Genomic DNA, 257,590 nt, shown 5'->3' with positions numbered 1-257,590 from the left:
AAACTCAACTCCTGATCTGTATCTCCTTCCTCAAACCTTCTGCCCCTTTTTATCATCTCTATCTGCGGGTTACAGTTTCCCTCCTCCGGCTCCTTCATCTCCTGTTCTGTGTGCTGGATAAAATAGGTTATTTCATTTCAATTAAGCCTATGCACCCATCTGAATCACTGGCATCTACCTGATCGTTCTGTAAGGGTGTGCGCATGTGCGCACGCACGCATGTACCAGAAGAGGGAGGGAGCCAAGGGCAGGGTGCTGAGAAAAGGCCGCATGTGTGCAAACCAGCTTCAGTGGAAAATTCACCACCTTGTACCCCACATCCTCCAGCTGTTTATCAGCTCAGATGGGTTCTCATATAGACTGAGAGCAAAAGAAGCTTTGCCCCCAAACCACAAGCCTGAGGAAGAGTTGAAATAGAAACAAAGAACACCTGCAGCCCAGAAAAGTAAAGGATAGGAAGTGCCCATTCAAAAATTCAGCATCACCCACAACCACCAAGAAATAGGATATAATACTTCTTCTCTCCAATGATGTAAATACCATTTTTACATTGCTGTCTATCTCTCTCAGACACACACCTCAAATATAATTACAAGGTAAAAAAAAGGTAAAGGACCCCTGGACAGTTAAGTCCAGTCAAAGGTGACTATGGGGTGCAGCACTCATCTCACTTTCTGGCCGAGGGAGCCGGTGTTTGTCCACAGACAGCTTTCCGGGTCATGTGGCCAGCATGACTAAAGCACTTCTTTCACAACAGAACACCGCGACGGAAACCAGAGCACACAGAAACGCTGTTTACCTTCCCGCCACAGTGGTACCTAATTGTCTACTTGCACTGGCGTGCTTTCGAACTGCTAGGTTGAAGTGCTGGCATGACCACGTAGACTTACGGTAAGGGGGGGGAGAGTATTTGATCCCCTTCTAAATTTACCTGTTTGCCCTCTGACGAAGAAATTACCAGTCCATAGTTTTAATGGTAGGTTTATATTAGCTGTGAGAGACAGGAAAACGACAGGAAAACCCCCAGAAACCCAAAAGATAAAAGTCAGAGATTCAGGTGCATTATAATGAGTGAAATGCGGTAAGTATTTGATCCCCTATCAACTGGCCAGATGTCAGGCTACCTGGTATCTTCACTGTATGTAAGGAGCTGAGATTAGAAGCACCTGCTGTAAGGGAGAGGTTTTACCTGTAATCCCAGCTCGTTACAGTACCTGTACAAAAGACACCTGTTGATAGAACCAATCAATCCAGCAGACTCCAAAGTAGCCACCATAACCAAGACCAAAGAGCTTTATGTAATGTAAGATCTTTAAATGTGTTTTCATATTATCTATACAGGATATAAGACATCCCTAGTTTCATTGGAGAAATATTGGAGGGGATGTTTATTTTCATCAGAGAATTGTTGGAGGGTGTGGAATAGGATGTCCCCATTTTCATCAGATAAATGTTGGAGGGTGTCAATTTTCACTAAGACATTATGCTGCCTGAGATGAAGGACAAAATTATGCCCCCACACCCCAGTTCCACAAATGGAAGCTGACTGGACTAGTTTAACTGTGGTGATGGGACACCACACCTGAATTCAGGCTGGTTGTGGCGGCACAGAGCAGGCCGCAGGGCACACACAGTTCTGTCTTCCTATGAAGTGGAATGGCTAGGACGCTCAGAAGAAATGGCAGGGGGTTGCCATCGCCCTTCGTCTCCCAGTAAACATTGTCTGAGGCAGTTGCCTCAATTTGCCTAATAGCAGGGCCAGCTCTGTGTGTAACCACATCACTAAACTACCCCAGACATCAAACCAGCAAGCAGTTCCATTGCAGAAATCTCCATTTTCCAGTTTTCAGACTACTAACTCTAGTTGCTAGGAAACAGAAATTCTTACAAGAAGTGCAATTTAAAAATGGGGTGTGTGTGATGGGTGATTGGGATAATGTGGTTTTATTTTACGATTTCAATTTCAATTGTACTAGTTTTAATTGTACCCCCCCTTTTTTTGGTAACCCATCCTGCGACCATCTAGGGAAGGGGGGGGGAGTGAAAAGTGCAAATAAAGAACACCACTGAAACAGCCCATCACACCACTTTCTGATGTGTCGCAATTCCCTCCCATGACTACCTGTGCCATTTTGAATGATCTGCCGTTTGTAATTTATTTCTACTTTCCTCCTCCCTCTTTTATTTTTGCATAATTTCTTATGTGGCAGCTCTATGCTTCCAGCACTCAAGCATGCAATATTTACAATGGGAATGAGCCATAGTCTCATTGAGCTTAAATGGGTTTATAGTACGGACTGTTGTGATTAGTAAGGATTTTTGTGTGTGGAAAATATTTTATTTTCCACAGAGCATTCATTTTCCTCCCCGCTTTAGCAATGACGGTGTCAAGCCTACAGGGATGTGTGTGTGTGTGTGTGTGTGTGTGTGTGTGTGTGTGTGTGTGTGTGTGTGTCACTCTCACACACATGCTTCAGCCGGCAGAAGCTTCCAGAAAATCGATAAAGAGCCTGTGCCTTAGCTGTGGGCCATGAATATAGAAAGCTCACACTTCTGATGTTTTCAGATTATAATGTGGGGCAAACCAATACATTTAGTGGACTCCAGCATAGCTGGGGAAATGAGCTAAGAGCAACTCCGGGAGATTCCGTTGATCTGGTTAAGATCCACGCGAACGCAGCTGAAAATTGGTTATGAATATTTATTTGAATTTTCAAAGCAGCCTTTTCATGCAAATATTTGATCAAACGGCTCAATCGTTGGGGCTCACTGCCTTAATATAAAGTGTGCCTGATGCACACATTGCTCCCTGTAACTCATGGTGCTTCTGTGTGCGACGTGATTATGACTATTAGACTTTATTAACCCTCTACGCTCTGTAGCAGAACAGAGTACGATTGGACTGTGAGATGGGTTATGTCTGCACTGCCACTGTTTAAAATATATGCATTACACAGTACATTAACTAATGCAAATGTATCTGGCATGCTGCACGTCTAATGCACACCCAAAAGCCTTGCTACTGAGCTTGATTAATCAGCTACTCAGTTCTCTCACCACTTCCCAGAAAGACTGAAAATAGCAGGTTTCACCTCCTCGGCAGTTTTGATGGCGGAGTTAATAACCTTCCATCAGAACAGGAAAATTAGGTCTGCTACACTTGCAGCAAGCTATTGCACATTTGAATTATCTTCTTTGCATTCAGGCAGTCCCTGGTTCAATCCTCCACAGCTCCATTTAAAAAGTGTGGGAAAGATACCTCTACCCTTGGAAGATTACATGTTGGTCAGAGGAGGGCTAAATAGACAACTAGAGTGCATCCATAGCAGACTCTGTCAGCCTGGTGCCCTCCAAGTATTTTGGACTATGGTTCCTTTCAGCCCCGGCCAATATAGTGGCAGAGGCTGAGGGAAGGTGTAGTTCAAAACACCTGAAGGGCACCAGGTTGGTGAAGACTGTTTTACAGCATTTCTCCCAATAGTTCTGACAGGATTTTATTTTTTACCAAGGCATCTGCATCCCCATCTTCATCCTTTACCTCTGCCCTCCTGCTGCCATCCATTTCCCCCCAATTGCAGATAATGTGGGAAAGATCTGGAACAGCAGCGCCAAAAACTTAGGTGTGGGTGTTCCAGAGCAGTTTTACAGCTCAGGTTTTGATGGGTGTGGCAATAACAATCTGGTGGGCGGTTTCCTACTCTCATTCAGTTGCACCTTCCTTGATCATACATGAGCCATTTTGTTTCGGCCCACCATTACCACCATGAGAGATTGTAAGTGCTGCAGTTTAATTTAATTTAATTTTTTAAGGTGCAGGTATTCTGGAGCAAAGGGATGTGGGTAGCACTGTGGATGAAACCACAGAGCCTAGGGCTTGCCGATCAGAAGGTTGGCAGTTCAAATCCCCACAACGGGGTGAGCTCCCATTGCTCGGTCCCAGCGCCTGCCAACCTAGCAGTTCAAAAGCACGTCAAAGTGCAAATAGATAAATAGGTACCGCTACAGCAGGAAGGTAAACGGCATTTCCGTGTGCTGCTCTGGTTCGCCAGAAGTGGCTTTGTCACGCTGGCCACATGACCTGGAAGCTGTACGCCGGCTCCCTTGGCCAATAACGCGAGATGAGCGCCGCAACCCCAGAGTCGGTCACAGCTGGACCTAATGGTCAGGGGTCCCTTTACCTTTTATTCTGGAGCATCAGTATTCCTGACCTTATCTGAATGGAACATATTTCCCTGTTGGGCCTTATGAGGAAAGCCTCCCTCCCTACTTTTGCAGTGCCCTGACACAGGGATTTGGGGTTTTCATGCCTGCTTTTGCAACCCTTCAGATATGTGGCGAACCAACCTCTGTACGCAAGCAGTCGCCGAGAAGGAAGCAGGTGCCGCAAAGTGCCATTTGAAAGTGGTCTCCTGGTGGTGACAGATGTTTGTTTTGTGTGCGCTGGCTGTAAGTGAGCAATTCAGGCTGCCGAGATTAACAAGCAAGTCCATGTAGCAGCAGGCCAGAGCTTCAGTTAGGATAAATCACTGGAATCAATCAGGAAACAACTCCTGCAAATGGTTACCCTGAGTCTGACTCCAACCAGCACATGTTAATGAGCATGTTGCATTCAAGGGACTGGAAGCTGAAGGACAAAGCTCCTTGTAAATTTCAGGGGGAGTTTTGCTACAACAATAGGTAGAAATGGTTTCAGATTCAGAAGAAGGTGATGAAGTTCCCACACAGTAAATACTAGCATTAGTGTAACATAGTGGTTTAAGAATGTCAGCTGCAAAATCCCCAGTTTGTATCTTGCCTTAGCTCTTAGCTGGTAATTTTGAAGCAAAACAAAACAAAACAAAACACCCAGACCATATAGTAAATGGAAATCGATCTCAGCTGCCAAATGTTTCGGAAGCCGGAAACCCAGAGGTGAATGCTTCCGTTTTTGAACACACCTCAGAATTCGAATGGCTTCAGAGGCGCATTTTTCATTTTTCCCCCCATTGACTTTGCAGCCAGCCCACTGATCCTCGGTTTTCGAACATTTCAGAAGTCAAACAGACTTCCGGAACGGATTACATTCAAAAACCGAGGTTCCACTGTACATGTAGCTAGAGCTAGATCAAGCTAAAAATCTCAGCACTGGCCAGCAATTAAATAACCAGTTTGTCATGACAAGAAAGGGCTTATGAGTGGGCAAACCAGTGACTTCACCACCACCACCACCCCAACACAAGGTCTTTAGTGATAAATATGCCACGGAAATATTATAGACTGCCTTGAGCCCTAGAAAGGCTACGGAATAAGTCTATAGGAAAAAATGCAGATTGCTGCAAGAGTAACAGAAGCAGCAGGAATCCACATCCTGGTAGAAGCTGTGATGAAGAACGTCCTCTTCTCTAGAAAATGCGCTTCTGTGACCAAAAGCATGCATGTCAGTTGATCTGCTCCCAGCTCCAATTCTGCCGACTTTGTTGCCTGAGAGCCCCAAGACCCTTTGTGCTGTTTGCATGGCATGAACCACTTTCCCCACCCCAAGAGCTGAGAGGATCAATAAAGTGCACCCAAGGGCCCAAAGCTAGCAACGTGCCTGCAATTTAACAATGCAGAAAATTCAATGAGGTCAACGGTGTCACAAACACTCATCAGTCATTATGTGTCTGTCTCTCTGAGCTGATTACTAACTGGGAAACAGAGCAGTAAATCAGCAGAGCTCTGCCTGCCTCCATCTGGCAACAAAGTACATGCCAGCATGGGAGATTCCTATGCTCTTTCGATGCCTTAGGGGCCATTTCTGTGACCTCTGCGATTTGGGGTGGCTTTTCATGTGGTGCTGGAGAAGACTCTTGAGAGTCCCATGGACTGCAAGAAGATCAAACCTATCCATTCGGAAGGAAATCAGCCCTGAGTGCTCACTGGAAGGACAGATCCTGAAGCCGAGGCTCCAATACTTTGGTCACATCATGAGAAGAGAAGACTCCCTGGAAAAGACCCTGATGTTGGGAAAGATGGAGGGCACAAGGAGAAGGGGACGACAGAGGACGAGATGATTGGACAGTGTTCTCAAAGCTACCAACATGAGTCTGACCAAACTGCGGGAGGCAGTGGAAGACAGGAGTGCCTGGCGTGCTCTGGTCCATGGGGTCACGAAGAATCGGACATGACTAAACAACTTCATGTGGAGCAATCTCCAAGAGGCTTTGGATTAAACCAGCACCAGATGATTGTTTGGTTCACATGATTCCAGCCCACAATTCAGAGTAAAAAATCAGATGTCATTCAGCTCATGCCTGCAAATGCAGGTTGGGCAAATATAGTTGATTGGCAGGCCTTGTACAACAAACCCGCTTCCTCAAAGGCTCAGACTTCCTGTGATAAGGGAAATGCACAGGAAAGTGTGGGATAACTCTTGATTTGATGTAACATCGTCTATCATCCCTACAAACAAAGTGGAGCAAATGCTCATTAGATAGCCCCCACTGGAGATCTGGCACCCACAAATGTTACTTTAAGTCTGCAGGTCAATATGAGGCAAAGATTTGAAAGAAACTTCAGAGAGGCACTGAGGGATTGGGACCTTGATGCACAGTCTTTCCCCATTGAATACAGGAAGGTTTCGGCTACAAATAGGATATATTTCTGCCTATTTAGATTTTTCCTGGGTTGCTCTGTCATTGAAATGATTTATGATCAACCGTCGCCCTGGCGACCCCACTGGATTTCATTAGAAACACTGCAGCTGGTTCTAAATTTAGTTTCAGCCAAAGGAATGAAAAGGAAAATCTTATTTGAGAATGCAGGAGGGATAGAATAAAGGGGCTGTTAAAAATTATTTCACTTAATGCCACACAAATAGTACAGCAGAAGCTGTGAAAGGTTCCCCATCCACAGGATGTAGCAGAAGGAGGTTGCATTGCAAGGGTTTGAAAAATGGATTCAGATCTCTATGAGCAGCAGATCAATAAAACACAATCAAATATAAAAAAACAGATCTTTACCTTGACTCTTAGGCAATAACAATGCAACCCTAAATACAATGTCCCAAAGTAAGGATCAGCTGAGCTGGGTGTAGGTAATGACATGATAAGATACATGACAGGTAGCGGTGTATTTATTTGACGTTCAGGACTCCTGCTTGTCTGGAATTAAACTTAATTCTTTCATTTTCCCCTAGTTACTCTTTGAATTTATCTGGAACTGTATTTGATGGCCACTTGACTGACCAAGGTGGAAGCAAGTGGAGCACAACCTTGAAACAGAATGACGGAATTGTAGAAATGGAAGGGGCCCTGAGGGTCATCTAGTGCAAGCCCCTGCAAGGCAGGACTCTCAAATAAAGCAGGTACCATGAGCAATGAAAGGGGTGTGTGTCATGGTGGGCTTAGGAGAATTACATTAATTTCCCCAGTAATGTTATACATTGATATTGTTGTGAGTTTGTGGGGGCATTAGGCTGTATGCCTGAGTCCCTTCTCATTCCTAGATCCAACTAGGATTCAACTGGTGGAATAGCCAGGCCAGCTTGGTAGTGGCCCCCTAAGTATGGGCCATTCAGGTAACAAAAGAAGTGGCTCTGTGCCAGAGGACAAATGGTTACTCCCACCACCACCAGCTGGTAGTTAGAAGGACAGAAACCAGAGTTCTGTGAGAGAGCTGGGCTAGAAGCAGGGGGCAGGCTAAAGTCTGTGAATGAGAGACATGCTTGATTTCTGCCTGAATCCAAGGCTGTGGCTAAGGGAGAAGGAAGGACTTCTTGGGGTGTTAATGCCATGAGCCCCTCCATCATAGGCTCAGGTTGTATATACAGTAGTACCTCCGGTTGTGGACGGGATCTGTTCCGGAGCTCCGGTCGGATCCCAAGGTTTCTGCAACCGGAGGACTGCTTCTGCGCACGCACACACAGGGTGGTAGAGCGCTTCTGCGCATGCGTGCACGGCAAAAACCCGGAAATATACTTCCAGGGAACTGTAGTTTCACACCTGCAGAGCTACAATTCCCCGTACTCTTAACTGACTACAACATTAATTTGGCGTGACACAGGAATAAAATAGCTGGGGGAGGGGTGCAAAGCAGCACTGAGCTTCTCTCTGGAAGCCCACAAGTTCATGCAGTTCTAGTACGCCAGGCATGTCCAACAGGTAGATCGTGATCTACCAGTAGATCAATGGACATCTGTGGTAGATCACCGGTAGATCAGTGGCTCCCCCTAAAGAAGCTAAAAAACTTTGACTCCCCTAAAAAAGCTCAACATCTTTGCCCTGCACCCCTAAAATGACCCGAACCTCCAAAGACAGGCTTTCCTTCCTTAAAAAAAAAGTTCAATGTTGCTTTCCTCTTCCCTAAAGAAGCTCAACAACTTTTACATGGAAACAACCCCCCAACATGGGCCTTCCTCCTTCCTAAAAAAAAGCACAACAACTTTGACCTGAACCCCCCCCAAAAGGGGGTAGATCACTCCCAGTTTTTAACTCTGTGAGTAGATCGCAGTCTCTTGGAAGTTGGCCACCCCTGTAGTACGCCATATCTTAGCTTGATGTGGCATGCAAGCAAGGCCTCCTTCTCTCTCTGCTAGCCCATCTCTGCACACCACATGGAATTAGAGCCTCGTGAAATTCGGCCAAGGCCACAGGCCACAGGTTCCTCATCCCAGCTTTGTGGAGAGGGGAGAGTTCTGTGTTTCTTGGGAACTCTCCCTTGAGAGAGCTCTCCACAACAGACACACACACACACACACACAGTTTCCCTCAACTGTGCTAAATCAGCTATGGGGGAAGCTGTTGTCAGAGCTGCAGCCCAATTTGCTTTGATGGAGGAATCTGAAGCTAAGGAAGGGAAACAGGAGAGGTTCAGATCGCCAGCCTGCAACATCCAAATGTAATTTGCCTCCCTGGAATCCCTCGGAGATGCCATTTCCCATCTGCTCAGGCACTGGGAGCCAGAGGCGGCTCTGAGCATCTGCATATCACAAAGCACCCTTGCCGGCAGATCAACAGCAGACTCTCACTTTGTTTCTCCATCTGGGGAATCAGTTGGCAGCTCGTGACCTCTTCTTCTGTTCTGCATGTAAAACATGCAAGCCTCATACAAACAAATTTCCTTTTGTGTCACAGGAAATAATTAAACTATCAACAGCTCAAGCTCAGGGCTGGTGCAAGAGATTCTGCTGCCTAAGGCAGGCAGCTGTGCTGTTTCTACCCGCCACTCCTCCTCCTTCTGCTCCAGCCCTCCTTTCTCTTGTCATCCCCTCCTCCTCCTCCCATTACAATTTATTCTACGTTTAAACTGCATTACCAACTACCATGGCAAACCACAGCACAGGCAAGTTTCCTGGCCATCTCACCCAGAATGCCTTGCTTTGAGGAAACACCCCCTGCCCCATGGCCATTCCTGAGTGAGACAGTTGGAAATAGAGGGGGTGGGAAGCACTGTGCCTCTGTAGGTGGGGGGCATGAACACTGGAATCCTATGCGCACACACGGTGCTAGGGGTAAACCCCACTGAATGTAGACTTATATGCATAGTACTGTATATTTTTATGATCTGTGAATAGGCGTATTTTGTAAATACTGTATCAATGTTTAGGTCCAAATACCAACAACAACAACAACAACACAAACAAACAAACAAACAAACAAACAAACAAAACCTACCAACCTGGTAAAAGAAGAGGAGAAAAAGCAGTAAAATATATGGAAAGACTTTTGCTGCGTCGAAGAGCCACTGGCAGTAACATTACCATTTTTAAAGTAGGTATTCAATTTAGCAGTTTGGCTCCATCTGCACTATACATTTAAAGTAATACCCTGTTTCTCCTAAAATAAGCCATAGCCATAAAATAAGCCATAGCAGGATTTTTAAGCATTCAAGGAATATAAGCCATTCCACGAAAATAAGCCATAAGGGATAGACAGTTTAACCTTGTAGGTTAAACTGTGCCATACTTAATTAAAAAAAAAAGACATCCCCTGAAAATAAGCCATAGTGTGTATTTTTGAGGAAAAATAAATATAAGACGGTGTCTTATTTTCGGAGAAACACGGTAATTATACCACAATAAACAGTCAGTCCCTGTCCCCCCAATTAATCCTGGGAACTGTAGTTTGTTAAAGGTGCTGAGAGTTGTCAGGAGATCTGTATTCCCCCTCAAAGAGCCGCAATTCTGAGTGGTTTAACAGTCAGTCCCTCTTCCCAGGGAACTCTGGGAATTGTAGCTCTGTGAGGGAAAGGGAAACTCCAATATGAAAGTGCTGAATTAGAATTTACCAGGCAACTGATTCAAGCTCCCCTACAGCTTGAATCAATCATGATTATGGATTGTTTTTTTTATCACACTGTATGTGTTAATTAGCTGACCAAGGCCAGGATGTTTGTGTTATCACCAGCACTGCCTTGTTAATTGGTCACGGTAATTATTTTGCTTTTAGGAAATCGCCTCTTCTTTTTGAATTGTACTTTGTTCTGATCTCACATCTCTTCACCCATCCCAAACACACACATGCCCCACAACCATGTGTATATGATTTCCAGTGTAAGTTACACTTCAGGCATCTGATGAAGTAGACTAGAGTCCATGAATGTTTATGCTGTAATGATAATCGTTAAGCTTTAAGATGCCCAAAGACCTGAAGTTGTTTCCTGACGACTAGCATATCCTTCCTAAGCCAAATAGAGCTCACAGAAATATATCTATTGGCCAAAGGAAAACAAGCCACCAGTTGCTATTCAAGGAAGATCACCAGCAAGAGAAGATCAGCCTGGCCCCAACTGGAGACCACGCTGTTCTGACCTTTGTTCTGACCTTTAAGGACCCTCCACTCTACCTTTCCCTTCCCTTCCCTTCTGTGTCTTTTTAGCTGGTAAGCTGCGCTGGTCTGCCTGCCTTTCCTTTTGTACTGACATGAACTGCTTCAGGAGACAATGAGGTCACATCCATACCACACTTGCAAAGCACTTGGCTTCCTCCAAAGAATCCTAGGAACCCTGGTTCACTAAAAGTGCTGTGGATTTTAGTTCTGTGAGGGATAAACTACATTTCCCAGGATCTGTTGGGAGAGGGGTGCCATTGTTATGGACAAGAATCTGATGCTTGGGGTGACCTGGGTTCAAATCCATGAAGCTCACTGAGTGTCCTTGGGGGCTGGTATATTCCTCTTACTCTAATATACCCTACCTCACAGGGTTGTTGTGGGGATTAAATGAGGAGGGTGAGAACCAGGCACAGCATATTGAGCTCCTTGGAGAAAAGGTGGGGTATAAATGCAATAAACAAATAATACTGTAAATGAAACAGCGATGCTGCTTCTGACATGTCCCTCTTCAGACAGTAAATTTCAGGCTGTTCCACCACAGGTGGTGAATTCTGAGGACAATACAGGCAAGATCAATGTTAAACAACTGTTTCCCAAAATATGCCACTCTTGGGCTCTAATCTCACCAGCTTCTAAGATGGCGCCATGGGAATGCTTCTACGTGTTCTATGGCCAGATGGATATGACAGGGCCTGTTGTGTTTAATAAAATTTTCAAGCTTTTCCAGAAACACCAACTATCAAGATGGTCCCATGATCCTCCACTATCTGAGGCTCACCTTCTTTGAGTGAGGCTTTGAACAGGATAGGAGCTTTGATTGCATCTAAGGCAACAATAACTTGAAAGGGATGTCGGCAGCAACGCCCCGTGACCTTTCAAGAGCTGAATGGCAGGGCTTAGCGAGATATTATCAAGATTAAGCTAACCCAGCTGGTGCACATCGTTTCAGCAATGGCCTAGACTCTGTATGCAGCTTTGTGCTGATAACAGTTTTGATTTTTATGCATGCATTTGCTGCTTCACCTTCCTGAGGAGAGACAGAGAGAGGCTGCTGGGTGTATGAGCCTCGAGTCAGCTCTGCACAGTTGGGCGGGAAGGTAACCTGCCCCCAACTGAGTGTTGCCTGCAAATTTCCTGTCGCTGGGAGCAGAAAACTTTCTCACCTCAAACAGAGACCACAGACAGAGATAACAAGAGAGTAAATATAGAAGGAGCCAAAAAAGAAAAAAAAGAAAAATTGGAAACAAAAATTGTCAGAAACCCAAAACAGGTACAGGAAGTGGCAAGCTATTATTGAAACAAAGGCAGTTATTTCTGTCAGGCAAGGCCTAGTTTTATGCAACAACCACATCAATGTTATTGCTCAGGCGGCCTCCTTTGTGGATATTATTTGCCAGATACCAAGCTGGTGTTAAGTTAGCATGAACTGTAATAGCTGTAGACCACGAGCACCTGCCAGGAGAGACATGCCCCATTGACTCTAGAGGAGTCTGCATCATGTAAATACTGACCTATTATAATGTAGTACCTCATTTACAATACTTCCCTGGATGGGTGTTGAAAGCTTGACAGTGTGGGTTTCAGCCAAAAGTTAACAGGCTTCCGGATGTTTTATTTTGGAGCTAAGGAATCAGGAAGTTAATGAACAAGCACGGATACAGTAATTCAGTGGTTAAAGAACAAATAACTTCCATGTCATGGAGAGTACGAAACTAAAATTACTGCTAGCAGCTAAACCAGTTCAGCATGAAGCATATAAATCAGGTTAGCATCATTCTAATTCCCATCTATGTAGCCAAGATGGCAGCACCCACAAGAAAGGAAGGCTTCAGTGGGCTTGGGGTAATTTCAAGGTTTGCAGAAGGACAAAGAAACGTATGGGGGGCACCTGGGGGTGGGGGAAAACCAAATCAGGCCAGCAATGGTTGAACATGCTCACTTCAACAGACTCCTGACTATTGGGGTGGGGAAGAAAGAAAACAGAAAACCAAAAGGAGGAGGGAATGGAATGGAGTATTCTGGAAGGAGGCATGGCTGATTGGCTGGAATACTAAAGAGGAGCACTCCACACTGCAACATTTTATTGCAGACAGTCTAAGTCAGGTAGCTATGGTGATGCCTTCCAGATGTTGTTAGACTACAACCCCCAGGATCCTATTCACCATGCTGGCTGGGACTGATGGGATTTGCAGGCCAACAACACCTGGAGAGCATTGAATTGGCTACACCTGCTCTGATCTGTTTCCAGTTCCTTTTAACACACATATAGATATATTTGGTTTAAAGGCTTGAGTGCTGCTGTTTCAGGTGCTGGGCTCAACTGGCAGCCTTTCCCTCAAACAACTGTTCCTTTAGAGCCAGCGGACTCTGGTGGAGTCTCTGTGGAGCTGCTGGTTCTTCTTTCTGGTCTTCTGGCTCAGAAGGCTTTGTCTCTCCACTTGGGCAGGACCATCTCCTTGCCTGTCAGGTAGGACCTTCTCAGCTTCTTCCAGAAAGAGGTACCTCAGATTAATGGGCACCTCCACACCAATCCACAGACATTGCTGTACATGCAGAGGACTCCCTCCGTGCAGTTAGGGGCTGGACTGAAAGAGGGTGAGCAGCAGTGGCAAGTAGAGGAGGGAAAGATGCCCAAGGAAAGAAGCCTGCTCTGTGTGATATCTGCTCTGCCACAGAGTCATACGTTGTCCTTGGGACCCTTTCAGCCTCACTGTTACCCTTCTATAAAATGGGTAAATATTTCCTAGAACATCTTCTATATACATAATTCCATAAACATATATATGTGTGACTTGACCTGAGTATGTTGCTTGGCTCCCTTCTTTGAACTATCTGCTCTACTCACAATGTATTCTTTCCTCGTGTCCAAATGTGGCACAATTGTACTCTGGGAGACAGTGATACTTGAGGGACTGTCTGATGTCATGTGCAGCTGGTATGTGCAAGGTTGGTTGGGAGACAATGGAGGAGTGCACCTTTTCGGAGTGAAGTCAAACTGTTGGAAGGTTATAGTGCCTGCTGTGGCTGTAGAAGCAGATACAGGAGAGACATCTTTTGTTGCAGCTGGGGCAGATGAAGACGTCTAGTTGTGTTGGTGTTGCCAGGCTCCATGCCACTTTTGCAGACATCTTTGTAACACAGAGTTGGTCTAGCAACAGGCCTGGTGCCTGAAGCCAGCTCCCTGAAGAACACGTTCTTGGGGATCCTGCCATCTTCCATTCTGTGGACATGAGCAAGCCAGCATAGAGAACACTGAGACAGGAGTGTGAACCTGCTGGGAATGTGGGCTTTGGAGAGCACATCTTTGTTTGAGTCTCTGTCCCGCTATGTGATGCCCAAAATCTTCCTGACATAGCACACGTGGAAGACTTAGAGGCGTCGCTTCAGGTGGTTGTAAGTTGCCCACGTCTCACTACCACAGAGCAGAGAGCTCAACATACAAGCCTGGCAGACCTTCATCTTGGTATTGGATGTTAGCATCACATTCTCCCATACCCTTTTGGAGAGGCGAGCCATTGCCATAGCTGCCTTGCCAATAGGCTTGCCCAGCCCAGCGTCGATGGAGAGGCTGCTGCTTACAGGGGGAGCCTAGGTAGACAAAATCAAGCATGTGGTCACCAGTGCTGATGCTTGGAGTGCTGACAATGTCCTGACCCAGGATGTCCTGACCCAGGATTCGTCAGGCTGATGGTAAGGTCAAACTCCCTTGTGCAAAACAGTTGTGGAGTCTCTGTAGAGCTTCATCGGAGTGTGGTGTCAAGGCTGTGCAGATGGTATGCTCGTGAACTAATAACCGGTGACTAATAATGATTCTGCAACAGTTGCGCACCGTATGTATGTTTACAGACTGCTTTTGCACTGGGCTGTGCCTGCGCATCTAGCAAAAACCACTCAGGCTCCATGCAGGTACTAGAATTTTAAAATTACTAGCCTGTCAGTGATCCTAAATCTGACTAGTTTCCATGGCAACCAGAATTAGTGAGCAGCCTGCCTTTCACCTTGGTTTAACTGTTAGATGGTCACCCAGCAGCACCACACTGCCATGATAGCGAAAAGTGGCCAATTGAATTTATTGCTGTGTGGCAGGATGAAAGCTTTGCCAGACTCTATTACAATACTCAGTGAGGCCTCAAGTTAACACCAAAGAGGATTGCCAAACACCTTCCACCCCTCAGACCTCGACACCAAACTTCTCAAAAGGCGTTCCTTCCAGACCAGGGTAGTACCTCTGCTTTTGAGGATAAGCAGTAAGTTATATGGCATGGGTGTTTCTCTGTCCCCTCATTTAGACTAAATTCTCACTCTACAGTGGTACCTCGGGTTAAGAGGTACTAGAGGTCCGTTCTTAACCTGAAACTGTTATTAACCTGAGGTACCACTTTAGCTAATGGGGCCATCCACTGCCGCCGCGTGATTTCTGTTCTCATCCTGAAGCAAAGTACATAACTTGAGGTACTATTTCTGGGTTAGTGGAGTCTGTAACCTGAAGCAACTGTAACCTGAGTTACCACTGTACTTTGAGAGACTCCCTCCATGGATTCCAGTGCCTGCTGTGGAAGCAGAGGTGGAGAGAAATATTATCCATTTCAACTTCTAATGTGCATGGCCTAATCTTCACTTTCCAAAGTAATACGCAAACTGAAACACAGTTGTCTTTCAAAAGGCACACTTCTCCCAATTATGTGATGCAGTTCTTCAACCAAATAATGTGTACAAAAATGGTCATACAGTGTTAAGGGGAAGTAGGCATACAAATTAATGTTAGTGAATACACACACACACATTACATTAGGGGAGATTGTTTGCAAAAAAAAGAAGAAAGTAAGTGTATTTCAGGCAAAACTGCATGCAAAGAAAGTGTATCTTAGGGGGAATTTTAAAAAATATTGCAAATGGATACAGAAATGTGGAGATGTAATGCTGGGAAAATTGACAGATCACCCATCTCTATGCGGAAGCAAATGGGGATTATTATTATTACTATTATTGTTGTTGTATTTTTTGTGGCCAGGTCTGGGGAGGCTGGGGAGCAGCTCTAGGACTCTGAAGGATAAAGAGAGAAGACTGGTACAGAAAGCACAGTTCAAGCAACTTAGACATGACGCAGAAAAACCACATCAGGACGGTGAGAAAGTACACTGCCTTCCTCCCCAACCCCTCCCTTTGCCTAGAGCAGGTAGCAGAGAAGCATCAGGGCAGGAACACGAAAGTGCTGGCTGTATATTGTCGGATGAGGAGGAACGTGCCGATGAAATTCAATCCTCTTCTAGCCTTTGTCCCAGTGACATTGGTGGGGATGTGGGGTGAGTAGTGCTATCAAAGGCTATTCCATGGAAGGAGTGGTTCAAAACTCAGCAGAGTTGTAAACTCACTGGTTGGCTTTAAACAACCACAATCCACCCCCACCCCCGACCTCCCCAGAATCTTTATAAATGATGATAATACAGGATTTTTGAGTTAGCGCACGTGAAGCATTTTGAGCCTTTCGGGGAAAGTCCTGTAGAAATTATAAGAGCTCTGATGGAGCTCTCTTGATTCTGGAGTGCATTCAGAAATGTCACAACCCTTGGAGGGGCATTCAGCTGTCCCTGATCAACAGAGCATCTGCCAACAAACGGGCTGGCTGGGTAAAGAGGGCCAGTGGATGCCAATGCTAATATTGGCCTAGGCCCAGATTATCTGAAGGAACATTCTCCCATATGTTCTCCCCCATGCACTGTGATATCCAGAGCTTTCTCTATCATGTGTTCCTTCGTTCATGTAATTATGGTCAAGGGCAGATGGACGGTCGGCGGGCTTTCTCTGTCCAGGGGTTGCTTTCTTTGACACTCGCTCCCTAGAGAAGAGTACCTGGCAAATCCCCTCACAGTTTATGGAAGATTATTGAAGACTTTCCATTTGGGCTTTTAGGTTGCTGTAGTGAGGTGCATTACCTGCACGTTGAACAAATTTTGGAGACTGACTTGCTACTTATTCTTTTGTCTATTTTTACTGTCAAAATGTATTTTCTTAATTGATGTTATATAAACTGCTTACAGGTGAAACTCGGAAAATTAGAATATCGTCGAAAAGTGCATTTATTTCAGTAACGCAACTTAAAAGGTGAAACCAATATATGAGATAGATGCATGACATGCAAAGCAAGATATGTCAAGCCTTTATTTGTTGTAATTGTAATGATTTGTCGTTAGGCGGGTCAATTATAAATGGAATGTAATTAATGAAATGTAATAGCGATGTTTGTTTTTGTATTGTTGTAACTATTTGTTTTATTACTGTGGAATTTCCAAAAGAAAACGTTTGTAAAAATAAATAAAAATAATAATAAGTTGCATTACTGAAATAAATGCACTTTTCGACGATATTCCAATTTTCCGAGTTTCACCTGTATTATCTAAGCAGCTGCTGCAAGAGACTTCAATATAAGGGCATGGTGGACCAGTGTAACTCACCCCAAAGATATCTCTGCTTTTATGAACTCTTTATCAGCAGTCAGAGAGATTCTCAGCTCGATTACATCTCATTTTCATGATACCAATTTAGACCCGGGGCCAAATCCACACCAACTTTTAAAACTGATATTGCTTGTTCTTGCTTGCTCTCAGTGCTCATCACCACTTGTTTTAATGCGGCTACTTAGAATCTTAGAATTGGATGGGACCACGAGGGTCATCTAGTCCAACCCCTGCAATGTAGGAATCTTTTGCTCAACATAGGGCTTGAACTCACAACCCTGAGATTAGGAGTCTCGTGCTCTTCATACCTTTTCTTCCAGGCTTTTTCAGACAAGTCTTAATGGTGCTTTCCTTTGTTATTGCATTTTGCTACAACCCTGCAGCAAGGTCTAGAACTGCTGTTAGTGGCAGTAGCTTTGATCCTGCAGAACTGAGATGATGCACCCTCTATATATTATTTAATACATGGGTAGGCAAACTATGGCCTGGGGCCGGGGCCGGCCCAATCACCTTTTAGATCCGGCCCATGGATGGTCCAGGAGTCAGCGTGTTTTTACATGAGTAGAATGTGTGCTTTTATTTAAAATGCATCTCTGGGTTATTTGTGGGGCATAGGAATTCATTCATATATTTTTTCTTCCAAAATATAGTGGGCAGTGGACTGCCCCCCCCCCGCTGAAAAAGTTTGCTGACCCCTGATTTAATATTTCTTAGCACTGATTGTCTCAACTGCCTCCTCTGTTGGGTCAGAGCAATAACTTCATAGATTAAAAAAAAGGAAATAAACCCCATATCTTATGTATTTGAGGGCAAAATGTGCTCAGATGCAAACCAACCTGTTTTCTAGGAGAAAAGAAAAGCATTTCAAACCAAGCCCAGGATCCTAAATAAGAGCAGAAGTCTCTCCACTTTAGCAAGTGAGGTTAATGTGTGGAAGGAAACCCTTGCACACACAGTCCTGTATGAGTGCTGCAAATGCACTTCCACTGTGATTGTGGGGACAGGGGGCACTAAGCATTGCTACATCTGAATTAGCAGCTTGGGTCGAAGTCTGCTGGTGGAACTATTGCTCATCATTTGGACCAGCAAGCGGTTCATTCTGAACTCCAAACCTTCCTTCTGCTCCCTTCTCCATTGTGCCTGGACACAATCAAAGCTCTTTTTATCTGTCTACCCTTGTTATGTTTTCATTTAACTAGAGATAGTGAACTTTATATTATCAAGGGGGACTGTCCATGATAGCAGAAGATTTTTGCTTTATTTTAGTGCAATACAATGCCAGTTCTTCTAGCTACGAGTAAAGATATAGATAGATGGATCGATGTAATAAAGAACTATTACCTGGATGCTGAAGATAGATGGAAGGCTGATCGTAGGCTGTCACTGGAAAATCAAGTTCGGGGGACAAAATCAGTTCACCTCAAATTGTTTAAAATGGGAGAGATGGCAGTGGGGAGAGTATATGGATGCTTGCAGATTCTAAATTGTGCTGAGCATACCAACAGTGCTTTAATTCTGCATTACTGTGGCCTAGTTTAGTACATTTACTTTACTTTACATAATGTTTATTTCACACTACCAGGCTAGCGGTCCCTGTCCCACAGTATCCCTTGTAACATGTGGTGCATAGAATATATATCTATATAACCTGAAAATCATTATCTGATGATAATGATAGATGTCACCCATGCCAGGGCATTAATAGCGGAAGATTATAATAAAAAATTCCCAGTGGAGCTTTCTCTAGATAAATATATGTTTTGAGGTTTGTGTTCTGTGGTGCCTCCAGATGTGTTATTTATATGTGCATTTAGCTTCATTTGCTTGCAGAAAGCTTGCTGTTTACAGAAATCATTGCTGTTTACTGAGCATTCATTCTGAGTGGTTTTCTCGGAGGTTACGTGACTTCCCGCCACTCGATTGTTATCCCAGGCTTCCTTGTGCATTGTCACACAATATCCTTACCGTGAAAAGTCTGTTTTAAAAAGTGGGTTTGCAGAGCCTCCAAGTGTCCCTATTTTCCTGGGACAGTCCCGGATTTACAGAAGCTGTCCCAGTTTCTGATTTGACCCTGAAATGTCCCCCTTTTCCTAAAGATGTCCCTATTTTCATTGGAGACATGTTGGAGGGTATGATAGGACGTTCCTAGTTTCATTGGAGGGTATGGAATTATGTGACCTCCGAGCCGAGGAGATAAGTAACTGTACAACTTTTAGAAGACATCTAAAGGCAGCCCTGTATAAGGAAGTTTTTTTTAATGTGTTGTTTGTTTTATATATGTTGGAAGCCGTTCAGAGTGGCTGGGGCAACCCAGTCAGACGGACGGGGTATAAATAAAATTGTCATTGTTATTGTTATTGATTAGGACGTCCCTGTTTTCATCAGAGAAATGTTGGAAGGTATGGGGTTGTAGCACCAGAGCACTTCAGTCTACTTTAACTGCAAAAACCTAAATTTGCTGATACATGATTGAAACGCTCCCATAAAACAGTGACAGTTTGGAGAGGACCCTAATTGCAATCAGGCAAAACATCTAATGATTAACTGGGAATCAACTGTAATTTGCTTTAATTGTTTTTAGTTCTGAATTTTAAATTGTTGCAGCCTGCCCTGGGACATGCCAGAGAAGGACAGGTAATAAATTTAATAATAATAGTCATAATAACCCAAGAGTCTCCAGGGATGACTGAGCTTGTGTTAAGGGACCATTCTGGGGGGTTTCAGGCAATAATGTTGCCTAATATGAGAAATCACATTTATTTAAGAGATACGAGTCTGGCTTTTGTTTTCAAGTGACAGTGGACATCAGAGTATTGTGCCCTTGTTGTTTACAGCAATTAAGAGGGTGTTCACACAATGGACAATTATTTCAGGGCCCTGTGGGGGACTCTGCATGGGTAATTCAGAATGATTCAGGACACAGCATGTTGGCATTTGACCCCGGGAGATGGATTAACTTTGCTGCTTGTTCTTGGGTCCCTGACCAGCTCTGGACAAGTCGCTTTGTCTCAGCCTCAGCTCTCCAAATGTAAAAGGAGAATGAAAATTATCACCCTCACACAGTGGTAAAAAAAGATGGCAAATGTCATAAGGAATGTTTAAAGTTTTGCACGTTGAAAGTGTCCTGTCCTATATGTGACAGGGCCTGCCCAATACATTTTGGCCCCTTGAGGTGAACCACAAAATGGCGTTCTCACTGCCCATCCCTGACCAGGGAAGAACAGCTGAGTGAAGATCCACATCAGGAACAAGCGGGGTAAAAAAATATCTACATCAGGAACATGGGTGGGAGGAGATCAGCAATTTGCCAAGATGCTGCTGTAGAGGTGGCATTGAGAGGGGGGCTGCCAAGGAGGTGGCACATTCGGCCTCCAAGGAGCACGCCACAGCTGTTGCTGCCACCGCAGCAGTGGCAGCCAATGATGCATTCCTTGGATCAGCTGCCCCTCTGGATCTTGCCGCCCGAGGTGGCCACCTCATCTTGCCACATAGGTGGGCCGGCCCCGATATGTGATGATTAAAAGTAAATGGGAGTTAAGCATTATGACTTAAATCTAGTTTTTTTCCAAGCATGTTTTGATAAAGTTCCTTTCATTTTTATGTTGTTTGTTTATTAAAAAAGAAAAAAACAGTTAGCACTTCTGGCGCTGTTGGATATAGCTGTAAACAAATAAATACTAAAAGTAAACAGGAAAGATGTACGTCCCCCATCCCCGCCTCAAAGGTGCGCGTGGCACTCTGAAAATGCATCACTTTATTTATTTCATTTCCCAAATGTTTGCGGGTCTTGTCTTTCCTTATAAAAGTCCAAGCTGGCTGAATATAACAAAGAATAAAGAGCAAAGGTTTGTAAAACTTTTCTTTTTCTTTTTTAAAAAAAAGTATTCAATTTTCTTTTTCAATTATTACAAACATCGCATATCCATAACATTCATATTACATTCCCTCTTCCCACCCCTCCTGGGCTTCCCCCAACTTCCACTTCTGATTTATTTTTCACCTATTACATACTGCTGTTTCTAAACAAACAAACAAAATATTATTTCTTTATTTTCTACATATTTTTGTTGATAAAGGTGTGAGTGTTTATTTAAATCCTGCCATCAACAGTCTTCCTTTGTTTCTGCAGGTATGTTATAAATGGTTCCCATTCTCTTTCAAAGTCACTGTTGCCTTTTTCCCGAAGTCTGTCCGTCAATTTTGCCATTTCTGCATAGTTCATCAGTTTTTCTTGCCATTGTTCTTTAGTTGGTACTTCTCCAGTCTTCACATTTTGTGCCATCAAGACTCTCGCCGCTGTAGTAGCGTTCGTAAACAGCATCCTCTTCTCTTTCAGTAGGTCTTGGCCTAAAATGCCTAACAAGAAAGCTTCTGGTTGTTACTATGGTTTTTTGGGGAGGAAAGCTCTGGTTTTTAAAAAAATTTAGCCCACCGCAATGCATATCCACTCAAAGAACAAACTTTTGGGTATCTGCTCAGAAGTAACAGGGTTTCTGGGTAAGTGCGTGTAGAACAGCTGCCATAAATATTAATTCGAGGACCAGATACACTGAAATCAGTGTGTATGGTTCCTAGCTGTAATCCTAGTGTGCCCAGTTTAAGTCCATGTTGACTCCCTCAACCCAACCTGAACCAGTCATTCATTTCCATCTCTCTCATCCTTGTTTTCAAGAGAGCCCTGGACCTATCAAGGGCTCCAAGCAGGCACACATATTTGAATATTATCCAGACATTACAAATTTGCTGGGCGTAGCAATATTACGGCATTGGTGTGCCCGCCAAAAATGGGTCGTCTTATAAAAGTGTGATGCGGCACTACTCAGTACAGGGGTTAATATAATTAGATTTGGGTGGAGGGAAGGTATGTTCAGATTCCCACTCTGAGACAAAACTGAAGTGATGTCCAGGGGGTTCCATATTAGATCTTCTAGTTTATTTTTTTAATTTTAAGGCAGGAGAGGGAGTGGAAGATACGTTTAACACTTTCATCCATGTTGGCTCCCTGATCCAAATGCTACCATTAGGTACCTATATCCCCACACACCCCAGTTAACAGCAGCTCTGAGGGAGGAGGCATTTAGTTTGAGGCACAGAAAGGGTTAAACCGCTGCTGTGATAAAAAATTGGAGGCTCGTGTGGCTGCTTTGAAAATTAAAAACGAAGTTAAATGATCCATCAGGAACTTGGATCTCTGCTGTGAATTTCACTTCAGTAGCTGCTGTCATTCTTTCAGGCTAACTCAAATGATCCTGTCAGGATTGTTTCATGCTGTCACTCTGAGTTGCTTCAGTGCGGGTGTGGTCAGAGAATAAATGCATAATGAACAATTAGGAATGTGAGATAAATTCAATACAGTTCACATTTAGAGGTGAATCTACCAAATTTGAGGTCCAGCGCCAAGGGCCTTCTGGCGGTTCCCTTGTTGCAAGAAGACAAGTTACAGGGAACCAGGCAGAGGGCCTTCTCAGTAGTGGCACCCACCCTGTGGAACGCCCTCCCACCAGACATCAAAAAGAAGAATAACTACCAGACTTTTAGAGGACATCTGAAGGCAGCCCTGTTTAGGGAAGCTTTTAATGTTTAAGAAATTAGTGTATTCTAATATTTCTGTTGGAAGCCGCCCAGAGCAGCCGGGGAAACCCTGCCAGATGGGCGGGGTATAAATATATTATTATTATTATTATTATTATTATTATTATTATTATTATTATTATTGCAACCATATGCTAACCAAACCTTCGCCATCCTTCAAAATTTGCGCTTCTCTGAATTTTGCAATTCAGCTGCGCAGCCAAGTAATGTGTATACAAATGCATAGAACTATGTTGAAGTGTGGATAAAAGGGGAAATAACCATAAAAATGCATTGTATTAGAGGAAACTGCTTTGTAAAAGTGTGTATATTAGGCAAAGTTTAATGTGAAAATGTGTATGCTGGAAGAAATGGGCATGATTTCTCGTGAATTTTCATGCAGACGTCAATGTAAATTGATGGGGAAATATGTAGAACTGAATTTGAGATTGGGGAAAAATGGGAAAGTTCCAGAAACTGAAATTAACAGTTTTGCTCTTCCCTAGTAAAAAGTAATGTGGATATCGGCTGAGGCGAAATAGGCAAGCTGGGATGCCTGAAGGCTAAACAGGAGATGGCCTTGATTTTTTAATGTAATTAATGTGCACCTTGTTTGTTCTACAAATAGCAGCTGATAGGAAAGTTGAGCAGCCTCTTATCCCTAGAGGCTGGAGAGAGAAAGTCTGACTCTCTCTATCCAAAATTGCCACTCCTAAGGTGTTGTTTGCATTTCAAGGAAGGCCTCCAATGATGCTAACTGGAGCGTCCCTTGAAATGCAAATAGCAGCTTCAGAGAGGCAAATTTTGTCAAGGACCACAGCAGTGAGAGAAAGGGTTAAGCTTCCTCGCCCTACCCTCCATGATCCTGATGCTGCTGAAGCTTCCCTGTGGCAGCTAACTACACAACACATGCGCACACACACACATGCACAAATCACATTCATGCAGTGAGCTTCCATGCAACTGGCTGTTTAAAACAATGCAGTAATCAAAGCCTGGATAGTGCCGAGATCATTGCCCATTCAGAATAGACACTTGATGGTAGATGCGGGAGGCAGTGAGGTTCAGGACCTGGCTGGGGTCCAGTAAGAGGGCTGCTTGGTACATGGAGCTGCAAAGCCATGCCAGCACATTCACAATTGCCAGGGAGCTAGAGTTAAACCTTGCAAACATGTTTGTTGCATGCACCTACAGATGTGAAAATGTAAAACATATTGGGTACGTTCTTCCTTCATGAGAGCACAGTCTTTGCTGAAATGGTTACATGGATTTGTGTTTTTATAAATGGAGGGGGAGAAGCAAGGTGGTTTAAAGTAGGTGGAGGTCTAATTATGTTGCATGCTTAATTGTCAGGTCTAACGGGGAGAGAAAATTCCCTTGGTACAAAACGGGACAGCTCCACTGAGCTCAGCAGAAATCTAACTTGAGCCCTTAACCCGTATCTTTAATTATTATTCACTACTCTCGATGTACATCCAAATTCCGCTTAATCAAATTGTTCTTCTGAGAACAGTAAGAAAAGATGGTAATTGGTGTGGTAATCAGAAGGAGACAAAGGGCCTAATTTGCATCTGTAAGGAATATCTCCTGCACACGTTCCTTTGGAATGAATAGGAACAACATAAATTTGTTCTTTTGCACTTTTCTCATTAATGTCAAAGGAGCCTGTGGACAGGCTTTCCCAGTGGGTTTTATGGTTTTCAAGCACAGTTCATCTGCTTCATAGGCTCAGGGCATATTTACACATTATGCTTAAAGTGGCTTTCATCAAGTCTGCAATGCGCATGTAAAAACTACGTTTGTCAAAATGTGTAGCTGCTGCTATTGCTGTCGTTGCATTTCAGGCATCTATTTCTTCCATATTTACAATACTCAGATATTGATATTATGCTCAAGAAAGTGGTGTGTAGAAATAGTCCTATTCAGTGCTGTTTTTCGAGAAAAAGAGGTGCCGGAACTCACCTCCCTCATTCTCTTAGAATGGCAATGGTGTCCACCTCAGAGGTACCAGAACTGAGTTCCAGTGAGTTCCAGCTGAAAAAAGCCCTGGTCGTATTACATCAGGGGTCAGCAACCTAAGGCCCATGGGCTAAACCAGCACAGTGTGGCGCAGGGACTCGCATCTGCACAGATGCTGAAAATGGCTTTACCCCCTCACATATCAAAACCCAGCCAAGGGGGACCAGCAGACTCACAGGGGGCATATGGTTCTACCCCCTTCCTTATTTGCGTTTGCAGACTGGCAACATATAGTTGGTGTTAAGAGGTTTATTGTAGTGAGCACCAGGGCTGGAACGGCTTTAGGGTGAGCTAGGTACAATACTATTGGGTAACATATAAATATAGCAGACGCTGACATACTTAACTGATGGATGTGTCGCTATGTACAGGCAACTCCCCACCTACGTGGGGGTTACGTTCCGGGCCTCCATGCACGTAAGCAGAATGTGTGATAGGAGCCCACTGCAGTACATAAGCTTCCCACCCAATAGCATAGCGTGGTAGCAGCGAGAGCTCCTGGCTGCCATTTTGGAACCCTTGGAGTCTCTTCTTTTTCTGGACTTTTGGCTCACTGACGTCCTCTTCGGGCTCTGGGAAGGGTCTCCTCATGAGTTATGAGGAATTTCCAGCTCTCTTCTGCCATTTCAGGTTAAGAATGGGATTATTTATTTCCCATTGCTTGTGTAGATGTGGTCGTGTGCAAGTCAGTCACGCACAAGTGGGGGGATGCCTTTTCCCCCCAAATCCCAAGAACCTTGTGGTGTTCAATGCATGTGTGTGTGTTGGGGCAGGGGCTTTTCTAGGGGCCCTTTCTCATTTCAGTTCCTTCAGCACGTCCCGAAAAAGCTGTAGAAAGATTCTCAAGAGCCATATGCCATGTGGTGTGGGCGTATGGATGGGCGATGAATCTAGAAATTCTCCCATCCACTCACACACAGCTTATGGGCTTCTGCCCCACTTTATGGTTGGTTGGTGTGTTTTTTTACTATGTTCCTTTATTTGCAGTGGTCACTTGTGATGATGGACAAAGTGAAACCCCTGGAGGTCAGTATACTTATTCAATCAGTGGGGTCAGTGATTTGCTTTAACTGCATTACAGCCACATACGTATTTGCCTGGGAGCAAGTCCCATCGAAGAGTGAAATGCATTCGTGAGTCGACATGCATAGGATTCCGCTTCACCACATGGATTCCACTTTCATGATTTATACCTGTAAAGATGGTGCATAGCTAGGTCAGTTTCTGCCTTATGCTGTGCCATGTCCCAATTGACATTTAATTTCCATGTTTTTTAATAAGAAAGGGCATGAGGCATCCATAATTAAGCACATTTAAATCACATCTATTTCAGTGTGGGAGAGTTAAGCCATGATCATGAGACACAAGTCTTTCGTCTTCAACGTGGCAGTGTATTGTGGGCTCAGTGCTGCTGATTGTTATTGTTATTTTTGCTATTATCATCATCATCATCATCATCTTCATCAGAATTAGGTTTCTTATCTGCTGTTCACCATAATGTCCCAGGGCGCATTACAACAATGTAAATACGGATAACAGTTAAAACAATTTACTATCAAAAGAATAGGTATTTCATCTTGCACAGGACTTTCCCCCCTCCCCCAGTGTGTGCCCTGAACTGTTCCCAAATCTGCTCCAGAGGGTTAGGAGAAACCCCATAACAGACTTAGGAAGGTGAACAGGGGCAAGCAAGAGGGGGGAAGTCCTGTTGGATACGCGGAAACTGTTCCACTTATACAATGAATGACACAGTGCCACATTGAATACAAGCGTATATTTTTCAGGTGTCAAAGGCAAGGTATGCATTCTAGTTTTGGACCACATCCACATGGCATCTTCATCATAATGCCATCCTATACTTTCCCATCACCACAATTTAATCTGGATTTACCGTTTCCACTGGTACGTTTTTTCTAAAATTGTGTTTTTTCCATGGAAGTGGTAAAACTGGATCACAGGGAAATAATACAGGACAAGATAGCATTTTGATGAAGATGTTGTTGCTGTGCTAAACTTGCTCGTATGAGCCCACAATAAACTGCTGTGTGGAAGCAAAATTGATCGGCTGCCCCAAGAGGAGGGAGAAGGTGCAGGGGGTGATGCTATGTTCGATGGTTTTGCCTGGATGTCTTCAGTATCTTAGTGTTTCCCCAACAGAACGGACTGTGAGGCTCAGCGGTACCAGCTCCAAGTGTTCTGGGTTGTTGGAGATTTATCTCGCAGGCAAATGGAAGAGCATTTGTAGCACAGGTTGGACACAGCAGAATGCAGACCTTGCCTGTAAACAGCTAGGCTGCGGTTTTCCCTTTGGACTGCTGCAACCGTTTGCCAAAGAACCGCAGAAGCAAGAGATGCTCGTGTTGGGCTGCCAGGGAAATGAGACAGCCCTGAAGGACTGCGCCCTGCAAGAATCCAACTGCACTTCCCATTTGGCCTTGGTTTGTCAAGGTAGTTAAAACACTCCTTCCTGCTTGCATTCTCTCTTTGGGCAAAACAAGTGTGACATAGAAGAGTAGCAGGGGTGTTTTGGAAGCGACTTCGCATTGTACTAGAGATTCAGAGGTGTTCTCTGGCTTCCGCTAAGAGCAGACAAACCTTCAACTGAATGTAAACTTACGATAGAGACACATTTGAGGCCTAAAGCCACTAAATGCAGTCAGCCATCTTAACAACAGTAGGGTTGCCATATTTCTAAAAGTAAAAAACCAGGACACCCTGAAAGTTGTTGAGCTTTTTTTAGACAAAACCCAAAACACGATTTTCGATTGACTCGCCTAAGATCCAGGACAAAGCACTGCATTTCAAAAAAATCCTCCCAGACGTCATTTCTGCCTTTGAACTCCTGGTAATGTCTGGTTGTGTGGCAGCCTAAACAACAGCAATAGTTCTTCTTCCCCCTAGAAGGCAGGTGCATCTACCTCTAAATATTAACTCCCCCTAGAAAGCAGGTGGATCTGCCTCTAAATATTAACATGACTTACCACAGTACAATTTACATACGGGGGGGGGGGGGTACTCTAGAGCAGCGTTTCTCAACCGCTGTTCCGCGACACACTAGTGTGCCGCGAGATGCTGGCTGGTGTGCCGCGATGTGCGGCAACGAGAAGGGCGATTTGCATTGTCACGTGCCTGGAACAAGTGTGTTCATGGAACAAGTGTGCCTTGGCCCAAAAAAGGTTGAGAAACACTGCTCTAGAGAGGAAGGTCCTCTGCTCTGAAAGGCTGTCAGGGGACAGCCCTCTATTTAAAAACATTATCCACTTGAGGGCTGTCCAGTCCAAGTCTGATATAACAAGGGAGATCAGGAGCCATCAAGTTGCCTGCCAACAGTTACCAAGACCTGATTACAAGTTTCACCTTTTTTCCGTGCTGGGACAAGCTCTGAAAAACTCACTCTGCACGTTTTCATGTGTGGTTCAGTTTGAACCAAAGGGGAAACCTATCTATAGAAGGCTGCTCTTGGCTCTTGCCTATAGCAATACTGATAAACTCACTCCCCGGTTCCCCCTGTGCGACCCCTCTTAAAAGCTATAGCTCTTTTTCTTCTTTGGGTTGAGCTCATCCCTTTGGTTGCATTGATCATTTCAGATCCCATGGAAACCTCAACAGTATCACAGCCAACAACAGCACCTTTCGTGACCTCCTTAAAACCCACTGGTAAGAAAACTAAGAAGCACAAATCCCCCAACTCTTTATTGATTCTGCTGCAAGTGATCAAAGCTACAGAAATCATAATTGTGATTTTAAAAATTTGTTTTCCCATCTAATAATTGTCAATAGGCCTCTCTTCCATGCCTTTGTTTAATCCCCTTTAAAACCATCTAAACTAGATAGCATAGCCGTATTCTGTAGCGGTAGATTCCATACATTAATGATGTGTTGTGTGAAGGACTGCTTTCTTTTATCTGTCCTGAACTAGCTGCCAGTCAGTTTAATTGGATGACCCAAAGTTTGAGTATCTTAAGAAAAACCCTTCTCCGTCCAATTTCTCCCCGTTATGCATACTTATAATATCAATATCCTAAATGTTCTCATTGTCATTATCGTATACATGTCTACTCATGAGACAATCCCACTTTCAATGCGGCTTTGTTCCAGCTAAATGTACCGTATATAAAAGTTTGCAGCCTGTGTAATTTCCCCCTCCAAACGCGAAAGCAGTGACACTTTAGCTCCCTCTTGTAAGGTGAATGCTCCCACCATTCATCATTTTGGTTGTCTTTTGCTGCACTTTTGCAATGTCCTTTATTCAACACCCCAACTGTAGCCTTGCTATCTGCTTATATAAAGTTACCATCATGCTGACTGTTATTTCGTATCGCTTTCCTAGTTATCGCTTATCAACCATGACCTGATCGCAAGATCTTTCTTGTAAAGCTAGTAGAGCCCGTGAAAGTATGTGAAATCATGTTTCCCCTACCATGGGCATCATCAGAGATGATGCCATGCAGGGGGTTATATGCCATTTTCCTTACCCATCCACCCTGTTTGGAGACATCCTTCTGGGTCTTATTTCGGGCAACTAAAGCAATACAGCCAACGGTGAAGTAAGTCTTATACTGCCTGTCAGCTTCCTCCTCTTTAAGTCTTAGCAGGGAGATGGATGGGGACAAAACTAGAATGGACTCTGCCTGTCACTGGCTCTGGCTTCGCCTGCGGTTGACCTCCCTGCCTTCTACCCTAGCAGTCCCAATGGCACCAGGCACCACTGAGTTCAGGGATAAAATTCACATCCAAGCCAGACACTTGCAGCTCATGCTGTTGACCACTGTACTGCCACACAACTTTGACAGTGCCTTACACTCACTTCCCTGCTGTCTTTCTCTTACAGTTGCTCCAAGGATAAGGCTAGAAGATGGGACCTCTTTATGCTCTGGGACTACGGAGCTGAAGTTTGGAGGTCGCTGGGAAATGGTTTGCCTGGCTTTGCAAAGCTGGTGGGATGGGTTAGCACCCAGGGATTGCCAAGGAGCAAAGTGTGAAGCTTCAGTAGGACTTAAGGACCTGGCGTGGAGGAATCCGTTGCCTGCCCACTGGTCGACGGTGCAGTGTGAGCAAAGGAACCTTAGCTTGGGCTGTCTCGACAAGACACAAGGGTGCTTGATAACCTTGGTTAAATGTTCAGGTGGGCAAGGCTGACTAGAAGAGCACACCTATGCTCTGCTTTCCTCATTTGGATTATATGGAATTCCATCTTAGCATTGCGGGGTGAGAGGCGGTTGTATACATTTGATACACAACTGTAATCAGCTGAAGTTGTAGAATTCTGGATTCGATCAGACTGCAGGTATAGGATAGTATTTTTTTAGAATACCAAATTCCCTCATTTTACAATTAATAATAATAAGCTCCATCCATTTTTTTTGGGGGGGGGGTAAATAAATCACATAATGGTTTTAATGTAATCAAGTGGTATATGAATATTTTTTTAATGAGATAAAATAAATATAGTAAACTTGAACACCAGGGCTAAGCCTTTTGCTATGATGCATTAGTTTAATATCTGTTTATTAACTTTTTACATGTTTTTACATAGGGGGACATTCTCAAATATGGCCCCAGCCCCCACTGTAGTCTGAATGGGTGCAGTCCAGAATTCCACTACCACATTTTGCCGCCTTATTTCATGTGGTTGGTTGATTGATTAAATGTGGAATGGCTTGTAATTTCCTGGGCTCTCCGAAAGTAAGATTTGAAGTATACCAGTCATTTTCTTTACAACTCTGTTGCTATCGTGAACACCGAGGTTGGTAAATAGTATTTGAATGCTGTTTGCAGTGAAGGTTGAAAGCTGAAGCTTGACTTAGCCTGCACACACGCACACACACACAGGCCCTCGCACACAAAAAGAATCCTGGGAATTTACAGAGCTGCAATTCCCAGCATCATTAACAAACTACAGTTCCCAGGATTCTTGAGACAAGGGGCTGTGCTTTAATCATGTGGTGTAGACACAGCCTATGTATGAGTTTTCTGTAGCATAGTAGGAATGAATTTTGGAAGATAGATTTGCAGGTTTAGTACGGACGATGAGATAAAAAGATGAGCACAATCCGGTGAATGGAAGGGAGCAGCCGGTTTTGCTGTTAAGTGTCAGAGGCACTAACATTTATCTGAGGGCGAGCTTCCTCTAGGGATGAAATAATATGTAATCTCAACTTCTGTCTCCAGACCAAGTTTCCAAGCCCAGGGTGTCCAATGCTGAGACCGTCTTGGGAATCCTGCTGGGTCTTGTCCTCACAGCTGCCCTCCTGTTTTTCTGTGTTTCCCCAACCTATAAAAAGCTGTTGAAGAAATGTAAGTGGCATTCTTTTGTTGTGGCAAACTAGAAGCTCTTCTGTTTTGTAGAACAATGCTCCCAGTCTAAGGACCTATTCATACCATCATAGGGGAGCCCTCAGGGTCTGGTGCTAACATGACCATGTGACTTTTAGCACTGAAGCATATGGGGGGGGGGCGCTGAGGCCATAAGGGAGTGGCTTACTTAAGGCTACTCACTGATGGACTGAGATGCTACCGGTAGGAGAAACTCACACTAAAGTTCTAAAAAAAATTCATGAGCATTTAAAAAAAAAACTCTCAAATTGTTGCAGAAATGTGGAGCGCTGAATTTAATATTGGGAAAGTGAGAAACTTGTAAGAACTGAAGTAGGCAGATTTGCCCACCCTTACCTTAGTGTTTACAGTACACATACCCACTTTTCTCCATCCTCTGTCTAGGAAAGCAAGAGGAATTATCACAGTTCAGTGGCATATTTCAGCCAGGCAAAAACATTCAGAAGAGCAGCAGAGGGAGCATGTCCTAGTGAGAGTCCCAAGGTCTGGAGGTTCCACACTCCTAGTATATAGGCCATAACAGCTAATGTGCCTTAACTACATCATTTTTAGAGCCATGCAGTTTGGCACAGAGTATTTATTTTTGCCTATGCTCTATCTTGCTTAATGACCTATCAAACGTCCCTTCCCTCTACCCCACTGCAGATTCAAAAAACAGAGAGCACCAGTGGATTGGCCCAAATGGAATGAATCAAAATGGTATGTATGTACGCATGTATGGCATTTTTATTCTGTCCTTCAAGCAAGTCTCCATGGTGTTTTACAAAAATTAAAATCCATAAAATACAAAATGCAATCAAAATAAGCTAAAACAATAGCAATATAATATCTATGCCATGAGCATAGGAGAAACATAAACAGCATGAAATCAACAAGGTGGTGGATAAGAACAAATCCAGCTACCTCTCAACCCAAGACACATGCAAGACATGAATAAATCCATGTGAACCTCTTTTGAGGTTGTGTAATGTTAATATGGAATAGACAGAGTTATTGAACATGCATCCCAGGTGTTTCAGGTTTTACATTCGCATTATAAACTGTTTTAACAGGCATGCCTAACTTGCAACTCTGGCCAGTTTGGTTTCAGACAGACCAACCTGGTGTTACTTGACTCAGTAACAGACTATCATTTGCTACCTAGCAAGTATGATGTACACGCATTAAATTCGTAAGTAGAGGTACCACTGTTATGTGTAATCTGGGTTTCCATTTCCTACTATGTACAGCCAAATGTGGAGTTTTATTATAGCATGATATTACAGAGATACAGAAGCGATGTTATCATACTGTAATAAACACTCCACTTATTCTTTACCCCTTGGACTGTTAGGGTCAGAGACCCAATCTAATAATCACTGTTCCATTGTTCCACATTTATGTCTGAAACATCATAGCAGAAAACTGAACTTCCATACATATATGCTATTAGATTTTTGATGATTACAGTACATGTTATCATCTTTCAGAGATCACAGTAAGATCGTTTACTCCCTCTAGAGGCAAGAAATAGCTTCTTTGTTGCAGCAAACCAAAAGCTAGGAAGCCAATATATTCATTATGTTCCTTTCATTAAACAATGAGATGTATATTTAACTGAAAGTTAGGATATTTTCTGGATAGAAAGTGATTCCACATTATGCTTTTATTTAGTTTCATTCCATCGCAGCAGTTCTGTCACGTTCCAGCTACGTCCTGAAAGCCAAGAGGTTCAGGAAGAAAATGAGTATCCAGCCCTGAAGAAAAACCTTTCTCTCTCACCCTATGCAGGTAACATACAATAGGTGGGGTTTTAAAGTCCTATAGTGTGTATCACATGACCTTTCTTTAAAAATCCACTGTGTTCCAAAGGATACCAGTCCTACTGCAGCCCAGGCTGGCATTCTTGGTATTAAATTGAATGAGTTTACATACCATTCATATTGTTGATGCTGGGAAATGTGAGTGTCATGTGCCGTCCGAACCAATAGAGTATTATGACTGATGATAATTTTTAGTTCTGTGCCTGACCTTGAGGCTTTATGTTACTCCAGTCTTAGCTGCATAGGCTGCATTCACACACATCATCACATGGTTTGGCACTGCATCCATTCCTTTTGCACAACCATTGGCACATATTCTTGGAAAAGTCTCTTCATCCTGGACCTGTTTCCCCAATACCCTTCTTCATATTTTATTGTTTATTACATTGCTCAAGGCGAATTGTATATTATATTGATCCAAGGCGATCCAATGGTTTGAATACAAATATCTGCATAAGCAAATGGAAAGCACTCCCACTTACGCAGGCAGCAGGAGCATCAATTTCCAACAATTTCTCCCACCCCAGAAGTAGCCTGTTGTAGCAAACACATCCTGTGCTGGAGAGACCTCCAACCAATTAAGTGTGGCTTTTCAGGGGAGAATGAGTGGCTGTAGCAGAAAGGGTCAAGAAAGCCCTGTTGCACTCATGGAACACTCCATGCCATTCTCTGGATCAAAGCCCATTATCAGTGAGCAATGAAAACACAAGAAGACAGTATTAAAACCATTCTCTTGGCATTCAAAATATTTTCCGAAAGAGGAGGGTTTTTAGTCTTTTCTGGCCCTTAGGTAACAGTCTTAAACACTCCCCAATTCTCCAAGCAATTAGAAATTCACTGACAGCGCTGCAAGGTTTTGTTTCCTTCCAACGAGAATGCAGGAGACATACGATGCCTTTGCAGTATCTTGTTCTCTGCTGCCCCAGAGGGCAGAACCTGATCTGTTGGGCTTAATCCACAGGAGGGAATATTACATCTTCTTTAAAGTAAGAAGTTTCACAATTGAGCCAATTATCTGCAGGGATAATAGGCTCTCCCTTACCAGAGGTATTCAAGCACAGATTGGACAGCCTTCTGTTGGGGATGCTCTAGCTCTGGGTTTCCTGCAATGAGCTGAATGTTTAGCTAGGTGGCCTACAAGGCCTCCTCAAATATGATTCTATCCGTGTGTGTGTGTGTGTGTGTGTGTGTGTGTGTGTGTGTGTGTGTGTGTGTGTGTACACAGAGAGTGAGAGAGACCATAGTGGCAGCAGAAGGGCTCTTTCAGCGCAATCACTAATTCTGCATCAGATTCCCAGAGAGGATCTGCACCACAAGTGTGCCTCAGTATTTTTTTTTAACCAGCTCCAGCTAAAAACTGTGTCTACCCCCAAATTCAAACTACCGAAAACCTTTCTTCTCCCCTCTCCTCCCGCCCCCCACCCCCCCTCGGTGTTGACTTTAGACTCTTACCATGCAGGTAAGTGCCCTGTTAAGAAAACATCTCCAGAAAATAAAGAGGAAACACCAGCCACTCACCACCGGTATTAGGAAGCAATCCACATAATTGTAGGCAGTTATCTAGAAAAAATATAACAATAGCATGCACTGGTATACTGGGGTGCAAGCTGATGAATTGTTGGAATTAATTGTTGTTAAGATCTTGACCTCTATTAAGGAAATGCAACATACACCGTATTTTTCGCTCCATAAGACGCACTTTTCCCCTCCCAAAAAGGAAAGGGGAAAGTCCGTGCATCCTATGGAGCGAAAGCCAGAGCCAGAGCCTTCCTTCCCCCCCCCCCTCTCTCTCTCACACACACACCCCTTCCTTCCTTCTCTCTCTTTCTCTCTCGCCTTCCTTCCCTCCCTCCCTCTTCCAACTTGAATAAAATATTTGGGGGGGGGGCAGGTGAGCCCCACCTCACATACCGTCTCAGCCTTTCTCAACCTGTGAGTCCCCAGATGTTGCTGAACTACAACTCCCATCACCTCTAGCTAGCAAAGCCAGAGCTCAGGGATGATGGGAGTTGTAGTTCATCAACATCTGGGGACCCACAAGTTGAGAACCGCTGCAATTGACCTCAAGACAAAGTGCATGCACACTATATGGATGACAATGCCCATCAACATGGGGGGGGATGACTTCCTCAAATATTTAATGGGGGGGCAAAGGCATCTAGGCCTCTAGGTGTTGGCTGCTATGCCTAGGACAATTCAAGAAAGCAAAATATTTTTGTCTTGTTTTCCTCCTCCAAAAAGTAGGTGTGCCCTATGGTCAGGTGCCTCTTATGGAGCAAAAAATACGGTAAATGTAAGGTGATTGGATGAAGACAGTTATTGAGTTTGTACCACACTAATGCAAAGGGAGATCCTTGAAATACTAAAAGCATTACGGCATATCCTGCTGCTACTTTAGTCTCTGTTATTTTAGTATTTCCCTGGAATATGCAATTCCCTTTGAAACATTACAGTATTTTTCTATTTTTCTTTTTGTACAGCTCTGGAAGGGGCAAGCAACAGATCCTCCAACCCCCCAGACAACTCTTCTGACAGTGATTACGACTTATGTTCTGCACAACGGCTGTAAAATCGGAAAGGTATGCATGGCTATTTCAAGAAACTTTCACGCCCAAGCTGATCTCTGATTATTTGTTTTTTGTTCGTGTTTGCAGATCCTTAGGTTGAAAGAAAACACCAGAAATAGGGCAGGCCTGTAGCATAAATTAAAACTGATTTTTGCTGTGTGTGCAAACAATGAGAGTTTAGACAGGCGCTTTAGCTGTGAGTCAGGCAAAACCTGTAGGATATAATCCTACAAACTTCAGTAATTGCATTGTCACTTCTTAAAATACTGAATGAAATGAAATATTAATTTTGTGGGATTCATGATCTCCCCTGCAGATACAGATGGAATCCAATACAAGGGAAGGCTGGGGTCAGCAAAACTGGAAAAAGCTTTCCACCCACACAAATCAGTGTGAAATACCATCAGCATCCTCCTTGCAACCATATATACCTTCTCTACCTTCATAGAGATGGAATAGCAAAGTCACTGGATTTCCTTTTCAATGCACTGAGAGGAATTAGGATCTCTACCTCAAATCATCCACTGTTGTTCTATATTCAAACCTCATAGTGGAATTATGTTAGGTTCTCTCTGTTTGAGGGGCTATAAAAATGACCTTTGGACTTCAGCTGTAGTACAGTCTTTGCCAACCTTATACTGCACCCTGCAGTTGTTTAGGACGATTCCCATCAGCCCCAGCCTGTGCTAGAGGACACAAGGTTGGTGAATGTTGCTAGATTGTACCTAGATCTCTCAATGGCGATCACTGCAAAAATTAGGACTGTCTCAAAAAATGCTAAGGTCCCTCGCAAGCGCTAGCTGGGCAAGATTTCTGACAATGTTGTGCAATTGGCTGGGTAACCATTCAGAGTTAAGACAGGAAAGTATGAATTAAAACCAAAACCAAAACAAGGGAAAGCTGTCGTTATTGAACAAACTAGGACTGCTTTTTAAAGAATATTTCCAAGCACAACAGTTTACCCTAGTAGCTAATGTCTTATTGACTAAACTAGATTATATGTTTATAGATTTGTCATAATTGGGCAAGTATAGCTGTGGGTTTTTAATGTCAACTCTTTGTTTTGCACGTGAGTGCATCTGGAATTTGTAAATTGTGTATATTCATGTTTAATATCTGGAAGTATAATAAAAGCAGGAGGGGACACCCCAGACATGCAAACTGGCAGGAGCTTAATGTATTTTGTATTTGAGACTGGGCACAATGACAGTTAAGTGGTGGGCCACAGTTCAGAGACTAAAGGCTGGTTGGCATATTGTACAAAGTTGCCTCTCGTCCCGTTCAATGCAATACCCATTGATACAAGCTTCCATACATTTCAAAGACTTTTTAGACATTTAAATGATGCAGAAGCCATTTCATAGTTTTCAGTTGCAAAGTGAGACAGCAGTTTGAAAGCTGCCAGTGAAATTCTTTGTGAAGTGCGCAGTTACCCCTTACGATGATCCTCACAGTAAAAACCTATAAATAATTGTGGAACTTCAGTATAATTTAGGAGGTTGCCATGCTCTGTGCCTAAATAATAATACTCCCCCTTCCTGATCCAAAGAACTTTTTTTATAAAGGTACTTCTGGAATTTTAAAAATGATGTTAGTAGGTTAAAAGATTACCATACATGTAATTACACACATGGTGTCGTGGTTAGTGTGTTGAATTAGTAGAGAGAGATTTGTTCATATCTGCACTCAGCCGTGATGCTCATTGTGTTACCTCCAGCTGACCTACCTGACAGGGTTGTTGTAAAGACAAAGGCAAAGACCATACGATTGTAAGTTCCAAGGTAGAAAGTTGAGACTAGAAATGCAGTTAAAAACAAAAAAGTGGTTTCCCTTCGGAATGAAATTGACTAGACAAAAAACCTGTTCTGTCCTAGACAATTTAACCACTCCATTGATTTGTATGGGATTACAAAAGAAAAAGAAAACAGTTTTATTTACAAAGCAGAAAAATGGAAGAAATGTGCTTACTTTGGCTTTTGGACTCTTTAAGAACCATCTTAAGAGCCCTGGTCAATTCTACTTTCTATAGTCAGTTTTCAGAGTACTGTCCATATTTATCTACAAACAGAATTTTTCACATGCAGTCCTCCAGGACCTAATTTTAGTGCACATAGGACAGCTATTTTCAGAATGTATTCTCTGCAAGTACTGCCAAGATCTCCTCCTCCTACATAAAATGTATTAATTTGTGATGCAAAACTATGTGCATGCAGGCAAAGGTAAGGCCCATCACACTTGTCTTGTATGTGTCGACATGCACTCATCCATGCGAGAGTGTGTATGAGAGTATGGGGTGGCTATACTCGCTTTTGTCATGTGGCCCATGCACCCCTTGGAGCAAAGAAGGTATATCACCTCTGATCTAGTGTTAGGTTAGAGTCTAACCTAGTATAGATGATAAAGCTAATAGTTCAAAGTTGGGGAGCTGAGAGTTAAAAAGTCATTGCCTTCCACAGGAGAGGTTAATTACAGTATACCGAAACAGAACAACACTAAATACATCAATAAGGAAAGGGCAAATGGATGGTAGAAATTGCAATGGACAAGACAGAGGAAACATGGTGTTGAAGGAGGCTGAGAAGGGCAAAGTTTATTAGTCCATGGGGAAGAAAGATGCACAAATGGATCTCTTAAGTAGGGCACAGACACGAGGAACATTCAGATACGACAAGGAAACATATGACTCTGTGAGATGAAAGGTGAAAGGCCTTATTGACACAAACTAGAAGTCGAAGGGAAGATGTTTAGCAAGCAAAAAAGAGGCATCAATATCAGATATCAATCACCACAACTCCATTTCCAAAAGTCATAATCATAAGCTTCTGTGCAATTCATCCAAGTTTTATTACCATAATTAATCACAGATATGGAATTGCTTCCATCAAATTCCAGGCACATTCTACCGGGTCATATCTATTAGTAGTCTATTTTTAAAAAATAAATTACGGGCAAGCAAAAGGATAAAGTGCTTAGCAAAGCTATTTTGATCTACATTAGATCCCCTTGGTTTCCTCACTTGGTAGCCAGTGTTTCTTCTTGTCAGCTGAAGTGGGACAACAAACAAAGAGGGAGAGGCTTTCATTATCAAAGTCCTCTCTTACACCAAGAGGTTACTGAAGAAAAAGGGCAGCCAAAGAGGCCTACATGCTTCAGTGAAGCAAACTACAATCAACAATGGAAAGAGGAACAATAACATTTTGTCCATTATTCCCACGTATAAAAACACAGAGCGATTTGACTTTCTATAAAAGTCAAACTTGCTGTCTTATTGTTCAACGAACCGTTCCAAGATCTGCTAGCTCACACCTTCCACATACTAATTATTAGTACAACTAATACATCCACTGTTTACCCTCAGAAGGGAGGATAAAGACAAATAAGCCATAATAAAAACACACTGGAGGAAAGGAACATGCAAACTAGCTAACCTCTATGGGAACAGCCACCTCAGACCGACTGATGGACACTTGACTGCAGCTGAGGCTAGGTGAGGGAGCTTTTCATTCTCCATTTGTGTTAGCTGGGCTGTGCTTTCTACCTACTGTCTAGTAAATAGTACATTTTCTTGGTGCCAGAAGAAATCATTCATTCATTCCTCTTCTGGAAAACATGCTCTTCACATCAGAAATGCTGACCTGATTTCTCCATCATGAGTTTCGTGGAAAATATAAAGTGAGCAGAATCCATTTTATTTATGTATTATAGATACTCTAATGTAGTAAAGTAGAAAACGACACACACACGCACAGGACCAGATCCAAGCTGCGGCCAGTAAGCGGCTTACTTGGAACAATGCCAGTATACGTCAGCTAAGTGTCTGGGCCTAGATTTGTATTTTATACTATGGCTTGGACGGACTGCTTAGTCAGTACAGCTGGCCACTGAATGCTGCCAACAGTCATTGCCTGCTGATACTCAGGAAATGGAACCATCCCACACAGCCGTTCCTTTCCGACTCTTACAGCATCAAACCACACATGCCATCAATATAATGCTTACGGAAGTATGTCTCTCAAGAGGATGCACCCAAGTTTTCATCTTGGGCTTCAGCAGCTAGCAAAAATCAATTCATCAGGCTGCTATGAAAAAGTATACTGCCTGGGAACAGGGACTAGTATCCTGGCCAAGAAGGGCCCTGAGGGGGCAGGGGTGGATGTGGTGGATACCCAAACGGTGGGCTTGGACCTGTGGGATATGGAGGCTGGGAAGGGATGGGGTAGTTAGGCACTGAAGGCTGGGTAGGATAAGGGCACTGGGGCCTTCCCGCTGGTGGAAAAAATGGAGACTGGGGGTATCCTGGTCCTGTAGATGGAGCCCTAACAGGAAGCTGAGGGTATCCTGGTCCAGAAGGGGGTGCTCTGGAGGGAGACCAAGAGTACCCAGAGGATGCAGATGGGTCTCCTACCTGAGGCTGGGGTAATGAACTGCTAGAAGAGACAGGTGGGTACCCAGGACCAGAAGGTGATCTATTTGGATATGGGGCTTGGCTACTTGGCTGAGAGGAGGCGACATGTCCCACCATAACAGGTGCTCCTGCAAAAGAAGCTGGCTGGAGAGCTCCATGAGCTGAAGGGCCGGTGGGCATGCAAGGGGAGAGACTGTAAGGTAAAGGATAGGGCAGTCCCCCAGCCAGGCTATTCTGCGGCTGCTGGTTTGCAGGCCCAGAAGGCATCGGGGAAGGATGCTGGTGGTTGAACGCAGAGCTTCTGGCTGGCTCTTGGGAAGACTGAGACTTCCTCAACACTTCCTGAAGCTTCTCCACTTTCACCCGCCGTAGATGGGACAACTTCCTCATGGAGGAAAACTGCTCCAGGAATGTCTCCAGAGGCACTTCGCCCTCCAGGAACTTTTCAGCCATCATCTGCAAAGTAAAAAGACAATTGAACCAGGGCTTTCATTTGTAGTAAGGAACAAGGTTCTCTGCTGCGTTCTTCATCGCAGCATGTACCTTCCATCTCCCAATGACTACTCACAGTGAAACAGACTGGGCAGGGGGTGGGCGTGGCGAGAGAGAAACTGGATCCTCTCAGGCAACCTGTCCATTGCTCCAGAACAATGGTGACCAGGTTCCCACAAGTCCACCTATGAAATAGTGTCCCTCAAGTGCATTTGTAGCCCTCAGTTCCTTGGCTCAGTTTTGCACCTAGTCTACCATCCTGGGAAGGAGGAAGGTAAAATACCGAGAGAGAGCCAAACACAAGGGCATGTCGGACCCTAAGCCACAGTCAGGTTCCTTGCCACCGCACTGGAGTGCCATAAACTCTTGACGCTTGTGTGGTTTATTGGGCCCATGCTGCTGACTGGCCACCCAAACAAGCTCAGTAAAACAAAACACATGAACTACATTACAAGATGATTCTTATGCTGACTTGAATTTTGGATGTGAGAAAGGAGAGGTGACACAGTCCTGGCTGACAGTCTGGGTGTACGAGGGTCAGCATGGAGAGAGGTAAGCTCAGAATAGATCATCAGTATTAACAAACAGTATCAGGCATGAGTCTTGTTTCCTCTTGAGTTTAAATCATAGGCTAACCTCAGATTCTTCTTCGATTTTCTGCCCTTCTACCTCCAGAAGATTTAACAGGGTGCCAGGTTGCATCGCTGCTGAGAATTTCTCTGGTGGGATGGGGAAAGAATAAAGAAGGGTGGTTAAAAATGCCATGCAAAACAAGCATGTCTCCTTCCCTCCATCTCAGTGACAATGTCAGTTCCTGGCTCTGCAGAAGCAGATATACGTGAAGAGTGTCACCTCTGAAGGCACAGCTCCCATTGCTTTCAGAGCTGCCACCACACAACAATCCAGCCACAGCTGAGAGAGGGAGGTTGGGGAGATCAAGAAGAACAGAGGTCTCTGTTGCCTATATGCAAGCACATAGCTTTCTATGGTTATCCAGGCACAAATTGCATTGAAACTATGGTGCACACCATCAGTCTGTTCAGGCTGCTAGAAGGCTCAGAAAAGAGGGAACCAAAATATTTTCTCATAAATGACCCTCCCTCCTTGATGACCATCCACATTTGCAACGGACAGGTGTCAAGAAACAGGAGCCATTTCCAGATCAGGAGTGGCTAACCCTAGGGTTCACCTGCATACATCCGAACACAGAAGAGGAATCACAAGAAGTAAATCTGGTTCGGGGGGGGGTAGCCTACTGATCCCCCACCCGGGGCTGAGGAGATCTGAAACGTTACCCAGTTTTGCCTTTTGCTCCTGGCATTGTTCGACCAGCTTCTGCAGTTCGTGATATTTGTCCGAGAGGTTTGCACGCCCTGTTTCGAGGGGTTCCTGAAACTTCAGGTTCCGCTCTGCCAGACTGCGATTTGTGGCCAAAGCCATCTCCCTTTCCAACTGGACATCCTGAACCTGATAAAGACAGGCCATTGTTAGGGAAAGGTGGCTCCCCTTAAGTTCCCCCCATTCCAGTCCAGTTCTTCTGATGCATTCTAAAATATTCTAACCTCATTAGACTCCAATGCCAAGCGTTCAATCTCCTCTGAATTGTCCTGAAGCTCCTTCAGCTCATCCACAGTCTTGTCTCTGAATGCCATCATCATTTAGGAGGCTTATTAATACCTCCTATACTAATAGTCAAAAGAGAAAGCACAAGTGATTAGCAGGTTTTATATCCCATGCTAGGCGTTCCAATCCTTACATGTGTTGATAATAAAGGTCTTTACCCTTATTACTGTTTATATGACTGCAGGGTGACTATCATTTTCATTGTTAGTTTATAATAAATAATAATAATAATAATAATAATTTATTATTGGCCAAGTACATTTTCCAACATACTTGGAATTTGTTTCGGCTACATTGCAATGTAAACATACACACACTGTTCCACTCACATTACAAATAAGCAAAGAAACCCACCCATAATTGACCTCCCCTTCAGCTACACACCTACAAATTTAACAATTTAATGGCACAAGGGAAAAACCTGTTCCTGTGCCTAGCCGATTTTGTATATGAAGACCTGTAGCGACGTCCAGATGGGAGTAAATCTAGCAGATGATGGCAGGGATGTAAAGGATCTGCTGCCATTCTCTCTGCTCTCTTCTTAACTCTGGTAGCATAGATTGACTCTATTGTAGGCAAGCTAGCACCAATTACCCTTTCTGCACTTCTTACAGCTCATTGGAGCCTTTTCTTGTCTATCTTGGAGGCTGTACCGCACCAAGCAGTAATAGAATTACAGAGAACAGGTTCAATGATGCTTCTGTAAAATTGGAACACTTCCTGGGGCAAATTAAATTTCCTTAGTTGATGCAGAAAATACAACCTCTGGTGGACCTTTTTAATAATACTATTGATGTTGCTTGACCAATTTAACTTTTGAGAAATTATAGAACCCAGGAACTTAAAGGACTCTACTACTGCAACCATGTTACCAAGGATGGAAATTGGCGGCAGGACAGAAGAGTGCCTTCTGAAATCAATTACCATTTCAACTGTCTTTTGGGCATTTAGTACCAAATTATTTCTGGTGCACCACGAAACAAGATGGTCTACTTCCCGCCTATATGTAGATTCATCTTCCTCCTGGATAAGCCCAATAACTGTTGTGTCATCAGCAAATTTCAAGATCTTAACTGATGGATCAGTTGAGCTACAGTCATTTGTGTATAGAGAGAAAAGCAGTAGGGAAAGGACACACCCCTGGGAAGCACCTGTATTGATGGTATTGTTGTTCGATATAATTTCCCCCAACCTCACCTGCTGCCTCCTGTCCGTTAAAAAGCTGTATATCCATCGGCAAACAGGGGCAGGTAAATTAAGATGAAGTAATTTAGAAAACAATTTAGATGGGGCAATAGTATTAAAAGCTGAGCTAAAGTCCACAAACAGAACTCGCACCTAGGTCTGCAAGGAATCCAGGTGTTGCAGGATGTAGTGCAATGCCATGTTGATTGTGTCATCTACTGACCTACTAGCTCGATAAGCAAATTGCAAAGGATCCAGCAAGGGATCAGTAATGTTTTTCAAGTAGGCCAGCACTAGTCTCTCAAATACTTCCATTACCCCAGATGTTAAAGCAACCGGTCTATAATCGTTCATCACACTGATGGAAGGTTTCTTAGGTACAGGAATGATGATGGAATGTTTAAAGCATGAAGGGACTCTACACAACTCCAAAGAACGATTAAACATGTGTGTGTGAATTGGAGCCAATTGTGCCGCACACACTTTCAAGCAAAGAGGATCACACCATCTGCACCTGGAGCTTTTCTGGCCTTCTGTTTCTGTAAAAGGCTCCATACATGTTTTTCCCAGATTACCAGCGGGGTGGTTTCAGAACAGGTCGAGGTGGTTATTGATACCTCTGGCTCCAACTGAATGGCACTAGTTGATAATGCTTGACTTTTGAACCTGCTATAAAACTGATTCAGGTCATTTGCCAATTTTTGACTCTCTGGAGCAGAAGAAGATTTTCTCTTATACCCAGTAATATTCTGTAAATTCTTCCAAAAAGTAGCCGAGTCTCTGTTTGAGAATTGAGTCTGCGGTTTTTCACCATAAATTCGTTTTGCCACTTTAATTTCCTTGGTCAGTGCATTCCTAGCTTGGTTGTACAAAATTCTATCTCCTTTCCTATGAGCCTCCTCTTTAGCATATCGGAGTTGCTTTAGTTTTCCTGTAAACCAGGGTTTATTATTATTGTATATGCGCAAGGCTTTAGTAGGCACGCATAAGTCTTCACAGAAACTAATATATGATGTCACAGTGTCTGTAAATTCATCCAGGTTATTTGAGGCCATTTCAAAGGTGCTCCAATCAGTGCAATCAAAGCAGGCCTGAAGCTTAAGCTTTGCTTCCTCTGTCCACCTTTTCACTGTTTTGACCCCAAGTTTCACAGCCTTTAGTTTTTTCTCATAAGTTGGAATGAGAAAAACCATAGAAGCTCTATTTCCACATAAGGCAGAACCAATGCATAGTGGCACATCACATTCCTCCCTCCTTCATTTTGGCATGTTGGATTTAAGACTATACTTGCCACATGTGAGTGTTAGCCCAATAACACATGATATTTTTCTTCCAGATTTAGTAGAGCAGGAAAGTCCCTATGCATGTTGCACTTTCTGCATGCACGTGCCAGTTATACATTGTCATTTTGTACATAGTGTGTTCCTTTGCACAATAACCCTGTTTTTAAACTCTGTAATCCATCCTCGTCTTGCTAATCCCCAGCCCACTGTTTGAAGTAGCAGGATCTGCATGGGAATCTGCAATGTCCCTGCATCACTTTAGGTGCCAGGTAAACCACTGAGCCTCTTGGGCTTGCTGATCAGAAGGTCGGCGGTTTGAATCCCCACGACGGGGTGAGCTCCATTGCTCGGTCCCAGCTCCTGCCAACCTAGCAGTTCAAAAGCACACCAAAAATGCAAGTAGATAAATAGGTACTGCTCTGGCGGGAAGGTAAATGGCGTTTCCATGCGCTGCTCTGGTTTCACCAGAAGCAGCTCAGTCATGCTGGCCACATGACCTGGAAAAACTGTCTGCAGACAAACGCTGGCTCCCTCGGCCTGTAAAGCGAGATGAGTGCCGCAACCCTAGTCGTCTGCGACTGGACTTAGCTGTCAGGGGTCCTTTACCTTTACCTTTTTACACTTAGGCAGCCCAATAACTGAAAAGTTCTATGTGTGAAAGCATACAAAATTAGGAAACATCAAGCATAAGAAACCACCCATTCAGAATACAGTATATATAACATAAACTATTTGTATATATAATATTATGTAATTTGTATCTGAGAAACTCACAATAGTCCTGTAGCTCACTCTCCCTTTGTCTGAATATCTAGTCTAAAACGGCTCGCCTTTGTTTTGGAACAATGAGGAATTAGGCAAGCTCTCTCTCCATACTTCCTGCTCATTTAGCAACAGTCAGTGCACAATTTTTGGCACAAGGTCTGGTTCAGATACTGCTCTGATCTGCTTAAAAGTATTTATTTGATTTTGTTTATAATTCACTTCCCATAAAATATCTCAAAGTGATTTCACAGTACAAAAAACATCAACAACAAAACCAAGATTATATCCCAAGGCAACTTGCATATCTAAAAACAATTTCACATCCAGCACAGATACAGAGTTGGATGAAGATCTACATTTAAAAGCTGGTCAAAAAAGAAAAGGTCTTCAGAAGGCACCAAAAAGACAATTGTCTTATATTTAACAGAAGTGAGCTCCAAAGGCCAGCTCCCACTACTCTAAAGAATATTATAAAGAATGGACTTGCTGATGAGACAATATGTGCGGGAGACCCTCTCCTGTGGAGCACAGCAGCCAACTGGGTACATAAGGGGTATACAAAAATGATCTCTTTTGAAAATGAGGATTTGTAATCACTCCCTGTTAAGTAAAGCCAAATCAGGAAGGGGAGCAACCAACTCCAGATTGCAATAGAAACAAATTAAGTGGAGGCACAATACCCAATACAAAGGCAGGGAATAAAGAAACAATAAAGCAATTATAATCTCAAATACTTTATACACTTACTTCACATTATCTTGTTGTTGTTAATTTGATTTATTAGTCACTCAACGCAAAAACTCTAGGCAGCTGAATTCATCTAAACAGCCCCATAGAAGGAAGCCCGGATGCAAAGACTTCTGGCTTTCCTCTACTCTCCGCCCTGGTTGGGAGAACCCCAAAACTGTGCAAGGGGAGGATTGTTCCACTTAGCAAACTGCAATGCTTGCACAGATGGAACAGCTGGATGAGAGTGAAGTTGAATTCCACCCAGTCAACCTATAGTCACTCCACACCGCCAAATTAAGAGTGAAATTAAATTATTTAAACTCATTTCAAGTTTCTCAACAGTTCATAGCTACCAGTGTCTATTAATATCAAAGGATCTGGTGGTTCTTTTCCTTCCTCAGTTAAGTGAGTAAGTCTACCTTACTCTTTGTTTTTTGTACTGATCAGAGGTAGGAACAACTTTTTCCATTTCCTTTCTATACCCAGTGTTTTCCAAGGGAAAACATAATATGTGTCTTGAGTAATGCTATCTCAGCACCTCTAGCAGTCATGTTGGGCCTTCATCATCTGCTGACTGCCAAGTGGTGCTTTTCTCATCATCTTGTCAGCCAAGATGTATTAGGAATAATAATTTAGGAATCATTTATTGGCCAAGTACCAAACATACTTAGAATTTTGTTTCGACTACACTGCAATGTAACCTTATACAAACACTGTAATTCCACCCAGTCAACCCTACAAAGATTACTCAGTCACACTGCCACAGTTTCCCATTGCATGTGCCCATTGTGGCCGATTCTAGGATTAACCAAACTCAGTAGTCCTATGGCTCCAGATTAACACCTGACGTTTCAACAGTTCATCAGATCCTTCAAACATAGTTTCTTCCCCTTGCTGTCCCACCACATCTACTCTCGTTAAAGTCAAGGGATGGAATTCAATATCACACTTTGATGGAATGCCTTGTCAGTGCAAGCCTGGCAGCAATACGCCGTCCATCTGGCTCGGTTGCCCCAGCCACTCTGGGCAGCTTCCAACACATACAAACACACTTTTGGGAAACTGGATTGGAAATAAAAAATAAGTGGAAATATTTGGGAATTTGGATTTCAAATAATAACCTAAATTTGTTTGAGGATAATTATCAAAAAGTATGGAAAGAAATTAAAAGAAATATGGAGGCCTGGAACAAGTTACATCTATCCCTTTGGGGGCGCGTATCAGCTGTCAAAATGAATGTTCTGCCCAAATTAATGTTCCTATTTCAGACGATCCCAATCTTAGGAGGATCTAAGTGCTTTAAGGAATGGAGGAGGGAAATTGTAAGATTCGTCTGGTGCGGCAAAAAGCCCAGAATAAAGCATTTATCATTAATTGATAAAAAATCAAGAGGTGGATTTGCGCTACCCGACCTCGAAATATACCACGCAGCGGTGGGATTAGTGTGGCTAGGAGAATGGATAAAACTAGAAAGAACAGACATATTAGATCTAGAAGGCCACGATAGGCGATTCGGTTGGCACGCATACCTGATCTACGGGAAAATAAAAGTACACAAAGGGTTCCTTAATCATGTGATAAGGAAATCCCTCTTTAGGCTGTGGATTAGGTACAAAGGGATATTGGAGCCCAAAATATCACTCTGGACCTCTCCCACAGAGGCCATTGCGGTTAAAAGGAGAAATATGAGTAACAACTGGCCCACATACAGAACAGTACTAGAGACAACAGAAGGGAAACCAGTACTGAGAAAGTATGAAGAAATTAAAAATCAATTAACGAGCTGGCTACAATATTTTGAACTGAATCAGAAACTAATCGTAGATAGAGAGACAGGGTTAGCAACAGAAATGTCAAGATTTGAAAAGATAATAACAAAAATAAGGAAGAAGAAAATTTCCCTATTGTACGACTATCTTTTAGAATGGGAGACGATCGAGGAGCAAACTAAAACCCCAATGATTAAATGGGCCCAAGACTTGGGTTATAACATCAACATGGATCAGTGGGAGAGATTGTGGGATAAAGATCTAAAATTTACAGCATGTTTCAACCTAAGAGAAAATTGTATGAAAATGATATACCGTTGGCATTTAACACCATGTAAGCTGGCTAAAATGTATGGGGGTATGAATCCGAGGTGCTGGAGGTGCAAGAAAGAAGATGGCACATACTACCACATGTGGTGGTCCTGCAAAAATATAAAAGAATACTGGAACAAGATATACGAAGAACTAAAGAAAATGTTTAAAATAACATTTAAAAAAATGCCTGAAATGTTTCTTTTAAATATCCTACCATCAGAAATAAATAAGGAAATAAGATCTTTATGCCTATACGCTGTGACCGCTGCTAGAATCTTGGTAGCTAAAAATTGGAAGAGCGAGACGCTGCCCACAGTAATAGACTGGCAAACACAAATGTTAAACTATATCAGGATGGCATGGTTGACAGATTCAATGAGAGATATACCCGTACAAAAGACAGCGAAAGAGTGGAGAGTGTATAAGAATTATCTTAAAACATATTACCCAAATAGCTCTCTACTCATGGACATTGAATGATGCTTGAGAGAAACAGAAAGGATTAGAATAATAAGGAGGAGGAAAAAGAGATATCATTAATATAAGCCTGTGAAACATAAGATATAGAAAAGTGTGCAACAAAAGGGACAGGAAGTATCTGTATGTAGATGTGATGAGTGTATTTGTTTTGTATTCTTATTTGTTCTGTAAACCTGTGAGGATAAGTTTTGACGAAATATTGGAAGAATAAGGGTTTCTTTTGCCCTCTTTTTTCTTTTTCTTTTTTCCCCCTTCTTTTTTCTTTTTTGATCTTCTTTATTGTATCGTTGATTCTCTCGCCCCTCCCCTATTATTCTCCCCACCTTATTATTCCTTTTTATATGTAAGTGTGTATTTGCTGCTTTGTTGATTTTAAATAATAAAAACTATTAAAAAAAAACACTTTTGGGGATGGAATGGGGGTGAGGCATGATGGCAGTGAGGATGCAGCGGTGCTCACTGGCAGAATCCATCTGGCACTTCTACCCATGTACCAGCAACAAAACAACCCCCCTCTTTTCCCACTGGTCCTTATTTTCCAAATATTCTGTTCAATGCTAGGGGGGGTGGCATCCAATGCAGGTTCCAACAACACAACATACTCCTGTGAGCACAATGAAGCTTCTTCTCCTATCCCCTCCGCCTCCCCACATCCCAAATCAGCTTTGGAAAGTTGTAGAGAGCACAGGGGGAGGAGAGAAAATGGATGCCATGCTGCTCCCGTTGAATTTCGCCAAAAGCACTGCATATGACCCATAGTCTTAGCCTTTTCTAAACCAAAATTTGCACACAGCAGGTGGCACAAACAACAAACTGGCAAGGATCATAAGCTGTTACTTACCTGGTAGTAGCTCTTCTACCTCTTGTTGAAGCAAAACATTTCACAGGTTTGGCTCTGAGGATCCTGCATCAGTATCTGCAAGAGAATTCAAGTCAACCTTGTGTTAGCCTACCTGCCTCCAAAACCGAATGAATTAAGCACGTCTGTGGGAGGGAAAGCTATTTTCATGCCAAGATTAGTGCCACAATTTGAGCAGCTGGGGGCCACTAGACATATTCAATTTTTACATCTACACCTAAGGTCCTATTGAGTGTATACCCCCTTGAGCATACACTCAGTAGCAGATCATTTCCCCCTCTTTGTAATGTACGAAACTGCCTGTACAATGTGTAATGTGCTCAATGACAGATGAGAGGTGAGCACTTATTTAGCAGGTTTCTTAGTGAACTCTGGGGGCTAGCCAGGAAGCATTTGTTAGTTAGCAGACTGGACCAAAGAGATACTCCACATCTTTCCAGGGTATCATTGCACATGTTTATAGGGTTTATCCCATGTATGCCAGTTCTTGAAAGGTATGCACATATGCAAGCAAGACTCAATTACATCAGCAGAATGGAAAGTATGTTTTGCACATGTCTTTACAGGCCATCCACATGAGTTGTCACAGCTACAAAGCTGTTCTCTGCAAGTGGCAAAAACAGAGAACATTCCAGTAAGTCCAGAATGTGAATAAGCATTAGCACGAATCCTTGCTTTGCGCCAATACTGGACACAAGCACTATCAAAGTTGCAGGAATCATTTCTATGTTGCATTGAGGAGTGGGAAGACAATAGATGCTCAGTTGTCAATGACAGGTGAGGCAGCATGAGATTTGCAAGGAAAATACTAGCTACAGAGGAAGTTGCTGTTTGTTCACTGGAATACCAGTAGGAAACATATACCTGGGGGTAGGGTAACTGATAAGCAAGAAGTTCAAAAGTAAAATATAACAGAGTTAATAATATTATTTATTGTATTTATACACATGCATTTCTGGTACCACAGTTGGCTTTCCCCTTCTTTAACCACAACCTCAGAGGCAGCCAAAAGGGGGGGGGGGCACACAATCATTCAATCCGATTTGCTATATTAAAATGAGCATGGTCCCCTCCCCTTTTAAGCTGAACCAGAGATTCACACTAGGATTTGTTTTCAGTGCCATGAGTATCCCCCACCCCTACCCCCCAAAAAGTTAGAAAGTGTTGCTGTAAAGGGACGACACATCTTTGAGCACGTAGCAAGCTGCCCCTAGTCAAACCATCCCTTAACACCTAAGCGGAGGAGGAGGAGGAGGAGATTCTCCTCTCAGGGAAGGCGTGGCTGCCAGAAGAGCACAAGCCTCAGTTCCCTCTCTGGCCATTTCAGAAGCCAAGCGATGACCACCCTCCATCGCTCAGATCCACGGGGCGAGGAGTCGGATCCTGCCCACTAGGAGCAGGTGGCGGGGAAGGTGCCGCCCGCACATTGGACTCCTCTCACACACCTACACACCCTCCACTCGAATGAAGCAAGACCACGCAGCTCCAGACGGCGCGAGGAAGGGTTAAGTGATAAAACTCCCGTAAGGGTCGCGATTTACCTGCGATGATCCGGAGGTGGGGGAGTGAAAAGCAGAACAGAAGAGGGAATCCCTTGCCGCCGAAGTACTTCCGGCTTCCGGTGGAGATCCGGAAACTCTGTGCGCTCATTCTACTCCGAACCAAGAAGGGAGGGATTAACTTGAAGCTCATTTCCCCCCCCCCTAAAGTAGGAGAGGTGGTATGTTCCGCAGGCAGAACCAATGAGAACGGTGCGCGGCACCTCCGCCGCGGCCATTTTGTCGGCCGGGGGAAGCCGCGCGGCGGGCTGGTGCATCCGTCGCGGGGCGAGAGTAGGCGGAGTTTATTCGCCCTCGCACCCCCCCCCCAGTGGTCGAGGAAAGGGCGGGTAATACGTGGCGGGGTGGGCGGGCGGAGTCGTGACGTGAAGTCTCCTCCCCCCGGCCACGTGGCAGGGAGTTGCGACGGATATTTCCATATGCTCTCTCGGGGAGGCTTTGGCGGTAGCCAGTGCGAGGAGGGGCTGTTACCTAAAGGATCCCCTTGTGCATTAAATTTCTCTCCGTGCAGGCACCCATAAAGCGCCTTAGGAGGCATCTTGCAATACTGGAAACTCCTTAACAGTCTATTAAATGCAAATCTTCTACACACTTGTTGGCTTGGTTCATTATTTCTACAACTTTGGTGTAGTCCTCTTGGTTTAGTTTGTTTTTTAACTGATTCTTCTTTTAGATAACTAGAAATAAACGCTTTCTTTCTTTACATACCATCACTTTATTTCATGTCGACTGTCCTGCTCAGATGTGGTCCACCTAAAGGTCTCCAGTTCCTTTCTGTCAAGACCAGCATCAGCCAAGAAAAGGACCGGCCAGCCAAGGGCCAGCCCCAGCTCTAAATAAATTAGTACAGCAACCCTGAAGGTGAAAGAAGCCCTAAGCTGAGACAACAGAAATGGACACACAAGCTATGTAGGAACTTGCATTTACTCTGCATCCAGTGCGCTCCACTGCTGGTTTGGGAAGAACATTAGCCACAAGCCATGTCCATCCTGTTGTTTATGAGGAAACTGTGTTTTGATGTGTTTCCCTAAACCAGATTTGATCTGAATTTAGAAAAACAATGACTTACCAGTAGCTGTGTTATAAACCCATAAGCCATGGGGAGTTGTGTCCAACAAATTTCTACTCAGAGTAGATCCACTAATTTTACTGGACGCAAACTAATAGTGTCAACTGATTTCAGTGAGTCTGCTCTTGAGAATGATTAATGTTGGATAGAACTCAGGGGTATAGGAAAACTTTGTGGCTCTTAGTTGAAAATAGAGTAGGCGTAGCTCGCAGGTGTGCCATAAATGCAACATCTAGTCCATGTTGTTGAGGAGAGTGGACAATCTTAGGCTTGAACCTTGCAGAATACAAATTTTTGACCTGCAAAGGGCATACATGAAACATCAAGAACTAGAGCACATGGTTTTGTTGGGGTTTCTTGCACAGCAAAAACTAATTGCCTTTAGTTTATATTCCATAAAAGAAAATTTCTATGACTTCCCAGCACAACAGAAAAAGCTGGTAATTGGGACAAGCGTCCAGTCTTTTTTTATTTTCAAAATCACCAGCTGTTAAAATAAGACTTCCCCTAAGAGGCTTTTACACATGTATCTACTAGCTTTATAAGATAAAAATACTAATGTGAATGGCTTCTTCCGCCATTTGGTATTTCAGCTGTAAAAGGCAAATAACAAAATGCTTATTAACCTGCCCAGCTGCTTCTTGATATACTTCCCCTAGAGCTATGCCAGTGCTAAGAGACAGGTGAGGTGGGAAAATCCTCCATGTCTACAAAAAAACTATATAGTTGTTTAGCTCTTTGACATCTGCCAGGAGGGCATTCCACAGGGCAGGTGCGACTACCGAATGCCGCATCAAAAAAAGTCTGTCGCTGGGAGTCACCCACTTAACCTATGAATTTGAGCACGGCCACTGATGATCTCCATACATGGTCAGGTTTGTGCTAGAGAAGGTCATAGGCATCCTAGGCATCTTACACTGAGCACTGTAAGAAAGCAAAGAATTGTTTCATGGCAGAACACAGTTCATGCAAACACGTACCCCATATAGAGAATATCTAGGGAGCTGATTTAGGAGATTGATTCAAATTGCATGTGATTATGACAGACCCGTTTATTTAAACCCAAGTCAGTGAGCACATACAAAGTGGAGGGGGTGGAGCTCATTTTTCTTCAAAAAAAAAAAGAGGGAGCACATGAGTGGGGGGAGCAGAACCCACCCACCCCCTCCCATAGCTTACCTTCCTGCAGTTCCATTTCCCCCAGAAATGGAAGTGAGCCAAGAAAAGTGGCTTGTGGATCTGCTCTGTCAGTACAGCTAGTTCACAAAGTATGTGCAGCAGAAGGCTGTAGCCCATCCTGGTCATCTGCTATCAGTCTACCAACCTGTTATTGACTAGCATGGGCTATGGAGTCCACATAGCCAACTTTTCAAAGTGTGCATGGAGCTGGTTCTGGGTTTCCTGCCTTTTGCATGGTGCTGGATACACTATGTACAGTATTTAGCATTGGAAGAGTTAACCCCCTAGATATTCATACCCGTAACAGGATGCCGAATATAGTGTTTCCATGTGGCTCAAATTACCTGCTGTAGTTAGCATTTAGCTGGCAACACTTTCCATTAACCACTGTTAAGATATTGGGACAAACATCCAGGAGCTGTTTGGGAACCACCTTGCACCACCTGTGATAACAAAGCAAGAATGCTAACAGACATTTCTACAGTAGCCAAAACGATTCAAGTCCTTGGGTCATGTAAAGCAAAATATTTAAGGAACTCAAATCCATTTGGTTTATCAAAAACAGAGAAAAGGTTCAGAAGTCACTTGATTATAGCCATATACCTTCAGTGGAAAAATACTGGGTACTAAAAAGTGCTGCTCTCTAATCAAGAAGGAAAGGAGTGGCAATAACCAATGACTAGCTTCCAAATTCCAATAGGAAAGAAAATGCATGTTTTTTTAATCATTGGTGAACACTGCTAATTTAATGGCGGACACTTTATCACTGCCAGTCTTCAAACAAAGCAAGAGAGTTTATTTCCAAGTGACACAATTTGATGAAGCTCAATGTGGTATTCATTTACTTATCTTACTGGTGAAATCAAATTAAAGCATTCCAAGTAAAGAATTTAATTTAGACTGAGCTACCTTCAGGGACATTCTATGATTCTGGAGTTTGGCCAGGAGATGAACCGGAATAACTACTGAAGATTACCTTAGTAGTTCTGCCAAGTATCTCCTTCCTTAGGCAGGTGATGTGCTGATATCGAAACTGAATAGAGTGGCTAATTTCTCTCAACAGCTGGCCTATTTTGCTGCCTGAACTGGTGCATTTCCTCACATTCAAAAGCCAGACAAGTCTTAGTTCATCAGTTATGGGATACATTCTCCACAGCACCTGAAGGCAGCAGGGAGGTGTGCATACACAGCCACGGTATGTCTTCAAACACCTTGCTTCCACTCCTGGCCTGTGCCTGGCGTGCTCTGGTCCATGGGGTCACGAAGAGTTGGACACGACTAAATGCCTAAACAACAACCACCACTCCTTGCCACCAACACCTGCTGCCTGAGGCATGTGCCTCCTTCTGCCTAATGGAATAATGGCTTTAGCATACCTGAAAGTGATATCTCTGCCCCTCCCCATTTGATGTTTTAGTGAACAAAAACAAAAAGATTCCTGGCTGTCCCCTAAGAGATACGATGTGGGAGAAGTAGATTTTGGCTGGGCCTTGAGCTTGTTTGGAGGTTCTAGCAGGGGAGCGCAGCTATCGTATACCCTTGACTGAAGAACGGTACACTCCTTCTATCTGGGAAGGTCGTCCTCTTCCACCGAGCGCGCAGCTTCAGGAGGGACGCACATGGAGCGGTGAGGGAGGAAGGGGACACCCGCCTAGCCAGCCAGATCAGCCGAATCAACCCTGGCGATCAATGGGGTGACAGATGTTGCAGCCAGATCGCCCTCACATTCATTTTGGCTGGGTTGGCCTCTACCTATGCTCAGTTTAGTTCTCAAAGCTACTGCGGGAGGCAGTGGAAGACAATAGTGCCTGGCGTGCTCTGGTCCATGGGGTCACAAAGAGTCGGACACAACTAAACGACTCAACAACAACAACAATGCTCAGTTTAAATATTTGTAAATAAATGCAAACAAGTATACAAAGCCATAATATATGCCTCCTGCATCATTTCCTTCAAAATGAGCCAAACCTGGGTGAGTGTCTGAACCGCTGGAACTTGTCACTGTTCAAAGAACTGGAGTGTGCTTAACACTATGGTTACTAAAGAGGATCTCACCTTCACCTTCAGGTTGGCTGGTAGGCTTTCCTGCTCTGTTTTATTCAGTGAAGAGGTGTAAGCCGCAATCTACTGTGCTGAGATTATAAGTGAGACGGGTCTCCCTTCTCCCCAGCTATCATTACTGCAGAGAATAGGAAATGCACTTATTTCCCCAGTTCAGTTTATGAAGCAGCACACAAATAAATTGACCATAGAAATCCTACTAATTTGCCCTTGTATGTGGGTACAGCTTATTATATTTCTCTTTTCCCTGCTCCTATGTCCTTGCTCACATCCTCTGGTTCAGAAGTTGACTGTTCCTGTGCTCTTGTTTACACTTTATGCACAATAATGTAAATGCCTTGGATGAGCTACCATGAGAAGAAATGTAAAATGTAAAAGATGCGCCTTTACAAGCAAGTGCAGTTGCTACTCACAGATGCAAAATTGTGCAGTTCTTGTTAGAGTTTTTAAAATGAAACGGAAGAATTTGGGAGAGATAAAGCATGACCAGGCCATGCAAACCAAGGGACTATGAGAGCAAGCAAACACTGAGGATGCCCTGAGAAGTGGGAGATTACAGCTGTCCAACAATAAACATGTAAACAACGTGGGTTAACACTACATTGAACATGATAGAGCTTGTGGCACCTTTTCCATCAGCCGTATACACATATAAGACCTTGTTGGGCAAGTTAGCATTGTCACAATTTTGGCAATGCCATAAAATCTAACTGATGCACATTCTTTATCTAGGAGCTATAACACCTGCCCTGTCAACTGGGCTCATAGTTACCCAGGGGCATTTTCAGACAAGCAAGTGGAAGAAGAGTAAAATTACTAGGGAACATTACAAGGTCTACTTCTCAAGCAGCAGATGAAGTGATAATTCTCTTCCTGGATTGCACCATTTCAAATGGGACTCTCAAGATTAAATTCCCACACATAGAAAACTGGCGTGTCAGGGAGAAGCCTACATTACAAGCCTTTTCTCGGGTGTTTATTGTTTGATCAGGACCTTTACTCTCTTTTTTTTTAATGAAGGAGTGTTATATCATGAGAATCTCCCCAACCCCCAGTCTAGATACAGGTTTACCAAGTCAGCTGATGTTTGTGACCTGAGATGCCCAGGATTGGAGGCATTATAGGTCAAGAAATTAAAACTAACGGAAACTATTTATCAGTTTCACCAATTTATTGAGTTCTATAATCTACTCTTTCTGCGAAATGTCCCCAAGCAATTAAATTCCATTAATTAACAAACTACACAAGAGTATCAGGAGGCAGCTGATAAACAGTATTTGCAATGCCATTTTCATCTTTTACGATAAATAAGGAGCAGATATGCAGCATGGCAGTATCAGGCCAGTCAGCACAATAACTTTAGTAAAGGTCGCCCGAGAACTCATACACATCTATCCCACATTGCAATCCACTTAATTTTCTGGGGGTTTGCTTGTTCCTGCCAGTTCAGGACCCCAATAGCTTTAATGGTAAATAAAGTTTGTTATCTAATGCTTGCAATGACAGTGTCTGATGGAAAAACCCTAACTTTTCTAAGCACTTCACTTGCAGTTACCCCATCCAGAGTCATAACCGTACGTGATTACTGTATATGTACAGTAACTGTGCTGTCACACCTTCAATAGATGCCTGTAACACTGTTTCATATATGACCTTACAGCAAATCTGGGTTTGCTACCTTTCTGGAGAATAATGGCTTTTATTGTACATTTAAAAATTTGTTGTTTTATGGGAAATCACTATTTCTCAGAAAATAAATTAACTTTAATTTTAAAAAAATGTCCAGTAGCACCTTAGAGACCAACTAAGTTTATTCTGGGTATAAGCTTTCGTGTGGGAAAATGTTTTCTGCTCTGCAATGGATGCAGTAGCAGAAGTATCAGTAGCAGAAGTATTCTAGATCCATCACAACTCAAATAATGCACAAAACTCTAGATCCATCACAAATGCACAGAACTCTAGATCCATCACAACTCAAATAATGCACAGCATTGGCCCTACTGTTAGACAGAGTGAGGCAGCAGATGATTAAAAGCAAGGAATGACTAGGGATGTGTTTATCAAACGGCCTTTCCTGCACCAACTAAGATAGACCAATGCCCTCAAGTGCAGCAGAAGGTGTCCATCACCAGGGCTGAAGTAAGATTTAGTAGCTAGTCTTTTGTAAATGGAACAGGAGAGTTACAGCAAAATGTCTCAAGTCAGTTTTGACAACCCATGTACTTTAAAAATGCTTTGAAAGAGAGGCTAGATTTTTTTTAAAAAAAGTTGGCTCCTATTTTTTAAAAGTTCATAAAATGGCACATGGACAGGAAAAGGGTCTAGCTTTGTGCCTTACTATTAATGATATCAATGGCATCATAAGACTGGCTCCCATTACACTAATGCAACCAGATTTCACGTAGTACTACTGCAAATGCAACCAACATGCTAGTTTAGGGGCAGGGGTTGCATTCTCCCAGTGACAACTTATTGCTGCCTGTCCCAAACACACCCAGAATAACAAGGATGAGTGACTGGATCAGGTGATCTTTAGCTATGCTGCTGTGCTACAATATAAAATATTATTAAACAGCATATTTAAAATACAATTCCTTACATTTTTGGTGTGTTGTTTTTTAAGAAAACATATTTGTGCTTATTGTCCTGAGTACTATAATAAGAAAATGTTTTCTTTTTTGTAAACTAAGTCCTACTCAGAGTAGGCCCATTAGAATTGATAGACACTGTGAACTTAGGCCCATGTATATCAATCGGTCTACTCTAAGTAGGACTTGGTTGAATACAATCCATTATATAAGTGCCCTTGACACCTGCCAATGTGTTCTGATGGGTTTTAATGTCACATGAGTTTCAGCACCCTTTTAGGTCAAGATCCTAATGCAAATGGAAATGAATGAACTTGGAACGTTCTGTAAGCCTTTTCTTTAAGGGCATAAAAAAATCTTATCAGGAAGGTTTGCATTTCTTATCGGAGTTGCAAATACAATATGAAAGACTTGGAGCTCCATGTATATAAGAAGCACCCTGCTGTGTTGCTCTACATTGGGACCCACATTTCATTTTCATCAACGGCTTGGGGATAAAGGAGACATCATGAAGTTGCTTTTGCTTCTGGGCTTGGTGGCACTCTCCCAGTGCTTGGTGACCAAGTAAGTACTGGGATTTCAGCTTTCTTGAAGGAAAGGAGGTACACTCTTCTTCAGAAACATCCAGCCTTATTTTTAAATCAGGGGTGGTGAACCTATAGCCCTCCAGATCTTGTAAGATACAACTCTCATCAGTCTTCACTATTGGCCATGCTAACTGGGACTGATGGGTTTTGGAATCCAACAACATCTGGAAGGCCACATATCCTAACCAGGCTCTAAACTTTGTTCAACAAGCTCTTTCAGCAAACTTTCTGTCTCTGATGCCAACCAAGCCATAAACCCTTTGCTATGCCTCAGTTCTACCCCCAAGAACTAAAGAAAGCATTAAAAAAATTATCTACGGTATCTATTCAGCCAGCTACAAAAGCCCTATACATTCTTAGGGTAGGATGTGCCATCTTTCTATAAAAAACTTGGTGAAGCCATTCTTGACTAGGATCTCCAAAGTCTACTACATTGCAAATACTGAAAGTCCTAAAACAAACTTTGCTTTGCAAGCTTTGATAACTAGATTTTTTTTTCTCCTATCACCTTGCCATCTTTCTTTCTTTTTCCCCTTCTCATTCTTTGCTGTTTAGGGTCCCTCTGAAGAAAGGGAAATCCCTGAGGCAAAATCTTAAAGAACATGGGCTGCTGGAAAAATACCTGGAGAAACATCCTCACAACTTGGGCTCAAAGTATTTCCCCAGCCAAGGCAACGCAAATGCCGCTGAGCCTTTGGAGAATTACATGGATGTAAGTATTCTTTATTCATATGTTATAACTGAAATAATAAATTACTAGTCTGGCTTATTGAGTTTTGGTAAAGAGAAGGAACTGACCAGGGTTAATATGTGCTTGCAAAATTAGTTCACTCAGTATAAAATTAAAATCTGATAAGGAGAAGATCAGGAGTGGGACCTACATCTTGGTAACCAGTCAACCCAATCGATCCCTTCCAAAAATTCCCACACCAATCTCCATTGCTAAGCATCCTTGGTTTGTTCTTCAGCCACTTCTATCCTTCACTGAGGCACTCCTATCACAGCACTTAGTGTTCCACTGCCAGAGATTACCCTTAGAACTTCTCCAGATCACCTTTCTATCAGCATTCATATTGATTTGCTTCTACAAAGTTTATGTGGTAGTTAGACTATGCCTGGACTTTATTGAGCATTTGCTCTGTTTATTTATGGGGCAGTTATACCACAGTGAGCATTCCTCCTGATCTGCTTGAAAGGTGTTTACATGTCTTCCTGTTAATAATTTGTTCATCCCATACTTTCCCCATCATTTTTCTAATGGTCAAAAGTCAGGTTTTTAAAAAAGTGAATTTGTTGCTCTAGGTCAATGGAGCACTTTAATCCACTTTAATTGTGCAAACCTAAAGCACCCTTAGATCTGAGGTGTAATGTATTTAGAACAGGCATCATTTTAGCAGAGGTTTCCATGCAAACCCCTTCCTGAATGCTGAAGTGGTTTGCATGGACTCCTGCCAAACTGAGCAGGATTTAACCCTGCTGCTTGGACTGCACAAACCCTGTTCCCAACAGGGAACAGGTATGCACAGCCAACATGGAATTTAACCCTGCCCTCCTGCCTATCAGATGATGTCACAAGTGATGTCAGCTGATGGGCAGGTGGCTGTGGTTTGGAGAAAGTGGCCTTGAGGGCCAACTTGGACTCCTGGTGGACCAAGATTGGCCCACAGGCCAAAAGTTCTCCACCCTTGTCATATGAGCTCCCAATGAACCAATCAGAATGGATGCTCAGTAAGCGGGTCATCAGGAAGAACTTCTGCCTCCAGGTGAATCTTCTGTGGTGCAACAGTAATGATAACACCCCATTTTCTTCCCCCCACAGATTGAGTACATTGGCACCATCTACATCGGTACTCCACCACAGCAGTTCACAGTCCTCTTTGACACCGGCTCCTCCAACTTGTGGGTCCCTTCTGTGTATTGCTCCAGCTCAGCCTGCTGTAAGTAGCCTTTAGAATTGGGAATGGACTGGGTAATCCTTTCAGCCCATGCCCAGTGATCACCTCCTCAATGTGTATTCATCGTGGTCATGCAAAATGCAGCCCTCATACTAGGCTTAAGTGGACAGTTGCCTAGACTAGCCCATGGCAGGTGGCAATAAAGGGAATCGAGCTGGAACAACAACACAAGCTCTACCTTCACATATGGCAGGGGTAAAGAACCGTTCTCAGCCCGAGGGTCACAATCTCCCATGGGCAACTTTTCAGGACCTGGGATGGGGAAGGAAGAGCCCTTGGGGCAGGCAGAGAGGCCTGAAGGGTTGCATTTGGCCCCTGGGCCTGGAGGTTTCCCACCCCTAATATTTGGGGGAGTGACATGAGGGGATATTTCTCTCTGTGTCTACTGGACTGGCTGGAGAGGAGAATTCCCCCAAGCACTGGCCAGGTGTCTTCCCCTTACAACCACAGCCAGCTCCCGTTCAGCTGAGGTTGGAGGAAAGAGCTTTCACATTGTAGTACTGAGGCAGCTCACGTCTGTACACATGTTAAACCTGAACGTCACAACATCGCGGATTAACTCCTTTGTGTTTTCAGCAAACCACAACCGCTTCAACCCCCAACAGTCCTCCACCTACCAGGCCACCAGCCAGAGCCTCTCCGTCACATATGGCACCGGGAGCATGACTGGATTCCTAGCCTATGATACCGTCCAGGTAAAGTGCTAGGGGACAAAGAACGATGGGCAGCCAGCTTGGAAGCTAAACACTGGGCGTAGGTAGATAAAGAGGAGCAGTACTGATCGAGAACCAGTGCTTTTTTCTGGGGGTACTCAAGGATATGCAGTTCTGGCACCTCTTTTTCTAGAAGAAAAGCACTGCTGAGAACCATAGAACTAAAATGCTCTACATCACTCTTTGCCAGCTTGGTAAGCTTCAGATGTTTTGGGCTATGCTCCTTATCAGCCTCAGCCAGCACAGCTTTCAGAATCTGCATTACAAGTCATATTCTATACTTTACAGCTTGCACTTAGCTATCTAGATTCCCTGTTATCTAGATTCCCTGCACAATTAGTACAAGGTTTTTGAAATTTATATAGAATAGAATTTACCTAATGAGTCCTGGCAGTGCGATATCTGCCTGAGGGTTTCTGCTTGTGCAATGGGGCTCCCCCCCCCCTCTCCTCCCCAACTTGTCCAGCTGTGTACCCTCCATTTTTTCTTCTGGGGGGAGGAGTTGGGAGAACACCCAAAACAGATGGAGGGGAGATAATTCCATCTGGCAAACTGCAAGACATTCACCACAGCACAATGTTGAATTCCACCCAGAGTGTTTTTCCTAGGTTCTCAAAGGACTCCACAAGCATTGGTCCCATTTGAATAGAACTCAGAATCAGTTTAGTGCTACACAAATGAGCCTGCTTCAGACTTGTTGTGTTTAATAAGGTCAAAATGTGGTTAATTTAAATGATGGCTTATTTAAATAATCCAAGATCAAACTGTGGTTTCTGGATCCTGGCCTTCTTCAATAAACCGTAGTTAAGCTATCAGCAGTTCCAGGTCTGAAAGTAACAACAGCATGGTTAATTTAAAAATGGAAATGAGTACTTCTTTTGTTCCATGTCAGAGGAGGATTGCTCATGTACTACTAAAACTATGGTTTAGCATTAGGTCCAAGTCAGGCCAATATCATAGCAGTCCTTGCAACAGACCACTACTGTATTATGATTCTCATGTTAAGGGCAAGGAGACCGAGAGTGGCTTACCTAATGCTACTTTTCCAATTTGTGGATGAGCTGGGCTTTGGAGAAGGGGAATTCCAGCTCACACTCAAGATTACACCAGCTGAAAAGCAAAAAAGAGCCTTTATTAGGATTGCTATATTTCAAAAAGTGAAAATCTGGACACAAAAATTGTTGAGCTTTTATTTCAAAATCTCAGAGAGAGAGAGAGAGAGGGGGGGGGTTAAGCTTTCTCTCCCCCCCCCTTTGGAAATTCACAAAAAAATTAACACTTCCAATATGGGCTGCCATATGCCTGGGTTTCCCCAGACATTTCAACTGATTTCTGAAATTTCCACCCGCACGCCATTTTTGACAGACGAATTCCAACTATGTCCAGGAAATTCTAGATGTGTGGCAGCCCTAGCCTTCATTATGTTGCATGGTTAACAAAAGGTACTGCCCACTACTCACTACTGCTACCACCACCACCACCACCACATACACCAGCTAGGAAGTGGAATATTTTCATTTAATTTCATAATGTATCTGACTGTGGCTTCCCTCTCACATAGGTGGGAAGTATTGAGGTCACCAACCAGATCTTTGGCCTGAGTGAGACCGAGCCTGGCACTTTCCTTTATTATTCCCCCTTTGATGGCATCTTGGGTCTGGCTTATCCCAGCATTGCCTCCTCTGGTGCAACTCCTGTCTTTGACAACATGATGAGCGAGGGTCTGGTGTCTCAGGATCTCTTTTCCGTCTACCTGAGTTCGTAAGTATGAGCTATCTGAGAGCATCTCCCCACAACGAAGTGCAGCAGAGGTCCATTGCTAATGGACAGTGGACATGAGCACTAAGTAGGTTGTTTCTAGAAACTCAGCAGCAGGGAAACTTGTGCTGGAAAGTAAGTCCAGAATTTGACCCAAATACCAAATTTAGCTTCATATCTAAGCACAAAACTGCATGCAATAGCCTCTTTAAAATATTGGGGATGCTGACTTTATTCCTCACTAGCCGTCACCATATCAAGCATCACTTAGGGCTCAGCTGGACAATGAACTAGTAAAGGTAAAGGGATCCCTGACCATTAGGTCCAGTCATGACCAACTCTGGGGTTGCGGCGCTCATCTCACATTATTGGCCGTGGGAGCCGGAGTACAGCTTCCAGGTCATGTGGCCAGCATGACAAAGCCGCTTCTGGCGAACCAGAGCAGCACACGGAAACGCCGTTTACCTTCCCACTGTAGCAGTCCCTATTTATCTACTTGCACTTTGACATGCTTTCGAACTGCTAGGTTAGCAGGAGCTAGGACCGAGCAACGAGAGCTCACCCCGTCACAGGGATTCGAACCGCCAACCTTCTGATCAGCAAGCTCTAGGCTCTGTGGTTTAACCCACAGTGCCACCTGGGTCCCGCAGGACAATGAACTAGGCAACTACTAAATATATTACAATGCTATGGTTTTCTTTACTCTCTATGCATGCCTTTAGTAGATGGTGGTGGTGATATAACACATTTTCTAAGTGATTGTTGCCCTTTACTTACTCTGACAGCATAGTCTTTACAACAGCATGGATGGCAAACCTGTGTCCCTTCTGATGTTTTTGGACTCTGACTCCCATCAGTCTCAGCCAGCATTTTGGAGTGGGATTCAATCACATACTGAAAGCTTATTTGGAGCTCTTGTGCAACAAGCCCATTTTCCCAAAAGATCAATAAGGAGAATAATTTCCTTATTTGCAATAAGGAAATTGATGGGGAAATGCAGGGGAAAGCGTGGATAACACTTGCTTTGATGCAACGCCATCTATCCTCCCCACAAACAAATAGGAATGAATGCTTATTAAATGTGCAACATCATCAAATCTCCCTGCAAGCAAATGAGGATGGACGCTCAATAAACAGATAATCTGAAAGCACCCAATGTGAAAGACTCTCTGCCTGAGATTCTGGGCAGCTGTAACCAGTCAAAGTAGACAATAATGAGCTGGGTGGAAAAATAGTCCACTCCCAATAGTCATATAGGGCAGGGTCTTATAGTCCTCTGTTGTTTTTTCGCAGCAATGACCAGAGTGGAAGCTTTGTGATGTTTGGTGGTGTCGACTCATCCTACTATTCCGGGAACCTCTACTGGGTGCCTCTCTCTTCCGAGTCTTACTGGCAGATCACTCTGGACAGGTAACAACAACTTCAGTCATCACTTCCATCAGAGGCCTCCAAGAAGAAGGTGCATAATATGATGTGATGAACACATGTGAGATTCAGAGAATAGCTGAGGGAGGGAGAGTGAGCAGGAAAGAGGCAGAGGCAGAGAGAGCAGCCATGGAAAGTTGTACCTTACACGCAAATGGGTGGATCTCATGAGAGCATTTCTCCCACATTTCCTCACGGGCACCTTGTGGGCAAAAAGACGAAGGTTGCTTTCTCTTTGTCACATTTGACCTGCCTGTGTTCTCTTCAGCATCACCATGAATGGCCAGGCTATTGCTTGTTCCGGCGGCTGCCAAGCTATTGTTGACACTGGTACCTCTCTCTTGGCTGGTCCCCCTCAAGGCATTTCTAACATTCAGTACTACATTGGTGCAAGCAGCGGTGAGGTAAGGAAAGAAGGGAGGCTTCCAAAGGTACCAAAGAGACTGATATGACAGTGTGTGTGTGTGTGTGTTCAATGCTAATTCCAACTCCTGGGTTGCTGTTTTTTAAAAAAGCACTGATGTAGGCCAGCAATGGGAAACATGTGGCTCTTCAAATGTTGTTGAACACCAACTCCTATCAGCCCCCGCCAGCATGGCCAATGGCCAGGGATGATGGGAGATGTAGGCCAGCAACATTAAGAGGGCCACAAGCATAGCTGCCAAGTTTTCCCTTTTCTCGCGAGGAAGCCTATTCAGCATAAGGGAAAATCCCTGTAAAAAAGGGATAAGTTGGCAGCTATGGCCACAAGTTCCTCACATGTGTGGTAGGCCAAAATCAGATTATGGAGAGAGAAAGGGGGAATGGCAAGTTGGTTATTCTTCAGCCTTCCTGTGACCTTTCTCCATTGTACAAAGAACCTTCTGCTAGTGGCTGGAAGGCAGGATAAATATTGATATACCTGTATGTGAGTCTGAGTTTTTTTTAAAAAAAAATATTTGAGATGCTTGGGGTTTTAGAAGAAAAGTTATTTTGGTGCAATTGTTATGGTGGATGCAAACAGCTTCTCTAAGAAAGATCTTCTGCTGCAGGAGCATTGCCTTTTCAATCCGAAATAGACTATTGCCAAGAAAAGGTCATTTCATTCCAAACACCAGCCAGCTAGCACTATCATGGGATGGCTGTGCAAGAAGGTGGTTGCTTGTAGTGGCAAGTGGGCCAATTCCAGCCCTGCCCTCATGATTTGAGTGGTGCTATTTGTTTTCTATACTGCATTCCCCACCCCACCCCGGAGCTGTCACAATCATTTCCTCTATTTGCAACGTTCAGGGTGTGTGTGCTGATGCTTTTGCAGCCAAAACAGCAGCACCCATGCACCAGAGGAAGGCTTGAGGAGCCTCTAAGATTTGCAGAAATAGAACAATCTTTAGGAAACCGGAAGGGGGGGGGACTCCAGATACAGTCCAATGAAGGCCACAGAACACTGAATTGTTGAGGTGGGAGTAGAAAATCAGGGATGGGGTGGAGTGGAGTGGAGTGGAGTGGAATAAAGTAGAGTGACTGGAATCCTGAACAGTAGGAACTCCACACTTCAACATTATGTTGAAGGTCCTATTTGTAATAACTAATGTCCTTCTCTGGGCCCTTCCACTTGGACTAATTGTTGGCTTTTCCTTTTGCTCTCAACATTTGAAGGCACAGTGCCAAATGGCTAATCTTGTCCTTTTTTATTTGTTCTACTCCCCATCAGGTCAGCTGCAGTTCCATGAACAGCCTCCCTGACATTGTTTTCACCATAAATGGTTATGAGTTCCCTGTGCCTGCCAGTGCCTACATTCGCCAGGTAAGGGTCATGGTTCATCTAACCTGGAATTTTCTCGAATTGTTTCTGCGAAGGGATCAGCCTGCTGATTTAATCAGTCCTGCTGGCTAGGACCCGAACCAATGGAGTCAAGTTACAAGAAAGGAGATTCTGACTAAACATCAGGAAGAACTTTCTGATAGTAAGAGCTGTTTGACAGTGGAACAGACTTCCCCAGAAGGTGGTGGACTCTCCTTTCTTGGAGGTTTCTAAGCAGAGGTTGGATGGCCATCTGTCATGGATGCTTTAGCTGAGATTCCTGCATTGCAGGGAGTTGGACTAGATGACCCTTGGGTCCCTTCCAACTCTACAATTCTATGATTCTATGAAAAGTTGATAGGAATCAGATTAATGAAGGGGTAATAATATAAATGCAATAATATAAACCTTAGGAAAGATCCACACCATACATTTGAAGTGCATCCAGTGCACATTTAAAGCACATGACTTCCTTCCCAAGAATCCTGGGAACTGTTGTTTGTTAAGGGTACTGGGAATTGTAGCTCTGTGAGGGGGGAATTACAGTTCTCAGGATTCTTTGAGAGAAGTCATGAGCCTTGGATATGCTTTAAATGTATAGTGTGAACCTGCAGGGTGTGGGGGGGGGGAGAGAGAATCTCCTAATGCCACATTCCATAAAATGCACAAGCATTCAAGCAACACATGGCTGAATGAAAGGAAGGTGTGCTAGGGAGATAGCTGGTGTCCAGCGAGTGACACAAACCACAAAACCCTCCTTATATCAATGACAGGACAGTCCCCACCCAACCTCACTTCAACATAGATGCTCTGTGAAGGGTCTCCCATGCCAGTGAAGCTACTCAGCAGGTGTGACACAAAAGCCAACACTAACCATATCTTGTTTTCCCTTGTTTCAGGGCCAAAATGGCTATTGCACAAGTGGCTTTGAGTCCATCAGCATTCCTACTCAGTCTGGCGAGCTGTGGATCCTTGGGGATGTCTTCATCCGCGAGTACTACTGTGTCTTTGACAGAGCGAACAACCAGGTCGGCTTGGCCCCTGTGGCATGAACGTGACAACATCTATTGGCAAATTGATTCCCTCAATGTTGTTTTTACTTGCTGGGACTAAATTTAGTCACTATGCTCCCTCCCCACAAGCTGAAACATTAATAACAGTAGAATAAAAGAATATAAAGCAAATGAATTTTGGTTTTCATTCCTCACAGACTGAATACATAGCTATCTAAGTAAGTATTACCAGTGAGAAAGTGGAGCTGGTTTTCCTTTTTTGTGTTCCTCTTTTCTAGTTTCCATGGGTCTCTACTCTTCTCTCCCTGGCTAGATCTGTTGAGCAACTTAAATCACAACACACAACATCACTCTATCCTGAATTTCTGTTCACCAGTTCCATGTGAGAACACCAGTTCCATGTGAGAACTTCAACTATTTTTTACGCGTCAGAGCAACTTGCTCTGTCCATTCCTGATAAACTTCGTTCCGCTGAACTTCTGATATGTTCTGTTGCACAGAGGGAATGCTCCCCCACTCGCTTGAAATGGGTTAACAGAAATGGGTTAACAGAATATGAAACATAGACCTAGTACTTGGGGATACCAAAGACACATGATGGCCCAAGAAAGGGGGAAGTCAGTGGCCCCAATGTTCCAGGCAGATAGGCAGATCAGCACCTTGGAGAGAGACCTAGATGTGGATTTCAGGACCACAGCTAATAACCCTGCAGCTGAGGCACAGCATAGAAGTTGCATCAGTGTCCTGGGGCAACTAGCAGATATGTCATAGCCTGTTCTAGGTATTCATTCACCTGCTGTATGCTGCATCTGGCCATTGACTCCTTCTGGCCTGTGTTTTCAAGCCATAGGGATATCTGCTCTCCTTATCCTCTGAGCAGTCTGTGGACCAATGATCAGAATCTGGTGGCAAAAAGTGTCTCCTTGGGATTCAAGAGAGGAGTGATGGGCTCCAGTGCTAACAGCCGAGTTCCACACGGGGCAGGCCAGAGACTGGATCCACCACCTTCATCATTCCGGAGCCATGACAAAGCCCTAGTTTGGAATTCCCAGCACACACTCAGGCCACCTGACACAGCATGCTATATGTTGCAGAAATTCTTAATGTGAAACTCTTTACTTTGAATGCTTTAGTTTTTAAAAGCTAAAAACAGCACTTTTGAAGGAACACAGGTTAAATTTATTTGACACAAGCGCTGATTTTTAAAAACAAACTCTTATTCCCCCGCTACTGCCGCCTCCCACCCCCACCCCCCACATTGGAAACATTCACCATAATGTGAAGCCAGCAATTCAGAATGCACAGCCTCAGTTAAAAATGCATTCATCTCCAGCTGCCTGATGGGAGGTAGAAGAACCAGTAATACAGACTGAAGTCTGGACTGCAGAGATTAGATTTACACTGGGCATGCTACAAGCTACTTTCCAAACTACCAAACTATGTTCCAAAAATAATTGACATCCATGATTCCTAAACATTGAGTTTTAAGAAGTGCTGTTTCATAATGGGGCCCAGAGAGAATTCTTAGCAACCTCACAAAATTACAATCCCCAGAGTTTGGGGCAGGGGTAGGGGGAAGCCACGGCAACTAGTCTGGTTTCAAATGTCCAGTACAGATGCATCCTTATTAGACACCTCTCTGAGGTAGTTAAACAAAATCTGTCCTGCCCCCAGTTTCACGAGTTGGTTGCAAACACCTTCAAAGCCTAAAACAAATCCAAAAGGACCAAACCACTTTCAGGGAGGCTGGCAAGTGCCATGCTTCAGCAAAGAAAATGAAATTCATGTTGAAATTTAAATTTCAAAATACAAATTTACCTATCAAAGGGGGGGGCACGACATGTTTACAATTAGCTACGACAAAACGTATGTTTTTGGTGTTTGCATAAATCTGGCTCCTGTGTACTGTAATCTGAATTTCAGAACTCCTTACACAATAGTAGATCTGGGATCAAAGCAAGAAATGGAAACTAGCCAACTTTCCTTTAAAATTATCATCCCTGAAGACTGACGTTCTCGTATAAGTCCAAAAACAGCAACAGGATACCTGTGCTAGACCTGGTGTGAGAACTTCTACAATGCAAAGGATTCCTTCCCTTGCTGGCAGCAGGCCAGTACTGCAACACAGCAGAAGAGGTGAAATTAGAAAAAGTCCTTGGTCCTTCCATATATATACTTGTCTTCTGAAGGGGCAGTAGGCTGTGCTGGAATCTTTATACTGATATTGCAAAAAAAGGAGGGTGATTATCCCATGTTGCTCTACAGCCAAGGAGACATTGCTTAGGTAAGAGCAGAAACAGGCCTTGTCATCTCAACAGTAGCTAGGGCTGAATAACTACCCCTACGAATTAGACCTGCTCTCCAAGAAAAGCGAAAGTTGCTCCTGCCAATGGTAAGTAGCAGCAGGGCCAGTTCACACCACTAGTGGCAACCTTTTTTGGGGGGGGGGTAGATCCTCTTCTACCTCCTATAAGGTTAAAAGTGGTTACGTTTCTTATGTTCAAAAGCAGGCCTGGTCTTTCCTTCAAGCTATGGAGCAGTGCCACTGAGGTTTTTCTCACCACCAGGGGGCAATGTAAGGCTGCTCCCCCCAGTTTGCCGGTCCATGGGTGAACCTGTTGTGTGTGGTGGTCTGCCATCTTGAAGTTCCTGATGAGAGTCCGGACTGAGGCTGAATGAAGGGGAAAGTGTTTCTGTTGGAGGTGACAGAGGAAGGCTGTGGGTATCTGAAGGCTGAAAGGGGGTGGTGATGGACTCTGTGAGGTTAGCTACCATTAGCGGAGTGGAAGCAGGAACTGTGTTGGAGGGTGCAGGGGTCCCAGCAGTCCTCGTCATGAGGAAAAGGAGTCGAGGATGAGTCAACAGAGTGAAAAAAGAGCTTGGCCTGGTAGGAGAAGGCCTGGTGTTTCCTGGGCTATTTACAAGCGGCAAAGGAGACCCTGGTCTTATCTGAGGAGTCACAGACTGGCCTAGTTGAAAAGAAGGGGGTTTGGCACTTGGTGGCCAATTGAAATGCAGCTTGATGGGTCCTGGTCTGGTATAATGGAGACCAACATTCTCTGGTGCCGTTGGCCTCATTGGAACGATCTCCCAAGCACTTGCATTATTTGCCACAAGATGAACGTCTGGACCAAGTGAAGCAGGTGTGGGAATGGGAGTGCAGAGGCTGCAGTTCCTCTCAGATATTGGGTCCATGGAACGCCTCTGGAAGGTTTGCAAGCCTGCCTTTGATTCTCCATCTTCCAAGTGAGAATTGGCTAGGCTCTTCTCCAGTGAAGCCACATCATCTGTTGTGAAACAACCACAGACTAGGCTGAGGCAATGCTTACCCTGAATCATTCCAGTAAACTCAGCTTTTGGCCAAGGTTGCAGACCACAAATTCTGAACTGCAAGGGCCATAGGCGCAGATAAACACAAATGCACATTCTGCACCACACCATGAGATGCAAACACACACACATACATACATACACTGGTGGCAAATTTCTGAGTTTTCTTGATTCTGAGAAAACCTGGGCACAACTAACACTCTGCTTCCTTTGGAAGTACATTGCAATAAACTTGACAGCTTTGAGCCAATTTGCATGTTTAAAAATTTGGGGTTGGTGGGAATTAACATAAGAGACAGCCAGGAATTAGGGGAATTAGCTCCTCCTTATCCCTCACTTCCTCTACCAGAGGTGAAGTAGGCTTTATTTCACCCAGGTCAAAGGCCCAGTTTGCCACCACCCCATCTGCATCTGCATACACACACACACACACACACACACACACACAGAGAGAGAGAGAGAGGGAGCCTCAATGGAGCCCCTCTGGAGGCTTCACTCACAGCCAAAAACCCGGTTAGACCCCCCCCCCGCCCACCCCGTAGCTCTGCCTCTACCAGCACACCAAATTTCATGATAGACAAATAAAAGCACTTTTTGCGGGCATTCCTGTGCATAAGGAAACTGCAGAGTTTTCCTTAAAGTGGGTAATGTTACCTGACCACACAGTTTTATTTTTCTGTTTCCAAAATGTGAAAGAATTTTCCCTGCTGTGAGATTTGACGATGCTGAATTTATATCACAACACAAAATCACATGGCAGACCCCATGCAGGTACGATGAACACCCCTACCTGGAACTTCATTACCATGGCAGTCGGGGCAGCAATGTGTAGGGGGGCCAAAGGGCTCCGCACAGGTGCTTGGACAGGGCCTCTTCTCACAACTCACCTCTCCAAGCTGAGGGACACAAAGCAACAGAGGAGCGGCTGAACTGGTTCAGACAAAAATTGGAAACCATGGCTTCTTCCTGTTTATTTATTGAAAGGGGTTTTAACCCACTCAACACTGAAACCTTCTCCCAGAGCAGCTTACAGATCACTATATACAAACCCTGCCCACAGGCTTACAATCTAAAAAGACACACCAGAAAAAAGTGGATTGGGATGAAGGAGGAGATGCACACACTCAAGTACAACTTTTTTCTGATGACCAACTGAGTTGGAAAAGCTCAAGAGGAGGAGGAGTCAAAAGTTGCTGGTCTCTCAACTGCACTGATGCAGTGCTCATGCATCCTTTCGTTTCCCTCCTCTGCTTCAGGCTGATGTATACTTAACCTGAAGCGTACTTAACCTGAAGCGAACTTTCCCATTGAAAGTAATGGAAAGTGGATTAATCCATTCCAGACGGGTCCGCAGAGTACTGTTTGCCTGGTTCCCTCCCCTTTCACATATCAGAGGAAGGCTTTAAACTAACCACAATTCCCTGTGACATCATAACTTAGATTAGTGTTATGTTGATTAAACAATGGTTAGTGAAAATATGTTAGGATCAGCTTCTGGTTTAAACAAATCACAGTTCCAAGCTCAGGTGTCACAGGAAACTGGTTAGTTTAAAACAGTAAGTGGATGCTTCTGGCACAGGAATGAGGAGGAGACATGAGGGAAAGAAAGAAGGAAGGAAGGAAGGAAGGAAGGAAGGAAGGAAGGAAGGAAGGAAGGAAGGAAGGAAGGAAGGAAGGAAGGAAGGAAGGAAGGAAGGAAAGAGAGAGAGAGAGAGAGAGAGAGAGAGAAAGAAAAAAAGAAAGAAAGAAAGAAAGAAAGAAAGAAAGAAAGAAAGAAAGAAACCTTTTCCCCAAGAAGGTAAAACAACAATACTTTCAAGCTTTGGGGTTCTAGATAAAGAGCATTCATGCATTATTTTTCTAGGTTGCTGTCTTGCTAAAGGCCATCTGATCTCCTTAATGGAGCCCAGCAGTTCAGCACCTCCAAACTTTATTCCCAGGCCTGCTAACAATAATAGCACTAACACAGAGCAATGGGAACAATAATAGCACTAACACAATAGCAATGGGAACAATAATAGCACTAACACAGAGCAAGAGAACAGTGTGGGAGTGGAAGTGCAGGAGCAAGCCATCCCAGGCTCCCCCCTCCCCCCAAGAGCTTCACAACTCACCTGACAAGTACAATGAATGCAGGGGTCACCTTCTGGTACAAAGACGTGTCCATTCACCACTTTCCTCCCTTTGTAATTGCAATCTACAAAAGGAGAACAGCACAACAGATATCATTTTAGCCATAGAGACATTGCACCTAGTCTGATTAGAGAGACAAGAAACCAGACATATTAGAATGTTGGTATTCACACACATAACATAAGTAGGACAGTTACTTCCTCTAGCACTAAACTGCGACTATCACAAAAATCTGGAATGTCCTAGCTACTTTATGCTGCACAGTTGCAATGTACAAGTTAACTTACCGTATATAAATGCAATTTAGAAGGCAATGGGACAACAAACCATCAGCTACTGATCTGAATACTATAAAACCATTCTAATGACTGATATATCATTTTCAGTTTTAGTGGGGGTACTATATTGCACAACTAGCCCTCATTTAAAAAAAACAGCAACAATTTTTAAATTATTATCTGGAAAAGCCCTAAGATCATAATGCTTACCATGACAAACTGGACAGCACTCTCCTTCTGGGTGGAAAGGATATGTACAAAAGACAACACAGTCCACAGGAGAACATGCCACAGAGCCTAGCTATAATAAAACACACACACACAGAGAGAGAGAGAGAGAGAGAGAGAGAGAGAGATTCTGCATTAAATGGCAGAGTATAGAGAGCCTTGCCTTTCATTTCAAACCTCCCGGCCAATCTGTTTCAGGATACAGCGTGTCTTATATAACCCTATGCATTTTTTACTACTTGTTTATCTGGTCCTTTTAGAGATCAATTCAACTTCTTGGCTGTGGCAGGCAGCAGCATAGCTAGCCACTTGGGTGCCTGGTGTAGTGCACACATCCTGCAGCCGGGGGTGGGGTGAGCCGTTCATGGGGCTGGGGCACGCTGCGTGGAGCCTCTCCGTCGCCTTTCCCCTCAGCTGTAGGGCGGCTGAAGGAGAGGCGGTGGCCAGGTGCAAGCTCCACACTGCCGTTTCAGGCAGCGCTGAGCCTGCAGACACTCAAGTCACCACATCACTGCCAGGAGAGCTGTGTGGCTAGGCATGCTGCAGGCCCCACGGTAAGTGCCGGCCCCCGCGGTGTGGCGCCCAGTGCCACCCGTGTTTCGTTGTGTTTGTTGACTGAACTAAAAAGTTTCCTGAGCCCATTCATGGGTGTAGACAGGGGGGGCAGGAGGGGGCAGCTGCCCCCCCTAGAAGCAAAAAATTATTGTATTTTACAGACCATAACCAATACTTTGCCCCTCCAAAAACTGAAGTGGAAAGGGCTCTGCTTTAGCAAGAGCAGCTCTCCACTTGCTGGGGGCGGGAACACAGCTGTAACAAAAACACATCAAATAAATAAAGCAAAGTGGCTACCAGTACTTAAGCAGTTAAGACAATGGAGCAGAATATCCCTTCAGGCAAGGTCCACCCTATTCACCCTATTGTTATTCAGTGGGAGTTGTTAATGGGCATTCAGGGATCGCATTAACAGTTCTATTGGCGATTTAATGAGGGTGCAGAGGATTCAATTTGACTAAGGTGGCCCTGCAAGGCTAAAAGGAAGTGAATAAGAAGGGGGGGGGGCTGTAGCTTTGATAGACACAGTGATGTTTATAAAAAGCATTGGTGTTCCAGTCTGCCCCTCCTCCTGCATCTGTATACTGTAAATCAGGGGTGGCCACCTCCCAAGAGACTCTGATCTACTCACAGAGTTAAAAACTGGGAGTGATCTACCCCCTTTTGGGGGGTTCAGGTCAAAGCTGTTGAGTTTTTTTAAGGAAGGGAAGCCCTGTTTTGGGGGGTTTAGGTCAAACTTGTTGAGCTTCTTTTAGGAGAGAGGGAGGCCCATTTTTGTTTAGGGCTTCAGGTCATAGTTCAGCTTTTTTTAGGGAGGAGGAAAAATTTGGGTGAGCTTTTTTTAGGGGTGCCAGTGATCTAGCAGTGATCTACCACAGACATCCAGTGATCTACTGGTAGATCACAATCTACCTGTTGGACGTGCCTGCTGTAAATCAAGCAGAGAGAAAGCTGCTTACAAGGCTCCTGTACATCACAGCGTCACCCAGAGGCACCCACAAATGTGAGTTATCCCTCTATTTCTTCCTTCCTTTCCTCCCTCTTCCATCCTCAATAAAATACTGGGGGGGGGGCAGATAAGCCCCACATAGAAAGCCCATCAACATGGGGGGGAGGACTCTTTAAAATACAGTATTTACCAGTAATTTCTTTTGGGGGGGAGAGGCACCTAGGCCTCTAGGAGTTGGCTGCTATGCCTAGGACAATTCAAGAAAGCAGAATCATGCATATGCTATGGTAATATATCAATAGAATCATAGAATTGTAGTCGGAAGGGACCACAAGGGTCATCTAGTCCAACCCCCTGCAATGCAGGAATTTTTCCCCAATGTGGGGCTTGAACCCACAACATGGTTGAAATATTATGCTGATATGCAGCAACGCCTCGGAGCCATCGAGACTGCGGCCCTGTCTTGCCTCGCCCTCGCCTGCCCTGCCACCCCCTCTCCCCTGCCCGACCCTCCCATCCTCTTGCTGCAGAGTTCCAGCTTCACAGCATCACCCAGAGGCACCCACAAATATGAGGTATCCCTCTCTCTATTATTCCTTCCTTCCCTCCCTCTTCCATCCTTAATAAAATACTGGGGGGGGCAGATAAGCCCCACATAGAAAGCCCATCAAAATGGGGGGATGACTCTTTCAAATACGGTATTTACCAGTAATTGGGGCGGGGGGGAGAGGCACCTAGGCCTCTAGGATTTGGCTGCTATGCCTAGGAGTAGGACAATTCAAGAAAGCAGAATGATGCATATGCTATGGTAATATATCAATGGAATCATAGAATTGTAGTCGGAAGGGACCACAAGGGTCATCTAGTCCAACCCCCTGCAATGCAGGATTTTCCCCCCAAGGTGGGGCTTGAACCCACAACATGGTTGAAATATTATGCTGATATGCAGCAACGCCTCGGAGCTGTCGTGACTGCGGCCGTGCCTTCCCTCGCCCTCACCCGCCCTGCCACCCCCTCTCGCCTGCCCGACCCTCCCGTCCTCTTGCTGCAGAGTTCCAGCATCACAGCGTCACCCAGAGGCACCCACAAATATGAGTTATCCCTCTCTCTATTTCTTCCTTCCTTCCCTCCCTCTTCCATTCTTAATAAAATATGGGGGGGGGCAGATAAGCCCCACATAGAAAGCCCATCAACATGGGGGGGATGACTCTTTCACATACGGTATTTACTAGTATTTGGGGGGGGGAGGCACCTAGGCCTCTAGGCGTTGGCTGCTATGCCTAGGAGTAGGACAATTCAAGAAAGCAGAATGATGCATATGCTATGGCAATATATCAATAGAATCATAGAATTGTAGTCGGAAGTGACCACAAGGGTCATCTAGTCCAACCCCCTGCAATGCAGGAATTTTTTCCTAAGGTGGGGCTTGAACCTACAACATGGTTGAAATATTATGCTGATATGCAGCAACGCCTCGGAGCCGTCGTGACTGCGGCCGTGCCTTGCCTTGCCCTCGCCCCTCTTGCCTGCCCGACCCTCCCGTCCTCTCCAGCCAAGCAGGGTAGCCGCCGCCGTTGCCAGCCCCAGAAGCACAAGGTGGCCGCTGCCGCCGCTGCCGCCACCACGATGTCGTCAGGCCAGCTGGCCCTGTAGCCCCGCCCACGTTCCCACTTTGTGGCCCCGCCCCTGAATGATCATGGCTTGCCCCCCCCTAGTTTTGATCCTGGCTACGCCCTTGAGCCCATTTTTTTTAAAAGCTCATATTTTTGTCATTTTGTCACACACACCCCTCAGTGATGACACCTGGGGCGGCCTGCACCCACCCCACCCCCCTTCCTCCGACACTGGTGGCAGCAGCAGCAGCAAGACTTAATACAGTGTTGGAGCCCTGTTGGTTGTCTGGGCAGCAGTTGGGTTGGGGGAGCAGGAAGATTCTGCTTTTTAAAAAACAAAACAAAAAACAAATGCTGTGAACATCTCAAATTATCTCAATAACACAATATCAGCTTTTCAATAACATATACATTTCAATAAAGACAGCATCTTTACTGCCAATACATTTTTAAAAACCAATAACAGCAATTTCAATCATATAACATTCTATATCATAAACACACTACAGCCTTCCAAATTAATAGTGCAGCCCTTTAAATGTCTCCTCAGAAGTAAGCCCTCCTGAGTTTTATTCCCAGATAAGCAGGTATAGGATTGCAGCCCAGGGTTGCATACACACTATAACTTTCATAGCACATTTGAGACACAATTTCCAATTTAAATGTCTCCTCAGAAGTAAGCCCTCCTGAGTTTTATTCCCAGATAAGCAGGTATAGGATTGCAGCCCAGGGTTGCATACACACTATAACTTTCATAGCACATTTGAGACACAATTTCCTTCAGAGAATTCTGCCCACAGAGTTAAAATGACCAGCAACCCTTAACAAACCACAGCACCCTTAATTCTTTGAGGTAGATAATGTGCTTCAAATGCACTTTAGAGGAATACAGTGTATACACAGCCTAATTTTCTGGGGAAGCTGCCTTATACAATCCCAGATAAGACTTTAGCCTTCTTTGGGCTTTACATTTACAGTTAAGTAAACCTGTGTGCAAAGGCAGTGCAGGTGAGAGAATTGCCTCCACCTCTCCTGTTGCCATCTCACTTGCCTGCTGACTTGTGGAAGGCGACAGTCTGAAGCAGTGAGCCTTTTGCATCTATGGAAGCCTCCCTTTGCATTTTAGAGCGCTGATGCCTCAAAGAGGGCTGCTGTTTGTTGCTGTATTTTTGCTTGCTCTGTAGCAGGCACGGGAACACTGTGGCCTTGTTATTGAACTGCAGCTCTCATCAGCCCCAGCCGGCATAGCCAGTGATCAGGGGGGATGGGAATTGTAGTCCAGTGATTGGCAGGGTCACAGTTTTCCCAAACTTGCTCTGTAGGACTTGTTACTAGGGCAGAACACTCCTTATAGGCTGGGAGAGGAGAACAGAGCACTTACCAAACAAATGCAGCTTAGGCAGGGGTCCAAGACAGAGGGGAATGTCTCATTGTTGTAAAAGACCCTTCCTGCATAGGTGCAGCCTTCAGTGAAGTAAAAAGAAAAACACGCTTAGTTTGTCAACTTGGGTCACATCAACATCCTCCTTTTATCTCATACTTTTATCTTGTGAACTGCCCTGAGATCTTTTGACAAACGGTGGTCTATACATCTAATAAATCTAATAAAAAACATAATAGGACAATGTGGGTCATGACTCTTAACAATTACCCTTTTTCAGCCAAGGCCCCATCTACACTATACATTAAAACACCATTATTCAGCTTTAAACAGAAAGAATCCTGGGAGTTGTCGTTTGTTAAGAGGGTTGAGAGTTATTGGGATTGAACCACTTTGGGAAGTGTGGATCTGTGAAGGGAATAGGGTGGGGGGGTGTCTTCTAACTCCTCCCAGCACCCTTAACAAACCACATTTCCTGGGATTCTTGACATAAAGCCATGCATTTTTAAAGTGGTGTGGTGATGCTTTAAATGCATGGTGTGGATGGGGCCTTCCATATCCAAACAGCAACAAACAGCAGCAGTCTTTTTTAGATATTAGATTTATGGTTAGGTAAACACATGAGGGTCAGTGGGAACAAGAACACAATCTTTGCATTCCCATTCCCGGCCAAATCATAGAAGTCAATTCATGGAGCATAGTAGTACCCTTGTGGGGTTCCCACAGGTATCCAGTTAGCCACTGTGAGAACAGGATGCTGGATTAGATGGGTCTTTGGCCTCATCCAGCAGAACTTGTCTTATGTTCTTCCTTTGGTGACTCGCCATACATTTAATAGCCCTGGGAAAACAGGGTTCCAAAACAAGCAAGGAGCCTTCAGATACAACCCCCCCCCCCGCTCCAGATTGTTGCAGTGCTGTTTTCAGTTCTTTTTCTATATGAAAACATTTGGGGTCAAAGGGACATGCACTGTAAGAGGCATTATATATGACAAGATATTTGTCACAGGCTGTACGTCTTACATTTTGACCCCGCTGTTTTGCAGTTCTCTCTGCACTGATGTGTACATTAATTCTGCAATTAGAATAAGCAATGTAATATGGGGGAAAGGAGGCAAGTTAGCAACAACAGCAAAAGTTGAGTTTTCTGGCTGTGGATTCTGGTGCTCTGATTTCCCCGAGAAGAGAATAGCTGTCTGAGAAGATGGAATTTACCTGCTGAACAATCTGGACAGCACTGCCCAGGGATCCGGATTGGGTGAGGACATGTCTCCAAACACTCTGTCCTCTTACAGCTCACTGAGCCATCTGCCTGCAACAGAAAAGAACTTCACAGAAACCCACAGTACAAACAGCTGGACTGTTGCAGGCAGATAGATCGATATCACCCCAGAAGAGACTTGAATTTCTTAGAGGTATCTGTCTTCAAAGCAATAAATATTTTCTATCCCTGCATCAGTTTTCATAAAAGGTTCCAGAATTGTTCAACTGCTTTACATTTGACACTGAAAGTCCATGGTATGTAAGCAATAATTTTATAGTTACATACTACAAAGGTTATTTATAATCCTAGAATTCACTGCCTGAAGTCCCGTTAACACTCAATACCGTGCTTCTCCGAAAATAAGCCATACCCCGAAAATATGCCATACTCCGAAAATAAGCCATACCCCGAAAATAAGCCATAGTGATAGGCAGTTTAACCTTGTAGGTTAAACTGTACCATACTTAATAACAAAAATAAGACATCCCCTGAAAATAAGCCACCGTGTGGTTTTTTGAGGAAAAAATAAATATAAGACGGTGTCTTATTTTTGGAGAAACACGGTAGGCTAACTGCTCTGACATCACTTCGGCTAATTAAATGGTAATCACAGAAGCCATGATAACACCTCTGCCTCCCTAGATCCTCTCTGACATCACAGCAGATCAGCAAGTAGCACTAAGGAATATAGGGCAGGCAGAGAGATCACAGGTTGAGGCGATGGCAAGAAGGAAGGTATAGGATCACTGGTGGAGGTTAATTCATTTAAAACATTTCTCTGCCACTACTCCCCCCCCCAAAAGGGTCCACAAGGCAGCTTATATAAGTCAGTGGGTTCAGCGACACTTATTGTCTATGGACTGTGAACATACTTATTTAATAAATAAAAGGCACTTCTGGGCTCCTAAGCAGTCAGGAGAGATCCAAGCCTAACTTTCATAATTTTTGTGACATACAACAAGAACACAACTATACCCCTTCGGATCCCAGCATACACAGGCAAACAGAGACTGAGGTTAGAACTACAGCACGTTGTTCCAAGTGTCGATTGGATTCTCCTAGTCCTGCCTCAGCTAAGGTGGGGGCAGCAGCAAAAGCAAAAGGCTACCATGGTTTTTGCAATAGGAGATTGGGAGGTTGAAACTGAATGAAGTAGAGCAGGTTATCATTCACCTGGCAGATGCATAACTCACAGGGATCACCCGGTGACCAGATCTGTCCAATTGGAAATTCAACTCCATTGTCATCCACAAAGCAACCTGGCCAAGAAAAGGGGAACAATGCAAGGAAGCAGCTGTGAGCACAGAGTGGGGACCTCGGCGAGAGGAAAACAAGGTGTGTGTGATGGTGGGGCAGTACAGCACAAAGATGCTTAGCTCACCAGAAGCCGTTGAGATCTCCTTACCTGTCATGGGTGCAGCCTTTCGGCAGGTGAAGCAGCACTGCCCTGGGGCCAACAGCCAATCATCTCGGGGACAGTCCAGAGTGGGACAAGGAGTGAAGGAGCACTCAACTTCACCTTGCTGGGGAAGGGCATGAGGGCGCACGTTACGCACAGTAATTACAAAGATAAAGATAGGAGGTTCACAAACTCTTCCTTACTGAATTTTGCAAAACAAGGGAATCGGGTCCCACAATGCCAGGGCTTCACAAAGCCCACCACCACCTTCTACTATGCCCCTGCAGACCTTTCTTATAGAGGGCCCAAGGGCCATCAGCAGAAATATCCCTGCCTAGTGTTACTAAGGTTTGCAACAGAGACAGTTTAAAATGACTCGTCGTACTGATAGCTACTCCAAGCCTTGGCCTGTGCTAAGCAATGGGCAACATAAAACGTGCAAAGATCTTCAAGAAAGTCTGTAGCTCGGTAGCAGAGCATCTCCCTTGCAAGCAGAGGGCGCCCAGTTCAATTCCTGCTGTCCCCAGGTAGGGCTGGGAAAAGGTCCTCCCTGAAGCCCTGGAGAGCCGCTGTCAGTCAGAGCAGGCAGTATAGAGCTGGATGGAGCAAGGTTCGAACTCAGGCAGATTCCCATGTTCCCAGCTGAATTGACATGTAAAGTCAGTGCAGCAGAGGGAAACGTTTTGTCTTCTTTCTAACAGGTAGGGAGATTTTACAAGGAGTCAGGAGACTCCATGACTGAGAATCACCAGTACTCCAGAAAACAACAAACACACCTAATAGTGAGTGACATGGCTAGCAAGTCCTCTCAGATCAGGAGCATGGAGGGAGGCCTAGGCCAACACCTACCCTGCACACACAGGTGGTACAGTCATCGCCATCCAGGCTGAACTCAGCCCCCTCTGGGTATGTCTGGCCGCGGAAATGGCACTCAGCTACAAAGGAAGACAAGAGTCTGTCAGTGATTCTCTGGCAGATCTACTGGAAAAGAGTATTAGTAAGGTTCCACTTCGGCTACAGTGCCCCATTTATGGAATGCTCCCTCTCAGTGAGGCTCTCCTGGTGCCCCATGAAACTACTTTTAGGAGCCAGGTAAAAAGGCCTTTCATTCGTTCATCTAGGACTTTTTTATATGCTCAACTTTTATGCTCTGTTAGCTGCTCTTCCACTTGGATGATGGTTGAACACCGTGCTTAGATGTGTTGCTGCACTAATTATTATTTCTGCTGAGTTCCGTGAGCAGTCTTGGGAAGTTTTTAAAACAGAAAGGCAGCATAAAAGTGTTTCAGATAAGTACAGTGGTACCTCGGTTTAAGTACACAATTGGTTCCGGAAGTCTGTACTTAACCTGAAGTGTACTTAACCTGAAGCGAACCTTCCCACTGAAAGTAATGGAAAGTGGATTAATCCGTTCCAGACGGGTCCATGGAGTACTTAAACTGAAAGTACTCAAACCGAAGCGTACTTAAACCGAGGTATGACTGTAAGTCCTTTGCTGTCCCTCCTGGTCAGTAATCTTGTGGGGTAAGTTTTTGCTTCCTCAGGATGTGTGGTATTGCACAGGGAGAACCAAATAGCTGCAGGCTCCCCCATAATGAAGCTTCCTTGCACATAGAAAACTCAATATCTGGGAGAAAGGCTCTAATGCTCTCAAAGCTTGTCATTTGCAGCTCTTTGAGGGGCAAGCTACAGTTTTCAGGATTCTTTGGGGGAAGTTGTGTGCTTTAAATGTATGGTGTGAATGTGACCTCAGTGTAGGGATTTTCATCTCTGTCAATATATTAGGGCGGGGGGGGGGCTTGTATTAGGCCTGTTCACAAACTTTGGTTCAGTAGAAACTCAAACCTCTGGGTAAAATGATGAAATCATGAGAAAGCATTTCCCCCCTAATTGCTAGCACTCTCATTAATTGCACTTGTGTTATCTTGCCTGTATCAGGGTTTCAGTAATTGGGGGAAATTCCACAGCTGTGAAGTCACATGTACACCCTGGATTCCCTGTTCTAGAAAACTACAGCCTTAAATGACTTCCAGTTGGCTGGGAAGATTCAGGATGGTTACTAAGCAAAAGAGTATAAAGTTACCCCTATGCCCTGTAAGTTTTGCCTCACCTTCCTGAGTGACACCTATATTACATCTCAGCATAGGATCGTGGATTCATTAGTAATGTATTAGACTAAGTTAACTAGCTTTATTGTTTTTGTTTTGTCACTTCCCCAATGGGCCTTTATTTCTAACAGTATTTTCCTTTCCTATTTCTCCTGCTTGGTCATGGGTTTCATGCAATACTGCTATTTTGATTATTATTACTAAAAAACCTCTTAATTGCGGTGTGCTTCTTTCAGGTTAAGCCAGGCATCCCCAAACTTCGGCCCTCCAGATGTTTTGGACTACAATTCCCATCTTCCCCGACCACTGGTCCTGTTAGCTAGCGATCATGGGAGTTGTAGGCCAAAACATCTGGAGGACCGCAGTTTGGGGATGCCTGGGTTAAGCCTTGGTTCTCAACCAGTGCCTTGGATCTTCACATTTTCTGCTGCGTAATTTGGCTTGTTTTGCCTGAGGCCCTCAGAAGCAGAGAATGGTACTTCAACTCTTGCTCGTCGTGACATATTGTCTAAGATCTCCTGGCTCGGGTGGGTGGTTGGTTTCACCCTTGGATTTTAGTAATGCCCAAACCCCCAGAAAATGCTGGCCTGGCTTTTGGGCAAGACTTTCTTGACAATCCCTGTGAGGGAACATTCAGCAGTGCAACCCACTCCCTCAGCAAAGTTCCAAGGACAGCTTTACCCCAGAATAATAACATTTTTCTCAATATGTGTTCCAAGCACCTTACATGTAGGGTGGCCTGTTTGTCTAGGCCAGGCCTTTGGGAGAGTTGATCTCACACCATTTCTACCACCGTTCGTTCGGCCTAGGAAACCACACCTCAGTGGAGAGGAGAGTGCCCAGAGCGCCCCTCAGGCCTTGGCTGCTTTGTGAGTGAGCATCAAGTAGGATGTTGCAAGCTATTTACCTGGCTGGCAGGGACAGCAGTCGGTCTGAACAGAACTGTGGCATGGCGTGGGTGCACATTCTGGAGAGATGCAGGATACGTTGCCTCCCTGGAATCAAGAACAGTGCCCTCAGCCAAGGTCACGGGTAAAATCAGTCGCAGACCACATGCCACACACAGAAATCAGGTGGTTATTCCTCCCCTGGTTATTCTATCGCCCCCTCAGATATCCCTACACAAAGCTTTCTGGGTCACTAGTAAAAAGTTGTCTTCACAACTGAGACATTCTCACATGCCATAGCAAGGGCAAGGGCAAGGACCATTACGCAAAGCTCAACACATGAAGGGCAGGTTAGCGACGGTAGCAAACAAAGCAATGAATATGCCCATTTCAAAGCAAGAAGGTGAGCTAACCTGAGGGACACACACACACCTTCCCTGGCACCTGTGGACTCTATGATACTCACCAGGCAGACACAGATTGTGCAGTTCTCCTCAGAAAGAGAAAAGACATCCCCCTCAGCTCTGGTGGTCCCATAATAGAAACAGCCTGCAGGAGACAGGAATGTGAAGTTTTTCCTCGGGGGGAAAAGAGCCCTCTGTGGGTCCCATCTCATCTTGCCAGTCCAGATTAGGAATCACTCATTGGCTTACATACCGGTATGTAGCCACTTTTAAAAGGATTTGGCCGGATGACACATAATCTTCAGTATTTCACAGATTAAAATAAAGGATAGGTTTGTACCCCTCCTATTTTAAATTTTTGGGTATAAAAATCCCCATACCAAGGTCACATCCGCACCATGCATTTAAAACAAGGTTTCCTCCCCCCAAAAAATCCTGGGAACTGTAATTTACCCCTTGCAGAGCTGCAATTTCTAGCACCCTTGTAGTTCCCAAGACTTTTCGGGGGATGTTTTAAATGTATGGTGTGGTTTTAACCCCATGTCCTTGTGTGTGTGTGCATTCACATTTGTCTGAGAAAGGGGAATCCACTTTCCACTCAGACAGTTAACTCTGAAAGTCGCTTTGAGCCCCTTTTGTGGGAAAAGAAACAAATAAGTAAGAATAGCTCCTAGAAAACCTGGGGAACGGGGTGAAAAATAAAATTCGGGCTAACGAAACTTTAATATGCCACTCCAAAAGGGCAAAAATTCAGACAAAATAAGAGATACCGGTGGTTTAAACCAGGGACAGCTTCCAGAAAACAGGGACTGTCCTTGGTAAACTCAGAGGGTTGAGGCATACAGTGGAATATATAGTGGCAAAGTCCCTAATCTAGGTGTAGGGAAGGCCCATGTGCCACAACCAGACCCATCGATGCAGTCTTAATCTTGAAGGTGCTTCTCTCACCTGTGCAGCTAGGACAGCACTCCCCCTCCACTGGAGGAACCGGGTGGGAGCAAGCAACCTCACACATCACTGCTCCACACAGCACTTGCCCACCCTACAAAAGGAAAAGACAGTCACTGTAAAGGTGGATGCACATATGACACAGGGCTTGCGGGGCAGGGTGGGAGATAGCTAGGAACCCAGGACATACTACACACCTCACAGGAGCAGTTCAGGCACCCTGGCTCCACCCAGTGGCTGCCATTCTTATGAAAAATTCCTCCACGCCAGCAGGCAGAAGGCAGGGCTGTGGAGGAAACCCCTGGAGCAGAAGGACTTGTGGGAGGGAGCGTCGTCATCTCCTCCCGCAGCAGCGATGGCGGCAGTGGGCTCTCCATCCTGGAGGGCCTGGCGGTCTTTAGCAAGAAGGGTGCGCCAAGGGAGGAACTGGGTGGAGGGAATGAAGGGGTGGGAGAAGCTGCAGGCGGGAGCACAGGGAGAGTGGGAAGGAGGCGGGAAGGAGGCAGAGTCCCGAGTGCCATGTGGGGAGCGGGTGCTCGGGATGGAGCAGAGCCCATAGGGGGCACGGCAGGTGCCACCGAATCCGGAGAAAAGCGCAGGAGAGTTGGTGGGTGCTGGAGAGACTGCAAGATAGGAGACGGGGCCAGGCTGGTCTTTGAAAAACCTGGGTGGCAGGGAAAAGAGGGAGGGAGAGAGAAAAGCCAGGTAAGTTTAAAAATCCCCAGAAGATGCACGTCAAAAAGATAAGGCATTTTCCAGCACACTTAGGAGCTCCCCACCTGAGCCACTCATATTTTTATAGCTACTGTGGCAGGTACACACCCACCCTCACATCATTTGACCACAGAAAAACAGGTACTGTAATAGTAATAGGCAAAGAGAGTTGAAGTCCATTTGAGAGTGAAGTTTTTAGCCATAGAAGAGTTATAAGTTTTCAATGCCCATCTCTGCCCTCATGCTTCTGTCTCCTCCCTGACGTCCCTCACATGTATTCCTAAGCATTTCCCAAGCAGCTGAATGCATATCCCTCATGGTCTCTTTCCAGACAACCAGTTTATATCACAATAAGTGCACAGTTCCTGTGGTGCAAGGAATCATTTCTTTCTTCTAGGTAGCACTTTGGGTATGCTTGTGGGCAGCTATTTTCTCAGCAGTCCAAGGGTGATATTTTCTTTCTGGAAATGAGCACATCAGTCTCCACTCCACCGCCTGAGCAGTGAGGGCAGTCCACATTGTGGCTGCTAGTGTCTATTGGACAGTGCCTGTGACATCACTCAACATAAGCAACTCAACCCAGATGATGAAGGATGGAAAGATGGAAATGGTCTTTACCTTCACAGGACACTCTGTCCACACTGAGCCGGTAGCCTGGGCGACAGCTGCATATGAAACTCCCGAGCGTGTTGTGACAGGAGTGCTGGCAGGTTCGCTTCTCACTGAGTCGCCGGCATTCATTCACATCTGCACCAGATGCAGCACTTACTTCAGGGCTGGGTTGGGCTCAAGCTTGTGGCTCTACAAGCATTCCTGTTGCTTAGCCATACAAGGTCAGAAAAGGGATTGCACAGCAAGGGACCTGGAGCATTACCACATGGTCAAAGCTGGGCTCGGACCAGCCTTGAGGCCCCTTTGATGCAAAGTGTATTCACAAGCTATGTGCAAAATACTACTTCAGTGGGGAACAACTAAGGGCTTTAAAAAAAAGGAAAATCCCGACTTTTGCCAGATAGAATGGGGAACTAGGAATAGGAAGTGGTTCTAGCGAAATCCCTGGAGAATTGTTGTTGATTAATTCTTTTAAGGCACCTGATTATTTATAGCAAGCTAACCATTTTTGGCCAGAGGATTGCACACACAGAGACACACACAGGGACACACAGCCTCCCACCTCAGCTGATGGTTACTGTTCTGTCCCATCACTCCCATCAAATTATCAATGTGATGACCAGGGAGGGGGCAACTTAGATTTTCATCGGGGCACTGGGTTTGGATGGGCAGATATAAAATAAACTAACAAACTAAATGGTTTTTTAAAAAAAAAATCTGGAGCCAGCAGGAGGTTTTCTCTGGAAAAAGCCAGGCAGGGTTAGTGTATCTGGCAAAGGGAGGCAGCCTACCTCTAGAACATAGGAAGCAGCCTTATATTTAATCAAACCATTCTTCCATCTAGCTCAGTATTGTCTAGAGTGACACTTCATGGTTTCAGACAAGGATCTTTCTCAGTCTTATCTGGAGATGCTGGTACTGAACTGGGATCTTCCGCATGCAAAGCAGGTACTCTACCAGTGAGCTATAGCCCTTCCTCTGCTAGGTTATACAACAAAAGTCGGGACACCTACCCACACAGGAGTGCTGGTTGCCATGCAGGTAGAAGCCGGAATGGCAGGAACATCGATAGCTGCCCATGCTGTTCTTGCAGTGGTGCTGACAGGGTGTTGCTAGGCACTCATCAGTATCTAGGAGCAAAATGGAGGATGCAAATGTCGGTATCGTTTGCCCCACAAAAATAAACCGATCTTTGACATCCTCCCGAAAGATATTCCAGCTCCACCCCCCTCCCCTCCTATATTCCCAATCACACTCACCTTGACAGCTGTGTCTGTCAGCAGAGAGTTGCATTCCTGGGCCACATTCACATACAAAGCCACCTTCTGTGTTCACACAAAGTCCCTCGCAGGAGGCACTCAGACACTCATCAATGTCTGCGGGGGGAAACATTCCCATGTGTCAATGAATGTAAAAGTGTACATTCAAGAAGCGGCACACCTGCCAAAGTCTGTTGCAATTCTGTGTGCAGCTTACTGTGGAAGAGCAATGATTGAGTAGCACTAAAGGCCCGCAGTCGGGAAGCTCCTTATCTCCCTGGGAGTAGGGGCTTCAGGCCCTGCTGGTTCCATGTAGGGGGAAGTGAGGCAGATTGATACAGAAAAATACAATCTCATATTTTATGTAACAAAAATGAGTCAAATAATTTAAAAAATGGCTTGATGCATGCCATAACTAATCAATATTTTAATAGCAATCAAAAGAACCATTGAAGTTAGAAGATAATGAGAATATAATGACTTCAGTAAAAATGGGTTTCGTATCGTTCTGCCCCACCTACGGGGCACTTTGATACAAAGCGTAAATTGGATGAGAATGGTAATTATTTGCAAAAATTTAATGAAAAAACGATTTTTATTGTGAGAGATCATAACCAGCCTTACAATTTGTCACTTAAAATCTGAATTATGTATAAAAACAGTGTTTCACACATGTCATAGACTTTATGGCATGTTTTCTTAACAAATCTTTCCTCAAACACCCATCTATTAAAAAAAACTTTGGAAAAACTTTAAAAGTATAAGAACTCACATGAGGTAGTCAAAAAATAGTAATGTAAACAAAATGCTTATAAAAAAATAAGATAATTATTTAACGTTTAGCTTCTATTGCACATTATATCCACTTAAGACAATAGAAAAAGTATAAAGAGATGATGTTTGAGATGTGCCCTTTGGGAAATTTGGTTTCGGCAATGGCAAAACAACATCCTTGAAATCAACGCTTGCCTTATCTTCTACAACGGGGAAGACAAACATACAAGATCCTGGTTTTTTCCTGAGATATGACACTTGATAATCGGTGATATTATATTTAGAAATGACTTTGGCCACATAGTAAACAACAGTTGTTGTTTTTCTTTTCAAATTTAATGAGTTTAGAGATTTCATGCAAACTTGTATATTGGGGCACTATTGTACCCTAGCGGGGCACTTTTATATGTATCAATGTGCCCCGTGTCTTAGTGTATCAAAGTGCCCCAATGGACATTTTTTTAAAAAACTAACAATTATTAATAAAACCACTGAACTTATTTAAAAACCATGTGTAATCCTGATTACTGATTACTTAACTTTGGTATTTTTAAATCTTAACTAAACGATGTAAAACAGTGTTGGAACACACTTACATTTCACGAAATTTTTTATTTTGTCGTGCTAAAAACACACCTACTCTCGTCAAGCGCCAGTGACTAACTTGTGGGCAGCGCGGTTGCAACTGTTTTACTCACACATGTATAGACACGTTTTAGTGATGTCGCGACACGAATAACATTTCTTGATATTGAAATATTGTTTGTGTCTCAATGTGCCCCGTGCATCAATTCCCCCCCCCCATGAAAGACACCTCTCATCCAGCTCACCTGCACAGCGTACACCATTGGCTGTCTCAGTCATGGAAAACCCCAATGGACACACCCGCGACACCTCCTGACAACCTCCGTGATTGCAAGCAAGGTCACAGCCATACTCTCCGCAGGCACCAGGAGTGTCTGAAAAGACAGAGAGGAGAGATTTCAAGCTGGGGAATGGAGACTCCCTGACGGAAAGAGGGTTAGAAAGCAAGAAGGAACCCTATTAGGTAGGGGAGTGGGAGATGCACGTAGGCAATTTCAATGTTACATTTAGATAATTGTAGACTCTAGACTTAAACACTTGTTGTGTGCACAACAGATGACAACCTCAAGCTCTCCCTCAGCTCATTCTGCTAAGTGGAGTCCTGGGTATCTGTCCCAAAGTCTATCCGTGAATGAACATCCAACTGACCTCATTGCAGGGGTCTCCCTACTGATAGATAGCAGGGCTTGTTCTAAGGTGATACGAGGGCCTTCTTGGCAGGCCACTTCTGATTTATGACATAGTGGGCAGCAGCAGGCACTTCCCAAAATGACCTAGAGTGACACTATCTTGGAGGCATGGTGGGAAGTCAAAATGGCGGCTCTACCCTGCCTGGGAAGAGAGACCTAGCAGGCCAGTGTTGGTGCAGCAGTAGGCCTTGTTGGGGCCCTGGGGCCCTAGCAGCTGACCAAGGATGCTGGAGTTGGTGACTAGGAGCAAATTAACCAAAGGCTGCAGTTTTGCAACAGAAGCAGAGATGAGCACAACCCCAGTTGCATGGGCTTCTGTTTCAGGAAGAGCAGTGTGTGAAAGAAGAGCATTCTATGACAAGAGGCAGGTGCCATGGCAGGCTTAGGCTGCTGTACACCATAAAGCACATTCAATACACTTTTACCCACCCAAAGAATCCTGGGAACTGAGGTTTGTTAAGGCTGCTGAGAACTGTAGCTTTGTGATGGGTAAACTACCCTTCCCAGAATTCTTTGGGAGGAAATATGTGCTATGAAAGCATGGTGTATAAGCAGCCTTAGAGAAGACACACATCAACCAGGAAGAACTTTATTGTCTCTTGCCAGAGAAAACAGAATGCCAACAGGAAATTTATGACTTCACCAAGCTACAACTCTTGCCAACTAATGAATGAGCTATATAATCACAGGCAAATAACAGGCAAAAGTGCCCTAAAAGAAGTGGAAGAGGGCAAGCAAGGGAGGACCAGGCAGGGCATCACTGAAGGTACAGTGAGAAGGGCACAAGCCAGATACTTAGAGGGGGATGCCTCTTATATCAGGCAAACTCAGCCCTCCAGATGTTTTGGGACTACAACTCCCATGATCCCTAGCTAACAGGACCAGTGGTCAGGGATGATGGGAATTGTAGTCCCAAAAGATCTGGAGGGCCGAGTTTGGGGTTGCCTCTCTTATAGGGAAAGGGTCAGAGGCCCTTGCCAGGGTTCAGAAAACCCACAATGGCTGGCTAGATGGCTGGAGGAGGATTGCTTGCCCCAGAAGCTCCAGCATCCAGTATGAGCAATGAGGCAGGCACAGTTGATAAGTTTGTTGTTATTGGAGGGGGGTGGTGGAATAAAGCACTGCTTGACCAATAAACCACTGCCTTCTAGCACAGCATTCAAAAAACATAAGAACATCATAAACTTTGCATGGCCATTGTTGCAAAACCTACAATTACATAAACTGAAAATCATCCAGAATGTTACAACATATTTTCAAAAGCCTTGTTCTGTTTAAGTGTTGCTCTTAATATAGGTAATAATAACATGAACTGATTTCACTTAAAAGCAACCAACTCTCATTCCAGATACATTTGAAGGATATTTCACTTAGCCTTCGCAGCAAAAGTCTTGCTTTATATGCCCAGAAAGGAAGGGTATTTTAGCAATTTGCTCGGTCCACTAAAATGTTTAAAGGCTGGATCTGGGCAAAGGAGAGGCAGAGCCTCTGCTAGTGTAGATCCATTGGGCTAAATAGAGCGAGGGCTGCCAGCCTTCTTTGGCCTGTGGGCTCATTTGCAAACCAGAGAAACTGCCATGGGCACCCCCACACACCCCACAACCATATCCATGCACACATTCACTTTATTTGCTTTCCCCCTCAAATCAGATTGAGGGGCGGTGATCTTTTTGGAAGGTTAAGTTGGACAGGCAAGATTTTATTTTAATGTTCCCCAAGCCCAATGAGGGGGGGCACAGAATCCTTCCCTTCACAGATGGGACTCTTCAACATGCCCCCCCTCCAATTAGTTTTCTAATTAGCTGTGGGATAACTCATCTCATAACCCGTCTAATTAATGCATGAAGGTGTTAACACCATAGAGTAAGCTGTCCTGCCAGGTTTAGCTGTATCACTTCCCTTATCTTGGGAGGAAATAGGTAATCAAGCCCAATGTTCCCATCCAGTCCACATGAGAAGCTCAACATGTGAAGAGGCGTGAGCTGCTTGCTCCAGCTCAGCCACACAGTTCTCATTAGCCACTCTTGAGTTCCTATACCAATAATTTAAGGACTTTCACCACTTTATGTAACTATGCTAAGTTTTACTACCTGTGCAACTTTTTTCTGAATGCTTTATGGAAAAGCACATGAATCTGACCTTGGAAGAGTTTGAAAGTAAAACCGTTTTTACCTTACAAAACAGCTGTATATTAGGAGAAATCAGCATCAAAGTGCTGATGAATTTTCATTGGAACTTCTAATGAAGTTCTAATGTTGTTGGTCTTATTTTTACTATGTATTTTGTGGGTTTTATATTGTGATTTTATGTCGTGAATCGCCCCGAGATCTGTGGATGAAGGGCAGTATATAAATTTAATAAATGATAATAAAACTTCTTTGAAAAAAATTAATCACAAGCTGATGTGGAAATTAGGAGAAATGAAGATGGGAAGAATGAGAAACTGAGAGAAACCAAAACTGAAAGATTTGCATATTCCCAGCCTGCCCTCGCAGGAGTCCACATGGCATCATTCCACAAAGTTCTCCTTACCTTGGCATGTAATGCCCTGCCCTCCATCCCTGCAGGAACAGACATTGGGAGCGATGCAGAAGCCACTTCCACAGCCAAAGGAACAAAGAGCTGTGAGATGGTCCAAGAAAGCATCAGTTAACGAAGACAAAAAATTAGGATCTTAATCCCACCACCACTCTACCCACCGCAGTGCAGTAGAAAAGAACCACTCTCATGCCAAGCAGAAAGGAGCCCAGTTAAGAGATCTAGCAAAGATCAGAGCAGAATTACAGGTAAGGAAAGGGATTTTTGGGAAGAACTTTAAAGATAAATGAATTAGTTCGATGGGGAGGAAGCACTAAGATGCTTCCAGGCCGTTGCTATTTGGGCGTGGAAAATGTGGGATAATGCTTGGAGGCAACATCATCAAAGAAATAATAATGAATTCCCATTAAGCAGCCAGCACATTCTATTCTCCCTGCAAACAAATCAGGATGAATGCTCCATAAACAGGTAGTCTGAAAGCACCCCTAATTTGATCATTTAAAAAACCCACAATCTAATCAGTAGGTACTACGAACGTTTGCTGCCAAGAAATGGGATGTTAATGACGCTCCCTGTATCTAGAAGAAATATCATTAATAAAATCCTGTGTATATTTATGCAAAAAGAATTCCCACTGTGTGGACAGGATTGCAGCATTCACTGCCCTTTTTAAAAATAAAACACCACCTTCTTTTTATTCCATAGGCATTTCCACGCTACCGCCATTTGCCAGTTATAAACTAATGCAACTATCCTAGCTCCTTGCTTGCCACCTGTGGTTTTGCGAGCATACTGAAAATGCTCAGGTAGAGCCCACTGAATCCTTTACAGAACTACAACTCCCAACCCATTCAGGAGTTGCCCAGTCTAGCTGCCTGTATTCATTGTTGCATGAAAATCCCAGCTGCCATTTGGGTGACTTCTATCAAACACCACTCCATCCCCTCACCCTGCCACAAAACAATGATCTGTTTTAATTCATACTATCTGCATGGGCATTGTGACATCAGCCTTGCTGCCTGCTATGCAGGAGGTAAGAGAAGCCCCCACCCCACCCCCCATTTAGGGCCGGACTTGGCACCACTTGCCAACAGTGACATCTAACAAAAAACAGTTAGTGAGTAGCGTGTTCTTGTCTCCAATTGCCACCAGATGCCAGAAATGAACGAGAGCAGCTGGTAGTAACCCGCTAAGGACCCAGCAGCTGGACCTTACGTGTCATCATGCGAGCAAATAAGCAGCTAAGCCTGGGAGCACCACCGCTATGAGCAAATGCAGCACGACGCCACATTGGCACAGCACTAGGGGCCAGCGCTGCTAGACTAGGGAAATCAACCTTTGCAAGATGGGGTGCTGCGACAGCATGTACAGTAGAAACGTCTACCGTGTAGAGGTGCATAGCACTGCGCATGATGCTACGTGACCCACTTGCGCACCACCCTGAAAGCTTTTTGACCGTTGCAGCACATCTACAGGACAGACTTAATATTGGTTTTATACAACACCTTAACAGTGGTGGCCTCTCCTAAACAATCCTAGGAAGGCCATAACTCAGGGATGAGAGCATCTGCTTGGCCTGCAGAATGCCCCCGTTTCATTTATTGGCATCTCCAGGTAGGGCTGGAGAGACTCCTGTCTGAAATCTTGGTGGGCCATTGCCTGCTAGTGTAGGTGGACCGTTAGTCTGACTTGGTATCAGGTGGCTTCCTATGTTCCTAGTTTGCCGAGGTGCTGGAAATTATGACCGAGCTGTCTTATCCCCCCCATAGCCCGCCTCAGTTCACAAAACTGCAGTTCACAAAACCTACTATCTGATACTAAACTGAGAGCCTAAGAAGTTCAGGGCCCATCAGGCAGGCTGTCCTCACAGTGGTCAACCAAGGTATTTGTGGGAAGCCCACAGACAGGACTTGAGTGCAATAGTACTCTCTCCACTTGTAATTCCTAGCAACTGGTACTCGGAAGTGTACTGCCTCCAACAGAGCATAGCCAAAGCATAGCGATGCTTCCAGAACATAGCCATCATGGCTAGTAAGCCTTATCCTCCATGAATTTGTCTAATTCCTTTCTAAACACCACCAAGGGCACACTCCTGTTCATGCCACAATTTCTATGCACGGAGCCAGAAGTATTCTTTTTTTTTTTTTTTGCCCGGCCACTTTCCTCAGAAAAATCCCCCGCCGTTTACCGCTGCGTCGGAACAAATGTCAATCAGATTTCCCACGGATTCAGCCGTAAACAGTAGGTTTTTCCAGGGAAGCAGCGGGATTTCGTGGGGTGGGGGGGCTTTCGGACCTGTGCCTAGAAATTGTGGCACAAACAGGAGCCCTAATTTGGTGGCCATCATCACGTTTTGTGGGAGCAGATTCCATAGTTTAATTGTACACTGTGTGAAGAAGCAATTCACTTTGTCTTGTCTTGAATCTTCCAATATCCAGATTCTTCGGGTGGCCCTGAGTCCTAGTGTTATAAGAGGAGAAAAACTCTCAGTGTTGCTGCAATGGAGTTGAAAAGTGCTGGGTAGCCTTGTGGATCCCATTAATCTTTTGGGCCTCGATGGTTTCTGCAGCCATCTTATCATTTGTGGCTCCCAGTACTGCTGTCATTCTACAACAACTTGTTCGTTCCCAGACATTTATAGCCCAAGTTGAGATCAGTTCACTAATGAGATTTTAGCAATAATACAGAAGGACAAGTGAGCTGATGTCTTCCAAAGAACTCCAGGTACTTACGCATAGTGCACTGTCCGCTGCCTGGAGATGGTATCCACCCAGGGCAGCATCCGCTTCCAAAACCAGAGAGGCAAACATGTGGTCCGATGCGACGTCTAGGAATAGGAGAGAGACGGACTGAGACATTTCCAGGGGTGAAAAGTAACTCTCCAAGCTGTGCTGTTTTGAGGACTGAGTCACATGCCTCTTCTGCTTATGGAGGGTTAAGATTAGCGGTATGCTCAAGGCTGCCTGTGGTCACATCCCAGAATCCTGGGAACTGCAGTTTACCCCTCATAGAGCTACAATTCCCAGGACCCTTAGCAAACGACAGCTCAAAGGTGGTTGTTTTTTTGAGGGAAGCAATGTGCTTTAAATATGTGGTGATCAAAGGATTCCAGGCACTGCCGTGTTGTAGTTTACCCCTCACAGTTACAATACCCAGCAATGCTTAACAAACCACAGTGTCCAGAATAAGTACATGGGAATAAAAGGAGTAGATGGAACAGTGGCACATAGGGCTCAGCCACACTTCCTTTTGTGCAGGTCCACACTTTAAAGCTCTGTTTCTGAGCGGTTTTCTTTTGTCCATGGGAAAACCAATTTGCCATTTGCTTAGATTCAGTGGTAAAATGTGGGCTTTCCCAGGGAAAGTGCCTGGACAAAAACACAAACATCATTCAGACCTGTACCTAGAAACATGACACAAAAGGATATGTGGATATGTACAGAAACCACTCTGAACTTAATGATAAACATATGCACTATACCTTGAAAGCACATTCAAAGCACATCCCCCCTCAAAGAATTCTGGGCACTGTAGTTTTTTGGGAGGTTGCTGGACAGAGTAATTCTGTGGAGGGTAAATTACAGTGCCCAGAATTCTCTGAGGGAAAGAATGTGCTTCAAATGTGCTTAAAAGAAACAGTGTGTATACAGCCTTCTGGGCTAAGACAAACAAGCACTCTGCACATGGTCAGGTACTTTCCGTCCCCAGCACCTTTCTCTCATCTGTACTGAAGCAGGTTGTCTCTCTAAATTGTTCGCCACAAGTACACATTCCAGTTTTGCCTGCCTTTTGGGGTTTCCCAGACATGCAAAGCTGCAACTGCTGAGAGGTGCTCAGTCAGTGATGGTGCGCAGAATATATTTCAGCTCACATCTGAAAGAAAAAGAGAAGGCAAACTAGGACTTTGGGCGCACCGTTGCCCCATCCATTACTACGGTATGCAGCGACCTTTCATCCCAACTTCAGTGGTTGTGCAAGCTGAACTTTGTTCAGAAGTAAATTTGTGGAACTATGCTTCTATTCAGGCACGTCGTGAATTATATAGATGATGAGGGCAAAAGTATGAAGGGGGCAGATCAACTGCACTGCAGCCTTCAGAAGAGGACAAAAATAGGTAAGAAAGAGGTGATGGGCACCTTGAGGGAAGCAAAATACTCATTCAGGCAGGAATAGCTGTCTCTCTACACATGATACAAACAAACAATCCCCTCTTTGGCCCAGATCAGGGGGGGGGGGTCTCCAGGTCCCGCAGCCAAGCTCCAGGAGATAGCTGTGTGTGTTTTGGTGTGTGTGTGTGTAGGGCTGGGACTTGGCTGCCCCTGTACAGAGATGGGTATGGGGGGTGGGTACCTCTCCACGGCGAAGTTGGCAAGTTTCTTCCTTCCTGTGTAGACTCTCCCCTGGGCCCCTTGAAGGAACACAGAGACACAGGCAGCCTGGAAGAGCAGCTCGGCGAACATGACAGGCGTCTCTCTCCCAGCTCCTCAGAGATGCTCCCTTCAAGAGAGCTCTTTCCTTTTCCCCCCACAGGCCCCTCTCTACTACAGCATGGCAACTGCCTGGACTCTCCTCCCCAACCAAGGATGAGGCTGGGGGCTCCTTCTGGGCAGAGGGAGGGGAGCTGGGATCAATGATCTCAGGCTGGGGGCAGCATTGGGAGCAGACTCCTCCTCCCCACAGCCAGGCTCAGATTGCTCAGCTCTCCCCCCCCTCACCCCCCAGCCCATGTGTACGGACTGGAAAAAACTCTCTGTGTTGTGTGTGTGTGCCTCCCCCCCTCCCCTCAGGGACAGGGGCACCTCGAGAGGAGATGAGGAGGGAGGATCCAGCATTCCTAAAACAGCAGCTCTGTTGTTTGACTGGGAAGAGGCTCACCACCCCCCTCACCACCACCACCACAACCCCCCCCCTTGTAGGAGTCTCCTTTTCCACATCTGGCAAGGCTCAAGAATCGCCCACTCCTCCCCTCTCTCTGGGCTGCTTTCCCAACTGCACCAAAGAGGGGCTGAAGGAGATAAAGTGTTCCAAGGCGGGCTGGGGATTTGGGGAGGGGGCAAGACAATGCCCGGCATGTGTGTCAAATGGTGAATGTCGGAGAGGTGCCACTTGTGATAAATTGGAAAGGGGGAGGGAAGGGGAGCTGTCCCAGAAAGAAGGCGCTGCAAAGCAAAATAAGAACACAGGGCAAAAGGCCTTAGGTTCCCCTGCCACTTTGCATTTTCACTTCCGTCCTGAAACAAAACAGGTGTCTCAGAATTCAACCGAAATGTTACTATTTGCCATGTGCCCCTCCCCAACTTTGAGATTAGCTAGCAACACAAGTACACACCTGTGCATGCGCACACACTTACACAACCCCCGCCCGTCTTCTCATGGAGGCTAAGTGGCGTAACTTTCATTGACAATTTTGGAGTAGAACTGGTCAAAGCTGTTAAGATGGGCCACATCACAGATGACACATCTCAAAGCTATTATTGTGCTAACAATAGCAGGCTTCCCTCAGCAGAGAGAACTGTCCAAAATAAGGTAGCTTCTCACCGAGTGGTGAAAACAAACAAGGGTGGGACTTGGGTCAACCCACATTCCAAATGCATAGAGCAGTGATCACTTAGCGTGGCAGGAGGTCTGGTCACAATATGGGTGTCTTCCATGGTGTTGACTCAGTAACTGCACAGCTGCCGCAGAATCCAGACTTGTTGAACTACAGTATCACATTTTCCCAAGCATTCTATTAACATTGTAGGGCAAGCATGATTTTCCTCCCCGCTGGCAGCTCACCTGTGATTTGCAAATGCCACGTGTTGCGTGATTGAACAAGTGTCCCTGGTAACACCGTGGCATTGTGGGTAATGAGCAACTCCATTTCCATCCATCATGGCCACGCAATTTTGTAGACTTGCAAACTTTCAATTTTTTATGTTTCCTACATAGGCTGTGTACACATTACTGACTTAAAACACAGCAAGGTCCTTTTCTTTCCCACAAGTTGGACTGAAGCTGGTTTGTGGTGGGGTGGGGTGGGGACACACGAAATTGTAATTAGAAAAGAAAGGAGAAAGAGCAGATTGTGGCTAATGTCTTTTGTACACTACTTCCCAAACCAATGGTGAGAGCACACTGGATGCAGACTAAATGGGAATGTGTGCACAGCCATTATTAGCGTCTGGGTGCTCCTGTGCCATAGAATTTGCATATGCATAATCCTTTTATTTTTCAAACAGTGGCAACGAGTAGTAAAGTTGCTTGTCCCTTTCTCCAGCAATCCCCCATTAAGGGAAGCTTTGCTTTAAAGCAGTCTTCACCAATCTGATGCCCTACAGCTGGTCTATGAAATAGGACAGGCCCATAGCTCAGGGGGTAGAGCATCTGCTTTGCATGTAGAAGATCCCAAGTTCAACCCCAGCATCTCCAGGTAAGGCTCTCTGAAACCCAAGAGATCTGCAGTCAGTCAAAGTGGACAATACTAAGCTAGATGGACCAATGATCTGACTCTGTATAAAGCAGCTTCCTATGACTGACAAAAAGGACTGAATCCTTGAAGTGGCGAGTGATTGCCTCCTTGTTTTTCTGAGTCGCACTTGCCCTTTAGACAGAGAAACAGCGTCCCTTCCTTTATACTTTGACCACACTGGTCATCGTGGATCCTGCCAAGTCACATTGTTCTTCCCAAAGGGAAACAAAGAGAGGGAAATCTCCTCTTCAGAAAGCTGCCACCGCTGCTTTCCAATTGGGCTACATTTTGACTGAAAAGCAGCCCAGGTTGCACAGCTGTGTGATTATTTCTCCCCTCGCACACCAGCTTCAAGCACTTCTTGTACCTGGAGAGGCAGGTAACTTGGTTTCGAGAAGGGAATGAACAAGGATAGCAAGAAAACACACAAAGATCCCTGCTGGTTGAAGCCAAGGGTCCGCCTAGTCTCTTTCCAGCTGTGTCCATGCTGCCATGAAGCCTCCAAAGCAAGGCATGAAATCAACAGCCCCTGCCTCCCAGTTTTGTCCTAAGTGGCAGCTAGCATTCAGAGGTATACTGCCTCTTAATATGGAGGCTCTGTTTAGCTGTCATTGGATGCCACCTTTGATGGATCTAGCCTCCAATAATGTGTCTTTTTTTATTTATTTAAAGCAGCATGCAAGCCAAAAACTATTGCTGTATTTGGTGCGGTTAGGTAGGAGCAATACTCTGCAACTCCATACATAGAAAAAGGACATGCAAGGATCTTGCTGATAGGGAGCTGATCTATATATTCAATGGTGGGAGGGATGGCGAGAGAGACTCTCTTCTGCTGCTATATTACTTCAGAATGCAGGTATGAGACCATGGGTATGACTGCTTCCCTATATTAAAGCAAATGTGTGTTGACTTGGCAGCAATTCTCCTCTAATATAAGTGTTTTAGGCATTGGCCTGGTGGTGGTACCATGGCCCCATTTCGCCAGGAGCACACACACACACCCAACTCTACCATTTCAAAAGTAAATTTCAGAGGCATGAAAAATGAAGGAAAGCACTGTAAGGAGAATCAAGAGGTATGCCTAGCTGTCTTGCTAATCTGAGAACATCCATGAACTTATTCACTTGTGAGCAGGTTTGTGCACGTGAACAGAGATCTCGCAAACAGAAAGTAGCCATCCTGGTTAAAGCTATGAGATGCTGTTAGTTTATTCCAGGCCAAACCAAGAGAACTGCTGGGAATAGAGCGCAATAGTCTCAACATCACTGAAGTTTCAGATCTCTTAATCATTCCTTCTGGGAGTGCAGCCAGGCTCTTTGTGAACGCTCTTACTATAAAACAACTTGGCCATTCGCTACACAGGAGGGTTTACAGCTCTGTGTAAGGTTACATGGCTAGTATCTCTTATACAAGAAATGTTTCCAAACACCCTGTGCCAAGGGAAAACCTTTTGAAGGATACGCTGTTTTACGGGAAGCTTGCAACCTTTGGCACCAGCAGATTTAGCACCTCATCTTAGTAACAGAACTGTACAATGAAACAAATGATTACGCTAAATGTCTGCCAGACTGTCAGCAACTGTGTCTTGGCATCTCTTTAGAAGGGATGGGAAGCCAGAGGCCACAATCCCCAAGTGCACAAGAATTTGTACAGGGAATGGCTTCCTGCTATCGCAGGTGACGGGAACTGTTCCATTTATAGGCCTTGAGGCGTGCTGCCCTCAGCTGGGCATTACAGGAAAGTGTACATCATTTCACCACCTGCAAATGTGAGACAACGCACCCCTCCTCCAGCATACAGTACCTTTAAGACAAGCGCACAGAATCCTTTGGTAGAGCTGCAAACCCACTAGACAGCAGGGTTCCCCCCGATCTGTGCTTAGCTTTGTGTGTAGGGGAGAGATAATGAGGTGACTTTGGTCTTCAAGAGTGGCAAACATCACAGCTGAAGCTGAGCAAGGCAGAGACCGGATAGCTAAGGAAATGGTAATGCCATTTGCCCCTGTGCATTTGCCTCTTCCCATGGTCATTTATATTTTAATTATTTGTATATTAATTACAGTATTCCATTTTCTGAGGATCGACTGCAGATGCCCCCCCCCAACAAACCCTAACTCCTATTCCTTTTAGCAGTTGCCAAAGCGGAGAGAGGTTTCCTCTCATGTCTGAGAACTGGTGAAACAAAGTGTGGAATTTGGTGTTGCAGGGAAAATAAATGCAGAATTGTAGTTTATGGAGGCGTGATAAAATAAATTTGCCAGCACCAGGTGGCCCTCCAGACACCCAACTGCAGTTTGGATCTTATCAAATTCATAGGTGCCAATTCATTGAAAGCAGATTTCTTGCTGTATGGGAATAAAAATGTTACATTCAACTTACGTATACTAGAAATTTCTGTAATTTCCTCACCTTAACCTTAATAAAAAATTCCTTCAGTAGCACCTTAAAGACCAACTAAGTTTTTATTTTGGTATGAGCTTTCGTGTGCATGCACACTTCATCAGATAAGGTTAACACTTTGTCTTAACCTTAATGTTAAACACTGTGTTAGGCTGCCATTTTTGTTGTATTTTGTTTTGTCTTTGTGTTATGTACCCTTAATACTACGAATCACAACAATTCATACAAATTTTATCTAGCTCATTTTTCCAGATTCTTTTTTGCAGCCACTGCATAGAGGGCCACCCTGTGTTGTAAAACTATTACTGTCACTCAAAAGAAACCAAACGTTTTCTGCCAGAGTATGCCTGCTTGCTTGTGTGAATAAAGGTTTCAGAAAGCAGTATCTTGGGTCTCTATTTAATGGCAGGCTAACAGATAATGATGTCTTCCACCTGAGGTTGACCACAAACATGAAGTCTGTCTGCATATGAGACCTTGCTGTATCAGCCATCCAAGACTGCAGTGAGCATCACTTGGAAACACAGCTAAATAAAGGGATTTCTTAAGGAAACTGGCAAAAGTTTGGTCAGGTAACTAGCTCTATATCTATAGCTCAGGTACCCTTGCTGAAATGGAATAAAATTAAAAAAATATTCCAACTTTCTGTATAAAATGCTCAAGGACAGTTTCCCAGACCCTCCGTGCTCTCGTGTGCAATGCAATGTGTTACAAGCGTGTGAAATACAAGATTCTCTCCCCCTGGCCTGATAGAGATACCGAAGTAGAGTGGGGGAGATTATGACAGCCAAAGCTTTCCTCTTGGACTACTTTTATTTGGTAAAATTCCAAAACCAACAACAGAATTATTTATTTATTTATTTTTGTTTTCCAGCCCCATCTCCCTGAATGAGCAGAAAGGCCCAGGGGAAGAACAGCCTTTGACCCACTTGAGTTCCCTACCCAGACAGGCACAACTCCCATCTCCCCAACACCAGACACAGCCATCTAGCCATACACCATCCAAATAGAAGAAGAGGGGGGGAAAGACTCCCACTTCAAAACACAAGGAACAACAAAAAAGATACTAAAAGACAACGGTGAATGAGCTGTGGGAAGAGTCTAGGTAGGGGGTGCACTTTTGCCAACTGCTAGCCGTTACTGAATGGGAACAACTGGCTGAGACCAGTACTGGGTTGGTGAATCCAAGCAGAACCTTATGTCATCAACAGCCAACATTGCATCCACAAGTCCCTAGCGAGATGGCTTCAGTTCAGAGAGATTCCCCACTTTCACCCAGGCGCGTTGCTACTGCCTCTAAAGTGTTACAGGGCAACTGGCTAGGGGACCCCAGCTGCAGGTGGGAAAGTCTCCATACGCTAGCATGGAGGAAGGAGCTACGAAGTATCTCCTCATCCAGCTAGTGGATACGGGTGAGCTCTTCCACAATCTTGATCAGGTCATCCACTGTGGCTTCCCTCTTCATTCCGCTGCCGTCATCAATCTGAAACAAAGAGAGGCATCAGAAGCCACTTGTGGAAACAACAGTGAAGGCGTATACCGCTTCTTAGTTTCTTATTGGTGCAATGCTATGTATGCTAACAAAAACAATGAAGACTCGCCAAGTTTAATGCTATTTGCTCCCATGCTACTGAGCACAGCATTATGGCCTCTCAACAATGAGAAAGGCTGCCCCAAGAATTTCTAACATGTGATTAGTTTTCCCATCTTACCTGTAGATTAGCCACAACTTCTTGCATCTTGGGTCGGCTGATGTCCAAAAAGCTTTCGATTAAGTCTCCATCAATAAACCCTGTAGCTGGCTCTGTCTTGCGTTCTGTATGAAATGATCTCCAGGTACAGTCATGAATCAAGGAAACAAACCATTCGGCAACACCAGCCTTAAAAGAACAAACTCTTACAGATTCTCATGCTCTTCACGAACAAAAATGGCATGAGTAAACACATGACAAAAGTGGTGCAGTGTAACATTAACTGACCTTCCTATAATTAATTGGGACACCTAAAAGATTGTACCACTCCTTAAATACCCAATCCATCACTGTGGTCTGCAGAAAGCTACCATCTTATTTATTTCATAAAGTTTATACACTGCTTGATTATAAAAAACAAACAAACCTCAAAGCGGTTTACAAAGAAAAATCAAGAAGAAATTATAATCCTACTTTTAAAAATACATAAATGAATGTCTGTCTGTATGTATCTTATTCATTGCACTGCTCTCTTAGTTAAGGCTTCCTTTTTGTCATTCCTCATCTTTAACTCTGGCTATCTGTGCTTGGACTGCCCTGTCATGTGATGTTCACTTTGTTCACCTTCCTTTGAAAGATTTTTAGATCTCTCTCCTCGACACACATCTCTTTTAACTCCTTTCTCCTCTTCCATTCTTATATCTGTGTTGGTCATTTGGGGTTCAGATTACATTCATGCTCATTCCCTTCCTCCCCTCCCCATTCTTTCATTTATTGCTATGGGTTGTAAAGTCTGTGGGCAGGGACCAGCCTTTTAAAAATATCCTTGCTCTGTGTTTGCATTTCTTGGTACAGAAAGTACTGATCCAGAATCCAAGAGGGTTCTGGAAGCTTCTCTGTGTGAAAGAAACATGCAGAAGGTTTATGATGTTTGGGTTATTCCTTAAGAGAAGCTGAGTACAGCTGGCTTAAACTGGTTCTGTTTTCTCTTTCTGTCAAGGTCATGCTGACTATATAATAAGGCCAGTAGGAGCCTGGGTTTCACTCTTTTCTATCTCTCTTTCCTTCTGGTGTGATGCTCTGTATATAGCAGGCTTAGTGTTAAGGTTTAGTCTTATTATAAGTTATTGTAAGTCTGCTGCAACTGGATTTCTTATGGACAGGGCCAATCCTGAATGTATTGGATTTGTGACCATTATGCTCAGTTACCTTCAGTAGCAGTATCTGCTGGATGAAATATTAATTGCCTCTAGTCTATTTTTGGGGGAATCCTGCAACGTGTTTAAGTTTTTTTTACTCTGCTAACCATACGTTGGAATCTGCTCTGGTTCAATATGAGTGGAATTTATGACATAGTATTCTTAAGCATTTTGCACAATGGACAGGACAATGGTGAGGCAAAGAAAGGATATAAGGAGTGCTCGATCTTTCCTACACTCTTAATGACTTTGTTAAGTCGGTTCTGCACATCCAGCAGGAGGTTATACCAGCTTTCTGACAGCGAAGTCACCAGCCCTATGGAGAAGGACAACTGTTAAAACGATATTTTCAAACAGTATTCAAGAGTTATCATTTCAGCCTCCACCTAAGGACTTTGAGGATGCTTCCTCATCTAAAAGCTGAACTGCAAGGGAGGGAGGGAGAAAGATCGGACAATTCAGGGAGCAGGAGAGATCAGACAGGCAGCAGTTTTTCCTTTGCCGTTTGCTGGTTGGCTACAGCAGCCTGAGACAGAAACCAGGGAGAGAGGGAAAGCAGACAAATCACAGATTATAAAAGTTCCCATAGGAAATAATGGAAACAATCAGCTTGTTATGCAAATGAACAATTTCCTGGGAATGCATTGTGTTCAGATAAGCGGGACGTGCATGTATATTCTTCACCCAAGGTCTCTATTACTTCAATTCCTTTTACTAAAACTCCCAAGTTAGCAGTATCCCACCCCATCCCCATATTCCATATCAGCAAACAGTGAATGGGGCATTTTTCATTACTACATGGAGACATAGAAGGTCCCTGGCTGGCTCTAACCTTACCAATCATTCCATTGACTGTGCCAAAAAGGACCGAGCCCTGTGTTGGTGTGGATGTTTCACCCAGATTCTGCATGACCAGAGACCCATGACAGAAGACATTGACAAACTCCCCCAGGTGGAACAGCCCAAACTCCTGCAGATGCTGGCGCTCCTCATCAGTTGTGGCAGCACTGCAACACAGAAAATCAGTTAGGAAAAATGACAGGGCAACCACCACCCCTCAATTCCCAAGTGTAGTTGCCACATGCATGCTGCTTCAATCCATCCTCTTGGGGAGGCATCTCACCTGTCCTTCTGGCACACAAACAAGTTAAATGCATTCTCTGCCCCTAAGAAGTTGTCATCGTCCAAAATTTCCACAGCACTCATCCAGTTTGGATTAAAGTCACGAGCGATCTAAAAGGGAAGGATAGGTCATTTGCTGTTGAAATTCATTATATCCCTAGCACAATCAAAACTGCACTGTAGCTATAGGATCTTTTGTACCCCAAAGGACAATTAATAATAATGGGGTGAGAGGCAGTACAAAGCTAGTGGAATGCAGCACAAGAAAGACCTCATGTGGAAGAAACCAGCCTCAGCAGAATATATATGCATTTATGCACACATGCAAGTCTGTGGTTCCAATCTCTGCCTCAGGCAGAAAATTCTAAGCTACTGTTAATCACCTTTAGACAACTATTTATTCATCCCACAAATGTGGCCAGTATTAAACTCCAAATGGTCTTGAATATGGGGTGAAATGAAGAGGGCCAGTCAGCCCAAGATATTTGGCTCCTGAGCTGGGAAGTCCATATGATGCCTCACTTCCAATAATAAACACACACTGAACTGGCAATTTAGTTGCCTTTAAAGACTGAAATCCAAACATCTGCAGCCTGAGGCACACACCTTACACTACTCAGTGATAAGGCCAGCCTTGGTCAAATAGGCTTGACAAGTCAAGTTCAAAAGTCGTCCCCTTAATGTGCTGTCATGAGAACACTGTGGCCAAAAGACATGAAAAGCTGCCCATTCCTGTCAAATGTTATTTTCTTTTCTGAAGCTCTTGACTGCTGTACTCAATAAGGTAACAACCATAATCAATACCTCTTCAAAGTTCCCTTCCATGGGCTTATAGGCAAGCAAAAGGACAGAGCGCATTAGGTCTCCAACTAAGATGAAGTCTCCCTTCGTCTTCACATAGAGGGCCATGATGTTGTTGTAATGATTGCATTCGGTGCGAAGCTCCTTCTCTGCTGTCCACTCATATAGCCGCACCTGGCAGAACAGAAAGGTGTATGTCACAGCTGAGACAGAGCCAGGGACATCTCAACAGGGTCAGGTGCACTCCTTTTAAAATAACCCCAGCCCTGGAAGACATGGATGCAAGAGCTCTTGGAAGCCTTACCGTGCTGTTTATGCTAGCTAATAGTTTTCCATTGAATTCCACCATGGAATAAACAGCTCCCTTTACTTCTTTCTCAGCCAGACTCTGCAATTTACCTAGGATACACATCAATACAACAGTACTTAAAAAGGGCATGTGCTGCCCACATCTCAATGAGTAGCTAGACCTAGCTAAAGCCAGAGCATTATTATGGTACTGATAACACAAGATACAAGTTAGATCCCCGTATGAGACAGCTGCATATTCCTGCATTGCAGGGGTTGGATTAGATGATCCTCAGGGTCCCTTCCAACTCTACAATTCTATGACTGACTGGCCTTGGAAGTGCTGTGTGTGCTTAATGTTTCACTATAGGCACAGTTTAGTAGTGAGAGTAGGAAGGTCGGTGCCACAAAATGCAGCCTCCTCCATTGCTTATACCAAGTTCTTTCCACTTCACTGTATAGGAAACACAAGGTCTCTGTGTGGCAGGTCAATCGTGATCTACTGGCCGATCGCAGGGTGGCTCCCCCCCCAAAAGCCAAACAATTCTGTTCAATCCAATGGGCAGATCTAATATGCTGTTTGTCTTTTTTGTCCAACATAACACCTTCATGGTAATTTCATCAACAACTTTCATTTCTCCAATGAAAAAGAAATCTTTCTGTGGCACAGTTGACATATAACTATTGTCACTTTACTTGTATACATGTCGCTCAACACATTAGAATAGTATTACCCATGCAATCTCCCTAAAGTATTCCCTATTGAAGATTGGGAGAGACAAGATAGGTCAAGAAGCTGCTCAAAAATGGCAACAAGTTGCAATGAATTCATGTCATTGCAGGAAGCTGTGATATGCTTATTTCCCCCCACTTAAGCAATTAAGGCAGTTCTTATAACATTGAAAAACCGTGTCAAAGACCCTGGAAGCTAAAACCTCTCATAAGCAAGAGACAATTCTACAGGCAAAAATAGCAATATCCAGAGGGCCTTAAAAAGTATGCGGAAGCAGAGATCACAATCAAGCTCATCAAGTCCCTTGGGAGAATGTGAAAATCTGATTCAAACCTCCAACTCTTACCATCAGAATAGTGGAACACCACAATACGCCCCTGCTTCGGTTCAGCCTCATCAGGATACACCATAGCTGTGCCCACAATAAAATATGTGTTGGGGTCTTTGCCCAGCTTGCAGGAGACGAGGCTTAGTGCATACTCATTCTGCAGAAACTGGTGAGCATGAAGAACTGAAGACAAAAAAGTGAAGAAATGAGAGAAAGCTCAGCTGGAGCATCTAGTTAGACATAGGTAACTATGAAACTAAAAAATGTTCGTTCAGCACATTCCCATGCCAGCATGTGCTTCCAAGTTACCCTTCCCAGTCCCTTTTCACATGCTTAAGTGCCTCTCAAAAAGCAGACCTCTCATAAGGGAAATTAGTAGCAGAGGAGGAGTACCTTCAAATGTATGCTGATCTATGATAAGTAGGTTGTGCACCTCTACCTCTTCGCCAAATGAGGTCTCATGTGGGGCTGTGCTGCTAGAGAACAACTTGCTGGAACTCACACTGCTGGAGAGGGCCTGAAACATGAAGGGAAGAATAACTCTTTCAAACTACTTCTAGAGGCCATGGAAATGGTAATAACCTAACCCCAATGAATGAGGCAAGCATATACTTTCCTTCTGACCATGAACATACATCAGAGATCAAGATACACCAAGCAAATGAAGAATAGGACCATATATGGATTGGAGGGGAAGAAGGCAATGGAAAGGGTCAGGGAGAAATAAGCAGCAGATCCGTATTGCCAGGTTTCCTGTTTACTGAAGAGACACTTGGAAATTAGCCTAGAAGAAGGGTCAAAATGTCCTGGGGATCTGCTCATAAAAAGGAGAAACTTGAGTAAAGTTATGAGCAGATCCCCAGGACATTTTGATGATAGAAAATTAGGAGAACAAAGTTTGAATCACTGGAGGTGCCTCAATGTGTTGGGAAGCCCAAAATATTTGTTCCTAACAATAAAACAGAGACATTGAATTCAAAAGCCACACACAACTATCCACTCAAATTCAGACTACTGTGCAAGGAAAGGACAAGACTAGCCTGCTAAAAGCACTCAATCTCACAAAAGCAGGAATGATCAGAATGCTAAGCAAAATAAATTCCCTCTAAGTAGCTGCAAGAAATCATGGTACCAATGCCAGCTGCTTGCATGGCATATTGCAGAGAGGTATCTGCAATGAAGTTCCTTTCACCTGGGTGCTTGCACTGGGTCTCAGTGCAGTGGTGCCTCCACTGGCATCCTGAACTTCAATGCGACTGGAGAGTACGCCAAAACACTGAGATACTTCCTGATAACAGATCTTCCTGCATGACAAAAAGGGACACATAAGTAAGGCAAGAATGAACAAAACTACAACTACTAATACAGTCCTACCTATGCTGCTTTCTACATTGTCACAGGAATGCAGACAGAAATATCACCCTATCCCACCCCTAAAACCTCTCTATTAGAGACCCTGGAGGTACTCTTTTCTTGCTTTACTCACCTGGGTGACTCATAAAGGGGAACAGTGCGGATGTGCAACTTCTGAATTTCATCAATGGTGCCAATGGTCAAAGTGCTGTTGTTGGCCAAAGCCAGGCTGCAAAGTAAGGACAAATAAGGCATTTCGCTTTAAATTTTTTAAAAATGTTCTTCCACCGCTACACATAGGGCCTCTTGAATACAGTGACGAGGTGGAATAGGCATGAGGTTTGTGTTTATGCCTCAGCATTGTGTGTGCATACGTTCTCTCTTTCTGTAGCCTCCTTTGGAAAGCCACAGAAAGAGAGAACATATGCACACACAATGCTGAGGCATAAACACAAACTTCACGCCCATTCCACCTCATCACTGTATTCTCCCCACTCCTGAAGAAAATTAGTTTATGAACTATCAGCCCCATTTCAGAATAAATGATGCAAAAACACTAAGGAGTAGACTGTGGGAGGAATCAGAGGCAGTTCATTTAAAAGCAGGGGAAACCTATCAGAAGTTTAAAGGAGAAGAGAAGGAACAGGAAATCAAAAAGGCATCTCCTTCACACACAGGGGAATAACCCTGATGTAAAGGATTACTTTTTGCTCATCATTTAGAAGATAGCTTTGCTATTTTGCTATTATTTCAATACCGGATTTTGAAAGCAAAAAAAGCTAGCTTTGTGATCTCTATATTGTCTAAGCAGGCAGACCCAGAAGATTGCATATTGCGAGTGTTCACTGCTACCATATACTTGCTCTGAAACAGCCACAAGGAAACTGCAGTGTCCGCGTATCAAGCAGGGCTGAGCAGGGAGGCAGCGTGCATGCTCTGCAGAAAAATAGGCTACTTAAAGAGGAGAAACAGAGCATACCCACCTGTCAGGGTACCCATCTGAGTTGAGAGGGCACATGTAGTTCACCTCCTTAAGATTGACATTGGAGAAGACCAGTTTGTGGTTGCTGCTGTATATCACAGTTGGGCGGTCAGAGCAGGCAAACACATTGGTGGTGGAGAGGGAGCGAAAGGTCCTTAAAACAGTGGGCTGGGTTCCCAGTGTCACTTTCTTACGATCACTCAACAAACCTATTGTAGGAAAGTATAGCATTAGCAGTTACCTATCAAGAGAAAGCAAGGAGGGAAATAAACTAGCTGTAGTGCGATTGTTGTTTTCCCACCACATGCAAATTAACCTACGGAATTCTCTCACTCAACTAACGAGTATCAAGACCACTGTGTCTTTTCACTTAACACAGAAATCCATTCCAGACAAAATGCAGAAAGATTCCCTTAAAAAAACTGCCCAAAAGATGCGGGCAACAGTCTCTCAGTATAGATATCCTGAGTAGATTGCAGTCTTTTGGGGGAGAATCTCCCAAATGTTCTATTCTCAAGGGATTCTAGGGATGGGACATCTGCAATTAGACACCCGCTGTGTTTGTTTGTTTGTTTTAAGATAAAAGTGTGTGGGAGAGAAGGGAATCTGGATAAGAGTCAGTGTGTGTGTGTGTGTGTGTGTGTGTGTGTGTTAACCCTTTCCCTGCATGCCGCTTTCCATGTTTAAACTCTTTCCCCCACTGGTGCCAACATACACATAGTGTATTGGTATTTGCATGCTCTATGGGGCATTCACCATTTGGGGGATGATTTAATGTACATGATTGAAATGAAGCAAATGGCGTAAAGGGAAATGGTTGAACTGTTTGGTAGCAGCTATCACCTTCAGTAACAATGACAACATACCTGATCACGAATCTCTGGATGTCGTATCCAAGTTGGCCCTCAAAATGACTGTTACAGAGAAAGAAAGTTTGAGGAGGAGGAGCCTAAAACCTCACCTGTCTCAATGTTCAGCCCAAAGTAGAAGAGAGCCCCATCTCCCAGGGCACAAAGCAGGTAATGGCTATTCTCAAAAGTAGTCATCAGAATGGAACGTGGGATGATCTCTGCAGAAAGTGGAACAGAGTTAGTTCAGATCGCCCTTAGCAGTATTTGCCTTTCCCAATATAGAAAACACACAAGCAGCTCATACCTCCTCCCAACATCTCCTTGTGTAAGAGGTCAAATGAGGGCAGCTTAAGAATGCGGGCTGAGATGTCAGTCCAAAGGCCAATAGCACACAGAGGGGACATGCCACTGGTGTCTCCCAGGGGAGTGATGTCCAGGCAGGCCACTTCATGCTCCATCTCTGTGCAGCTGCCAAGGACGAAACATGTCAGTATTACAGTGCGTCTAAGAGATTCAGCACAAAATGTCCCAGCTGCAGTTCACATGCACCTTATCTGCTTGAGTTCCTGGGGGTGGATCTCTAGATAGTACAACACTCTCCCCACAGCCACCACCACTTGACTGCTGTTACAGGAAGCCACGCTGATGTTCTTCCCATTTGGCTCTTTCCATTCACTTGCAAGGGCTTTGGGCTCCTGAGTGACAAGCCGTACCGAGGCAGATGTTATCTAAAGAAAGAAACACAAATAGGTATCTCTTCCTGACTCAAAGGAAAGTTGTTTTTAGGCCTCTGTCCATGCATCACAGTCCTGCTATTTCACTCCCGGTAGGATGCATTCTTTAAAAGCAATGGTGGCTAACTTGTTGCCCTCCAGATGTTGCCCTTCAGGTCCCTTCAGCCCAGCCAGCATGGCCAATAGAGATAATGTGAACTGTAGTCCAGCAACGACCGGACGGTGGGAAGTTAGCCACTCCTACTTTTAAGGTTTTATCTTCAAGAAACGCTTGCTTGTTACCTGGATTAGCTGCTGATGGGCTACATTGCCACAGAAAAAGGTCTGCTGATCGTCCACAAATCCTGTCAATTCAGTCTCCTCTACTTCCTCCCCATTCAACATCAAAACCCTGCAAAATGTAGGAAGACCTGGTCAAAATTATCAGCAAATACATACAAATTTTCAACTCCACTTTCAGCCCCACAAAGCATCAGTATTTCTCTTACCTGGTTTGACCCACAAAAGACAGCACTAATGTATTATCAGTTTCACGTTGTGAGTCTGACCTCAGAGGCCACAATCCTGCAGTGCAAAGACATAAAAAGATATTTTATCAAGAGATCACAAAAGACCAAGGGATCTCGTAACTCACAAGTGCCAAGCCAGCACATTCTCCTGCCTCACTTCTTCTAAAGCACCATACAGTGTTTACCCTGCGCCAACTATTCTCAGTTCTAGGCTAGAAAAAAATTATATAAACCATTATGTAATCTTCTCCCAGTCTAAGATTTTAGCCTCAGCAGAATACAGAACAAAGGTAAAGAACATGATACAGAAAGCAAAGAAAGAAGAGTAAAGAAAGGCAACTGGAAAGAAGGAACAGAAAAGCATTGAAATATTACAATCTTATCTACCCAAAACCAGCCAGCCTACTTTGTAAGTCTTCACTAACCACTTGTCCACCATTAGCTAATCTTTTCTAGACACCCATGAGGACTAGAATAATGTGTTTGCTTTTTTTTAGCGTGAAAAGCTCATTCACAAAATTTCCTATGTGACAACATTGGCATATTGCTCAAAATACTTTGAGCAATACGCATTATCCTCACTTCAGGGAGTACCACAAATTATTCATTTATATCATGATGACACACCTTTAATCCCTGGGAGATCAATGCTTGCATGTTCATGAATCCCAATCCCATTCCGGATGATCCTCAGAGAGCCCTCCTTAAAAGCACCAGAGCAAGTAACCAGCTGGGGAAAGCAGAAAGCAGCCATTAAAACACTCTGACATTAATAATGGCCATATTAAATGGGTAACGGGCATTGCATTTAATCCAATTCAGTTCTTGAAGATAAGGAAGCTTTTCCTACAATCTACCAGAGGCATTTAAGCAAATCTCTGAAGGGAGACAATATATTACAGACTGCCACCATTCTGTAGGAAATAAAATAAATTTCCAGAGTGGACCCACTACTTAGGGGGCTAAGTTAAAGTTCTCTGAAATTGTCTCTCTACTTTATCATATTCATGGCTGGAGAGGAGCAAGACTTTTCAATCTATCATCAGATTAACTAGACAGTGCCCTGGGTCACATTTGGAAACCTAAGAAACTGCCATGTGCACACAAGACACCTATTTCACAGAAGTAAATCTGGTGATGGTCAGAAATTCCTCCCCTACCACCACCACCACTCCGCAAAAAACATACCAAAACCCCTAGCTCCTTTAAAGCAAAAACAAAAAGAGGCAAAAAAGGAAGCAACCCTTGCCTGCAAAGGCCCCCCCCCCAAAAATTTCTTTTTTAACTGAAAACTGGGGAGGGCATGGGGCCTCACAGTAGGTGTGTGATGCCCATTGGATAGCATGTCATGGTCAAGTCCATTTTTATTGTATATAACCAAAGGCCAGAGAATAAAAGGAAAAGTTTCCTCTAAAATCATGCAACGTAAGGATAGCATGTCAGAGCCTTGTTCAAAGTTCTGTTTAGCCACTGGATGATCATGGGGCTAGTCTCTGTTTGTCAGCCTAACCCACCATACAGGGTTGTCCTGAGGATAAAATGAGGGAGGACTACATTTATTACTCTGAATAACTTGAGAGGCAAGGCGAGTTTAAAATGCAGCATTATTTCTAAGAGTACACCAAACGCCTCTCCTAGTGAGGTCAGACATTTCATAGGGAAGAAAGAACCAAAATTTACCTGCCCTTGGCCTTGCCTTTCAAGATCTACCACACACATGTCCACAATGGGGCCAAGATTGGTGAAGGTTTCCATGGCGACAACATATGATCCTTGCTCATTACTGTCTACGTTGAGCTAGGAAAGAAAATAAGATTAAATTTCTCAAGAAAACAAAAATAGAACAGAGCCTGCCAAAAATACTACACAGAGCTCCAAGAGATGGTGGGAATAAATGCAGTGTTCACCCGCCCATAGCATTTAAATATACATCTGGTAGAATATAGCTGAGCAACTATTTGCAGGTGAAAAATTCACAGGTTCACTGAGGGCTACATTTTACCTTCACAAGTTGGGAGTCCCCAAGCCGAGAGCCAACAAACACAACACCATTATCTAAATAAGTCAGGCATTCAGCAATGGATGTCTAGTTGAGAATAAAATACAGAAAAAGTAAGTCTTTTAAAAACATTTGCTTATGCAGTTAATTATTATTTATTAAAACTATTTTAAAAGGTGGAATACAACTTTAAAATACTTTGTTAATCTGCTTATATTTTACAACAAATGAAAAGAATTGCCAATCATCGGGTTCTGAAACATAAGCTAGTGTGGTGCTGCAGACAGAATCTGGAGGTTTCCAGAGGAAACCAAGATTCAAATCCTCGTGACTGTAAAACTCGGTGGACAGCCTTGGAAAAGGTTGGACTCTTTTCTTGGCCTAATCTACCTCACTGGATTTTTGTGAGATGAAGGCACTACTCAGAGCTCATTTGAGGAAGGCTGGGATACAAATATTATAATAAATAAAACAAAATTAAGAAATGAAAGCACAATTAGATCTGTGAAAAATCCTCTCACAGAGACAGAAAGTCACAACTGAGGGAAATCCAATTATTGATTCTCTAAGACAATTCTTTAGGCAGCACCTGAACACAGCACTGCTTGTTAGGGCAAGCTGGGTGCAAATGCTTTACGAGACAGCAATGAAAGTTAGTGTCTGGAGAAAGATTCAAGCTGTCAGTCTTTGCTAGGGGTTCTTTCTCCACCTTCACTTTAACTGCCCAAATGGCTTTGCCAATTTGTTTCACAACAAATGCCCCAGAAATGGGAGGTAGGAATAAGAACTACCTCTCCAAGAAGCTCCACACGCAAGTCCTTGAGACTGATGCCGCCATCCATCTGCTCCTCCTTCTCCAGTAGTAGCATGAAGAGGCGGCCTTCCATGTCCCCCAGAAGGTAACGAGACCCATTTGGATCCACACGGTTGTGACATACGATTGTACTTTGCTGTTTCACAAGAGAGGCATTATTTAGAACTCTTCCGAAAACCAAGATGGATTTACACTGAATTGCTCTTTGAATACTTTGATTTCCCTCCTAAAAATGGCGTCTAAAGCATTTGGGAAGCTTTAAAGAAAGTGAAAAATCTAAAAGCATCGCTCAGCATAAAATATCCTGGTCTTATCCTTCTTGTGTTGCCACAGCCATTATTGATAGAGAGTACTTTAGTTGTAGCAATCTTGACTGACAGGCCATTACATTTGACTTCTTGACTGTTGCGTTTACCATAGGTTGTTGTGATGAGGCCAACAGAGATACCACCTGACGAGTCTCGCACATGCTGCCCCTTCAGGTTCTGTAAAGTTGCTTTAAAACTACACAATTTAGACTGCGCCAATTCACCTGTTTCCATTTCTGTATGGAAAACTGCATTGTGGAAGGGAAGGGAAATATTTCCCCTTTTCAAAAATGTTCACTGTCATTCATTCCCCTATCTCCTGCTAAGTTAGGAAATGTCTCTACTTTCCTTAATCAGGAATCACATACTGATTTTGACAACATCACATATTATCTAGCTACATGCCCATATCACAGAAGTCAAAGAGAACTGATTTGAGTGACAGCAGTGCTTTATGGACTGATCACTGAATCAGTTCTGCTCTCAGAGGGCAAGCAATACATTCAGGATAGGCCTTTCTAGAGCAAACCTCAGAAATCATGGGAAAGAAGGCTTTCAACACAGACATAAGTGTTCATAAAAATATGATATCCCCCACCCAATTTTGAGGTAGCCAATATAGTAAACCATACCACATTCACACACTGTTAAGTACATTTAGTGGATGGTACTTCCAGTTTTAAACAAAATATATTTCAAAGAGAAACATGTACTCACCTTGATGATGGGTGGGGCTATTGCCAAATATTTATCACCGTTGTGGTAGGTGATGGATTCTTGTCCAATGATTATAGCCCCTCCAAATGGCTCAGGCACTGTAAGGAATGTGTTTGGAACATGCATGTGATTTTTCATTTTATTTTTAAGCATTACAAACAGAAGAAAGGAATATTCAGCAAGAAAAGACATTTTAGTAAGTAAATAAATAAATAAAAGAACTCCCTTCCCCCTTTCTTCTTATTCTGTATGGGATCCTCCCATCTCTGCTTTTTGTGTACTTAATTATATTCTCACCTAACTGCAGTTTGATACACACAGAATCGCCTGTTGACCACAGAAAGACAGCCACCTTTTCAAGGGAACAAAGCAGTTTGTAAGTAGAGTGAACACGTACACCAAGGACTAAGAGAGAAGCAACAAACCAAGAGAGGAATTTAAGGAAGTCAACATGCTGAACACATATCTGGTTGCATAATGTTAGTGATATCTATTAGCAGCAACAAGTGCAGCTCTTATTTCACAATGAGTTTTTCATCTTGCAACTGAATTCACTTTTGGACAGCCTTATTACACCACATTAAATAAAGGCTGGCAAGAAAATAAATTAAGTTTACATATTCTTTGCAGGCCTCTCACAAAGCTACCAGGTGAACCTACCGTATTTTCCCATGTATAACATGCCCCCGTGTATAACACACACCCTAATTTTTGGGACTCCAAATAAAGAAATCCCCCCATATGCACTATCCATGTATAAGACGACCCCTCCATTTTAAACTTGAAAAAATAGGGGGGAAATATAGTCTTATACACGGAAAAATACAGTATATCCTGGTCTATCCTTAAGATACTTATCAACTTGCACGTCCAGTTGGCTCTGTAGCTTTGTCTAGGAAGTTGCCTGATCAAACAAAGGGTTAAACTGGGGGATGGCCCGGTGCACATGCACAAGTCCCACCCACAATATCCCTGGGCATGTGGTTTTCTTCAGATCTTTGCACTCAGGGGGGATGTTCCTAAGCATGGGTAAATCTGAAGAGCATCCTGGGGACACTGGAGGCAGTTTGAGCCTTTATGTACTCTGGTAAACAACCAAACAGAGTTTCTAAGTCTCAAGCTTCTCTTTCTAACCTTCTCCTCTCTTTCTCTCTCAGAAAGCCATAGAGAGATAGAATCGTAAAGACATTCAAATCCTAAAACAAGCAAGCACCTGAAATATTCAGGAGCTACAGGGACTCCATGCTCCACTATGCTGTGTTAACACACCCACCAGAATGTGCCATTATGTTATGTCTACAAGGAAAACAAGCCATGTGTTACAATTTACAGGTTTGCCCTATAAGTATACTGGGTAGGGCTGATGCAGACACACGCGGCTCATTTTCTCTCTTGTAGCCTCAAAAGCCAAGTTGCTTTTGGACTTCTTGTTAAATGAGAAGCAAAGCTGAAAACCATTAAAAACATTTTTTAAAACAGAGACAGAGAGAGGGGGGGAGAGAGAGAAGCAAAGCCATTACAGTGTCATGGAGCCAGATTTGGAAAGGAGAAACAACACAGTGACTAATGCTCCGGATGTCATCATTTGCAAAGCTGTACAAGAGGGGAGAACACGATGCTCTTATAAGCCACGTCAATGAATTGCAGGATTTATGTGATTTCATTTGGGCTGAACTATTAATCAAGAAAATTGGAGGCTCTGGTGCACAGAGCTTCCCCATTACATTGTACCTGATGGTTGCTATACAAGAAGCAACTGTGTTTTTTTTTTAACCTCTAGGCCAGGCATAGGCAACCTTGGCTCTCCAGATGTTTTGGAACTACAACTCCCATGATCCCTAGCTAACAGGGCCAGTGGTCAGGGATCATGGGAGTTGTAGTTCCAAAACATCTGGAGAGCCAAGGTTGCCTATGCCTGCTCTAGGCAGCTGGAATCGTTAAGCCTGAGCAGTGGCTAGAGATAATTTACCAGGGCTGAAACAAGATCCTACTAGGACAGAGATATATGGCTAACTACTGCAAGAAAGTAATGGGCACAAAAGGTAACAAATATGGAGAATTAGTGAGTAGGAAAGATGCTCCACTGCAACATGAATCCCACCAGGAGAATGGGAAGCAGGCGCTACAAGATGACTGCAGGAGAAGATACAGGGAATATTCTCGAGAAGTATACACAGTTAGTTGGCTTCTGAAATTAGAAAAAATGCTTGCAGGAAGCCGCAAGCTTATTTCTAAGTGTCTACAGATAAAGATATTTTATGTAGATGAACTGACCTGCAATCACCATAGAGGCTTCAGCCTCCACATTCTCCTGTTTCCAGGGTCCCTTGTTAAACTCCTTCTCACGTAAAGACACTTCATATGTCTTGACATGCCGGCCCTGGGGATCCTAGAGATGGAAACAACAGGTATTGTTATGAAAGGCACAAACAAATCTGTTCCGGAGGGTTCCCCCAACCCTTAGGAGCATATTTGAGGAGGACATAGTTTGGAGGTCCAAAACTGAGTTCTCATTATTTCAACCAAAACCTTCCATTTTTATATAGGTATTGCTGAAAAGGATTAAATATATTTTCTATCACTGGTGGGATCTGCATTGTCCTTCTAGTGGTGCAGCAATAAAATGGCTAGCACATCAAAGCTAAACAGGGTCCAGTATGGTTTCAAATTGGGTGAGGGACCTTGTGTTGAGATCTCTGCATTGCAGTGGGTTGGACTAGATGATCCTTGGGGTCCCTTCCAATTCTATGATTCTATGTCTATGATCTATAATAAGAACATATGTTTTTTTTAAAGTGCAGTGGCTTGGATCCACACAACCAGTTCTACCTGTCCAAGAGATCTTTGAAATGTGTTTACTGAAAAGCATCCATTTCACCCCACCCACTCCTGGCTAACAGTTTTGAAAAATCCAGATTTGTGAGAAGGAATATGGAACCTAGAGCTGGTCATTATTCTGAACTAAACAAGGATGTAACATTTTGTCTACCAAACAGTGGCATCTCAAGTAGAAGTAAAAATAAAATAACTCTGCTCCAACTTCACTGCAATGAATAAGCATTTTCAGTTGGCATGGTAGCATACCGAGCTCTAATATTATGTGGCACATACCTGAAGCCAAGGATGGGTACAGGGAAGGATTCTTATATACACCAATAAGGCAAGAAAAATATGTGCTGATATTTTATTGGGTCAACATGAGGAGAGCATGAGATGCAGCTTGCATGGGTTTCCTCTCTCTCTCTCTCTCTCTCACACACACACACACAATCTAAAAGTTTTATCAGGATTTTAAACTATAATACAACATGGAAAGGGGAAGAAGAGAAGGAGCCAGCCTTAAATCAAAACCTGTAAATGCTCCTATTTGTTTTGGGGGCTGGATCAGGGCTAGCTGGAAGCACAGTCCTAAAAAAAAATCCCACCCCACTTTTGTAAACAATGTTAAACACCTTATACGAGAATGAAGAGCTAAAACACATGCCTCTCATTACTGTGAAAAACATTGGCTACATTATATTAAACAGTTTGTTGGCAGACATGTCGCCTAACAACCATTACACAAGAATGCATGGTTCATTGGGAAATAGGGCAGCAACATCGTTATAATAAGCTGGAAATATTAATACTGTGGGATCTTGCTATTTTATGAATAACCCAAGTGATGGGAATTATGTCTCACAGATGGATCTCCCTACCCCCAGCTGAATAGAAAGTGCCTGAACAACAATAAAACAAGCCAACTTGATACAGGAAAAAGAAATATCATGATTAAAAGCTTTTAAAACAGGATTGTCACATAAGCAGGCCATTCAGTTGATATCATATGATATAATGCAGAAAACAGATGATATCATATGATGTAATGCAGAAAACAGAAAGGTCTACAAATTTGCAGTCTACAAATAACAAAAACTGTGAAATATCTCTCACACACACACATACACACACACACACAGAGTTTTGCTTTTTACAAGTGTGCTTTGAAAGATACAAAAACCTAGACACCAGCAACAGCCCTGAATCAAAAAGTGTTCAGAGACTACTGGCCACCACTAGCTCTGCCAGTAATTTCCATTACAACACACAGACCCAATATTGGTACCTGGTAAACGAAACAGATGGTTGGAGGCTGGCACCCATACAGGAACTTGACATCGATGACCTGCAGCTCCTCCAGTCGTATGTTAAACGCCTTTAATTCCTTATTTTCCCGTTCCAGAGGAATCACCTTGAAGAGGCCATCATAGAGTCGCAGTCCTATCATCCTGCACTCTGGGTCAATTATGCCAATTATACCTGTCTCCGAGGGACGACCAATACGATCCTAGAAGAAAACAGGGGAAACCATTTCAGCAAGCTTCATGTCTGATAATGCTGCAGTTTCAGTGAAATGTGCAGGATGGAGCTCTCTGAAATCTATCAAACTGGCTTTTGTGCACTGGCTAGTAATTTCTTCTACTTGAAGTTTGAAAAAGTTTTTCCTCCAACATACTGTTCAGCTGTGCTGTTTCTACAAGCACTATTATTTTCTCTGTTGGTATTCCTATGCCTTATAATCAGTGTCAAACAAATATTGCCAGTTTAAATATGTGATAAATGAATGATGGGTTCTGCCTTTCATTGTTAAACTAGATGCTTTATATAGTAAGTTTGTGCATGCTCAGTCCATACTTTCCAATTCTGTATTGTGTTACCCCTGTATTAGCTGTATTTGAAAAAAAGTACCAGTCTGATCTTTGCCCTTTAACACAAGCAGAATTGTCTGCAGTGTGACAGCTACTCATAAAGATTGTCCTCAATGCTGTAAAGAAATACTGGGCTGTATTTCTGTGCTGTCTTTCCATCCACGAATGGCTTGTTGACCCAGCAGAGGCATCTTTGACCCAGTGAGAGGCAATTTTAGCTAAGCCCCCCCTTTCTCATATGGATTTGAAATAGATTTGAGGTGGTCAATGAAGGCTTCCAGTGTTAGAAACTGAGATATGAAAGCTAGAAGCTAAATGACACCTTAAACCTAGGTTATGAGTGCCGCAATGGAATGTCTAAGCATGCTTTTTTATAACAAGAATAAAAAGTTGGAAATGAATGAACTGCAGCTAAAATCTTGTATTCTTTTTTCACATGGTCTAGTCCTCATCTGAAGACTGCAAAAAAAACAAAGTTGTGGTGTGTGTCTAAGCTGCTCCAAATGTCTCAATAGCAGAGCATGACAAAAACAAGCCCCAGTTCTCCCAGCAGTTGAAAAGGATTTCAGACAGCCTCAGAAGCACAACACAAGTGTTGGAATGATCCCTGGACCCCTTCTCCAGCTCCAGCGAGTGGCCAACCAGATACCTTCAAAAGGTCCACAAGCACGGCATGAAGGCAACACCGTATCCCTATTTCCCCTCCTGTACATACTCATCACTGTGCAAATATCAGCTTTCTGCAGGACAGAATTCAATGGTTCATAATGACTGCTGGGATCAGACAGCAAAATGTATGTTTGCCTTTGGACAGCATGAAAAGCTGGATGTGTAAAAGGAGTCAAATAAATATGAACATTATACAAGTGGTGCTGTAAAGCTACAAGCACTTGCCAGTCATCAAAAGAAAATACACTGTAACAGTAAATCGGTAAAAAGAGACCAAGACTCAAATTCCAATGGAAAAGTGCTGAGGAGATTAGCTGTTCAGTTATCTACCCAGCAGATTGTTAGATGCAGCACAACAAGAATGGTTACCTGAACAGCATCGTTCCTTAGGTTGAACATGTTCTACAGTACTAGCTTTCTGGAATATAGGCTATAGTTACACAAAAATACACAACATTAAGCAGTCCTAAGTCAATCTCCCCGCTTACCTGCACATTGCCATGGGCTCGGGTGATAATGTCAATGCTCTCCCCACTTTGTTTGTATTCAAGGATGCAGGCATTATATTTCGCTGTCAGAATAAAGAGCAAATCCTTGCTCTCCCCCTTAGGAGAAACAATACAATTAGAAAGTCTTGCCAAAAAAAGGATCCAACTAAAAAAGCCTCCTCAATCACACCTTGGACCAGAGAACATATTTAACCCTTCATTTATTTAGAAGATTTACACTCCACTTTTTCCCACAGAAACACAAAGCAGTTTACAATTTATAATACAAATAAAGAACTTGTGATGTAAACTAATGCTTTGAAAACTCTTTATTGTGTGTTGTTTGCTTTCCATTTAGAATTTCTTCTTTCTATGATGGACAACAGCTGCATTGGCTTTAGCCTGAGTACCTCCTGAAATTCAAAGTGTAGTTCTGTCAATTTCATTTGGATGTCAGGTAGATTCATTGAGAATTAGAAAGACCATTAAAAACTCAATCACCATTTCTGATGGTTCCTGGAAAACTTCAGTTAATGGATGACATCCATCTTGCCTCAAATGCTCCACAATGTTCCACAAGGCATTGCTCTTTTAACAGGGAGTTACTGGGGCTAGCTGGAAGGCTAGGTAGAGTCAGGGTAGTTGCTGAAGCCTTTGGCAAGCTAGCAGAGCCAGATCTATCTCCTCCCTCCAGAGATCAGTCCAAGGTGGAATCAGTTCCCAAGACTGATATCCTCAGCAGCAACGAAAAGAAGCCACTTAGGAAATAGCACTCTTCAAAGTCCAGTCACAACTATATTAAACATGAATGGACCAGAGGAAAGCTCATCAGCTCATGGCAAAGTGGCATTGAGCATATCACCCTTATGTACCTAATTCAGCCTAGTCACTAGTTGTGAGGACACAGTCATACCATAAAAGCAAACATGCTTTTCAAAGGCACCCTCAAAGCAGAACTGAAACAACTCTTGCCACCTTATTACTGTATTGGAATATAAGAAAACATATGCAGTTCTAACAGCTAGCAAGCAGGACCCCCTCTGTTTTGGCTGTTTTTAATTCTGAATTTTAAGTTGTTGTAGCTAGTAGCAACACAGCACAATGGGGAGGTGCAGAGCCTATTACAAGGTGCTTACTAAGCACCAACTCTAAACAGCTGGTACAAGCCAGCCAAACAAACAGCTGCAAGGAGGAGGTCATGTGGACCCCGATGCAGGGACAGCATTTGGTTGCGGCCATCCAGCTCCAAGACACAAGCAAAAGACTCTGGGTGCAAAATTCGCCGTCGCCCGCAGCTCGTCCCTAAGAGCAATGCTCACCTTGGGCCGGAAGAGCTCCATGACGGCGATCTTGCCATACATGCCCACCTCCTTGACGGGCCGCAACCCTTCCGCAGTGACCACATAGATCTCCAGGCGGGTGTTCTTGGCGATGAGCAAGTTCAGGTCCTCCGCAGAGGTGAAGTGTCCTGGGCCGGAGACAAAACATCGCGAAGTTGCCGGGGCCTCAGGGGAAGCTGCTCCTCCCCTCCACGCGGCCCTCCTCGCTTTAGGCTTCCCCTCCACGGATCGCGGACCGTTAACCGCCCCCTAACCGACTTCTTCCTCCCGCGCCTCCCCTCGACCCCCCCGCTTTTTTTCCACGGCACCCCCCCTCCCGCCATTACCGGTGACGCAGCTGTTGACAGCCGTGGGCTTCTGTGCCGTCACCACGTAGTTGCACGACATGGCGGTATCCGGGAGCGGGGCTGTTGAAGACCCGCGGAAGGCGACGGGGCTAGGAGGAGGAGGAGGACAACGAGGAGGGGAAGCGCTGGGTAGCACACCCTCCAAAGGCCACCACTGCCTCCGGCACCAGAGAGACAAGCGCTAGAGCGCCCGCGCGTGGCGCCGGGCACCACGGGAAATTGGACGAGAGGGGCTGCCGAGGCGCGCACGGCAGTGGCAGCGCCCTCCTCTGGTCAGAGGGGAGTAAACCCTACCACTCTCCTCCGAAAAAAAGAAAAGAAAAGGGGGCGGAGAGACTCTCCTCACCCCCTCCCGTCTGACTCCGTGCGGAGCGCGACTGGCCCTGCGCGCTACCGCCAACTGCCGGAGCTCGCGCTGCCGTCGGCCAATCGGCTTCTTCCCCCCGCCCCTTGTCAGGCAGGGCGCGCGTGGTTGATGCTGTGAGCCTGGCGGAGTTTGGATTGCAGGGCGAAGTCTCTCTCGCCTTCGAAAAGGGAGGCGCGTAAAGGCAGTAGTGACAGGCCCCCACGGGAGCCAGAAGCGACTTCGCCTCTCGCCCCTGAGCGGCCGCCGTCTCTCTCTCTCTCAGGAGCAGGAGGTGTCCCTCCTCGCCTCGGCCTGAGGCTCTCGGAGCATCCTGCTGAGCTTGGTAGCCCGGAGTCGCAGCTCCAGAGGGGCAGCATGCCGGTGAGACCCAGATACGTCCGGTCTCCGTGAGGCTGGGGGGCGGGGGATGTTATTGCGTTTCTGTCCCGCTCCTCTTAAAACCCCTGTGAGGTAGGCGCTAGCGTGGCCCCAATTGACCCATGAGGCCCATGGCTGAGTTTGGGACTTGAGCTAGAAAACTGTGCTTCAGATCCAGCACTGCTGCCCTTGCACTGTTTCTGCCTCAGTCAGAGCAGAGAATTGGTTTTGGTCAGCTGCGGTTGTGGGATCACTGGAAAGCAAGGGAAAGAGTCCCTTCCATTAAGTCTCTGAAGCCCTGCGGAATGAGGGAAAGCATCCGAAGCAGGGTAACCTGTGACTTGGGAGTCAAACTTCAGTCTCTTTGTATCGGTCCCATGCAGTGTTTGTATTCTGCCTTTCTGTTCACTCGGGAATATTCAGGGCAGCTTCGGGTACAAAGAAATAATAAAGCACGTATATACAGTGTTAGAAGCCTAGTCAAATGACTGTGAAGCCAAAGGGGCTAACAAGAGAGAGGTGTCAGAATGCTTGGGGTGGGGACCTGAAGGTTTGCAGAAGTAGAAAATATATTGGGGTGATGGAAAACAACTCAATGAGGACGGAGGGACTGAGCATGTGATTAGTGGCCACAGGATCCCACTGATGCGGGGAGACATAAAAACAGACAGGGAGATTGAGTATCCTGAAAGAAGGCATAGCTGGCTGAAAGTCTAAAAAGGGATATTCTACACTGCAACATTTTGTGGCAGCTCCCACTTGTATAGCTCTGAAGGGCATACTGGCTAATAATTATCAATTAATAATGCAGTCAGAGGACTCAGCAGATAATTAAGTGCACTGAAGCAGAAAATCAGGACCAGAGTCCAAACTCGGCTACTACCCATGCCAGGTGTTTGCTTAAAGTTTAACAGTAGGAGTTTGACTTGGTGCCTAAAAGTGAGCAAGGAGGGAGCTAGATACATCTGCCTGGGCAGCAAATTGTCAATTTCTCATTTTCTTTTGGTGGGTTATGTCTCAGCTGTGACCATTTGAACCTTTTTGCATTACCTGGATGTGACTTTGGGGCCCATAGTATATATGATTTCAAAGGTTTAAGTCTAAGACCCAGGAGTTACAGGGAAATATCTACTTCTACAGGGTCTGTTACATAAAAATGCTGTGGAGACTGCATAAAGAAACCCTTTCACCTTCCTTCTGGCCTTAGAAGTGGCTACCAGATATTGCGCTAGAATGAGCCAGCTGCACAAACATGAAGCAACACTAGGAAAGCTGCACACATGGTTTTGTTCTTTCTAGCCCCAAGCTAAAAAGGTAAAGGACCCCTCACAGTTAAGTCCAGTCACGAACGACTCTGGGGTTGCAGTGCTCATCTCGCTTTACTGGCCAAGGGAGCCGATGTTTGTCCACAGGCAGTTTTTCCGGGTCATGTGGCCAGCATGACTAAGCCGCTTCTGGCGAACCAGAGCAGCACACGGAAATGCCATTTGCCTTCCCGACGGAGTGGTACCTATTTATCTACTTGCACTTTGACGTGCTTTCGAACTGCTAGGTTGGCAGGAGCAGGGACCGAGCAACGGGAGCTCACCCCATCGCAGGGATTCGAACCACCGACCTTTCGATCAGCAAGCCCAAGAGGCTCAGTGTTTTAACCCACAGCGCCACCCACGTCCTACAGTGCCACCCGCGTCTCCCAAAGCTAAAAGGAAAACAAAAAAAGCAGCAAGTGCAGCATCTATAACATTCTGAACACTGGGTGTGGGTATTTCTCAACCATTAAGAGTGTGCAGCTCTTTGGGACTAGGAGGGAATATGAGACGTGTCAAGTGATGTTGTCACAGACTAATACTGTTGCAATTGCATGACCATACTGTTAAATGGCTAACATATTGTTACCTACTGTACTTCCCTTCATATTCTAAAGATCTCTGAAGCACAGTAACTGGTGTGTCTGCCCCTGCTCTGTGGAACAGAATTCCTGTCAGGCTATGACAGACACCTGCTATCTGCATGTTTGGTTGGATTGTTTTTACATTTATCTGTTATATTATGTGTTTTTAGCTGTTTTTGTTGCATTTGTACACCTGTTGACATTTGTGGAAGTCAATGTAGTAATAATAATACTACATTAATGGAAAATATATAGGGTACAACTTTAGACAAAGAGTGAACGTGTCAAAATTATGCTTTCATTGTTACATAAAACTCAGTTTTGATTCACAGCTGCTGCTCTTTTTGCTAAGGTGGAGGAACAGTTTTTTCATGGATGGCTAATAAATTCTAACAATGTAATGGTTGTCTGTGGCATGACAGAAAGCATGGAAGCTGAATGATCCTATCTTCATATTTTTTTGAAAGCAATATCAGGTGGTATTGCAAATACTAATGAACGGGTGTGCTAGTTCCTTTTGTGTTCTGCATTTTCACTCTGCTATTCAGAGGTGTTTGACATGGGAAATGCATGGGCTCAAGAATTATACACAGCTTGCCTGTGTCTCTTGCAAGAATTCTTTTTTCAGATATTACACCAAAATCATGCATCACTGGTACAATTGCTTACGGTATAAGCACTTGTAGTGTCCAAAGCTGGTTGGACAGTCATGAACAAGAAGCTACCTCCATGCGGAAGGGTGTGCATATGAGAAGCTTTTGTTGTGTTTTCCTATTCTAGGGTTCAAAAAAGCTAGTGAACACAATTCTGGGTTGCGCAGACGATGCATTGGCTGGAACAGTGGCTTGTAATCCTCATCTCCAAATGCTGCATGGACACAGAGTGGCATTACGTGCTGACTTGGAGAATCTGCGGGGCAAAGTGGCACTTATTTCTGGAGGTGGTTCAGGACATGAGCCTGCACATGCAGGTTAGTGGGATCAACGTTATGGGAGCTTTGAGCCTAGGGGAGAGAGCTTCAATCTGTCCCCCCCCCCTTCACTTAACACTGGCATTTCATGAATACAAAGAGAAGAGGGCATCATGAACTGAAAACTTTTGTGCCACAGTTCTCCTGGCAGTTGTAGGATTCAGTTATTGGAGTTAAGATAAACAGCCACAGAACTAGAGTGTGAGCAAGATGCTCCCAAAGCAGATGCAATACCGCCATGCCTTTCTTCTTTCCTCAGGGTACATCGGGAAGGGAATGCTCACTGGAGTGGTAGCTGGTCCAGTATTCACTTCACCTGCAGTGGGTAGCATTTTAGCAGCAATTCGGGCTGTGAAGCAAGCTGGTGCAGGTATGGCATCATTTTTGGTAGATGAACATCTCTCTTGAGGGAGGAATATCACAGAATTCAAACCATTCTCTCTTCTGTAGTTGGGACGCTGCTAATAGTGAAGAACTATACTGGGGACCGTCTGAACTTTGGGCTGGCATTGGAACAAGCACGGGCAGAAGGCGCTTCTGTGGAGATGGTGGTTATTGGTGACGACTGTGCCTTTACCAAACAGAAGAAGGCTGGCAGGAGAGGACTATGTGGCACAGTGTTAATACACAAGGTAGGAATCATCCATTCCCAAATTCAGAACCAACATTGTCATTGACTCAGGACCCCACTGTACAGTAGTATTACCAAAGTGCAAATAATGCTTTGAGGCCTAAGAATGTTATAGAGTGTGAGGTGCCCATAGGCATTCCTCCCTGCATATTGTGCATGAACTCCTAGGCACATAAAAACATGATTCTTCACACAGCCATTCTTCTTCTCCTTTAGTCCTGACACACCTGGCTTTGTCCCTGTAGTATAAAGTGAAGGAATGTATGCTAATCTTCTGTAATCCTTTTGTTGAGAAATCAAAGCAACATTTTTCCTTACAGTTGTTTATGTTTAGGTCGCTGGGGCTCTGTCTGAGGCAGGTTGTGGTCTGAGTGCAATTGCTCGCAAGGTTACTGCTGTTGCACACTCAATGGGTAAGTATTTAAGTAGCTCTCTTTGGGAGGTAAGCATCTGGCCAAAGGCTACATTATTCTTTGACACATGGCAAATCAAGCAGTCTAGCAAGGTCATGCTGGCTAAACTTCTTATGCTGTCTTTTATAGGGTTTATGTTTTTGATATGCAGTGAATGTATTGAAGATTTAAATTAATGATCCCTGAAAGAAAGAGAGCCCCAATTGTGTGGCTGAACCTTTGTGGTTAGTGTATAATTAGATTTGGACTCAGCATTCACCATTGCCTAGTTTAGCCTCCCACACAGGATTGTTGTGAGGATTAAGTGGGGAGAACCATATACAGTACACCACCTTCAGGTCATTGGAGGAAAAGGTGAGGTATAAGAACTTAAGAAGAGCAATGATGGGTCAGATCAAAGACCTACCTGTCCAGCTATGTGGTCCTTAAGTTCCCAACCAGATGCCTTGGGATTCCAAAATAGCTTGGTATAAGTTTAGCAGGTGATCCTCAAGACTGCACCTTTCAGTCCAAAACTACATTGCAATATTGTACGGTAGTATCATTTAGAGTTGTGCATTGTAACCCAGGGCATAAGCGGAACATACACTTTTGTCTATTTTCTTGTACTGATGCTGAAACATCTGCATGGAAGGTGGCATTTTCTTTTTGCACAGGCACCCTTGGAATTAGTCTATCACCCTGCAGTGTTCCTGGATCTAGACCTACCTTCCAGATTGCTGATGATGAACTTGAGCTAGGCTTAGGTGAGGAATGCGTTTCCATCCACTTCTCTAGAAGGTCCTCATGAGCATTGTCTCTTTGGGACTGCATGCCGTTTGCTTTGGGACTCTGTCCATGCTCTGAGTTATTTAGGGGTCAGTCTGAGGTGCTATTGCCTGTGATGCATGGGTATCCATTATCAGTCAGACACTATCAGGGCACAGATATGTTCTTTTACTATTTTTCTTTTGTGTGTAGTTCACTGACTATATATCACTGACTAGCACAACTAGGATTTCATCAATTAGTGCCCTTAAACTCAGTCATCTTCTATTTAGAAAGAAGATTGTCATGGCAGGTGCCATAACTGATATCTGATATCTTGCTCTCTTTGTAGGAATCCATGGTGAAGCAGGTGTGCGCAGGATGAAGGTAAGTAGCCTGTCGCCTTTTTGCTGATGAAGAAATATAACCCTGCCCCCTTACACATGTTCTCTTCACAGATAACATCAGCAGATCAGGTTGTCAAAATAATGCTGGATCACATGACCAGTCACTCCAATGCTTCACGTGTGCGACTCAAGTCTGGTGAGTAACAATTTTGAGGCTGGCCTATATATTATTCCTTCTACTCTGAGGAATCTGGGAATATTTTTTTCTGTGGCTACAGTGGTACCTCGGGTTACAAACACGATCCGTTCTGGGACGCAGTTCGTAACCCGAAATGGTCGTAACCCAAAGTGCGATTTTGTGCATGCACAAAGCACAATTTCTGCGATTTTCACACTTTGTGCATGTGTAGAACACACGCGCAGCGAAAATACTTCCGGGTTTGCGGAGTTCGTAACCCGAGGTGTTCGTAACCCAAGGTACGACTGTTTTTCTATATCTGAGCTGTAATATATATACAGTACAATATATATATAAATGCTTGTAAAATCAGTCATGGAGTGAGTTTCTACAATATCAGCAATTGCTGGAATGGGGATTTACTGTATGATTGGGCAGTCATTGATCAGTAGATCCAGATGTTAGCCCAGATGTGGAGAAATAGCCATGCAGAAGCTTTTTACACCACCTTTTGCATATTAAGTATAGTGTCTTCAATCTTACTCACTTTGTTTTGGCTTTCAGGTGCTTCTGTAGTCTTGATGGTGAACAATTTGGGTGGGTTATCCTACCTTGAATTAAGTGTAGTGGCTGGGTCTGCTGTGCGTTGTCTTGGTAAGTTTCCCTTGTTAGAATATTGGTTAAGTGGGGTTGTGTAGAATTAAAAACTATGCAAATTTACATAAATGTGGCCTGTAAAATACCAGATCATCTAGATACCTCTAAGTTGAGAACAGAATTTGGAAGCATGCTTCATTTTGGAAAGCTACTGTACCATTTAATGTTTATCGTGATGCCTAGAAGTTTAGATTATATGTAGTTTGATAAAACTCATCACATTTTACATATTAGATCAGCTTTAGAAAAACTCATCTTTTCCAACACCCTAGGCAGGATGGTTCAGCAGTCGAGCACATGCTGTCCAGACTAGTATGCCACAAGCTAAGAGTAGGTGCAGTATGTAAAAAAGAAAGAAAAAGAAAACAGAGCATATGGCTTGAAATGTATATAATAAATCACACACTATAAAAAAACATGGCACCAATCAGCTACTGGGGACAGTAGCTTCACACTCCAAATATGACAGCAGAACATTGAAGCTTAATCTGGTGTATCTCCACCGAACATTATATCACTGTGGGACATCAGTATGCCATGTTCTGAAAGACTGGGATATATGGGGAAGAACCTTTATGATATCAGAGGATCACACAGATGTTCAAGAAAAAAATGCACAATACCTTTCATAAATCCATCTGGCTCCACCCTGGCAGAGATGTAATGTTCCTAATCATGCTTCTTAGTTTCTCTTGCTTCATCATTGCAGAGAGCAAGGGCATCCATATTGCACGAGTTTTTGTTGGCTCCTTTATGACTGCACTGGAAATGGCAGGTGTCTCCCTTACTCTTTTGCTTGTAGATGATGAGCTGTTGACTCTCATTGGTGAGTTCTTGAGATAATCAGTTTTCTTCTCAAAATTGCAACTTGAAAATATGTTGACTTAATTGATCAGGGTGCGGGGGGTATATGTTTTGAAAATATGTATTACCTGTTGGAGGCTCATTTTCTTCCTGATAATGAGTATATTCTCTTTCCAGTACAGATAAAATAGATAATACAAATTACATTCTTTCCTTTGATCCAAATGGCAGCATTTCCTGACAGTTTGACCGAATGTCTCCAGCTTGCTACAAGCCCAGTGAATAATTATTATTATTATTTATTATTTATACCCTGCCCATCTGGCTGGGTTTCCCCAGCCACTCTGGGCGGCTTCCAACCGAATATTAAAAACAGTACAGCATCAAACATTAAAAACTTCCCTATTGTGATGACACACAATAACTCCAAAATAAACAAATTTGAAAATCTCATTAATAATATAAGTCCTGTCTTGTCAGACTGCCCAATTCTGTTATGTTGGGCTTGGTTATTTGGGGTTCATAACCAGACATTTGTGGCTTCTGCTAAGAAAAATGCTGATGATTTTCAAGAGTCCATGTGCTGATGACTTCATGGATATGAACCAATGGTGTTGTGAAACTATCAGCAATTGTATATCACAGTCTTGTATTCCAAATTCTAGATTCTGACACTACAGCTGTTGCGTGGTCACAACCTTCCAAGGTGCATGTGTCAGGCCGGAAAAGAGTGAGAGAGTCAGTAGCACCCAAGGAAGAGGAGGAGGAAGAGGAGTCTTTTCCATTTAGAGGTACAGGCTGAAGCATCATCTCGCTCTCAGAGAAATTTCTTGCCATACTGTAACCAGATTCACCCTGTCCGCTGAGACTGTGATTCTGGCTTTGTGATGGCAGAATGTCCTTCTCTCAAGGAGCATTGAGAGTGAAAGTAATCTGGAGACACAAGCAGCACCAACAGGAGCCGTTGTGTCCTGTTTGAAGGACTGGATGAGCAAAAGGATGGTCAGGACAGTAAATGCCTTTTTGCCAGAAATGTTGCCTTCTGTTTTGCTTCACTCTTGTTCTCTCACTATCTTTATGACATATAAAACAAAAATCCTTTCATACCCCAGTTTCTCCATCTGTAAGTTAATGATAATAGATTCCTAAGTAGTAGTATTTGCAGCATTTCTTTCTGCTTATGCAAGCAATTGGATGTGTTTATCTGTGAGCTGGCCTTTCTGTTTCTGCACCAGTTAATCCATGTATATTCATGATGACTTCAGCATAAAGTGACGTATACACACGACTGGGCCCTTGTAGATCAAATATCACATGCAGAATGTTTCATATTATTTTATTCATTTCAAATACAGAACTCTTCAGCTGAATCATTACAGGTTTTCAGCTGTTTCATCAGGTGCTGAGTAAACAAGAGATGAAAAATCCAGCATGAACTGAAATAGCCTGCTGATAAAGTGATATGTTTGGGCAGAGTTTACCCTTGCACTCGCACATTATATGAAAGGGAAATGCATAGCAACATCAGTACTTGCTCTGTAAGACAAAATGTGAAACTGGGAGTCTTACCGCTATTGAAATGAAATAGCTGTTCCCATTTCATTTAGCACCAGCCACCCCCTACATGAGAGCAGTTCTAGAGAAGGTGTGCAACACACTGCTGAACCTACAAGAGAAGCTCAATGATCTAGATCGCGCTGCAGGTGATGGAGACTGTGGCAGCACACATGCACGAGCTGCCAGAGGTTAGTGCTCTTCCAACAACTCCCCTGCTATTTTAAATGTTTTTAATGTTGCACTTTAAATTGTTGTAAATCATCCCAGGGTGTTGAAGGGTGGGCAATAAATTAAAATAATAATAATATTGTTAAGCTAAAATAGAGCAAAGAATATGCTGAAAGGTGCTAAATTTGTTCCTGCTCAGGAGGGAACAGTAGACTTGGTGGCCTACGTAAAATGCCTTTCTGAATCTTCCTGCTGCTAAAGGACTCTTCAGATATGCCATAGATTGAATATGATAACAAGGTGTTGGTGTGGGGAAACTATGTACCCTGACTGAAAAAGGTTGTTGAGATCTTTTCCCTTGATGCTTCAAATTACGGTACCATACTAATTGAGACATATCTGCAGAATTGCTTTATAGACTTAGTCTTAGCTCTTTTTGGGACCTGTGTTGTTGAAAAATGCAATTGATTGCAAAATTAGTGAGGGCCCCTCCAGACATCCTTTTTATTGTATATTCATGATTATTTGTGTTCTTGGTCCTAATAGAGTTGTCCCAAGCTTTGGGATTGTCATACTGCTTCAGTTCCAATCAGTGCATATTCTGTGCTGAAAACCTGTAGCTCTTTTTAAAAAATGTTTAAAATGTTTATTTTTGTTCTTCTTTGTTGCATGATAGCCTCTCCAGACATCAGTAATGTGGTAGCATTAGAGAAGCATCACAGCAGAATTAATCCGCCATTTATGCACTATTACCGTGTTTAAAAACATTTTGCAGAATACACCTGCAATGAACGCCAGTCTGGAGGGGCCCTTAGCCAGATGGGAGATTGTCAATTTTAACCAGTGAGTGTTGTTTCCTCAGCAATCCAGGAATGGGTGGAGTCAAAACCTCTACCACTGTACCCCTCTCAGCTGCTCTCTGGCCTAGCAAAGTTACTGCTGGAGAAGATGGGGGGTTCTTCGGGGGCGGTGAGTGTTAGGAGAATTTGGATAACTTGTTTAAGGTTGCTCTTTGCTATTATGTAAGGGTGATTGGTACTACTAGAATTTGTGTGTGTAGTGGGAGAAGGAGCAACAATTAGGAAAAAGTAGCAAATAAGCATTTTTATTGCTGACACATATTCTCTAAAAATGGCTCATGTTAGGATACGGGGTGAAAGATGATCAGAATATTTTAAACACTTTCACGTGGAGAAACTGGGAGCTTCCTAGTTGTGAGACTTAAACTAGCCCTACAACAAGCAACTCTTTAGAGTGCAATACTGTTTCACTTTCTCATCAATAAATGCTCTTTTGGTGAGAAATTAAGTTTTTTAATTATAATATCTAACATACAGAACTGGCAAATTCTCATAACATAAAAATTAAAGCTTTTACTAAATTGGAGCAAACCTGTATGCATGTAGTAGTTCCAAATTACACTGAAACTGTTTCCACTGAGAAATTTAAATGTAGTCTATTTATGCAACAGACAGTTGTAGTAGAATAGACTGTGCTACTTCAGAGGTGGGACACATTTTGGAAAGAGGTTCTAGCATAAAAGGGGTATGGTTAGGCTAATTTCTACTTACAAAATGTTTTTAGTGTAGAGGAAAATGCACAAATGTGATCTCTTGCCTATAGTCAGATGTGCTACAATCCATTTTACTACCTCAGGACTCTAGTCCATCTCATTCTGTTGTGTTTAGAGGTCAACAGCTTTCACAAAGGGAATTCATGAAGCAACAGTGTTGCACAAAGGAGACACAGGTTTATATCCCCTTTTGTCTGATACTCAGTGGGTGCCTTTGTGGTTAGTTAGTCTCACAACATGGCAGATATGCAGATAGAAAAGATGTGCCATAGACCTTGGAACTAGGGTGGGGTGTAATAATTTGTTTTACTAGGGCCACTGAATTCTGATTTGATCTGATAGCTCTTAGACTACCTTGATTATGGAAACTTTATTAAAAGGTTCTTTGTTAAGACGCTTTTTGCTAAAAAGAAGTTCCATTCATCTTATTTTGTTAGATGTTATTGCGTTTTAAACTATTTTCTGCCTCAAGCTGTAGGAGTAGGGTGGAAATTGTAATATGCTAAGGAGAAATACTGCATTTGATTATTGTATTATTACCCTAGACTTTATCAGAGACGAAATCACTTTGTTTTCTTACAGCTCTATGGACTGTTTCTAACAGCAGCTGCTCAGCCCCTACGGACTGATGATGAATTGGCAACTTGGTCAGCGGCCGTGGATGCTGGTATTGATGCCATGATGCGGTGAGTGTGACCCTTACATGACTACAGCAGAGTAATTATACATGTGTTCCCTTGCTACTTCCATCCTTGCTATATGAGTGAGACTGTCTCTACAGTGGGAGGGATGCACATGTGGAACCTACACTACTAACTGTATTCATCTGGCAGGTATGGAGGAGCTGCACCTGGAGACAGAACCATGGTGAGTAATGTGCCCTAGCACTGTCCTTCATTAAGGGCCCTTCCATTCCAGCTATTTACTGGATATCTGCAGTGCCCCAGGAACTAACTTTAGGGGGTATCCACACAATGTCATGCTTGAGTTGTCACCTTGTTAATTCAGATTTACTGTTAATACCAGCATAGATGCAAAAATTCCAAAGGTATGACTTTGAATTTTTGGAGACAGTTTGTTTCTGGGGTGTTATGGCACTTCTGAGGGTCGCTCCACTGCCATGCTGCCTCACTTGCATAGCTGCCAAGTTTTCCCTTTTCTCGCGAGGAAGCCTATTCAGCATAAGGGAAAATCCCTTAAAATAAGGGATAACTTGGCAGCTATGCACTTGTGGTTTGGCAGAGGAGGACACACTTGATTCATTGTATTTCAAGGAACAGCCGTGGAAGGTTGTTACTCTTGCTTTGATGTGAAGTATGGAGAAAGGAGAGTCTATGCTCGAAGAAAATGGGTACTCTCAGACATGGTGCAGATGGGATACCATGAATGCAAAAACACAAAATTCAGAAAGGTATGAGCAGCGTCATGCTATCCTATATTGTGATAAGAGCAGAATGAGGAGGGAAAGAAATCAGGAGCAGCACCTGAAATTTCTTCTTCTGCCATGGAGCTAACTCATGGCAAAAGTGACACCACTTATTTTTTGGCTTTACTTAGCAGTTATGGCTTACAGTCCTAACTGTGGTTACCTTAGAATGCTTCACACATCTGCACATGCCAGACACTCGACACTAGCAAGTTAGCACAATTTATCTAAACAATAGTTACCAACATTAACTTGCCTTGTCCAGAATGTATGGAATATTTCCCATAACATTCAGTTTCAGCAAACGTTTCCAGGTCTTCAAGGTTCAGTTAGGAGACTATCCCTGTCAAGATAATGACTGTCCATAACTAGCCCTGATAGAACTATTGTCCTCTTAATTATTCTTTGTCTCTTTGCTAGCTGGATTCACTCTGTGCTGCTGCTGAGCAACTCAGAGCTCTGAAGAACCCACAGACTAATCCACTGAAGGTTCTGACCAAAGCTGTAGAAGTGAGTATATTAATATACCTGCAACCCAAAGTGTAAAAAAAACCAACCCTTTTGCATCATTTAGGAAGATGAGAGCAGGGAACTATAAGCAAGTTTTCTCAGGCTATAGATATGTAGTATATATCCTGTATCTGTATTTCTGTGCATTCTCATATTGTCTAATCAGCATAAGTCTTATTATCAGGCACACAGTATCATTTTCACTAGTAGTCCATCTGCAATCTGAAAAATTACCAAACCCTTAAAATCATTAGGCAAAATCCTAAAGTGGTTTGTTTGCAGCATTAGGACTAAAAGGCATCACATCACAACAGAAATGGTGAGGACTAGTGTCCAGATGAGGGCTTATGGTTTCAAATTTAGAAGCATATGAAAGCTTTTGGTGGTATCTATCTACTCTTAATTCATTGCAAATGGTGAGCACATAGGTATCTGTTTCTCCTCTTATAATGTCTTGCTTTTTTCTGCAGGAGGCAGAGGCTGCTGCTGAGTCTACAAAACATATGGAAGCATCTGCAGGCAGGGCCAGTTACATTGGCTCAGCCCGCCTAGATCGGCCAGACCCTGGTGCTGTAGCAGCTGCAGCTATTCTTCGTGCAGTGATGGAAGGATTGCAGGTTAAAACAATTTAATTTAGTGGTGGTTAATTTATTGTATATATTTATAAAAGTAAAAGTATATACCACTATACCACTATATCACAAAACATATCAAAGCGGTTTACAACATTTAAAAGATAAAAACTACATTTAAAAAGCAAATTTAAAAACTAATTTAAAAGAAAAAGAAGTTTAAAACAAGCATAAATAAACCATGGTGGAGGATGAACTCTAAATTGTCTGCAAAAGCCTGGCAAAATAAGGTTTTCAGCAGGCATTTAGAAGATGGCACAGAAGGTGCCTGCTGAAACTCTCTTGGCAGAGTATTCCAAAGGACTGGACCAATGACACTAAAGGCTTGGTTTCTCATTGTTGTCAAATGAGCCTCACCAACTTAGGGAACACTCCTGCTACTGATCTCAGAGGGATATAAAGGTTCAGGCGCTCTCTGAGGTACCCTTGAGTTGTAGTGGTACCTAAGTTGTAGTGAAGCAGGCTGGGAGATTATTCTGCTGCCTCTATTGTATCCTCAAAGAGTCATGCAGCAGAATTGTTTGGAGTGTTCCAGAGTCAGGTTGTACCAGAAGTAGCAGATGGGCCTCTGGAACCTTGGGCAGCATGCTGTGAGCAATTTGCACAATCCTTTGGGGATAAAATCACTCAGCTCTGTAGTGCCTTGCATGTCACTGTTACTGCAACTCTAGTTGAGGTGCCCATTGCAGTACTCTGGGGTCAATTTCAGTTTATATGGCCTGATGATGTGGACAGAACTCTTAGAATGATGTGACCAGCTTCCAGCAAAAGCTGGTTGGGAGGGGTCCTGGGTGCAGTGATACCTCCTTCCTTTGATTCAGCTCATAATTCAAGACTTGCTAAAATATTGTATCACCATTCCTCTCCTGTGCAGGGCTTTCCACTGAATCGAGGTAGCTTCAGAATGGCAACATGATGTTCTTATAGTACCTTGCTTCTAATACTTCAGGCTCAAGAGCATCCTTGCAGTGAATAGTATCTGGTGTTTCTGTAACCCCATGCATAAGTACAGGTCTATGCTTTATATTCTTAGTTTTGAGATCATTACTTTGTACTTTATGAAATTTGGCTGTAATAAAGAGTCCTATCTTTGGAGTTGCTTGTGTTGTCACTCTGCTACTTCACAATTTTTTGCAGCAATACCTCCCCACTTAGGAGCTGTTCCTGGAGATCTTTGATTAAAGCCATGCATTGATTACATTTAACAAAACAGGAAGTTTGTACATCTGTTTCTCAGCTATGCTGACAGGTTTCTAGACACCACCCTGCTCATAAAGCCAGGATGGGCTCTTTTCATAACACTTCACAGAAGAGAGCTGTGATTCAGATAAATCTGTGGAGGATAAGATAATTCATGGCTACTAGTCATGATGACCATAATACCTCCAGTATCAGAGATAGTGCCTCTGAATAGCAGGGGCTGGGGATCACAAGCTGGAAAATATGGCTGTGCCCAGTTCCACAGCACTGGACTAGATGGGCCTTTAGTCTGATCCAGCAGGTTTTTCTTTTGTTAGTATGTTAATGGCGGGTGGGGCTAGAGGCAAAAGTAAGCAGAGCAATGGATTTTGGACACATTTTGTTTACATTATGGACACACAATTGTCAGAGGTTTCTACACATAGACCCTCTCCATCCAGGTAAACAGGAGACAGTATTATCTTAGTTCAAGGACACACTCCAGCTAGGAAAAGCACTCAAGGAGAGCATGGATCAAGGCTGGTGATGAGACATGGCCAAGGGAGATGTTTCCATTTGGCTCCTGGCCCTGAGGTTCCCTAGCCCTCTATACCAGGCATCCCCAAACTTCGGCCTCCATGTGTTTTGGACTACAGTTCCCATCTTCCCTGACCACTGGTCCTGCTAGCTAGGGATCATGGGAGTTGTAGGCCAAAACATCTGGAGGGCCGCAGTTTGGGGATGCCTGCTCTATACAAAGAGGATGCTCCTTTGAAACTACATTGACAAAACAGTTTCATGGGAATAGATAAGCTCATCTTTGGCTTGGGGTAATCCCTGTCCTCAGTAAACCAGGTTTGTACTAGTGGCAGTAACTAAGGAGAATGATATGTGCACACATACATACCCAAATAGGAAAACAGAAATATTCAGGCCTTAGAAATATTGCACCTTTTAAAATGTTCATTCTTAGCTTGCTAAATTGCTTCCCTTTTGTGTGACAATCCTGGTAAGTTTATATTGCTGTTTCCTGTTGTATCTCAAAAGGGGGAACGGTGGCTTAATATCTAGTTGACAAATACTGGAATAATACAACTCAGCCAATTTCTTCATAGAAAGCTTACCTGATATTGAATGGCTTGTCTAGGCAGGGAGAAATGGTATTAGGATTACTGTACTAAGGAGCTAATCACTTTATTTGCAAAGAACATTTGTCAAGAAGCAGATCACTGAATGGAACTTTCTAAACAGCATTAAGGCTGCGATCCTAACCCTGCTTACCTAGGAGTAATTCCTGTTCAGATCTATAGGATTTATTGGCCTTAGACATGGTTAGGATTGCACTGCAAGACAATATACTGTTCTCAGGTTGCTTCCAGATCACCTTTTTAAGGAGCACTTACCCACATCTTTCTGTACAAAGTTTGCAGGGAGTTACATTATATCCACTGTTACTGAGCATTTGTTTGCCAGGAGGTTGTGCTGTACTACCGCATGTTGTTCAAGCAAGCATTACTTCATACGTTATAGGACATTCCCTCCTTTTCTTGCCACAAAAAGTCCAACTTGGGGGTGGATGTATGTTGATATATACAGCAATGTACAAAATATAGTAAACACTAAAAGTGAAATTGGTGCTTTCGCACAATCCGCCCACAAAATAGCAACACTGCAGAAGTGCTATTAGTCCTTTTCAGGTAAAAATGCCAAACAAGTGTTTAAGACAAGAGACTGAGTACTCTGCTCCCCCCCCCTTTTTTTTGGTCTAGGAATAGAAGACTAGGCATGCCCCAACCCTTACCCAACCAAGGTCGCCTCCAGACGACCTGCTTATTGAACATTCAATTTCTTTGTACAATCCATCAAGCATGTGTTATCCCACCCTTTCCAGTGCTTTTTCCTATTACTTTCATTATCACAAAAGTATGATTGTTGATGGAAAGGTTTGTGGTCGTGCTGTATCAAATCAACTTTAATTGCACAAACTTAGTTTTCAGTTCCCCCTGAAGATAGCAACAGCATTCTCTACTGTTTGCCATAAGTTTCATATATAGAGGCAGCATGTACAAGAGTTCTGAAACACATTTGAAACCAAAATAATAATAAATCATTGCCTATTTTAAAAAGGTGGAGACTTAGGAGGAGCTGTTGATGACTGAAAGAGTATTATGTATGTTTATAGATGGGTGTGGGGTGGTGGGGAGGATTATTTCACCAATCAGCGTATATTAGACCGTGATGACCTTTTACCAGTTCTATCAGATTGAAGTCTACAAAAAAAAAACAGCAGGCACCATATGCTAGGAATAACTAAGCCAGATACCAGTACTCTGAATCAGGTGATATCAATAAGTGTTATTCAAGTGCAAATTTAGCTTCATGCCAATAAATACTTCTCAACCAGGAAGAGACCAGTTCCCACTGCTTGTTTCGGTATGGGAGTCTTTATGTGGTTAACCATGGAGAAAGCAAGCTGTCTTTCATAAGCACTCTCAAACACTACTGACATTATAGTACATAGTTTATAGTTCCAAAAATGATAGAGGAGGTGACTCAACAAAACAAGAGAGAGAAGTCACAAGTATCCTATAAATGCTTGGCCTTGAACTAGGAGAGCTGATCTCATACCTAGTTACTAGAATGGCAGGATCGAAATCTCCATATAAAAATTTAAATAATTACTTGCCAGCTTATGTCAGGCTAGTTGAAGATGAGCTGTTTAGTAAGAATGCTGGAAAAGGGGATGTGGTAAAACAGTTCTGGAATCATTCAAACATCGACCTGAATATCACTTCTGATTTGTACCTCTATATATCCCATGCTGCCATGAGATTTCTAGTACAGTATATGGGGGGGGGGAATGGCTCCCCTCCCCAAAAGACGGTTATGTCCATTTGTTACTGGAAAAATAAGCAGATCACCTGTTCTTTGATTTGGGTTAAGTACAAGAAGTATTTAGGAGGATATAATAAAAACATAAACGCATGACATCTTGAAAAAGCGGTGGGCATTCTGCGGACAAGACAAGGCACCCCAAGACATATTATGCATCGGCTGCTACCAATGTAGAATCACCAAGAAGTAGCCCCATGTGAGAGCAAGGCCAAAGTGTCCCTCGCTTTGACTCTAATGACAGATGACCCAGATGTATTAAGGAACTCTTACTAGGCGGTAGCTGCAACAAAGTAAAAAATAAATAAATAAGGCATAACACTTTGTGTAGCACCAGTGGAGGTATGAATTAGGGCACTGCCCCACCAGTCCCAGTCTGCCCCCAGTCAGCCCCCAAATGCATGCCATCCTACTTTAGCATCCAGTCCAGCGATTGGTCCTGGCTGCCTTAGTCTCAATTTTGCTTGTACAACTCAGCAGAGATGAAGGTGGCTCTGGCTCTATCTTTAGCTTTCTATCCTACCAGTCACCACGGTGTACCAGAGTCCTATGTTAGAAATATACATACAAAATAAACTACAGAGCTAATCTAACGATGAGTGAAAAAAATGAATGGGGTTGATGTAATGACTCCGACTAGAAAGATAATAATGGTACATTGAATGGCAAGAGAGATTGTCCATGCTTATAGATCACAGCACACAGTGGCTGCTTCCATATGAGGCTTTCAGTATATGTATTCATTATGCCTTCTCTGAAGCTTTTAATGTGTATTTGGTATGCCTCCGCCATGCAGTTTTACAGGGCATCTGAATGTAAGCCAAGTATAATTCTCCCATGCTTTCCCATTGCTTCTTCCATCTTTTTTCTTACTGTTAAGAAGGGAAAGAGCAGAAGTGCACAGCAATCTCCTTGCAGTTGTGCATAGAAAAAGTCACATCTTCCCCCCCCCCTCAAGATCACGTTTATTTTGGTCAGTGTAACTTTCCTTTTGAATAAATAATAGCTATTTTTTAAAAAAAGGTTTTAAGGTTGCACATACAGATTTTTTTGCCGTATGAAACACACTGGGAGTTGTTTTCCCTGAGGAAGGTAGCTGACATGTTGGAGATGACTGCTCCTTTCTCTAAGGCCTGCCACCACGTACGTCTGGTTTAAAAACCATTTCATGTGCTGCACCCCACCTCCTTTCTACCAGCTTTCAGCCTTAATAAATTGTTCCCTAGAATGAGGCAGTGGAAGACAGGAGTGCCTGGCATGCTATGGTCCATGGGGTCACGAAGAGTCGGACACGACTAAACAACAACAACAACAAGAAGAATGAGGTTACCTTAACCTACACACTTCAGTTAGCTATTTTATTAGTAAACTGCATTAAGATAGAGTAGTGCTAACTTCCAAGTACCAAGGTGTAGGTTTCAGCAGTAATCCTGCAAGGCCACAATCCTCCAGCCCAGACATCCCCAAACTGCGGCCCTCCAGATGTTTTGGCCTACAACTCCCATGATCCCTAGCTAACGGGAGCAGTGGTCTGGGAAGATGGAAATTGTAGTCCAAAACATCTGGAGGGCCGAAGTTTGGGGATGCCTGCTCCAGTCCCTGTTCTATTAAAAAAATTAACAATTGTGCTGTGGTAAAATACTGCAACCAATAAGAAAGGGGCGGGGAATCAATTTAGCATGCTTTCTAGCTGGGTTGTTGAACTGACTACGCTGGATTGTCCAATTGGATCTGGTTATAAAATTGACTGAATTAGGGATTAGTCATTCTCAAGTGAAATCCACGGGATATAGAGCCTGATCTCTAACGATGTTTACTTGGAAGTAAACTGCAAGCACTCTTTTTTACTTAAGGTGTTTTTTTTGCAATTATGCTAATTGTGTAAACACAGTCACACAGGAGGGCTCACAAAGCAGGGAGTTAAAATGGTGCTAAGAAGCACCCACTTCAAAATGTAAGGAAAAGGAGACGTGTGACAGCCAAACGACAGGTGAAGAAACAGAAGGATATAACCTTTTCCATACAGTTATGTCCATAGCTGCCAAGTTATCCCTTTTTTAAAGGGATTTTCCCTTATGCTGAATAGGCTTCCTCGCGAGAAAAGGGAAAACTTGGCAGCTATGGTTATGTCATGGCCACCATGTGGACAAAATATAATGACACTGCATCAAAGCACCAGAGACAGGTGGATAATCAGTTGCACTTCTGCTTATACTGTAATGGGAGAGTCATGATTGATAGCAGTAGACCCTCATCTGGACACACTCATTGAAACTCCAACCCTTTAAGAAGATGGATTTGCTAAGGCCGCAGACACCTTCAGAATTGTGCTGTTTTTCTTTTCTTAAACACATACAAATACCTGACAAGAGTCACAAGAAAACACAGGAGGGACAATACATGGATGTCAGTACTGTATGGATGCCCCATTCAGAAGTGAATGCCTGAAGCATGACAATTCCACACTAAACACCTAGTGTGGAAGCACCTGTAAATCCAACAGTAAAACAATTAGAAGGAATCCTTTATTTCATCTGATAATTTAGGTTTCTAATAAGTCCATGAATTACAAAAATCTGGGAACTTGTCATAATGGCACAATAGTAACTAAGAAATGAATTGTTGAGAGATACCTGGATTTCCAGCAGCTCAGCAACTCAACAAGAGCAAGCCGGGGGTGGGGTGGGGGGAATTAATCAAGTACCCAGAAGACCAGACAATTCAATGCCACAATTAAAGTTTCAACTCTTGCACTGAAAACAGAAGCAAGAACGGCTGAAGATCTCAGTGGAGAACAGGCCACCACACAGGTCTGGATCACAATCCTTCCTGTTTGCTGTTTCATTTATCTTCCTGTAGCAAGGGCTGTAGAAAAAGAACACCAGAAGTAAATAATAAAGCTTTATTCCAAAAGCTTTCTATCTTATTATTGATTGATTGATTGATTGATTGATTGATTGTACCCCGCCCGTCTGGCTGGGTTTCCCCAGCCACTCTGGGCAGCTTCCAACAGAAAATTAAAATACATTAAAATGTTACACATTAAAAACTTCCCAGAAAATTTCTTTGACATCTGATGGGAGGGCATTCCACAGGGTGGGCGCCACTACCGAAAAGGCCCTCTGCCTGGTTCCCTGTAGCTTTGCTTCTCGCAGTGAGGGAACCGCCAGAAGGCCCTTGGCGCTGGACCTCAGTGTCCGGGCAAAACGATGGGGATGGAGACGCTCCTTCAGGTATACTGGACCGAGGCCGTTTAGGGCTTTAAAGGTCAACACCAACACTTTGAATTGTGTTTGGAAACGTACTGGGAGCCAATGTAGGTCTTTGTTAATATGTTAATTTTTCCTTGGATATTGAACTCTCTCAGAACATATTGTCTATTGCTTATGATGTTCAGTCTAGCCCTCTTGCGGAGAAAATTCAGACCAGATTTCTAGGATTTAGCTCCCATACTGTGGCTCCTTTTGCCAGGGATAAGTTCCACTACTATACACACGTCTCATTCTATGTCTGTGTTGTCAAAACAAATGTTCTGTAATATAAACCCACGGAGGCTATGGGGGAAGAGGACAGAGAATGGATGAAAGCCAGTCAGACTAATAATTAATCCACAAGGAACATGTCTTATCATTAACCGATAATGACATCTCATAAACACGCCCCACTGTTCAGTTCTTTCTATATATATATAATAAAACCAAAAACCCCACAAACCATAATCTAATGAAGTTTAATGTCTCCTGTCCATACTATCGGTCAGTTCTTGATGGGCTATACTCATTAGGGTGATGACCTTTTCTCTTTTTTTCCCAAAAATTATTTCCTGTAGCACAAATGGATGAACTTTTGCCTATTAATGACTAAAATTAGGTATATTCCATTGAAATATTTAAAAAGGTCACGCACAAACCATTTTTATTTTTTTTGTATGCCGTTTTACTACCATTTCATAAAACTGGATTAACAATTCAATATATATTTTGTATCAAATTTGGACACAACACCACATTCCACAATGGGGAGTGTTCTTAGCAACATAGGATATACAAAAGTCACACCTGCGCAAGGTAAAAGCCCCTTTTTGGGACCTCAAAACTCAGCCAGCAGACCCCGCCGGGCATGCTGGGAAAATAACCTACAGGAGAGGTAGCAAAACATCGTCCTCTAGCGACGTCTATACTGTTACTGCAGCTAAAAAAAGCTTCCTTGTGTGTTTGATGACCCTAAATAATGTTGTATATATGTGACTCTAAAGCTTGGGTTCAATTTTATAACTGCTTACAATGACTTCAAAAATTGGTCAAAAAACTGATAAATAAAATTTTTTAAATCATTTTCTGCGTGAGGTTTTTTTAAAATCAAATCTCTTTGAAAGTAAGATTTTATCTAATCTTTAATGAAAGCTCATCAAATTATGATACAGGGAAATGAGGTTGTAAAAAAGTCATCACCCTAATACTCATACTATGTGTTATAGTTCCCCCTCTCCTCAATTAGTACTTCCCCATTAGTACTTATAGAACCCCTCTCTGACTTAAGGACACCTGTGGTCCATTATGAGCATTTCCACAGGTATTTGCTTACTTGTGTGCACTGCCATTAAAAGAAATATAGATACAAGTTTTCTGATATACTAGATTTGCGGAAAACAGCAGATTTTTTTTTAAAAAAGGAAAAGGAAAAAAGCATATATGATGTCATACTCAGCCCCACCAGAAGCCCATTGAGAACTGCCTTGTCATCAGAAGTAGAGTTGATGATGAAAACATGACACCCAGAAAAGCATCATCACACACGTACATATATGGGTGTCACCATATATGCTTTACAGTAGTATATTCATATTTGTGTAGCATGTGGTTTTATGTTGGATTTCCCCCCCTTACTGCATTATCTGTGTATCAGGTAAATCTGAATTATTGGGAGGTGGTGCAAGTTTCTACTTGAAGGAGGATAAAATCATGCGGATGACAGAAAAAAACATGTAAACTTGGGATGCACCAAATCTACTTGAAACTTGTGTGTACACAGTGAAAATACATTGCTCTCATCCTAACAACAGTTGAACAAGAGTTTCATTTTTTTTAAAAAAAGTATTCCCCCATCCCTCTGCTACTTTGTCCAAGCTAGTACACACTACCATTCAAACTCAACAGACATGAATTACAATCCACAATACATCTTGGGTGGGTTTGAGCCAATATAGTGTAGTGATAAAATTCCACCTAAACATTAGGAAGAACTTCCTGACAGTAAGAGCTGTTCGGCAGTGGAATTTGCTACCAAGGAGTGTGGTGGAGTCTCCTTCTTTGGAGGTCTTTAAGCAGAGGCTTGACAGGCATATGTCAAGAATGCTTTGATGGTGTTTCCTGCTCGGCAGGGGGTTGGACTGGATGGCCCTCGTGGTCTCTTCCAACTCTACGATTCTATGATTCTATGACTAGAGTGCTAGACTAAACCAAGAAGATCCAGGTTCAGATTCCCTCTCAACCATGTAGCTCAGTGGGTGACTCTGGCCAGTCGCTCTTAGCCTAACCTGCCTCACAGGGCTTTTGTTAGGATAAATTGTAGTGGGGGAGACAGAAAACCTTGTGTGCTGCCTTGAAGGATAGGCAGGAAATAGTTGTAGTAAAATAAATAAATTTTAAAGGCTAATAATAATAATAATACCACCTCTTGGGTATCTTGGAAATTCACATCTGGACGCTTCCATGCTGGCATGGCAAGGGCAAACAACACCAGTAGTCCAAAGACCAGGATCAGCATCCCCAATATGTTGGCAAACCATGCCTCTGCAGGAAGCTGAGAGTAGGGTGTGGTTGTGTTTGTTCTAAAAGTACAGACAGAAAGCAAAAATGCTTGATGAAAAGCCAATAGCACCACAAACACCTTCCCAGAGACCCATGAAGAAGGAAATATCTGGAGAGTGCCAACAATCCATATTAAGCCACGTAATCTCTTTCACTATATGTAGCTTTGCTCCAACAGCCATTCTGCTGTCCCAGACACCCAAGCAATGCATTTGGGCTTGAGGCTGGAGCACAGCTTATAGTCAATGAAACGGGTAGAATGACCTATTGAGCAGAACATTATCTTCACATTACAAGCCTCCAGACACTAGCTCCTCATTCCTGTCTGCTGCTGCTACTACATGCGGCTTAACTGCCTTTTTAGGTTCCCCATTGCCTCATGGACACATTTCCCTTCTGTACCTCTAAAACAGGGATGGGGAACCAGCGGCCTTCCAAATATTGCTGAACTATATGTTCCTCATTCCTGGTCTACAAGCTGTCATTGCTTTCAAATTTTATAATGACTGCTATCGATCTGGACCAGACTGAGCAGCTTCCTCTTCACCCCTCATTATTTGTACCCCAGAAGACTACCAACTCTCTCCAGTATAAATAACCAGCAACATATTATCCATTGTCTTTTTAGCGCGGACTGTTTCCTCCTCCCAGTATCAAGCCCTCTCTGTTCTGCTACTCACAGTTTGAAGAAAAGCTTCTCATTGATGCCCGAGATGCAGGCGGCCACAACTAAAGGGAGGATGGCAGAGCCAAAGAAGACATGGATGGGCTTGTACAAGGCTCGGAACCAGGTGGGAGCCCAAGGCAGCAAGAAGGACGCAAAGCCCATGGCCCACTGGATGGAAGAGATAAGAAATTGGGATCTTTTCAGAAACAAATATTGGAGGAGGGGCCCAGCATGGTATCTGCACAGGGACTGAGCACAAGTAATGTGGCAACCAGATTTGCAGAAGTATTTGTTTAATTATATTCATGATCTAAAATCTAGCTAGGCGAGCTTGGGGGGGGAGAGAGATAGACAGCCACCAGAGAACAATTTAGGTTAATTTTTTTTTCAAATATCTACTGCGCTTTTACAGATAACTTTTTAAATAAAATAAATAAAATGTTTGAAACAAACTTTTAATACCACATGTGCACATGGTGAAGGGATTAAGTGGGGGAGGGGGAGGGGATTACCCAAGAGGGGGGAAACCTAATATTTATGAAAAGGGTGGCTACAACAAATTATTCACTCTCACAAAATACAGGAAGTGTCAGGCAGCAGGTTTAAGACAAAAGTATATCTTCTATGCAATGTGGGTGACAACCAGTGCTTTTTTCTTTTAAAAAAAGTTTAAGGTTACTCTCATTTATACACACACACACACACACACACACACACACATTTTCCAAACTCCACATAACATCTTATCTTATACAACATTTTTTTGGACTTCCATCAACTACGTCTAGTGATTTTCAATCTTCTCACTTAGTCCTGCATTTCATTTTTCACTATTACTTTAACTTCCATAACTACTAGTACTTTTCATGAGTTTTATCTGAAATATTTCATATAGTCCTCCTTACAACTTATTGCAGTCCCACTAGCATATTCAATTGTTTACAATTGATTTTCCAAATAGTTCATATATTTACTCCAATCTTCTAGGAACTTCTGATCCCGCCGGATTCAAATTCTTCCTGTCATTTTGTCTAATTCTGCATAGTCCTAGGCGTACTCTCATTTTCCTACTCATACTGAAATACTGCCCCTCAATGAGGCCAAACTTAAATTCACAAAATGTTTAGGGGTATGCGTATCCCTGCGTCCCCCCAGAAAAAAAGCACAGGTGACAACACACCAAAATACTTTGCTTTTAGAAGTATGACGATGAATTCAAGGAGGTTAGATCTACAAATGGCAACTTTCCCAGTACTGGGATTCATGGGCTGAGATTGTGCTAGGAAGCAACCACCTTATTTAATTCCAAATATGTCTTTTGCACCTAACTCTGGTTGGTAGCTCTTGGGATTCTTGTAAAAAAAAACCAACAAACAAAAAACAAAGTAGATCCAACAAACCTGAAGTTTTTTGTATCCCTCCCAAACACTAAAAGCGGCGGTTTCAGACAGGTTTTCCCCTGCTCCAGCCCTACATAAAAGTGACTGGGACTGAATCAAGTACCCTCTGCATGTAAAACAGGGGTGGGGGGATATTTGGCCCTCAGATGTTGCAGCGCAGCAACTCCCATTTGCCCTAGCAAGGATGGCCAATACTCAGGGATGATGAGAAATGTCGTCCAGCAACATCTGGAGGTGTGAATGTCCGCCACACCCAATGCAAAGTATGTGCTCTGCCACCAAGCTACAGCTTCTTAGGTTCTTACCCACCTGACAGGAGAAGAGCAGCACAGCGCCAAGCCCTAGCCAGCTGTGTAGGGAGTACATGTTGGCAATGCCCTGTTTGTTGTGATATTCAAAGACGGCCACCAGTCCCAGGACAATTAGGATGAATGCTGCCAAGGTCAATCCTGCATGCAACAGCTTCCATGGCAGCTTGGGCCCCGACCAAGAGAGGGGCACGCGATACACTAGCACTGCTGGAAGAGAGAAAGGGGGAGAAGTCACTAGAGCCAGGGTGGCTCAGGTACCCTCCCCACATCCCCCCAAAATAGCCAAGTCACTGATTAGCCCAGGTTTGCTTGTTTCGTATACTGCCCTTCATCCGATGATGGTGGTTCACATAAGATAAAAACACAAAATACATAATAAAACAACCCCCCCCCCTTCCCACAAACACACTTAAAAGGATATAGGATGTTAATATCGGCTCTGATACTGGGGCAGGAGGAGGGGAAATCAGAAAAGGATTGGATCCTCTTTTCACTTACCTGCACCAGTCAAGACCAACATGCCTGTTACCATGAAAACTGGATGCCAGTTAAACATCTTAGAAGAACCATCCCAGGCAAAGCCACCAAGCCAGTGTTGGGTCCAGTAGACTGTGAACACCACACACAAGATCCCCAGAATTCCCAGTAGGGTTGTGAGCAGCAAGAATGAGACTCTGGGCATCATTCTGTTCACAGGGAGCACACCTGAGAAGGCAAGACACCAGCTAGCTGTAAAAGCTCTCCAACCATCTGCTGGTTCCGGCACCAGCAATGTTTTTGCCTCCTCCCTTTCCTTACTACCTAGTTCTGCTTTCCTCCCTTCAGCAGAGAACTGCTTTTCTGTCACATAGTTTTGTAACCCAAAATAGGGTGGAGTCCCAGACGCTGGGTCAGAGGAACTGATTTCAATAGTATGACCACCACAGACCATGAAACATCAAAACTTCCAGCAAGAACTTTAATTGCTAAATTATGGAGAAGCCAGGAAGTCCCAACTATAAGAGAGTGGCAGGAGAAAATAATCAGCTACATCAATTTGGCCAAATTGACAAACTTGATAAGGGGTGGTTCGAACAAAAAATTTAAAGAAAATTGGGAAAAATTTGGAATAAAGGAACTTGGGTTTAAGACAAATATCTTGTAAAGTTCCCAAGAGGAAGATAAGCAAAAGCAGCAAAAACGATTATAAATTTGAAGCCAGGAAGGAAGAGAAGGGGAAGTCGAAATGTATAAGAAGATAAGAATATAGGTGATTATGAAAAGGTATAAGTTAAGAATATTGTAGAAGATAGGTTAAACTATATTTGGATTTATATGATGGATTATTTGTGTATTTGCTTTGTTTTATCAGAGTTGGATGTATTGTTTTATTTTTATTTTTAATCAATAAAGATTATTTTAAAATAAAAAAAGAAAGAAACATCAAAACTTCACAGCTAAGTGGAAGGTAGATCTGGAATTTCCCCAGGCTGGTGCAGGCAATTCACATTCTAACCACTATTCTCTCAAAAGTCAAGGTCAGCAGTTACCAGCAGCTTGTCCAATGGGATAACACACCTCAAAGACTATATCCAACTGTGTCAGCAGGCAGGGGCTTCTACTGTCTGCAGCCCCTGTCCACTAAAAGAAGGAGGCTCAACGACTTCCTTTGGAAAGTAAATGGTACTGATGATTCCATAATTCCCAAAGCCAAGTCGCACAGAAACACCACACGAGTACACATGTTACTGAAGAGAAAGTTTCCAGGGAAACAAAACAGCCCCACAGTTGTTGATCAGGAACCAGAACCTACAACGAATTAATCATATGATCTGGCAGGATGCAACTCAAATTTAGTTAAATCTAGTTAGGCAGCAGATACCATGTGTTATGTCCAACTCTGATATCCAAGGCTCTTCTGTGGACCAAGGCAAACTTGTGTAAGCAACACTGGCACTCATAAAGTGAAGTTAGATGGGCTACTACTGGATCCAACTTGATCTAAGAGCCATAGCTGAGTTTCAGACAAAAATAAAGGTCACTGCAGCCAATTGCATATGAAAACAAATAGCCCCACATTAGTTTTCAGTTTTATTTATGAACTTTCCCCACACTGAAAGGTGCAAACCACAGACTTTTTATACCAACCCAGCAGCCCTGCACAGATGCTGCACCTGCAACCACTGGGTTCTGGAGGGAGACAACGGTCACAAGATCACCCCAACTTCTGCTTTCAAGACAGAAGTGAGAAGCTTGCAGAGTGTGCGCATTAAAAGACCGTGGCAATGACTGAAACATCGCTCTTCACAGTGCAAAGGTGGGCTGGAAGTTAAGTGAATGACAATCTAGGGTCTTTTTTTTTTTTATTTACAAGTCTCTTGTCTAACTGCAGCCAGACTCTCAGTTTGGATGGCTGACAACTTCTACTAGCACCTTCTCATGAACTGGAGAGCTCTACTGAAACATTTGCGCCATTAACTCACCATGTACACCAAGAGGAAAATGTGCTGATGCAAAAGTGAAAGCTGCTAAGCAGCTGTGTCCTGTGTGATTTCTGTGGGGGCACAGCCCACAAAAAATTGTTTAAAGTTGCCAGTTCAGTTTGGGGTCACGCCCATACCATACATTCAAAGCTCATGGCTTCCTCAAAATAAGCTTGGGAATTGTAGCTTGCCTCTCACTGGGCTACAATTCACAGCACCCTTAACAAACTACAGTTCCCACAATTATATGGAGGAGTTTTACAGTTCAGGAGGGCTGTTTCTACCATTGCTGCCACGTTGGATTCAAACTGTCAGCCCACATTGTGCTGTGACCTCCTTTTCTCCATAGACTCTGCTTCCCACCCAAAACTATTTTCCCTCTTGCTTACATCAGTCCACTGCGACTGAAAAATGGCCTTTTGTCTTACTACCTACCTCTCTAGAAGGAGGAGGGGCTCACATCCCTCTGCTGTCCAGCACAGAGTAACTACTGTGTTTTTGTTTGTTACTATGGCATGCATTTTGGTGCCTTTATATTTTAAACTGCCCTGTGATCCTTGGATGAAGGACAGTATAGAATTGTTGTTGTTGTTGTTGTTGTTGTTGTTGTTGTTGTTGTTGTTGTTGTTGTTGTTGTTGTTAATATTCCAGTGGTTCAGTGCTCGACAGTTTTAGCTCCCCAATCCTTGATTAATTCTAACTTTTATTGGACCCAAGAACTTACGAATTTCTCTCACCCCACAAATTAATTAACAACGTACACACACACACACACACACAAACCCATCAATAGATTTAGAACAGGCACCCCCAAACTGCGGCCCTCCAGATGTTTTGGCCTACAATTCCCATGATCCCTAGCTAACAGGACCAGTGGTAGGGGAAGATGGGAATTGTAGTCCAAAACATCTGGAGGGCCGAAGTTTGGGGATGCCTGATTTAGAACAAAGTATTAAAACTCCCTTAGGAAAGGAAGTGTAAACATCAAGGGTTAGTAGTTGTAAGATAAGAAATACATAGAAACTACAGCCAACTTTGGAAATGTTTCACTCAAAATATGGCTTTGCTAACATGTTTTGACCAGCTACCTGACTAGAATCGTTTATTTTTATGATCAACCTTTTTACTTACAGTCTCATAGCTTTACTGCTACCGTAAGTATCAGCAGGGTCAAACGGAAGAGCAGAAAATGGCCACTGCAACAAGAACTAATAAACACTGATGCACTACCAGGCAAAATAGCTCCTTTTGAAAATCGCACCAGGTGCTTGCTGCTTTTGCTTTCCTTTGCTTCCAAAGAGACGGAGGACTTTAAGCACTTGTGGGTCGATATTTAAGTTAGAATCATTTCTGGCATCGACTGGTGAACAGATTTAACTTGTGACAAACTACCCCGTCTTTTAGCTTTGAATTTCACCGTCGCTCGGTTTAATGAACATAACGGCAGCCAATGGAAGAAAAAAAAACCTTGGATGGGAGAGAATGCTAAGCTGGCACTACTTATAGCTGGCAGTCTCTCGGGGTGGCGCGGCGCTGGCGGTGAAACGCGGCTGCCGACAGCTTACCGCGAGGCGCAGAAGTGTGCAAACGTCAGTTCCACATTCAGGCTGCTCCCTCATGCGTGCTGAACAAGGAACCAACTCCAGCCTCATAAAGTTAACAATAAAGCACAAAGTCCCATGACGTCCAGTGCTCTGCCGCAAGAAAGCTGCTGGCATTTAAGCGATAAATTGGTTTGCTGCGGCAACAGCCTTCGTAAGCAACTTACAGTACAGTTACCTTGCACAACTGGGGCACCTGCTGCTCTCCAGATACTACAACTTCCATCACCCAGGCCACCTCCCCCTTGTGGATGAGGCTGATGGGAGCTGGAGTCCAGAAGCACCTGCAGGGCTGCAGGATCCCCGATCGAATCTCTGTTCAACTAGCACACGAAACATCTATTGGATCCAGGCTGTCGAGCGAAGCTGAACCCACAGCAGTTCCAGAGAGCAACTTGCAAGGAGTTTCAAGCACTGCAGGTTCTGCTGCCCAATGCACACCCCCGACCGCGCCATTAAAGCAACTATGAGGAGCAATAAGGAAGTTACACTTGCTAGATGGCATAACGTATAAATGGGTAGCGTGATCGCCCCTTGCAGGGAAGCGCCTGGGAACAACCGCAAGAGGGATTGCGCGTACACAAGGATCAAGGTTTGCTTTCGCGACCCAGCTGCGGCCACGCACCCGAAGAACCGAGAAATACAAGCAAGAGCTCACACCTCGCTTCCGCCTGAGTCGCGGGGAGCGCCGGGAAAAGTAGTTCCAAAGCTCCTGGTCCCCTTCAGCTCCATCGTCTCTGCTCATGACAGGAGGCACGCAAGACCCACCGAGTCTAGGCGCAGTTTATGGCGCTGCCCAGCTATCGCCCCAGCCACGACAGGTTTCTGGGAAATGTAGTTTTCTTGGCAAGATCTGTACAGTACTGTACAGTATATTGCTCGGCATGAACACAGCGGGGAATCGAGCCGGGAAAGTTCTAATTCAAGGATGCTTTACAAGCCTCTTCGTTTGCTTCTGCCTTTGCAATGTACCTAGGTGCACCCGTCATTACTGTTTTCCCTTGCGTCAAAGAGATGAAGGACTTCCTGGGTGCCTAAGTGCCCGGCAAATTAGAATCATAGAGTTGGAAGAGACCACAAGGGCCATCCAGTCCAACCCCCTGCCAAGCAGGAAACACCATCAAAGCATTCTTGACATATGCCTGTCAAGCCTCTGCTTTGTTGTTGTTTAGTCGTTTAGTCGTGTCCGACTCTTCGTGACCCCATGGACCATAGCACGCCAGGCACTCCTGTCTTGCACTGCCTCCCGCAGTTTGGTCAAACTCATGTTCGTAGTTTCGAGAACACTGTCCAACCATCTTGTCCTCTGTCGTCCCCTTCTCCTAGTGCCCTCAATCTTTCCCAACATCAGGGTCTTTTCCAAGGATTCTTCTCTTCTCATGAGGTGGCCAAAGTATTGGAGCCTCAGCTTCACGATCTGTCCTTCCAGGGAGCACTCAGGGCTGATTCCCTTAAGAATGGATAGGTTTGATCTTCTAGCAGTCCATGGGACTCTCAAGAGTCTCCTCCAGCACCATAATTCAAAAGCGTCAATTCTTCGACGATCAGCCTTCTTTATGGTCCAGCTCTCACTTCCATACATCGCTACTGGGAAAACCATAGCTTTAACTATACGGACCTTTGTCGGCAAAGTGATGTCTCTGCTTTTTAAGATGCTGTCTAGGTTTGTCATTGCTTTTCTCCCAAGAAGCAGGCGTCTTTTAATTTCGTGACTGCTGTCACCATCTGCAGTGATCAAGGAGCCCAAGAAAGTAAAATCTCTCACTGCCTCCATTTCTTCCCCTTCTATTTGCCAGGAGGTGATGGGACCAGTGGCCATGATCTTGGTTTTTTTGATGTTGAGCTTCAGACCATATTTTGCGCTCTCCTCTTTCACCCTCATTAAAAGGTTCTTTAATTCCTCCTCGCTTTCTGCCATCAAGGTTGTGTCATCTGCATATCTGAGGTTGTTGATATTTCTTCCGGCAATCTTAATTCCGGCTTGGGATTCATCTAGTCCAGCCTTTCGCATGATGAATTCTGCATATAAGTTAAATAAGCAGGGAGACAATATACAACCTTGTCGTACTCCTTTCCCAATTTTGAACCAATCAGTTGTTCCATATCCAGTTCTAACTGTAGCTTCTTGTCCCACATAGAGATTTCTCAGGAGACAGATGAGGTGATCAGGCACTCCCATTTCTTTAAGAACTTGCCATAGTTTGCTGTGGTCGACACAGTCAAAGGCTTTTGCATAGTCAATGAAGCAGAAGTAGACGTTTTTCTGGAACTCTCTAGCTTTCTCCATAATCCAGCGCATGTTTGCTATTTGGTCTCTGGTTCCTCTGCCCTTTCGAAATCCAGCTTGCACTTCTGGGAGTTCTCGGTCCACATACTGCCTAAGCCTGCCTTGTAGAATTTTAAGCATAACCTTGCTAGCGTGTGAAATGAGTGCAATTGTGCGGTAGTTGGAGCATTCTTTGGCACTGCCCTTCTTTGGAATCGGGATGTAGACTGATCTTTTCCAATCCTCTGGCCATTGCTGAGTTTTCCAAACTTGCTGGCATATTGGGTGTAGCACCTTAACAGCATCATCTTTTAAAATTTTAAATAGTTCAGCTGGAATATCATCACTTCCACTGGCCTTGTTATTAGCAATGCTTTCTAAGGCCCATTTGACTTCACTCTCCAAGATGTCTGGCTCAAGGTCAGCAACCACACTACCTGGGGTGTATGAGACCTCCATATCTTTCTGGTATAATTCCTCTGTGTATTCTTGCCACCTCTTCTTGATGTCTTCTGCTTCTGTTAGGTCCTTACCACTTTTGTCCTTGATTATGGTAATCTTTGTACGAAATGTTCCTTTCATATCTCCAATTTTCTTGAACAGATCTCTGGTTTTCCCCATTCTATTGTTTTCCTCTATTTCTTTGCATTGCTCATTTAAGAAGACCCTCTTGTCTCTCCTTGCTGTTTTTTGGAAATCTGCATTCAGTTTCCTGTATCTTTCCCTATCTCCCTTGCATTTTGCTTGCCTCCTCTCCTCCGCTATTTGTAAGGCCTCGTTGGACAGCCATTTTGCTTTCTTGCATTTCCTTTTCCTTGGGATGGTTTTCGTTGCTGCCTCCTGTATGATGTTACGAGCCTCCATCCATAGTTCTTCAGGCACTCTGTCCACCAAATCTAAATCCTTAAACCTGTTCCTCACTTCCACTGTGTATTCATAAGGGATTTGATTCAGATTGTATCTTACTGGCCCAGTGGTTTTTCCTACTTTCTTCAGTTTAAGCTGGAATTTTGCTATAAGAAGCTGATGATCTGAGTTACAGTCAGCTCCAGGTCTTGTTTTTGCTGACTGTATAGAGCTTCTCCATCTTTGGCTGCAGAGAATATAATCAATCTGATTTCGATGCTGCCCATTTGGTGATATCCATGTGTAGAGTCGTCTCTTGTGTTGTTGGAAGAGAGTGTTTGTGATGACCAGCTTGTTCTCTTGACAGAACTCTATTAGCCTTTGCCCTGCTTCATTTTGAACTCCAAGGCCAAACTTGCCAGTTGTTCCTTTTATCTCTTGATTCCCTACTTTAGCATTCCAATCCCCTGTAATGAGAAGAACATCCTTCTTTGGTGTCATTTCTAGAAGTTGTTGTAGGTCTTCATAGAATTGGTCAATTTCACTTTCTTCAGCACCAGTAGTTGGTGCATAAACTTGGATTACTGTGATGTTAAAAGGTCTGCCTTGGATTCGTATCGAGATCATTCTGTCATTTTTGAGATTGCATCCCATTACAGCTTTTGCCACTCTTTTGTTGACTATGAGGGCCACTCCATTTCTGCTACAGGATTCTTGCCCACAGTAGTAGATATGATAGTCACCCGAACTGAATTCGCCCATTCCCTTCCATTTTAGTTCACTGATGCCCAGGATGTCGATATTTATTCTTGTCATCTCATTTTTGACCACATCCAGCTTACCTCCACTCATGGTTCTTACATTCCAGGTTCCTATGCAATATTTTTCTTTACAGCATCGGACTTTCCTTTCGCTTCCAGGCATATCCGCAACTGAGCGTCCTTTCGGCTTTGGCCCAGCCGCTTCATCAGCTCTGAATCTACTTGTACTTGTCCTCCGCTCTTCCTCAGTAGCATGTTGGACGCCTTCCGACCTGAGGGGCTCATCTTCCAGCGTCATAACTTTTATATGCCTGTTGTCTTTGTCCATGGAGTTTTCTTGGCAGGGATACTGGAGTGGCTTGCCAGTTCCTTCTCCAGGTGGATCACGTTTAGTCAAAACTCTCCACTATGACCTGTCCATCTTGGGTGGCCCTGCATGGCATAGCTCATAGCTTCTCTGAGTTATTCAAGCCCCTTCGCCACGACAAGGCATTGATCCATGAAGGGGAAGCCTCTGCTTAAAGACCTCCAAAGAAGGAGACTCCACCACACTCCTTGGTAGCAAATTCCACTGAGCTGGTATAGGTATATTGCAGGTATGTATACAGGTGTATTAATAGGAAACGCGTCACGTGACGAAGTTTTGACTGTCACACAGCAAGAGCTGAAGGCAAAGGAGGAGCTTTGTCAGGTTGGCAACCTTTTCTATAACTCCCTGTTCCACGCCAGTAAGTTATTATTGTAGACTGGCAGCGGCGTTAGGTGCTCCTTAATCTGCTGAAATCGCCCTGCAGGATTTCGCTCTGTAGCTGTGATATCAAAACAAAAATAGATTTCCGGTGGTCTGATTCCACTGGAACGACTGCCTGCATTTTTAAAATTGAGGCAGTAAACACGGATTGATTTCATCAAATGGTGGAATGCCGCTCCAGCTGCTGGAAGTTCCAGTTTAATGCGCTGAAGGAGACCGAAGGGAAGGAAGAAAGGAAGGGGAGAATTATTTCTTTCGCACCGAAGTGGTAATAATCCACCAGAAAAGCTCAAAAGCCAAATTAGCGGCAAAGGGTAAATAAAGGGGGAGGGGACCACGCCCTCCGCGCCAGGTATCATACAGATAGAGAAATAGAGCGCCAGCGGTGGTCGTCTGCACGCAGAATTTCAGCTGCTCATAGAAATCAAAGGAGAAATTGAAGATTTTACTTTAGATATAGTTGGGAAGCAGGTGCCCGTGCCCACATAACGAGCAAAAAGTAGCAGCCAAGAGAGGAGTCTATAATCTTTCTAACTCGGGTCTTGTATCAGGTGAAAGAGGCGCGCGCACACCCTTGTAAACATTTGCGAGTGTAGCGTGGAGTCTACGGAGTTTAGTGGATGAGGTTGGATGAAGAGGCAAATGAACTAGACTACTGTAACATTGTAACCTGCAAATGCAAACGTTCGTGCTACTTCTGAGCTGCACCATTAATAGTGTCCTTGTAGGGCTGTTATATGCAGCTCTCCAAGCCACAAACCCCGACACACACAATTTAGAGATGATGAAATGTGATCCGAGTGTGCTGGTCCATGTTTTAATTTTTAAAAACAAAACAAAAACAAAGCATCAAAAATGTAGTCCCCTCTATGCCGCTGTAGAATCACGGGTTTCTCCCAGATGCATTCACTTCCGCCCCGTGGACGACTTTATAAATGGTTTCCAGAGGCAGGGCGGAAGTTTCCTATCCGGGCACGAAATTCTCCGTCCGCTCTGTCATTTACAACTCTGTGACTGCGATCGCAAGCGCGGCAGCTTCCGGGTCAGTCTGCCTCCTACGCTCTACTGAGCGGCTGCGCCGTCTCTATGGGGACGGGCAACGGCGGCGCCAGGTGAGGGCCGGGAGCAAAGAGCGCGAGCAGGAGCGGCGACCTGGCCTTTCTCTCGGCGACCTGCCCTGCCCTGTTGCTTAACACGGGAAGCGTGAGGTCAAGGGCACTTGGGAGCCCACGGAACGAGATCGCGTGTACCTGGATCGAAACCTTGATCACCAACGAGATGAGGTCCGTGGCGCTTGATCCGCGTTGCCCTGGAAGAAAAAGCGCCTTTTCCAGCTCCATGGCGATGGCTGTGACCAGTCAGCCCTCGCCACCCACCCTCGTGCTTTGCTTTCCCCTGTGTAGAAATAGGAGAAAAGCCACGGAGGGGCAGCAAGAGTAAAGTTCTTAGATCACCAAAAGGTGTTAAGAACAGTGCTAGGCAAGAGCAGTTAATGGGGCATCCAGTCTTACTTCGACAAAGGGATTCTTATTCATTGTTTGTATTTCTGACTGGTTTATCTTTGCTCTCTAGTACTAGACTGTGTGTGGTGTGCTCCAGATTTGTGATGCCCCCCGCCCTGCCCGCCCCCCCCCCTGAGACTTGCCTCTTTTTCACTATTATTGCAAGTGTTGCTCACCTTATTCTCCCTCTTTTCCCCCACCTGGTGTTTCTGCAGGTTTGAGGTCTCTGCCCAAAGGGAGCTATGAGTGATTACGCTGGAGGAAAACGTTTGTATCCCTCTGTGGTGTGAGCATGAGGTGTCCCTCTCATCTGGGATGCAGGCACTGAGGTCCCACGGCTCGAGGCAAGGAAGATGCTCCAAACCAGCAACTATAGCCTGGTGCTTTCCTTGCAGTTCCTACTGCTGTTCTATGACCTCTTTGTCAACTCTTTCTCGGAGTTGCTGCGCATGGCGCCCGTCATCCAGCTTGTGCTTTTCATGTGAGTATGGCACAACAGTGGGTGCTTGTCACTGGTTTTTTTTAAGGACTTGTATACATTTGTTTCTGAAAAGATGCTCAACAGTGCTATGAGATCTTAAATAAGCTGTAGGGATCAAAAACATGGTTATTCTTCAGGTCCTTGGATAGAACTGTAGACTAGTGCTGGAATAAGTGATTTGGAATGGAGAAGAGATGGTTAGTATGTCTACTCAGGAGCAACAGTGCAATCTTTTATATTTCGTTGACTCCAAAGGAAGTCCCATTGTTTTCAGTCATGCTTACTGTTGTGTAAGTGTGCATAGAATTGCAGCTTAAACCTTTATGTATACAATGGGACTTGATCCGTAGTAAATGTGTTTAGGATTGCACAGAATCTGCCACATTGAACACAGTGGAACTTTTTTGAGTAAACATGCACAGAAATGCACTTTCTGTTTGTTTCTACTCTTCTTGGGACACTCTCATTCAGGAAAACAGGAAGAAGAGAGTGCCAGAGAAGAGATGAATGGAGCAATGAAGTAGAATAAAAGATACTAAGAAAATTATTATACTTACCCTACTCCTGAAACATCAGCAGTTAATAGGCTGTATTGTGTTGAATGATATTTTTAAAAGGGTGGTGCTATTATAATCCATTCATTCTATCTTTTCTCTGTGGGTATTAGCAGCTGTTAGCTCAATTACCATTACATAAAGTTCTTCTACACCAATGAGTGATGAGCAGGGGCGAAATAGAGGTAGCTGCAGCAGGTATTATTTCCATTGTAATCTTCTAGCAAGGGTTTTGGGGTTCCCTTTCCTCTGCAATTGGTGCACTAACGTCTCAGTTGGCAGCATGGACAGTGAAAATTCTGCAGCTATGTTAATGTGCTTTTTGTTCTCCAAGTACTAGGCTTTAGCCACAATTGTCGGGAGCCTGTGGCCCTCCAAAAGTTGATGGACCACAACTCCCATTATCTCTGACCATGGGTGGTGGTGGGGAGCTGGTGTCCAGTAGCACTTGGAGAGCCACAAGCAGGGGTGTATCTAGAAGTTGGTTAGGTGGGCCCCTGCCAAGGGTGCAGGCCTGGGGTCTGTGGACAAAAATTGTGCCTCTCCACTCTGGCTTGGAGTGGCTAGGAACCTGCTCTCCTGTTCGTGTGCTCCCTGGGCCGCTCTTCCAATACTATGGGTGGCTGGGCAAAGCATGCAGGTTCCTGTGGGTGCTTCGGTGGAGAAATGCAATCATGAAAGGGACCAGGGTGTGTGTATGATGCAAAGGAGCCTAGGTACACCTCTGTGTATAAGGTATCCATCAATCTCTTTCTCATTAAAATGTCTGTCTGTCTTACAGCATTCAGGATATTGCCATCCTCTTCAATGTCATCATCATCTTCCTCATGTTCTTCAATACCTTCGTCTTCCAGGCTGGCCTGGTTAATCTTCTGTTCCAGAAATTTAAAGGGACCATTGTCCTGTCAGCAGCATACCTTGCTTTGAGCATATCCTTCCACATCTGGGTCATGGTAAGGCAGGAGAGGATTGTTATCAAGGAAGCCAAAATTCTGAATATAGGAGTTATTGTGCAAGCAAAGAAAACACATTGAAACAAACTTTATTTTATGCTCCCCCCAGGTTTAGCACTGTAGTTTTTTTAATATGGAGGTCTGGATGTAACACAAAAGCAGTATGGTAAATGGAAGAAATTTGTGCAAGAGCAGGGATGAATAGAAGAAACTAAGAGGTTAGGTTAGGACAGGTAGCTGTGGAAGAGATAGAACCCTAGGAATCCCTTGCAAACACCACCTGTGCATTTCTAAAGTTCAACACCCATTATATTTTTAAAAGGAGCTCAGGTTTTTGTACCAACTTCTGTGTGATAAATAATGTGTGCAGAATTTGTAGAACAGTAGCTGTCTCATTGAGTTGGCTGAGGAGTTCCCAGGAATAAAGACCTGGGAAGGAGGTTGATTAGATAAACCAAATAGTATTTAAGACATTTAAAAGCTTGTCTGATGAAACAGGATAAAGTGGAAGGGGTCCTAGCTGTTGCAACTGTTATAACGCAATATATACTTGTGGCTTGGCATGTTAATTCACCTTCCAACCTTTCAGAATCTTGTCAGTATAAAGCTAGAATTTCCTATTGATATGGTTAGCTGGATACAGGAGGCCTTACAGTATTCTTTGACCAGTATTCTTTGACCAGTTTCCCCCTTCGGGCAGTTCTGTTTTTCTCAGCTGTCCTTCATTCTTCACCATCACACCCTGGACTTCCTGCATACATACCAATCACTTCTTTTTCTAATATCTTTTTGAACAAGCATACTTTTGTTCTTGATGAGCATAATTTACAGTGTGCTGCATTATTCTTGTTTTCATCGGACATCTTGTTACACTGACTTCTGCTCACATTAATTTATTTTTAGATATCTGTGTCTGAGATCCATGAAAAATGATTGGCCTTGCAATAATTGCCTAAGTTGTCATTTAAGTGGTCTATTGTACATTTTGTTAATATGTACTGTATTCATATGATAGCAAATCACACAAAGCACCCTAAGTTAATGATTGCATCCTCCATCACAGTTGCCCTCTTATGGTCTTTACTGAGGGCAAGCTTGTTGTGTACATGTGATTATGTGTAAGCTGAGTGGTTATTAACTGTTGTTTGACTTGGTTTACTGGCACTTTTATGATTTGGAAGCTGTGTAGGCAACAGGTCCTCCTTCAGATTCCCACCACCACCCAATTTCTTGGTTTCTCGTTGCTTCATGCACCAACACATTTCACCTTCATGCTGTCTTCACATCTTTTCAATGTAACGTATAGACTTTGTATCCCTTTACACTGCTCAATATGCTTACAGCATAATCTCTTCTTAATCTTTTGACTCTTTCTTATTTAAGAAGCAAAAACAAATAAACAATCCCAACAATAAGGAAGGCTGGTGTCTTTTTCAAAAGAGCCAACAAGAAAATTTATATTTTGATTCTTATAACAGACTTCCAAACTTTATCTGCAGTTTTGTCAAAGGTGGCCATACATGACTACCCATGCTGATTTGCAGCTGCAGCTATGGACACAAATGGAGTATTGGAATGTGTCTCACTAATTTGTTCAGTACTGGCGTTAGTATAGTCCTAATGAAGTCTGGTTGAAATGTTATATGCTTGCTACTAATCTTGCTATGCTATTAGTTGATTGGGGTGAGCCTATTGGATCATTGAAATCTCATAGAATGAGCAATATATTCTTTGTTCTGGCTTTATTTGCTCGGATCTGTAGTTATCTCCTAGGTTTGTCTTGTCCTTCTAGGCACTGTGCCTGGGCATTTGTCCTATATCACATATCTTGAGCTTTAATGACTGTTATTTCATTCACCTTTTTTCCTAGACAGATTTGTGAAGTTTAACAGAGGTCACTGTAATTTGGGTAATTAAAGGGAAGGAGGACAGAAGCATTTGGGACAAAAGATTTGTAGGTTTCCAGGGTATTTGGAAGCGTCAGGAAGCTGTGCAGAAGTTGTCTTGGAACAGTGGCCAGGAAGTATATTTGGTCTATGAGCTTTTAGTTGATCAAACTTTATTTTCTGTTTGACACTCAGCTTTTTTGCTGTTGTCACAATAATCTGTAATGTGTGTGATTTACTTTTCAAATATCAACAAATGTTGTGATTTAAAAACTAGGTCCTTATTCCTGGTTCTTTGTGTCTTGCTATCCAGTTGCCTAACTGAAAGATACATATTTCAATTCAGTCCAAGTTTAGTTCAGTGGAGCAAACAACTACAATGAACAGGTGTCATTGACATGCAATGACTTACCATTGATGATGGGCTATACAGTGGTACCTCGACTTACGAAGACGATCTGTTCCGTGGCCGTTTTCGAAAGTCGAAGTCTTCGGTTGTTGAAGCGGTGCTTCTGCGCATGCGCCGACTGCGCACAGGGTGAAAAGACTTCTGGGGTTGTTGACTTCGGAAGTCGAAACCTTCAGAAGTCGAATCGTTCGGTTGTCGAGGTACCACTGTATTGCCAAAGAGTCATAAAAGTTCGTGGTACAGCACCCTTGGCTTCTTGGAATAGAATGTTTAGATCCCAAAGCAGTGCTTGCATTGATATGAATTCGCTGCATTGAAGGCAAAAACCTTCTCATTTCTACAGCCTCAATAATCTAGTACCTCACTATGGAATTTTGTGGCTCTCTTTAGATGAGTGAGTGCTTTACGGAGTCTAACAAAAGATTTATTTCCATTTTGAATAACTCAATGTGCCTATTTTCCTTTTCATTCCCTATTCCTTTTTTTACTCTTTCTTATAAGATTGCACACCATTATTTGTAAATGGTAAACCTACCTAGAATACACTGGACAAAATGGTATATAATGTAATTAAGTCCCAGTATCTTGTCATCTGTTATTTAGGGAATTAATATCTCATCTTTGAAGTTAGATGAACCAATCTAGCTTGAAAGTTGGGTACTACTGCTTTCCTAAACCTTGCTTGGTGAGGCAGGAGGATTTAAGAGGATTTTCTGTGATCAGTTGTTGAGAGCTAGAATAGGTCTGGTTGTTCTGTATAAATCTGCTGATCCGATTAACCTTTCTTTGCTCCCTGAGCTGCTCCTAGTGCTGGCATCCATCCCATGTGGTGTCTGGTTGCTTAACTGTTAAGAAAGACTGGGAGTAGCTTATTATGACTGGGAACATGAGTTTTGGAAACTCTCTAGTGGAACTAACATCATTACTCTGTTTCCCCAACAAGCTCAACAAATATTGTGTCTAATTTTAATGTGGATCAACTTTTGGTTTTTATTTTATCTGTGAAAATATTTTTATAGATACAATTGCGCATGTCCTGGTTTACCATACTTGGGAAAAATGTGGAAGCTTTCTTGAGTGGGATATAGGAAGGGGGCACACCAATCAATGGGATACCACAGGCCTTCTTTATTGTCCTGGATTGTTGCATGGTTTCTAGAATGTTTATTTGAGATTGTAGTAATCTCTGAACTTTCAAGAGGAGGTGTTAGGAATGTTGCTGCTTCCCAAATATATAAAAAAATTATTGGGAGTAGGAAAATTGGAGCCATGTTTCTGAAGAAATTTGGTAGAAAGATGGGGCACTGAAGAAATTCAGAAAGGATGGTTGGTATTGTTTTGTGTTGTTCTGGGAAGAACAGTCTATTTTCTGCCTTTAATGTTTCATACATTTCTTTCCCACAGAACCTCCGCTGGAAAAATTCCAACTATTTTGTGTGGACAGATGGGCTGCAGACTCTTTTTGTTTTCCAGAGAATGGGTATGAGGCTGTTTCATTTCTCCCGTGTGTCATGACGGCTGAGCAAAGCTTAAAAATGTATCAATGAGGCTGGTTCCATCTGTGCTTCCCCACAGAAAGTAGATGGGACAGGGAGCAGGGGGAGTGTAGCTAGGGGGATAATGGTGAAGCTGAATGTAAGAAAACCAGTAAAGTTGATACAGATGTTGACCTTGCTGGCTTGTGACTTATTTCTGATTGGTTGCAGTGGCTGTGCTGTACTACTACTTCTATAAGAGGACGGCTGTGCAGTTGGGAGATCCCCGTTTCTACCAGGACTCTCTTTGGCTACGGAAAGAGTTTGCACAAGCGCACAGTTGACAGCTGCTTCTGAATCATTTGGAGCAGAGGCCAGCTTGCTAGAATGTCCACAGAGATTTTACCAATATCTTGCAGCAAGTTCCCCTCCTCCCACTACAATTGTCTCCTACAGTCAAGTTCTAAATCTCATGTGATCAAATGACTTCATCCCTTTCCTACATTCGTGCACATTAGGCTCCCATAAATGAAACTGCTCTTTTGTGGATACCCTGCTTGCTACTATATGCTTCTCAGTCTCCAAGCACTCCACAATCCTCCTTTCAGTTCAGCAAACTGCACTCTGGATTTGGCTGCAGCCTTACTGAGGAACGATTTGAAGTGCCAAACAGATTTGGCTGAGAACTCCCACTGAGTAGCAATGCTGCATTTTCCTCCTTGAGAATATTTCCATGCCCTAAACTCCCCGTGACAGAAAAGGATTCCTGCCTTCACTAGTACCTCTGACAGTGTGACAAGGCATAAAGACTATGGTTTGGCTTTGCAGTATTCAGCCTGAGCAAATGTACTCTCATTGACTTGTTAGATTCCCCTTTTGTACTTTCATTTTTATACTGTAAATGGTGAGAAAATAAATTGGCTCTTTTTCAGAAACCATAGAGTGGTGATCTTGCTTTATTGTTTTTCCTCTGGTGTGTGGTAATAAAAGGGTGTTCTTTCCATTCCAAGGCTTGATTATTACCACCAGTTCTCTGGGTTGTGCTGTTGAGGTATTAAAAATAAACCATATAATTTAGTAACATGCCAATAGGAAAGAAATGGATGTTTTCGTTAGGCTGGGCATGCGTGTGGTTTAGAGTAAGGTAATGAAATTCACAGAAAAAATAAACACTGAGGGGGAACAGCTTGTTCCTAAAGCGCAATACCCAGGAAATCTTGTACTGTACCTGTACTCTAAAATGTGGGGCAAGACTCCTAACAGTAGAATTAATTGTGGAAAGCTGTGGGCCTTTGATAGAATAATAAAAATGCTTTCGAGGGCAGGATGTGATGCTGGGTAACTTGTTAAGTGGTAGATTTGCGAGTGGATTTTCGGAGCTATACGAGCTAGGTGCCATTTGGGCCATGTGAACTGAGCAATCCGAGGTGCTTTGTATGATGTGCGTGTGTGTATGTTGTCTCCACTTCCTGATAAAAAAGCACTTGTGAAATCTAAAATAAAAATGTGCGTGTAAGGAAAGGGCGGAAGAAAAACTGGGGCCGTTACACAACAAGCAAAGAAATAGGTGTCGCTCCTTGTCAGTAGGCGAGAGAACGAGAGAATTCATGGGTTACCATGGAGACGAGGTGACGCTGTCTCCGCTCGGAATCTGGCCCTCCGCCCCAAAGAGACGCGGTTCGATATTCGGTATCGAATGGAGCTTTTTGCCTTTCTAACGGGTCTTCCGGCACAAAGAGGCTCCGCTCTGTGTCCATTCGGTCTAACGTGCTGGTTGCGAGCGAGCGAGGGAGCGCTTAGCCGACCACCCAGACCTTTCTGCCTCCGCGAACGCTGCGCGACACTCCGCCCTCCACTCCGCCCTCTCCCGCTTCCGTGCCGTGAGCTTCGCCGGAAGTGGGTTTCCTGCGTAGCGGTTTCCATGGCGATGGAAGATGGCGCCTCGGAGTAAGTCGGGGTCCCGGGTCCCGGCAGCGTTCTAGGGCCCTGGGGGATGCGAGGTCACGTGGCCGCGACTGATGTCCGTGGAAGGCTCGGCTCTTCTTCGTTACCACCCCGCTCGCCCGCCTCCCAGGACACCCCGAACCCTGGAGCAGAGACGGGAACCGGGCTCCGGCTGCAGCCCGGCAGCGACGGCGGGGATCCGACGGCAACCCGCCAAGCGCTCCCCAGGCGGGAGGAATAGCCAGAGCGAAGGGGAGGGAGGCAGAGTGGCCCCCGGGTCCTCAGAGCCTGATGCGGGGCCTCTTGGCTCAACCTAGCGCTGAGCTCCCCCAGAAAAACCATCCTGCCAGAGGAGGGTGGCAGACTCGGGGCCACTTCCTGCGGCTGTCCCTTCGCAACCCTCTCCTAGTGCAAAGCTGCCCAAATACGGGGTTTTGAACCCTTCCAAGGGGTTCAGATGATCGGTGGGCTGGGGTTTTTATTCTCTGCTGCTGGTTGGTTTCCCTTTGCCTGAGGTATGTTAGACCATGTGCTGAGGTTCCACGCAAAGCTGGTGAGGCCGCAGCATCCCAGTTTTGAGCTCACAACATCCAGTGCACCCCCAAATGCAAGAAAGGCGAGATGGAGAGTGGCTGCACCCAAGGCTTGTGTTCTGTGCCCCTGTCCAGCCTTGTACAAATATTAGCGTCCCCTAATGGCTGTTGTCATCTCAGGGCTTCTATTTTGACAGCCTTCACCTCACACTGGTCTCTGTTGACTGAGTTTATAACAGAACTGAGACTTGTCTCATTGCTGCTTGGCTTCTTAGCAGCAGTTTCTGCTTGACTCGCATCCCCCTTGCCCTGCTCCTTTCTGAGGGAAACCCCACCTTGGGATAGATTGGAACAAATGGCAGTCCTGGGAAAACCAGAATTGCCATTGGCTCTGATTCAGCTCTAAAGCAAGGGGAAGGCAGTGGGACAATAGGAAGTGTACATAAACTCTCAAGAAAGTTTGAGAGAAGGTGAGAGTGGAACACAAAATGTGCACCCCATAGATAATTATGTTCTGGTTTCACCTCCTAGATCGCCAACTCTCCTCCACCCCTCTGGAGATTCTCCTGTTCCTGAATGGCTGGTATTACGCAACATATTTTCTGCTGGAGATTTTCATATTTGTCTATAAAGGTGAGTCTTTGAAGGGATGATGTGTTTGGGTTGCCTGCAGAAGGATATTTTTTTTTGCATTTACCTTGTAGCACTCACCTGAAGAAAGTGAAAGAACACAGTGGATAGGGTAATTATTTATTCCTCACCTAGCTGCTTGAGAGTTCACAGCGTTTTTCAGAACCATCCATGTCCCAGTGTTTGTTGTCATTCTAGCTGCTACATTATATGTTAACCAACATCAGACACTCATCTTTTATTAAGGAATTCATTAAATGGAAAGAAGCATCTGCCTTTGCTGTTCGCTTAATGCATATGTCCATTTGTGTACCTGCTTAGGACTCCTGTTGCCCTACCCCTCTGCCAATTTGGCTTTGGACCTGATAATGCTTTTTCTCTATCTTGGGATTGAAGTAACCCGGATATTTTTTGGTAAGTATTCAATAAAAATGTTCCCACGAGTAGTGCACTAACCTGCCATTTTGTGAGCATCTTTGATGGCACTTGACCTGAAAAGATGATTCCTGGGGAAACCCAGCCAGATGGGCAGGATATGAATAATAATAATAATAATAATTATTATTATTATTAATGTGGTTCATCAATAAATTCTGCTTCTCCAACAACAAAGGTATTTGAGAGTAGAGTAGTTGAGCAGAGTGTAAATTGCTGACAGTGCCTTCACTCCGTCATTCCAAGCCTTCCTAATTATTCTGCTGAACTGGAATAGGTGCCTCCATTGAAATGATGCCCAAAGGCTGAAAAAGGGGCTCTGTGTTACATTTCGTAATTCGGGAGTAGGTAGGAGGCAAGACAAGATTATGTGGGTGGAAATATGAGATCCCATTCATCCAGTCTTGCTGTCCTTCCTGACCTGAGCCTAGCTTAGGAACTACAGTACAAATGTTAAATGCAAAATCTCATTCCTTATTCTCAGTTAAATGATTCTAGATTCAGGTAGGTAGCCGTGTTGGTCTGACGCAGTCGAAATAAAAAAAATTGTTTTTATTTTAAATATATAATTGTTCACAGTCAACAGTTCTACCATACCCATTGCGTCAATCACCCATCTCCTACTGCCCTTCCGAGAAATACCCTACCCCACCCTCCCACTATATGTAAGGGTCTGGTGACTTCTGTTTCAGTGTATCTGAAGAAGTGTGCATGCACATTCGTTGGTCTCTAAGGTGCTACTGGACAATTTTTTTATTTTTTTGTTTAGTTAAGTGAGTTAAATGAGAACTGATCTCTGAAAAGTAGAACTATTCATTTCGTGCCCTCAGATTCCAAATATTGTGGCTTTTATGCTGAACAGGTCTATGCATTTTCTTTCTCATATTGTCTGTGTATGGCAGGCTCAAAAGGGAACCTCTGTCAACGGAAAGTGCCACTTGCTATCAGTCTGGCTTTAACCTTCCCAGCAGCGGTGATGGCAGCCTACTATCTGCTGCTGCAGACTTATGCTCTGCGGCTGGAGGCCATCCTTAATGCTATCCTCCTCCTCTTCTATGCTGTGGAGCTGTTACTGGGTGTTCTCACTCTGGCTGCCTTCTCCAGGTACTTTACTTGCTTACCATTATGGCATTTTAGGGAAATATTTTTTTATGTGCATTGATTAGATTTTATTTTTTAAGACACTGTATATACATGTAATGTTGGATTTAGTAAATGAAGTTTCAGGCTCGTGTGCGAGTCCCCATACCCTCTTCCTTTATAGCTGGGAGGAGGACTTGGGAGGATTTACTTTCACTTTTAAACAACCCCCATTTAGCATCATGTTGGAACCAAGGATCCTGGTTTAAAACAACAAAAGTCCTGTGGCACATTAAAAAGTAACAAATTAGTTATGGCATACATTTTTCATGGACTAGCTTAAGCTGTAATAAATGTGTTCGTTTAGCCTTTAATGTCCCCCAAAGACTGGACAATATTCAACCAAATATCCACACTAGTGCAAGGACTAGTATTAGTACACTGGGACTTCTGTGCCCCATGCCATTCCCAGAGCAGATTTAAGGGGCATGCGGTGGGGGAAATGTTCGATTGCACAAGTAGAAATCTTTCTTCTTAGCACTGTGTTGAATGCAAACCTTTCTGTTATACTCTCTGGAAATTGGTATACTGTTGGTTATGAAGCCAACTTCATAACCCATTGTTTGAAGTTGATTTATTATGGTACTTACAAGAGTTTTAAACTAGGATTCCTGGTTCAGACATAATGCTAAGCTAGGATTCTTTAAAAGTAGAATTAAATAGAAAACATAAAATCCTGCTGAAGTCCCCCTTGGCTGTTGTGGGAGAGCATACAAGTTTGACATTCTTTTTCTAATTGAGTCAGGCTCAACGATGTAATGCTAAATTGCACAGGTGACATATATTTATGTCGGTTGGCTTGTTTCTTCAAACAGGGGAATCAATGGAATAGAACAGGGATAAAGTACCCATGGGCTCCCCAGATGTTGCTAGACAACAACTTCCATCATCACTATTGGCCATGGTGGGAGTTGGATTCCAACATCTGGAGGGCTGCAGGTTCCCCATCCTTGGAATAGGTGTTCAGTTTGTTCCACTGTAAGTAGGCAGAGGTATTCGCTGTCGCTGTTGCCAAGATCCTCACTTTTCGCTCTCTATTTTCTGCAGTTTGGACTCTTACTGAGAACCTTTGTGGGCTGCAATGTATGGAACCATGTGCTCTTCAGATTGGAGAGAGGCTGCATGAACCCTCCATTTCTGTGGCCGGGACAGGATGAGGTGTGGGTCCAATTCCCCCAGTAAGCTGAAAGAAGGCGTCTCAGCTTCTCATTTCAAGCTCATTCAGGTAGAGCACCATTAGCAGGGTCTACAGTGTCTGGAAAGAGTTTTCATGAGATGACAGACCCACACACCCTAACTAAGCTTGCAATCCTCCTGGAGGGCGCCAATTGATCCATTCCAACTTTGTACCTTGGGTAATTGACTCTCACAAGTCAAAAGACTATGGGCCAGTGAATGCCACCTAATAATCAGACTTTGCCTGCAGCTGGTGTGTCCTTTGAATTCCCCAGCGTGGTACATTCTAACAACTCAAGACTCTAGCATGTGTGCAGTGACTCAGGATGCAGTCTTGCTCATCCTCCCTAACTGTTGTGTTACCTCCTGTGCCCTCTTCCTGAATGGGGGTAGGGATAAAGGCAGCAGGCCTTGTGCCCCTTCCCCCCAAATCAGTGTTGTTATTGGTGTGTATTGAGTTTGTGATACTTGGTTTTCTACTGCATCCTTGGAATAAATATTTATTTTTAAACTACTGCAGCTATGTGGAGCTTCAGACAAACATTGGTACACTGGGAGAACAGCAGTGCTCCTAGAAGCATGGGGGACCCCTCTTGGACTGAAGAGAGGTATACATCTTTAAGATAACTGAGGCTTTGCAAATCATCCTAACTGCATGAAGGCGGTTCAGAAGGGAGCTCATGGGCACAGAAAGTTTTTGCATAAGGACATTCACATGAAAGGGTCCTGGCTTGGGTCTGCTGTAGGAAGCAGAGCTTTCATTTAGAGTTCAAGTATGCCCTGTGTGAGGGAGGATTTACGGAGGAAGGGTCATTTCCAAGAGGGGCCAATTGGGCATCAGTTGAGATAAGCATAAAGTAAGCCCAGACAGAAAAAGTTTATTGGTGGGAAGAGCAGGGTCAGATGCTCTCAGAAATGGAACAGTGTTGCTCCAGATGCTTCTGAAGCCCCTGCCCACAGTCGGCCTCCTTGCTCAGCCATAAGAAACTTGTTGTTGGGTGCTTTGATGATCAGGCAGCTGGAGGATGCAAACTGGATGGTGAAATTGCTGGGACGGTCACTGCTTGCCAAGATTTGTCCATCTTTATCCAGAGCCCAGTACTTGCTGCCTGCAGGTCAAGTGGCAGAATTAGTGGAAGGAAGGTAAAAGAATCACAGGTAATTAGGATGTGCTCGTCATGGCAATACCACTAGGTATGGTTTAGAAAGAAACCATGTATAAAGGGAAAACATGACCGACACTTAGAATCATAGAGTTGGAAGGGACCCAAGGGTCATCTAGTCCAGCCCCCTGCAATACAGGAATCACAGCTAAATCAACCATGACAGATGGCCATCCCACCTGAACAGTGGTTTATCCTTAATTGGGCCTAGAAAACTATTGTCCAGGGGTCATGGAGCAAAACAAATGGCAAAGGGGGGTGGGATTAACTGGGAAATAGTGATGATGCACTCTTGCATTGTTTTGGTTTGGGAAAGCAAGTTTTGGCTCCCTCTTATGGCTATTGTATAAACTAAGCTTGTTTTTTATAAAAATCCTTTGATGGCAGCTCCCATTTGTGAGTAGGTCATGTTTCTCTCACAACAGATACTAGGAAACCCCAACCCCTTGGAATATAATTCTTCCCACCTGGAAACATACTAACCAACTTGGAAGTTGTAGTAGCCTTCCTCGGTGAGTGACAGGCTGCTGGCAACATAGCTGACACAGTTCCCTTCCAACTTCGTGTCAGAACTCAGACCCACGTAGCCAGCATCACTGTGCAGGACGAGCAGTGGCCGGTTCACCAGCACCAGCAGGAAATCTTCACACTTCCCTGAAGTTACAAGGGAAACCTTTAGCATTGGCCACACCTGGCTTTCCAGGACAACTATTTTGCCACCCTTCCTTTTGCTCTCAAGAGGCAAACATTTCCCATGGGAAAGTCAACTTCAGTGCTAAAGATCAGGAGAAATCACCCCACACTGAGAAGCCAGGCTGAGTGTTGTAACAGGGGCCCAGAATTCACAATGTCTCCCTCTAGTCTTTCGTACTTGATTCAAGGTGCTGCTTATGGCACAGAAAGCCTTTAATGGCTTGGACTTCAGATACTGTGAAACTGTTTCTTGCCTTGGGTTTTATCCTGATTTCTACTGTCAGGGGCATTTGCTCCAAAGTTCATCCAAGTAACCACTAGGGACAACTGCATAGCTGTTTCTGGTGGTGGCTCCCCCCCAAACTGGAACTCGTTCTCTGACTGCTTCCCAGATCATATTACAGAAGCAATGTCAACCTACTTGGTATGCAGTTCTGGGGGCCAGGATTATATGCACAGAGGGGCAGTGTTTTAGTGAGCCTTAGCGTGTTTTTTTCTCTTTCATCTAGGCTGTATTTGTAGTGATTTCTTACTACTCCAAAGCGTAAGAAAAGGAGTGTAAATAGCACTCATTCCATCCTGCAAGAGCAAGATTATGCAAGTTTTGGTTGCTGCTTTCCAACAAGAAGCCCTTGAGGTGTCTAAAAAGCCATTTCACAGGATGGACTTAAGGTTGGCTCCCCATGTTCCAATTTTATATCCAGGGACAGCTTGGTTTCTGTGCATACACTTTCCCCACATTATTCCTAGAGGGCTATCTAGGGACTTAAGTGGAAGGCTGTCGCTTCCATTCCTTTTCCCTAGAACTACCTATAGCTAATTTGTAGCTGGCAGTGTGCAGTCTCTCTTCCCACCCTAGCTGTGTTCACCTGTCCACACTGATGCCCTGGTGCTTGTAAGAGAAGCTCTCTACCGACTTGTACCTGCAGCTTTGGGAATTGCCAGGAGCTGTCCATTGGGCCGCATGGACACGTGCTTGTCTGCTATGCGGAGACACACCTTTTGGTCTTGGTACTGGATGTCGAACCAGACATTCCTGTCCTGTTTGGTGTTGCTGTTAATACAGTCATTAGGACCCTGCAAAAGACAGGATGCATTAGTTGGAAAGTGCTTTTTGTGCTTTTGGCTTACTTTGTCTGATAGAAACCTCCTGCTGCAGTCCCTTTATCAGCTACGTTCTGAGATCCATGTTGATATATTTTCAGTGGAAGGTATTTGGTGCTGCATAAAGACTGAGAATCCCTTTGTGGTGGGTGATGCAAGAGTACAGCAATGCATGAGCATCTCAATACCAGGGAGGTTAGTCCAGCAGTAGTTACCTCCAAAAGGGGAGGGTTTCTAGCATCAGCAAGATAGGGATGGCAGGAGCCATCTTTCAAAGCCACTTTCTTGTTGACTTCACACTTCAAGTTGCACTATGTGAACCATAGCCCAGACTGAAGCCAAACTATAAGATTTCTAGATGGATGTTAGATGTAGACAATGTAGGTTTTGAAGCACAACAAAAATCTGCAAAATTTCTGACCAGGGTCCATAGCAGATAGTGTATGTGCACACCATGAACAACAATGCAGCCAGAAGACCACCTTCAACTCTACTTATAAGTTTTATTTAGTTCAACAAGTTTTTACTCCCAGGTAAGTGAATAGCAGACCTGAAAAAGATGTCTCCAGCCCTCCAGGCTTAAGCAGTTAGCTTTTTCTGAAGAGGTTGTTCAGGAAGTTGTGCATTCCTACTGCACTCTTACATATTTCATCTGTGGCAGGGAATAAAAACGTGAAGCCCTCAGGATGTTGGAGTAATAACTGCCAGCCAATTATCAAGGACAATAGGAATTTGAGTACAACAACTCGAGAGCCTCGGGTTCTCCATCCTCAGTGTACAAAAAAACATTTTTTCCACAAGGAGGATTGTGTATAATGCCATGCTTTGCTTGGTAGAATAGAGTAACTCGCCCACACTAAAGTTGACAAAAATGTTTTGGAAAAGTATTGAGACAGCCCTTACAAACAAGTTATTAACAAACAAGTCCAGGACCAAGAGCTATCTACTGCTGTTTAACAAGCCTCCTTTTGTCAGTTCCCTGCTTTTTATATTATGATCCTCTGGATTTGCAGCCTGCCTTTCTGTATTAATACACACACAGTGCAGATATATCTTCTTCATCTGGGGAGAGTTAGGTGAATACTAGAGGTGGCAAAGCCTCTACTACATCAAGTTTCAAGCTTAAGTCATTTTGTTTTTTGAACCAGGCCATAATTTTTGTACATGCTCACAGCCAAGTGTCGAGGATGCAGCTCACCTACCTTCTTGCTCACATTTAAAAGAACTCCAGATTAAGTTGGTGCACCACAATCTGGGCACAGATGTATCCAGTGGAGGCCCTGCCCCACCATCCTCACTCTGCCCTTGATCAGTCCCCACATTCTCACTTGCAACCAGTCGTGGGGTGGGGCTGCCTGTCAGCTTCCTTCCTTCTTAGTCTCAGTGTTGCCCATTGTAGAATATAGTCGGAAGGAGGTTGGGGACAAGACTAAAATGAGTGGCTGTGGCTGAAAAAAGCTTGGGGCTTTCTGCATGCAAAGCAGGTGCTTTACCACCTATGAGCTACAGTCCTTCTCCATGGTTAGGAAACAAATTGAAATAGCTGGTCCTGCCTGATCACTGCTGTTCCTCATAAATGGCAGGCACACTCACCAAGGACATATATGCGCCGCTGTGGCTACGGAAGCAGACCTTCTTTGTGGTGTCATCAAACAGCACCTGGAAGATCTCTGTGTTGCCAACAGCCACAGCATTGGCATAGAGATCGGCACCTGCAGGGAGCAGGGAAGAAACACCCTAGGTTAGCATTATGCCACTCTGCATTCCTTGCAGGCTGAAATCAGTGCTTCATGGATTGAAAGAGGGAAACGCCTGTGTAACTGACCTAGGATCATTTGGACCTTCCTATCTTTATCTTTGGAGGCAGGCTGGTTTAAGAGCACAAAACGTCACATGCAAGCCTAAATTCAAATCCTCTTTCAGATCTGGATTAATTGTGCACAAGTTAAATGTGCCATAAGTTGCTGGCTTGCTGTACTTCATTTCTTCCAAGGAGTGCAGAGTGTAGATTCAAATAACCTGTCTCACCAGTGGAGCCCTATGGAAGATCTCTGGCTACATGGCTTCTCCCATGGTCCCCCAAATCTGCTCTGCAGGTTCAAGACAACCCCCAAACAGTGCGGGAAAGGTGAAATCAGTTCATCTGGGAAGCAGAACAATCGCCTTAAAGTGACATTGAATTCCATCCTGGGTTTCTCTAGTCAAAGCACTTTGTGTGGTTTTCTTCCAGTCTTCTTGCCTCAGTTCTATAGCTACACCATTCATTTCCTCAGGTTTTTGCTTTTTCAGCTCACAGCCTACTTAACCCCATTTCGATTGGCCATCTTGTATTCTGGTTAGCCTCCCTATCACTTTTGTCACACCACTTTTAATAAGAAATGCTGTGGGGTTTTTTCAGGGACCGTAATCTTACTGGATCCTTGCTACTTCAATTGTATGTGCCCTTTTCCTGCTTCTTACTTCTGCACCCTCTCTTCAGCCATCTTGCCTCTGAGGTCCCTGCATCTAAGCTTACCTACCTTCTAAGAACTCCTCCCAGCCTTCACCCTGCCTCCCAAGTCAGTCTTATCTCAGTTTTATCCAGCCAAACTGGCAATTGTCCCATTGCTCGCAGAATGTGGACCAGCACTGTGCCTCATTTTCTGAGCAGGTGGAATGGTCAAAAACATTCCACCTCATCAGACCAGAACAGCCAGTCAGCTGCAGAGGCTTCACAAAGTGCAATGCAATATAGATAGTGCTGTTTTCTCCTGACTTACCTGGCCTGCAGCAAATGAACTTGTTAGTAGAAGTAGAGCGCATTGAGACCTGGGCAGGGCTGGATTCCATGCTGAAGAGTTCCTCCCGTCCAGGTTTGTCCATCTTTACAGTTCTCATGCTACCCTCTCGTCCAGTCAAGTACTTTCCCTCCTCATCCCGCAGAGCGACCAAGCCGCCATGCACCTCCAGGGAGTACAAAGTTTGTGGGGTGACATCTGGCACCAGTGAGCCATTGGAAGCCAACAGTTTGCCAGCCCCATTCCTCAATCCATACTTCTTTGCTGGAGACAAAGGCGAGAGAGATGATAGGTTGACAGCAGCTTAATGTTCAGACCCGGAAAACAATCTCCAAATCAACTGTCTTACAAAGTAGCATCAGGGCTGATGCTTGTTTCACTGCAGAATTGCCACACAGACCCACCCTGCCTGCAGTTCTAAACACCAACCCTTTAAAGCACTCTAGTCCTGTTCGCCCTTAACATTTCCCATTGTATTACCCTTGCCTAGAATCTCATATATCATTTGTACATTTGTGTAAACAGCCCCCCTGTGCTTTGTTCTGATAGGCAAGTTGAGGTTCATTGGGTCTCAGCTTTGTAAAGCATTGGTGGTGCTGACACTGCATTTGTTTCCTTGTAGATTACATCCTATTTTTCTTGCATAGTTACTTCGGGGGTTTACGTGTGTGCTTGATAAAGCTAGAGGCCATGGCCCCAACCCAGGTATAGTGAGATGTGCCATGGGCACATGCAAGCTGAGATTGGGATTGAAGTCATGTTCCCATCTGCACCTTTATCCACACTACATGCGTGTTTTAAAAACTGGTTGTATTAGATTCTTTAGCCTAGTGTGCAATTTCACTTTAAAGTTTGTGTGGGAGAGTGGGGAACCTCAAACATCAATACGGTCAGGAAAGAGGAAAACTTGGAAACTTCTCTGCACAGACAATTCCCTTTCTTGCTTTATTTGGAAAGTGTGCAGTGGGGTCTAACTTACCAGAAAGTCTTACATATGGCAATTAGTAGTTCTAAGAATTACCCAAGCTAATTAATGATGTTAAGGAAATCAAAATTCCTGCCAGCAACAGTGACTTCTTGGGTAAACAGAATTTGAATTCACCTGGTATGTATGGGGAAAATTGCCTTCTCTCACCATTGGACTCCAGACCTATTGGAGGAGATGCAAATGACTCAAACTGAACTTTTTCCACACATCAACAACAGAGGACTATCTTAGAAGGTGCTTGGGTGGTTTTTGGATAGAGATGTGTAAATAAGGCAGTGTCACTCAAACTTTTTGAATTAAGACCTCCCACTTAGAAACACTTTTACCTTCCCAGGCCACCCCACCCACCTGTTCTATCTGTAGCACTTAGAAATCCTCATGTACAGGTAAAAATCACAAGCAAATATCTGTAGAATAAAGCAGCAACTTTCTCACTGTGGGAGAAAGCCTGTGACAGGTACAGACTTTCTCCATCTCTCAAATTTCTCAAGCCTTTCCAGGTGTTCAGACTTACCCCAGGTATCTGCTCCATAGTTGGAGAGGATAACAGAAAACTTTAAACAATCCTTAGTTTAGAGGAAGCAACTTTCTTGTTAGTATGGTAGCTATAAGTCCTCATCTGCAATAGGAATTACTGTGTGTGTGTGTAACCCTACAGCAGAATGAAAGCTTGTTTTGCTTCTTTAACACGCCCCCCCAACAAAGGGGGGGGGAAGATGTTACAGTATTAGAGAGAAAAATTCACATATCAATTGAAAACAAAATAGGAAAATGCCACCACCCACCTCTGAAATCATAGTAGATAGTGATGACTGATTCAGCCCCCCAGGGCATTTCACGGTCACAGCGCAGCACCCCAGTTTTATCATCACACCGCACATAACGCTTCCTGTTGGGGCTGTACATGGCAACATTGGGGTGCACAGCCAGGTGGAGGGTCCACTTTTCGGTTTCGCTGGCAGCTTGGGCAAAGCAAGTGACATTCTCCTCTGCTCCACCCAGGTAGCGCTTGGACTGTTCATTTTGCAAGGACACCTGCAGGGAGGGAAGGATGTCTGGTCAGCTACATTGCCCAAGACCAGAAAAGCAGGAACACTCTCAGTGAGAGCAAAGAACATGGCAGAAAAAACTCAGGTATCATTACACCAATTACGTTACACCTTTGGGCTTATGGAGTTGCCATGATCACCCAAGTTCCATTGTGCTACAGTTGTTTCCAGTTGTGGGTGGGAAGTGGCTAGGGCACCTTGAAGGATACACCAGGCAACTCTTAGCACAGGGACTCAAATAAGCTATTCAGACACATTTTCTCCCCTTCAGCCCATAGTGGCTGACTATCATACTGTTTGGCCAACAGGGGCAAAGAGCTTTGGCTCACGTGACTGGCTTCCCAAGGAGACCATGGGGGGGGGGGTGTCCAGGGACATTTTGCACTCTTCCTGATGTACTTTACAGCACTGGAGTGCAGGAATTTGCTGCCTGGACTTACCCGCAAGAATCTAAAAACTTGCACACTAAGAAAAGACACTGCTTCTCACCACAGCAAACTAGTCTGCAAGTTGAGCTCAAACCTGCCCTCATTTCTGCCTAGCCCTCTTTGTCCAGAATTCCAGCCCAATAATATCGGACATAAAGCTACACTTGAGAGATAGGATGCTTGTGCCTGGGTGAGAGAGAGCACCTTGCCATCTGGATACTGATGCAAGAGAAAGAAGGTCTGAGGCCCTGGTTTGTCCTGGTCACAGGTGACTTTTCCATTTGCGTCAGCCGCCAAGTAGCGTTTCAGTGCACTGATCAGGTGAAGCTTTTGGCCAGCTCCTTCTCCTGGGCCAGCTGCCCCAGCTCCCTGTGGGCTCACAAACTGCAGTATCCACAACTGGCGAGGCTTCAGTTGCTTGCCTGTGGCTGCCACCTGGAAACGGAAAGGTTCAGCAGTCAGGTACCGGTTGGCCGCATTAACAAGGCCAAATTCTAATGAGTATGTCATGGTGAGAATAACAAGAGACTTGAATGGTACCCATTCATCAGATCACTTATCTGGACTCATTTGAGATTAATCCTGGTCCCTTAGATCACAATCATCACCTAGCAACCAGGTAAACCCACCCACTCAGCATTAAGCCCCTCCCACAGACTGTTCACCACTCAAGCTGCATTCTGAAAGTACTACCACCTCATCCGCCAGTCACAGGCAAATGCCCTTTTATGACAAACCTTCAGGAAGGTGAAACACACACCATCTGTGCAAGCAGATGATTCCTAGAAGCATTTCACTGAATACCACTAGCAATCAGGACAATATTCTTGTAACTGAACCTTTTCCTGCCATAGACAGAAATCCCTTATATACTATTATATTTCCCTGCATCCTTGCCTGTAATATTCAATTTCACGTGAAAGGCACAATCCCCTTTCAAAGTGTTTGAGTTTCATCTGTTTCCATCATGGCTTCATTTCCCTATCTCTGCTCAGCATAACGCTTATCCCTTTTTATGAAACCTGTGATTTTTGTTCATGTTTTCCAGAGCAAATATTTTTTAAAGGAGCTACTTAAAATGATGCTGAGCATCGAATCTTCATTCAGTGTACTGATTACACACTGGCAGACATTCTCAAGGGTCTCAAATCTTTCCTTGGTTTGCTACCAGACACTCCCCTTTAAATGGAGATGACTGAGAGATAGCTTTTTAAAAATCATTTTAATATGTGTACATAAAGTGGTTTTGGAACTAATTTAGTAATACATAAAGCTATGGTTGTACAAGGGCTACTACCCAGCCAAAATATGGCACCTGTCTTGTCTATCCATCTTCTTTTCCATATCAGGGTCTCCCCGCACACCGCCCCCCCCCCGCTCATATTTAGTGGAGATTCTAGAAAACAGCTCACCCAGCATTCAAAATCGTTACAAAATGAAAAGAAGCCATACAATGCAGTATAAAAGATTGACAATATCATCAAGTTTATTACACAATTTCCAACCTATCAGAAAAAGACAAACAAATCAAATCACGAAGAACAGGGATGGGTGAGTTGAGAGGAACCAAGGCTATGTTTTCTGTTGTTTCATTTCTTTCTTTTCTTACTTCCATTATTTCAAAACAAACTAAAAATGTCCATTATGTAAAAAGCAACTTTTCCAATCATCAATTTTTATATATTTTACAGTTTAAGTTGTCACTCCATTGCTTATACAACTTTCCCGTTTTATTTTTTAAAAAACACATTTAGAGTTGAGCACCTCTGTGATCAACAGTACAAAAGGAGGTGCCACATCACACAAGAACATCCTTTGCCAGACACCACCCCCTCCTCCTTAGGCCACAACATTGTTCTGTGAGACAAAACAGGGTCCTTCTACAAGGGAGGCTTCACCATGCAGCTGACCAATCACATTAAGTGTTCATGAACACAACAGATACTTGGCCTCACTACCGAGATCCAGTTGCTGGAGACTACATATTCCAGGGTGTAACGTGTTACCATGATTTAAAGTAACTGGGTGCTCAGGCTAGGATGGAGCAATGAAAGCTGAAAATGAACACCCAAAGGGTTACAACTCAAAGATGAGAGTTTAATCAAGAACTCTGCAGGTGCTTTTGTCCCATGTTCCGAACACACAGGTTTTGCTGCAACTGGTCTCAAAGGGCTGCCTGGTGACTAGAGTGGCTCCAGAAACCCTACTTACGATTACATAACACAGCTAAATATGGTGGTGTGAAGAGACGCCTCCCACTGTCTCTAATCGTCTCCCTAGACTGGCATGCCAGAGATCAGTGAGGTATGGTGCTATCTGAAGCAAACTCATGAGTGAACCACTCCAAAAAGAAACTCCTTTTAAAAGGAGGCTGGGGCCAAGGAAAGCTCTGGACCTTAAATCAACACGTTCAACAGGTACATCACATAGAATTTTAAAAATGCTCAGGGTGTGCTGCATTCGGTAACTTCCAGGTAGCCCTAGGTTGACTTTGCCCCTTTCCATTCTATGGTCTCCATTTACAACACTTCCTCTACAACAAGGAAGGCGGCAATCTGGGAGGGGCTGGCCCCAGAAACAAAGGTTTACATCAGAAGTTACAACTGGAGCAGCTATTGCATGAAACAAAGCGAGGAAAATAGTTAGCAAATCAGTGGAAAGCGGACCTGCAGTAGCCAGATCTATTTTTTAAGGGAGACTCAACGTTGTGAGCCGGTTGACCAACGCAGGCCCCTCTAGAAGAAGCCAGGTAGAAAGGAGGTGACATTTTCCCGCAACTGAAGGAGGAAAGGAGAAGAGGGGTGACCCAAAGAAGCAGCCAGCCTGCCTTCCATCGTAGCAGGGAAATACTGTTTTCTAAGCTGTGTACAACGGTGCTGGAGGGCGAGACTGAACCTGCTTTGGAAAAAGGATCAGATTTAAGGAGGAATGGATGCTTCGATGCCTAAGAAAACAATGCAGTGTGGACCGTGGACACGAGTTCCGGGGAGAATAGGGTCAGACATCTCATTCTGTGCTGAAGCACCAGTTTTTCTCGCAGGAGATGAGCTGGATGGACTCCTTCCCCAGTGCTCCTAAAAAAGCCACAGAAAGGAAAGAGGCGAGAAACCTCTGTGGAAAGCACCATTCTCTTTGGGTCCAAGAATCCATGGATTGAAGTGGCCCCCTGGTCACGGTGGCTCAGACAACCAACCCCTCCCACCCTCCAAGTCATTCAGTGCTTCTCCATCAAGCAGCAGTGACAGCACACAGGCAGAGCTCAGGTCCCAATACCATGGTGTGCCAGATGGAGTTCTGCAGGCAAAGTCCCTTCCAAGGGGTCTGGAAAGAGCAGAGGGCAGTGGGAAGGAGGGGGTGGAGAAGCCTCCATATTTTAGTCTTGATTAAGGAGAGGAGATAAGAGTCCATAAAAACACTGAATGCTTCCAATGCTCCTAGAAAGAGACAAAACAAAATTGTAAGCACTTGTAAATTCCATAGCACTTTCAAAGAGGTTTGTTGAGAATTTTGCCCATTAACCCTGGACTGTTAACTCCATGGGGAAATCACAGTTATTTCCACATGCAATAGGGAACCAAGGCTACAGGCTTGTCTAGCTCATGGCTGAACTGGACTAGACTCAGCACTTTACCCACTGAATCAAACTTACTCTCAAGTCAGACTCTCATCACCACCTTAGGTGCTAGTTGCATTCATGAAGTAAAGAGGGTGGTGAGATAGCAAGGCGGCTATGTTTTACTTATTTTTGCAGTTTCTACTCCACTTTTTATTCCAGGGCACCCAAGGCAGATTGCCACTGAAAAAAATTGACTAATCTTCAAGTTAGAGAAATTATTCTACCAATACTAGTCTGTGATGCCCCTCTTGAAATAAAAGATGTGATATTTATTTATTTACAATTTCTCTCCATTATGCCTCTCCCTTACAAGGTAGGTCTAAGAATTCAAAGGAACATGAGTCAGTTGGATTTCTTGCTGGGTTTATTGGTTTGCTTTACAAAGAGGCAAACAAGACCCGCAAACATGAACACAGAGCCGGTAAAAACTCTTCAAAGAGATAGTTACGTCTGTGAGTCACAGCTGGGCTCAGCAGGGATTCCATAAATTAAACACACTAATGATGTCTGAATCTGAATTTAATGTTTGCAGAGGTACAGCCTCAGACACAATCAATACAGTCGGGAAGGGCAAAAGTAGCTTTCTGCACAAACTTAAAAATAAAACTGCCCAAGCACTCCCACTTTGCTTCTCCTCCCATTGCATGGATGGGAGCAATAAACCATGGAGATTGGCTTGTCATTAACATGCACATTGGAATCAAAGCTTATTTCCCTTAAACAATGGTCAGTAAATCAAGAACAAACTTTGACTTGTGGATTGTGTCTTGTTCAGATTTTTGCTGTCCTTCGTGGTAGGGCAGCAGCAAACTGGCAGCTACTGAGCAGTTTGCATTAGCATGCTACTAGTTCACAGTTGTTGTTGTTGTTTAGTCGTGTCCGACTCTTCGTGACCCCATGGACCAGAGCACGCCAGGCACTCCTGTCTTCCACTGCCTCCCGCAGTTTGGCCAGACTCATGTTCGTAGCTTCGAGAACACTGTCCAACCATCTCATCCTCTGTCGTCCCCTTCTCCTTGTGCCCTCAATCTTTCCCAACACCAGGGTCTTTTCCAGGGAGTCTTCTCTTCTCATGAGGTGGCAAAAGTTCATAGTAACCATGACTTATTTCGATATATGGACTGGGCCCTTGACACATTTAACAGGGCATCTGGTTCTAACCTACAGAAATAATCCACTGGTCACAGTACTGTAGAAGGAATAAGGAAAAGTACCCTGACAAAGTTGCATAGTTGGCCTGAGACACATAGTTATTCAGAGCCAAGCTGAATATACTATAAATCTACTAAGTTAGAAAATAAACAGCTCAAGCATGTACTCAAAGTGCAAGTCAATCAGGGAGCAGACTATTCCTTTATTTTTGAAAAATCTCATCTAGCAAAACATACTGCATGGAGAACACAATACAATATGTATTTGCCCTGGTAGCTTAAGATATATGCATGACCATTCCACTCACTGAAGTGTGAGATTATGCCATGGAAAGTCTTCCAGAGCATAAGGGAAATCAACCTTACCTAACCCGCATCTACAAGAGGGATGATACTCAACTTGAAGAGAAGGGCGCTCTTTTCGGAAAGGAAAATACACTGGGTGGGGGTGGAGAGGATGGGAAAGGTAAAGCACTCTGGAAATATCTCTCACTTCTCTCAATGATGTCGGTCTCTTTCTCTGTCCCTGTCTCTATGTCGCTCATGCTCCCGGCTTCTTTCCTGGAAATAGTCCTCATGCCGATCTTCATTATGGACCACATCTCGGTGCCTCCTGCTGCTCTCACGAGATCGACTGGGTGATCTATCCCGAGACCGGTGTCGTTTTCTGGAAAACAATGAGGTATCTGGTTACTGGCAAGCTGTAAAAAGGAGACCCTTTCCCCTACAAGAAGCACTTATTCCTACCTGGCTGTACAAAGCCCAGGAAGGGGACCAGAGCACAACTGAGACTCGCTCATCAGCAACATGAGTGACAGTAGCTGGATTACTCGGCAATAACTGTGCCTGAAGCTCACCTGGAGGAGCTGCTGCTGCTGCCCATGCTGTAAGACTTGGCTTCAATGCCATGAAGACAATCCTTGAGTGAAGAGATAAGGACTCTACACCGCTCATCATTTGCGACACGTGACTGTTTAATCACAGCGATGGCTGTGAGCAGGGTCTCAATGGCATCGCTGTAGTCCCCTGCAATATAACAGAGCAAAGGCAGCATGGTAAGAATGAGGCCAGGAGCGAGAAATGGAAAGAGGTAGCAAAAGCCAGCTCTGGTTACCTGCACTGGCACCAGACACAGCTTTGGAAATGGCACTGCTGGAAATTGCTCGATTCCTGTTCATGATATCTTCAAATTCAGCATCACTGACAGGAGGTGGCAATGGGACCAGTTCCCGGCTGTAGTACACAAACACACACCCATCACACACAGAGGATAAACAGCTTCAAGCAGAACTATGACACAGTTCTTTATTCATAGACATGGCAATTCAAGGCCTTCCGAAAGAGCAATGTGTGGCTGACCAGGTACTGCCCCACTCCCCAAAATGGGCATTAAGTAGCATCCTTTAAGAACCAAGTCGTCAGCTGCCGTGCCCTAGTGCTATGCGAGACATTTTCTACCACCAAGGAGTAGGTGTTGCTTTCATGTCTAGTCAAACCATTTGCATAAAAAACAAAATAACCAAGCCCTTGGAGAATTAGGGCTGCAGCCTTGCTAAACAAAAGGCTTAGCTACTGTTCTTTGTACTGCTTAGTTTTGATTCCCCCCCCCACCGGCAGATTCCCGGGAATGGGCTTGCTCTCACCTGCTGTGGTTGTATGCTGCAGAGGTCTTGTTATAGGTGTCTGGTGGGGGGCCCATTGCTGCATTGGGTGGGGGAAAGAAGGCTGGGTTGAGGTGCAGCGCAGGTGGCACGGCCCCAGGAGGTGGCACAGTGAGGTGTGGAGGAAGTCGAGGGGGAGGGGGCATTAGGTGTTGGTAGTGGATTCCTGGAGGGGGAGGGGGAACCCCAAAGCTTGAGGAGAGAGGAGGGGGTGGTATGGGTGGAGGTGGCATCCCCATGAGAGGAAGCGCAGAAGGAGGGCGGTTGAAGAAAGGCAACACAGGAGGCTTCTCAATGCGTGGCGGCGGCACAGCATTCTCTGTCGGAGTGGCTCGGCCATCTACCGAGTCGGAGGAATCCCTTGAGTGAGCCCTCGGAGGCACCCCTGTCAGACATCACAGAAGAGGAAAAGTGCTCAACACTGTAGCAGTTGGGTAGGTCAGTTTTCTGACAAAATAACCCTCTCCCCGCTCTCCAGTAAGTACACCCATGTCAACAATCATGCCTCTGAATTGCAATAACACCTTGCCCAAATAACAGAACTCTTATCTCATACATGAGAGAAAAGGTGGGTTTCACTGGTATGTGCACACAGATTTTTGGGCCGATTTGGACAAATGTTGAGGTATCTAGAGCAGGCACCCCCAAATTTGGCCCTCCAGATGTTTGGGGACAATTCCCATCATCCCTGCTCACTGGTCCTGTTAGCTAGGGATAATGGGAGTTGTAGTCCTAAAACATCTGGAGGGCCGAGTTTGGGGATGCCTGATCTAGAGAGATACCTTCCTGCACTGGAACTGGGCATTCCCAATCTTGGCCAAGAGACCTGTAAGAGCTTTCTTAAGTGTTGTGTGCAGAGTTGACAGGGACAGTTGTATCATGAATTGATTATGAGTCAGATGGACAGGCAGCATAACATGCCAAATAAATGCTTAATTTTAATTACAATTTACAGTAGAAGTGTGTCCAAACTGAACTGAGAACATTTTACTTATGTCTTGAGTGTATTTTACATTGTTCACTTTCAGTGAAATCAATTTTGCCTGAGCATTAAGTAATACTTATGATTCATGTAGCGCTTATAGTGTGTTCAAAATGCTTTATGTATTAGCACAGTCAACTTGCTAATAATCCTACTTGACAGGTCTTTATTGCAAAAATTGTAGATAGGTGTTTAGGCTGAGAAGGTGTGGCTTACCTAAGTGATTGAGCTTATAGCCAAGGTGAAATCTGAACTGGTGACTTTGTTGTTTACATCACAGTTATAGTCAGTATGCTATATTATGTATAAAGATATATTAACATACTCATTTTTAATGTAACTGATGATTAGAAAATCACATACTATCAGAGACAAATGTATTGAACTTTCTCATTTAAGAAAAAGCAAAATCAGGAAGCTTCAGGAGAAAAGAATGAAAATGTGACAGACAGCATAAAAAATAATCAAACCATGCTGAATATAAGGGGAATATTTGACTAACCCACTCTTCGGTACAGTGACAACTAAAATAGACGGTGTTGTATCCAATGCTGCATGAGTAGAGTTCCCTGTGTTAATGGAAGTCCACTGTGCAAATGTAACACTTCAAATGGGTTATCATTTGATGACTAGGAACTTGGAAGTTGACTTACACCAAGTCAGAACATTTACAATTCTGATTCTGTGATTGACACATCTAGTTCAGTATGGACTACACTGACTGGCAGTAGCTCTCTGGGACTGCAGAGAAGACGCCAATCCTACCTGGCAATGCCAGGGATTAATTATGGAACCTTCTGCAGACAAAGCAATTGTTCTACACTCTGAAAACTACAGGCAGCAGTCACAAAACTGTACATTAATTGCCTTCTCACTGATCTAATTCTCTTAACTAATTATGTAAAATGTGTCTGAAATTCTAGCTAACACTATACAAGCACTAGATTATGCAAGAACGGCCTTCTTCAGTAAAATCACTAATTGGCTATACAGTCATACCTTGGGTTAAGTACGCTTCAGGTTGAGTATTTTCAATTTAAGTACTCTGCGGACCCGTCTGGAACGGATTAATCCACTTTCCATTATTTTCAAAGGGAAAGTTAGCTTCAGGTTAAGTACACTTCAGGTTAAGTACAGACTTCCAGAACCAATTACAGTCATACTTCGGGTTAAGTACACTTCAGGTTGAGTACGGACTTCCAGAACCAATTAAGCACTTAACCTGAGGTACCACTGTAGTGTTGTCCCTACTCCTTTCCTATTATAAGTATTCTAATGAGTGGAAACCTGAACATTCTAACACTACAAAATTACATTAGAATCCTCAAGACCCATAATTTTGGGAGAGATGCTTAACTCCCACTCCTTCCCGTCCCCTGAAATAATGACCTCAGGAACCTACTGCTTAGTGAATGCACTCAGCAGAACATTTGGTTCTTTTAGTAGAATTCTTCAATAAAGTGAAATATTAAAACCTAATATGCCAATATCAACTACCTTGCAATATATGCGGATACAGTGTTTTATATAAAGGCAAATATCAACAGGCTTATATATATACACGGTAGTTGCTTTTTAAGTCAATGAACTACTTCCTGAACACCTATTGCAAACTAAGTGTTTTCCACTACATCCAGAAAATAATCAACATTTCCATTCTCATAGAAGTAATACAAAATGCAGAGGCAGAGAAGTCTTTGAACCTTAGTTTGTAACACAAACTGCACCTGCTTCTACATAAAATAAGCAACTGAAATAAGCAACTATCTGTGGAATGGAAGAAAACTATGGTCCTTCTGAGAGCAATACAGTTTTAGATACATCAGCAGATCCTGACTAATGAATTAAACTAGATTCAGTTGCCATGAATACTTCTGGCAACAATTAAGAAACCAACATTCTTAATAAACGCAACATTAAAAAAAACAAGGGGGCAATAAAGTACTGGAAGGCAATTAATACTATCTACCATTGCTCCACCAGGCCAGTTGCTTGGCCTCAAAGTCAGAAAGCATCCTAAATCTGGAAACATGACACCTTTATTCTTCCCAATGAAGAGTTATTGACCCCAGAGAAATAATCAAGCCATGCTGACCAAAGTACTGTACTTAGAGTCAACTTTATTTGACACAAACCAAGATGGCAATAATATGGAAGGGCATTACAGGAAGTATTTACAAAGATTTACAATGTCTGCGTAAAGCAAAAATATATTATTTCAATAACTCCAGGTTAAAAAAAGCTGTGTCATCTTAATTTGGAATTTTAATGTACAATAAGCTCAACTATAGTATGTAATGAGATTTGATACATTTTTTTTAAAAAAAATACCTTTATTCAATATAGAGAATCTAAAACATAATTGAAAGAAATCAATAATCAAAAGAACTAAGGGAAAAAATCATGGAGAGAATGTTGAGAAGATGGATTTTGAAACATATTGCAATCTTGTCTCAATGTGGCAAAATTAATTAATTGCAAATATAGCTGAGAAACATTTCAAAAGAAAAAAACCATGATCATACAATTGCAATGACACACAATAATTAGGGACACAGAAATCTGTTATACCATCACCACATGAGACTTGGTGACAGCAAGTCTGGGATAATCTAATAACATTCATATTTCAAACTCAGCACGTGTCTGAATTACATTAAAAATTCACTTCATGTTCACCGAACGGAAGCCACTTTTAGCTTTCCTTTGTAATAAATAGGAGAGTACAATAAAGAGAACGTCAAACGTTTAACTTGTGCATGTGTTTTTCTTTATCGTACTGGCTTGTCTGCATTACAGTTCGCCACTTTGGGGGCTAGAGAGAGGCAGAGTGTAAATAAAATTACTAAAAACAGCAAATTTGTATTTCTCAGGCCCTTTGGGCGAGGAATCACAAAGTGGTGGAAGTCATTTACGAAGGCCTTGTCAAAAATGGTGACGTGCCATGGTTACTGTCAGGCGTTGCCATTCACCAGCGCGACCTCCTAGTGAAGATAAGATAAGCCCCTTTAAGCAGTTTTTCACAGGGAAAAGCTTGATGAGGGCTAAAAGCAGCTCCGCTTCATCTTATGATTCAGCAACACTGACTGACCTTCCTACCACAGAGAAATGGACCACAGCACCATGACACCCCATGGAGATAAGGGACACAGAACATGGAGGCCATTAAAATGCAGCTGTGCTAAAGTTGACAACGCTGCAACTTTATAGTCAGTTAAGACTATGACAGGATCATACAAAACGGTCCTCCTTTGTCACCCTGGGCTCCTTTGGGAGAAAGGGGATATCTGTTTTATAAATAATAATAAATGAATTATATGACCAAGAGGTAAGGCCCCAGCTGGAGCATTGCATCCAATACAGGTAGGGTTGCCAGACTCAATAGTGGACAGGACTTCTGTGCCTTTAATTGCTCTGCTCTCTTTTGAGTCTGGAAACCTTAAAGAGAAACCAGCAGAACCTTTGTTTAATTTCCAAGCAAAGGGTCTGCTGGTTTCCCTTTAAGGTTTCCAGACTCAAAAGAGAGCAGGGCAATTAAAGGCACAGAGGTCCTGTCCTCTATTGAGTCTGGCAACCCTAAATACAGGGCACCTTACCTCTTCAGGGCTGCACAAATTCTGGAGAAGGTTCAGAGAGGAACTGGGGGTGGTCCTACCTATAACAGCTTCAAGAGCTTAAGCCCATTCAGTTTGAAGGGTGCCTCAAATCATGCAACATAGAAGGGGATAATAAAATCTACTTAGGCGTCACTCAGCAGCAGCAGAAAAAGAAAATATACATGGATACTCCCTGGATATTCACACACATCCAACTGTAACTTAAATTGTTGCTGGCTTAAAGCTCTGCTCAAGTTTCTCTAAGACCTAACCAATGCCCTTTATTTCTGCCTTGTTCCCTACTTAGCAAACACAACCCCCATCTAAACTTACTTTTTCGAGCCTGAGCCTCAAACTGTGCAAGGTTCTGCCGGGTAGCCAACTTCACTTCCACTTTATCTCCATTGAGAAACTTCCCTGGTAGCAGCTCCAGAAGTTTGTGGACAGAGTTTTCAGAGGCAACCACGACTTCTGCATACCTGGTCACAGAGGAAAAACAACTGAAGACTGTCAGGAACTTCTAGTAAGGAAAACCATCTAATCCATGGCAAGAAATCTTCCCCCACCCAGGGCCTACAAAATGTCCCTGCTATATAGCATTGGTGAGTGGGACGGGAGGAAAAATTAGACAGGGCCACACCACTCCCTCTCTCACCCCACCCTCCACATCCTCATCTGCTCACACATATGAGCTCACACACCATTCATTCCATTTATCTTTCTCGCATACACACAGATGCATTGAGGGAAAACCTCACATTTGTTCCTATGTGAGTGCCCCCCCCTCCTGGCAAATTGCAGGTGTGGGGGCCCAATCCATGTCAGGAATAAGAGGTAAGGGGTTACATCCCTTTATCTCCCACTGCAGTACTTATCCAAGATGAAGTTCCTGCACATCCAATCTGCTGCACTTCCATGATAGCTTGGGAGATAAAGAGCTCGCTCCATCAGGGTTTGAAATTAGCGGGTGACAGTGACATTTTGAAATTGGCTTTTTGCAACTTGATGGAGATGTCCAGGTGCCACTTTTGGTGCCACACTACACTGCAGACTCCCTGATTCACCCGGCAGCAATTTTAATTTTTATTTACTGTGCGGCTGCCTGGTCTGGTGGGGGGGCAATAAAAATGGCCCCCTACAAATTTGTTTTGACACCCACATCACTCCTAGTATTCCTATCCCAGTTTCTAACACTGCCCTCCACAGCCAGCCCAGGAGCCAAGGACAAGAGGCTGTGGAGGCTGGATGGGAATCCTCTGAGGGGCAGATGTAGCCCACAGGCTCAAGGTTCTCCCATTCCTGATTTGAATGATTTCTCAGGCCAACCCCGCTGTCCACAAGCACAGTGTCATTAACAGTGCAGAATTTTCAGCTCCATGCCCTCCAAAGGTAAAGCCATTATTAAGAGCAGCAGCAAATAGCACATTGTCCAGGGATTGCTCTGCAGAATGGGACAGAGCCTCCCACCTTCCTGAATCACATATAACAAGCAGCCATTTACTTTGAAGGCAGTGGCATCCAAACTGGACAGTTACAGAGACTTCTAAAGCAACCTTAAAAAATTGCAAGAAAACCAGACTTATGTGCACACCATTATCAACCACACTGGTCCCTAGATCATTCCTCCCACAACAACAGCCCCTCATGATGGGTCCTTTTATGAAGCAGTCTTGGAGTGCTCACCCTTTGGACTGGCCATTGGCTCTGTTCTCAGCAAACTTGAGTTCCACCACATCATAAACACCCACAGAACGGATTATTCGGGTCAGCTGCTGGTCAGTTGTCCACTATATATGAAGAGGCAGAAAATTATATTATAACCTGAAACCTTTTAGAGAACACACATCATATTAGTAATAGAACTCGTCCTTCTCAAGCTCTTATACTGTTCCTGCTAGTCTAATGAAGGAATATTTGATTCAACCCCTCCCACTACAGTCACTTTTGGAGCTGTGGATGTGTGTGTGCATACATGTGTCAACATGTATCTTCCTAGAAGTTCTAGACAGATCCAAGAAAGTGAAGGAGCAACAGCAGCAGCAATCCCTTTCCCAACACCTACCACAGGCAGATTAACTCAGGTATTCAAGAGAACTACATGCACTTAGGGCAGTGATCAGTCTATACAATGACACAGCAGGCCCAACATGACTTACTCAGGTCCTAAGAGATTCATTCATAGGAGAAAACTCTCATACCTGTATGCCAGCTACAGACAATTGTGTGAAAATGTCTGTATCATGGTGTTTTAAGGGCCTCAATTCTACTATTATCATATTTTCTGAAGTATCTTAAATGTGTTAGATTTGTTGTGTCCAATCCTCTTCTCTTAAAAGTTACCCTGCTAATGCAAGAGCATCATATTCTCCAACTCGGAGATGTGCTGCTTTTTAGCATAGTACGAAATACTTGCTGGAGAAAATTCATCCACAGTTGCTGCAACTTATTTATCTGAAGCCACTGTTGAGTCTTTATGAGAAAAGCAGGATAAAAATGCCCTAAAAAGAGCAATGTGTCACAATGAACAATAATGCTAGTTATTTATCCAATGTGTTGTGAGGACTGAGGTTGGCAAGCAGCAGAAATCCCACCCACCCACATGGGGCACTGTACTCTATTAAAGAACAGTGCATCTGTAGTAAGATTAAAGTGCAGATGCAGCCTTTCCATACAAATGTTTTGTTTTTGTTAGGCCCTTTACTTTCTGCTCCGATTATGGAACACACTCACCCAAGAGAAGCTGCCTACATAAACAGCAGCCCTCTTATTACGCAGCCCACTGTAGGTATACAGGATAGCAGGTGATTTGCTGTTTGGCTTAGGAGACTGCTCTTGCCGGTTTTCGGGGGGTGGCTCGGAACTGCTAGTGCAACTTTCAGAAGGTTGTGAGCTGGCAGCTAGCACGTCGTCATATAGATCCATCTGGTCAGCATTACTAAATTCAGAGTCCTAGAAGACACAAGATACCACTGAGCACACGCAGAGGCAAAGCAGGGCCAATTCTCCACATTAGTTCTTTTCATAACAGAATAGTAGCACACCTATATCAAATAATAAATTCTAGAATTTAAGTAATAATGTAAAACCTGCTTCTCAAAAAACATGCTCTTTTTGCTAGTTGCAAGGAAGAGCAAAGAGTATAGTAGGACTAGCTATTTCATGTAGCCCCAAGCATCCCATCATTTTCCCTGAGATGAGGAAAATGCATGTTTCACTGCCATCTATTACTGCACAAGACGTTTTGCTTCTCCATTCTTTGTGGAGGACTGGGCAATCAAACCATATTTTTAAACCCCCCCCCCATCTACCCTGTGTGCAGACCCACCTCATTTTCCTCACTGCTCCAATGAGGGGTATTTCCTTGTTGCATATATGCAGTGAAGGAGACTATCACATATAGCATAACCACCAACCTATATAAGAGGCCACTCAACTTGGCAGAAAGGCCTCTTGGTTTCTTTCCCTAGTTTGGATTATTTGAGCAGTATCATGTTGTAGGCTGTTCCATGAAAGGTAATCAGATTGTGTCAAGATTTATACTGAACTCCACTAGAAATCAGCCTCTACATTTTTCTTCAGAGGAGTTAGGTATCATGCAGTATTATTTCATCCTCACAACACTTAAAGAGTCACTATCAGAAGCAAACAATTATATTGGAACTCTAACAATATTTCACTGGTCTTCTGAAAATGTACCGGTAGTTATACTGTAGTCTTCTGTGATTAACACTGCAATCTTTTACTAGCTTAAAAAAATGCACCGTGAAAGGATTCTAATACATGAATATGCACATTATGCACACACATGTATAATTCCTGTCAGCCTAACGTTATCTAGAAGCTGGAATGCAGTAACAATGGGACATAACTGTAGATATATATAGTGTGTGTGTGAGTGAGAGAGAGAGAGAGAGAGAGAGAGAGAGAGAGAGAGAGAGAGATCCAGGACAGTGGTGCCTTGCAAGACGAATTTAATTCGTTCCACGAGTCAATTCGTTTTGCGAAAAATTCGTCTTGCGAATTGCCGTTTCCCATAGGAATGCATTGAAATTTCTTTTTTTGCCCATAGGAAAACATTAATGAAATTTCAATGCATTCCTATGGGAAACCGTGATTCACAAGATGAATTTTTCGCAAAACGAATCGTCTTGCGAGTCACCATCAGATCACAAGACGCATTCGTCTTGCGAGGTACCACTGTATTATGTAGAGTGGTATACGGTATAAATTTTTTATCTTCCCACGCAATATAATCTGGCTCAATTTGTATACACAGCAGCAGCTAGAACATAAACCTTGTACTGCCTTTTAAAAACAGGGTTGTTTTTCAGATTTTGTTCTCTTTATGCCAGTTTTAATATGTGTGTCTGTTTATATACTCAAAGTCGCTTTGTGTCCCTCTGGTAAAAAAGCAACTAATAGATTGAATAAATAAAACAAATACACATTACTTTTACTGTATTGTAATTCGCAGATTATTGTAAGGTAATCCCACCTGGAGGATTCTTCAATGTTTTAAACTAGCAAGACTGCAAAAACTCATGTAGGATATAAACAATCAAATTCTAGCACTTGTTATGGGTTTGAATTCAACTATTTATCCTACCGTACCGTATGTTATCAAGATCAGAATTCTGGCATGTATTGGATCATGGTCACTGTCTAATTTCAGATGGATGTGCTTAACTCCACTGAAATCAGTCAAACCTTTAATCATAATTAGCCTGTTACGTAGTTATCAATGAGCTTTAGCCTGAGTATGCTATATTGGATTAAAGTCAATATATTGGGGTGCAGGTCACAACCATTTGTTCGTTTCATAGAACTAGTTATATGCTTGTTACATCCCAATTATTTAGAATGAAAGAAACATGGCTGTTTCAGACCATTTTAAACATAACAGCAGCTCCTACTTCAAGCAATCTTTATAAAGTCAAATACTGGGAAATCTTCAAGTAGAAAGCGGTACATACTACAAAAAAATTACTAGCAGTAGAAATAGTTTTACATATTTACGAGACAAATCTGCAATAATGAATGGATATTTCTAATAAGAAAAAGAAAATATACTACTAACAAAATGTTATCAATTAAGAACAGCAGTGATATTAAAGGGTGATAGGAAAGTCAAGTCACTTCAACATTTTCAAGCTATCAGCACTTAATTCTATTTTTAGAACACCTCTTAAATCTGCAAAGCAGAAGATTGGAAACTTACTTATTGTTAGCTTCCTGACACCAAGAAAAATATATTTATATTTCCTCAGTAAAGGCCACAGTACAGTTTGTGTTACTCACTTTCAACTAAACTAAGACAGTAAGGGCACAAGACCACTCTAGCCTTTTAGCAAATACCGACTGCCACTGCAAGGCAATGAAAAGCCCACACCATCAGAAGAATGTCCCCAATAGCCTCCAGCAACCCAAGACAGAATCACATAAGCTGCAAGGGAAGAGAAAACGGTGCATATCCAGCAACACCACCCACACATATACTGTACTACAAAGTAGTTTCCTGGTGACTCGTCATCAGGAACAAGGGTAGTTAGTGGCTGTTGATAATGCTATTGAAACCTTCCAAAGATCCTGTTAAATGTGTTTGCAAGCATTCATGTGAGCAAGACCTGCACATTCTTGGTTATCTGGTCATGTCGCACACAGGTAACACCTTTTATTTTATTTGCTGTATTTCTGGGCAGTTTTTGAACCATGCAATAGGCCTGACACCAGAGTTCTTCCCTACACACAGTATAGTCTCAATAAATAATACAGACCTATTTATTCTCAGCAACTTTCCTGCAACACCTAGAGATTCTCTTTCCACTGGCCACGGTTCCCAAGAAGACAGTGCTACATGTTGTGTCTCTTCAGACTCTAACTGCATTCTTTTGATACTACAATGCTGATATCCCCTTTTTCAAGGTAAGAGGGAATTCCAGAGTTTATTCATTTCTAATTCCAGCTTCTCCCTACATCCTAGATGGCTCTCAATTTTTTCTTTTTTTGCCAAACAATATTTATTGGAACTTGAAAAAGTGAATCAAGACCATTAGATGCAATTGGTAAACCAAAGACACGACAGCATAAAATTTCTTTTTTAGCTGTATAGGAAGAGATTTGGGGTTAATTTTTGTTTTACCCCTACCCTAGTACTTCCAAGTGAATCAGGAACTGTTAAGACAGTTTTCAGAGTGAGTTTTAAAACCTTTGGAGTAAGAAAAAGCTCCGTACTAGGAAATATCCAGCTGGAAATTCACTGGCTTCATACTTTGCTTTTCATTACTTTGGACCCGTTTCAATTTTGAAATATCTTATTTCTTTTTACAATCAGAGTAAAGCTCAATTCCATGGAAAGCCTAACCATTTTCTTCAAAATTTAAATGCACGAGGCTTCATCAAGAGTTTCCTTTCATTTGTGGAAGGGATGGCTCCTGCTGGAGGGCGGCCGTGATGGCCATTTTTGCAGATTTCCTCCTACTGCCACCTCCCATGCTGTTCCAAAGGGTCTTCCTCAACACCCTCCCCTCAGAGCAGTTTTTCAGGGGGCAGGAAGGATCAGTGGAGATTGCTTTTCCTTTCCTCCAATGGGAGCACAGATTGAGCGAAGTTTTGCCTGCAGCAACCCTGGACCCAAGCCATAGTATGTGCTTCTTTACTTTTGCATGGCACAGAGGCTTTGAATTCTCAACAATGTGTATTTTTCTTGAAGCTGCATTTGCAACACATTCTTGTTTGCACTCTGAATCTGCAGAGGAAACAAACAGTTTGCTGAAACTTTGATCAAATCTTTAGCCTACTTCCAAACATTGTGATTTCTATTTCCAAAACTTGATCCTAGAACACAGTTCTATATTCTTGGCTCAACTATTAATTTATTGTAAAAACCTATATCCTGCCTTTAAGAAAAAAAATGGAATCAGGGTTTCCAAAACCAAGTTTCATACAATATCTAAAAACATGAAAGAGCAGCAATTCTAAAAAATAGTGGTAATGAGCAAATGTTAACATGCCAGGTCGAAGAATATAAGTAATTCCTGAAAATCACATAAATGTACAACATTAAACAAATTAAACTGAGAGTGGGGAGAAGACAGTCAGAAGTCTTCTAAAACAGTCATGTTTCTGCCTGCTACTTAAAGACAGTGTGAAGGCCTGACTGATCTCATTGGGTAAGGTATTTAATAAAGTGCATGCCACTACTGAAAAGGCTCTACTGTAATCTTAGTGGCTACCAGTTGACAAAGGCCTCCATTGATGAATTCCTACATACAGTAAAGCTCACAGTCTGTTGGTCCAATTGTTGTTCTTATTTAGCCATGTCTTCTCTAGTTCTTCAGTGGATTCTCTTAGGGACAAGAAAGCTTACAAGCAACTTTTGCATCTCTGGGTCCAAAGGTGTATTCCCACATCCATGTAATACCACTGCACTAGTGCAGTTGTGGTGTGCAAATCCTAATGCTGCCAAGATGGAAGAAAATGAAACTAATGAAAAAAAATTATGTTGCTCATTAGCATTCTATCCAAGGGCCATGAGTGTACATTGATAACCATCATACGGTACTACCTCATAGGAAACAGCCCACACCCTCCACCGCTAGACAAGCATGACTAACCCTCCTGCCAAAACACACAGGGACAGAACTCTGAAATGAAAGGGTTAGCTTTAGCATATAAAGACAACCCATTTAAAAGCTATGGGAACCAAGTTACTCTTAAATGAGGGGAAATAAACATGGGCAGCAGCATCCATTACATCAGAACCCACTCCAGAGAGGATCTGGGACTGGGACAGAGAGCATCAGCACTTCGTGCAGAATATCAAAAGGTCAATCCCTGGCATACCTGATAGGGCTGGGAGATACCCTGCTCTGACAATTCAGAGAGCCATTGCTAGTCACTGTACTGAGCTACAGAGACAAATGGTCTGATTTAGTATAAGGCAGCTTCCCATGTTCCTCAAGCAGAGGTTCAGGTTCAGCCCCAACTCAAAAAAGAGCATAGCTAATCAAGGCAGCCCTGTTTAGGGAAGCTTTTAATGTTTGATGGATTTCTGTATTATGTTTTCTTGGAGGCCGCCCAGAGTTGCTGGGGGAAACCGGCCAGATGGGCGGGGTATAAATAATAAAAAATAATAATAGTAATAATAATTATTGTTATTATCATCATCATACTCTTGAAAAAGCACATGAAATGACAAGGTGCCACACACCAAACACGTGACAAGACTCAGTACATAAGCTATCCTGGAATAGATGTATTAAAAAATATGAGCTCTATGCACACCACCCGATCAGACTGGTAAGGGAAATTATTCATGAACTGCGAACTCAGCATCTAATGTGAAGACAGTTCCCTGCTATCCATAGTGGAAAAAACACTTTATAACCCACGTTTTGCACCATGGAAAGGAGCCCTACTCCTACACAAATGGAACATTTACACCTGCACATTGATCTCATCTGTCAAAACCATTATGGTGGTGCAACTCTGCACTTGTGTAGCAGCCAGTGATGCCACAACTATAGCTATGGGTGAAATTCAAGAAAAAGAAAGGGCAGGTGCCCAATGTTTACTGTTTTCAGGCTCTCCAGAAGCAGTCTGTTTCATTGCTCAGTACACAAACAGCTAAGAAGCTCAACAACTGTACTTACAAAAGGAGATGCATACTAGTAAGCAGGTCCCCATGAAAGGTATGGTAGGCAGTGTGGGGAATAAGCCATACATAGTAGCAAATAACCCGCCACAAAACACCACTATCCAAGTTGAAGATGCTATCCACAGTAAGAGTACGCCCTGCCCCGCCCCCCCGGGAAGCTCCAACCATGAACATTGTGAAGAAATGGGGAGTACATTTTTACTATTCCTATCCTGCAACAGATCAAGTGTGGCTAACAACATCATTGCCAATAGATGATGAAGAAGCAACTATAGGCCTACAAATACTGTTCTTATACACCAATAAGGTCACATTCAAACCACACATTTAAAGCACTCTTGGGGTGCTGAAAGTTGTTAGGAGACTCCTATTCCCCTTCCATAACTTCAATTCCTAGAGTTCGCTACGGAATGAAGAGGGGCTGATTGTTAAACCACTGTAGCTCTGAGGGGAATAGTTCCTAACAACTCTCAGCATTTTTAATAAACGACAGCTCCCAGAATTCTTTGGGGAAAGCCATGACAGTTTAAAGTGGTATCATAGTACTTTAAAAGTATGGTGTGAATGTGGCCTAAATCTATCCACTGGGGAACAAGCCAATATGGGTGAAGACTGGGTAAGCACACATTAAAGAGAAGAGTGGCTGAAGGTATACAGAATGAAGTGTATGGTAGGCAGAAATACTACAGGAAACAGACATAGCACACACGATGACTGTGCACAAAAGTCATATAAAGTTTTTGAATTATGTCACAAATACCTAAACAAGAGGATTTGGTCCTCAATATATTTTATGTTTCTCTTCTTGTCACAACTAGGAATTTCAAATAAATATATAAAACATATTTGTCTGAAAGCTGTAATGGTGCCATCTACACCAGTGATTTGTTGTAATTAAAACTTTTTCAGGATGGAACACCTTCACCAGAACAGATTATCAAGTTTACAAGAACAATCCTTTACTCCAGAAAACTATTGTAGAAATATGAAAACCTCTTATAGATAAAATTAATTCATTACATACTTGTGTTATACTTCTTTTACTCTTGGTAGGGAACAGAATATTTAAAAATGGGGTACTATAGGCAGAATAGAATAATTTTTGCCTGATCAAGTGTTTGAACTGCAAATAAACAGGAACATTTAACATACACCCCATGCCTTCCAGAGACAAGCATTCATCCATCAGATGCTCCCAGAGATGAAATGTCATTACCTAGAGCCATGCAGTCAGAAAAAACAACAATTAGGGCAGCAGCAAACGCTGTGTGATGTTGCAACTTCACCAGCATTCATATATTCCAAAGTACTGAAAACAGCTAAGTGCCTTTGCACTAGTTGTGAATGCTAGATGGCATGTACATGGAGTAAGGACTATGAGTATTGCACATGTAGGAATCCTGTGACCCCCCCCCCAGATGTGCTTAACTACAATGCCCATCATCCCTGAGCACTAACCATGCTGCCTAGGACAGAAGGTAGTTGGGGCGAGGGGCTAAAGCATATGGAGCTATACATTCCTCAGTCCAGGTTTGTAGGAATATCGGGTGTTGGTTTAAGGCAAGTCAGACCACTGTCCATATAGCTTAGTATTTGGTAGAATGACTGGCAAAGGTTCTCTGGGGCTTCAGAGAGCAGTCAGTCACTATCTGGAGATGGCAGGGACTGCTGTTGGGACCTCCTGCATGGTTTGTTGTGCTCTGCCACTGAACAATGCCACTAAAGGACTTATTATGAACAAACTGGCTGCTGGTTGCCATGTGGTTACAGTACAATTCTGTTCAGTGAAAGTTTGGTTCCAGCCCTACTGCTTATGGAATTGCATGGCCTTCTTACTGTTCTATTTAAAGTAATACATAAACACACACTTGAAACACATGTGGGTGTTTATTTGTATTTATTTATTTATTTATGTATTTATAATCCACACTTCCATCAAAATATACCAAGGTGGTTAACAGCATATAAAAATAAAAGCAGCAAAAAGCATCAATAAAACATCATTAAAAACTGAGGGATTAAAGAGAAAAATTGTATTGCAAACGCCTGTACTGTTTAGGGTTTTGTGAATTAATTTAAGTACCTTGAACCTAGGCAGGTAACAAACAGGCAACCACAACAGCTCCCTCAGCAGTAGAGTAGTATGTTGCTCCTTTGAGCGGTCTGGCTACTGCATTCTGCACAAATTGAAGCTCCCGGACTAGGGTAGCCCCACATAAAGTGTGCTACAGTAATCAAGCCTTGAGGTTTGAAATCAATAGGGAACAATATACACCACAAACCAGATTTGACTTCTAGTGCAATGCACTCTCACACAAAGTTAATACATCAGACAGAAAAGGTTATCCTGTCTTCCCACTTCTTTCCCCCATTAAACAGTCATTTCAAAAACTAAGATGACCCAATTTATAATTGCACCAAAAAAGATTAGGTATAAGCAGGCATAAAAAGTGAGAAGTAGAACTGTAAGGTGGACTAAAGTTGCTGTAGCCTACCCCTAACATCACTTAACTGTTCTCTTTTTAGGCTAGAATGAACATGTACTGCAGCAATGTGTGCGCAAAACTGAAGGATCTTTTCCTATGAAGGTGCTAGTATTGCCTGTGATTAAGTGTGTAATTGCCTATCAGTTTCCATGTTTATTTTTTGTGTCAATGTATGTTAATGGGACAGAACACTATGTACCGTAACTTGAAATCACATATGCAGGAGCTACTGGTCTGCTCACTGACTCAAGCTACATATTTGTAAAAGATTCATCATCCTCAACTGTTATGTTAACTTGATTCCAGGAAGGTGCCTCTCTCACTTGAGAGATTATGGAGACTAACTTGCTATTACTTTCTATTTCTATCATGCTGTAACTTCCTATTTCTTTTTTTTAAAAGGAAAACTTCAAACATTCCAAAACACACAAGGACAAATAGTGATTCAACATTTCTTCCAACATGCATTCATTTGGTTCATGATGTTTTCTTTCCTGTAGAGTAAAACAATTCACACCAATTGGCAAATGTGAGGAGTTTATTAGAAAATCTCCAGTTATAACGCTGATTTAACACTATTCACTTCTCACTCAACGAACTTTTCACACAACGGAATTTGCTTCTACAGAGATTTTCGTATTTCTACCGTGCAAGGAAAGGATGCTCCAGCAGCCTAACAACGCACCTGAGGACAAACCTCTCTTTTGAGACCTCAGCACGGGCCGAAGTTTCGGGGCTCGTGGAGAGTTCGCCTCTTCTTCTAGCGCTCACCTGCCGCCCTTCCACATCCCGCCGAGACGGTGGCGCAGCCCTCACGCCCACCCAGCGGGGTCCGCAGCCGCGCTCACCTGGTTAAACTCTTCGTCAGCGTAGATGTCGATGAGGTCCACTCCTTCCGACATATTTCTCCAGGGGAGCCGCCGAGAGAACCGGGGGTAGGGGGAGAAGAAAGAGCCGCACTGCGGGGGTCACAGAGCAAAGAGAAGGGGGAAGAAGGCGCAGGTTAGTGAGATCGCCGCCTCACGCGGCCGCCGCCGGGAGAGCCCAGGCCCGTTCCCGCGCAGCTCCGCTCCGCCAAGGATCCCGCTGAGGCGGCCCCGCCCCCTTCGCCGCCTCAGGGCGACTCGGACGACGAGACCTTCCACCGGCACCGGAGAACCCGAGAGCCGGGCCGCCGCCGCCTCCCTCCCCGCTTCCCCTCCTCCGCGGGCCGCCATAGCTGCGCGCGCCTGGACGCTCGCGCCCGCCATCGCCTCCTTTTTCCCGCGCTGCGACGGAGACACGCCACCGCTACCCACTTCCCCCGCGCTCACCCCGGCCACGAAGCTCCGCCGCCTCCCCGGCGCCGCTCGGGGCCCGTTATACTGCTCAAGGCCTAGCAATCCCAGGCAGGCCCAAAACGCGCGCGCGAACACCCATCCCCCTCGTCCTCGGCCGCCTCCTCCTCCTCTCACCGCTACAGCCAGCGCCTCCTCCCGGCGCCCCGCCCCTTCCTCTCCGCCGAGCCCCCGCCCCTTCCGCAAGGCCCGCCTCTTCCGGCCTGCCGCTCTGCCGCCTTGCACAGGAGAAAACAAAAACTGAAAAGTCCCCTCTCCGTAGGCGGCTCTTCCGAAACGGGCGCTGGAGGCAGGGAGGTGGCTTTAGGGCGCATGCGTTGTGGAGAAGCTGAGAGGCTTCCGTAGAGGCCTCTGTGTCTATGGTGGGCCTCAAAGGGTAGAGCGGCTGCGGAAGAAACCAGGATGGCGGCGCTAAGCGTTCGCGTGAGTAAAGGGAGATGCGTGTTACGTATCTAGGCATTTGTTGAATTCGTGTCCACCGCTTCTCCTCCAAGGAGCTCAGGGTGGAGCACATAGTCCTGCTGGTTTAATCCCCACAACACCAACCCTGCGAGGTCGGCTAGGCTGAGATTGAGAGGCAGCGGTTGGCCCCCAAGGTCACCCCTTGAGCGTCATGGCCTCCTCGAGTCCTAGTCCGACTCCCTAACCGTCGCACCAGCAGCGGCTCCGGAGCGTTCACGTCGTAACGGAGTGGCAGGTCGGACGCTGCTGTTGCTGCTGCCCTTGGTTGCCTTACTCCGCTTCCCTGCCTGTTTGTCTCGCAGCGGCTCTTTCTCCTCCCCGCCTGCGTCCTCCGTTCGTCGAAGTGCTGCTACCGCGGGGACTCTCCCTCCGACTCCGGGCGGGATCTGCTGGAGATCCCTCTGCCGCCTTGGCAGGCCCGGCCCCACGAAGCCCTGGAGAGGAAGCGCGCGAGGCTGCTGTACGAGAGCCGCAAGAGGGGCATGCTGGAGAACTGCCTCCTGCTCAGGTGAGCCGTAGCCTTCTGTTCTGCCTTTCCTAAACCACCTCGTTGCTTTCAACTTGGACTTGTTTCCTGGTAACCATATTAAGAATCGAGACTTTAAAATTCCCACACTCCAGTATCTCCTCCCCCCTTTAGTATAGCTTTTCTATGATTATTTCACTTTATAAAGTATATAAAACAGAGATAAGAATTATGAAACTATGTTCTCTGGGCAGTTGACAAATTTAAACTGATAAAATGCAACTGGAAATTTAGCTGAAAACAGTAAGTACGAAATCATTGTTGTCTACTTTCTCCATATTGTGCATCATTTCATAAACCTACATTTTAAAAAAAGAAATGTTGCTCTCTCCTTGCACTTGGAAATACTATTACCCAAGGACAGCACTAGGAAGCACTGTTATGAAATATTGAAAATCAGCTTTAGTCGTTTAGTTGTGTCCGACTCTTCGTGACCCCATGGACCATAGCACGCCAGGCACTCCTGTCTTGCACTGCCTCCTGCAGTTTGGTCAAACTCATGTTTGTAGCTTCGAGAACACTGTCCAACCATCTCATCCAATGTTGTCCCCTTCTCCTAGTGCCCTCAATCTTTCCCAGCATCAAAGTCTTTTCCAGGGAGTCTTCTCTTCTCATGAGGTGGCCAAAGTATTGGAGCCTCAGCTTCACGATCTGTCCTTCCAGTGAGCACTCAGGGCTGATTTCCTTCAGAATGGATAGGTTTGATCAGTCCATGGGACTCTCAAGAGTCTCCTCCAGCACCATAATTCAAAAGCATCAATTCTTCGGCAATCAGCCTTCTTTATGGTCCAGCTCTCACTTCCATACCTTAAACCATAGCTTTAACTATACGGACTTTTGTCGGCAAGGTAATGTCTCTGCTTTTTAAGATGCTGTCTAGGTTTGTCATTGCTTTTCTCCCAAGAAGCAGGCGTCTTTTAATTTTGTGACTGCAGTCACCATCTGTCACCTGGAGAAGGAACTGTCAAGCCACTCCAGTATCCCTGCCAAGAAAACTCCATGGACAAAGACGAAAATCGGCTTATGGAGGAAAAAGGAGAAACAGGTTATCAAGGGTATAGTCAGATATTGGTTTATCTTGAACTGGTAGAGGGGAACCTGGGGCTGAATGTTCCCTCTGGGCCCCTCTATCCAGTTCCTGCGACTCTTCTCCAAAGGCCACACCCCTCAGTGGCCCTGCTCCTCATTGCTTTTGCCTGGAGGGAATTGGACATTGAACTGTAATAATGCCTTTTGTTTGTCTGGATGGGTGTGCAGAAATTTCTGGCACTTGCATAGCTGGAATGTAGTATCTTTATTACATTGTGGTATCTGTATCTTTTTTCCTACCTAGTCTGGTTATCCCAGTATGTTGTTTTATTGTTTCCCATAGTTTCTTTGCCAAAGAGAATCTGAATCGAATGAATGAGCAACAGCTGGATCTTTATGATCGCCTGATTAATGAGCCCAGCAATGATTGGGATATCTACTACTGGGCAACAGGTAAAGCAAAACACTGTATTTGAATGGGTCACTTGTAATTGTATTGGCTCTTATGTGATTTGGGGGGGTGTCTTATGAAGGGCATTTCACAATATAAAAACATAAAAATATACAACATAGTAACAAACGAGAACAATAACCCCCGCCGGTGCACACAGTTAAAAAGGCCAAAAGCCTGGGAGAAGGGGGAATTTGGCCTGATGCCTAAATATATGTAAATGAAGATCTCAGGCAAGCCTCTTTGGGGAGAACATTCCACAAGTGGGGAGCTGTCACAGAAAAGGGACTGTTCTCATGTTGCTGCCCTCTGGACCACATGCAGCAGGACAGTACATGTAATATTTTGACCTCTGTCCTGAAAAGGTGTGTGATTGTCCTAGAAGGTTGTCACTGACAATCTGAAATACAGTTTTAGCTATGAGCAGGGTCTAAAAATTGTCATGTTCACCATATAAACATTCCAACTCTAACAGTCAGGCTGATCAAGAGTATAACTAATGTATACTCTGCCTTTAAAACATATGTGTTTTTATTTGCAGTAAGCCCTTTCTGAATTTAGTAGAACTTAACATCCTCCTTAACAAGTATAGTTTTGGGTTGCAGAACTGCTGTATAGTTAATGATAATAGCTTACTATATATTTTATGGCAGGGGTGGGGAACTGGATTTGGCCAGTAGGCCAATACTCTACTTCCCCCTGCTTCCCACGGCCCAGCTTTGACAGATGCATGGGACCACCCAACTGTCAGTTACCTGATGGCATAAAACATCAAATGACACCTATCAACATTCAAACGGGTTACTGTACAACAATCTTCTTTGAAGATGCACTTTCTGCACCAATCGGCTGATGAGCATTACAGGGAACCTTTGAAGTCCATTTGGAGGTAGCAGTTAGGATTCAAAGTGGTTGCTCCAAACAGCTAGTTGTTTTTTCTCCCTGTCTGCATTAATCAGCTGATTGGTGCTGACAGAGAGCCTTTCAAAGAAATACTTGAGAACTCACTTTAAACTCCCGATTGTTCTTTCCTTGTCCATACCTGCCCCATTTCACTTATGACATCTTGTGGGTTGTGGGCAACAGCCTCATGGGACCTGCACCAGCCTAATTAGGGCCACAGGCCAAGATTTCCCATTGCCATTTTACAAGAAGCTCCAAAAACATTCTTGCTCCCTGACATATAAAAATGCCTTTCATTAGTTTGCAAAGCAGGCATTCCATTTTGTTTCCTTTTCTGTACTTAACACACTAACTGAGATGTCTTTGAAATGGGGCTTGACAAATAATTTTAAGTCCAGTGACAAAACGATATTGGAAAACCTACTAGATCTGTAGACTCTGTAGTTCTGAGCAGGGGTAGCAAATGAGATTTCATGCAGATTTTGCTGGACTACAACTCTTATCTTTGTTGGCTGACACTGATGAGTTGGAATCCAACATCTGGTGGGCACCTCAGTGTACAGAATCTTCAGACATTGGTAGCTTATACTGTTGTTTCACTTCTTCCTTTTTTCTCCCCAAAGAAGCAAAGCCTGCTCCAGAAATCTTTGAAAATGAAGTCATGGAGATGCTTAGAGAGTTTACCAAAAACAAGAACAGAGAAAAGAGACTGCAACAACCAGATCTTGAATATCCTTTTTGAAGCTTCACACTGATCTTGTGGTTTCTAGAGAAGGCCATACATTCTGGACATCATTTGAAACCTGTGGTATTCAGGCCTCTTGAGTCCCACTCTTGTGAAATATTTACTGAATGGTCAGTTATCCATGCTTTGCTTCTCTGTAATAAAGCTACAGTGCTTTTTTTCTTGAAGACTATTCCCCCCACCCACCCCCCCAAAAAGGATGCGGTCCTTTAGATACTTAGTTATAGCTCCCATTAAATTCAATGAAACTTACATCTGAGAAGACAGGTATAGAAGTGTTGACAGGGTACCTTTTCTGACTCAGAATGCACTTCAGCAATCCCACTGGTATAGGACTGCAAGGTGATTGATAAAAACAAAAGGCATGGTTGTGTGTGCTGGTTCATTGAGAAGTACACATGGTTGTTATACATAACAAATTACAGTTGTATCTCAGCTCCTGAACGCCTTGAGAGTCTAAAGTTTCAGCTCCCAAATGATCAAAAACAAAGTGAATGTTCTGGTTTTCGAATGTTCTTTTGGAAGCCGAACGTCTAACAGGGCTTCCGCGGCTTCCGATTGGCTGCAGGAGGTTCCTGAAGCCAATCAGAAGCCGTGCTTTGGAAGTCAAATGTTTCAGAAGTTGAACAGAATTCCGGAATGGATTCTGTTCGGCTTCCAAGGTACGACTGTAGTATTATTTTATATTCTGCTCAGTTCCAGGATTCATGGGCAGATTTCTGTATTGTACGAGTCTGCCCAAAAGGTGAACAAATGACTGAGAATCATAGATTTCTCGAAGTCTATAGCACTCTTTTTGCTATAAGTATATTTTCAATAATGAGTGGATAGCAACCCCTGTGGGTTAAACCACAGAGCCTAGGGCTTGCCGATCAGAAGGTCGGCGGTTCAAATCCCCCTGATGGGGTGAGCTAGCAGTTCGAAAGCACATCAAAGTGCAAGTAGATAAATAGGTACCGCTACAGCAGGAAGGTAAACGGCATTTCCGTGTGCTGCTCTGGTTCGCCAGAAACAGCTTTGTCATGCTGGCTACATGACCTGGAAGCTGTACGCCGTCTCCCTTGGCCAATAACGCGAGATAAGCGCCGCAACCCCAGAGTCAGTCACGACTGGACCTAATGGTCAGGGGTCCCTTTACCTTTACCTAGCAACCCCATATAAGTAATTCATTACAGTACTGGACATCTTAGATGCTGAGGGTACATTCCTAAAGCCAATTGCTGGAGTTGGTGCAGTGATCTGACTCCATGCAGTCACATGACAGCAGTGGAGTTGCCTCAGGCCTCCCCACAAGTGCAGCCTTGTCCTGGATATACTTACCAGTCTTCAGCTATGTCAGCCTATGCACTGTTGGATGTGCCCATCACTTTCCTTCCATTCTCCTTGATAGGTTGCATTTGCTACTGTCTTTGTCCAATTGCTACAACTCGTGTCCCTAGCCTAGGAGACTTTCCTTTTATTCTTAGCCACAAATATTTTTGCAGGAATTTTGAGACATCAGTTGGAGGCTCCACCAGAACCTGTACATATTGGTGCTGTTAGTACATCTTCAGTAGATCAATGAGGCCAACATTAACAAGCTGCATATGGAAGATTTGGTCCTTGCATATCGCCCTTGTGTATGTCCTTGGCAGTGTGTGTGTGTGTTGTTTATTTATTTAAAGATTTTTTTAATCTCACCCTTCAGCCAAAAAATATATATGCTCTCAGCCTTACAATCTAAAAATACATGACACAAAAGGAAATGGAGGGAGCTAGGAGGAAATAAGCAAACTGGTTCAAATCCAAGTTTTCAAGCTGCTTTAAAGACCAGCTGGGATGGGAAAATGCAAGGAGGGGAGGCACCAAAAGTTACTGATCTCTCAGCTGTCCCAGTGGAGTGGCCCTACATTCCTTCTCTTCCATCACTGGCAACAGGCAGATGTAATTACTGCTACTCGGTGACAGTGAATGCATGGAGGGGCCTAATTTGTTCACACTGTGGATGGCAGCCCCCATTCTGTGGTACCTTCATGTGATTTTTGCAGGGGAAAGAGAGTCATCTGTTGGGAATTGCACCAGTGTCCCCAATGACCTTAATCCAACTTTGGACTCAAGGTTTTAGCTGTGCCTTGTCAGTGAAAACCGGTGGCACATGGTTATTGTCCCCCCACCACCCACCACTGACCCTATGCTTTATAGTCTGTGACTCCTGGGTACTCAGCCATTCTTGTCAGTCTATTCATTTCACTCCTCTTTCCTCATTTGCTACCGTCTGATACAATGGCAGCTGCCGCGTTAAATGGTTACTGTCTGTCCTTTGTAGTTGTTGTACTGTAATTTGATGAGTATGGCAGTTAGTGAATACTCACTCTGTCTCCCTCCACCCCCAGATGTAGAATAATTCTCACCCATTTGCTGTACCAAGCAAAGTTTAATATAGGAAGTACATAATATACTGTAAAACATTAAACATTCCCACTAAACATTCGAAAAAACTTTCTGGCAGTAAGAGCTGTTCGGCAGTGCAACAGCGTCCCGTGAGAGGTGGTGGACTCTCCTTCCTTGGAGGTTTTTAAACAGAGATTGGATGGCCATCTGTCATGGATACTTTAGCTGAGATTTATGCATTGCAGGGGGTTGAACTAGATGACCCTTGGGTCCCTTCCAACTCTGATTCTATTATTTATTACATTTTTATACTGCCTTTCATTCAGAGATCACAGGGCAGTTCTCAACTTAGAAAAACACAATGAGAACAAAAAAAGAACATAAAAATTAAAAGCCAAAAGTAGAATTTAACTTAAAAGGACATTATCTTTTCCCAGGACACAAAAATGTCTGCCATTTGCTACAAATTCCTTATTCTAAAGGGGACCACCCTTTTGAAAATTTTATGTGAAATACTTAAAAATAAAAAAGCAAATAGATCAGCCTATGTCTCTGTTCATAAATTTTCATAAATATACACTCTTTATTCAGTGGGTGGCTGCTGTTTGTATTTCCTCTTTTTCGCCCAATTTCCAGCATTCCTAGTTGAATGAACTTTGACTATTCTATTTTTAGAAGTTGATTGTGCAAAAAGAAGAAAACATTATTGTGTGACTTAGGCTCTTTTCCACTTTTCAGTCATTTACTGGGAGTCGGCTATTTTCAAAACAGGTGTTTTAAATTGGTCTAAGATACATACTTTTTTCTTCTCGCCAGCAGTGACTTTTTCAATAATCATATAAACAGTTTCAGACACCCAGGGGTTTCTACAGAACATGGTTTATGTCATGTACTTTTTTATTTAAAAAATCTTATTAAAACACTAGCTGTGTGACAATTTGAAATACAGCTTGGCCCTCCTAGAGTTGGTTTCCCCCCACCCCCTTATCACACAGAACTTTAAAAGTCATGCTTAAGGTTACATGTTTCTTTGCAGCCACCTAGTCTATGGTATTACCTTTAAACTACCACATGGTGTCATTATAAGCATGTTGATATTTGCTCAGTACTGAATATTCACATGCAGGCTTGATCAAAAGTGATGTGTAACTTACATATCTTTAATTTTGTATGCTCAGAGATTTCTATTCTGTGTCAAAGTTCAGATTACAGAGATTCAGTGTCAAGCAATGCCATCGAAACTGAGCTGTCTGAAACCCACAACTCATACTGCTGAGACTTTACAGTAACATTTCAAAATTATTTCGCAGATACAAATGCAGAACATTTGGAGGTTGAATAATGGTGGTGAAGATTTAAATTCTCAAGAGTTGTGTGCCAGACATCTAAAGTTACACTTGAATTACACTGCAGAGCTGTGGCTGCAGACATTTAGTAGGCACATAGCCTTACACATCTTCCTTTCTGCCCACTTGGTACTGTTCTATGTTTTACGGACATGGGAGCAGTGGCAGAACTGATTTGGTGAGACTTAATCTTCAACTGCTGCATACCTCCCCAGCTCCTGTCCAGTAGCTCGACTTGACTACAATGGGATAATGGCTCAGGAAACACACAGATCTCAACCCCTTGAGGGTTATATTTAGCAATCCAAATAATCAGAACCATTTCATGTATTTGGCATGTGTGCCCAGGGCCCCTGCAGTCGCTCCCAATACCCTTTGAACTATAAGGCCATTGGAAGGAGAGCAATGTTGTCGAGCTAGTTGCTAGGCGCTGGTTGCTAGGTTACATGCTGCTAGACTTCAGCTTTCTGCATTCGACCGTCAAGTTCCCAACTTCAGTTCCTTAAATAAATGAATGGTTCGTTCCTTTTGGACGTCACCAAGTTCTGCTCGCTCTGTTGGGACAGGTAAGGACAATGCCATCCTCAGGAGCCAAAATAGGGTTGGTGGCCGCAGGCTGCTGTCCATGGTGGATTTAGCTTTGCATGAGGAAGAAGCATGTTACCTCACAAACTTCTCCGCAGTATCCTTTGGTCTCCCTTGCACTGCACTGGTCCAGTACTTTCTGACTAGAAGTGGCTAGCCAAGGATTTCCCCAACTCTGCAATCTTAAGACCTTTTTGGTTAGAGCTACCAGAGACTGAACTTTAGACCTTTTGGACACAAAACATGGTCTGATCCTGATCTATGCTGCTGCTGCTTCTGTTATTGTTGTTTAGTCGTTTAGTTGTGTCTAACTCTTTGTGACCCCATGGACCAGAGCACACCAGGCACTCCTGTCTTCCACTGCCTCCCGCAGTTTGGTCAGACTCCTGTTGGTACCTAAGTTAAATAGTCCCCCCCCCCCATTTTTTTCTGTGCTCAGAAGTTGGGAACCATTTCTGTGCTCAGAAGATTGGAAATAATAATAATAATAATAATAATAATAATAATAATAATAATAATAATAATAATTTATTTATACCCCGCTCATCTGGCTGGGTTTCCCCAGCCACTCTGGGCGGCTTCCTGCCGAATATTAAAACAGTACAGCATTAAACATTAAAAACTTCCCTAAACAGGGCCGCCTTCAGGTGTCTTCTAAAAGTAAAATAGTTACTTATTGCCTTGACATCTGCTGGGAGGGCGTTCCACAGGACGTGTGCCACTACCGAGAAGGCCCTCTGTCTGGTTCCCTGTAACCTCACTTCTTGCAATGAGGGAACCGCCAGAAGGCCCTTGGTGCTGGATCTCAGTGTCCGGGCTGAATGGTGGGGGTGGAGACGCTCCTTCAGGTATACAGGACCGAGGCCATTTAGGCCTTTAAAGGTCAGTACCAACACTTTGAATTGTGCCCGGAAACGTACTGGGAGCCAGTGTAGATCTCTCAGGACCGGTGTTATGTGGCCCTGCCGGCCACTCCCAGTCACTAGTCTAGCTGCCGCATTCTGGATTAATTGCAGTTTCCGGGTCACCTTCAAAGGTAGCCCCACGTAGAGCGCATTGCAGTAGTCCAAGCGGGAGATAACCAGAAAATGCGCCACTCTGGTGAGACAGTCTGCAGGCTGGTAGGGTCTCAGCCTGCGTACCAGATGGAGCTGGTAGACAGCCGCCCTGTACACAGAATTAACCTGTGCCTCCATGGACAGCTACGAGTCCAAAATGACTCCTAGGCTGCACACCTGGTCCTTCAGGGGCACAGTTACCCCATTCAAGACCAGGGAGTCCTCCATACCTGCCTGCCTCCTGTCCCCCAAAAATAGTACTTTTGTCTTGCCAGGATTCAACTTCAATCCATTAGCCACCATCCATCCTCCAACCGCCTCCAGGCACTCACACAGGACCTTCACTGGTTCTGATTTAAAAGAGAGGTAGAGCTCGGTGTCATCTGCATACTGATGAACACCCAGGCCAAACCCCCTGGTGATCTCTCCCAGCGGCTTCATATAGATATTAAAAAGCATGGGTGAGAGAACGGAACCCTGAGGCACCCCACAAGTGAGTTGCCCAGGGGTCTGAACACTCATCCCCCACCACCACTTTCTGAACATGGCCCAGGAGGAAGGAGTGGACAGTGCCCCCAGCTCCCAGCCCCTCTAGACGGTCCAGAAGGATGTTATGGTCGATGGTGTCAAAGGCCGCTGAGAGATCCAGCAGAACTAGGAAACAGCTCTCACCTTTGTCCCTAGCTCGCCGGAGATCATCGACCAGCGCGACCAAGGCAGTTTCAGTCCCATGGTGAGGCCTGGATCCCGATTGGAAGGGATCCAAATGGTCCGCTTCTTCCAGGCATGCTTGGAGTTGTTCAGCAACCACCCGCTCAAATCACCTTGCCCAAGAATGAAAGATTTGAGACTGGGCGGTAGTTGGCCATATTGGCCGGGTCTAAAGATGTTTTTTTTAAAGAAGCGGTTTAATGACCGCCTCTTTCAGTGGGTCTGGGAAGGCTCCCTCGTAGAGGGAAGCATTCACCATCCTGTGGAGCCTATCGCCCAGCCCTTTCCGGCTCACTTTTATTAGCCAGGATGGGCAAGGATCAAGGAGGCAGGTGGTTGGTTTCACTCGTCCAAGCAGCCTGTCCACATCCTCGGAGGTAACAGATTGGAATTGATCCCATACAACATGACTAGACAGGGCTCTAGCACTCTCCCGCTTAGAGAAACGACAAGGTAAGGGGCAATGGCTAATTGCTGTTTTTGGAGAATGTTTAGATGTTGTGGTTTAATACCTGATTTAGGTCTTTCCCCTACACTCTGCACAACCCTATGAAAGGACATATGTACGCATTTCATTTCTCTTGCTGGGTTCCCAGATATGGGTATGCATGTGTCTGGTGTGTACAGCAATGTTTCCTACAATGATTGATATTTTCTGAGACCATCAAATTATTCAGGTCAATAGAAACAAAATGGGATTTCAAGTGGAACTGGCTGAATAGGCATTAAATGGCAAATGCAGTTCATTTATTTATCCCATTTATATCCCATACTTCTACTTAAGGAGCTCAGGATAGTGTACATGGATCAATTCCTCCCCATTTTATCCCTGGCAACCCTGTGTGGTAGGTTAGACTCTGAGGCTGTGGTTCCCAGTCAGCTTAATGGCTGAGCAGGGTTTTCAAGCCTGGTCTCCGAGGTCCTAGTCCAGGCATCCCCAAACTGCGGCCCTCCAGATGTTTTGGCCTACAACTCCCATGATCCCTAGCTAACAGGACCAGTGGTCAGGGTTGATGGGAATTGTAGTCCAAAACATCTGGAGGGCCGAAGTTTGGAGATGCCTGTCCTAGTCTAACATTCCAAGCACAACAATGACCACCTATGTCAGTGTTTCTCAACCTTGGGTCCCCAGCTGTTGTTGGACCTACAACTCCCATCACCCTTGACTACTGGTCTTGCTAGCTAGGGATGATGGGAATTGTAGTCCAGCAACAGCTGGGGACACAAGATTGAGAAACACTTACCTATGTGTAAAGTGATGCACATTGGGACAAAAAGATCCTATATGCTGATGGAGTATGAGCTGATGGCGACCAACCAGGAAATGCTCAGTGCAAATGTTGACCCAGTACGAGACAGCTGTGTGAAAATATTAATTCCGTGTTTGCATTGTTATGAAAGGAAACGTCTTCATATAAATTTGTGGTGTGTCCACACTTTAAAATAGTGTGTGCAGTTTTGGTTGCCTTGCCCTAAAAAGGATACAGAAGAGCGGGAAAAGGCTCAGGAAAAGGGCAGCCAATATAAGCTTTACAAGGAATGGTCCTAGCATTTGGGGACTCTGAAAGTGGAGTATTTTTCATACTGTGTATGGTTAAACTATGGGATTCACTACCAAAAGACAAAGTGATAGCTGCTCAATTTAATGTTTTTTTTAAAAAGGGAATTAAATAAATTCATGGACGATAAGGCTGTCATTGGCATCTAGTCATGACCGCTATATCCTGTCTTCAGGATCAGAGGTAGGATGGTTCTGAATACGAGTGGCTGGGGAATGATGGCAGGAGGGGCCTATTGCACACCTGTCCTGTTTCCTCGCTTCCCATGTCCAGGAGGCCAGCAGACTAGACAGATGGGCCGAATACTACGTAACCACCATTAATACTTTTGCAGTTCTTATGGTAAAAAGGCATGTGTCCTAGACACATAACTTATTAAAAAGGTAAAAATCTTAGCGTCAGTGTCCCTGACAAAAGGGGCAGTGAATGGCAATAAGTAATTTTTTATCCCATTCCCCCCTCCCCATCAATCAAGACCATACACAAAACCTAATACAACCCATGCAAAAACACAATAAAACTGTATGATATACCTCAAAGCAGGAGGCGTCATCTGCAACATTTTGTTGTTGTTGTTGTCTCCACCTTCTCCCTGCCTTGCTCCAAGGAGGAGAGCCTCACCGCATGGGCGAGATGCTGCAGGACTGGCCAATTAGTGGAGCTGCTGTCATGGCTGCCAGATGCAGAAGATGGTTGGAGCCTCCCTCCCCCACCCAAGTGGCAGCCATGCTTTGCCACATGCCGGGAGGTTATTTACTTACTTACTTACTTACTTACAAATCACCTACATGTGTGTGTGTGTCAAAATGGTTTAGGGTAGATGCACACCATGTCTTTAAAGCACATGCCACGCACATGGCTTCCCTTAAAGAATCCTGGGAACTGTAGTTTCCACTTCACGGAGCTGCAATTCACCCATAAATAACTACGGTTCCCAGGATTCCTTGGGGGAAATAATAATAATAATAATAATAATAATAATAATAATAATAATAATATATTTATTTATACCCCGCCCTCCCCAGTGAGAGCCGGGCTCAGGGCGGCTGACATCAATAAAATTACAATAAAATATAAAAGAAAGAAAAACAATTGATTAAAATGCAGATTAAAAAACAATTTAGATTTTAAAATTGTTGTAAAATGCAGCCTCATTTTAAAATGGCCCAAATCAAAACGCAAAGGCCAGGCGGAACAGCTCTGTCTTGCAGGCCCTGCAGAAAGATGTCAAATCCCGCAGGGCCCTGGTCTCCTGTGAGAGAGCGTTCCACCAAGTCGGGGGCAATACTGAAAAGGCCCTGGCCCTAGTTGAGGCCAATCCAGCCACTTTATGGCTCAGGATCTCCAAAATATTGTTATTTGTGGACCTTAAGGTCCTCCGCGGGGCATACCAGGAGAGGCGGTCCCGTAGGTACGAGGGTCCCAAGCCGCATAGTGCTGTAAATGTGTGTTGGATTTTCATAAAGTTGGAAGGAACCCCGAGGGTCTTCGAGTCCAACCTCTTGCAATGCAGGATATAATAAAAACAGCTAAAAATTGCTTTTAAAACTAACAATGCAAAAAACAACAACAACTAGAGACAGGTATTCATTCATATTGCTTTTAAATCTAAGGCAGAGAGGCCTCTTCAGCCAGCTGGGAAAGCTTGGTTAAATTGTCTGTGAGAAATTTCGCCAACAAAACAAACATATTTTCAATTGTTTATGGAAAGTGCAAAAAGTGGCCTCTGCCATATCTTGACAGAAATGCTGTTCTACAGAACAGGGGCAGCAACACTGAAAGCCTTCCTCTGAGCTACTGTTGACTGGGATTCTAAGATCTTTGGAACTTGAGGGAGACTCCTGCAGAACACAATAATCTGCTGGGTATATAAGGCAGCCCTCCAGCTGTTTTGGGACTTCAATTCCCATCGTCCCTGACCACTGGTCCTGTTAGCTAGGCATACCTGCCAAGTTACTGTCGGAGAAATAAGGACCGGGCCGGAAGTAGCAGACTGGAAGTAGCGCTGCCGCCATTTTGGAACTGGGCGGAGCATGCTCAGAAGTGACTTTTTATGCTGCTTTGCCCAGTTCCAAAATGGCCACCGTGCCAGAAATCGCACTGCAGCCATTTTGGAACTGGGCAGAGCAGCATCAAAAGTCGCTTCTGAGCATGCTCCGCCCAGTTCCAAAATGGCCACCACGCCAGAATAAACCGGGGGAAAAACAAAAAAATCCGTTTTTTCAGCTAGGAACAGCTGGAAAAACGGGGATTTCCCGGGGAATACGGGAGACTTGGCAGCTATATAGCTAGGGATGATGGGAGTTGTAGTCCCAAAACATTTGGAGGGCCGAGTTTGGGGATGCCTGATATAAGGAGTAAGGTGGTCTCTCAACTGACCTATTAACAGGTGCCATTTATTTTGTCAATACATGTCTAGCACTTCAGGTGTGTTGGGAGGGTGGAGAAAATTAAAATGGAAAGTTCTCTGTGGTACTTCACAACAAAGCAGTTGAAATTATGAAGGAAAAATAAGAAAAAGCGGTTCCTCACAGCTGCTCACCAATGGATACAAAATGGAGGTTTGGAAACAAATATGGAGCATAACAATTTCCCACTCAGATGTTATTGTAAACTTGAGGTGGATAGATTGAAAACATGTTAATAGTGCAGAGCTACAATGCACCACAAGCACTCATATATTGACAGCAGAAGAACAAGAAAGATGCAATAGAAGAGTTCTAGAAAAAGCACAGGCAGAATTGTGGGAGGGGTACAGATTAGCTAGTGCTTTGTGTGGAATGTGCAGAATCCATGTGCTACAGCATGGGGTGGGGACTATCATACGAATTGGCTCCTGGTTCATAGAAGGAAGGACACCCACATCCACACACCCAGTACTGGGAGATCCCTAAACATTTAACCCGATCTTCAGTGTTTCAAATCCTCTGGAAGCTTTTCTCTTAGAAGCCTCTATAAAAAGGAAAAGTGCCACCCTACTCTTGTGTGGTTCCCCTCCATTTCAATAGGGATTTCTCTGAGTGTGTCTAACTTGCCAATTGGAACAGAATAGCAAGGTTGAATATTTTTACAATCTTCAGGTAAAATGGTATATTCTGGTATCTCCATTTTTGTGGAAGGAGTTGGTTCTATTGCTTCGCTTGAGCCACAGTGCACCTGCAACCCATAAGGAGCGTTTAAGACCTGACCCTGATGTATTAAAACCATGAATGGCCTGGTTTGTATCATTAGCCCCCTTTAAAAATCCTGAGTCTGTGACATCACAATGATGTGTGTGTGACCTCACTGTTTCTAAGGAGACATGCACACAATGCAGATAAATAGTTGCTTCAAGTCAGACTGATTTCTTTGTCCAGAGCCTGAGCAGCATTCCTGCTATCCAGAATGATTAGTGGTCAATCATCTTCCATTTCTATTCCTCCAGGGAAACCTTTCATCAGTAAATCCACCTCTGTATCTTCAGAGAAGATGGGTCGTCTCCCCCTGGGGGTTGTTTCTCCCTATGTAAAAACTAGCTCTGGTGGGTGTATGGACCCCATGAAATTCTACTGTACCAGCTATGGCACAGCTTATGGTAAGGACGTCTTCGATAAGGGAAGGGATTTATCTTATATGTGGCTAGTTTGGTTGTATCAAACAAAGGAAAGTGTTAACCACACAAACGGATGGTAGGCTCTTCAGGCATAATCCCAATCCCAGGCTTCCTGTTGCAAGAATGAGATTCAAGCTCCCATCATGTGCCACATTTAGTAACTTTTGATCCTTGATTGTTGGGAACCCATGCAAAATAAATTGAAAACTTTTGTTAAAAAACCAGAAGCCTTTTTATTAGGAATTATAGGTACCGACATTCCAAAGGAACAGAAAAGATTTTTCATGTATGCGGCAACAGTAGCACGGATGCTACTAGCCCAGATATGGAAAGAAGGAAGAGTCCCTACCAGAGAAGAATGGCAAACCAAGCTTTGAGATTCTGCTGAAATGGCAAAACTGGGAAACTCAGAGACCAAGAAGACAAGAAATCCAAGAAAGAATGGGGAAAGTTTATAATTTATTTAGAGATCACTGTAAACAGATGAAAACATTAGCAGGATTTTAACCCCACTTGTAATGTTACAAAAATTATGGACAATATGGAGAGAGATAAATATGCAGTTGGGATTTTTGACATTAGGACCCATGGAGGGGATGGGGGGGGGAGTCACAAGATTCAGAGAAATATCTTTTTATGGATATGTATTTGGCATTGTAATTAATTTGCATTCGTAAAATCAAATAAAAATGATTTTTAAGAAAAGAAAGGTAGCCGTGTTGGTCTGGATCGAAGTAAAATAAAAAAATTCCTTCAGTAGCACCTTAAAGACCAACTAAGTTTTTATTTTGGTATGAGCTTTCGTGTGCATGCACACTTCTTCAGATACCTTCTTCAGATACCTTCTTCGTATCTGAAGAAGTGTGCATGCACACGAAAGCTCATACCAAAATAAAAACTTAGTTGGTCTTTAAGGTGCTACTGAAGGAATTTTTTTATTTTACTTAAGAAAAGAAATTAAGTAGAAAACTACAGTGTGCACTGAACTGAAACCCAAGGCTTGTCTGATCCTGGTTTTCAAGCAAGCACAAACCATAGGTTGTCTGTTTGGGTGAAAAGTTTGCTGCAAGCATTGGAAGGTACTAACTGTGGTTGTGTGCAAGCAAGAAGCCCTTTAGAGTGTTGCATCTGAATGTACCCAGAACAAACAACTCAGTTCTAAACATGTTTGCTTGGGGAGCCACTGAGCTCAATGGGGGTTTCTAGGCAGTTTGCTTATGCTGCTGCCTCCCATGTATCTCAATAATTGTTTGGAGTGCAATTCACCTGAGATAAAACTTTTCTCCCAGGCATAGCTATGCAGAGGTTGTGTTCTTTATCTCAAAGTGCTTCGTCCCTGCCTGGTTGCGAAGCTACTTACCTTCTGTTATAGGCAGCATCTGCAGTGCTGTAATCTCCTACTTTAACTCAGTTGGAAACAGTGAAACAAGCATCAATTGAGTCAGGCCCATCCATGTTCCACTATTGCTGCTGCTTCCCACTACATCAGCATCGTGCGCCAAATTGACAACACTGTAGATATGCATTTGCTGGGTACACATGTAAGAGGGATGCCTCGAGTTAGACACATATCATGTAAGAACTCCTTACAACGGCCAGGGCTGAGTTACCTGTGCCATCCTGATGTTGTTGGGCTCCTATCAGCTCCAGTTTGCATGGCCAATATTCAGGGATCATGAACATCCAACAATGTCTGAAGAGTCACCAGTTTCCCAGCCCCAATTTGAAGCTTAGATATTATCATAGGCCAAAGCACCAAAGATTACAAGAATGTTCTTGGAGAAGCCCCACCCCTTCCCACCTTCTAACCAGCATGAAGCTTCCATCATCCAGAATTGATTCTTGCAGTGGCTTTTGCAGAGAGAGAAATGGCAGTGAGGCCCCCTCCATCAGCATGGCTGGAACCAATTTCCATTTGCCTTTTCCCCTACCAGAGTAGCTTCCATCTGGAGCCATCATACCTGGTGCATTAGGGGGAAAGGTGAGGACCCCTTTATCAGCTTAGCGGAGAAAAACTACCATTTGGCTCCTGTCCTCCTGGAACAGCTGCTATTTGCAGCTGCTCCAAAGGGAGGCCCCACGGCATCTCTCTCGTTTCGGTTGGGGTCAACTGCCATGTAGCTCCTCCACTCCTCTGCTGTAGTGATCATCCCACCTGAACATTATGTAACACCTCACTCCAATCACGCAATAGTTAGTATACTCAAATTTGCTTGGTTTTCCTTTTTCTTCCCCATCTCTCTTTCCTTCTGTGTCAAGATAATTAGATAAAATAAAAAAATAAAAAATTGTCCAGTAGCACCTTATAGACCAACTAAGTTTGTTCTGGTGCATGCACACAAAAACTTATACCAGAACAAACTTAGTTGGTCTATAAGGTGCTACTGGACAATTTTATTTTTTAAAATTTTTATTTCAACTGTGTCAGACCAACACGGCTACCTACCTGAATCGACAATTAGATAGTTATTATTTTATATTGTAAACTGTATTGAGTGTGCAGTGGGAAAACAGTGCTTTATAAACGCAGTAAGTGAATATATAAATAGGCAATACAAATCTGCCATTGCCTCCCTTTCCTTTGCCAGGTCAAGCAGGGTTTCGTCCTCGGACTGGCATCCACTCTGGAGCAGGATATAAAACCAATTACCGTCCCGTTGTTCACTACAAGCCAAGCCTAGACAAAATAGATAATCCAACTGTGGGGTAGGTATTGGTCGTAAACAGTCCTTTGTGGAAATTAACTGGGATGGTTCAGAACAGGGAAACTGTCTTGTGGTTTGCATACCACCCAACCCGCTGCCCTCCAGACGTTTGGGGCTCCAGCTCTTACCACCCTTGATGATTGGCTGTGCTGGCTCTGGCAGGTGAGAGCTGCAGCCCAAAGCATTTTGGGGGTACCAGATTGGGGAAAGCTGTGAAACATAATCACATCCTCATAATGCTCATGCCACCTCTGAGTCAGTGACATTCTTGCATTTGCTTTACTTGTACTCCCTCAAAGCACAATAACAAAGTCCATGGCAAGGCAATTGCATTTGGCACTTCACCGTGGTACCCATAATGAATGCAGTGTAGATGACTGGAAGGGCCAAAGACAGTGATCTTTTGGGTTGCCTGGACTAACGCCTTACTTTAGGAGATAGAAAGCATGGCTGTCTTTAGAGCACAATTCTAACATGCCTAAACATCAGGCATAGGCAACCTTGGCTTTCCAGATGTTTTGGAACTACAACTCCCATGATCCCTGACCACTGGCTCTGTTAGCTAGGGATCATGGGAGTTGTAGTTCCAAAACATCTGGAGAGCCAAGGTTGCCTATGGCTGCTAAACATAACCTGGTTAAAATCCACTGTCTCAAGTTCAGATGCTGTGTATGTCTCTCATGCTTATTCTTTTCTCCAAAACCAGGAAGCTCCTTCAGGACAACTATGAGTCGACAACAACCAAGCACTTCCAGCCTCTTGAGCTCCCAGATGGGAAATATCCTCTTCCCTGGAGTGTGTACCAGCCAGGGAGTGGGTATGTCCGAGAAAAACCCCTTTCTTTCCCCACCACTAAAGAGGTAAGTATCCCAAACCTAGGATTTGCCTCTGTGCTGTGGATTGTTGTGCTATTGAACATGATTGTAATGTGCCAAAACCATCACCCAGTGCCATTAATAATGGCTTGGGCTATTTCTTCAGTTCAGGAAGGCTGCAGCTTGGAGCTTTAGCAATGACGCAGCTCAAAGTCCGACATCCACCTAGCAAGTGGCAAGGCCTTGATCCAAGCAGCTTCTCCATCCTTCTGAGTCAGCTCTCCAAGAACCTGCATCCTGGGTCATTGCTTTTTCTCTTAAAGGGGCCATGTGCCTGATAGTTACCATAACATGAATCACCTGTGTTGTAAATTTCAATCCGATGTATCTAGCACAAAACTGTGGCAGTGCATGTGTAGAGGGAGGATGTTTTGCAAGACTAAATTCTGAGCATTTAGGAGTCATCCCATTCCTAGGCTTCTCTATATATATATCCTTGAGATCTAATAGAATCTACTGTGATGCAGGGCAAAACACAAAAGCCAGGATGCGTAAACTGATGTGATCTGGCAAGTGTATATGAGGATTCAAAATGAAGAGAGCTTCAGAAATACAAGATGTGAAGAGGAGTCACATTTTGATGGTACAAGGAGCCAGAAAGAAGTTAGTAGCTGCAGTGCAATCCCATAAATGCTGGTGTTCAGAATTAAGTCACACTCTGTTCCGTTTTAATATGCTTACTAGCCCCATTCAACACAGTAGAACTTGCTTCTGAGTAAATGCCCATAAAGTTGTGCTGTAATGTGATACATTTATAGATAAAAGCACCACGTACCGGTAAGTAAGTTAAGGTTTGGAATATGGATGTTTATGGGGCAGGAGTGCATAATGTACATTAGCATTAGTGATCCATTCATAGCCTTTGAGAGTCAGGGTGGACATTCCTGAGTCACATATGAGGCTTGCTACATAGACTAGTAATCATGGGTGAAGCTCGATAGCCTGGGGTTTTGTTGAGACAGATTAGTGGGGTTTTCAGGTTTACCTACCAGAATATGCTTTTACTAGACATATCAGTAAAATAATGTCCAGTTGGCAGTTCTGCACCTAAAGGACTGGGACTCATTAATGAATTGTTTTGATTAACAGCAGGATGGAGCTAAGGAGAGCTGCTGCTGATATACGGTATGTGTGTGTGTGTGCATGCCAATATGATTGTGACCTGGATTATATACCAAGTGGAACATGTTGCGGTAGAAAAGAGGCATTCGAACAAGGATTGCTTCCTTTTAAACCCAGACACTGTGTTGAGAAGAGTTTAGCTATATGAGGGATTGAGACTTGGGAAGTGCGCAGTAGGACTGAGCCCTAGTATTTGCCAAACCCGGTTCCGCTACAATTTCAGAATTGCTTTACAGTTGTGTGAATACTAAAAGCAAAGTGTCTCTCTTTTGATTTGCCTTCTATATTGTGGGCTTTTAGGGGGGGAAAACACTGTAATGTTTTTCAAAGCATTCACTGCCACAGGAAAGATTAAAACCTTTATTCTGTTGGAAACACATAAGCTGAAATTCTCATTATTTTGTTTGGAGTGTATAGGAAAAAGAAGAAATGAATGAGATATGGGAGCATGAAGCCTTGTGGCTTCATTGATTGACCTCACTGGATTCCTAATGTTTTAATTAGAGCTGTGATCAAGGGCTCAGCCATGAAGAAAATGACTCCCTACTACTTCTGAGAAGGGGACAGATACAAGATGTTATATATGCATTTTCCTGCTCTCTTTTGACTGTTCTTTCCCCTCCCTTCTCAACAGTAGCCCTGAACAGCATCACTTCGGTTCTGGTATTTGTGGTATTCCTTAACTTTCCAAGTTGCAAGCTGGGCTTCATTTTGCAGGTCAAGAAAGTCCATTTTGACACAGCGGACCAGGGAGCCCAAGCTATAACAGGGTTGGAGCCTAAACATACCCCTGACCTGCACAAGTTGTATGGAAGAGGTTCTGTCGATGTGGAACATGCCAGACATGTGAGTCAGCGGCTAGTTCAATGGACCCTTCCTCATTTGACTGTAGCTTAGGCAGTACCTGATCACAGAAGTAGTATAAAGGGGAGTTTTCGTTAGAACTCAGGGCCAGCTAATGAAGCAGAAGGTCTGGCTTCTTCACACAGTGCGTAAGCTATTGAACTTGCTCCTGCTGTATAAGATGGATGTAGTGACAACTGCCAAATTGGACAGCCTCAAAAGGAGATTAGAAAAAACCATGGAGAATAAGGCTGTCAATGGCTGCTACCAGTCCTGATGGCTATGTTACTACCTCAGTTATCAGAGGTATCTCAATACCAGTTGCTGGGAATCACAAATAGAGAGAGTGCTGTTGCACTGAGGTCCTGGTGTTGGGCTTCTCATAGGCATCTGATTGGCCAGTGTGGAAACCACCAGATGCAGTAAAATAAAAATGGGAATTTCCATTTTATACATGACTTTCCCTGCTCGTGTCCTCATAATCCGCAATAGGGGGAAATATTTTTTAAATTGTGGTTGCACTGCTGCTCACAGCAAACCTGTTGAAAACCAATATTTTAGCATACAGTGAAAGTATTGGCAGGAAAAGCTTGAATTTCCTGGGTTACTGCAAAAGCCCATAGTCCCCATTTTCACTCCTGATCTAAAGCTTGACTCACATATGCCTGTCTCCTTGCTTGATGACTTGCACCAGAAGGTGTGAATTGCCTCCATAGAAAAGTATTGTCTGTGGTGATGTGAGCTAATAGGAAAGCTCCCCGTCTGCAGTCTTTGATCTGTGAAGGTTGTTTCACACCTACAAGTCATCACTCAACATTTCAATCATTGAGCTATGAACAAGTGTGGTGTCATCCTAAGGTGATATGTATAGGAGGGGGGGGGGGAGTGCGACAGAATAAAATGCAGTCCTAGAATAGTAAATTGACAAGGGATGGTATAGCACACCTGGTGGGTCGGGTACCATTCATGGGTCATGGCCTGATCAGAAGTGGGTCATAACAGGAGCACTACTACCATGCAAACATATGTTAGAGATTTAAGAAATGGGTCCCCAAATCCAAGTTTGGATTATAAGTGGGTCCTGGGTACTGAAAAGGTTGAAGATACCTGGCATATTGGTTAACATGTTTTAATTTGGCTGGTGAAACCTGGGTTCACATCCCAGACCAGCCATATAGCATGACTTCAATCCGACACACAGTTACCTGGAGTAAGCTCCATTGAACTCAGTAATTTTTATGCTGGGTGCATAGGTTGAATTTAGGGGTGTTTTGCTACCCAAAGGGAAACAGGAAGGTGCCACCCTGTCACTGAAACCTCCCCTCTCAAAGCCTTCCTTCCTAGGTTGTGCAGTGGTGCCCACAAAGCACCAGAGATGGTGGTGGATTCCGATGAGATTTTGTGGCGCTCTTGCGAGATATTGCAGACTGCATGAAATTGATTTTTGTGAGATTGCACAAGATCTTGTCGCTGCTGCTGTCGCTGCCATCACCGCTACACTAGTGGCAGTGGCAGGATGGGTGGGGCACTAGCCCCGGTCAACTTGTAAATGCAACCTTTAGCTTTTAATTAGAAATGCAAAACAAAAACAAAAAGCCCCACAAAAACCACACTTGCTATTCAAACTGCTAGGGCAGCATAGGAACCGCACCAAAGAAAAGTCTCTCCTTGATTATTTTACTTATCCTCCGACTTCTCCAATGCTAATCTGTCACAAATGGTAGTAAAGCTTGAAAGCCTTGTTATCACCTTGTTTACTTGTCAGAGCAAGTAATTGTCAATTACCCTGGTACTTCCTTGGCTGAAAGAGGCTGTGAAGTTTTGTACACCCCATAGCTGCCAAGTTATCCCTTTTTTAAAGGGATTTCCCCTTATGCTGAATAGGCTTCCTCGCGAGAAAAGGGAAAACTTGGCAGCTATGGTACACCCCCCCCCCCCGTTTTCCTACATCACTGCTTAAAATGTAGAAATTGACATATGGGGGCAGAATAGACCACGTGGAGGAAAATGGCGCTACAGGAAAACATGGGAAGAATATGAGATTATTCCAATTGTGCCTGCTTAGTTTTAGTTACAGTAGTGTATGGGGAGCAGGGGGTTTTGCCAAATGCTTCACAGAAAACATGGGCTTTGAGGAAGGGTTTGCAGGAAATGAGAGAGGTGGGAGTTCCAGGCATAAGGATCAGTAAAGGATAAATTATAAAGTCACGGGAGAGAGCAAGATAACTTCGGAAAGCTGAGAACTATAACCCCAGGAATAATTGGTCTGCCCTTAAACAGAGAAGTAGGATGGATGTGGAACAGTGCATTGGAAACCCTACTGGTAGGGCAAGTAGGAGACTCCATCTGGAGCATTTGGTCTTACTCTCCACTGCTGTTTGCGTATTTGCAGGGACCTCACTACATGTCCACAGAGTACAACTCAAAGTACCGCTACAACATTCCAGGACAACCAGGTAATTGTTCTTCATAGCTGACTGAGCTCCATCCTCATGCACAATATTGATATTCCACTCATAAGAAAGGGAGCTGTCTGCTTATTCGTAACAATCAACCTGCCAATATCGTGGTCAGGGATTATGGGAGCTGTCATTTGGAGGGCCAAAGGTTCCCCATCATTGGTTTAGAAAGGGGTATTTAGGCAGCTAGACATCACTTTTCAAAGTAATAAATGCTTCTTGTGTTTCTTAGGAGACATTTTTCAGGGATGTAATGACTGGTAAGTTATGCCCATGGCTAAGCACACATTTATCATCTAAGTAAACAATACACTTACCTGGGGCCCTCCAGATGCCATCAGACTACAATTCACATCAGTCTGACTTTTGGCTATTCTGTCTGGGACTGATGGGAGTTGGAGTCTAACAACTGGAGGGCCACAGGTTCTCCATCCTTGCTCTAAGGATACTTGAAGTCCATGGTTCTGTTAAGAAGCCACTTGTGTTTGTTCAGTCTAGATGTTTCATTTTGTATCCAGGCACAGTGTGGTTTTCAGGAGATAGGCAGTCTTTAAACAAAAAGGGAACACGAGAAACAGATTCAGTTTGATTCAAGGAAGCTGGCCACCATCTACAGTACTAGAAAATTAAGTGTTCATTAAATGGTTACTTTACTATTAAAAATAGACCATATATAATATAGTATCACTTTCACAAAGGTAGCATCCTGAGATATATTCTTGTCTGGTTTTCTTATTATTTATGTAATGCTGCAATATGTCATTCTCACCTCCGTGTTCATTGAATTTAAAATTCTCTTAAATCCATATTTAGGAAGTTAAAGCAGTAGTCTGGACTAGATCCAAATCACAAATAACTCCCAGCTGAATTCTTTTTTTTTAAAGGCTGCACATATCAATATTGCCACCCACAGTATTTAGAAATTTTTAGATTAAAATGTAAATTGGGATTTTTGTTTTTTGCCTTTCCCCCTAAAAATGTTCCTGTGGGGACGTTGACATTTAAGTCATCTTCTGCAACTTGGGGGGTGGAGGTTAGAGATTTTATAATGGAAGTGTAACTTGGAGTTCTTGGGACAGCTTGTCACATTTCATGTGCAAGATATAAATGCACAAATCACTCTCATGTCTGAAAATAAATTCACATTGAAGGTGGCAGTGAAAAATCGATGCAGCTCTCTGAAAGAATGTTTCTGTGCACTTCAGATTTTTGCTTTGGAATTTTGCAGTTCAGAGGCCTTCTTTCTAGTCGGTTGCAGATTTTCATTTTTCAGCTGTGCTGAATCTGACCAAAGCCCTTTCCATTCCACCACAGCCTACTAGATGCCAATGGGAAGCTCACAGCCAGAACATAGAATCATAGAACTGCAGAGTTGGAAGAGATCCTGAGGATCATGTAGTCCAACACCTGCAATGCAGGAATCTTTTGCCCAACATGGGGCTCGAACCCACAAACCTGCCCAATTGCCTGAACTAACATGAGTAGCACTCTCCCATTTGTGATCCCCAGTAACTGGTATTCAGCACCATACTGCCTCTGTTATTGGGTGAAATATAGGCATCACCATATTTTCTATAGTGGTCATCATCACTTGCTACATTAGATTACTTCATAATATAGGTATGTGCATTTTAGAGAAAAGAGTAAGGCTGAAATTGTAACCCCACTAACCCGGGAGTAAGCCCCACTGAATTCAAAAGGACTTTCTTCTGAGTATTGTGAGATTAGAATCAGAGAATCATAGAGTTGGAAGAGACCACAAGGGCCATCCAGTCCAACCCCCTGCCAAGCAGGAAACACCATCAAAGCATTCTTGACATATGCCTGTCAAGCCTCTGCTTAAAGACCTCCAAAGAAGGAGACTCCACCACACTCCTTGGTAGCAAATTCCACTGCCGAACAGCTCTTACTGTCAGGAAGTTCTTCCTAATGTTTAGGTGGAATCTTCTTTCTTGAAGTTTGAATCCATTGCTCCGTGTCCGCTTCTCTGGAGCAGCAGAAAACAAGCTTTCTCCCTCCTCCATATGACATCCTTTCATATATTTGAACATGGCTATCATATCACCCCTTAACCTTCTCTTCTCCAGGCTAAACATACCCAGCTCCCTAAGCCGTTCCTCATAAGGCATCGTTTCCAGGCCTTTGACCATTTTGGTTGCCCTCTTCTGGACACATTCCAGCTTCTCAGTATCCTTCTTGAACTGTGGTGCCCAGAACTGGACACAGTACTCCAGGTGAGGTCTGACCAGAGCAGAATACAGTGGTACTATTACTTCCCTTGATCTAGATGCTATACTCCTATTGATGCAGCCCAGAATTGCATTGGCTTTTTTAGCTGCTGCATCACACTGCTGACTCATGTTAAGTTTGTGGTCTACCAAGACTCCTAGATCCTTTTCACATGTACTGCTCTCAAGCCAGGTGTCACCCATCCTGTATTTGTGCCTTTCATTTTTATATATTGAGATTATATATTGAGTCATTATAAACTGCGGAGGATAAGACTCTCAATAGATGATAAGGCTCTCAGTGGTTGCTATATTCATGAAGGCTATTACCTCCAGGAGCAAAGGAAGTGTGTCTCTGAATACCAGCCACTAGGGAACAGCAGGAGGAAGCTATTTCGTTTGTGTTCTGTTTGTGAACTTTCCAGAGATATCAGGTTGGCTGCTGTGAGAAACAGATGCTGGACTAGATGGGCCTTCAGGTGATTCAGCAGGGCTGCCACTCCCACAGCAACGCTGCAACTACCCACCAATCACTGAAATTCACCACTGATGCCCCCACGGTACCCATGCATGAAAGGCATCAGTCTACATGCAGCTTGCCTTTCATGCATGGGTAGTGTGGGCATGTCATTGGCAAATGTTGTAGTGATTGGTAGGTAATAATCAGTGCTATTTTTCTAGAAAGAGGTGCTGGAACTCACCACGAGAACCTCCCTTGTTCTCTTAGAATGGCAACAGTGTCCAACTGAGAGGTGCTGGAACTCAGTTCCTGTGAGTTCCAGCTGAAAAAAGCCCTGGTAATGATAATGACAATAATTGATCCTACCCTTCCCATCCCACAGTGTGCCCATCACTACTTTTAAACAATATTCTTATACATTCACTTCATTTTCAATTTCTATGCTTCTGGAATTACTTAGATCCCTCGGACTCCCCTCCCCTTTCCGATTCCCCTCCTTTTTTGCACCTAATTACATTTTTCTAATCCATTTTATCTCCTTTTTTTTTTACCTTAAATCATATTACATTTGTAAGTGTTATAACAATCCTGCTAACTTTTAAAAGTATCTACAGTTGTCTTTAAGATATTCTATAACCCCCCCTTTTTATCATCTTGGTGTCTGATCATCCCAATCATCTTAGCCATTTCGGTGTAGTCCATCAACAGTGTTGCTGGGGGGAGTGGCTGCCAAAATTGCTACATTAGCATTTCTTTCTAATGCTTGGACCTTAGAAAACTGCAGTAAACATACAGTGACAGCAGGAACATTACTGAACCCAGTCCACCCACTTTGCCACACATAATGTACAAGGGCTTTCTGAGTAGTGGGCTGGAAGTAATTCACAGCCACATCTGCAGCCACATTCTGTAGGGCTCCCTCAGATAGGATCAGATCTTCTAGCACAGCCAGCACCAGCGCACAGCCCTTTTGACATGGGTAACACACAAGATTACACATAGGGAAATTGCCCCTTCAGTCACAAACAACACTTAAGTCACCTCCATTAGCCCAGTGATTACAGTATTGGCATGTAGAACCTGTGAATGACCAATACCCACCCTCCACTTGCTTCCAGTATCAGGGATTCCACTCAGTTTTTAGGCAACAAGTTTTATTGCATGGATGTGATGCATAAGCTTTATGCATGGAAAAGGAATAGTTGTGGCCACATGGGCAAGGAAAAAGAGATGCTACAAGAACAGGAGCGGGAATGTTTGTGGTGCAGTGGTCTGGCTGGTAGCAGTCGGAAAGTGCAATATAATGCAGGGAAAGGGGATGTGAGTTCTCCTCTGGAGAGATGGAATTGCTAAATATGTTTCTGCAGGTCAGAGTGTGGAATTATTAGTTTGGCACACCTTTTTATGCTTGGAGCTAAATATCAGGGGTAAAATACAGCTCTCACTTTTTACCACTTATCTTACCCATGCCCTCTGCCTTCCTCAGCCAACAGTTTGCTGTCTAATTTTTGTACTGTTATGTCGCCACTGCTATTTACAGAAGTCTTCTGCCTTCTTTTTTCAGTGTGCTCCTTTTCCTCATGTTATCACTTCACCTCTCTCTCTCTCCCCCCCCCCCATACAGATTTCCTGCAGAAGAAAACAATTGGAGCCAAAGAAGAGACTGGTTTTACTGAAGGCTGCCTGGCTAACCCCATTATGGACAAACCTCAGGTTTCTCCAGTAAACTCTGTATATGCTGCTGTCCTCGCCGAGGGTCACATTAAGCATGAACCTGCAGAGCCCAGTGGAATATAGTGCTCCTGCTTTAGTCAAATTGCTTGTTAGTTTGAACAGTGGATCAATCTCTCCTGACCCTTGTGCTCCTCACTTACGAAGGAATTTGCCCCCACGAGAAGTAGCGATGGGCACAATCGTGGATGGCTTTAAAAGGCTAGGCAAATTCACAGAGGATGGGGCTATATGTGGCTACTAACCACAATGGCTTTGTTCTACCTCCACTGTTGGGGGCAGTTTGCCTCTGAATGGCTGTTGATGGAAATCACTGGTGGGAAGAGTGCTGTTGCACTCATGTCCTTCTTGTGAGCTCCCCACAGTCACCTGGTTGGCCACTGTGAGAACAGGATGTCCTCCTAGATGGGCTGTTGACCTGATCCAGCAGGGCTCTTCATATATTCATATGATGTGATAGTGCCTATTCTTAGGTAGCCAAAAAGGCACCAAGCACATACCAAAAAGAGGTACTAGCAGGCTTGGAAGAACTTCCAGGTTTTCCAGAAACCTAAAAGCACTAAGAAGACTGAGCGTGCTCAGTGGGCATGGAATGTTGAGGGTGGGAGGAATGAAGTGTCCTAGAAAAGGGGATCACTGGCTAGTACAAACCCAGAACAAGAGCATTCTACCCTGCAATATTTTGCTACAGGTTCCACTTTTCCTGTACCTGAGTGTTGGTCTGTGGGTACTTTGCTTTTAAGTGAGGTCAAAGGCAAAAGCAAATCTAGTTTCTCTGTACATTTAGCCACGAATGTTCAAGTACAGCCCATAGGTCCTTGCAGTTTCACTATAGCAGGGATGATTCCATGCAATTAAGGACAAAATACCACTAGTTCAATCCTTCCCAACCTAGTGCCTTCCAGGTGCTTTGGATAAAAACTCCTACCAGCCCCAACCAGCACAGTATTTTGGAAGGCTGAACTACTGGTAGTTGCTCCTAAGATAGACTTGCCTGCTCCCAAGTAGAAGCTGTAATGGAACCGGTGCTTCCTCTTTACTACTTTCCTCTCTCTGAGTATCAGTACTTTTCTTCTGCTTTGCAGAGCAGCGCTCCAGGAGTCAGCATTACCAAGACAGATTATCTGCCATCTTGCCCTCCACATGTAAGGAGATCATTTGTAATAGAGTTGTTACTGGTGGGGACCTGTAAAAACAGTTGAAGGGATGTGCTTTGCCGGCAGGCAAAAGTGCCATTTCCCCCTTCCTGTATTTCCCTTTCTTGGCTATTTGCATGTGATGTACTCACCATTAATATGGTCCCCTCCCCCCGACAGGGTGATGAGTTCCTACCAGTCCTGGCAAAGGGTTCTGAGAGGGGATCTGGATTCAGTCGGCAGAATCTTGGCCGTACCCCAGTAAGTGACACTCCCTTATCACCAGAATACCTGTCCTGCTTCCTTTAGTACATTCCCTCTGCCAACTGCTTTCCCTACTTACACCATCTCCCTTCACTGCTCTCTCTAGAATTCTCTGCCACTCTTTCCCTGCCAGCACCTCTTATTTCCTTTTATCTACATTTTCATGTATCTTTGCCTGCCGTGACCTATTTTTCTACCTGCCTTTGTTCTTTAGGCTCTTGCTTTCTCTGGAATTTGTCTTCCACTGCCAGAGTCCGCAAACAGAAGCCTCCCCTGAGTCTCTGCTTGTTCCTCTTACTACCATCCTTGGGCTATCTTACTCACAGACAACCTTCCTCATTTCAATCACAGTCTTCCTTGTTGCCTCCCTTTCTTCAGTAACTCCTACAACCTGTGGTGGCTGGGGCCTGTTGGGATTGGTGGGGAGGAAGGCCAGGAGGCCAACAGTAGGAGGTAGTCAAGACCTAATGACAGGCAGGCTGAGACAAAGGAGGAAGAAGCTGACAGTCACTGCCACCCTATGGAGTGATTGTGAGGATCAGGGAAGGTTGGTGGGGCCCTAATGGACCAGCCTCCACTGCCCACAATGGCTCCTTCACTCATGACCTTCAATCTCCACAGACGGTTCCACCAGATGTAGAGGCACCGGGTCCCCTGAGCCACTCTCAGTTCCAAGGGCTTCAGCATCAACCTCAGACACAGAACAACCTTCTAGGTCGGGAACAAGTGGGTCACAAGGTATGCCTGAACGTCTCAAGGCCTTACGTCTTCATAATCTGTTGGGCACTTTGCTCTGCTCCTATGGTTCTAGACCCTTACTCTTTTCATGGACCTCTCTATGCAGGAACCATCAGGATTCAGTCTCAATAACCTTAAATATGTGACACCTGCACATGATCCAGATCTGCCCAACAGATTCCTGACAAGCTATAACTCCAAGTAAGTGCCATACTGGTTGGCCACCTGTGTTGGGAGAAGTAACATTCCCAGGCTATGTCTTGTTGTTAAGGTACCATTCTCCTATCTGCATAAAAGCCTTGCAGGTCCTTAGAGAGTGCATTGTGGGAGTACTGGGACAGCAAAGGTTTGTGCAGCTGTTGGCTCTGCTGTTTGTGTGGATGGTGTGTACTGAAACAGGTATTTGTAGAAGTGCATTGTTTGCAGGATATACACACACACCTGATTTTGTTTGAAGGAGAACGGAGGCAACAGGTGAGTTCAACTACACGTGGAATAATTCATCCTTTCTCTCAATCAGGTTTTATGAAAACATTCCAAAGGGAGTGGATAGGGAAGGCTGGACACGAGGAGGGATCCAGCCACAGCAGCCTGGTGGTTTTGCTACTAATAACCATGCCACTGACTTAGGCACTGACCCCAATGCCACAGAGACCTTGAGGACTATCCATCCTCATGTTGGCAGGTAAGCTTGGATTTGTTGTAGCTGTTCTTCTCTGACCTTCCTTTACTGTATGATTCCTCTTTCAATCCACTATGTTTTCCCCAACTGACCTTTCTTTTGTAATTCTTTCCCCTCCTACATTTCAGGACAATTACAACAGTTGATCCATTCTATCGTGATTCTCCCCATGACCGCCGTTTTGCTGCTCTCCATCAGACGACTGTGCCCAACTAAGTAAGTGACATAACCCATTGCATCATTGGACAGTAGGCTGGCAGTATCAAGCATCTGGGAGGTACCTGCAGAGTCAAAAGGGCAATATTGTGTGTTATGCTTTGTTTTTAATTTGGCCATTGTTTGGAAATTGGAGTCTACTCTAGAGCTTCTCAGGTTTAATCAAACTAGACGGCCTTTTTATTGGGCACTCATTCTGATATGTTTGCAGGGAGATTAGTAAACATTAGCTATTTAATGAGCATTCATTCTGGTGTTCATGGAGAGGTTAGATGACATTGCATCCAAGCAACTGTTATCCCAGTTTCCAGAACATTTTCCATCATCACTTTTCTTACTGCAAAAATGTCTGATCTTTTGGGGAAGGAGGTTTCTTGTGCAAGACCTCCCAATCAACTGTAAGCATGCAATCTGAATTTTCTGGTATATGATTCGATCCCACCTGAAAATAGTGACAGACTGGAAACACCTACGGTTTTACAGATGAATTCCAGGAATACACACAGACAACTCCAGTGCTTTTTTCTTCTCTGAAAAGTAATATTTCATACAACCAACTGCACTTTTCCCATATGCAGAAATGTCCTGGGAATTTGCCATGAGTTAATTTTGCTGGGGAAGACAAATGCAGACATTTTTCACTTCCATTCTCTCTGCCTTTCAACATTAACCTTCCTTCCTGTTAAGGCTATTTATTCAACATAATTCGTATACTGCTTGATTGTAACTAAAACCTCTATGCCGTTTACACACACTTACACACACACACGGTAGTCTTAACACAGTAGTGATTGATTTTAGTCTTTCTGCCTCTTTACAGCCTCTGTTCCAAACTGGACCTCACACCGATATCTTTGGGCCTCAGAACAATATCCCACATGCTAAGGAAGGAGCAAGAGTGATAGCACTGTCACATCATTCATATTTTACTGTTAAAGGTTGTATAGTTTTAAATAAATTCAAACAATATATTGCTGGTATATTTAATGGAACTGGAACAGCATCAAAATGGATATAGAAATACCCCTGGAAGCAGAGATGGATATGACTTTCATGAAGAGTCTGGTGAAGATTGAAGAAACAGAAGGGTTGGGGTGGAACCTCATGTAGTGAGGCCTCATGTACAGGTGCCAGATGTAAGGCAGGCCAAAACAGAAGGGTGCTCTGAACCAGGAACTACATTTATTCTTCAACTTCTCAACACTTGTCTTTCCTAGGATTAGTATATGGTATAAATATTCCACTAATACAATAGGTGGATGAATGTTGTGACCTTACACAATGTCTTGTGTTGCAAAAGCACAAACATCTCCTTCATATACATCCAGGACATCTTTCTGTTGCACTCTTCCAACAACCCTGCTATGTGTACACTGGATTTCTTCAGTTCCCAACAACTATAGTGTAATAAAGGTTGTGTGTCACTCTGCTGAGACTGCAAGCAGACTCATTTAATGCCATATCTGGTACAATGTCCCCATACCAGTACTGCTAGCATGTTGTTCACAGCATGCTGGTTAATATTTGCCTTGTGGCAGCAAAGATATTTTATCTTTCTGATTGTGGTATAGTTAGAAACACACACACACAGAACAGAGAAACAGTAGGATCTTTTGTCCCCTGCAGGGTGTGATATAACACCATATAGTAAGGGTTCCTGTATGTCCTTTTCCTGTGAAACACAAATTCACCCACCTACATAGCTAGTAGGATACAGCTTCTTTCATGCATTGTGCAATAAACATTCACACAGTTGGGGAGCATTGTATGGTGTGAAGTAGTGGGAGGTGCATGCAGAGCTGGAATTCCCTGTATCCTTTAATTGTATGACCCATATGAAAAGCACATTTCTCCTCTGGCCAGGAATAGTAAAGATCTCTCTCTCTCTCTCTCTCTCTCTCACACACACACACACACACACTGTACCCTCCCCCCCCCGCCTGCTACATGAATGCAATCTCCCTTCCCCTTTTCAGCATGGAACTGACACCTTGATTTCTCTTTTCCTACAGGTGCAATGCACACCACTTCAGCTCTGGTTCTCAGTTTTCTGCCCAGTATTAATAGGAGTCACAGTGTACTGCTTTCCTTTTTCCATTTCTCACATTTCTCTCTGTGGATGAGTTTTCATTCCTAGTCAATGTTTCATGAGCTGATGGCACAGGCTGCTCCAACACTGAAAAGAAATACCGGTACTTCTCTCAAATGTACCACACACGTTGCAGCTTTATGCTCAGTGTAATGATATCTGGTGTCAGATCAGTTTCTCATTGTGCCTGGAATGTGACAAACATGTCTGATCTCTTCTTCAAACTAGGAGGAAACTGAGATGGTTCTGCCACATACACACCTCAGCATGTTGTTGTCCTAGGATAGATAGAACTCCCCTTGAACATGGTTGGTGCATGGAATGCATTTGTTGCTTGATAATGAAAGAGTTTAATGTAAGCCAAGATGATTCAAAAATGGGGCAAAAGCAATGGCTGGTTTTTGCATGTGTGTATATAGAGTTAAAGAGCTAGTGTGACTATAGCTTTTAGGACAGCTTTTGGGATGGGAAAAGAAAGCAGTAAAAAAGCAATTTAATTTAAATCCTTAGTTCATTAAGGGTACTATCAGGTTCTCTCTGTGGCCTCATGGTGTGATTGTAATATTGCAAGCAAAGGTTTTCATTAGCCTGATGCCTCTTGAGTGCCAATAAAATGTTTCCTTACTTTAAGTTTTTGCTCCAAAACTTTCTCCCAGCCATCCAGTTTAACTTCTTTAAAATTTTTAGATTGTTATCTGATCCCACCTCTTTCCTTTCCTAGTGAAGCTATGCAGTGCTAACTCCATTAGAAGCTCACGTTTAAAAAGCATTTCCTTCTGCTATTTGATCATTTCTGGGCTTGGGTTTTGGTTTGCTTTCAACGTCATCCTCTCATTTGTCAGCCAGCACATGACTAGAAGAGTCCTGTAGGCGAGGATTATCTCCTCCCTCTTTCATAACCATGACATCTTCATCTTTGCGTACACCCTGCAGAACTGCACTCTCTTCTAGGCTGTTCTCTTACATATCTAATGTGCTACCTGAGCTTCTCTCTCTCTTCTCCCTCCCTCCCACTGAATACCTGTGTTCATATTTTCCCAGATGGATTAGTTGCATTTTCTGAAGATAGGCAGTCTATGCTGTTTCTTGTCTTCACCTTTGAGTAGGGGGTTCTTGTCCCAAATTGTGTTTTGTTCTACACACTTGTGGGTGGATGAGGAGGAGTGTCTTCCACATTTGCAGGTGGTGCTGTGGTTAAATCACTGAGCCTAGGGCTTGCTGATCAGAAGGTCGGCGGTTCGAATCCCTGTGACGGGGTGAGCTCCCGTTGCTTGGTCCCAGCTCCTGCCAACCTAGCAGTTCGAAAGCACGTCAAAATGCAAGTAGATAAATAGGAACCGCTACAGCGGGAAGGTAAACTGCGTTTCCATGTGCTGCTCTGGTTTGCCAGAAGCGGCTTTGTCATGCTGGCCACATGACCTGGAAGCTATACGCCGGCTCCCTCGGCCAATAATGCGAGATGAGCGCGCAACCCCAGAGTCGGTCACGACTGGACCTAATGGTCAGGGGCAGGGTGGATTTGATTTAAATCAAACTGATTTAAATCACGATTTAAATCACGATTTAAATCACTGGTCAGTAAGGCTTGATTTAAATCATAGTTGATTTAAATCATAAAGACTAATTCTTGCTGGTATAACTTTAATATGCAAGTAGATGAAGATTTTTAGAATAACAACTTTTCATATTAGTTTTTTTTATCCCCAGTTTACTAGGTTAATCATTCATATTTGGACAACTTTACTGTTGTACTTAGGAAGGAGAAAAATAATCATTACCTTAATAATAACAATTTAAATAGATTTATTCAACTGAAACAATAACATTTCAGCAAATGTTATTTGCTTAAACAAACATCCGTGTTTGTTAACTAATTTGGCTAAACAAAAACAATATATATATATATTTTAAGAAACTTAGACTGTCAGCCCAGCCTACACATGAAAAACTTAAATACTGTCCACTCCAAACAATCAGAAAAATATTGTTTCTATTCTATTCACTGAACTTCTTGAAACTTAGCACTGAAGGGGTTGCTTCTGTATTCATAGGTTTGTAGAACAATAGGATTAAGGTCTTTTTCTCAACTCTGTTCATGTTATAACATTTTTGCTGTGAAGAAGAGGCATGTGATCTCTGTTGAGTCAAATTCAGTTTTGAGAACTGCAAAAGTAAACCAAGCACCTGTGATAATATCTTGTAGGCAGAGAAACTGCCCAATAATCTTACAAAAACCTCTGGAAGAGCATGACATTGTGAATGGATTAATGGAATTTATTTACCCCCAAAATTAAACATATACAACCTTATACTACAAAATTAAAAAACTAATCTTTATTTCATGATGGAATAACCTTTGGATGGTAATATGTTTTCCTCAAAAAGCATTTTATTAAAAAAATCCAATTTAAATCAAAAAAATCGATTTAAATCAAAAAAATCCGATTTAAATCAAAAAAATCCGATTTTTTTGATTTTTTTAAAAAAATCATTGATTTTTATCCACCCTGGTCAGGGGTCCCTTTACCTTTACCTATATAACATATAGTGCTTCTACAAATGTGCTCTGGTCCATGGGGTCACAAAGAGTCGGACACAGCTAAACGACTAAACAACAACAAATATAACATATGCTGCTGCTGCTGCTGCTGCTGTGTGTGTGTGTGTGTGTAAGGGGGAGGGACAAAGATACAGATCTGGACACATTGGGCCAAAAGGGTTTCCCATCCCACTGTATGTGGTGTACTAGATGACAATGGTGGCAATTTTCCTGAAAAATGGGCTACGGCTTCATGGTTACCTATACATAGGAAATATAGAAGCTGCCTTACACTTGGTCCATCTAGCTCAATAGTGTCTACAAGGACTGGTTGCAGCTCTCCATGGTTGCAGGTATCTCCCAGCCTCACCTGGAGGCTGGGAGATACCTACCTCTCCCAGCCTCACCTGCCAGTATCTCCCAGCCTCACCTGGAGATGCTGGCAATTTAACCTGGGATCCTTGCCATGCAAAGCAGATGCTCTACCACTTAGCCATGGACTCTACTATACTAAAGGGAAGTTTAAAATGGGTATGAATATATGGATCAGATCTGCAACATCAGCTGGTAACTATGTCTGCAGAAGGCAGAGAAGTCTACATATAGCTGTGGAAAAAGAATCCCCATCACCTTTATAACCATCTGGAGTGAGAATAATTCAAAGCGAGTGTCACTCATGACGATATATGACTGAGGGGGAGTTGGTACTGAAATAACAAGCCTACCAATGGCGATACATTAATATAGTTCATGGGGAATAAGGAAGTACTGATCTGACTGTGTGCTAAGCAAACTCTGTGTATAGAACTCTGAGGTTCTGATGTGCCTGCAAATAAAGTTAATGGAAAAACAACTGCTCATTTTTATGGGAGCTAGACCAGGATCTGAAAGAGCCTTATTTTTCTCATCCTCTGCATGTGCACTTATCATAAATGTTAGCCTCTATTTTATGGATGGGATTTGTAATTTATGCATTTTAGGCAGGTGCAGGAATTTTTTTCTACACAATGTGGCTACGGCCACATATTTACCCCTATAACTCATGTTTAAAAATCCTCTTTAATATGAGTGTTTCTGTATCTTAAAGTTTACTTCAAGGGCAGAAGGCTGATTTAGGGTGATTTGGGTGCTTTGCTAGTCTATGCACCAGATTAGAAACCAGTAGCATGTAAGGGAGCAAATCTATATTATTATTTAGAACAGTCTATGCATAGTGATTGTTTTCACACAATAATCAGTTCTATGTGGCAGCTTAGAAATTTGAAGTCACCATGATTCCTGAAGCAAGTTCCCCAACTTAAACAGCCAGTCTTCGGCTGCCTGAATGTAAATGTTTAGCTCTTGGTTCACATACTTCTGTGTGTTAACTGAATGAAATCTAGTGTTTTTTATACTAACACTGATTTTGTATAACCAGAGGCCAGAGTCTTCATACAACTGTTGTACCTTTTAATGGTTTGCCTCCTAATCTGATACTGTATTTGTTGCACTGACTTCCAGCAGCAGATGCGACGAACTGACGTAATACGACAATCAGTGCCGAATGCGCACAAGAAGTCTGTGTGGATCCGCTTTTTATAGATTATTGAAGTACTCAAAAAAGCTACTTTTGCCAGCAGTGCCTTAAAAACCAGCTCATGCGGAGTTCTGCATCTACTCTCGTGGCTTTTGCACCACAACTTGGCACCATGGGTGCAAATCACTGCAGGCTGTGGATACCATCAAGCAAGCAGTTGTGACAATGGGCCCTCAGTTTCTCAGCTGTAAAATGTGGAGAGCAATCCTTCAGTTGTTACAAGGATCAAGCTCTTTAAAAAAGAATAAGCTACAATCTTCCAGCACTTTCCTCAGAAATATACAATCATGGCAATAGGCGTTTACTAATCTGCTAGCCAGTTTATGGGTACTTCAGGGCTCTTAAGTCTGATAAGTCTGCTTACTCAAAAGTAAGCCTCAGTGGACACAATGGGGCTTGCTCCCATGTGACTGGGTGCTGTTAGTTAACAGATGCTACCCTGCAGTAGCATCCCTCGTCTCCACTGTGGTTGTTGCTGCTGCAGCTGCTTCCCACTCCCGCCCTTTTGCAGCCCCTCGTCACATGGGCGTAGCCATGGGGGAGCAGCTGCCCCCCTCATCAAGAAAATAAAAATACCAATTGCATCGCAGATAACTCGGTTCCCACCACTAACATAAAACCTGCTCCTCCTAATAAATCCTGGCTACGCCCATGCCTCGTCCTCTCTCACCCGGGACTCTCCTTCTGGGCTTCTGTACCTTCCGGACGCCACACGCAGAAATGGAGCTCGGCCGGGCAAATCTTCTCCACGTCCCTGCATCTCCTAGTCGCGGGTCAGGGGTCGAAGCAACGACCAACCTGCACCTGTTGAATTGCCACCTGTTAGCGCAGCAGTTTAAAGGGGCGGGAGCCACGTGTGAGGCGGTGCTGCCCATGGCGGAGCCGAGTGGGGCTTGTAGGGCGTGGAGAGGGGTTAGCCGAAGGGGGCGTGTGGCCGGGACGAGGCTGCCGCTGCTGCGGGTGAGCGAGGGGCGGGGCCGGCCACCCCGGCAGCCGTTAAAGGAGCCCTTGCGCAAACGCCTCCCTCCTCCCCTTCGAGGACGGAGCCACGAGGGCCTGGCCACGAGGCGTGGCTTCTCGCGCGCGCCTCACGCCCCCCCCTCCCCACAGCTCAGTTAGCCGGATTGGTTAAAAAAACTCCTCCACTCTTCGCAGGCTGTGCGTTCTGTGTCGCGGGAAGGGGGGTGGCGGCGGCGGCGAACGAGAGCGTAGTCCCGCCCCGTCCGAGGCGTCGAGCTCTGCCATAGGCGGGCGATCCCGCGTGGGGGTTTCCATGGCGACGAGTCGCTAGGCGCCGGGCTCGTGTGTGTGGGAGCCGAGCTCAGACCTAGCAGGGAGCCCCGGAGCGAGAAGCCGGGAGGGCCGAGGTCAGTGCCTGTCTGGACGGACGCGCGACGGGGCCACGCGAGCGGGGTCCCTGCTGTGGGCTGGAGCGGCTGCTCGGTCCCGGTTGCCCTCCAGGAGGAAAAGGTGGGCTGCGAGAAGCAGGCTGCGAACAAGCAAGCAGCTCTGAAGCGGGAGTTTCGTCCGCCCCACGCGCCAAGAAGCTCCTCTCCCGCGCTCGAGGTCCCAGGAGCGCAGGGGGCCACCACCAAACTCCGGAGGAGGCCCGGCTCCTTGGGCAGGGAAGCTGTTCTGAGGGACAAGGAGCAGCAGGAGGTGGTGGCAGCATCAGTTCCAGCCCTGGCAGGGGGAACCATCATCCAGCGAGCCCTGGTCCTAACCCCCGCAGGCCAGCCTGGTGGTGGGCAGGGACCTTGGTGGTTGCCATGTCTCATTGGAGCCCACCGGGCAGAGGTGGTGGCCTTAGTCCTGCTGGCAGCAGCCTGCCTTGGCTATGAGGATGGGCAGTGGCGGGTCCTCGGGGAGGGAGGAGCGGCTGCCATCAGCTGCCGAAGAGCAGCTGAGTGGCGGGGATCAGATGCTGGAGCTCTCGGGGCGCCACTTCAAGAAACTGCCCTTGCCAGTCTGTGCCCTGGGCACCCTGCAGAAACTGTACATCAGTGGCACGGGGATAACGGAGCTGCCTGAGGAGATCGAAGGGCTGCAGGAGCTGCGCATCCTGGCCCTGGACTTCAACAAGCTGGAGGAAGTGCCCGAGGCCCTGTGCCGCCTGCCCAACCTGACCCGCCTCTATCTGGGCAGCAACCGCCTCTTTGGGCTTCCCGCAGAATTCTGCCAGCTCACCACACTCCGCTGCCTGTGGATCGAGAGCAACTACTTGTACCACTTCCCTCGGGTTTTGCTTCAGATGCCTTGGCTGCAGTCCCTGCAGATGGGAGACAATCGGCTCAAAACACTGCCCAGCGGCCTGCCACGCATGAGGGGACTTCGTGGGCTCTGGCTGTATGGGAACCGCTTTGAGGAGTTCCCCAAGCCTTTGCTCTGCATGACACAGCTTCACATCCTCGACCTTGACCGCAACAAGCTGACTGAATTCCCTGACCTGAGCCACCTGCGGAGGCTTCGGCTCTTCTCCTATGACCACAATCCAGTGGAAGCACCGCCCAACGTGGCTGACACAGTCCTGGTAGTGGGCGAAGGGGCTCAGGAGTTTCTGGAGGCTAGGGAGGAACGTCTCCAGGCCCTTCGGGAGCAGGAAGAAGAAGAAGAAGAGCAGGAGGAGAACGAGTCTGAAGTTCTGCAGGCCCAGATGAAAAATGACTCTTCCATGTTGGATGATGGAGAGGGAAGTTACTGTGCCCAGGAATGTTCTCCAGAGACGACATGAAAGGCTACAACAATTAACATGGCTGCTGCTGTAAAAATAAAAATCTGATGGATGTTGGTAGGCTTTTGGCTCTACTGCTTGACAGGGTATTAGGAGCTGGGCATGCACTAGGCTCAGGAGGAGCCACCATCTCTGAGGCAGGTTGACGGGACCTTGGCGATCCCTTGTAAAGAACACACGGCAGCAACTCATCAGAAGGCTTGCTGTCTTTTTTCTATGTGGAGCCATGCTTGACCCTAGTCCATATAGCTGTAATGCACTATGGGTAACTTGTAAGCACCCTACCGAGTCCTAGGACACAAGGGGTGGAAATAGGAGGTACTGTATAGGAAAAAGTATTCTCATGATGGATCATTTCCTTGCATCAAATCTTTGAAATGCTAGTCCTTTTGACCCTCACCCAAGACATGGGTAATGGTCACATCCTGGTGGAAAAGTACAACCTGCCTCTCTCTGGGCAGTAATCACCTCCTTGGGCTTCCTGCAAAATTCTGCCAGCCGAAGACTTGAAGTGACTTTCCTGTGCTGCTCTGAGAGTCTGCTGTATCTTTGGGCGATTCCTTTCTGGTTTTCTGATATGCTACAGTGAGTCTTGACAAGTCAGGATAAAGCCATCTTGTTCTCTCCCCCTTCCTACCTATTCTTACCCACCTTGAACTCTGAGCCCTGGAGGGCTACAGAGTTAAGTGTGTGAATGTAACATCTTTCATCCCAGGATTTTTTTATCCTACTACTGGAATTAGACTTGGAGAGAGAAACGTCCTTTGGACTGCTCCGTCCAGCTGTCAGGTTTGAGAAGAAGCTCATGCGAAAGCTTTGTTTGTGCAGAGAGCTCCCGGTCCAGGAAAGAGCTTTGCCTCCAGTCTTTGTATGGTGGGAAAGGAGCCTTGTGCCTTGCCCTGCTGCTTTTCCTGACTTTTTATTCCCTTAAAAGGGCACAGAAGCAAAACTGGTATGACCTGGGCCACCGCAGACTTCTTGTGGGTCTTGGGTGGATGGGTGGTAGCCACAGGACTTTCCCCCCAGCTCAGAAGGTGGCAGGTTCATTCTTGTGGGGGCTGTTGGGCTAGATTTGTATTAAATCTAAGCAATAAAGGCATGTCTAAGAAGGGAGTAAGAAAGGAGGAATGCGGGGAGGGGGGCACAAATTCTCAGGGAGGTTGCTCCAAAAGCAGGAGACCAAAGCTCTTGGGCGGCATCAGGGGCTATTTTTAAAGAGTATTGTAAACAGAATTATAACACCTAAGTGAAAGGAAGCAAGGTTCTCAGGCATTCATGTTGAGATATATATACTGTATGTATATAAACTTCTTTTTCCTCTGCCTGTTTCAGCACTCCACTCTTTTTTGCACTTCTTTCTGCCTCCCTGATATCTCTTTGCTTCTGACCCCCTCCCACTGTCCTCCTCCCCTCCATTGCTCTCCACTGTTTCCCCCCTTCCTCTCTCCTCCAGCACACACCTCTTCGTCAGCTGTGTTCAGTCCCTCTCTGGACCGATTCCACTATGTTCAGCCTCAATCTCGATATCTCTGTTGGCATGGCTATCCAAGCATTGCCAAAGTTAACATCTTTGTATTGGAATGAATTTCAAAAAAGCAATGGGTGTTTATGCTATGCTTCTAATTTTATTACAGTTTATTTCTCTTCCATTGGCTGACTGCCACAAAACATTGTGCTACTTATGCCATCTCTTTTCTTTCCCTATATACCGCCCCCACAGCCAGTTTTTAAGTTTCTGATGGAGTGGGGGAAGGATTCCTCTTCTGTGGAATGTTGTGCAAAGAGACTGAATGCAAAATATCAGTGTCACTTTGGGGTTGGTTTCAGAGAGGTGATTCATGCAAAATGTTTTCACACTCTTTATTAGTTCAGCCACATGGTCATCCTAACCCCCCACCTTTAAATAAGTCTATTACCCTAGATCTGTGGTTACACACCTGGGAATGTCATGTGCAGTTTCCACCTGACAGCTAATATGGTGTTGTTTACAATTGAACTCCACTGAACTACTGGCAATTATTGTCAGAATCCACTTCCATTTTTAGCATCGTACAGTTAACTGCAGCATGTTGATTGTGTGAATAGGCTTGTGCCTGAACTCTTGGTTTGCATATTGTCTTGACGAACTGCAGAGTTGGCAGGAACCAGTTTGAGCTTTATGCATTCTATTCCAATTAGGTCAGTGTTCCCTAAACTTTTTTGTTTCTCATTAAGAGTCTCAGCAGTTGTCTTGTTTTTATTGGGGTAACACCTTTGATTATTCTCACTGAGAAATAATTACTAACAAGCCTGCAGTGCTGAATTTCCCCCATCACAACATCTGATTGGAAGTGTTTGTATGGCACAGGTGACTTTTGAGAATGAAAGGCCCTGTTATTAGCTTGATTTTAATCTTATGTCATTTTAGCTAATATTTTTCCTTTCTAGGATGTTATACAGTATTCTAAAAGTCTTGAAACAAGCCCTTAATGGCATATGTCACATATCTCCTTTGGTATTAAGGACAGTCCACCTTTGAGAAAGTTATCCTTGGTAGCCAAGCCGTAAGGGCTATGGGAAGGTGCAATGGGAAAAGGTGCAACAGCTTTACTAATAATGTGGTGTGGCCCATATAGTGAAGAACGACGAGTATTTATAGTACAATGAAATGGCAAGAAAGGAATGATATTCTAATGACTAAATGTTACTGGGGTTTATTTGTATGCTTGGTTACATCCATACTAGTTTTATTTAAAGGTGCTGAAGTATTGCCTTTCTGAAATTAGCTGGAAACAGAATTAAAGTGGTAATTACACCTGGTACTAACTATAGCACTATATTGATTGCAATGCCCATCCCTATGGTGACGTCCCAAATATCTAAGATATTTACGCAAAGATCCCATGCGACTTTAATTAGAAGCTTCCACTTTATAGTTTAAATCTCCAGTTTCTTTCTGGGTTTTTTATGAGCCTTGGTTTTGCAGATGAATGACTCCTTAATCCAGGCACCCCCAAACTTCGGCCCTCCAGATGTTTTGGACTACAATTCCCATCATCCCTGACCACTGGTCCTCTTAGCTAGGGATTATGGGAGTTGTAGGCCAAAACATCTGGAGGGTCGCAGTTTGGGGGTGCCTGCATCAGTCAGTGCCTTTCCTCCAACAGGCTTGGGGACTTAATTTCTGTTTTCCTCTATTCTTTCTTTCTTTCTGAAATATAGCTGTTTTGCAATTAAAAAAGTAAAAGAAATATTAAGGGGAGGAAAACGGTATCTAAAATGCCCACTGGTGGAGAGCAGGAACTGATTTAATTAAAGGGCAAATGAATCAATAATGCCCAGACCATATTGAACAGTAAACAATTGGAGGCAAAAGCTGCAAGGAAGAAGTTTCTAATTAAAAGCACAATGGTGTGAGAAGTCTCAGTAGAGCTGTGCTTGCTGAAAGAGAAAGCTAGTGTTAAGTTCTTTTATTATCCTTTTCTAAATGAAGAGAATCACCACAAATCAGGTCTGGAGGAAACAGGCAACACAAGAGAAGTAGAATGCATCATCTGGATAATTGGTAAAAAGTGAATGAATGAATGAATGATGGCAGTTGCAGACTTAATGGCTAGTGTGCACTTGAGGCACTTAAAAATACGAAACCCTTTAACCCAAGTACAGTTTTTGAAACTATCGTTGCTCACTGTCCCAGGCCACTCAAAACCAAGTGAAATCAAAATGTTTTACACTGTTTTGAGAGGATGCATGCTCAGACTCCCTTAAGTCTTCAGGGGTGTTCCACAGACAAAGGGCAGCCACTAAGAACACCTCTCCGTGAGTGCTGTGAATGTTAAACTTGAGAGGATGCTTCCAAATATTATTGGAGCTTACAATGAAGCAGAGGGATGGAGGCCAGTTGGTCAGGTATGTTTGGCCCAGTTTGTTTAGGGCTTCATAAGTCCCAACACATTAACAGTGTGATCCTATACATGCCTACCTGGAAATAAACCCCACTTGAATTCAGTGGAACTTACTCCCTGGAAAGTATATAGGACTGCAGCCTATATTTAGCCTGTAAGGCAGTATAGAGCCAGTGCTGATGGTCTATCACGGGTGTCATATGCTTCTTGTGACTCATCCCCTTCAGAAAGTGAGAAGTGATGTTTTGTACCAGGTGACATTTCTGTACTACTTTTGAGGGGCTTACCCACAGAAAACACAACCACCTAACGTAGAAATTGTTAAGTATGAATTCTGAGCTGATCTTAAAAGAAAAGGCTGCAATAGAGCTTAAGGCAAGCATTCAGTGCTGCAACTTGAGTGTCTAAATTCGGATAAATAAATCCAGGAGCACCTGAAGACTATGAGCCTGATAGTATGGAGTGTGCTCAGAGTCCCAAATTCTTTCCAAGTCACATGATCTTCCAGTCTTTATTACTGTACGTTAATCATGCCTGCACATAATTACCATCATTTCACCTCTCATCCAGCTCCCTAAATTGAAGAAATTAAAAAGATAGCACTTGTATGCCATCTTTCCAAGAAATGCCCAGGTTGGTGAACTACACCCAACTTTGCTCATAAGGCAAAAACTGTTCAGCTCTTGCAGTAGGTATTCTTGGCAGGGTGAATGTCAGAGCTGGATTATTGAGAGAGCTGGATTGAGAGCTGGAGGGGACAAGGTAGCTGGAGAGCCTGAGCTAGGAATTGGGTGAAATCACTAGGTGGCCAGAGGCAGGCAAGCTACGTTCTCTCAGCTTAATAACAGGGGGGGAATAATAGCACTACCCCTATTTTTCAAGGCCATAATAAAAAGTACATGATGATGATAATAACAAATAATATATTTATATCCCCTTTATTGTTTATTTCCCCAATGCACAAAGTGCTTACAATAATCATAAAGAATAATAAAGCATATGTAAATAAAAATAATGCATGACAAGTGCTTTTAACATTTTGACAGTGCTATATCCATTTTAATTGATGCAGTTACTATTCCTTTAATGACCTTGAGAGCCTCTTCAGCCTTGCTGTGCAGCAGTAAGTAGAGGCTATTTCAAAGGCTCCACAGAAGTGCTCCAGCGCTGACTCGCAGTTCATGTAGAATAACATTTGTTTGGTTACAAACAAAGCTATTGTTTCATATTGTCTTGGGATCTGGAGTTCTTTGTTTGGGACGGAGGTACCACTGAGTCCTTGTGAGAAGCTGTGGCCAAACAATGTTGTGAGCGATTGGAGAAACGTTTTCATTTGTTTTCATTTTAAAGTAGTTGGTTTGGGCATTTTAGGGAAGATTTATTCATGAACACTTTTTCCAGGCTCATTCTTTCAGAGACACATTTTCTTTGTATCCAGAAATATTGATGCAGCTGCTAAAGATAACCCAATCCCTCCTGCTAACTGCAAATTACTGGTTCCCATTGCTTGATGCTTTGCAGGTACTGAAGTGCTTTTTATTCTGTGGGAATACTGGGAATTGCAGAATTCACAGGGCCTTGAACTCTCAAGTTCACGTTATCTGCACCTAGCATTGAAGAGTTATTATGCCAGAAATGGCCAAGCCCTCCCCCCCCAACCTCCGTTAGGAGTTTGTGTAAATGTTTTTTTTTTCTAAATCAGTGGGAGAATGCTAAAATAACACTTCCTGGCTTTTGCATCCCTAGGTTCACTTTATTTTTAGATCTCTCGCTCTCCCCCATCCTCTTCCTCTCCCCAGTATTTTTCATAGTTTTTGGGTGCTTTTTTCCCTCCACCCCCAAGCTTAAAGAACCTTTCAAAATCATGCACATTCCAGCTGGTGAGGCATTGGAATGAAAAGCACATATTGGGAAGCTTATTATAAAATCTGAAGTTGGCAGCACTTCTGCTTTGTTTATTCAGTAGAATTTGCATTTAGTTGTGGCTCTTTGAGAGTCCTGGGTTTTGATCTTCGTTGTCTTCATGGCAGTGTTTTGGCAGCACAGATCTTTTCCTCTAGCTTGTGTGAACCTTTGGAATGCACTGTACTGAATGTTGACGTGACTAAGTAGCTCATGTAAGAAGTCTGTAGGAATCCATGTTGGAGTCTCTGCATCTCATTCCTGGATGACTCACTTTTGCTGTCATCATGCCCACCTTCTTTTCTCTCTCTTTCTTTTTCAATCCCCTATCTTGTCCCTCCTTCTACTAAATTCCGTCAGGATGTACAAAGATTGTTACACCTTCATGATCATGCATGGCAAGGTGTTGTACTGCACAGAGTGGCCTCCTTAGTATATTCTTCGTCTCAGAGCTGGGCCATCCAGACACTGTTAAAAGATGCTGTTTTTACTCTGGCTTTTCCTTGTGCTCTTGTACCCCTGCTCTGTACTGTGTCTGGCTGAGCCATGTTCTCCCTGTCCCTACAGGGTGTACCCACGGCTTTTTTCCCCAGCCAGAACTCGCCAGAACTTAGTTCTGGCACCTCTCAGGTTGGGACCATTGCCATTCTAAGAGAACAAGGAAGGCATTCATGGTGAGTTCCAGCGCTTCTTTTTCTAGAAAAATAGCACTGGGTGTACCCCTCTTCCCATTCTGTTTTGTGTAGAAATACCTCAGGGGGAGCCATGAGGATTTGACACCCCAGCTATGCATGCTCACTAAAGGTCAGGCTTTATAATTACTTTTAAGGCCCTTACAGTGACAAGGTACTGTACGTCTGCTTAGGTATAGTTGAGAGTGTGCTGCATACAAAACCCAAAGAGACAGAGTGTGTTTTAAAGTGTGGGGCATAACTGTCTCTTGCAATTTTTGACAGCTACGGTATGCTGTTTTCTTTCTGAGTGAAACTGGGGGCCATTTCCCCCACTCCTTGTTCAAAGATGGATAGGGCTGCCACGGGTCCCATAGAATTGCTTTGGTGGCTAGATCTGGCCTCTCTTCTACCACGTGATCATCCTTTGTACTTATGATCACTAATTCTGAGATGAATGTAAAGAGTATGCATTTTACCTCATGAACTTGTTTTTTAAAAACACATGCAGCAGAAGACTGAAGTCTCTAGATAGACTTCTGCAGGCTTTGTTCCAGGATAACTGATCATGTACACACGCTCAAAAGGAACTCTGATTAGTTAGATCATACATAGCTTTGCTGCTGTCAAGTTGAGGGATTCAGATCTTACCAATCTTAAACTGGTTGTGTATCTGAACATCTTGAACCATCAGCGCTGCCTTTATTGTAAATGATAATAATAATGTTCTTTGATCACTGGCATGATATGCTTTGTATCTTGTTTTAGTATCAATGCATCTGTTTCCATCTGCGCTTTCTGACTGGGCTCCCAAGCCTACCAAGTAGAAAGGAAGTCTTTCTCTGAGAAAAAGCATGGTTTGGAAGGGCTCTGGGTAAACAAGACTACCAAGATGATGGAAAGAGAGGGAGGTATACTCCTCCTTTCAAGAAAACCCTTTTTTTGGGGAGCGGAAAGTTGGCAATGTAAAGAGAGTTGAGTATTTTAAGCTATGCTAAATGTAATATAATGATACAAAATGACCACGATGGCTCTTTGCAAGGAAGGAATATAAACAGGAACATCTTTCAGATGCCACAGCTCTGTTGAAGTCAGTGGACCATCTGTGCCCAGCTATCAGAGAAAGTCGCGTAAGCCTCTTGCAGTTCTGTTTCAAAGGCTCATCTAACTTGGAGGTTAAAAGTAGAGGCATCCTATCTTTTATCTGGATGTGACATTGGGTAGGATGCATTGCCATAGTGATCCACAAATGTCTACATTAAGCTTCATAAGATTTCAGCAATATCCTGAATTGATTCACTGTCTCATTTAGCCAGAATTGTCTGTTCTTCTTCTTTTTTTTTTTGGCTCTCCTGGTTCTCAAGCAGTCAGCTTTCCCAGCCAAGCTGGAGTTGGGCAAAATGGAGATGAGCAACTGAGCATTGTTACATGTTGTGGTGCGATTGTTTGCATCACCCCTCCTGCACCCGATTTTCCTACTACTGTATAATCACTGGTCAAACATGTTCAAAAAGTCAGGTTTCCCTGTAGAAAAATACTCTTGCTTCTTCAGGGGTGCTAGGCAGACCCTCTAGCTCAGAGTCAACATGGATCTTATTTTTCCATGTGGACTTTTTTTTTACACATTTGCCCACACAAGAGTGCTTTCAGTTGAACTCGTACCTCAATGTTTTCCCGCCCATACTGCTGCGAGGTGCTTGATGGCATGCATTCACACTGTGTTTTTGTCTCCTCCTTTCCTCTCCCTGAGTTTCAGAGATCTGAGGTCCATTGGGGTATTTGTTTGCCTATGCACATGGCCATTTTTTTGGGGGGGGGATACAAGTTTTCAATAAATCAGACTTGCACAAAACAATGGGTTAACACTTTAAAAAAATATGTAGGTGTATTGTGGCTGGCCCTACCAGCAACCCACTGAGGAGCATCTCACCAATGGAAATAGTAGATGGCACCCAGGAAAACATTACCACGCTCTCTCTCTTTCTCTCTCTACACATTTCAGTTCATCCACAATTGAGTGATGCGATTTTATGTTGAAGCTTACTTTTCCTTAGATCTTTTCCCCAGATCTTTCAGGAAAATATTGAGTCAAGCAGGTCAAAGTGCAGGCTGTTACTTGGATGAGTTCAATATTGTGTAGGCAACATGAACATGGTGTGTGCACACAGCCTTATAGTTTAGATTTTTCATATCAGGTGTATCAGTAGTTACAAACTGGAAACTTCAAGAGAGATTTTACAAGCAAAAAAGGAGATATCTTTCAAAGACTTACATTCCAAAAGGAGAGCCTTGAGGAACTTTTTGTCAAAGTATACAGTCATAGGTTCACCACAGTTACATTAACACATCTGTGACTGCTAAGTCTTTCATATTTCTCAGTCTTATTCCAGCTAATTGTCTACTTCATTGATGCAAAGGAGTCTGTTCCATAGACTGCAGTTGAGAAGGGTCAGTCATCATAGTGACTCCTCCAGTGGCAGGACTGTTACCGTGTTTCTCACATTTTAAGACGTCCCTATAAAATAAGACATGGCACGATTTTCTGGAGGCAATAAAATATAAGGCATCCCCCAAAAATAAGACATGTTGAGTGGGAGCAGTGGTGGGAGCAGGTCTGCATGGCGCTTTTGCAGCGTGCGCCTCGCCGAGCGCTGCTGTTTCTCCCGGGTCCCGCTCAGTCGGGACTCTGCGCGGTGTGCGCTACTGTCCTTGCCGGCTCCCGCTGAGTCGGGGCTCAGCACAGCGCACGCAGCTGTCTTTGCTGGCTCTTTCTTGAATGAATCCCCCACCCCGAATTCGACCAAGCCCAGAACAGCCTGCCAATCACACCGACGAGCAACCGACGTCGCTTGCTCCCAGCGGCCGTGAAGGGGCGGGGCTCCGCTCGTGAGCAGGCCGGGGGGCGGGTGAGAGCAGAAGCGGCCATTGGGTGAGAGGCGTTTCGCGCCTGAAATGGCCGCCGCCGCTGAACAATGGACGAGCCTATGGCGGGAGCAGGGCCCACCGCGGCTGGTCCTGTCGCCATGGGTGGGGAAAACGAGGCTGAAAGCCGGCAAGGCCCCGCGGACCGGGCCGACGGAGAGTCGCGGCTCAACCTGTTGGACACTTGCGGGGTGTGCGGCCAGAACATCCAGAGCTGGCGGCCCAAGCTGCTGCCGTGCCTCCACTCATTCTGCGTGCGCTGCCTACCCCCTCCGCATCGCTACCTCATGCTGCCGCCTCCCGCCGTACCTTCGCCGGGCGCTGGCGGCCCCAAAGACCCGCTGCCGCCTTTGCTTCAGCCTTCCCCGGCCCCCTCGTCGCCCGTCGCCACGCCGCCCTCGTCGCTGCACTGCAACCTGGGTAAGGAAGCCCGCGCGGTGGCTGTGTCACGACTGGGGGGTGAGGAGGAGAAGAGCTCGTAGTTATCTCAGAGAGGGAGAGCCCCGACCCAGCGGGAGCCGGCAAGGGCAGCAGCGCGCGCCGCACCGAGCCCGACCCAGCAAAACTCTGAAAGCTTAATACCGGTAAAAAATTAAAAAGCTTAACAAAAAAAATAAGACATCCCCTGAAAATAAGCCATGGTGTGTTTTTTGGAGTAAAAATAAATATAAGACATGTCTTAAAATGTGAGAAACACGGTATTTCAGATTCACCATTCTAGCCGGTGCCATAGGACTTCTTTAAAGTCCATGTAAAGCAGTCTTCTTCTGAGTTGGGTCACTGCTTCATGCAACAGTGTCTTACTCGAAGTGGTTTTGGCTCTTCCAGATCTCAAGCAGTTGTCTTTCTCAGCCCCACTACCTTAAATCCTTTTAACTGGCAATGCCAAGAATTGAATCTGTGACATGCTGTCACCGAAATGTGAGCATAATTCCTGAGCCAGGCTTTTGAGGATTATACCAACCGTATTCTGCTCTTGTGATCAATGTGCAGAGGTAATAAGCTGTTAGTGAACATAAATGTGATAGGCTACCTGTAGGTGGAAAAGCAGGGCATTTCCCCCATCCACTGCAACATTTTCATGGGTTTCTCTACACACATATTCTTTCATACAAGAAAAAAAAACATGACATTGGCTTTTAGACCTACGGTGCTATAATAGGGTTAATTTTCCCCAACCTTAACGATTCCCTTTAAAATAAAAAAGCAAGATTGCAAAGAAACTGCTGTACAATAAAAGTAAACAGATCACTTCTGTTATTGGCAGGTACACGCTGTTATTTTCAGTTCATATCTGCAGAGTTTCAGGAATTCAGGTTATAAAATAAGCATTGGGGAGGATCTATCTATATGAACATAATGAGACCCCTGGAGATATTCAGCTGGAATACGAACTATTGGTTTCATATTCTCAAGCATCCTTAATGCAAGTTATAAGTCAAATCTTGTTGCCATCAGGATGCTGTTTCACTTCACCTGTGATTAAGTAACCAGTCTGCCCAACTCTGGCTGGGTTAAGAGAGAAATATTTTAGACTATTCCTCCTTGGTCCTTTCTGCTATGAAGCATGTGGTCAGTTGGCAAACTTGCTGGCACCAACTCCTTTTGTTGGGAGAGAGAGAATCTATCCATCATGTAAATCCCCTCCTTTGTTACCCCCTTTCCCCCTTTCCCACTCTCCTGGATCTGGCCTGCAATCCTGCTGAGAAATACTCCCGGACCCTGCAGTCAGCACCTCTAAATTCTGCACCTGAATACATATTTGCTTAAAGTTTCCTGCAACACAATCCTCCTCCACATTTCCCCAGAAGCAAAGCCCACTGAGTGCATTAAGACTCACTCCCAGATAAGGGAGCATAGTATTGCAGCCTTACCTACCTACTCTGAATGCTTTTGTTTCGGGGACACCACCCCATCTTCTATTGTCTGTTCCTGCTAAAGGAGAATAGACAAGGTAAATGCAAGCTAGTTGCAATAGGCATATGGGATTTGAGATACTGAGGGAGGCATAGGAAAGGAAGTTCTCTAAATAAACGGCACCTACCCACCCAATGGAAGCCCCTGTGCCTCTTTCTCTCTAGGGCTCTTTCCATTGCTCATGGAGGCACAGTAAGTTTTCATTCACCTTTGCTTTGTTAGAAGACTCTCCTGATATTTTACCTTTCTCATAGAAGCTGTCGGAGCAGATTAATTTTGGCTTAACATGTGCCGCACAGATGTCATAATAAAACATAATTACCTTGTCATCCTCTTCACTGGCTTTTCATCTATCAACAATAGCTGTGCTTCTCTTCTTCCTAACACATTGTTCTATATATTCCACCTGTGCTCCATAAAGCACATGACTTTGGGTCACATTTCTGGGTGATTAACCACATGTTGAGTCTGTTTAAAACAACTGTGTTGTTTTAAAGACCACCCCTTAGGAAAAGTTCATCTGTTCTTGACACCACAACACATTTTCGTGTCTTGCACTAATGACACTAAAGGGGGAGGGCATTTTTCTTGGAATGTCCTGTCACTTCAATCTGCTCCTCTTGTCGCAACTGAAGGATCGCCCCAGCAAGAGCTTGAATCAGAAGGCCCCCATCATCAGCCAAAAGCTTGAGAAGCTTTCATGAGTAAAGTTCAGTTCAGTTACATGTTTGAGAGCGACGTTGACTTTGCAAATATGTAGTATGTGTATGTTTGTGTGAGGTGTGAGCGAGGTTTGCAATGCAGGTGAGTGACAGGAAGGGGAAAGGAATAGTTCTCCTTCAAGGAAGGAGAGACTGTGCAGTTTGAGCTTGAATGCGTCATCCCATTTCCTGTAACATGCATGCCCAGAAGCAGAGCTGTTTTGCTCCTGTGGCAACATTCCTTTTGTCTTCTGAAGGATCTGGTCACCTCTGGCTGGGCTGTGATCATCAAATAACCAGCCCCTGGAGTAGATCTGTTCTGCAGAAGTTGCAAAGTCCACAGAGTGGGCTGGACACAGCTGCTGACTACCACTTGACTAAGATGGCTATGGAAATTGTATGAGTGCGAGACTGAATGTGGAAAAGCTCGTTTTACCCAGAAATTGCCTTCTAATCCACCCTTCATTTTTAACCACAATTCAGTTGGGGCTGGAGATGCACAAATCTGTTAACTTTGGTTTCTCTCTGTTTCTCATTTTCCCAATCTTAAATTGTGTTCTCCCTATTTCTGCAGCAATTTGTGATTTTTGTTTTAAATAGCAAGCAAGAAAGTCTATCAGCATTGTAATGTGAATTTCTCCTAATATATACGTTTTTGTACCCATTGGTTGGGAAACTGCAGTGCAAAATTAGGAGATTCAAGTATTAACTTAAGAAGGGTGAATTCGGTTGTTTATCATTAAAACGCAAACAAATTTCTCCCCCATCCCTAGTTCCGTCTATGGATGCTTGAGAAATGAATTATTTCTGAAATCTGATATGAACTGACTTGAGCCACGCCTCCCAGAGTAATGTGCAGATTGGACTGTAGTGCTCTTTTGGAATTGTGCACTTCAGCAAATTTTGTGATGGAATCCTCAGCAAAATGATTTAAAATACATTTCATATATTAAGAATGCATTTAATGCATGGGCAAAGCAGAGGGTAGGGAATGGAGAATAGAAGAGAGAGAATCCACTTTTTCTTGGGTCGTGCTGGGCTCCTACTGGAAAAGAGGACAGTAGTGATAGGGCATTCTTCCCTCCTCTTCGTATGTATTTTGGAAGTTATTTTTAAGTTTCACAGCATGGATTCAAATGAGAGAATAATAAACTAAACCATTGCCAGTTCCATGCCGGCTTATTCTATCTGACTGAAACACCTCCTTCCCCCCTCTCTGATGTTGGTGGCCCCAAAGGTTGTAGACCCAACCATAGATCACAGAACTGAGGCAGCTTATGAGGTTGGTTCTCCCTCTCCAGGTATGGATTTCTATATTTGTTCACTTAAGAGGGAGATAATCCAGAATGTGGCAGCTAGACTGGTGACTGGGAGTGGCCGCCGAGACCATATAACACCAGTCCTGAAAGACCTACATTGGCTCCCAATGTAGGAGCCATTTCTGAGCACAATTCAAAGTGTTGGTGCTGACCTTTAAAGCCCTAAATGGCCTCATCCCAGTATACCTGGAGTGTCTCCATCCCCATTGTCCAGCCCGGACACTGAGGTCCAGTTCCGAGGGTCTTCTGATGGTTCCCTCACTGCGAAAAGTGAAGCTACAGGGAACCATGCAGAGGGACTTCTCAGTAGTGGTGCCCACCCTGTGGAACGCCCTCCCATCAGATGTCAAGGAATTCTGACTTTAAGAAAAAATATGAAGGCAGTCCTGATTTGGGAAGTTTTTAATGTTTGATGTTTTATATCGTGTTTTTAATATTCTGTTGAGAGCTGCCCAGAGTGGCTGGGGAAACCCAGCTAGATAGGCAGGGTATAAATAATAAATAATACTGTAATAATAATGATAATATCCCACGCCACTGTATTGCCTGTATTGCCCCCGAGATCCTCCCAAGGATCCTCCCACATTTCAGCCTTAAATATGTTTAGAAATATGAATTTTAAGGCATATCTGTTTAGAGAATGTGAGAAAATACATCCGAAAGTATTTAAAATGTGATTAAAAACAAAAAAACCCACCCACCCATAGGTTAATGCAGAAATGGGATTGACTGGATTTATGAATGAAAGTGACAGGAACTCGAAACAGACAGATCCATCCATCCCTAGTTCTGGCAAGGAACAAAATCCTCTGAATTACAGGTCATCATTGTGAAAGGACAGGTACATTCCCCCCCCCCCACTCTAAGAGGGAGGGCCAGTTTGTATACCACGAAGCTTGTTTCAGCCGTTACAGCGGCAGACTTTCTGCAAGGGCTTGTTGCTCTTAAGCAAGATATTCTGGATGACTGTTCCAGTGCTGGCAGGAGGGGTGGGGGTCAGGTGAGGGGTACACCCAGCCACAAATGTTTTTATATTTATTTTATTGGATGTTCACAATGGTCTTGGATGTGCAGGCTGTTATAATTGTGCCTTTGTTAGGAATATCCAACAGAGGCTTATGACACGTGCGGAACTACCTAGCAACCGCAATAGCAATGAATGTGTTGCCCACCTAGCCTTTTGGAAACCATTAGGATGGTGTTCTTCTCCCCCACTCCCTTTTCAATGACAGAAATAGAAAGCCAAGTGTTGTTTTATTTTACTATCCTTTATTATTTAGACCAGGAGGCCTCCTCTACAAAACAAGGGGCCTGGTTCTCCAAAAATATGGTTCTGCAAAGAAAACATTCCTACCTCGTAGACATCAGTGATGATGAAATCACACTGGCTTAGTAGTAATAGTAGTACGGTAGCAGTAGTATTTTCCCCATCCTTTTTTGGTGTGTTTTATCAGGTTTTATTATAAAATATGTCTGCTCCATGAGTTTTAAACATCTCCAAACACAATAGGAAGGAGGTGGCAGCTGAGTCTAGCTGGACTGCCACCTTCACTGCTAGGAAAGAAGTTGTCTACAGTGTAGTCATATATTTTTTTTCACCTTTTTTCTGTTTGCACACACTATGTTAGATGGTTATCATCACATGAAGAAGAGATACCTGAACAAGATACAGCTAAGAGCTCTAGAATTAAAAATGAATACACAACTCTCCAAATTCCAATTGTACAAAAGAAACCGCTTCTGGTTTGGGGGAGTGGTGGTAGGCGAGGGGGCAGGAAATACTTCACAGGGAGGCTGGCTGGAGCAATGGCTCAGTTTGCCAATGGTGGTAATAATACTTTGCGTGTCAGTAGTAGCACCTCTAATCAAAGGCTATCCTAGCAATAGGGGATCAGTCTGAACTACGTTAACACAGACTGATGAACTTTCTGCCCCATGACATCAACGACGACTTCTTGTGCAAAGCCGCTTTATTTAACACGTTCAAGGCCCTGATTTTGAAAGCCTCACACCATCCCCTTGTGAGGTAGGGTAGCATTATTATCACCATTGTACAGTAGGTGGGCAAACTGAGGCCATGAGAAGTTTGGGTACTAACCCAGAAAGTTGCTCCATGATAGAGATAGAAAGAGAATCCAACCATCCTGGTGCTTTGTGTATTTATCTGTACCTCTACACACAAACACACATTGCTTCCCGTCAATTTGTATGGCTCCAGTTCTCTACCAAGCCACTCACCAAACCACCCCGGTTGTCAGCCAATCAGTGCCACCATTGCTGTCGGCCAGCAATGTGAAACGAGGTTACTTCTGTTTCCTGTCGTGTGCCACCAGGTTTATCAATCTTGGACTTGTTTTTTTTTTTTTTTAAAAAAAAGTGAAGCTAAGAATGTTTTATGGTGATGGATTGGATTTGACAAGATTGTCCAGCACTTGAGATGACTTCCCTCACTGGAGAGCTCTTTTGCATAAAACGTGCACCTACCATCAGTTTACATACAGCCTGAAGTCTCGTTAGCTATCTACTGAGGGCAGAATTGAAGAGCAAGAAGTAAGTCTGACACCATTGCAGCCATTCATTCCCGCCAGATCCACATGAACCTTGAAAGTGAAGCTTCACAATTCATGGAATGCAGGTATGTTGACAAAAAAGGACCCCCTCCATTTGCTGATGAGATGCCACGATGTTACTGGTTTTTCTCTGCTTTCCACCAGCCAATGATGTGAAGGCTTAGTGCAATGCACACAATGACACCCTAACCCAGAGTAAGTACTTGATACTGAATGCTACTGGGGAGAGGAGAATGGTGCATGTAGCTTTTTGTTCTACTTTGAGGCTGATGTGGTAGAAATGAACAGGTGCCAGGCTTGAAAGGTCACTCTTGCTCTTTAATCCAAGAAGCTCACCTCACCTCATGATCATTAACAAACAAAACAAGAACAATAGTAAGAAAGGACCCTGCGATGCCAGCTTT

The 257,590-nt window shown here is 43.9% G+C and overlaps 14 protein-coding genes across 29 annotated transcripts; 8 read left to right on the top strand and 6 right to left on the bottom strand.

The window, feature by feature from the left end:
- Positions 1-15,964: 15,964 nt before the first annotated feature.
- CD5 (CD5 molecule) lies at positions 15,965-35,890 on the top strand. Its single transcript, XM_035123930.2, has 10 exons — positions 15,965-16,093; positions 25,823-25,861; positions 26,993-27,283; positions 28,424-28,492; positions 29,667-29,960; positions 31,007-31,132; positions 31,817-31,870; positions 32,825-32,941; positions 35,454-35,552; positions 35,857-35,890. Exons 1-9 carry the CDS (start codon positions 16,021-16,023, stop codon positions 35,540-35,542), a joined length of 1,152 nt encoding a protein of 383 aa, XP_034979821.1. The 5' UTR covers positions 15,965-16,020; the 3' UTR covers positions 35,543-35,552; positions 35,857-35,890.
- VPS37C (VPS37C subunit of ESCRT-I) lies at positions 35,437-51,094 on the bottom strand. Its single transcript, XM_035123940.2, has 6 exons — positions 50,987-51,094; positions 49,428-49,502; positions 42,000-42,122; positions 41,733-41,904; positions 41,074-41,156; positions 35,437-40,401 (listed from the first exon to the last, which is right to left on the bottom strand). Exons 3-6 carry the CDS (start codon positions 42,093-42,095, stop codon positions 39,652-39,654), a joined length of 1,101 nt encoding a protein of 366 aa, XP_034979831.1. The 5' UTR covers positions 42,096-42,122; positions 49,428-49,502; positions 50,987-51,094; the 3' UTR covers positions 35,437-39,651.
- A 7,251-nt stretch (positions 51,095-58,345) lies between these two features.
- On the top strand, positions 58,346-67,303 carry LOC118089968 (pepsin A). Its single transcript, XM_035125235.2, has 9 exons — positions 58,346-58,465; positions 59,044-59,200; positions 60,308-60,425; positions 61,020-61,138; positions 62,718-62,917; positions 64,208-64,324; positions 64,608-64,743; positions 66,030-66,122; positions 67,019-67,303. Exons 1-9 carry the CDS (start codon positions 58,410-58,412, stop codon positions 67,169-67,171), a joined length of 1,149 nt encoding a protein of 382 aa, XP_034981126.1. The 5' UTR covers positions 58,346-58,409; the 3' UTR covers positions 67,172-67,303.
- Positions 67,304-68,391: 1,088 nt separating this feature from the next.
- VWCE (von Willebrand factor C and EGF domains) lies at positions 68,392-96,448 on the bottom strand. Its single transcript, XM_035123917.2, has 20 exons — positions 96,130-96,448; positions 94,512-94,606; positions 91,774-91,863; positions 88,798-88,926; positions 87,194-87,310; positions 86,948-87,064; positions 85,941-86,069; positions 84,806-85,272; positions 84,609-84,702; positions 83,723-83,805; positions 83,277-83,364; positions 81,111-81,196; positions 80,268-80,385; positions 80,036-80,121; positions 78,814-78,910; positions 77,600-77,682; positions 73,084-73,174; positions 72,577-72,659; positions 71,253-71,358; positions 68,392-70,419 (listed from the first exon to the last, which is right to left on the bottom strand). The coding sequence occupies exons 1-20, from the start codon at positions 96,237-96,239 to the stop codon at positions 69,662-69,664; spliced, it is 3,027 nt and encodes a 1,008-aa protein (XP_034979808.2). The 5' UTR covers positions 96,240-96,448; the 3' UTR covers positions 68,392-69,661.
- A 4,975-nt stretch (positions 96,449-101,423) lies between these two features.
- DDB1 (damage specific DNA binding protein 1) lies at positions 101,424-122,794 on the bottom strand. The gene is made up of 27 exons (XM_035123903.2): positions 122,570-122,794; positions 122,223-122,371; positions 120,904-121,020; positions 119,164-119,385; positions 117,333-117,447; positions 115,059-115,156; positions 114,011-114,169; positions 113,223-113,306; positions 112,901-113,017; positions 111,848-111,950; positions 111,200-111,275; positions 110,994-111,102; positions 110,527-110,705; positions 110,282-110,445; positions 110,088-110,195; positions 109,128-109,335; positions 108,278-108,373; positions 107,984-108,095; positions 107,185-107,308; positions 106,810-106,974; positions 105,747-105,841; positions 105,446-105,616; positions 104,643-104,752; positions 104,357-104,526; positions 103,733-103,835; positions 102,342-102,465; positions 101,424-102,112 (listed from the first exon to the last, which is right to left on the bottom strand). The coding sequence occupies exons 1-27, from the start codon at positions 122,628-122,630 to the stop codon at positions 102,029-102,031; spliced, it is 3,423 nt and encodes a 1,140-aa protein (XP_034979794.1). The 5' UTR covers positions 122,631-122,794; the 3' UTR covers positions 101,424-102,028.
- Positions 122,795-123,070: 276 nt separating this feature from the next.
- TKFC (triokinase and FMN cyclase) lies at positions 123,071-139,771 on the top strand. Its single transcript, XM_035123708.2, has 18 exons — positions 123,071-123,317; positions 125,986-126,175; positions 126,435-126,545; positions 126,626-126,807; positions 127,141-127,219; positions 127,876-127,965; positions 128,319-128,353; positions 128,425-128,509; positions 129,056-129,145; positions 129,858-129,974; positions 130,618-130,743; positions 131,560-131,697; positions 132,540-132,646; positions 133,833-133,936; positions 134,084-134,117; positions 135,097-135,186; positions 135,657-135,803; positions 136,693-139,771. Exons 1-18 carry the CDS (start codon positions 123,312-123,314, stop codon positions 136,732-136,734), a joined length of 1,773 nt encoding a protein of 590 aa, XP_034979599.1. The 5' UTR covers positions 123,071-123,311; the 3' UTR covers positions 136,735-139,771.
- A 1,070-nt stretch (positions 139,772-140,841) lies between these two features.
- LOC118089248 (lysosomal membrane ascorbate-dependent ferrireductase CYB561A3) lies at positions 140,842-153,110 on the bottom strand. Of its 4 annotated transcripts, none has more exons than XM_035123759.2 (6): positions 152,801-153,110; positions 148,576-148,782; positions 148,076-148,284; positions 146,380-146,534; positions 145,563-145,719; positions 140,842-142,754 (listed from the first exon to the last, which is right to left on the bottom strand). In XM_035123759.2, exons 1-6 carry the CDS (start codon positions 152,883-152,885, stop codon positions 142,731-142,733), a joined length of 837 nt encoding a protein of 278 aa, XP_034979650.1. In that variant the 5' UTR covers positions 152,886-153,110; the 3' UTR covers positions 140,842-142,730. The 4 variants fall into 4 exon arrangements, with proteins under 4 accessions (XP_034979650.1, XP_034979658.1, XP_034979675.1 ...); XM_035123767.2 differs by lacking the exon at positions 152,801-153,110 and adding an exon at positions 152,319-152,461; XM_035123784.2 differs by lacking the exon at positions 152,801-153,110 and adding an exon at positions 152,105-152,309.
- Positions 153,111-153,197: 87 nt separating this feature from the next.
- On the top strand, positions 153,198-165,826 carry TMEM138 (transmembrane protein 138). 6 transcript variants are annotated; one of them, XM_060277044.1, is made up of 6 exons: positions 153,198-153,284; positions 156,519-156,609; positions 158,482-158,747; positions 160,083-160,254; positions 163,954-164,029; positions 164,256-165,826. In XM_060277044.1, exons 3-6 carry the CDS (start codon positions 158,620-158,622, stop codon positions 164,366-164,368), a joined length of 489 nt encoding a protein of 162 aa, XP_060133027.1. In that variant the 5' UTR covers positions 153,198-153,284; positions 156,519-156,609; positions 158,482-158,619; the 3' UTR covers positions 164,369-165,826. The 6 variants fall into 6 exon arrangements, with proteins under 6 accessions (XP_060133027.1, XP_060133037.1, XP_034979730.1 ...); XM_060277054.1 differs by lacking the exons at positions 153,198-153,284; positions 156,519-156,609 and adding an exon at positions 156,668-156,704; XM_035123839.2 differs by lacking the exons at positions 153,198-153,284; positions 156,519-156,609 and adding an exon at positions 156,733-157,032.
- A 44-nt stretch (positions 165,827-165,870) lies between these two features.
- TMEM216 (transmembrane protein 216) lies at positions 165,871-183,531 on the top strand. 4 transcript variants are annotated; one of them, XM_060277067.1, is made up of 6 exons: positions 165,871-165,971; positions 167,033-167,134; positions 167,453-167,545; positions 168,469-168,670; positions 169,754-169,931; positions 170,403-170,637. In XM_060277067.1, the coding sequence occupies exons 1-5, from the start codon at positions 165,959-165,961 to the stop codon at positions 169,767-169,769; spliced, it is 426 nt and encodes a 141-aa protein (XP_060133050.1). In that variant the 5' UTR covers positions 165,871-165,958; the 3' UTR covers positions 169,770-169,931; positions 170,403-170,637. The 4 variants fall into 4 exon arrangements, with proteins under 4 accessions (XP_060133050.1, XP_060133044.1, XP_060133040.1 ...); XM_060277061.1 differs by lacking the exons at positions 165,871-165,971; positions 170,403-170,637 and adding an exon at positions 183,423-183,531 and having other exon boundaries at positions 165,982-167,134; XM_060277057.1 differs by lacking the exon at positions 165,871-165,971 and having other exon boundaries at positions 165,982-167,134; positions 170,403-170,639.
- On the bottom strand, positions 168,468-179,453 carry LOC118089321 (fascin-like). Its single transcript, XM_035123891.2, has 8 exons — positions 178,289-179,453; positions 177,393-177,642; positions 176,722-176,769; positions 175,602-175,883; positions 174,436-174,554; positions 172,662-172,815; positions 171,529-171,699; positions 168,468-170,991 (listed from the first exon to the last, which is right to left on the bottom strand). Exons 1-8 carry the CDS (start codon positions 178,592-178,594, stop codon positions 170,792-170,794), a joined length of 1,530 nt encoding a protein of 509 aa, XP_034979782.1. The 5' UTR covers positions 178,595-179,453; the 3' UTR covers positions 168,468-170,791.
- Positions 179,546-201,722, bottom strand: CPSF7 (cleavage and polyadenylation specific factor 7). Of its 3 annotated transcripts, none has more exons than XM_035123729.2 (10): positions 201,687-201,722; positions 201,081-201,191; positions 191,821-192,039; positions 190,774-190,877; positions 189,424-189,569; positions 184,495-184,897; positions 183,966-184,084; positions 183,709-183,877; positions 183,345-183,518; positions 179,546-181,518 (listed from the first exon to the last, which is right to left on the bottom strand). In XM_035123729.2, the coding sequence occupies exons 2-9, from the start codon at positions 201,132-201,134 to the stop codon at positions 183,350-183,352; spliced, it is 1,383 nt and encodes a 460-aa protein (XP_034979620.1). In that variant the 5' UTR covers positions 201,135-201,191; positions 201,687-201,722; the 3' UTR covers positions 179,546-181,518; positions 183,345-183,349. The 3 variants fall into 3 exon arrangements, with proteins under 3 accessions (XP_034979620.1, XP_034979611.1, XP_034979628.1); XM_035123720.2 differs by lacking the exon at positions 201,687-201,722 and adding an exon at positions 201,546-201,680; XM_035123737.2 differs by lacking the exons at positions 201,081-201,191; positions 201,687-201,722 and adding an exon at positions 200,918-201,074.
- A 76-nt stretch (positions 201,723-201,798) lies between these two features.
- SDHAF2 (succinate dehydrogenase complex assembly factor 2) lies at positions 201,799-208,570 on the top strand. The gene is made up of 4 exons (XM_035123696.2): positions 201,799-201,992; positions 202,334-202,539; positions 203,930-204,039; positions 205,564-208,570. Exons 1-4 carry the CDS (start codon positions 201,972-201,974, stop codon positions 205,680-205,682), a joined length of 456 nt encoding a protein of 151 aa, XP_034979587.1. The 5' UTR covers positions 201,799-201,971; the 3' UTR covers positions 205,683-208,570.
- Positions 208,571-208,691: 121 nt separating this feature from the next.
- SAXO4 (stabilizer of axonemal microtubules 4) lies at positions 208,692-234,084 on the top strand. Of its 3 annotated transcripts, none has more exons than XM_035123687.2 (14): positions 208,692-209,967; positions 216,739-216,888; positions 219,495-219,612; positions 220,318-220,471; positions 222,326-222,454; positions 224,844-224,907; positions 229,223-229,311; positions 230,415-230,474; positions 230,646-230,726; positions 231,351-231,467; positions 231,574-231,668; positions 231,988-232,152; positions 232,278-232,365; positions 233,186-234,084. In XM_035123687.2, exons 1-13 carry the CDS (start codon positions 209,916-209,918, stop codon positions 232,363-232,365), a joined length of 1,362 nt encoding a protein of 453 aa, XP_034979578.2. In that variant the 5' UTR covers positions 208,692-209,915; the 3' UTR covers positions 233,186-234,084. The 3 variants fall into 3 exon arrangements, with proteins under 3 accessions (XP_034979578.2, XP_060132996.1, XP_060133003.1); XM_060277020.1 differs by lacking the exon at positions 208,692-209,967 and adding an exon at positions 212,177-212,208; XM_060277013.1 differs by lacking the exon at positions 216,739-216,888.
- Positions 234,085-239,851: 5,767 nt separating this feature from the next.
- Positions 239,852-254,908, top strand: LRRC10B (leucine rich repeat containing 10B). The gene has a single exon (XM_060277003.1). It carries the CDS (start codon positions 240,407-240,409, stop codon positions 241,298-241,300), a length of 894 nt encoding a protein of 297 aa, XP_060132986.1. The 5' UTR covers positions 239,852-240,406; the 3' UTR covers positions 241,301-254,908.
- The last annotated feature ends 2,682 nt before the right edge of the window (positions 254,909-257,590 follow it).

The sequence above is a fragment of the Zootoca vivipara genome, chromosome 1 (assembly GCF_963506605.1).
Source record: "Zootoca vivipara chromosome 1, rZooViv1.1, whole genome shotgun sequence".
In the NCBI taxonomy this organism is placed as follows: Eukaryota; Metazoa; Chordata; class Lepidosauria; order Squamata; family Lacertidae; genus Zootoca; species Zootoca vivipara.
The sequence above is the reverse complement of the archived record's forward strand: the minus strand, read 5'-3'. Positions and strand labels throughout refer to the sequence as shown.

What these genes read in the sequence shown, in the direction of transcription:
- VPS37C (XM_035123940.2), bottom strand. Translation starts at nt 42,095, where the DNA reads ATGATGATGGCATTCAGAGACAAGACTGTGGATGAGCTGAAGGAGCTT. An exon ending in TGGCATTGGAGTCTAATGAG is followed by an intron (nt 41,905 to 41,999) that starts GTTAGAATATTT and finishes TGTCTTTATCAG; the next exon opens with GTTCAGGATGTCCAGTTGGA. An exon ending in GGAGCAAAAGGCAAAACTGG is followed by an intron (nt 41,157 to 41,732) that starts GTAACGTTTCAG and finishes CCATCCCACCAG; the next exon opens with AGAAATTCTCAGCAGCGATG.
- LRRC10B (XM_060277003.1), top strand. Translation starts at nt 240,407, where the DNA reads ATGAGGATGGGCAGTGGCGGGTCCTCGGGGAGGGAGGAGCGGCTGCCA.
- DDB1 (XM_035123903.2), bottom strand. Translation starts at nt 122,630, where the DNA reads ATGTCGTGCAACTACGTGGTGACGGCACAGAAGCCCACGGCTGTCAAC. An exon ending in GGGACTCCCAACTTGTGAAG is followed by an intron (nt 113,018 to 113,222) that starts GTAAAATGTAGC and finishes TTTCTTTCCTAG; the next exon opens with CTCAACGTAGACAGTAATGA. An exon ending in GACCCAGTGCAAGCACCCAG is followed by an intron (nt 107,309 to 107,983) that starts GTGAAAGGAACT and finishes TTCATGTTTCAG; the next exon opens with GCCCTCTCCAGCAGTGTGAG.
- SAXO4 (XM_035123687.2), top strand. Translation starts at nt 209,916, where the DNA reads ATGGTTCGTTCCTTTTGGACGTCACCAAGTTCTGCTCGCTCTGTTGGG. An exon ending in CAGCTATGGCACAGCTTATG is followed by an intron (nt 216,889 to 219,494) that starts GTAAGGACGTCT and finishes TTCCTTTGCCAG; the next exon opens with GTCAAGCAGGGTTTCGTCCT. An exon ending in CCATTATGGACAAACCTCAG is followed by an intron (nt 229,312 to 230,414) that starts GTTTCTCCAGTA and finishes TCTGCTTTGCAG; the next exon opens with AGCAGCGCTCCAGGAGTCAG.
- TMEM216 (XM_060277061.1), top strand. Translation starts at nt 167,011, where the DNA reads ATGTTCTGGTTTCACCTCCTAGATCGCCAACTCTCCTCCACCCCTCTG. An exon ending in TTTCATATTTGTCTATAAAG is followed by an intron (nt 167,135 to 167,452) that starts GTGAGTCTTTGA and finishes GTACCTGCTTAG; the next exon opens with GACTCCTGTTGCCCTACCCC. An exon ending in AGTAACCCGGATATTTTTTG is followed by an intron (nt 167,546 to 168,468) that starts GTAAGTATTCAA and finishes TGTGTATGGCAG; the next exon opens with GCTCAAAAGGGAACCTCTGT.
- CPSF7 (XM_035123729.2), bottom strand. Translation starts at nt 201,134, where the DNA reads ATGTCGGAAGGAGTGGACCTCATCGACATCTACGCTGACGAAGAGTTT. An exon ending in GCCAATGGCCAGTCCAAAGG is followed by an intron (nt 189,570 to 190,773) that starts GTGAGCACTCCA and finishes CTCTGTGACCAG; the next exon opens with GTATGCAGAAGTCGTGGTTG. An exon ending in TGAGGCTCAGGCTCGAAAAA is followed by an intron (nt 184,898 to 189,423) that starts GTAAGTTTAGAT and finishes GATGTCTGACAG; the next exon opens with GGGTGCCTCCGAGGGCTCAC.
- TKFC (XM_035123708.2), top strand. An exon ending in GTCTGCTGTGCGTTGTCTTG is followed by an intron (nt 129,146 to 129,857) that starts GTAAGTTTCCCT and finishes TCATCATTGCAG; the next exon opens with AGAGCAAGGGCATCCATATT. An exon ending in TTCTGACCAAAGCTGTAGAA is followed by an intron (nt 135,187 to 135,656) that starts GTGAGTATATTA and finishes TTTTTTCTGCAG; the next exon opens with GAGGCAGAGGCTGCTGCTGA.
- VWCE (XM_035123917.2), bottom strand. Translation starts at nt 96,239, where the DNA reads ATGTTCGCCGAGCTGCTCTTCCAGGCTGCCTGTGTCTCTGTGTTCCTT. An exon ending in CTGCTGTCCCTGCCAGCCAG is followed by an intron (nt 81,197 to 83,276) that starts GTAAATAGCTTG and finishes CTTCCTTTGTAG; the next exon opens with CTGAGTGCCATTTCCGCGGC. An exon ending in GTACCACCTGTGTGTGCAGG is followed by an intron (nt 80,386 to 81,110) that starts GTAGGTGTTGGC and finishes GCCCTTCCCCAG; the next exon opens with CAAGGTGAAGTTGAGTGCTC.
- TMEM138 (XM_060277044.1), top strand. Translation starts at nt 158,620, where the DNA reads ATGCTCCAAACCAGCAACTATAGCCTGGTGCTTTCCTTGCAGTTCCTA. An exon ending in CCTTCCACATCTGGGTCATG is followed by an intron (nt 160,255 to 163,953) that starts GTAAGGCAGGAG and finishes TCTTTCCCACAG; the next exon opens with AACCTCCGCTGGAAAAATTC. An exon ending in TTTTGTTTTCCAGAGAATGG is followed by an intron (nt 164,030 to 164,255) that starts GTATGAGGCTGT and finishes GATTGGTTGCAG; the next exon opens with TGGCTGTGCTGTACTACTAC.
- CD5 (XM_035123930.2), top strand. Translation starts at nt 16,021, where the DNA reads ATGAGGAGGAACGTGCCGATGAAATTCAATCCTCTTCTAGCCTTTGTC. An exon ending in GACCTCCTTAAAACCCACTG is followed by an intron (nt 28,493 to 29,666) that starts GTAAGAAAACTA and finishes TTTCTCTTACAG; the next exon opens with TTGCTCCAAGGATAAGGCTA. An exon ending in AACCTTGGTTAAATGTTCAG is followed by an intron (nt 29,961 to 31,006) that starts GTGGGCAAGGCT and finishes TTCTGTCTCCAG; the next exon opens with ACCAAGTTTCCAAGCCCAGG.
- SDHAF2 (XM_035123696.2), top strand. Translation starts at nt 201,972, where the DNA reads ATGGCGGCGCTAAGCGTTCGC. An exon ending in TGGCGGCGCTAAGCGTTCGC is followed by an intron (nt 201,993 to 202,333) that starts GTGAGTAAAGGG and finishes TTTGTCTCGCAG; the next exon opens with CGGCTCTTTCTCCTCCCCGC. An exon ending in TATCTACTACTGGGCAACAG is followed by an intron (nt 204,040 to 205,563) that starts GTAAAGCAAAAC and finishes TTCTCCCCAAAG; the next exon opens with AAGCAAAGCCTGCTCCAGAA.
- LOC118089968 (XM_035125235.2), top strand. Translation starts at nt 58,410, where the DNA reads ATGAAGTTGCTTTTGCTTCTGGGCTTGGTGGCACTCTCCCAGTGCTTG. An exon ending in TGGCAGATCACTCTGGACAG is followed by an intron (nt 64,325 to 64,607) that starts GTAACAACAACT and finishes TGTTCTCTTCAG; the next exon opens with CATCACCATGAATGGCCAGG. An exon ending in TTGGTGCAAGCAGCGGTGAG is followed by an intron (nt 64,744 to 66,029) that starts GTAAGGAAAGAA and finishes ACTCCCCATCAG; the next exon opens with GTCAGCTGCAGTTCCATGAA.
- LOC118089248 (XM_035123759.2), bottom strand. Translation starts at nt 152,885, where the DNA reads ATGAGCAGAGACGATGGAGCTGAAGGGGACCAGGAGCTTTGGAACTAC. An exon ending in GTTGGTCTTGACTGGTGCAG is followed by an intron (nt 148,285 to 148,575) that starts GTAAGTGAAAAG and finishes TCTCTCTTCCAG; the next exon opens with CAGTGCTAGTGTATCGCGTG. An exon ending in TGCTGCTCTTCTCCTGTCAG is followed by an intron (nt 146,535 to 148,075) that starts GTGGGTAAGAAC and finishes TCTTCCATCCAG; the next exon opens with TGGGCCATGGGCTTTGCGTC.
- LOC118089321 (XM_035123891.2), bottom strand. Translation starts at nt 178,594, where the DNA reads ATGACATACTCATTAGAATTTGGCCTTGTTAATGCGGCCAACCGGTAC. An exon ending in TATCTACTATGATTTCAGAG is followed by an intron (nt 176,770 to 177,392) that starts GTGGGTGGTGGC and finishes CTCCTCCAATAG; the next exon opens with GTCTGGAGTCCAATGGTGAG. An exon ending in GGCAATTCCCAAAGCTGCAG is followed by an intron (nt 171,700 to 172,661) that starts GTACAAGTCGGT and finishes TTGTAACTTCAG; the next exon opens with GGAAGTGTGAAGATTTCCTG.